The following is a 207,292-nucleotide window of genomic DNA, read 5'->3' on the forward strand; positions in this document are numbered from 1 at the left end:
TATCTGATAGAGCCAATAGTCCACACAGGCTTGGCCCTGTCGTACAGTGAGGGTGTTTGTTAGTGTGGAGCTCCCGTACTCGTCACTTCTATGTTGCTACTTTGTTAATCGTCAGGAAGCTTGTAGACTTCATGCGCGGATCCAGAAAATTTTTCCAGGGGGGGTCCGAAGGATAATTGTGTTTGCCGGGGGGGGGGGGGGGGGGTCCGAGGCATATTTTCGCGATAATTTTACTATGTAAATTTAATAAATTTTCATTTTCCAGGGGGGGTCGGGACCCCCCGACCCCCCCCCCCCCCCCCTAGATCCGCGCATGGACTTAACCGGTAGTTTGCAACGATACGATAGTTCTTCTCAATATTCATTTGTAAATGACAATAAAATTATTTTTGTAGATAACATTTTCGTAGTTGTTAGTGTTTTTGCTATTATAATATGTTTGTTTATCAGTCACATCATAGTGCATTAACATATTGTTATGTAAAGACAACATACATTGGTTGGTTCGCTGAAAGCATTACATACTATGCTCAGTTCAGATTTATTATTGGCATCGGCGGTGGATATCATACTGTCTGGGTCAATCAATGACCTCGTAGTAGACAAATTTTATCAGCGTAGTTTTTGCATCGGCTAAGTGGAATAAATGTATCATAAAGATTTTATTCTTTCCGTTGCATCTTAATTTCTTCACCGTAAGTACTGTGTAATGCATGTCGATAATTGACAAGAAACGCACTCGTGAAATGCTTTCATTCAAGTTCAACTACGGGAGTAAATACATTATATTGTCCATAGTTATGGTCTATCTTTTACTATCAGGCACACGCAACTCTAAATAACCAATAATTCACCTGTAATATATAACCATAATGAAAAAAAAATAATGAGGTTTTTTTCAGCTTGAAAAAACCCCCAAAAGTTTTAGAAGTCTTGATTATAACTCTTGTAAAGTTTAACAAATGCAGCATAGATCACCCTTTTTAAATTATTTTGCAATTTTACCAACAATAAAATGATAATGTGGTTATCCATTCAAATATTTTCTTTATTCTTGTTTTTCATTTTCCCTCTCAAAACATACTGCAGTTTAAAAGTGTATTTACATAATCTGAAGTGATTTATCTCAAATATTGATTTGATTAGAGAAAAATTAAGTTGAGATAAAGTCAATTTATGTCAAGATTTAAAAAAATTAATATAAAAATTAAGATAAAAATAAATCTTCATTTTTGACGTTATAACCTTAATAATAACGTTTTGGTTTCGGTTTTTACTTTATCAATAAAAACCTTCACCAATTTATTACAAGATTTGTCAATGCGCTAAGTACCCTACCTAAACGGACATGCATGGAAATCTTTGTCTTTAAGAATTCCGATTTAAACAAAAACTATTATGAAAAATTTTCACATGAAAAAAGAAAGTGCATTGGCATAAAAGGCGAATTATTTATTGAATTGTTCATTCAGTCGACACATTGGAAAGCTTGCTATGTTCTCTAATTGCATATTCAAAATTATGCGATTTTACCATTATTTACTGAACAACCCTTTAGCTAGATTATATCTAATAAATATCTAATAAAATTAATTCATACTCCAATATTAGCATAACTTCCATGGCCATGACAATTTTCAGGAAAAAAATCCTTCAAGTTAAATTAATATATATGGTAGCGGAATATCTCTTCCCGAATTACTTTTTTCCATATTCCAAGCATCATTGATTCATTCTTTTAGCATACATATAATCGTGTACTTTGATAGTTTCACAAGGGTCGATATTTGAATAATGATAAATCACATTTGTTTCCCGTCTACCAGCATATAGCCACTGTATTAAATAATGAATTATTTTGTATAATTCTAACACATTCACGAACATAAATACATCCATATAATCTAAAAAAAACCAGAATGGCTAAAAATCTATTTTCCTTTCCTTTTTTCAGAATATACAACTTTAAAAAAATAAAATGGAATAATTACTAACGTTGTAAGTACACGTTGGCGTGGCGTTCTGCCTGAGAACTGCATTGAAACATCGCAGCCAATGTTAAAGAGGCGGTCCCAGTATCCAGCGATTGATTATTGGGCTCTTCCTTCGCGTTCCGCCGAAGAATTATTAATACTACCGTTAATTTGTATGAATGGTGATTTCTTTTTTTTTTTTCTTTTTTTTTTTTAGAAATGACTTATTGAAAACTATGGGTCACGTGACCAAGAGATACACACCTTCGATAATTTGCTGCAACATCGTAGGTATATATTCTTATATAAATTGAAAACGATGGGAATTCGAAGCAGAGAGACACTACAGTTTGTGTCTTTAATTTATTCATTTCTCACTTTAAAAGTTCGAAAGTTCCTAAAAGGATATTTTCCGAGTACAAAATTTGGACATTATATTGCGTGGTCACGGATAAATTGACAGCAGATCGGCGTAGTTTGTGACCAGTATTACAAATTTACATCCCCGGACAACATAAATTAAGAGGAACCATGCACAATCATCATAGTGTCACTGTCCACTATCTGAAGAAGGTAAGATCCTCATTAATCTGTGTTGATAATCGTACTGATTTTTTGATTTTTATTGTATGAAAGAACTGTAAGGTTTTATTTGAGTAATTGAAAATAAATTGCGATCCTAATAATTCTTTGAATAGCTTTCACATCGTCATTCTCAAACTATTTCTAAAAAGTGGTTGAATTTTAAAAAAAAAAGGGGAAATTAAAAAATAGATTCATGAAAAATTTGTTTTTATATTCAGATAAGCTTTGTGAACGCTGCATTATATTGTTTTAAGTTTTTTAAGAGCAGAAAGAAATATCTCTAGAAATTTTTTTTGCCAGATATCATTAGAAGATATTTTTTTCGTGTGTTTTATCAATGAAATACAATGACAGCTGAATTATTCGTCTCTCTGAAGGTGTCTAGACCATTAAGGAATGCAAACAATGCATTTTAAGTGAAGGTTGGGGGGGGGGGGGGAGTTTTGCGGAAGAGTCAAGGAAAGTTCGAAAATAACGCATATCTTGCAAACTTTTTGTCCATATGATTAAATTACGAACTATCTTTGCCTGTGGGTGATATGTATTCTATTTAGAAACATTAAAAACCAATTGATTTCTCGACTGATTTCCAAGGCCAAGAATTTGAAACATTAACCTATATTTACGGGTGATTATCTTGTATAAAGCAGGTGGAACCACTAGGTCATTCCAGTAAAATATCGCAAAGAGAGAAAAAAATCTAGTGTATTTCCTAAAGTTAGTGGAGCAAATGAATTAAAATTTTTGACGCATACTTGGTTTCCATCCCGAGCCAGACGGAATATTGGCATTAGAGTTTGTAGGTTGGTAGATACGGAGGTCAGAAGCTAAAGAAGTTAGGCCACGTTTGTTTACAATGAATTACGCGTAATCTAAAACACTGCTCATCGCTCCTCAATCAACCGGTATATAGCGCAACTGACCGAATTCTGACATTTTTTTCGTATACAAACCACTGGAGAAAAGTTAACTTTGATTATAACGGTGTATCCCACAAACTATACTTACAACTATGAAAAAACCAAAGTTTTTTATTCATTGAAATTAATTCACATACCTGAAGAAAAAACCCACAATATTTGAAGACTGGAGGGAAAAAATAAATCCTGAAACTAGTTCTGTTCAGAGTCCGTGCATTCTTTTTGTTTTTAGTAGATCATAGTTTCTGCATTTATGTGACAATCAATTAAAACAGAAATAGATCAAAAGAAATCAGAACCAATTTCTTTCACTGTTTACAAACAGAATTACAGCTTTGTTCAACAAAAAATCTTTTAATTCGTATAATCCTCGCTAGAATCAGCTAAATGTTAGAGCTTATCTTGTGCTATTTTCCGTTCATTAGATTGAGACTGAGCTTAATATTTGTTCGATTCTCCTACAATCACCAAGGCCAGCGCCCCCTGTACCGCCGAGGGGGACGGCTAGCTAATACGTCACATGTACCATTCACAGCTCTGATTGATAAATGTTGACAAAGATAAATAGCACAGCTCAAATCTTCCAATAAAACTAGTTGAGATAATCTGTATCAAAGTTAGATAAACTTGGTATTTCCTTTCAAATACTAACCCCCACACATTTAATACTCGCAATGCGCATATAATTAATATTAATTGAACTTCAAGTATTTGAAACGCATCATAATTTTTCTTTTTATTTCATTTCCAGCATACTGTCGTCAACATGAAAGAATTGATTGACAGCACCGTCAAGTGGAAGTGGCTGACCTTCCTATTTTCACTTTCAACTTTCATCTTTATGTTCTTATGCGTATCAATATGGATAATCAAAGATCAAGAAATAGATACCTTTAGCGCAAATTATGGCACTTGTCCGGCAGAAGAGTTAGAAGAATCAGAGATTTGGGAGACAGTGGAAAGAGCACATGGCAGTGTTTTGGATACACTGTCAAAAGAAGAGATTAATTTGGTTGTCGACTATCTCCACGACAAAATGAACTTAAAGCACCCCAAAGAAGCACAAATCGACCAAAGTTTTATTCATGCTATTGAGGTTCATACTCCAAGAAAAAGTGAAGTAATAGACTTTTGGGATAACAATGGCCCCAAGCCAAAAAGAGAGGCTAAGGTTTTTATAATGCATGGGGATCAAAACCCACCATTTATTGGAGAATACATTGTCGGTCCCCTTCCAAATATCACATATGCAGAAATAATTAACACAACTGCACGGACGACAAAAGTTCCTTATATATATAGGCCATTCTCCAGTTTTGAGTTCATGGCGATATACAGATACGTTATAGGCCGAGTTGCCAAAGAGGCTCACCAAGTACTTGTTGAAAGTTACAACGCAACCCCGTTTAATTGTGGCAATCAGTGTTTGCGGTTTTCGATGACTCCAATATCCAGCGGCTACCTTCCCGAAGGTACGAGGAAGTCGTGGTTTTGGTTTGCTCATAACGTTGAGTTCTACACCCTGCACCCTCTAGATTTTCAGTTTTTAGTAGACATGACCTCGAGCGACCCCAAAGAGTGGAGAATTTTAGATGTATGGTATGCAAATCAGTTATTTGAATCGCTGTCTGTTTTCCTAAAAGCGTACTCTTGTCAGCAAATAAATAAAACCAGAATTCCGTTCCCTACAGGAGAAGAAAGGACATTTAGTTCACTTGAAATGAGAGAGAACCAATTCCCTAAAAACGGTAGACGGCCGCCGCGGCAATTCTACCCCGACGGCCCTCGATTTGAAGTAAATGGAAACTCAATTAAATATATGACTTGGGACTTGAAATACAAAATGTCGACTACGAATGGCCTGCAGCTTTTCGACATTAAATTTGATTCGGAGAGAATTATATACGAATTAAGCATGCAGGAAGTAACAGTCTTGTATTCAGGTTTCAGTCCGACCAACCGGATGTTGTACTACGCCGACAGCGCCGGTCTGTTCGGGACTCGTTCTCGGGGTTTAGTCCCAAGCGTTGACTGTCCCGAAAATGCCGAGTTTATCCACTCTTACCTGTACTCAGCCAACGAGAATGGTCATCGCACGTATGAAAACGCTTTTTGTGTTTTTGAGCACAATGCAAACTATCCTCTACGACGTCACCGGGCGTACGGACGCTCCGGCGCTTTTTACGGTGGAATGGTTAACTCTGTACTCGTTGTAAGAACTATTATGAGTGTCATTAACTATGACTATGTGTTTGATTACATGTTCTACCAAAACGGAATGGTTGAGATCCGGGTTCTGCTGACCGGTTATTTAGGAACCTCGTTCTACGTCCCGCAAGAAGAAAATTACGGCGCGCATGTGCGAAAAACTGTCATAGCTGGACTTCATAATCATCTTTTTAATTTCAAGGTTGATCTCGATATCAAAGGAACTAGGAATATATTTGAAACTCTCGATATCAAGATGGAGAACAAGACTGACCCTTGGTATGGTCATCACCATGTTCAGAATGCGTACGATCGAAATATTCGACGAACGGAGAAAGACGCTGCCTACAAGTATAACTTTGACACCCCCAAGTATTTGCTGATGTCCAACATAGGAAAACACACACCTCAAAATGTCAGACGGTCTTACAGAATTAAACCATCTGGAATGTCAAAACTTCTTCTTCCCGAGAATTACGGATTTAGCCGCTCCATATCGTGGGCACGCTACCAAGTGGCCATTACCAAACAGAAAGACTGGGAGGAATCCAGCAGCTCTATCTTTACTATGTGGGATGCCAAAAAGCCGGTAGTCAACTTCCAGTCATACATAGATGACGATGACGATATAGTCAATGAGGTACGCTTATTGGCTGTGATATTTATATTGAACTTAATCCAATGCAACGTTCCTTTTTAATTGATAAATATAAATTAGCATTGAAACACTTTAAATAAATTAAATGCTAATAATTTTTTTAATTTTTGCAATAGCACCTTATTGTATATTTCCTTATTTTTCAGGATTTGGTAGCCTGGGTAACACTAGGAAGTCAACACCTGCCACAAACGGAGAACCTCCCAAACACCCTGACGGCGGGGGGAGCGCTTTCTCTCTTTCTTAGCCCGTTCAATTATTTTGACGAAGACCCGTCAATGAGGTCTAAGGACTCAGTACGCATAACTCCAAAGGATCCGGAAAAACCGACAGAGGGAGCCAATGTGGAAAGACATCACAAATATACCCACCACTGCAGTCCGATTCCAAAGTACCCGGATGTTCATATGTCAAAAAATAGTACTACTGTGTTCACATAAAGAACGCGGATATTCTAGGAGAAAAGTGATATTTGAATGGCAGCATTCTACCGACTTGTTTTCAATTTCATGTTTTAAAAATATTGTTCCATGCTACGTTTTTGTTTGTTTTTATTCAAAGTTTAATTATGAATTTTTCGTTATCTTGTTATCTGAAAAATCCGAAACTTGAGCCAACACATGCTGGGAAAACCTTACTATTTATGATATGTGGGTGTCGTGTATTTATGAATTAAGGGTTGGGAATGAGAAAGAGTGTGTAAACAGTTGGTCGGTTTTTATCTCAATGTGCAAATATCAAGTGACTCAGCCCCGGAATTGTCTTTGAATTATCCAATTGGCGTAATTCATAAAGCTTAACAAACCGTCCATTCTGGTCTCGCTGAGGCACGGCGCGGATATGATTTCTTGGGTTATTGCTTTGAGCGTTAAATTGCTGCTTGATGTCAATAGCGCAAATAGAAACGTATCCCGGCCAATTTTTGAACGAATGTTAAGTATACATGATTGTAGAGATAAGGAGAAGTGTGGATTGTATGTTTTTCTTGAATTATCAAGCGATAAATTGTGAATACTTGTTAAATTATATATTTCTATTGTCTTTGTGAAAACGGGCCAATTGTGTTTTGTTTTAATTGTGGTCATGACTTGTGTATCTGTTATACATGTACGATATTTGTATACCTAAATTAATCAGAAAACTGAAGTATGACTGTTTATTCATATGTATGTTATTTTATTATAAAAAAAACCAAAATGAAATATACAAAACAAAAAACCAATAAAAATGAAAATCTCCAAACTGATTAAGTTTCATTTTTTTTCCTCGGGATTGGTTGTTGCTTGGTTTTTTGGACATTTTATGCTCTTTCTTTTGTCTATTAAATGCATTTGTCGGCAAATCGAACACTCCCAAAGAGAAAGTAACGGAAACCAGGCACTAGTCCAATCCCAGGGCATTAGTAAACCCGAGTCTGCCGAATCTATACCGCACGGTGAATGGGACAAACTCAGAAAGGGGTCACTTCTCTACAAGGCCATTTATTCTTTACTAGATTTTGCCTTGAGAAAATACTATTTATCCTTGCTGCTGCTATCTATCTTCGCCATGTTGGAAGCGCAAGATTTTTTGTAATTAAACCGATAGAGCTTAATCTCGATATAAGTGTCATTTCTACAAATGCAATTTTTTCTTTGACCGACTTTAAGCATTTTTCTTTTTACTCTATTGTATTGTGTGAAATCGGTTAATTGGGTTTAAGGCCAATCACTCGCTATCTGGGAATCAGCGTCTCCAATAATCTTGGACGTTCCCATGTCAATAATTAGAGATTAACTCGTCGTCATTGCTGGTAACGTTGATAAACAAGTAGTCGTACTGTTGTGAGAATATCTGTACTGCTAAATGTCAATGCTCATCCAACAAAATACTAAATTGATAATTTATTTATTCTCTCTCACTCTCTTTCTCTGTCCGAAAATTAAAGATACATAAAATTCATCATATCTAATCGAATATAATTTCAAGTGCAGCCACATTGAAATTTTCTATTAAATTGGCCTTGGTATACAAAAAATCCAGTTAAACATAATATTATCGTGATTGCTTCAAGACTGTCTGGGGTTCAATAAACATACAGGCTGACAGCCTGATCGGTATGTACTTCAAGTTTCGGTGTAAAGCACCTAAGCCCCAGACACAAACTTTTGACCTGGCCTGTCGGCATATAATTTTCAAAGGTCAAATGCCACAACTTACGCAAGATTGCAGTGTAGTAAAACATTGATTTGAAGTCGATTAATCCACAGGATGGACACAAAATAACAATAAATTTGTGCTGAAATTGCAATTAATCTCGCCTGAATAAATGTCATCTCTAATTGACTTTTTCCACAATTTTATTTTTTTCTTCGTTAATCAGCCTGATGTAGGTCACTATACGACAGTTGTAGTGAAAGAACTGACAGCACACGAGAAAACAGCACGAAACCCGGAGTACGCACGGTTTATTAGAATGTAGACGTCTTTTATTATGACACTGGATTCAGTGGGAGTAAGTTTGATCATTTCTCGGTGCGTAGTTTACGTGTAACTTTGGACAAGAATCTCGTTAATCAGTTCTACGTGTGAAGTAACATTTACATTGATCGACGAACACTCAACTTTTATTGGTCCATCTGAGTCGAAGACTCAGTGAGCTCTCCTAATCAAAATGTGTCCGTTGTCTGTCGTCGTAAGCTTTTCATCTTCTCCAGAACCACTGGAACCTGACATAAAGCATTATTGGGTAAAAGGGATCAAGTTTGTTCAAATGAACGCTACTTTAAAAGGGAAGATAATTAAGAAATTATTATTAATTTTTTTTTAAATCTTCTCAAAAACCATTTGGTCAGAAAAACTGTAACTTGTATGAATGCATCATCAGTTAGTTGTTCAAATCATGACCCCCGGGGTTTAGGTTGGGGCCACAATGGGGGGGGGGGGGGAATTATTTCATAGGAATAGATTGAAAAAAATCTTTGAAAATATTCCTCGCAAAAGCAATGGGATTCGAAGTCGAATTTTTTCATAGAAATATGTAGGTATAGAAAATATTTTAAAAATTTTGTTCCTAAAACCCACTGGCCCAAAAAGCTGCAACTTGTGTATAGATTCAATTTTGTGCAGATTATGATCTCCGGGGGTAGGGTCTGGCCACAATTGGGGGGATCGAAATTTTACAAGGAATCTATTGAAAAAAAATTCTAAAAATCTTGTTCTGATAAATCATTTAATCAGAAAAACTGAATCCTGTGTAAAAGCACAGGTTGCTGAGATAAAAGTTTTTACAAAATAAGAATGAAGTCACAAAAGGGGGGGGGGGTAATGGGAATAGAGATAATTTTCTCATAAATACTGAAACAACAAAAGAACCTAGTTATTTAACATAAAGACATGTCGATAAAAGTCCGAAGATTTTTTTTAACTTTTTGAGCAAGGTCCTCTGTACTTAATTGTCAAGCTATTCTAAATTTGGTACTGTAATGCTGAATTGATCAGCTAGAGTTACGGCTATTCTTGCTCAGGCGAGCGATGTGGCCCATAGGCCTCTTTTTATATTTTTTTTAAAAATCAGAAACAGTACTTTCCGGGGTTGATAAGAAAAATTGTTCCCTTTTTTGTGTTTGATCATTTGGTCAAATAAAGTACTTTAAATTCAAACTTTGACTACTAGTGGTGAGACATTATCCGTAATACTATCATGACCCATATGTAATACTTGTGTTTGTCGTACATCATTGATGCTTTAGTCTGGTGTGCCCATGATTACTTGTTGATATACATTTTACCACTATTCATATGGGCAGCTTCTTTAATTAGAAAAGCAAGAAGGACATTGTTGGTAGTTACAAGACAGTTAGCGTTGTTTCTTTATTTTCTTTGGCTATTTTTGCTCACCGCGCGCAGTGTTCTTTGCCAGAAAAAAGAGAAAATATATAGCACGCGCAGACCTCTTCTTCCCATAGGTACTGATCTAAAATATGCATTTATACTTATTATATAAATTAAGAAGTCAAATCTATGAAGTGAAGTCTATATAAAAAACAAAATCTTCCTCATCTTTTACATCCTAAACTATACTGAAAAAAAAGTAAAAATTACCCACTTATCTAAACTTTTTTATGAATAACAAAAAAAATAAATAAAATTTAAACACAGACAATTACCTTAAACTCGGGATCAACCTGGAAACAGAATAAAAACGGATATAATGGTTTTACTGAATGAACACTGTCTGGGAGGGTTTCCCGCGTCGGATTGTAAGTATGTTTATCTACCCGAGGTGAGTACGGTCTAACGCATTTCAAAGCCTAGATAGTGAAGAAACAGCGTACAGCTCCGCTATAGATTCAGAAACTAAGGATGGGAATAATCCTTTATCAGCAAGCATCGTGAATTCGGTGTAAAAATCTGATGTCAAGTCTGCAAATTTGCTTTCCCTAGTCTAAAATCTTAAGAATTTCCGTCGATAAAATTAATTTGATGCAAATTTGTGGATGCTATCTGTAATCTTTCGATGATCATCCAAAAAATTTGCTTACAATGATCTGTACATGGTGTATTTTACAAAGTGCCATTCATGTTGTGTTTTTAGGACGAAAAAAATGCTTACGAAATACTAAAAAATTGTGAATTGGGAAAAACGACAGTTAAAGTGCTAGTCTACTTGTTTGGCAACATATTTAACTGTACGTAAATTTAACAAAAAATTGATGAGTGGGAGACCTAAGCAAACCGTTATACTGTATCTCGTATCTTTCTATCAAATTGTGGTGATCGTTTTTTTTAACTTTAATATCCTTCCTTTCTATCTTTTGGCGATTATAGTTTTTTCCCCGTAAACGTTGAAACCATTGAAATTGTTCAATCCTTACAATGAATATTACCCCTTTTTGTGTTAAAATGTTCTGAATACCCACTTTCCGGATCAATTCATTATACAAATCCTTCAATTTATTTATTTTATCAATTAAACATTTTGCAATATTTGATTGAAAAATCGATCATTTAATAAAATGGTCATTTTATTGGCGGATATGTGACTGCATTAACGTCTCCCAATGTTTTTATGCTTAACGATTGTCTGCATTGTGTTGTACTATATAGTAATTTATACCCGTGTATTTTTCTTTTGTAAATATGAGTATAATTTTCGTTTGCATTGATGTATATTGTACTGTTGTATGTTGTATAGATATTTTTATTTAATCACACTCAATCGTTGGACACCAAGGTCAATCTTGCTTCTCTTGAAGCAAGACCGACCGTGGGTTTGCGACGATGATCAAATTCATGCATATAAAGATCAGTCTACCATTCGTTTTGCTTTAATAAAAGAAATGTTCATTTTAATAAATGTATATATTGTACTGATATCCTATACCTTAAGGTGTAGTACTAGTCTATGAACTCGTTGGGCATGTTGTACATATGTACAGCTGTATACAGGTGAGTTCTATTGAAATACATTGTAAACATACAGATTACTTTGTTGGTGTATGCACCATGTTGTACTACTGTCTGAATCAGATGTATACCCATCTTCTTTATACATGTACTGTCGTATAGCAAATGCGGAGTAACTTTTAGAAACCTATTATTGCTAAAAAAGGAATCAGAGTTACTTACCTTTGAGAGCGACGATTGTTTATGATCGTCTATACTTTCAGGATGTTATTAAATACATTTTTTTTAAAAAGGAGGTTGGCACCTGAATTAATAGTAATGTCAATCATCTGAAAACCACTTGGATATAAAGATGGGGACCTAAAATGTTCATTTATTTTATTTGTGACCTATGTCACATGCCATTTTTTTTTTTTTAGAAATATGGGGCCCCAAACAAAAATGATAATTTTCCTAAAATTATTGCTGAAATTTGGCACAGAAATTGATTATTTGAAGAAATCAAACAAACGTTTATAGTTGGAACTATTATTTAGTTAGATTTCAATACAGTATGAAGCTGAACTCAGGTAGTGACTATAAAAGTAATATCTAAGTCAAATTAAAAAAACCCTAGCTATACTGGTGGCTTTATGTGCCAGTACATATAGCTGCAGGACTGTAGCTCCCGGTTTGAAAAAAATTCGGATGGACGACCTGGGAGCTACAGTGCCTCCCATAGTAAAAAACTGCAATTTACGGCGCACAAAAAAATGCGCTAGGTTTTGACTGATTAATCTCATCTACGATCACATTCTGTACAAATATTTAATCCCAAAAAATTCCTCGGACATTTTACTACAGATATCGTCACTTCACTTGCCTCTGATATTCTTTTAAACACCACCCCCAGCCCTGTCAATTAAAGTGGTGCATGTTTGTTTACATTTAAAAATGGCGACTCTCGATCTCGACGTAAATTAACATACTTCATTTTCCGAGGTCGGTTATCATGTTTAAGAGAAGGTCTGAGGCAAGTAAAGTGATGATATCAGTAGTAAATTTGCTGAAGAATTTTATGGTTCTAATTATTTTTACAGAATTTGTGTGAAAATAAGGTTAATAAGTCCAAACTTAGCGCAATTTTTTGTGCGCCGTAAATTGCAGTTTTTTACTATGGGAGGCACTGTAGCTCCCAGGTCGTCCATCCGAATTTTTTCAGACCGGGAGCTACAGTCCTGCAGCTACCAGTACATAATGAACTCAACAGCAGATGTAAAGATTGTCACACAATTTTAGAGTAATCAAATTATAACGCAAATAAAAAAAATGTAATAGAAATGTCATCATTCCAAAACTTTGCATACAAATAGACATACATTCAATGTCTCATGCAAAAGTAAAAAAAAATAGGGGTCACATCTCAAAAATTTGAGATATGGCATGAAATAAGCTAATTTTAAGCAAAAACTTGAGTAAGTTTTTTCTTGACTTCTATGAAAAATAAGCTGAATATGCAAAATTTTATCAAAAGAAATATCAAAATAGTGTTCAGATATGTTTTTCGGAACATTATAATGAATATATTGTAATACACAAACTCTTTGGAAGCTTGGTCTGCTGGAAAAATGAGGAAGCTAAAGTCATGATACCCTAAAACTATTGAGTTATGAAAATTGTTCATTTCCTTCTTGAAAACCTTTCGCCACAAAATATAGTCCTTTACTAAACTCTGTAAAAATGTTGTTTTTTTTAAAGAATTTTATTCCATATGGTTTATTTGGCATTGTTAAATACATATGTAAAATAGAACAAACATATGATACAGAATTTTCAAACTAGAGGTGACCCAAAATGGCTACCCAACCCTGAGGAGCGAACCTCTTTAAGAGGGCTGAACGGTCGAGGCCATTTTTAGACAGAACTGATCTCCTCTAGAAGAAGACTTCTTAATAAAGATATCGGAAAATCCTCGAATTTAAAAATGAAATTTATTGACTTATACACTTAATTCAAATTTTGTAACTTAACAAATCATTTTTAAAACTTTAAAGTAGGTCTGACGTGTAATTTGTTGACCATCCAGCCTCCTTAATGACAGAAAATATCAATTAAAATGAAATGTCTAAAATCTTCTTGTATAATTAGGAATCATGTTCACCATACCGTTAGCACCCATTCAAAGATCACTAATGCTGAGGCCAAACCGTTGCTTAGGACTTAATGAAAATCATTTTATGTAACTCAATACAATAAACTTAATTTTGTCAATCATATTCGTAGGTAATATATGAGAATTTACAATTGAAGTATTTCGAATATCTAGCTACTAGTGAATATAAAGAATGAAATTAAATTCGCGGTAATAAAGAATCTCTCTCTCTCTCTCTCTCTCTCTCTCTCTCTCTCTCTCTCTCTCTCTCTCTCTCTCTCTCTCTCTCTCTCTCTCTCTCTCTCTCTCTCTCTCTCTGATGCTATGTTTTTGTATTTGATTTTTCAAGCTTTAAGCTCTGATCTTCCGCCCAGCAGCAAGTGATTCCGGAAACAAGTCCTTCAGTGTGTCGCTCTAATTATCCTGTCTTACACAAACACTTCTTCTTCACATACCTATCCCACTTAGTCTCCAATTAAATGAAAATAATAATGGTACATGTGCAACAGTACATGTAGCATCTGTTGGTGAGTTGTGTATATCTCACCCCTATTGGACGTTTTACGACTGTTTTAATATATTCAAATTCAGCAGATATAGACCGGTAATGTATTAAAGTTTATAATTTCATTTTATATATATATTGGATTAGTGACAATTATTGATTTTCGTGATATTTTTATCCATATGTACATAATTGTTATGATTTGGAAATAGTACGATACATGGTCAAGAACGTTTGCATGGTTCTAAATATCATTTCGAAGTAAATCAATTGAATAACTTCTTATCAACGTCTTTTTCTACTTTCTGTTTTCATTTTTTATTCATTTTTTACACAATACATGAAAGTAGACATTTCATATCATTTTTCATAGAGGGAAGATATTGGGATAATGGACTTGACACAATTTGCCATCAGCTGACTTCAAATCAGGGTGAGTACATACGATGTGTGCCAATGAACGTGGACTAATGTCACCACATATAGGATAGTTTATTGATACTCGAAATACCTACACCGAGCAAATCTACTATAGAGGTGATAGCGCCTCATTACGATACACCTAATAAATATTATCAACGGTGCGGAGTTGACCTGCATTAAACAATTTCCCCGTATCACATGATAAACGTTTATGCTGATAAGCTTACAGACACATCAACCCTCTATGAAACACAACAAAGAAGGTAAATATTTGTTTTGACAACCTTTTTAATGCTTAAACAACTTTTTTCGATTATTTTTACTTAAGAAATACTTATAAGTAATACAAAAGTATTATAAAGGATTGAGTTGATGATACATGTAACAATTTGTACTGCGAAACGAGTTTATGGCGTAATTGACGTGTTGTCATGTTTTGATTCTATTTATTTTTTTTCATCTAAAATCCAGTGTATTCTAATTGATTACAATCCGAAAGATAGAAAGACAAGAATAGAATGAATTAGATATGCATTTTCTCCGTTTTACATAATAACGTGCATGACACATTGATACAGGAAGATCCTCCACTGTATTTTCCTAATTACTAAATATAACATAATACATGCATACACAAGTATATATTCAAGTCTCTAAATGTTTACTTATTACATCTGCTGTCCATTTACCCTTTGATTTAAAAATATATTATTAAAATTACATTAATGTTTTCGTATAAGAATATAAATGAATAAACAAGCTGCATAACGTGTACGTTTTTGTACAATTTGAAAATAATGTTGATTTCATGAAACCACAAGATATAGAACCATTTTAACAAGAGCTTGGACTTTGGGAAGTTGTGTCAGACAGCAATGTGACGTAGGTCTGTATATTTCATTGTAGGCCACTTAGCCATGGTTCTTTGAAATCAACAAGATTTGTCTGGCTCTTGAGCTAAGACTATGAAATCGTTGCACATTTCACTTGAAACCGCATCATTTTTAACTTGAATAGATAGCTAAGCCCTACTGAAAGTCCAAGGTCTTGTTAAAATGGTTTTATATAAAGCGATGATATTATATTTGCTTAAAATGTGAACGACCCTTAAAAAGATTGAATAGAATAATCTTTTTAAAAAATGAAATTACAAGTACAGTAAGATATGTAACTGTACAAACATTGTGATATTATGTCGGTCAGAACGTTATCAGATTTCAATGTTTATTTAGATACTGGCCATAGATTTGAGTATTAATTGGTATATAGGTACATGCAATATGATATCAAAAGCTGCACTGCTCTCGACATGAAAACACTTGATTAAATTTCAGATGCTGCTAAGGGAGTATAAGTGGATCGTTGGAGTCTTGTAGACTGAGATCGTCCAATGACGTCCATTGTAAAGACCTGCCTCGTTCTCGTGTGTACGTACCGTCACACCCACAAAGTACTTAGTACAGATAATTAGTTTTCTGCGATGCACATACACATATATGTCTTGGTGACTTATTCAGATTAAGTTTCATGAATAATGGAAGAAGTTTATGTGAATATTAGAATCAATTTATCTTGAAAGTTTTACAAATATAATCATATGGATGAACATTTCATTCGGAACTCAATTGTATCTTCATGTGTAGAACTGATATACATGTCATCATGATTTTACATTATTGACAAATGTTAAAAACAAAATGAATTAATTCTTGAGAATAATGTGCATGCAAATTTTAAATAAAATTTAATGATTTATTGGGATTTTTATTTGATAGATTTTAGAAACCTAATAGTTTATAAAATAGATATTTACCAATTGAAAATTATAAAACTTCATGAGGATACATTTTTATTTGATATCAGGTTGTGTACTGGCTTTCAACGGATGCGTAAGTAATCCTCTGCCTGATAGGAACCAGCCTAACGCACAAGGATCAGGGGAATTGGAGCATCATCAAATACAACGCCAAGAAAACGAAGATGCCGCACCGCCTTTGAACAACAATGCCCCAAACAACACACAATACGGAGAAGGCAACACTAATGTTCAACATGGACTTGGATTGCCAAGATTTCGGAACGGAGAAATATTTTTGAATAGAAGTTCATCAATACAAGAAAGAAGTGAAGGGAATCTCCAAAGAAATAAAACAAGTGAACACAGTGAAATATCGAGTGAACAGAATCCAGACCAAGCAGCGCAGGCATCTTCTTTGGAACGTAATGTTACAGCAGATTCATCAAGAAATGATCATATCGTAGATCATCTTAACGTTATTTCAATCCATCGGAACAACAGCGAGTCGGGTTTACAAGCAGACAGGTTCAGCCATGATGGGCAAGCTAGCCATCGAGACCAATCATCCAATGTGAACTTCGGGCCCAGTGGAAACCAGGAGGAACATCTTTCCGTCGTTAAACGGACAGTTTTGCCTGCTCTTTTCCCCGAAACACAAAATGGATCGCTTCCAACTCAATCTTCTGTAAGCTCTGAAAGTGGCGAGATATCTCAGTCTGAAATCATCCACGAAAATGATACAAATCTTCAAGGAAATAGAGAACATGAGACCAGAGTAATGGAGAATGAAACGACGATAACGGTCAATACACTTACAACAACTCTAAGCCCCGAAACACTGAATTCCAACCTGTTGCTACCAGATACACATCCTGATTCTGTTAACATAATTGAGCCGGGAGCTGACACAGAAGGTAATGTTACCGAAAACAGGCAAGCCAATGAGACTTCCATTGCAAACAAACAAGATGGAACATCTTTGCCGACAGAAAGTGTACCTTTAGTTACCATTCGATTCCCATCGCCAGAAAACCAAGCAACGGAGATACCTCAACCCAACAATAGGGGAGAAGAGAATTTACACTCAATCAATTCAACAACAAGAGAGCCACTGCCCACAAAGGAAAACAAATATCGGACTAAAGATGGCATCCCAGAGATGACACTGCCGATTAAAGACCCCGATCAACCAGAAATAGCGACAGAACATAATACTTTTCCTCAGATCTCTTCTACTGAACCGGTTACATTTCTTCCGAGCTCGACCAGTGAAGGATACATTACAGAAAAATCAACGACTCGCGGTCTTCCAGAAGAAGTTGCATCAACAACCGTTTCTTCGATGAAACCAACAACACAGTTTACCCCAAGATTACCAACTGAACAAATTATTATCGAACGAACATCATTTTCAACACATCCACAGGAACAGCTTCCTACAGAGAAGATTTTTTCAGTGAATTCATTCTCAAGCAGTGGAATTCCTTACACCAGTACCACTCCATCCAACGAAGAAGCTAGAGAAACTCCAACTCAATTTCCTCCAAGCGAAAGAGTACCAGAAGTCCCTATCAGATATCCTACAGAACAAATTAATCCTGAACCAACTGAACCAATCATACTAACAAGTACACGTGCTGTTGTCGTGACAGAAGCTGGATCGGGAGACGGTCGGAGAACAACATTTCCAGATGAAAATGTTCCACATGTAACTTTACGTATTCCTACAGAACCGATGGAGATTCCTTCGACTACAGTCTTACCAGATACGACGTCAATTAACCTTAACGGCAAGAGAAGTTCTGCACCTTATGCCGAAGTGACTGAAAAAATTGCTGGCAAAACAGACAAGGGAAGTCATGTATTAGCCACAGAATCAACAACAATCGGGAGAAATTCAACGACCTTAATCCCAAGTACAGTAACTACAAAAGACAGACCTGGGCCTGTACAAATTACTACTTCCACCACCACCACTACTACCACTGCTACAACTACTTCTACTTCTACTTCTACCACTTCTGCTGAGATGGTGCAACGAAGTTCTTATTCAACAATACAAAGTACTTTTCCACAAATCGAAATACACAATACTACTGAACCAAGTATTCAGTTGACAACTAGACCACCAAAAACTAAACATCCGTTAGCTAGTAGCCGTCTTCCCTCCAACAACATGACCACAACTACGTTATCTAGGCCAGATACTCCCCCGACAAGAGCAACGGGCATCAATACAAGTTATAACCCAACCTTGACATTCAATACAACGTCACAATTGTTGACACACCCTTCGACACAACAACATCCATCAACATCAAAGCCGATCAAAAGAACGAATGTAACCTTTGAGCAAACTTATCCTGCATCGAAAGATAATAGTACAGTGACTTCAATTTCAACTACAACATCCAATTATCCAACGACTACCTTTGACACTTCTAATAAACATAATTACACAACAACACGAACTCAACAAAACACAAGCACTGCAACTTCGCGCCTCACTCCCTCTCTCGTAAGAACCACTACTTCATCGTCAATCATTCCCTCTTTGTCAGTCCACAATGCAACCTCAAGGTGGCCAAATTCAACGTCCCGATCTACAACTAAGAAACAAAGGACAAACGCACCAACGACGAAGAAACCGACAGAATTACCACACAAACCGACGGAGAAGCCCGAGGATGTCGCCACTTCCCCAGCAATAGTCCCTCCGGCGTATATCAGCATGCAGTTTCAAATGACGCTAAACGAGTACTGCTCAGGAAAATCAACATTAACAAAAGTTTTAACTGATATTGTAAAGAGAAAGACGGATAAGACCTTTAATGAGACTCAGATAAAGTTCATCAACCAGCTGTGTTACGATGAAAGAGTTTTTGATCCCAAATATATTAATGATACAAAGTCGACAATTGTGACGGTTGATATATACATGACTGATAAAAAAGGCCAGATCGACATACAACTGACGGTAGATTCCTCCCATGTCCTTAGAAGAGGCTTTTTAACTTCTCAATCACGTTATGGCCAAAAGGTGATTTCGAATTGAATACTCGTGCTTTCCTACACTTATCATGGATTAGTTTCTTACGAAGATTATCCTTAAATTTGATTTCTTTATCTTTTCGGCAGCTTGTGAATGTCCATCTCATCACTTCATATGTAAATAATAACCAGAAAGACTACCAAGAGACAGGGCTGAGCTCTGGTATGACAATAGCTGTCATCATCGTTATAATCGGAGGCGTTTGTTGTATTTGTCTGATTGTTATTCAGGTTCGTTAATGCCGCTTCCCAAGCTTCACTGGACCTAAGTTTTCACCTAAATTTAACGTTTCGCAGTTCCCCGTATATTTAAGTTTGAAACTCATTTTCAATACTAACACCAAAACATTTCTTATTTGCAGATCTTGATGCATAAGCGGCATGAGAAGGGGTCCAGAAACATTTTGCCTGGCCCCAACCGCTTTTCACTTAGAAGCTTGGATTCTATCGCTCTGAATGCTGTTCCTAAATCAAGACCACACAGCGGCTTCTGGAACCCTGGTTTGGACCGTAGTGAGGAGGTAGTTGTGATTTAAAAGCAAATATTTAGGATTCCAAGCTATTTAATTAAAGTTAGGTGGTTAACAAAAATATACTTGTATGCCTTAAAATCTTACAGATTATAATTTTTTTTTTGCCAAAAACCTTCCTTTTATTACTAAAGGAATATCGAAATAGAACCGTTTAAACAAGAGTTTGGACTTTCGGTGGGATGTTACTATCTAGTTTGCTCATCAAAACAAGCTGTCAAACATTGACCTCCTTTCTTCTAATTCGGTAAGAGAACCTCATTAATATTCATAGACTGTCAGAGCCGCTGCTCTGCTGTGTGAAACTGATGCTGTTTCAGCGAAATATAACTCCCTGGATGAAGTCGGACGAGTGTCATCAAGTTTAATGTATGCATATCTATAAGCCAATGGCTGGACAGTAAACAATGTGTAGACCCCGCCTTTATCAAAACGGAGTTTATCACGTACTGCATAAAGTCAAAGCTCTTGTTGAAACGGTTCTATTTAAACTTTGAACATCTTAATGAGATCAATATGTCATTCTAAAAATGACCATGACGACCGTCCGGCAATCTTAATCTTTGGCTTCAAGTACTAGTAGACATACAAAAATAAACTGAAATGGCATGAATTTTATAAATTCAAAGAAAGATATTGTGAGAAACAATAAGATGAATGAATACGATCTTACATGTTACAACTATCCACAGAACATATCTTCCTCTCCGACCAATCCTCTCGGATTCAACAGTCTGTCCAACATGACACGGGATATGGTTGAAATATATAAAGAATATGAGGTAAAACTGAGTAACTAATAATTATGGAGGAAATTGACTTCAATTTACATGCAATACTTCTCTCTGTTTTACTGGTTGTAATATTTTGTATATACGGGATAGATACAGTGTGGATTTGTGAGGAAAAGCTGTTGTTACTGCAGTGTATGCTTTATGCATTGTAGAACTTCATCTGATTGAAATGTATAGGGCATTTGGGGTAATTTTACCGGGGGACCAGTTAATTTGTTTGATTGTTTGTTGGGGTTTTTTTTTTGGCTTAATTAGTCAATTCTTTCATGAATCATATTCGAGTTTTGGTACGAAATTGTTCAGTTATTATGAAACTATCTTGAAACCTTTTTTGTATTCCTTGTTTTAAACTAACAAAAACGTAAAAAAAAAAAAAAGACGTAGATTTACATGTTTAAAATCATTAAAAAGTATAAAAACACCAAATAAATTCAACGCATACAACAGACATTTGTCCAGAAATCTAGAATTAAGTATTGGGCATGATATCATAATTTGGATTTTCTGGTAGACCACTGAATGTATATCAATCAATATAAATGATACTACTGTATTTTTTTCGCTCTTTAGAAACTTCCACACGAAACACCGAATCTTTCATGTGTACCCATTGGAGCAGAGGACAAAAACAGATTCGCCAACGTCATTCCAAGTAAGTGGCGGTAATCGAACCACTACTAGATTCAAACGTGGGAATCTTTGTATTGACAGCAATTTATGCCGATAAAAAATGAAAGACTTTTCACCAATTTTTTTTACGAATCAATTATTATAAGCACTCTCGTATCAGTACGTATGAGATACACCGTTCGTGGTTTTTTTTTTTGCTTACAGTATCACATTCCCGTGTCAAGCTGAAGAAACTACCTCATGAAGAACATTCCGACTACATCAATGCCAACTTTATAACGGTAAATTTAAATCCTGTGCTGTATCATGTTCAAAAAAGTAAGAAATACATTTCAAATTGCTTTTTCATTTGACATTATTTTTGTGCTTTCTGCACAAGAGGCAAGCATTGAACTGTCTGAGCTTAAATATAAGGGTTTCAAATAAAGGCTTCAACTACTGTGGTTTCATTAATATTCGTTGAAAACCAATTTTCGTGGATTTCGTTGTTAAGTTGATCCACGAAATTAAATGTTCAATGAAGTTCAATTCTAACGAACATTTTGTATTGATAGGATCATTGGCCACGAAATTACGTATCATTGAAACCGTGGTTCTCAGAAAATCCACGAAAATTGATACCCACGAAAATTAATGAAACCACAGTAATCAATTTTTTACGTACAGTATTTCAATTTGTACAAATGTCAATGACAATCATAAACTAGTATATTCAAAAAAATAATAAGAACTAGACACAATGTCGTTGCGAGCAACGAATGGGTCTTCCGTCCGATTTTGGAATAGATTAGATTAAACTTATCACTTCAAATATAAAATCGTAGATCTAAGCGAAAAAAAGTAAAAAAATAAATAAAATTGCGACAATCGTGGTTTGAACCCGGGTCACCTGGGCCATGTCCACGACTCTATCGACTGACCTACTCAGACTCTCGCTGCAGAATTTTGACGCTTAATTTCTCGAGAATGACTGAATTACCTGAAAGCACCTTGTTGCGAGCAACAAGTGGGTCTTTCGTTTGATTTTGAATTGATAGGGTTCAATTAAACTGTTGACATTTGGTACGATTTACTATCATATTAAAGGGTACCTGCAGCCCAGCCGATGTGAAACATATGTTAAAGAGTTTATTTACCAAAATTTAATGCAAAAAACCGCATCGAAATCGGTGCAAAAATAACGGAGTTACGCCTCTTCAAAGTGGCTATTTTTACCTGCTTTGGGACAAACCTCAAATGTATCATTTTTATACAATGGTAACGAAATAGAAATCGTCAAGGAATTTAAATATTTAGGAGTTATCTTTTCAAGAACAGGCTCTTTCTACAGCACTAGGAAATATGTAGTGACTAGAGCTACCAGAGCTATGTACGCAATAATTAAAAAGTCAAGAGAATTAAATCTATCGATTGATTGTCAACTTGATATGTTCGACAAAATGGTTGTTCCAATTTTACTATATGGTTCTGAATTGTGGGGTTTTGAAAATTTATGTATCATTGAAAAATTGCATCTTAAATTTTGTAAACTTATACTTAGTCTTAAGACGTCCACACCAAATTTTATGATCTACGGTGAACTTGCTAGATATCCATTGTGTGTGAAAGCAAAAATTAGAATGTTGAATTTTTGGATAAGATTGTTGAAAGGTAAAGAATCAAAATTGTCACATATATTGTATAGTTTTTTACATAGCCTAACACAAATCAACAATTATAATTTCAAATGGGTTGAATGTATACAGAATATTTTACATGAATGTGGTCTAAGCTATGTCTGGTTGACGCATAATGTAGAAAATGAAAAATGGATTTTAAATGTTGCTAAGCAAACTTTGATTGACCAATTTCAACAAAAATGGGTCTCTGATTGTAACGCATCTAGTAAAGGATTGATCTATAACTTGTTTACCAATAACACTTTTGTACCTAGAAATTACATAAACTCTGGTGCTTACATGAATAACATTACTACATTAGTTAGATTTAGAACAAGCAACCATAAACTGCCAATTGAGACAGGCAGATGGAACAATGTACCTAGAAATCAACGATTTTGTATTTTATGTAAAAATAACATTGGCGACGAATATCACTATATCATGATATGTCCAGAATTGAAAGAATATAGAAAAGCTTATTTACCATCAATGTATTTTAGACGACCAAATGCTTTCAAATTTTTTGAATTATTTTCATGTAAAAAATTAGCTGTTATTAATAACTTATGTAAATTCATCAATATCATTAATAAGAGAGTCAACTCTCCAGGTTGATGTGTACAGTATACACTCTTGCTTTTTGTTTAATATTGTATGTATTGTATATTTTCTCTATGTTGATTTATACAATATGAGAATAAATAAAATGAAAATGAATGAAATGGAAATTTAATCAAGAGAAAACAGAATTAGGCGATAACGAGGCTTCAGCGGAAGTGACGTCACGAGGTCAACGGGAGGGAAATTTCCTTACAAAGCTATACAAATTAAATTCGATTTTTCAGCCAAAATGATCGATAAAGGTCTAATGTTTTGACGTATCTTGTTATTTTAAGTATTGTAGATTTAGAAATTTGTATCAGTTATTATTTTATTAAAATCAGATTTCTTTTTAAAGGATTTTAAAATTTGTTATTCTCGTTGCATTTTTACCAATGAATACGATATCTTGAAACGCTTAAATGGGCTGATTTATGTTCATTATTCAGTTTTTGATTACATAATATCTTTCACACACGAGTGATCAGAGACAATGACACAGGTAAACAGGTAAACTAACGAAGCCACTGCTCCAGACACAGTGTATCTGTGGTATGTATACACAAGGTACACGAGTCTGGTGAACAAAGAGAGTTTCACACCTCTAGAATGGTAAATAGATTTGTGTATAATAAGCTACTCAATTGTTAAAAGATAAAACAGAAAAATAAATTAGACTGTGTAAAATCAAGCATTCGTCAGCTAAAACATGTATATAGTCCGTCAATCAGTGATTAAAGAATCATGCATGATACTATTAAATAGTAAAACTAATGTTCGAAGTAAATGCCTTTATTGTTACTTATCTAATCACTTAAATAATGACCAAAGTTACAATTCAGCAATTGAAACCTTTTCATGTGATCAAGTAATTATTTCGGAAGTAATTACGGTGGTCTTTATAATTTCTTATTTTATAAAGTGCAACTTTCTTTCGAGCGCTATGGTCAGCAATTAAACGCTTTAAATACATGTAACTCCGTATAGCTTAAATTGTAATACTGACAACGAATCATTATGAAATTATCTGAATAAACTGTAACATTTTGACAAAGGATGTAAATAAATGTAAAATTAAATTCCATTATCGTATTTTTAAAAGAATACGAGACAGACTTAATCATGCCGCAATCTTGGACTTTCGCCTTGATCCGTTAATATAATCCCGTGTATGTTTGTTAAAGAATGCATACTATTTTGATTTTTATTGGTCCGATATTTAAAATATTATTGAATAATCGGGCGACACCATTTGTAATTTTATGCCTTATACGAGGAATAGACCCCGAGTTACCTTTTACGAAATATCATTATGTAATATCAATTAATCAGTTAATAATGTCACTGAGAAATCATTCGAAAGAATGGCAATATTAACAAAATATGTTTCTTATAACAATAATGCTTTGATTAATTGTCATTTTGCTTCATATGGTGTGCATTTATATGTAAAATGTGTTACACATTTGACGAAATTCATGAAGCAAACAATTATCCGAATTCGGCATTTTTGTTCGATAAAATACAAGTTAAACTCAAACAACAGTATAATTAGTCATCCAGGGTTGATAAGGAAATAAAACAACAGAAAAAAATGTTCATATATCGATAAAACAATGCAAGAAAACGAACAGTTTTCACACGATATTCCTGTTTCTCATACAGCGGCGTTGAACCTGTGACGTCACAGTTCATCTCGCGCCAAATCGGCTTGATTCAAAACTCGTTCAGGTGTGAAATCGGGTTTTCCCCAAATATCTCGAAAACTACTTACGCGATCGCTGTAGAATTTTCAGGATGATGTTTTTACACATAGATCTCCATTATATCAAAAATTGACCGGCACTGCAGGTACCCTTTAACTTCCTTTTAAACTAATTTTTCAACCTACACTGCGAAATGCAGATTTCCGGAAAACGTCATTTTTAAACGTCAATATCTCCGCAATGCATTGTCCGATTTTAAAACGGTTTTTAGTTTTGTATTCAGTACAAAAATGTCAACAAAACGCATATGCTTTAAAATTCCAAAAATCGAAATATTAGAATCACTTCCGGTGACGACCGGAAGTGACGGACGACCTGCTCATATTAAAATTTGATAAGTTTAAAACATATTCTGATGGAAAAAAATTGTAGATTATTTGATTTAAAAAAATTTAAAACACAATTTTCCAAAAATTCTGTTTGAGCGGACCGGAAGTGACGGACGATCGTAGTTTTACCTGATCGGCCCTAGAAATTCAAAAATCTATCATTCCTGAAACTTTTAATTTTCTATCTTTGATCGTTTTTGCGAAAAAGGGAGGACAAGATCACTTTTTACAAAAAGAAAAACGACTATAACGGACGACCGGAAGTGATGTCATCAAAAAAAATGTACATGATAAAAGACCTTGATATTTTGTATTAATCGTGAAATTTTCATAAAAATCCATTGTAGCATATTTGAGATATTAGAGTTTTAAGAAAAATGTTAAGAAAAAAAAGAATAATAATAGTGAAAAATAGAGAAAAAGAAACCTAACAAAAACAATAGGGTCTTCCGTTGGAAACGGAAGACCCTAACAAGACTTATTATGAAATTTTGTACATGTATTGGACGGTCAGGTTCATGATGACATAATGGGAAACGTTAGAATGTGTTGTCATGTCTCAAACACTGGTACTCTAGACACTTATTACGGTAAAGTAAAAAAAAGTTATACTGGCAAAACATGTCCAACATGTGCAGACATTGTAGACGTTATATGGTCGGTTGTAGGGATACAACGGGGACGTCCATGCGTACATCGCCACCCAGGCCCCTCTGTCCAACACCATTGGTGACTTCTGGAGGATGGTTTGGGAACAGCAGTCACGTGTCATCATCATGCTGATGGCGGTCAATGAAGCATCTCAGGTACGACCAATCACCAGACCCAGTGTGTTAATGTTACAACGTTTGTATTGTGTAAATAAGAGAATACGCATATATTCCATAAAACATGATACAAATGTAACGCTATAATACCGTACCATCATGTTGTGTCTAGAGGACTTAATGTTATTATGCAATCAATTATTCTGTGGTTTTTCAAGTCTTCCAAATAAAAAATCAGAAAGAAAATGTTACTCAACATCCTTCTACCCATATACAGGTATAACAGTTGACGGTAAAATTAACAGTACATACATGTATGTTTATCTCTCTCCAGCCACGTGACCCGTCTTATGTCCCAGACACTGAGGGCGTCAATGGTCGAGTGCGCTATGGTGACATAGTCCTGGTTCTGAAGAAGAAAGAAGTTAGACAGGAGTACATAATGTCACTGCTGGAGGTCAAAGACATAGAAGTAAGAACTCAATATCTAGAAAATACTAGTATTTAATTTTATTAAGCCTACCTTTACTGAGACAATTCCTCTACTTAAATCGCAAGTTTTGTAAATATTCTTGCAAAATAACTTATCAATTATAGTACAAAGCAAAAATTGTGTTTTGTAGCACAACTTGGTGCGTGAGGTCCGACATTTTTGGTTCACCAGCTGGTCTGTGGATTCCATTCCGGAGCCGATATCCGTGATCAAGCTCATCCTGGACACTCGGGTCCATTATGAGGACAGTGGGGCGCCGGTTATCGTTCACTGCAGGTAGAGAACTGTGGTTTTCTGGGACTGGTAAAGTCACTAAAAACACTACTACAACTTATTCTATGGTATAAATATTGATTCTCGATATCTCATACTACCGTGTAAATTAAATTTCTTTCAATTATGATAATGATTATCAAATTGTAGGACAAAAGTACTGATTTTTTATGAGCTTAGAAGAAAAATGATGATAACATGTAATAGGAAACAGATATATAGCTGTTTCTATACTATTTACTTCAATTTCCATTTAACTCAAAGACACTAATTTTAATATCTAAATGATGAAAATCAATGATAGATAAAAAAAAAAAATACCTGTATGTTTCAGCTCGGGCACCGGTAGAACTGGTACCCTGATAGCCATTGACATCTGCATGCGGTCCTACGAGTCCAAGAGAGTGGTGGACATCTTGAGCTGTGTGAGCAGCATGCGTAAAGAGCGCGCGGGGGTGGTCCAAAACAAGGAGCAATACGCCCTCATTTATAAGGTGCTGTTTTTATTACTTTATCTGCAAACAATAGAAAATTGTTGTTTAGGAAGAAAGGCTTGATTCAGAAGTCACTGTGTTGGACTCTAGGTGGTATTTTGGATAATAACAGAACTATAAAATTATTGAGTATCAGAAATGGTTTTCTACAAATTCGAAATCGATATTATTATTATAAATGTAACAACTGTCAGCTTGTATTCCTTTATTACATATGTGTATGAGAAAAAAAAACTAATACACTAATATACAACTTCAACTCAATGAGTTACCATGGTGTAACTTAAGTTCTGTTGTTTAATTTTAAATAAAGAAGTTAAGGTACATGTATGATTAAAACAATTTTAGATTTATTTGCCTCTAAAAAGGAATTAAATGTACATTTATAATATAATGAATTCTTTTCGGGCATTACATTTTTGTCTAAATGTATCTTTCAGACATTGAATGAGTATGCGGTAATTATGGGCAGTCCAAGACTGGCACCGTCTTCCTCCTCCGCCATTCAACTGCAGCACATGTTATAAATCCGCCAAGAGAAAAGAGATCCAACACACAAAACCACTTGAACAATTTACCTTGGTCAATACTCATTCATATGTATTTTATAATAATTTCTTTATCGTTCTTCAATTTACATACTAGGTGGCATTCAGTATTACATGTATTGTCTGTAACATTGATAAAATCGTACTATAATAATTTTTCCCTAGGGAATTGAAACCCAAATTATTATATTAACTTACATACTTATTTGGTTTCCGATTTTATAGCATAAATATTTAATTTTGGTTTCCAATTTTATAGCATACATTTTTAATTGCATGCACAGATTTTAGACCAAATCAGAGCGGGTCGGGTAAAATTTGCAAAAAATGCACATTTATCATTTATGTACTAAGTCTTATTCAGCATGAAAAATATTGATATTGTTTAGTGTCAAGAACAACATATCATATCCTAAATTTGAATATGATTAATTGATTCACATTGTTATTTTCATTTACTCGTTATTTAACATTTTGAATTTTATTCTATGACTGTGGCTGTATATTTATATTGTTAACTCACTTGTAAAGGTTGTCATAATATATCTAGTTTTTTTTTACTTGTTTGAATGTGGTATCACTTTGCTGGGAATGTGCAATTTGCATAGATTTAAACCGTGTTCATCTTGTTGTTATAGATGTGAATGCTAGTCATTACTTTTTGAATATATCCATGAACCTCCCCCGTTTTATATGAGTCCATTTGTATACGTAGATTTTGATTAGCTTAATTTGAATATTGTTTTTATATTTCAATAAACACATACATGTAGTTTTTATCAAAAGTTAGCATGACAACGTCAGTTCTGTACGTTGAATGATTGCACTTTGTTGTTACATTTTTGTACCCATCTTTTCAATGTATACAGTATATAAAACAGGTATAAACAGGTGCTTGGAGATAGAATTAAACCCCAGCCCCTTTCCTATAATACAACTCCCTCACTCGTATATGCACATGCAGGTGGGGTTTTTACATAAGTCGTTTGTTTTCCGTAAATTTCCTGAAATAATAAATTTTAATAAATTAATAAATGAAACGATAATTTTGAAATAAGGTACTAGTATATTATGCACTTGCCTTAAATGGAGTTTCTGTTAAAGGGAGAGTCAGTTACCCCTGGGGTCTAAATCGGTTGAGGAGACTCCACAAGCACCTGTATATGTATTTTGAAATGGGATGTTGAAGTGCCAATAAAATGTAAATACGATAGAGTTGACTTATATTTACTAAATTTCTATTGATTTCGAAGTGTTATTGAGAGATGTTTGATACAGGTGCGTCAAAATTAGAGAGGGTATCTCTGTTGGCAAAAATGAATCAGGGGAGATTAAGTGCCATCAACACATGGTTGTCAAATGCAGGTAAACTGTTGTACATGTAATTTCCAAATGCATTAAGTCGATAGAGTTCAAAGTTAAGAAATTGACATGTCAAACAAATACTAATATATATATGCGTTATGGTGTGGTCGTAAAATGCAATTTTAAATTATAATTGCTTAATTTACTTTAAATAGTCTGCTTTGTGATAATAAATATGAAAGCACGCAAAACTGAAGAAAAAAACTTATTTCATCATAACATTACAAGGATGGCCTTGTGCAACTTCCAAGTCTTATTCTTTAACCATTGAACAATAAATTTAGCATAATATTTTACTCGTCCTTTTAGCCACAAGTCAGATTCGGCCTACTCCGTTTTCCGCAAACCTTTGGCAGAATCTCATCAGTTTAATGTACTCTCTTAATTTCGATTGCCTTTGGTTGCAAACACGCGTACATGTACATGTAGCTGCGTAGAAAAGGCTGCGTTCCCATAAACATGTAAGTTATTAAAATTAAATTTCAGATTAAAAAGTGACGTGCCGGAATTTTAAACGTCGTTCTGTTTGGTTCTAATACATTCGGAAAGAAGAACGATAACTCTTATTATACCTATAAACAATCATGTTACGTTGAAAGAACTTTTGATTTAAACGTGTTTTATTTTGAATGAATCCCATAGATTGTTGCGAGTCATGTGTCGAGTGATGTGAAGTACGTCTGACAGTGATTGCAGGTAAGTTCACGTTCATTTCACCGATAAGTGCTGGTTATTCAGAGGCCTGCATTGGTGCACCAGTGCAGGCCAACAAGCCGCTAAATGCAGGGGAATAGAGAGATATATACCCTATCTATAATATAATATATAGATAGGGTATACATCTCCTTATTCCCCTACATTTAGCGGCTTGTTATATAGATAGGGTACACATTTTTTTATCCCCCTACATTTAGCGGCTATTGATAGAAATTCAGAGGCCAGTGGTTAGTGCCAGTTGCATGCTTCAAATTTTGTAAATAAAAATTCACCGAAACCCTAGATTAATTTATCTTGTATAAGAATGATTAGATTGCATTATTTTCTGTCACGTATTTTTTCTATTTTTTTTAAATTTTCACCAGCAAGAAAAATGTCAGTAAATTATTCGGATGGATTATCTCCATATGAGCACAAAGGAAAATGTGGCCAACCAGAAAAGTTTGACCCACAAGATTTAGTGGCAGAGAAAGTAAAGAAGCTAGCTGAGTTTGTCAGGGCGAGTCGACACCTTGTGGTGCACACAGGAGCAGGCATTAGTACATCTGCGGGCATACCAGACTTTAGAGGGCCAAAAGGTATAAATGTTGTACATGTAACTACTCTTAATCTCAGCGAGATTCGTCAAGACAGAAAATTTTCTACTGACTTGAAGAGAAAATGTTATAGATTTTTAGTCACAACAAATGTCACTGAGATTAACTACTGCTTTATTTGATCCCCAAAGGAGTCTGAATTTTAAGAGAAGCTGAAAGAAATGCTTTATGATAAAAACATGATGTTACACAGTTATAATTTTATTTTGTAGTGTTTCATGCATACTTGATATGCATACCTGGGCATTGTTTTATACACACAAATTTTATTTTTAGGAGTCTGGACTCTTGAACAAAAAGGTGAAAAACCCAATGTTAGTGTAACCTTTGATAATGCACGACCAACGCTGACCCATATGGCACTGGTTGCCTTAGAGAGAGCAGGTAAATATCTAATATTTCAAAAGTGTTCATTCTTTTTAATGGATATTTCTCAATAAATTGATTGTGCTGATTTTCATTGTTGATGTTTTTTTTTTTGTTTCAGGAATTGTCAAGTATGTAATCACACAGAATGTGGATGGTCTACACATTCGATCTGGTTTCCCTAGAAACCGACTATCTGAGCTCCATGGTAACATGTTTGTTGAGGAGTGTGACAAATGTGGATCTCAGGTGAGTAATACAAGTATATAACTTATTTGGTTTGTATGTTGAACATTATTTTTTTTTTTACAGCATTTGGGACAATTAATAACAACATACAAGTTACTCCCCTTATCATATACATTATTCTTGACATGAAAGATGAAATAAGGTTTACATACATCTGTTTAATTTCTTCCATCTGAACTTGTTTGTAGTTCATAAACAGTTCTGCTCTATCCACCATGGGGCTGAAACCAACAGGAAACCCTTGCTTATTCATTAAAAGTGGAGACAGGAAATGCAGGTAAGCTTAGAAATGCAAATTGAGGTGTATAACCTATCATATTGAGGTGTATAACCTATCATATTGAGGTGTATAACCTATCATATTGAGGTGTATAGCCTATCATATTGAGGTGTATAGCCTATCATATTGAGGTGTATAACCTATCATATTGAGGTGTATAACCTATCATATTGAGGTGTATAACCTATCATATTGAGGTGTATAACCTATCATATGTCTCTAATGAAAAATATGGATGGTGTCTGATTGAATTTTATCGCATTTTATTGAACTTTTACAAATATTTGCAGAGGACGACTCAGGGACACAATACTTGATTGGGAAGATTCACTACCTGAGAGAGACCTGGAACTAGCAGACAAACATGCTAAGTACTGAACAGTGCTCATTGTGTTTTATTTGCAGATTAATTTTCATGAACTTCAAACGTATCAAATCTCTCAGAACCAAGTAAATGTAAGGTTTATAGGATTAATAAAATACGCTGAACTAAGTTTGTATTCTTTAATTTGTTTCAGAGAGGCTGACCTGAATCTTACCCTGGGAACATCTTTGCAAATAGTTCCAAGCGGAAATCTTCCACTAGCAGCTAGGAAAAAAGGGGGCAAGTTAGTCATTGTGAATCTACAGCCGACCAAGCATGACAGTAAAGCTACGCTGAAGATCCATGCATTTGTGGATGAAGTGATGTCAGCATTGTGCAGTGAACTTGGTATAGCTATCCCAGAATTCCAAAAGCCAAGTGCATTGCTGGAATCTGTGCACACTGTCAAAGAAAGGAAGTTGAATGTTTTTGTGAAAGATTTTGAACTCTCTCAGGATTCAGGGGTTAATGGTGTGAAAACTAAGCGTGAGATTAAGAAGGAAGAGGAGGAAACAAAATTAAATGATCAGAATTTATCACAAGAAAATGACAGGTGCCCTGTGAAGATCAAAAGTTTAAATGGACCCAAGGTACATTCTGAAACTTGCGGTGTTTTACAAAAAGGTGAACAAAATTCTTCAGAACATTGCAAGAATGAAGACCAGTGTGAACAAAATTTGGTTGTTAAATCTGAACAAGAGGACAATGAAAGCATCAATGAACAAATAATTGGACAATCAGAGGACCAAAATATTGATCTCAATGGAGAACCCTCACTTAAAAGAAAAATGTTACCGCATGTTTTTAATGCTGATCAAATTCTTAACAGTGTAAAAGTAGCAAAGCTGACCTGATTATTATTTTGTTCACAATTCAATTCATAGATAAAATAAATTCTTGTATGTACATTGTGTAAATATACAAGAATAGCGCAACAGTATGTACATTGTCGTTTTGTGCTCTGTAAGTAACTATACCTATAGTGGTTAAACATACATGTACATGTATCTCACTTTGCTGAGGAATAAAAAATATAATTGTTTTTGTTATCAGTTTGTTTTATATGTAACAAGTTTGTTAAAACCTGAATCTCTTTATTGTATGTTTCATTGATCTGTGAAGAATATATATATTCATGCATAGAAGATAAAAAAGAATACACCACGATATAAGTGCATATGCATTTCTTTTTTTAAATACTATTTTATTTAACCGTAATACATTGTATTATGTTTGTGTTCATACATATGTATCCTTGCGCAGAACAGCTATGTGCAGTTATCAACTTCTACCTGCATGTACTAAGTGCGTCAGGATTTCTAATAAATCAGCTTCCGTTAACAAAAAGTGAACTTGTCGGAAATGTAGCACAAACTGTAAGTCAATCTAACTTCCTTTCTTGTTCATAGATTATAATTGACTGGATATCAAAAATTAAATTTAAATTAAAAAAAAGTATTTTTTTAAGTTTCACTTTAAATTCCACGAATAAAAACTTGGCTCTGAGCCACTAAGTTTTTTTTTACCCAGTATGGACGATCATTTGACTGCCACAACAAACGTGACGTACCGATGTCTCCACGGCTGAAAATTCACAAAAATGTAAGTAACGTATTTATAGCATTTGATAAAAAAAAAAAAAAAAAAAAACAATTTTATTATCAGTCCAAATGTTCACATCAAGTACATATACCGGTATGTAGGTTTATGATCCTTTATATTTTAATTAATAAATAAGGCATTGTTCCGTGCTTCTTTTAAATTTTTACCCTTGAATAACCACTGTAATATTTCTTTAATAAACATAGATAGATATAGTATTCAAGCTATACAAATAAACGTTTGTTCAATTAACACTACTATTCCGTGTAAGAATTAGGTCGAAGCTATTTCCGTGTATTCAAAATGAAAATGAAATAAATCAATACCTCGCTTCGTTTTTTGGAATTTCAATCCTTTGTCTGCATTTTTGTATTCGGCAGGTGTGATAAACCATACGGTGTCATAATAGTGGAATTTATACCTACCTTTCTCTTTGTTTTATGAAATCGTCCACTTAAATTGGGCTGTTTTTGATACCCTCATAAAACCTTAATCTTAAACAGAAGGCCAGATAATTTCATTGTCAAGCAAGCTGAAATGTGGATCATAATTGATGATATCAAATACAACACATATATGATTTCGTAAAAATGCAATATACTAGTATATAAATTTAATAAAGTAAAAATCTTTCTGTATAATATGATGTCTGAAGCCATATGCATAATGCACATAACGTTACCCTACCTATCTTGCAGTTTGGCTTTATTATATTACAAGATTAATTATTAGAAAAAAACCCCCACAGAAACACCCACAAAAAAGCAGGAAGTCACCCTTACTGTTTTGTAATATAATACATGTATCATTTTTAGCCGGGCTCTGCTGAAAGCAGAGTCCTGGCTGTAGACAGGCAGATCGCCAATGTTACTATAAATAGCCCAACTTCAAAAGTAAACAAAAAACCAAAACAGCGTCAAAGTAAAATCTTCCGTTATAACGTATTTTATAAACAAGACTATGCATTTTGGACACATACAACGCGCATGAATTTCCATGAACTACTTTACTGCGCGTTGAAGAAATGGGGATTGTAAATATAACGCTTGTTGCAAAATTCAAGGCAGCAACTGTTGAACTTTTTTCTACCAGACAGACATATTTTTGTTTATAGCCGCTTATAAAAGTTGGTCGCTCTCAGGCGCTTTGCCGACTTTAAAAGCATGAGAGAGAGAGAGAGAGAGAGAGAGAGAGAGAGAGAGAGAGAGAGAGAGAGAGATTGAGAGAGAGAGAGAGATAGAGAGATAGATTTTCAGTCTTTACTACACAATATACATGAAGATACACCAAAAAGAGCCCGGCTTTCAGTACTTCGATCAGTACTTTGATTTATTTATCTTTTTGGAATCAATTTATATCTGTGCATTAATATACATATTTCTTAAATGCCCTTTATTAAAAACAAACCTATTACATGTACTTATGGGTGTATGATGCTTAACATTTTAACAGCTGTAGGCTTGTAGCACTTTCCTTATATGGAGGAAATCTGCCCTTCCTCATAGCTTTCGTCATTATCGGCAATAGCGATTATATATATATATATATATATATATATATATATATATATATATATATATATATATATATATATATATATATGTGTGTGTGTGTGTGTGTGTGTGTGTGTGTGTGTGTGTGTGTGTGTGTGTGTGTGATTCATTTATGATGCATAGGCGTCGGAACCGGGGGGGGGGGGGGGTCTTAGGGCTTAGCCCCCCCACTTTTTTGCAAAGTTAGACCTAACCATTAGCCACATAGCATCATAGAGGGTTCAGCCCCCCACTTTATCTCGCAGGAAAGAAAAGTGTTCCAACATTTACCTTGAGAAGACGGAAATATTGAGATGTAGAGCCATAGGTATACTAGCCCCCTCCCCCCCCCCCCCCCCCAACGGATTAGGAATTTCAAGATTTGAGGAAATTTTTTGGTAGGTAAGAATTATTTTTGGTGAGGTATTCCCCCCCCTCCTCACCCCCACGGATTAGGAATTTTAATATTTGGGAAAAAAATTTTGGTAGGTAAGAAAGTTTTTTGGTTCTATAGGTATACCTGATACTAGATTGTCGTTTAACTGTATTCCAACTGTATCTCAAGCGACTGCGTAGTGCACGGCCAGCGCGCTAGGTTCCGTTCGTCATCGAAAGCAAGATTTTTGTCTTGCCTAGATGGCCGAGTGGGTAGCGCGGTGGCCGCTTACTGCTAGGAGAATGGGTTCTACTCCAGAGGTCGTTAGTTCAAGCCTCGGTCGGGGCGGAGGTGGAGCTCCAACAAAAGTGAATTCCCTGTGCTTTATATATATATATATATATATATATATATATATATATATAATTTAACTAAAATAGGCCTCGGACCTCCCCCCCCAGCCTGGGCAAAAACAATTATCCCCGCCCTAACTGAAAAAAATATATCTGGATCCGCGCACGCAAAAACACTTTGTAAATGGTATACATAAGGTACATTTACTTATAAAATACAGCTAGAACCATTTTAACAAGAGCTTGGACTTTGGGTAATTGATATCAAACAGCAATGTGGCGTAGGTCTGTCTATTTCATTGTAAGCCACTCAGCCATGAAATAAACAAGATTGCTCTGGCTTTTGAGCTAGGACTACGCAATCGCTGTACATTTCACTCGTAACCAACGTCATTTTTAACTTGTTTTGACGCAAGAAATTGATAGCAATGTCCTACTGAAAGTCCAAGGCCTTGTTAAAATGGCTCTAATAAATAATAAAAGTCAGGGGACGGGCGTCCTTAAAGGAAAATATAATAAAGATATGTACATAAGTATGTAAATAAGTATATAACTATGCTAGTGTACAAATCTAGCATGGATTGTTTTACAAAGGAGGGTAGACTTACTCGGATAAACAAAGGAATAAACAAAGTCATACATTTTATTCTAAGTGTTTTGGCGCTACTTTTTATAACATCTGGTTTTGCGCAGTATTTACTTTGCAGATAGTTATGTATAATATTTGATAATGCGGTGTACTCAAGAAGATAATGGAGTTCATCTGCAGTTCTGAATTTGTCACAAGGTTGCATTATCTTTCAGGTTGAGGTACATTAAATCATATGTCAATACCTGTTAGGGAGCGACTACTTTGGTGCAAATTTTCTAGAAAACACTATTGGTATTTCAGGTATTATGTTCCATGATGAAGTTTTTCTTAAAATTCTATACATTGTTTTTAAACAATCGAACCCTAACAAACAACACCCTAATAAGGAAAGTTAAAGTGGATTTGCATCAGAAAATTAATTCTACAGGGTTTGAAATATACTATAGTATAGGTACATGACGATATGATACCTGGATTCTATAGTCCGTTTCCCTTAAGATTTGACGTAGCGCGCGCCCCCTGTCGTCATAACGGTACATTTCCTTATAAATCTTGAATTACAAATCACAAATGAGGGAAGCACAAGTGTCAAACTTGCATCAAACGGATTATGAAACAACAATTTACCGAAACCCGATAGGTGTAACAAATGACAACAAATGTTTCCATACGATTTTCGAAGATTCAATAGCAGATTTAACATTTAGCATTTCTGTTTTTACATTAAACAAATAACGCATTTAAAAAAGAGAAATACATAATAACATTTATAGAATATTGAACCCTTTGGCCTTCCATAATTATAAACATGCTATTTCTCACTTTATTGAATGATTTAAGAATTAAGGTCCAACGAGAGATGTAAAATAATATCAAACGATTTCTGAGGTGGTCCATGTGATTTGAAAGTACTGATCATCGTAGTAATGTTTTACTTTTACATATAACCTTGTAACGCTGATTAAAGTTTGCTTATATCGAAAAACAGTTTTGAATGTATCAAGAATTTTTCATTAAATCATTTTCTTTATTTCAATAGCACAGAAGATAAATGAAAAAATTGGTCTTATATATGCATGCACATTCTTATACAGGATATGAAGACAATAATAGTTCGTAAAATGCCAAGAAAGCCCGGGTTTACAAGATGTGAAGACTAACATTCGTGAAATACCAAAGAAACAAGCTAATTAGAAGCTGACAGGTATAGCAATATATATAGTAAACGTAATATTGTCCAATCTTTTTTAATTAACATTTATATTGCACATGCCTTAACCGATATGTACTAGTATTAGCTATGTTTTTTGATTGTACTGGTCTGAAATGATAAAGCTAGTTAGATTTGCATTTCGAAGTTGGATATTGCTTATAGGTAGGCAAGCGAAGTGGCATATGAGCTTCCAGTTTTGACAGCAACTTATTTATTATTGCTTATCTTGAATGCATGGCACAAGTTTCCGAATTAAAGTTGCAGTTCTGATTAAGTAGGCAACAAATAAGTAATTATACATTTATGCTTTGTTTTACAGCTTAAAACACTGGACTATGGAGAGGGAAGAATATAGGGTACCACCTCTTCGAACTGAAGAATTAAAACGTTTGTCAATATTTGAAGTTCGCGAGATTTTGGAATCATCGTTGTGGACAAATGAAAAAATTCGAGCCACGGTGCGGTCAACAAGCCAAAACCTAGAAGAGTTGAAGTATTTCTTTCAAATTATTATGAAAGTTCTGCAAAACAAAAGACATTCCGAAGATCCAAACGTTATTACTCTGATTCCTATTTTGGCATCTTCAAATTTTGAGAAAAATCTTCATTACTTATTGCAATGTGGAGGACGTGAAAGCGTTTTACCTTCCATTAAAAGCGTTGTATTTTTCTTGCAAGAATTATGTAAAAGGTCGCCTTCGAATGGTAACGGGTTTCTTGAACTAGCAGTAGAAACGGATAAAAAGATAACTGATATTATTGGTGATGGGGACGAGGATGTTGATGGTCTTTTAGATCTGAAGGACGACCTTGAAGAGATCAATCAGATAATTGTTTATAGACTAGCAATTTCTGAAGTTAAGATTGAAAAGCAGAAAAAAGACACAAGAAAACCCCCGAATAATTTTCGAAACATTCCCATTTTACCAACGTTAGATGATTTACAAACCAAGCCATTTTTTAGGCCGAATCTTCGCGACACACCCTTTGAAAATCTTGATGATTATCTTGATATACAGTTTCGTTTGCTTCGAGAAGATTGTATATCCCAGCTGCGAAATGGAATATTTGAATATATTCATACGAAGTATGTAGAACGAAGCGAAGCTAGAAGAATACAGGATGTGAGGTTATACAAACACGTTACAATTGAGGAAGGCAGAGAAATGACCTTAGATGGTCCAATGTATACAATAAAGTTAGATATGAATCAGGTGAAAAGAACGAGATGGGAGGGTGGCAAGAGAATGCTTTACGGTTCGTTACTCTGCCTCTTACCAGATAGTTATCGCAGGCTCTATTTTGGAATAATTGCTGAATCAGATACTGATACAATTAAGAAGGACGGTAGGTTGAAGATCATAGTCAAAAGACAGAAAGGCGACCCAGAATTGACGAAGGGCTTAAAGTTAACGTTGATAGAAAGCGTTGCTTATTTTGAAGCATATCGACATGTATTGCACTGTCTACAGAACATCAAAGAGGGAGAGTTACCTTTTGAAAGATACATTGTGTATTGCCAAAAAAATATCGAAAAACCATTGTACTTGAAACGTGAGGAGGGAGTCAAATACGATTTGCAGCCTATTGTGTCATGTTCTACAATATTTAAAGCACCAAAAAATAACAAAAGTCTAAGACATGCTGGATTTAAGATGGGACAAGTAGATCGTCAATATCAAGAAAAACGACTTGAAGTTTCCATATTAGATAGAAGATGGCCAAGACCATCTGATCTTCACCTTGACCTATCACAATATGAAGCATTCAAATCTGCCCTGACAAAAGAATTTGTGCTCATACAAGGCCCACCTGGTACGGGGAAAACACATCTTGGACTTCGAATAGCGAAGGCGTTGCTTCATAATTCAAACTATTGGAGAGGTGTGAAGATGTCTGAGGAAAATTTAAAACAAAAAAGAAAAGATCAACAGGAAGAACAGCAACTTCATCCAATGTTAATAGTTTGTTATACAAACCATGCCCTTGATCAGTTTCTAGAAGGTATGATCGACTTTATGGATCCTGCAAATTGTGCTGAATGGAAACAATCAGTCGTGCGTGTAGGTGGAAGAAGTAACAGTGAAAAAATAGAAGATTTCACGCTCAAAAAAAGAAGGAGAGAATTTAGAAAGAAGTATATTGATCATGGTCGATTTCAAAAAGAACTTGAACAAAAAGTCAAAGAAATGTGCAAACATAAGTCTTTGATTGAAAGCGCAAGAAAAAATATCATAGATGAAACCGTCCTGAAATCTTTTGTGAATGAAGTAAACATTCTTTCCCGAATAGAATTGCCTAAACCGTTTAAAATTATGGAATGGTTGAAAGTTACAGAGAAGGATTTGATTGAAGCAGCTTTTGAAAAATATGAAGAGACCGAAGAAACTGCTGATACCTCCTTTTATGAAAGTTTAACAGAAACTGAGGAACTTATTGATGTTGAAACCGAAAGCGACAACGCAAAACATGAAAGAATGATAGAGGAAGACGAGTTTGAAATGGACTTCACTTTTAATGACATTGGAGTAAGTGTTGAAACAGTATTGAATGAGGCAAAGTCTGATCCTAATTTTACTGAAGAGTTTATAAAACATCTTGACAAGGAGGGTTTAATTGTTAATGATTTTTTTCTCAAAAGTAAGCCAATGTCAAATGAGGATGTGAATAAAAGAATTAGAAACGTATGGAATTTATCAATGCCAGATAGATGGAGGATGTACAAATATTTTGAGATGAAGTTTTGTGATATCCATTCACAGAAAATTGCTGAAATTAGAGCAAAATATGATGCACAATACAAAGACTATTTGATCGAAAAAAATTACGTAGATAAAGAAATTTTGCGAAGCTCTATGGTAATAGCAATGACAACAACAGGAGCGGCCAGATATCAGATAGTTCTCAATGAAATCGGACCAAAGATCATCATTGTAGAAGAAGCTGCAGAAGTGTTGGAGGCTCACATTATATCTACTTTAAGTAATAAATGTGAACATTTGATATTGATTGGAGATCATAAACAATTGGAACCAAAGCCTTCAGTATACGAACTTGCTGAGAAATACAACTTAGCATTATCCATGTTTGAAAGAATGATTGAGAATGGACTTGAATTTAATTGTTTGATGCGCCAGCACAGAATGCGTCCAGAAATTTCAAACCTTGTGCAGGATATGTATCCTGGGCTAGAAAACAGTGATAGTGTTTTTAACCGCGAACATGTGATGGGCATAGAAAAAGATGTTTTCTTTATCTCGCATTCTCATGCAGAAGATCAAAAAGGGGAATCACAGAGCTCTTTAAACGAGTTTGAGGCAAAATATGTAATGAGACTAACACGATATTTAATACAACAGGGCTATAAACGACAAGATATCACTGTTTTAACCCCTTATGCTGGACAAATGTTTTGCATACGAGACCTGATGCCAAAATCAGAGTTTTTAGGTATAAGAATATCAATCTTAGACAACTATCAGGGGGAGGAAAATAAAATAATCATACTCTCTTTGGTAAGAAGTAATAAAGAAGGAAGACTTGGATTTTTAAAGAAGGAAAATAGAATCTGTGTCGCGTTGTCAAGAGCAAAGATCGGTTTATACGTAATAGGGAATTTTCAGATGTTCGAAAAAAACACACGCAGTTCCCACTTGCTTCGAACGGCTATCAATAAAATGAAGACTACAGATTCTCTCTGCGACGGATTACCTATTTATTGCCAAAATCATCCTTCTACTCAGAAAACATTAGCAAAATCTCCAGATGATTTTGACAAGGCACCTGAAGGAGGATGTACCTTACTTTGCAACTTTGAGTTAGAATGTGGACACACCTGTACACGTCTATGTCATCCTTATGATAAAGAACATCTAGATATACGTTGTACATTCAACTGTGAAAAAAAGTGTGAAAGAGGTCATATATGCAACAAAATCTGTCACTATCCAAAACATTGCCGGTGTAGAGTTAAGGTAAAGAAAGTGTTGGATTGCTATCATACAGCTGAAATGGCCTGTTATCAAGAGCCTTCAACATATAAATGCCTTGAGGTGGTCAGGAGGACTTTACAGTGTGGTCATGAAGCAACTATGCAATGCTGGATACCGGAGGAACAATACGAATGTCAAATTATTGTTCGTAGAAATTTGACTTGTGGACACTCCGAAGACTTGGAGTGTCATATTGATTATGAGCGATATAACTGCATGGAATTGGTGAAAAGAACTCTTTCGAAATGCAATCATGAAGTTGAAATGAAGTGCTTTGAAAATGAAAACATATTCAATTGTCCAGTTGAAGTCACTGAGAAAAGAAAAGATTGTGAACATAGCTTCACCCGTAAATGTTACATCTCAAGCATCTTATTTCAAGTACAAAATAAATGTTGTGAAATGGTCAAGAAAACTCTACCATGTAAACATTTTGTTGACGTCGAATGTAACGTATCCATAAAGGGAATCAAATGTCAACATCTTGTAACTACGAACTTTCCATGTCACCATGACAATGTTATGGTCAAATGCAGGAAAAAAGACTCAACAAAATGCTCTTCTAAATGTGGTTTGATTTGTTCTATGGGTCACGAGTGTTCAAAACCATGCCATTTCCCTGAGAAATGTCATTGTGATATCATAGTAGAGAAAACACACCCTATATGTGGGCATGTAATAAAGGTTAAATGCTCTGAAAATATTGAAAACACGAAATGCTTCAATAAAGTCATAAAGACTCTATCTTGTGGACACAAAAAGACGACTCTCTGTCATATAGACATTTCTCAGGTAAAATGTAAAGAGCTAGTGTTTAAAATGTTGACCTGTGGTCATGAAAAAGAAGTGATGTGCCACAAAGATGTAAGCGACAGTGATATTCAGTGCCAAGAAAACATTCTCAAAAGCTTAAACTGTGGTCATCGCAAAATGATGCATTGCTTTGTTGACCCGCTGAGTGTTAAATGTAATGAAATGACAGAGAAGATGTTGCCATGTTCTCATCAGCAAGAAACAGAATGTTGGAGAAAGGTTGATGAAATCAAATGCAATACTAATGTTGAAAAAAACTTACCATGTGGGCACAGTGCTTTTGCATTGTGTTTCAAGTCGCCGAAGGATATAAAATGTGAAGAAAATGTGTTAAAACAGCTACCAAACTGTTGCCACACCATGTGGATGAAATGTTATGTATCTCCAAATAAGATAAAGTGCAAACAGCAAGTTGAATTCATACAACCAACATGTAATCATATAAATCAAATTGCTTGCCATGTGAACAGATCACTTCAAGAAAATGTAAAGATGAAGCCACCACAATGTACATCAACCATTTCTCGGATTGAATTATGTGGCCACGAAGTGTTCAACCCTTGCACTAATCCCTCGAAAAACACATGCCGCAAAAAATGCACAGTTCAATTAGCATGTGGACACAGCTGTACAGGCGATTGTCAGAAATGTAAAGGCGGGTTATTTCATCAAATTTGCTCGGAAAATTGCACATTAAATTGTGTTTGTGGGCATAAATGTACTGGTAAACATTGCGGAAATTGTAAACCATGTGAAGATAAATGCATGTCCATGTGCTCTCACATTACTTGTGAAAATGTATGCAGTAGACCGTGCATTCTATGCGAAAAACCCTGTGACTGGTCTTGTCCTCATTTTTCTTGTGAACTGCCTTGCTATGAGCCTTGTAAACGACCAAGGTGCAACAAAAAATGCCCCAAAATCCTCCCATGTGGTCATAAATGTGCTGGTTTGTGTGGCGAACCTTGCTTAAAAACCTGTTTACAATGTAAAAGTGATGATGAGTCTAAACATATCATCAAGACAGGACTGGTACAACTCAGTGCATGCGAACACATATTTCCAGCATATGAATTAGACGCTGCTATTGAAGCACAGAAAATCAGTATTTTGCATGCGTTGAGGTGTCCTTCTTGTCATTCAATAATATCGTATCATCCACGATATAATGAAATTTTAAAGAAAAGAGCAAATCTTTTAAACATGATAAAAATCCAAATTCAACGACAAAACAGTCCTGTGGTCACATTTCCAATGGTCTTCGGCGATGGCAAGGAATGTCGCCGGTATCTGACTGAATTTGGAACATTTTTATCAGCAACAAAACGAAAACTGGAAAAAATGAATGAAAACGATCTTAGACGTGAACAATTTTACCTAGAAATAATTCAGAATCGGTTATCCTCTGACGAAATACAGAGCTATCAAACGGTCATCGACATATACGGTAGCATTGAAGTTTTAAGTTGGAAATGGAAAACCTTGATTTTAAAGCTGGCTAAAAATGACATTATTGAAGGTCTTACTGCAAGTGAGACCCCCAGCGAAACAAGTATTGAAGATGTACATATTTCTAAAACTGATAATATACAAACACCAGCAGACATTGAAGAGAGATTTTGTTTACTAGGACAACTTGACAACGTACCCATAGATATTTTCATTACAAAACAGTACGAAATAAAATCCTTCATATCAGAGTTCAAACCGTTGCTGTCATCACAAGTAAACACAAGAATAGAGAAGGCTGATAATTTTCCAAAACCTTCAGGATATATGGACTGCCATATTGACAGATGGTCCGTGTGTGAAAACGGTAAGACTACATGATAAGTCCTTATATAACAACTTAACATTAACTATATCCAGCTTTTTGCCTTTATTGAAAACCTACTGTATGTCCTGGTTATATCTTTTATCAAACTTGTTAAATTCAATAAGCTTTAAAGTTTAAAAATGCATGCTTTTTCATTGGTGTAAAATTCTTTTCACTGATCTATAGTACTATAGTAAGTATAGTAAGTTACGCACGTTCACTCACTTCAAGTGTTTAGATTAGTAAAAAGGTAAAATTATAAAGTATCTTTCAATTTGTTATTATGAATATATATTAGTTAATTTAATTGCAGATAACAACACGATAACACATATCATCTTTATGTTCATTTCAAAATTGATTTCGCTTTCATCAGACCATTCTGGTTAAGACTTTGCATGATGTATAACATACTGTATCTTTTCTTTTTAAGGTCACCCCTTTTATGATTATGATCAAAAGCAGGCATGTTATATTTGTCATCATGTGGAATTTAAACACCCCTTTGCCCCAAGACCAAAACCATCTCATGATACCAATCAGAAAGGTGCTCGTCCTAAGCAGTTTAAACAGGACCAGAACAAGAAAAGCGTGTCAAAAATGGATACCACTGGTTCAAGTTATTCTAAGGAAACGCGGAAAAAATCTGAGCTAGTGAGTCGCTATGAAGGATATGAATTGAACATTGCCAAAAGCGTGAGCCCTCAAGAACACTGGGAACATGAAGGATGGAGTGATATGTATCCAGAGCAAACAAGATTGCCGCCAAATCGGTCGGTCACAGACGACTTTGAATCTATGATTCGGGATATAACTAAGATTGATACACAAAAATCCCACAATACCTCAAGAGGAAGCGAACCAGGCACCAGGGGTAAAGGACGAAATAAACGATTTAATCATAAAACAAACCCATTGTCTACTACGACATTACCCCGTGAAGATTTGAGTGACTCCAACATTGAAAATAATCCGACCTCAGGGCGAGGAAGAGGTGGAAGAGGGAGGGGTAATCAGGGTAATCGGGGCAACCGAGGCAACAGGAGACGAGGCGGACAGCGAAAAAAGTAGAAACAGAAAATGTTGAAATGATTTTTTATTCAAATATTGAATTAAAACCTAAGTAAACAAAAATACGACACAAAACTCTTAAAATGACAGGGATTTGTCCATTATATAGAAGAAAAGGAACATTCTTTATTGAAAACAATTTACATGCAAAAATATACCGTTTAAATGGTCAACAAAGCACACATTTTTTTTGACACGAAAATATCAGTATAGACGTCAATATATTTTTCTTCAATCTAACGGATTTACATTTAACTTAGCGAATAGATGTCGTTGATTTTGGGCACATTGCCCGAGCAAACAAGTCTTTTGAACTTGATTGCACCATATTTAAAGAAAATTCTAAGATACTATATTTTGTATAGTTTACTTCAAAGAGCTTATTATACGGCTACTACTAGGACAGCAACACCGGTTTCTGTTGGAAATATGAAGTTTCTAATTTTAATGAAGTTACTTCTCCGTTATGCGTTGTATTACACAATTATGTTCAATGTTTCTATATATATTCTATTGAATATGCATAATTTATAGATCGTATATTCTATTGAATATATGAGCTATAAATTATGCATCAAAAGAATTCTGTAGGCTACTAATAAAACATGCACCATACTAATTGTATTTATGTATCTACTGTCATTGTCAATGAGTACCTTGATCAATATTTTCATCGTTAGGTAAATTTTCACTTTTTATGAAAATAGAATAGTTCGGCATGAAGTAGGTTCATTAAATGTTGATACGTACGTTCAGTTAAACGGATTTCAATTTTTATTTTCACTTTGTTGCCAAAACAAGAGTTTAATTTCTTTTCCATTTAAAGCTATTTATGTTGGATTAAAATATAAATAAGTATTTCTGGTGTTGTTTAGTTACCATGTTACCATATTACTTATTAGGTTAGTTACTGACTCACTACGGAAACATATTGGGTTGGTCAATCTCATAGATGGCGAGGCGAAGCCGAGCCGTCTATGAGATTTATCAACCCAATATATTTCCGTAGTGAGTCAGTAACTAACCTTATAAGTGTTTTGTTTTCCCGAGAATATCAAATATTTCAATCTCACCTTTCTAATACTCATAAAAAATATTTGCTTCACCCATGTTTACCTACAATGTTTTGTTGCTTTTCAATTTTAAATGCTTTCCCCCTTTCCTCTGCAGAGTTTTGAGCAAATTTCGACGCTGCGATTTTGTTCTGCTCCAGACAAAACAATGTGACGTCAATATTCTAAGGGCAACTACTCTGATTTTAAAGAATTTCAAAGGGCAACTACTCCAAATACTTTAAGAACTTACGGCATGCGGTTTATGTATTAAATAGTATGAAATGTCGAAATGAGTAAGCGAAGCGTCGGCCAATGACGGCCATATTGCCTAATATTATTTCTCACCGAACAAATATAGAGATATATGAGGCAATCACGTGCTATGTTTAAACCAATGAAAGGGAAAACGAACTATATTCATTTGCCCATGAAAATTTTTCAATAATATAAAATATTTTGTATGCGAGGATTTTTTTCTGTATAGCCGCAACTGCTGCAATATCTTTCAAATTGTGTTCAAAATAGCTTTAAATAGCCATTCTTCAAACTTCTGCTTCTGCTACCAAGACAACATGTCCCCATAACAACTTTTTAAAGTGGTCTTGCATCTCAGTTCATCTAAGGGTATCAAAATACAAAATAAGAAAATCGGTGACTATGCGTGGTCACCGAAATTTGATATTTACAGAGAATGGGTTTTTAAAATCATCAAGAATCACACAAAACTTAAAAAGAAAACTAATTTGAATTTATAATTAGGATTTTTTAAATTTGGTTATTAATTGTTTTTCCATACAAAAAATTGCTAGCTATTGTTACACCTTATCTGTAAGCCCATTTTAGTGGAAAAAAATCACTAAAATCTGGGGGGGGGGTCCTCTCTTGTTCAATGGTCAATATACATGTTTTCCTGTCAATTTATTATTAAATAAAAACATCCTTACGATATGTAATCAAAGTACCGAAGAACTGACGGGAGTTGATTTTATCGATGTTTTTTTTTTATTTTAAAATCAATGATATGTTATTTTGCATGACAAGTACAGGCAGTTTCTAATCTGTATTTGAATTACGCACATTTTTATCAAATGAAATTTCGGACTTTTTCGACACAAGAGTGTTGTAAAAAAAACATATGAATCATGTTAAGTAATATTTAAAGATAGAATAAATTCAATCAAACTATATATCAGTGATAGAAATATTTCTGGATAATTTATGGATCCAAGCAATATTGAACTATCATCTCGTTCAACCAAACGCTCGGCTGTCGCCGTTTATCCCGACAAGCAAGAGAGACTCTCTGTTTGTCAGAGATTTACGGAGACAGCCGAGCGTCGAGCTGAACTAGACTGTATTGAACTCTGGCGTAAGAATACATACAACTACAAAAAATATATAATTGTTCGTACCATTTAAAATCTGACTATTTTCAAGGTATTTATAAATATTGTTTCCTTGAAAAAACAATGCTTTAGCATACATTATTTCGAATTTATCAATTATTCTCAAGAACTAATTCTTGTCAGCGGCGACGATTTGTGCTTTGGTCCAAACACTGTTTCACTTCCGGTTTGTCAGAGTAACTGCATAGGAGAGTTGATTAAAATCAACTCCCAAAAATCAAATAAAAAAGAAATAGTGCTGAATTATCATTTCATTTACGTAGAGATACATAATATCCTAACATAGATGTTTGTGACACAAGTTTTCTTTTATCCTTACGATATGTAAAAATCAAATAAAAAAGAAATTGTGCTGAATTATCATTTCATTTACGTAGAGATACAAAATATCCTAACATTGATGTTTGTAAGCAGCCACACAAGTTTTTACTTTTTTCCTGTAAGTTGAACAAAAAGACTGAAAGAATAAATCTGGCTCCCTGTTTGCCAAGACTTCCACTTTCTTTCAAGCTTTTTAAAATTTTGTTGCGAAATTAATCTTCCTTGATTTCATTATAAATATTCTACTTTCTAATGTCCAAAAAGGCACTGTTCTCCCCACTGTAAATTTAGTTTCTAAGGTAAGTGCTCACCAACTTTTTGCCATTGAAACTAAGTATATACATCAGACTTTAAGGAGAGGGGGTGATATCGTAAAAAAAAAATCAGTTTTTGCGTGACTTTCCATCCATTTAGTCAAAACTTTCATTTAGCAGTCGGTGTAACAATCCAATATTTCAAATAGAAACTGTAACTTTAAAATTCATGTGTATTCAAAATATTTCTTTTAAAATATATTTTCATGTTCAGTCTGTCTTCTTTCATGATTCAGAATAGATTTACACATATTTTCACGGGTCAGTTCCAACACAATGTGTTTTTTAAATAAAAATACTAGCATAAAACCTTGTGATGTGCCTTGTGATTCGTCAACCGCGTAAAAAATTCTTCTATATTTGGTTCTTATTAGGTTTTTAAGCAAATTACATTTATTATCAATTACAATAATTTCTTGCATGTTTCGTGCACAGGGATTGTTTTAAAATTTTCTTAATTTTGGAACACTTTTCGTTGATTTTGTGGCGTGACCCATGAAATCTATATCGACTAGCAGCCGTTCAATTTTTGAATAGAAAGATCGAAAGCCGTTTTTACCGATAGCAGCCGTTTAGGTACTACACTGTGTCGAATGTCACCAAAAATTAAAGCATATGTATTGTGTATATCTTGCTAAATTGGAACTATGTGCATTCAATATTTACAAGTAGAATACAGTACAAGTTATCTTGTTGTTTATATAACACTACACTTTGACCCGTGCGTGCACGGGTTGACATTGCATATCGGACATTTACGAAATAGGTACATCGACAAACCTTATTATTGACATTTACATAACAAAGCTATAGGCCTACAATAATGCTATTAGTTTCACTACACTTTCCTTAATTTGAATAATCTAACCGTGTCTCGGGAAAGGCCCTCACCACAGCTAGTTAGATTGCATCCCTTATACCCGTAATGTAGCAGAAAATTGCAGAATCGATTTATTCTATCTTCACTCTCCTAACAAATATAATGTTACTTTTTTGCATGTAATCAACTATTTTTGTCATCACGAAGACAAAAGTAAGAACTTAGTTGATATGTATATTTGTTATTTTATACTTTCTCTCATAAGAAATCATTAAAATAAATATATATGAACAGAATATATAGCAAAAGTCCAATGAAAATTTACCCGTATCTGTATTATCATTTCTGAGTTTATTCATGCAGATGTGATATTATGGAAACAAACTACAGATCCCGTTAGCGTGAATGAATTGCGCAAGCGCAAGATTATAAAATCCAAACAATTCAGGTGATTTCCGGGATTTTTTGAGGAATTTTCGCTGATTATTAATAAGCGAAGCTTAACTGAGAAAAAATAAAAACAAATTTATAATCTTCAAGTACCAATGATGTTTAAAATATATAAAACAAAAGACAGTATTCTTCTGATTTCTCGGTATTAAAGACTAAAAATTCGAGTCTATTATTTTAATATAGTAGTATAGATTGGCAACATACTAGTGCCAGGTGCATTACATGATTATCACACATCATATAAATATAATCATAATCATGTTTATTAAAACGTAGGTGTTATATATGTATGATAATTTAAACATTGAATGCTTATTTTTGGATGTCGTCGGCCTACAAGACACCAAGCGGTGCAGTAAAATTGAAAAGTTAGCTTATATTTATATATTCACACTGGTGTCTATTTGTATGAAATACTTTTTATCGTCGTTATCATTCATTAGATATGCTCTTAGTTAGGGATATGAAACATACATGAAACAGCCATATTAACAAACTATTTAGATCACTTCTGCGACTTAAAATATAGTGCCAGAAACTTTGTCAAAAAATTATTTTTTATTGACGAATAGATATGATTAACAATTATTTTCCATTAGTACAACTCAAGTTGATTATGTAAGTTTAAAAATCATTTTTCGACGTAAGATAATGATTCCTTCAGCTGTAGAATAACTGGATTATTATAAAGAAAAAAGACTTAGGGGTAATTTTTCTTCACGTTAAAAATGAAGAAAACTGACCCCCGTAGAAAAATGACCCCCGCCATTAACATTAATAGATAATGGGTTACCCCATATATAAACAAAACTGTCAATCGAAGAATGACCTTTATTTTCGTGAAATAGAGTAAGGAGGCAGCGAGCGTAGGATTCTGAGAACTTCTTACATTTCTGGGGAAAAGTTCTCTTTAATTTTAAATTTGTTTTCTTCTACGTATTAGATATACATCATTATTCTGGACATTTGCTGTATTGTTGTATTTGCTGATCATGATTAATAATATATTTTTTCAGAGCAATTGTGAACGAAGTACCTGAATATATAGATTGATTGAATATTTAAAACATATTACACCTAAAAATGTTGATAAAGTAAAAAGAACTTTTAATCTAAAATAAAATTACAGTGCATCTGTGATCATTGTGTAGAAACAGACTGACGAATAGTGTGTTATTTAACACAGAGTTCTTAGGGAGGCTTTGTGGATAGCTAATTAAGGAAGACGTTTACTCAGAATGAAAAAATAATCCACTGATGATAATGAAAAACCATCTCTTGTGTATTATAGACCTTTGCTTGTATTGTTATTTTTCATTTTCAGAAAAGTAGGTCAATTACCTACTTTTTGAGTTAACGGCCATTGAATATTTATTAAAAAATCAAGAAAAATCCCATAAAATTTTACACTACGATTGAGATTTTCTTAATTATAAAAATATTACAAATTATTAAACACTTTAAAAAATAAGATACAGTTTATGAATGGTAGTAGCACTAAATAAGTACACAACATTAAGATTTCAGCATCAATTTCAAAAAATAATTCAATCCGAATTTCCTCTATCAGTTTTCAAATCCCTACCCATTTTTGATTCAATTTTACAAAAAATTGAATGATGATAATACAAAAACATTTATGCTATTGAACTACTTATATTGACCTCATTCTGTTGGCATAAAATTTATATGAGGTCAATGGTCAAAATTTTGAGATATGATGACTTTTATCGTTTTTAAGCATTTTTCAATATTTTTATTACTCGTGCCATAAGATTATTTTATGAATAAGTGAGGTAAAACCAACGGAAAATATGCAAAATTACATAGACTTGAATATAAAATCCTAACTTTCAATATTAGAATACTGCAAAAAAACTTTTAGCAGAAAACAAAATCTGCAAAATTTAGTCCGAATTTCCTCCGTTTGGCTAAAAGTCAATTTTTGTTTGAGCATAATTCCATAATAAAGTAAAACTATTGAATGTTTTGTCAATAATAATTTATTTCATAAATACTTTTTGTGTTTAGAACAAATTTTACTCATTACATTGAACTTTTTAACAATCGGAATTTGAGAACTCAAACCCTGAGTAAATAACACCCTTAAACATCACACTGCCTTAAACTTTTACATAAGACATTTATGTTCACACATTAACATTACTAAAAAAATAAAGAAAATTAGTTTTTAAATTGATAAGTTTCTTATATCTTTATACAAAGCTTTTCTTCAGAGGAGAAGATTTATACAGTCTAAAAATTGCTGTGACTGTCAGACCCTCTTAAAAATCTTTTTTGAAGAGTGATTTCACAAAACAGAGACCAACGTCGGTTTTGAATTATTTTATGTGAATTTTTCATGTGTTTTTAAGTAAAACAGAAAAAAGAATTTCTGACCAATATAGAGTATATTCTATCATCGCAAATTAATAGAATTCATTATTTAGAAAGACTTAGACACGATTTAACCTCAGAATTCTCAAATTTTATTTTTCTATTTTGAATGTCTAGAATGTAATATGGATATTGTTAATGCTTCCTCAAAATTTGAAAGTAAAATATCGAGTTACAAGCAAGATACTGAGTTTGAAATTCTTTGTTTTGTAAACAAGTTTGTTTTTTTATTGTTTACATATGAGTTGTATTGGAATAAGTTTCAATTAACTGGTGCTTTCTTTTGTTCATAATATTATTTATGAATACATAATATCAATCTATCTTGTTTGCCACAAGTCATTTTGTAAAAGAAATGGTACCTTCCTTACATAACATAATTTGTAAACAAATATAAGACTCGAGCTTTGTTTACATAAACAATGCGTTCTTACCTCTATATCTCGCTTGTAACTTGACTTCTAGCATTCAAATTTAAATGAATCATTCAAAATACAGAAGAAAACCATTAAATACATAAAAAGTCCCATTGAATATGCACATTCTTTCATTTTAAGTGTATCTGAATGTGAGTTATACAAAAACAAAACTAGATACGACCTCGTTACGAGTAACGAGTAGGTCTTCCGTCCGATTTTTTTTTTAGTTTAAATGATATCATGAAATATCGATACAATTTCAAAATTACCCCCCCCCCCCAAATTTGAAGATAAAGAATAAAAACCCTAATTACGCCAAACATGGGCCTGACGACGACTTTTTCAAACCGATAATGTAGAGATCAACAACTTCGATTTTATAATGCATAACAAAATATTTATCGTTTTCAAGGTATTCGTAATAGACTTTACGAGTCTTGGTCCCTAGTTAAAGGGGTCAGCCCATTTTTCTTGATTTTATTGGATAGAACATTTGATTCTCTACAACTTTTGTTCTATATGTCTTAACAAAATAAAAAGATAAAAAGATACTGATCAAAACATATGAAAATTTTGATTCGAAATTTGTACCCCATTTTCGTGCCTAAGCGAGCTCCAAGCAATAGCGCCACTGGTGCAAAACAACTTAATAGTGCACAACTTCAAACCATGCTCTACCTATCCTGAAAATTTCAAAGTCATATCTCTAATAGTTTCTGAGATCAGCTCTGCACAAAATTGGTCTTTAAAAATTACAAAATCGACCGTAAATCCGGACCGGAAGTGACGACGACAAAAAATTCAAAAACATAAAAAATTCAGATAATGTCCCATCATCTGTGAAAAAATTGTTGAGATCGGTTGAGTAGTTTTCGAGAAATCCCGTGCACAAAATTTGGAGAAAAAAAATAATAATAAACAGTACGAAAACAATAAGGTCTTCCGTTGGAAACGGAAGACCTTAAAAAGATTCTGAAAAACTCTTTAGGGGGTCATTATTTTTGCAGGGGGTACTTTTCTTCACACAGAATGAGCTCATTTTTTATCAAAATGACACTTATTCCTCAGGCAAAAGGGTCATTTTTCTAAGTAGAATAATGACCGGGGGTCAATATTTTACGGCGAAAAATCAGTCATTATTCTACGGGGGTCATTATTCTGCTTTACACCGGTCATATGACAAGCGCATTTCGGCGTGCGCCGATATGATACAAACAATGTCATTGCGGAAATGTTTCATAACTGCGTTTTATGAGTCAGTCAATGTGTTTTGAAAAAATGAGCTGGCTTAAGCAGAAAATGAAACGAAACTAGAACCACTCAAATCACAGGTTGATCCGAAATGGATTGCTATGTTACTGAATAATGGTGGACAAACCAGATTTGATTATTGCTTTTATAAGTACACCATGTAAGTAATGATGCAACCTTAGTAATATTTTGTATTATTTATCATTGATATGAGCTATATATTAATGTTTGGTAGATATCGTTATTTGGTTATCTTTAAGAGGCTGGTGTAAGAATTGTTTTTAATCTAGATATTTTGTTTAAATATCTGAAATTACTTCTTTTTCAATTATTAAAATAAAGACTTTTAGATTATAGGTTGGAAATGAGCCAACTTCACATTTCCCTCATAATGACTTTATACATTTTGTCCCTGAAAGTTTGGCTTGGTCTGTGGATTATTTCAAAGTAAAATTCTCTCTGACGTACTTGATTTATTTTGTGACTTATTCTAGCCTTCAAAGAAGGGTTTACATAAAAACTACAACATATTTTGTAAAGAGATAAAATTGTAAAATAGCTTGTATTATTTTTTTTTATATTGATGTATATAAAATTTTAATAAATTGCACACAGCCGCATCTAATTTACGAGCGAGTCATACTGCGTTCTTCAGTTTCATGCATTTTATACCAGTTTTTATTCGTTTAAGCAATTTTCCTGATGTTAAGGGGGATGTGCGGCCATCTTGTACATTGGAGAATAAGAATGTAAACGTTTCTTAAACTGGCTCGTTTCTGCCCGAAACTGACCAAAACTGTTGCCAAAAGATACAATAGCAATAAATATGAGATTCTACATGTTGTTTTGTATGCAAATTATGCATACAAGAACAGAACAATGCTTTTTAATCACTTAAAACAGCTGTTTTTTTAGAAGTGGGGTAGGGGTCCAAAAAGTGACTGTCTTAAATTAAAAAAGTATACATTATATTTCAATGAAAATATATCTTTGGGGAATTGGTAGTTTTTGAGACCCATTTTCAGAATAGGCTATGCCTACTTTAAGATAGAATTACAACTTAAATAAGCAAACTTAGACCTTTCCCTCAACAAATGGTTCTAGATAGGACAAAAATGAACCCCCTCCATATTTTTTCAGATTTTTAAATCTTCAAGATAAGTCTGTAGCTGCGCAGTTCCACAGCTGTTTAAGATATAAAAAGAGCATTGTCCTGTTCTTGTATGCATACTTTTTAACTTTAAAACTTTTAAACTTTTTCAACTTTTAAACTTCAAACAAAATGACATGTAGGATTTCATATTTATTGCGTTTGAATTTTGTGGAGACAGTTTAACCAGTTTCGGGCAGAAACTAGGCAGTTCAAGAAATGTTTACCTTCTTATCCACAAATGTACAAGATGGCCGCAAATCCCCCTTAAAGGAATGCTGCCTAGTCAAATTAAATTTGATCTCGTTAAAAAAAGGTTAGGGTTACATATCGAAATTCTGTGAGAATTAAAAGCACATTTGAAAATCCGTTAAACTCGCAGAAAGGACAGCTCTTTGTTATTGATTTCTTATATAACTATTGATGTACTTAACAAGTAAATGTTAGCACAATTCGTAGAGAAGTTCGTGGACGTTGTGGAAATCACATTACAGACTGAAACTTCTGAGTCAGGTTGTTCACAACGTCTACACATAAGTGGAATGTCAACTGTTTATCATTGAAACCTAAATCTTACATTTAAAACAAACCTCAATAGATTTTATACACTAGATTTAGTTGTCAAGTCAATCCTCTCAGATACGACTTCGAGAAAGGAAATGCATTTCGTGCTACGTCATTACAATTTCATTTATTTCATTGTTTTATTAAGATTCTTTTCATCAGATTATTTGCTGTTGCCATATCTCAGATTAACAAATCAATAAACCCATAACATTCTATATAAAAAGCTTGAACAGGTTTATCACTGTACATACGTCATCCTTTGTTTGTTTAGAACCATATAAAGATATCTTTATCGATAGACAAGAACAGTTCCTTATCTGAGATTATTAATGTGCAATCTCCTGTTACGAAGTTGAACTCAAAATTTACCGACAAGAACCATTATAACATAGAAATAGACCACTTAATGAAATTTAATTGTTGCTCTCTAATTAGGAACCAAAAAAGGATGACATTTTATTCTAAATCGGACGACAATAAGAAGTTGAAAAATTTGTAATATGTTAGTGGATTCCTCATTTTGTCATTCCAATGGAATATTTACAAAGACACTGATAAGTCATTTAACAAGTTATATATTACTAATATTTCCAACGCATAAAATATATCAAGATTTGGACAAATATCGTATTCACCTGAAAAGTACATCCACGGATCCAGAAAATTTTTGAGTAAGGGAGGAGGGGGGAGGGGTAAGAGGGTCCGACGGTTATTTAAGTTTGCCGGTTAGGGAAGGGGGTCATAGTCATATTTATATTTTGTGGTAATTTTATACATGACCCCCCTCCCCCTCTAGATCCGCGCATAGAGTACATGAATAAGGAAGACCAAATAGAAGAAACGAAGAATTAACCATCAATTCTTTGTATCACAATATCTAGTTTAACATCATTAGATACGAAACGATTTTATTAGACGTCACGTGACCCCGTCTATTAGTTTATTGTCACTCGAAGTCTCAAACCGGAAGGCACGCGTAGAGCACATGAATTGATTGTACGCGTAAGAAAATAGTACAGAAACTTTTTATGCATTTCAGTAAATATATATTATAAAAACACGCATTAAATCGTTCTCTATGTATAAACCAAATTCTATAAAGAAAATAAACAAATAGCTTTATTGATCAAAATATTCTCGCTCGGGTTCAAAAGTTGTAGTGATTTGTGGAATGAATAACGTAACTGAATGCACAACGCCGTCCACGATTCAGTTGGTGGACAAGTTCATTAATCAATAGAAGAGGTTGAATCGAAAGTAAAGTTCCCAAACACAATGTGCCAGTTTTGAAAAGTTGTGAATTTTATTTTAACAATCTATCACCTGAAAAATACCGAACTTCATGAGCGAGCCGAGGTTAAAATCTGGACGGGTTATACACAGATGTCTTGCATATTAAATACGTGTTTCATTGGCTTGCTGTCTACTTGCGGTATGACTCTTGCAGTCTACTTGCGGTATGACTGTTGTTCATCTCTAAAGGAATTTTGTATATAGGAAATAAAAACAAGTCTGAATTGGCCTTCTCGGTCATTGACTCCTTAGTTAATTAAACTGAATTTAGATTTTGAACAATGCATTGTAAGCAAAATCTATGTAGATTATACATTTGGGGTGACCAATATATCAAATAATATATACAATCTTATCCATTGAAGAACCAAGTTAAATGTTAATGTTCATGTTTTCCGGCTTAGTTGGAATATACAATCATGTAAATTTTTCTTATGTTATTAGACATAGGTTTATACTTTTTTCTATACTTTATAACGGACAAAACCAGTCATATTCATGATTTAAAAGAATTCTTCATCAATATCTTAATTTCTCTCATCAGAAAATCAGCTGATCTTTCTCCCATCGGTAAATATCTCGCACCAATATTAGACCTATGAATTCAGAGATAATGCATGGTTGTTATGTTTTAAATTTATAATTTACCGTGTGGTAGTGCATGTAAATAAATAAAACTTATCTCAATTTTAAGAAGATAAAAACTACAAGTTTTTATCGTAGTTTTAAAATCTGAATTACAAATCCCTTTTTGTAGCTCTTCGAAATAATTAAAATTCGAAACTTTCGAAATTAAGTTCATTTTTCCAAGACATGCCTGAAAATGTGCGCTTTATAGACGAGAGTGTACTGAAAGGACAAAGATCCCTGAAATGACAATGTCCAACAACATTTGTTAATTATGCTGTTAATCAAATCATTCTTAATAAATAGCTTAAATTAACAATTTACAATTATCATACAATAATTATTGCTCTATCAATTGTCAGTAAAACATATTACCGCCATGTGAATATTTTTTCCTAGACATGAAACCAACTCTCCTTCATTAGCACTAAGTAACTGATCTGGACATTTTCCTTATTTTTAGCTCACCTGAGCTGAAAGCTCAAGTGAGCTTTTCTGATCACCCGTTGTCCGTCGTCCGTCTGTCCGTCCGTCCGTCTGTCCGTCCGTCTGTAAACTTTTTACATTTTGATCTTCTTCTCTAAAACCACTTGGCCTAATTTAACCAAATTTGGCACAAATCATCCTGATAAGAAGGTGAATATAAATTGCAAAAATAAAAGGCCAGATTGTATTCTAAACGGAGAAAACTTCGAAACTGTAAAAAAGTGGGATGCATCTTAAAAAATCTTCTTCTCAAAAACTACTGAGTTAATCTTAATGTAATTTAGCATAAATCATCCTTAGGGAAAGGAAAATATAAATCGCAAAAATTATAGGAGAATTCTGTTCCAAATTTGAGATAATTGCGAAAATACTAATAAAGAATGGCTCGTTATTCCATATATTGTAGACTGGCAATTCATTGCGATAGACTGGTCTTATGACAGGCATCGCCAGTCTACCGCATCTCGAAAACGAGGTTCTTTGTTTGAAGCTGGCAGTTTGTTGTGCAACAGTTCACGTGCGAATATAATCTATGAAACATGGATATAACATTGGTGCCGATTATTGTGAAGTAAATTGAGGTTAAATATTTCAACGCGTTGTCATTTTCACTTGTGAGGGTGGTTTTAGCTTGTTTCGCTTTTTAACTTGGGAAACAATCGCCTTGTATTTGGAACATAAACTTCGGTAAATAGGCAGTTGATTGTTTACCTGCGAAAATGATAAAATCTGATGCATTAACAACGTACTAAAGTGCATTTCCCTCTGTTTTTATTGTTTATTAATTTCTAATTGTGTCAACAAGGATCAAACAAGGGAGCAACTTTGATGAAACTCGATTTTTAATCGGTATCTTCGCCGGAATTTCCTTCGAAAGAGAATTTGAAGTAGCCATGTATTCCGAGTTCATAATCGTGTAAATTAAATCCAAATACAATAAAAAGATGTTTATGAATTTGAAAAGACGTTTTCACAGCCTCAGTTAAACCCTGTTGTGATTAATCACCCGCGACTGTCTTATCTTTAGAGGTTATAAATACGGGTGATGCAAACACATATACCGTGCAATGAAAATTACAATCGATAATCATTACATTTCTTGTTGATACTACAATTAGAAGGTAACTTGTAATTATTTAATAACTCTGCCAAATTAATGCAAAACTGTTTGTTTACAGTTATCTTCAAAACTAAAAACTGTTGTAATTGGGTCATAGGGTAGGACTAATTTCTCCAAAATACACAGTGCATAAACTGATTTTGTGTCACCTTGCTAACTCAATTACAAAACATTTTATCTATATAATGTATGAATGCATTAAATAAAATGAAATTTAACAAATTGGATAAGTTTTTAAAAGTTGCTTATCATTCTCCGACTGACGCTGAAATGTTTGTTGATCATTGGAATTGTCTTGCTAAACATTATATTATACTTGTGTACAGAAAAATCAAAAGGATGATGTGCTATAACTACTTTCTGGGGTCCTTTCTCATTTGATAAATTATTTGAAATCAGCAACAATTTTGGTATTTTTCAAACGAGTAAATAAAAACTTCTTTTTAACAGTTCTGACACATTATAATTATGAGGATATCCGTGCATTATCATTATTTTAAAGAAAATATTGCAGCAGAAAATCATCTTGGTTTGTAGCCGTTTGTTGTTTTTGAGGGAATATGAAATAATTAATGGGCCTTAGTACAGAACTGATACCTGTATGCCTGACAATACATTAAATAAATAGCTTTTTAACACATCATGTGACAACATTTTCCAGTCAAATGTGTTCATCGATCAAGTGAGTAAGGATATTAAACGTCACACAAGTTTACATCAGGTAAACAATTATTTAAGGGAAGACCAATTAAGTTTTTTACTGTAGCCTTAGCAACTTTTGCCACAGAGTTCAAACACTGCGTACTGCCTTCCAGACTAGCTGGCGATTCTCTGTCCGTCAATCTTTGTTAACTTTCACATATGAGATATCAGTTGTGAAAATGAAATGTTTCTCATCTGCATGGTATATTCATAGAGCTTGGCATCTTAAATAAACACACTAAAAATATTCACTTAGATGTGGAAAATGATAATTACACTAATTTAAGATCGATTTTTTTTTTTCATAAATACCAATATACCAAACAAGAAATATTGCAGGTAAATGGTAACTATCTTTTCCAGTATTTTCATCATATAAAATAAATATGCATTGCATGGCCTCTAAGACAACATATTAATGAAATAAAATGTTGGCATCCTTTAATTGTGTAGATTCAAAATGTTCAAATTATGATTACACACAATAAGGTAGGCCCACAATGGCCCTTTATGGGTGCTGATTTTTAACTGATATACGTCTTGGGAAATGTATGATTTTTTTTATCTTAAATGAGCTAATACTGTTCACATATGTGCAAAAACTGTAGTAAATAATATACCGGTGTTATATATAATTAATATATCACAATATATTTTCACCCCTACCCCTTTATAAAATATTGAGTTTTAGGACAGAAAATTATCATAGTACTTAACTTTGCTAAATATTAAATTTTACTGTTCATAATTATTTAAGGACACACGAGACGTTCCTCAATTTTATATAATTTTTCTTGGTAAATTCAAGGTTTATTACCAGGCTATTTCTAGAGCTATTATATTTAGAATTTTCCTTAAAATAGCATGCAAAATGCATATGAATGCTTATAAATAAAGTCATAGTATATATTTTCAATTGAACACTTTATATCTAAATAAAAAAAGTATCATATAACAGGAAAATATAGTTATGGAATTACTTGATTGAAATCTTCACATTGTGGAGAAAAAATAGAAAATAATGAAAGATAGGTCGCGTCTGATTGTAAAGTGTGTTAAGTCAATGTAGTTCGCCATTGTTGCTCAGGTGAGCGATGTGGCCCATGGGCCTCTTGTTTTCTTACCAGTCATTTAACTGACTTGTCTCTGCATTTATCAGTTAATGTTTTTATTATTCTGTTGCTTTTTTTTAACGACATATATAACAGCCAATCAGGAAAGGTCTACCCAAAAATATGACGTGATGCATTCGCTTTTGTTTTCCATGATCTAGTTTTATCGATTTAAAAAGGAGTTGACTGAATTCGGAGTATGATTTTTAATAAAAGGAACTCTTGTATTGTAATTCGTGTAGATGATGAACGAGTTTACACCACAAAAGTAGTAAGTGGCGAACGAATGTATTTTTACCTATTAATTTTATAAAAATCGCTGCAAGAAAATCGTGACAGATAAGTCGGTTTTAAAAATCAAAATGGCTACAGTGGCGAACGTTTTTATTGTTTTAGTACTTGGAATAGTCTTATTGTAAAAAGAAATACTTCTAACGTCAGGTGCCTGTGTTTGTTACGGTATACAAATGGTAATTTTGTTCGGTAATTCAGCAGTTTGGGAGTTTTCGGGGTTTTCATGAACCTTGTATAACCTATACGTCCGACTTGTGCATTTTCCCTTGGATCACAAAATTAAATAAATCTAATGCTTTAAATTATCTACCTTATTATATGTGTTTTGATTTTCCCGGTTAGTTGCAGTTTTGAAAATTTTTCCTTGGGGTCTTATTTTACATAAAGTACCGTTGTGTCAATTTTCTACAATTATGAAGAACAGTCCCGGCCGGGATTTAGTAAAATTTTGAAAAGTATCAGGCAATTGCAAAAAGCCGAATTTTACATACTAGATTGAAACAATTAATTCAAACTCAAAATTTTTGGAACACATTCGAGGAAAATGTGGACAATTACAAATTTAAACTTTCAAGACCCCGTCTTTCAGTACTCTCCGTACTTTGATTTTTTAACCGGGATTGTAAATTACAATTTTTACTTCAGTTTAACAATAATTGTTTACGCCAGAGTTAATATATCTGAATTTCTATGAAATATACAGTTGGGGGACAAATGTATTGACAAAAAATGCGTCGCTCAACGGACGTAAGGAAGATGATTTGAAATAAAAAAAAAAACCGGTAGCGGCTCTAGTTGTCTTTAACTGAATAAAATACGAAAAAACTTCATTAATATTTATTCGTTAAATTTTCTTCCAAGCTAATTACTCGCAAAATTTGACAGGGAATAGACTGGTAGATATATGGTGTCTGAATAGAATAATTGAAAAATCAATTAGCGCGTTCAGAATGAGTTCTGTTGCACAACTCGCTGCCGCGCTACACAACTTTGCACAACAAGCCGTCGCGCTAAGGCAATTTCATACAACCTGCCACCTCGCTATCAAAAAACAAGTCGTCGCGCTGTCACTATTTCAACATGGTATCACATTGTTCTGTAGCTGCAGGTCTGTAGCTCTCGGGCCGGAAAACTAGGATAAACGACCTGGAAGTTGCATGTACAGTTTCATAGATGTTGAAAAGTTGCTATTTACGGTGCACAAAAAGTTGCGCTAGGTTTGGTCAGATTAACCTTATGTTATGTGGAAATTCTTATGTAAATTTCTACCGATATCGTCACTTTACTTGCCCTATATTCATACTTCTCTTAAGCACGCTTACCGACCACAGCAAACAAAGTATGTTAAATTTACGCCGAGAGCCGCTGTAACGAAAAACTTTGACCCGGGTTGAAAATTGACCCGGGGGTCATTTTTCCACGTTGAATATTGAGACCAAAAGTGTTGAATAAAGACCCTGGTCCGTTGAAAATTGACCCGCATCGTGAAATTCTGATCACGAAACCGGCTCGAAAATAAACAGCAAAGAAGCACAAATGAACGAATCAATATTTATAACTTGAGTCTATTTAATTAAAAATTATCAGTTTTTATAATTTATTCTTTAGATTTACATGTTTAAATGGTTCAGGGTGGGGGGCTGGGGGGGGGGGGGTAAATTGAAACTTTGATATTGTTCTTAATAATTTTTCTGGGTGGGTGTAAATACAAAATTTACAGTATGTCGATTTGTGATTTTTGTGTTTGCATCCCCTCAGTTTGTTAAAACAGTGATTATCTGAATTTTGTATTCACACCCATCTAGTTAATAACAGTTTACAAAATGATGATACGCTAACATGTACTCTTTCATGAACAATGCTGTTTTAACTATATATCTTGAAAGCCGATATTATTTTAGTGTTTTATTTGTGCCGTTATGATAACCTCGTATATAACTAAATATAATCCAATCGATTATTTTCTCTAGGCATTGACAGTTCACCTTCATGGAATCTGTAGCAAGTTAGAAACCCAATTTTTTGTACAGAATGACGAAAAAATAATTTTGCTTAATCGTTTCTAAATTACAAAACTTTAGCATTAAACTAACACTAATTGTTTTCGTCAATATAAATTGGTAAATTGCATTTTTTGAATAAAAATACATGTATATAGTAGAAGATCATATAACAGCGTTGGAGTAGATGGTAGACCTTCCTATCACAGAACCTACATTATTGATTAAATTTAAACGTTTTTTTTATTGAAATTAAAATGGGTTGGATAGCAACATAGCCCATGTAAACCCTTTCAAACATACAAAGCCAAGAAGTGGTGATATAAAATAACCTATGGTCATAAGTATATATTACTTGTTTACAGAATATTATTGATATTGTGTATATAAGACAAGGGATACTTGGATATTTAATAATTATCTAAACATTTACTATATATGATTGTAAGACATATTGTTGGTAGACATGTTCATTCACACCTACATTAACAAACATATCACCTTCATTTATACTTGCAGTGATACAAACATTAGAATAAGATTTTCATGATTCAGCCCAGTTGAAAAGTAAAGTAAATAAAAGGGAACTATATACACATGTAATAAGTAAATATATATGTATACTACTTAAATATGTTTAAGAAGTGTAACTTGAGAGAATTAAAAACGCTTGGGAGCTCTAATATAACTATAAGCATGGGAAACAATTTTACAATTTTATTTGTATCAAAAATGAGAATTACCAAAATGTATATAAATAATATTTAATATGCAAAAGGAACTCCTTCTGAAGTTGTTTGAAAAGCGCTTCTCTTTGTTTAGTGTATTTTGGACATAGAAAAATATTTCCTTCAGATTCAGACCTACAGTATAAACATCGAGTCCTATCAATTAACAAATCCTTTAATAAGTAAGTTTTTTTTATTTAGATTCCGTAGCTGATGTAAAATAATATTTTCTCTCCTATTGCCCCAAACTGAAGTGTTTGTAAGCTATTGGTATTTTTTGTTTTAAGTTTTGGCTTAAAGATGGATAAAGTTTATGAAATTTTCGTTTGTGCATGAAGATTATTCCATTATTTACATGTATACGGAACAAAGCTATTGTAATAAATAGTCCGATATAGTGGTAGACAGGAAAAAAGGTCATTCGACCTACATGTATTAAGATTATATGCATGTTCAGTTGGAAAATCTGATTGAATTAAATCTAACATGTATTTTGGTGCTAAACCATTTAAATCTTGTAGAATGGAATTAGTTTATGTTTATCCCTTCAGGTTTCCAAACCAAGTTACTATATAAAATGATGTTTAAGCAATTCAGAGTTTTCCATCTAGGTCTGATAAAAGCCGAGCTTTATTAAGTGTTTCTCTATCAATTGTATAATTGAGTAATCTCAATTTTTTTTAAACTTTTCATATATAACATAACGATATGTAAAGCAAAATCTCTAAGGTATATTTGGAAATCTAATTATTGTACAAGCTATGTTCGGAAGTAAGGTTAATCGATCTTAAACTATCGCATTTTTTATGCGCTGTACATTGCAAATTTTTAAAACAGAGCTACAGCTCCATTGTCGTCTATCCGAATTTTTTTAAAGACCGGGAGCTACAGACCTGCAGCTTGTTGCTCTGTAGTGTTACAACGAGATGTCGAATTGTGTGAAGTTGCGCTAGCTTGTCGGCGTGTTACATATGTATATGAAGTTGCGTTAGCGCGATGGCGTGTTGTGCAAAGTAATGTTAGCGCGAGGGGAATGTTATGTTAGTGCGACAGCGAGTTGTGTAAAGTTGCGTTATAGCAACAATAAGCCGTCGCGCTAACGCAACTTTACACAACGTTGTCACTGTATACAGGGTTATTTTTCCCCGTGTTATTTTCGGTGTACTTCGGTTGCAAATGGTTTCGCCCCGTCTTGAATTTGCCCAGACACATTTATGTTTAGAGAGATATAATTAAAAAATTGGAATCAGTCTTGGCAATATTCCAGCCTTCCTTGGTTTGAATTGTACTAATAACACGGTAAATAGATGACAGGGACTTGTTCACCTCCTGTGCTTTGTCTGCAATTCTTAATTTTTCTCTACTAGTATTTTGGTAAGGCTGCACGACAATTTGCTTTCAAAGTTATCGATAGTATCTCTCTTTTTTTCCTCCATCACTTGTTTGACAGCAAATAGTAAGCAAATTCATGAAGCAGACGAAAATGTAACGAATGAAGTCACATGACTTAGTCGGTTAAGATTTACAATAGGTCAGACGCAACAAATGTTCAACAGGCGACATCTTTTTTCAACACCTTTTCCCTTACTGTACATGCATATTTATTTGCAATTCTTCAATCTTCAAATGTCTACTTGGTTTTTCTGTTATGAAATTTCATCCTCTAATGCAGTAGTCAATTTTTCTTTTAGAAGTGTGATATGTCCTCCAACAAAGAAACTGGAAGTTACTTGATAGCAGATCTTGAACTCTTTGAAAGTCTGGATGTTCCACAAATCTTTGAAAATCCATTATGGTCAAATATTCGGTTTCGTGAGACAAGTCTTGACTTTAAGGAACCTAGGAAACCTATCATATTTTTGCGGATTTATTCAAAAATTGTAACTTACGAATATCCGCAACTTCAAATTAAAACCAACAAAGTTCTTTCCGAGGTAGCAAGCGATAAGTATTTCTCACAATTAATTGGATTACTTAATAGTACAGAGGTAGAATCAACATTAGAATTTGAAGAATCGATCGGGACTATAAACAATATACTAAAATTTCTTCACCTGTTGTGGATGAAGATTCCAACTACTGCGTTAAATTCCCTTGGTCTGTGTACCTGCTTAATTTCATTTATAGCAAGACTTATCTCGGCAAGCATCGATGAAAATATAAACGATAGTCTACTATCTATTCAAACAAACGTTACAGATCTTAAAAAAAACATCTCAGAGAAGTTGATCCGACCTGAAATTGAAAAAAGAAAAGAAAAACGGGATCAACGAAAGCCGCCCAACGATTTCCGCAAAATTCCAATTCTTCCGACAAGAGATGATATATTCCATGAACCGTTTTTGAGAAAAAATTTTAAAACGGGCACTTACGAGGATTTAAATCACTATTTGGATGTCCAGTTTCGACTATTAAGAGAGGATTGCATAGCACAACTGCGAAATGGTATATTTGAGTACATAGAAACCAAGGCTATACATGGAGCTAGAGAAGTAAGAAAATTGAAGGACGCAAAACTCTACAAAAATGTATTTGTTGTTTCAAAAGAATCATCCATAGAAGGTCCAATATATGAACTCCGACTGGATCGCGCACAGGTTGAGCGTATTAGATGGGAAAGAAGTAAAAGATTACTCTATGGTTCCCTGCTGTGTTTGTCGCCGGGCAATTTTGAAACACTCTATTTTGCTGTTATAGACAATGCAGACTACGATAAAATTAAAGAAAATTGCACTTTCAAAGTAAGTATGAGGAAAGAAACTGGTCAGTCTGAGATTCAGACAGATTTACCAATGACAATGGTTGAAAGTACGGCTTACTTTGAGTCCTACAAGCATGTCTTATGTTCTTTGCAAACAATTACGGCGGAACAGATGCCGTTTAAAAGATATATTGTAGAGGGCTGTAAAATCATTAAACCTCCAGAATACATAGCAGGGAACAAAAATATTGAATTTGATTTTCTTCCAATTATCAATCGAGAAGCAATTTTCAAAAATTATACCTACAATAGAAAAAAACTTTACAACATCTTATCAGATGACTGGCCCTCAGCAGATGAATTGCATGTCGATGAATCACAGTTAAAGGCGTTGAAATTTGCTTTAACTAACGAATTTGTAATAATACAAGGCCCTCCTGGTACAGGGAAGACGCACGTGGGATTGGAGATTGCCAAAGTTTTATTGCATAACAAACGGCATTGGATGAATGAAGCAAAAATTAATGAGCGATATCCTGCTTACAGGCGAGATTTCGAAAGAAACGATAGAGATGGCGTATCTTCCGCAATGCTGATAGTCTGCTATACAAACCACGCCTTAGATCAGTTCATGAATGGCATCTTAAATTTTTTAGATCCAAAGAATGAACGTGAATGGGGAAAAAAAATTGTTCGAGTTGGGTCAAGATGCACAGATTCCAGAATCGAAGGCTTTTCATTAAAGCAGAAGAGAAGATCTGCAAATGTTCAATGCGATCACTACAAATATCTGGACCTTCTTAAGAAGTGTCAAGAAAAAATATTACGAAGCAAATGGCGATTAACACAATCTTTTCAAAATATTTTTGATATTAGCATTTTGGCTCAGTGGGTTTACGAAGTTGACAGGTTTAAAAAAGAGAATGACTTTGGCTTTGATATTCTGAAGTGGTTGAAGGTAGATGCAGATTCATTAAGACAGTGTGCTTTTAAAGATTATGAACAGTATGAAGTTGTAAAAACGGCAGAGGAGACTGACAACGTTGTGCAAGAAGAGGTAGAAAATATCACTGTAGAAACAGAAGCAGCGCATATCAATGACGAAAGGCATGTTGAAGACGACGACTTCGAACTTGATTTGGAATTTTTAGAGATTGGATATAATATTGATTCCATTGTAGAACCCATTCTAAACGAAAAAGAACTTGACGAAACGTTTAAAAAGTTTTTGAAAGAGCACGCAAATAGAGCAAAACTTCAGCTTAAGAGTGAAGATGTAATGAAACCATACGAGTTTGACGAAGAAATTAAGAAACTTTCGAAACAGTCATTAAATCAAAGATGGCGAATGTACAGATTCTTCGTCCATTTGTTTCGGGAGAAAGAAAAACGTCTGCTTAGTAAGGAAGAAGAAAAGCTTATCGAATTGCGGAAAGAATATGTAAGAGAAAAGCAAACTGTTGATCGACACATATTGTTACATTCAGAGATAATTGCAATGACCACATCAGGGGCTGCAAGATATCAAGATATTCTAAAAGAGGTTGGGCCGAGAATTATTATTGTTGAGGAAGCTGCTGAAGTGTTGGAGGCACATATTATCGCAACGCTAAATCCAAATTGCGAGCATCTCATTTTGATTGGTGACCACAAGCAATTGGAACCGAAGCCTGCTGTGTACGAGCTTGCGGAAAAATATAATTTAGCTTTATCAATGTTCGAGAGAATGGTAAATTTAGGATTACCTTTTGTATGCTTAGAAAGACAGCATCGGATGCGTCCTGAAATATCACAACTAGTACGACCAGTTTATGAAAGACTGATTGATAACGAAAACGTTTTAAAGTATGAGCTTGTCCGAGGAATTGAAAAGAATGTTTATTTTATTTCGCATAACAAAGAGGAATCAACAAAAGAAGACTCTCAAAGCTATTGGAACAATCATGAGGCTAAGTTCATTCAGCGCCTAACACGATATCTTTTAAAGCAAGGGTACGCTGCGACGCAAATAACTATACTTACACCATATTCGGGACAAATGTTTCGTTTGCGAGATAATATGCCAAGGGAAGAGTTTGAGGGAATAAAAATTTCAATTCTCGACAACTACCAAGGGGAAGAAAATGATATAATTTTGCTGTCTCTCGTTCGAAGTAACAAAGAAGGCAAAATTGGTTTTCTGGATAGAGAAAATCGGTTGTGCGTGGCTCTATCAAGAGCAAAAATCGGACTGTATGTAATTGGGAATTTTGACAATATACGAAAGTTTTCTCGAAAATGCAAGTTATGGACAAAAGCTATTAGATCTATGAAAGCAACAGGGGCAATAGGAGAAGGGCTTCCACTTTTTTGTCCAATTCATTTTTCTCGTATTCAAGCCATGAATTACTTAGACTTTGACAAATGTCCAGAGGGAGGCTGTTCTCTTCCATGTGATATAAGAAGAAGCTGCGGACATGCCTGTCCACTTTTCTGTCATCCAAGAGATCCTAAACACAAAGTTATAAAATGCGAAAAACATTGCCTTAAACGATGCGACCTCGACCATCTGTGTGGAAAAACATGTCATTTTCCTGATGACTGTATGTGCGATATTAAAGTAGAAAAAAGTCTGCCTTGTCAGCATAAAAAAGTCCTTTTATGTTGCATTGCTCCAGAATCCATTTCTTGTGACAAAGAAGTTACCAAAGAATTGCCATGCGGTCATACAGGTAAAATGCTTTGCTGTGAGGACCCTCTTGGTTTTATCTGTAATGAACTGGTGAATAGAACTTTAGATTGTGGGCATAGCAAAGACCTTGAATGCCATATCAACGTCAATTCTTACAGATGTGTGATAATTACGAAGAAAAAACTTCCATGTGAACACGAAGCAGAAATGTACTGCTGGAAAAGTCCAACTCGCCACAAATGTGAAGAACTTGTTAATAGAATGTTACCATGTAATCACGAAAAGTTGATGGCCTGTTATTTAAATGTCGCGCTCTACAAATGCATGGAAAATGTTGTTAAAAAACTACCGTGTGGTCATGCACTTGATATGCCGTGTCACGAAGATGTAAAATCAATAAAGTGCAAAGAAAGAATTACAGATAAAAGGACAATCAATATAACCTCAAAAACGCCACTTTTATATATTAGACATTTAATTTACAGTAGCAGGCTTGTAAAGTATAATTGTGATCATTTATTTACAAGATATTGTCATGAAGATGCAACAAAATTTCAAATTAAAAATTTATGTAAAGAAAAGATTACAAATACATTGAAATGTGGGCATGAGATTGAAATAGAGTGTCATATGCGAGACGATGATATCAAATGCCAAGTGCCGATGATGACAGAATTTATATGCCTTCATGAAAATGTGTCAGTGCCTTGTCACGCAAAATCTAACAAAACGTGTCAAGCTACTTGTGGCAAACTGTGCGAAGAAAAACATGTTTGTCAGAAAATATGTCATATTCCGGATCCTTGCATTTGTCAAGTCAGGGTGAAGAAGCAAAAGGAATGTGGTCATACTTTATTTGTTGGATGTTCTGTAGATGTTTCTCAGATACTCTGTGAAGAACTAATGGAGAAGAACTTAAAATGCGGGCATGCTAAAATACTAGCTTGCCATACAGATATAAATGAAATCAATATTTTGTGTAAAAAGATAGTTAAAAAAGAATTAAATTGCAAACACTTTCTTGATCTTCCTTGCTTCCTCAATCCTGATGACTCAAGTATAAAATGTACCGAGAAAATGACGAAAACGATTCCCTCGTGTGGACACAAAATCTTCATAAGCTGTTTTAAAAATCCAGAAGAGGAAAAATGTCTTGAGAAAGTCAGCATAGTTCGACCAGATTGTGGACATGAAGCAACTATACCGTGTTACCTTAATAAACAGTTAAAACTTTGTTTAACAGAAAATGTAGATCTACCAGTATGCAAAACCCCCGTACCTGTAAAGTTAACATGTGGACATGTTTTGAATGTTGCTTGCTCAGATAAAAAAAGAAAATATCCATTATGCATGGAAAAATGTGACTCAAAACTTTTGTGTGGTCACAAATGCAGTGGTACCTGTTCGGGCTGCTATTACAATCACCACAAAGAATGTAAAAACTTGTGCAGCAAAGTTCTTTTATGTGGACATAGATGCAAAAGTAAACAATGTGGAAATTGTGGAACTTGCTCTGAATCTTGCAGTTTTGCGTGCCCTCACGGTGCTTGTAGTCACTCATGCAACAGGGAATGTGATACTTGTACCAAACAATGTGACTGGGTTTGTCAGCATTATAAATGTTTGAAACAGTGTTTTGAAATCTGTGACCGCCCCAAATGCAATAAAAGATGCACTATGAAGTTAAAATGTGGGCACCAGTGTGTTGGACTTTGTAGTGATCCATGCCCAAAGATATGTAAAAAATGTGACCCTGGCAGATTTAGGCAGATATCTAAAGTCAAATCAAGCCTTGTTGTTGAGTTGCAAGAATGTGGTCACGTTTTGGAATACCAAATTTTAGACAAACACATGGAAGGAGATGATGAAACGTTTTCTGTTAAACGCTGTCCAAAGTGCAGTACAATAATCAAATGGCATCCGCGTTATCACGTTCAACTTAAAATTCAAAGTTTAAAAATCAACAGAATCCGAAACACAGCCAACACAGTGTCTAGAATTCTGAACACGTCAGCATTTCCTTTGCTAGTAGGCAGTGGTGACAATAGTCTAGATTTTGTAACAAAATTTGGTACATTTTTGGCTGCAAATGAAAAATCTTTACAACAGGCAGATGAACTTATGTTAGCTAAACCGTTGTTAAATTTTGTGAGACGTTCACTACAAAAGGCGGATAAAGGGAATCAAAATTACCTTTGTGCATATTCAAACCTGAAACTACTAAGCATATTGTGTAAATATTTTGTTGTTATACTATACAACACAGTGCCATCTGCAAAACATAAGTCGAAGGAGCAGAAAACTGAAGAAGATGACAGTGAAAATGAGGATTTCGATGAAATGAAAGACACAGACGATTCTGGTGACTTCTTCGAAAACGAGCACGAAATCGTGCTGGAAACAGAATTCAGCAAGAATTGTCCTAAAGAACTATCGAAAAAGACATATGAAAATGATAAAAACAATCAAGAATTCAAATATCATCTGGAAAAAATAAAAAACTGGTTCCAGAAAAATAAAAATAAAGATACTGTATGGGACTCAGATATAGAAGTAATGTTGGATTATTTTCTCCCTTTTCTGACTGACATTGGAAGGGGATGGATGAACACAGCCAATGTATTTCCAAGACTGATTGCTGTGGTGGATATTCACAGTGGATCGTGGAGAACGTGTAAAATCGGTAAGACATATTAAGATAATTATTGAAATTCATATTTTACTTGGTATCTATGCAAACAAAATTTCGGTACTTTGGATTATCTTTTTGCTTAAAATCAGAGAAACAAACTTGATTTGATTAAAAGACGTAAAAATATAGTGAGTAAAAAAAACAAGCAAGAGGGTTTCAATTATTCAATTATTTCAATTATTTTGCACTAATCACGCGACAAGATGTAACGATGAACGTTTTTATCAACTTTTGATCATCACATTGTTTCTTTCTATGACGATAATTGACTGTACAGAAAATTGATAAACATCGCTGAAGAAAACATTATCTCGCTCATTCCACTTAAATATGTGTATCTTTCTTTTTTTAATTGAGCGCAATTTTTTTTACAACAAAAAATTATAAGATAGATGAAATGTTTTTGATTTTTCATTTTTTTCAACTGCATTTAAGGTCATCAATACAGTTATGTGAATGGCCAGGGCAGCTGCCTTACTTGTTATGGGCTTGATCGAATTTCACCACAAGATTTTCAAATACCGCGAAAACCTAATACCGAAAACCACAACACTAGTTATAACAGACAAGGTGCGAGACCGAAAGAGCCAAGAAATTCAAAGAAAGATGAACCATACACAAGTAATCAGAGAGGTCACCAGCAGGATCAAAGAAAGGAACAAAATAATAAATGGACGCCATTTTATGATACCAGATTCACCCACCCGAATGGGGCGACCAGTAGAACAAATCAGAACAGAATGGAAGGAAAGGGCCATTCTAAAACGATGTTTACAGGTGCTGCTTCTCCTTTTTTGCAAACATTTCAATTCCGCGATGGATTTGGCAGGGGACGCGGCATAAGAGCAGACGTTCAAAACACTAATGGTGGTCAAATGAATCACAGAGGAATGGCCCCCGCAGGACACGTGCAACAGGGTTATCACGAGAATAGACCTAATGAATCTAGGAACCGGTGGCTCGAACCCGAAAATATGAACCAGTCACGTGGAAGAGGTACGAGAGGTGGAAGAGGTACAAGAGGTGGAAGAAGTCCTCGAAGGGGTGGACGAAGAGGAAGACGATAAACATCTCGGTATGGAGTCAGTTACTTTTAATTCATATTTACATCTACCAAGTAATGTTCACTCTATTTCGTACGGAAACTTATAGTTGATTCATTGTTCTATAGAAACAGCCAGACTGAAATATACACTCCCCGTTTATCGATTGGTAGAAATCTACAGCGGCTGAAACTGACAAGAAAGTGACACGACTGAAATTGACACGCCCTCTTTATCGATTAGTCAAAACCTACAACCATCTAAGAAAAATCACGGACTGCACAAAATAATTATGATGATGCCAGACTCAAAGTCTCACAGGAGACGATTTGGCTGTTTCTTTTAGCTAACGTAAATACTGTATGTACATTAACAGTAATTTAGTCCACTTTACTTACTTTTACGCTCAATTTATTAATAATTTAAAAGAAAGATGTAAATATAAACAATAAAATGCTTTCTTTGAAGATTCATACGGGTTATGAAGGTAGCGATCATTGCAGAAAAAATTACATTACCCGCTAACGCAGGTAATGTATTTTTTTTTTTGCAATGTCGCTACCTTCATATCCCGAATGAATCACCAAAGAAAGCATTTAATTGTTTAAATGAGAACTCTAATTAATCTTTGAAGAAAAAAATTGCTATATCATTTTGAACTGACTGGAATTTACTATAGTACATGCATATTTCTGATGCATATTCTTTGTAAGAACGAATTGTATTTGAAAAGAAGTAAGTTGCACATGATTGAATAAATCTACATTTTATCCTTACTACTGAGGGAAAAAATGATGATAGTGCTAGGAAAATAAAGTCAAATTGATTTTCTTATTGATTCTCAGTACTTATTAATGTAGTATTTTTTAATTGAGAATTACTATTTTTTTAAATAAGACTTACCTGAAAAGAATTCCTCTTAACCGAGAGAAAATTCTTGTATAATACGCGAGGATTGGTTATTAGCGTATTCCGCAAAATACATTGTAATTTCAATGGTATATAAATGTATATACTATCATTATATATTCAAATGTATAACTACCTTGTATGAGATATTTTGAAACGATGTTTATACAATTACATGTGAATGTTTGTACGCGTATATTACCAGTGAGTAATTTTTAGTGAACTGGTATAACGTTTAATATTTTGTTCTGTGTTTTCTCGTATACTGTGTGCACTGACTATTCTGTCTCAGCTTGCTAGTCTCTTATTGAATCGATGATTATACTTATACAACACTGTTTTCTAAGTCATTACAAGATCTCTATCAGTTCACAAGTCTATTGACATAACTTAAACTAACTTATATTGTTTATTTCTCTTGTTTAAACATTATAAGTAAACTGCTAGTACTCGAATGATCAGCTTGGAAGGGTGGTGTTTGCTTTTTGTATTCTGATTATTTAGATACATATTGTAAGAATGTAGTCGCAATGCATTTATTATTCTTATTATTTTTTTGACAAATGAAATTTTTACATGTAATACAGTGTAACATTAGTCATTGTGATCTTAAGAAGAGAATTAGTTATTTCATTTTAATTATTTTGCTATTAACTTATGAAAATGTCGAATCTGCAAGAAATGAAAGATCTAAATGTTCTTCTACGGCCTGATAGTTAAAAATATAAAAGTATTCCTATAAATTGTATTAATTTTTGGTGCTGACTTTTCGTAGCCATATGTTTTCAGTAGTTAGATGTTTTGATTCTGAATAAATTGCTGGGTATCACATTTCATTGGTTATGATATATATTTTTACATCTAAATTATCTGCACATTATGTCCTTGTGTAAAAGTTCTTCTTCGTTATCTGTCAACAACACACGTTCAAGTTTAATTTGCTGGAATTTATTTAGACAGAGTACTTGCCACCAGGTTTTAAAATTTACAGTGATAGAACAAATATGTAACAAGACTAAATTGCGATAAATAATGTTTTATTTGAATTCATTTCAACATACTCCAGTCATGTTCTCATACAAAACCACCACAAGACAATTGAAAACACTCTACCTTGAAACACGTCACTTTATAAAAAGTATAACTAGTACTGCAGAATTAATTTGCTAATTGAAATTGTAAATACATATCATGATGCGTTAAATTAGAGATTCGTGTTTAGTGGACAGTCCTTTTCCAAAACAACTGAAATCAAAATACTTCCCAATAACCAATTCTTCTGATAATACACGTAATTATAATAATTTATATCTCCAGTGATTCCCTTGACAAAATGACTAAAAACCACAATTATAGGTACAGCTGTAATTATAAAAATGCTAAAAGGATTGTTATCGATAGTGGAATATTTGAGAGGCTGTTAAGTTTGCCTCCCGTGGGTTCTCTGCATGACTAGAACATTAAACAGTCACCTAACAAAACACTTCAAACATTAATAACATCGACAAAGAACATAGCACAGCTCTTTCAACACTCAATCAACACGTCAAATATTGGGTATAAGGAATTACAGCTACATTGTTATTCTTAGTTTACCTGTTTTGCACTTTTGATAAGTAACTGGGTAATTTCAGACTTATTGCAAAGTACTCTTATCGCTCATTTGATATGGGTTCTAAACACTGAGTTTAGACTAATCACAATTACCTTGGAATCCCATCTTTATAAATATCATCTACAAGTATAATTTTTTGATTGAAATTCGTTGTGTTCTCAATTATGACCATTCTCATAATTTAAACACTATGAAACAACACCTAGATACTGTTTACGTTCCTGACTTTGCGTTTTTATTTTGATAATTATGAAGGTATTAGCATTCATTAACAGTTTCTCTCGCATTACAAGTTCGTTTACAAGATCTTCTTTCCAGACCATTTGCCCCTAACATTTTATCTATTTGGTCTTTGATTGTTGTACAATGCTATAATATTCCAAAACACTTGATACTGAATGCTTTCCATCATGATCAATAAGCTGGCAGGAAAGATTTACAACAAACAGATAATATAATTATGATATAAAAAATAATTGATAATATGTATTACATTCAGATCCTGACAATTCACAAAATACAAGTGCAATGAAGTCTACTCTTAAAGATCAAAATCAAGCTTTGGACACGGATTCATCAATGGGCAACCGAACCCCATCCTGGTCTGCTAAAGCTTCACTGTCAATCACAGAGCCAGCGTTCTGTTGCCCATACAGAGGATTGGCAAAGGAGTGTTTAGTGTCACTTTAACCATTCTTCAATGGCTTGGAATAGTAGGCGCTGCCGTTTTTGGCGAGCTGTAGATTGACGCCAGCGCTGCCATTGGCTGCGCCTGTTGGCTGCATTGTCATGTCATACAACTGATTACTGACAGCAATGCTGCCATCAGAGTTATGTTCGATGATTTCATCATGAAAACGTCTCTTTTGTGGACTTTGCGAACTTTGAACACAAACACAAGACTATTGACTGCCAGTATCAAGAAGAAAATCTCAAAGGGCCACAGCAATGATCACACCCAGTGATGTGAAATTTTCCTGCTGCTGTTCAGGAGCCACCACTGTGGCATTTATGATCGGTTGTTCAGTGGTTGTCTTAGATGTTGTTACAGGAGAAGATGTTGTTGGTCTTTTTGTTGTTCTAGTTGTCCTAGTTGTTGGCTTGGGTGTAGTGGTTGTGGTAGTTGTAGTAGTTGTTGTCGTTGAAGTAGTTGTCCTTACTTTTGTTGTTGGTCTTAATGTCGTTGTTGTTGTTGAACTCTTTGTTGTCTTAGGAGCAGGTGTTGTTGTCGTTGTTGTTGTCATTGTGCTTGAAGATGTGGTAGATATTGTTGTTTTTTGTATGATGGGACCTAAAATTCAATTCAAATTCCAAATATAAATAAAATTATATACTGGTATGTAAATATATAAAAAAAATCATACCTAGATACGTTGTACCATTTAAACCTATGACATTTCTAATGATGGATTTTACACCTCTTACAGAGTTTTTCTATTTTAAGTACTGAAAAAAAATAATTCTTTGAAGTTGAATAAGAGCTTTAGAGATGACTAATATGCCAATGTCTACAAGTCCAACATTTTTAAATTCTATAGAGGCTTTTTTTAATTTTACAAGATGTTCACTGTTAAAGATTGGGAAGTTGATGAATAGAAAACAAACTTTTTGTATGATCATTGTGGAACAATCATTACACTTCGGACACTAACTGTCACACGATTCCGTGTAAACTACTAGATAAATTGTCTGGTGCTAGGCGAACCTCAAAACTTGTTCAAAACAGGTTAAATATGTATTAGTATATTAAACAGGAAAGTATAATGTACAATATTAAATAAATTTGTCCATTGAAACAATTGGAAACAATTTTTGTTTTTGAAATATGAATTCGTTCTATAGCCCTGCTCGATCTTCCAGTGTTGTAGAGTTTTAAATCAATATCAATACCACAACACATACAAGTACATATAAAAAAGATATTTTCCTACGGTCAACTATTCTTAATCTTACCTTTATCTACAATAGTTTTATTGCTGCACATTACAGAAGCGTACATCCCACTATCACACCTAGTCTTGTTGAAATCATAAGTACACTCCGTGAAATCCTTTTCTTTCCCACTACACTTAACATTGGTGTAGAGAACTTCTCCAGATATATTTCCGTTTGCTGATCTGTTAATGGCCCTCTCGTCGACGTAATCCATTCCGAGGCTGCGAAACACTACTGTTTTTGCAGCGTTACTGAATCCCGTATCACAGATACCATTTCCTGTGTGAAAACGGCAATACTACATGATTATTTCTTATATAACAATTTAACATTAATTGTATTCAGCATTTTACCTTCATTGAAAACCTACTTCCTGGTTATATCTTTTTCAAAGAAGCCAAAGTTTTAAAATACTTGCTCTTCCGTTAATAAGAAATCCGTCGCACTGGTATATAGTACTAGTATAGTGAGTTGCTTTACGCACGTTCACTCACTTCGAATGTTTAGAATATTAAAAAGATAGAATTATAAAGTGTCTTTTTAATTTGTTTTTATGAATATATATTGGTTAATTCAATTGCAGAAAAATACTTTATATTACGGATTTTTCTTTATTACAAGCAACAAAGAAAACATATTAAATTAAGGTTTTCCGATCCTCAGTCTAAAATTATTTTTTCACTATAAAAATGTTATATTATCCTTCAAACTTTATCAATGAAATAAAAAAAATTGATCGTATCCCTGCATTTTTCGAAGTTGTTGCAAATTTTGCTACGATGGATATAATGGAATAAGTATACAAGTTGAAATCAAATTAAAAAAAACAAACCGGTTGTACTGGTGCAGCAGTGGTTCAAACCCTTTTACCATAATGTAGTACGTCTCCGTGAAGCCACTAAGCCAAGCAGTTAGTTGAATAGCTGCGGGTAATAACTACAAGACTTACTAAATTTGTCAATATAAAAGGCAGATTTACGGTACGAATAAAAACTTTGTAGATATTTTAGAGTTATCGAACATTGCTGAGAATCTAAGATTGTTAATGTTTATTTACAAAAGATTCCAGTTCATCAAGTAAATCTGGTTTAGACTTTGCATGATATAACATACTGTATATTTTCTAAGGCCACCCCTTTTATGTATGTTATGTATACATGTATATGTACGTGTAGTTCGAAATTCTTTCGAACTAAGCATATATTTTCGTATAATTGTGCGCTGCATCTTGCTAAATTGGAATTCCATGTATTCCATGTATTATACATGAAATTTTGCCACATGAATTTAAATAGAATTTTCACTTACAATGAAAGTTATTTTGCTGTTTATGAAACATTGAAAATATACTAGTATCAGACCCATTTCGTGATTATCAAATCTCCTGTATACAGAGTTAATCATGAATTATAAAACATATCGGTTACATAATTAATTATATTTGTATCAATACGTATCTGGAAAATTAATACATGTCTATAACGTCGTGCATGAAATCGTATGTTGCTTACATTAATTTCATTAAACTGATTTATTTCATTTTCTCTGCATTGCTTCTTCATTAGCAACAATGCAATAAATTTTTTAATTTATTTTAAATTAAAAACATTTAATTTAAATGACTTCTAACATGTACCATTTGCTTTAGAAAACATGATAAGAATGTTTATAAATTCCAGCAAATATTTGCTGCGTTTAAGGAGGCTGGATGGTCAACATATTAATCATTAGATATGCATAAACAATTTTAGATATGATTTGTTTATCTATTAACTATTATTAAGTAAAGGAAAACACATATAGTTTACCTACACACCGGTAGTTTTATATAGAACTCCTCTTTTAAAGAAACTCATGCAGGCTAAAATGACCATCTAGCCATTGTATGAATATCCATGATTTCAATTATTGATAAAATATTACATTCATAACCATTAATTACTAGTACGATTCCCTATATTTCTTACGGACACTATTTATAATTCACATGTCTATAGAAACTGACAGGACTGAAATCTACACGATCCAGTTCAAACCATTTTATCGATCAGTCGAAACCTTAATTAAGCTGAGAAAAATCAAGGACTGCACAAAATGATCATGATGACGTCAGACTCTAACTCCCATTTAAGACGACTTGGCTGTTTCTTTTATCTAATGTACTGATGTAGATTAACAATAATAGAGTAACTTTTACTCATTCTTTGCTATCAATTCATTAATTTGCATTGGCGGATCCAGAGGGAGGGTTCCGGGGGTTGGAAACCCCAGTTTCTCTGGAACATATGATTTTTTTTTAAAACGTTAAATGCCTATTTAAAGGCAATTTTCCCCATTTATAATAGAAATACTGTAATTATCTCAAATAAATGCTTTTAAAATTGCTTATTTAAAGAATTTCGTACTGCGTCCCATAATTTTGTTCTTATATGAAAAAACCCTATCGATATTTGTACATTGTACTTCCCTTCAGCATCTGGTGTTTACTACACTGAGTAAACATGTGGAAAATTAAAGAAAAAATACATAAAAATAAGCAGTATCACTAAAAACACAGATTTATAATAACATCTACAATGTATTTTCTACTCTATTTCTTTTTTTTTTTTTGAATTGATTATAGTTCATACAGTTTTGAACTGACGAGACATCGAGTAAAACGACGTTCAAGTACGAGTACACGCATTCGTTTTACTTTAAAAAGCCGCTTTCAAATGTATTGTTTAGTTAATTAATTAAAGTAATTATAATATCTGAGTTTCCAAGAATCGGAAATTCTGTTACAAAAATACCGTGTAAAGGGTTTATATGTAAACCATTATGAAAATGCCCAACTTTTCAAAACTTTTCTAAATATGATCGCATCTGTACTAGTGCCGGATGATGTAACGCACCCATTACAGAGGTCACATCAAGTTCCCTCGGACGACAATTGCTTTTACCATTGTATTACACACGTACCATCTATTCAGCAGATAAATTATCCCCTTTTTTTGTTATATCCTATCATTTAGACCTTTATTTAAGAAGGCAATCGATAGAAATCAAAATCGATAAATAGTTCAAAATTTAAAAACATCAGTGACATAAAAAAAATTACCAAAATATCCATTTTTATAATAGTTTGTCGTAATTAGTCTGAGTTATTTTTTGTTTCTCAGTGTTTCTTTTCTATCAAGCATGGACGCACTTTCTCATTGCTGGAGAATTGGGTTTCTTGAGGCTAGATATTATGCCAATCTTCCTTACCTAAACCAAAACGACAAAACGCTCAATAATGCAGTGCACTCTGCTGTTGAAACAGATGTGAAATAGATAGTGATGACATAAGTGTTTATTAAATACAGTTGTATACGCACGGAAAACGTTCAAAAAGTCCTTATTTTTTGACAAATTATGACTTTTGTACATATTGGTTTTCATCAAATGGACCCCCCCCCCCCTTTTCCAAATTGCTGGATCCGCCTCTGAATTTGGGAAAAGAAAGTTGTAAATATAAAGTATGGAATGCTTTCTCTGATGATTCATGTGAGTTGTGAAGGCAGTGATCATTGCAGAAAAAAAATACAGAATCCTCGTTGGCGGGTTATATATATATTTTTTCAGCATCATCGCTACCTTCATGTCGCGGCCGCACGAATCACTACAGAAAACATTTTATTGTTTAAGTATTAAAGCCTTATTTTGTGATTCAAAGTTTATTATTTAGTATTAAGATTTGTAATATTTACACTTGCTCTTTCAGGTAGATATAATAACTATAGTCTTTAAACAAGTAAATATATTCGGGAATTTTCGATCTGATAAGATAGAAATCCCCATTCAGCAAACGTCGTCTATATTCCCTAGTCTACAGCATTAAGGAACGGTTGGCCGAGAAGTGTCGAGTTCGAACTTGTGTGCCTCTTATTATTTTTGGCTATGGATAAACTGATTAAATAAAACTTCGGAAATTTCACTGGATGAGTCTTAAAATTGGGTAAGTTTTGATAATTTTATTCCTCATAATTAATTATAGTGAAACGATATTCGTGTTGGGTTTCTTTTTAAACCTTTATGATCTTAAACAAAATTTAGAAATACTTACAAAACATTGCATTTAATTTAGTGCTAATTTTATACAGATTACTGTACAATTAACTTCGGTGTATTATTTGTATTGCGATTATTTGTACTAACTATAAGCGACCAGTAAAAAACTTTCTGCGTCTGTCTTTATGATTTAACAAATATACGATCAAATAGGCTCATTACTACCAACTATACTGTGTAATATTAACGCCAAAATGTACATTTGAGTCTACTCTTGGCTATTAGTGAACTTGAAGCCCCTGATATTACGATTCACGTAATCATTGCATGCACAACTGCGTATTATGAGTCAGGCGGTTGTTGTTTTTTTTTAAATGAGCTTGCTTAAGCAGAAAATAAAACGAAACTAGAAACACCGAAATCATGAGTTGATATGTTTGGAATTGCTAAGTTACTGGATAATGGTCAATAAACCAGGTTTGATTTCTTGCTGAAGCTATTCTGATATAAACATATACAATGTAAGTAATTATAAGTAACGTTACCTATCTTATATTATGCATAATATCAGTAAACACACTAACAGCTGTATATATTGTGTCAGCCTTATAGTGTCATTTAAAGAAAACCAAACAATTCTTCTACTATTAATATTTTGATGACAAAATTTGATATACAGATTTGAAAGGAGTTTAAATATCTCCAATTTTATCACATTGTTCTATCTTACTCAGGAAATTTGTTGGAAATGTGCCAATTCCTACATTTTCCAATTTTGGATTTTATTGATTTTATTTATTAGGGCCCCGCAAGGATTTGCGGGTGCCCTATAGTAATCACTCTGTCCGTCCGTCCTTCTGTCCGTCCGTCTGTCACTCTTCCGTCCACAAATTTCCTGTTTTTTTTCTAATAACTTTTTTTATGGTTGCCCAATCAAGTTTAAATTTGGTATGGTAGTTCAGTAGGCAGAAATACATATTTTGATGCTAAGTTTGGTTCTCTATGTCTTCTGGTTTGGAGCTGGGGTGGTGGGGTAGATTCCTAACTATGCATAAGAATGAACGGGCAAAGAGAGATAACTGCTGAGAATGTTACCATTGTATACATGGAAGGCTGTGCAATATTTGTCCTTTGGGATTAATTAACCTTCCACAGGAAGAAAATCCTAAGCTTTATCTTTATCTGTCATATTGAGATTAATTACTGCACTGCCTGTGTCTGCAAATGAACTTTATTTTGAAGTTAAGGTCAATTTTGAATGATGTGTAGTATTGTGTACATTCTTTGAAATATGGATTTAAAATATAATATTCATATTTTATTTTGGTTAAAATACTGTACACAATGATTTATAATAATTTCATTGTAGAAAATTTAGAGGCTTATCTCTATCTGTCATATCAAGATTAATGAACATCTTTGTCTGCACTGATGTTTGTTTTCAAGCAAATTAAACTCTCATTCCATGAGCTGCACCCTAATATTTTTACCCCTCAGTTTAAAGGATGGTATTTGATAAAGAATATATTTCATTCTAGTCCAAATACTTATATTCTGTAAAATAAAAAAAAATATGAATTACAATAACTTAAAAAAAAAATTATTAAATATCAGTTTTTTTTCGTTTTTAATGGATGTTTTGGTGTTGTTGTTGTTTTTGGTTGCTATGTTTATATTACAGGAAACTTAAGAATAGTACCTGAAAATGTTCCTTCTGTAAGCCCTGATTAAATTCAATGAATGGATGAGAGCAGGATAATTAATCCCCTGAGATTAATTATCTTGCCTGTTTCAGAAAATCTAAGGTCTGTCTTTATCTGTTATATGTATTACCGTACACATGTGTCTGCAACTGATGTTTGTTTGAAGTAGTATCATTGCATTGGTATCAATTCTTTGTTTTTTTTAACAAATTTTATTTCATCCCATGTTAACCCCCTTTATCCCGTGGATATGACTCATTGGATATTTTTTTGGCATCCCACAGTTGTGACTTTACAATGGGATTTGCGTAGGCATAATGAAGTAAAATAATGTGGAGTTTTCTAAACAGTGTAAACATTGATTGTGGTGTATAAAACATGGGATAAATAGAATCTCATATGATTTGTAGTATAATATGATTTTTATCCAACTTGTGTGTTTTATCCCCTCACTAAGGCTCAAGAAAAAAACACTTTAATTGTTGGATGAAAATCATATCCAACTACAAATCACGAGATCCTATATATTCCAGATCTTTACATCTTCTGCCGGGCATTTATTTTTCATCATTGTTAATATAAAGAGGATGGAATTCAAAGTTTTTTTTCACTTCTCTATATTAATTGTCACAACGGGGCCCTTCCTGACTGGTCAGTTTTCTAGTTTATTTTTGTCAACAATATTAAATGATCACTGTATTCCTGTCCATTTATATGTATTTTTTAAAGTAAGCTTTTGCGCAGAGTTGCAAAGTTTACTATTTTTGTTCATAGATAATTTCTGATAATAAAAGATTTTTTTTACAATGAAATATACGGGCTAAAAATGCTCTGTCATACATGTTTTTGTGCCCATGTTCGGTTCCATTTGTTGGCATACGTATACTTTTTTTAAAATTAACATAATTTATAAACACCGTTTTATTTAATTTTCTAAAGTAGAATTGTGTATTTTGAATATCAAGCTTCGATCTCCTTCTTTTAATGCACATTTGATCTCTTAATTAAAGATATCGATGGAAAAAGTATATACTTCACTACACGTTAAAGCAATCAATCAGAACATTTCCCTAGTGTAGCACACTGTGTTTGAGAACAAAAATAATTCACCCTGTGTTACTCACATGCCACGTTAAAAAATCATGCCGAGCAAAAACTGTTGCGTTTGCCTTTCCAAAACATCTGTAGGAAATGGTACAACTGTGGGAGAAGTACTGCAAAGTAGATAAACTCTTTTTGCAAAGAACGTGTGCATTAGTGCATTTTTAGCCAAAAATGCAGAAGGAATATTTATTGATTAGAAAAGAATTAAGGTGGATCAGTTAGATTTGTTCCGCCCCCCCCCCTTATACAAAAGACTCGGCTGTTTATACGGAAAAGATTTCAATGGAATGTACAATGAATGATGATAGTGTTCGAACGCCTCGTAAAAATCCTTCCACATCTACAAACTTCTCTCTTCCTATTATTTCTGTTGAAAAACTATGGCAATGTACATTATTTGTCAAACGGTTTGCGATCTTTGAAATCGCGAAACCAGGGCTTTCGCTCGTTGTTTTTTTAATATGTCCTTGGTTGTAAATAAACGTATATTAAGAACATGTTTCGTATTAAAGAATGTATGCTGAAAAAAAATATATATTTAAAAAGTTCATAACTTATACTGCTCGGAAAACGACTGTGAAACTATTTTTTTCAATCACTATACATTTTGAGAACTAGATCTTAAAAGATTACTCTGTATGGTCTAAAACAGGAAGTGGAACGGAAATCGATATGCTTTTTGTAAAGACAGAAATTAATACCGACCCAATAGGTCAAGTCTTCTGTTATTCACAAGTGTACCCTTAACTAATTTTGGTACAAAGCATTTTTTTATTAACGGGATTCCTAATTGTTAAAATAAAGGGAGAAAAAAATGAAACTGTGGAGATAGGCTGTGGGTCTTCAAAATTTTTCTCAAGAACAGTTACTGCAGAAATACCAAAATGTACACAAATTAAAGCTTGTATAGAAAGGTAAATCTCTAAAATCGTGACCCCCTATTTAATACTCGGGCCCAAGAGGAGTTCAAACTTAAACATAGAAATATATAAGTTAAATGTTTAAAATTCTTTTCTCAAGAACTGCAAAGCTACAATTTATGATATTTCTATGAAAGCACCTTAAATTTGTGTAGATTCTGATTTGTTAAAACTGTGACCCCCTAAACAATAATGAGGCCTCAGAAGGGGGTTCAAATCTCAACATAGAAATATATAGGAAGAATGTTTTAAAATCTTGAGATTTTAATGTTTAAAAACCTTCTTCTCAATAGCTACAGTGCTATAACTTAGATTATAGATTATTATGCAAGCATCCTCAGATCATGTTGATTCTAAATTGCCCCCCCCCCCCGAATCACTAATGGAGACCCAAATGAGCTCGAGGTTCAGAGTTTAACATAGAAATATATATGGGAAATGTTTAAAAAATTATTTTCTTCATTGGAACAATATTGGTGCCACAGGAGGGGTTCAAAGTTAGCATAATAAATGTAAGGAAAATGTTTTGAAATCATCTTCTCAAGAACAACAATGTTACAATTTGTGAAATAACTATGCAAGTATCCTCGAATTGTGTAAATTCTAGATTGTTAAAATTGTGATCCCTGTACCAATACTAGGGCTTCAGGAGAGGTTCAAAGTTTAACAACGAAACAATGTTTCAATTTATGTAATTACTATGCAATCATCCTAAGATAGTGTAGATACTAAATGTTAAATGGTGACCCTTAGGCAAATACTGGTGCCCAGGAAGGGTTCAAAATTCAAATATATTTGGATCAAATTTGTGATATTATTATGCAAGCATCTTAAAAACTGTTCTTATAGATTATGTATTGATAAAAACGTGAGCCCCAACCGGTGGTCCCCAAGATGGTTTCATAGATCAACATTGAAGAATTAAGGAAAATGTTTAAAATCTTCTTCTAAAGAAAGACACATGTAATGCTACGTTTAGTTATTTTATTATGTATTTTCATCCTTTTATCTTCATATTCTCATTTCAAGGTCACAGTGATGTTCTTTCACTTTTTATAATTACGCATAGTTCATTTTACAGTTTTGGTATCTTTAATATGTTGAGGCCTAGAATTATAACATTAGCCAGTTGATGCATCTTAGATCTTAGGATATTATGTCAAAAAAGTGGGCTCCTTTTTATGTTTTATATGATAGTTTTACAATACTTTAAGTATTATTTAGACATTTCGTAAAAGAATCATGCAAGAAATATTGTTAAGGTGAGCGTTGTGGTTCATGGGCCTCTTGTTATAAAAAGTATTCTGACAGTTACTTCACTAACCTGTCACCAAATCATGATAACTATATTTTAATTTAATATTTGAAAGCCTTTTTAGTGGCCCTACATCTATGAATTTTTATATTCGATCGTTTATTACTGCACAATACTAAAAATATATCAAGATGTTTACAAATACATTTTAGTCGTTTTTTTTACAGGATAAAAAACTTGTTTTTAATGTAACAGTTCTAAGCTTCAGTTTTAAAGATAACGTTTGAATAAGTAGTCTGTTGGTAAATCTGAATTGTCTTACAAGATACATTGATATTGCAATCCTTCTGTGCAAACAAAATCTTATTTGAAACCTTTCCACCTAAACAAATAGATTTTTAAGCATTGAATCATTATTTTTTGAAAGCTGTGGTCTCATAACAGCCACGATGTGAGCATACATATTGAATAAGGTGCGCTTGCGCATTATCAAAATTTGTTTGCAGAAATTGTTCCAGTTATAAGACCACATCTTTCAAAAAATAGATATAATGCTTATATTTACGGGGTTTTTTTAAAATCTATCCATTTCGGCAATTATGATTTATTTTTAAAAACATCTGCCTTGTTTAAGGAGGTATGCGCAATTAAAAGAAGAACTATTGGAACAGCCGAATTATGGGGACAAAAATAGTCACAGCGCTTTATATTCTAATAAAACAATGTTGTTTATTTCTTGAATAATACAATGTTGTTTTTCATTCTGCTTTTTGATGAATTAACGTTTTGTATACTTTAAAATTAAACAATTACATTCATTTAACTGTTGAAAAATATTCATATCAATGAAATATCAATCAGCGTAAGTATTATATCAGGTCGTGATCCGGTTTGAAGTCGCTAGGAGAATCAGTCATGTTCTTATAGAAATATTGAAGTAAGATTAAATGTACTCATACGCACCAGAATTGGTGATTGGGTGTTCTGTGTTATGCGTAAATATCACTCAAATCAATAAATGCAATTTAATAGGGGAAAGAAAATGTAAATATAGATCGATTAATACATTAGCAGATATAATCTCATTATTGTTCAATTTCTAAAACCTTTGCGGTTTATAATGCGTGAACTGACCAAAATTATGTTATATTCGTATTAAAAAAGGGAAAAACACAAAACACATGTAAATTGCTTCTTGATCAATATTTTCTTAAACACATAAAATTATGTAGATAACTGGTCTTAGATCGAACAGGAACAAGAACATGCAACCTGATTTGATATGTTTTGATCTATGTTGCTTAAAGACAATTTGTGATCCAAAGTTTGGGCCCATATGAAAAAATGACACTGTTAATAGTTCATCAAACAACCATTTAATATCATATTCATAATCATGTATGCATAAAAAGGATTGTATTGCTTTTACTTACTAACATACTCACTTTTTCAATGTTTTCTTTAAATTAATTTTCAATTCATGTTAACGCAATTCAATAATTGTTTAAATGAAAGATATAAATAAACTAATAAAAAAAACCAGACTGACGTAAAATTTGGGTTTTTTAGCATATTTGGGCAAAAATAAAATTTCTTATTAGTATATATTCGTTTATACTGTATTTGAATTACAATATTATACATTGTACAGAAGTGTATTTAAATAATTTAACAAATATTTTTCATTGTACTACACATTATATAGCGCGGGCAAATCCTAACTATCTACACTACTGTATATCAACGTTTTCAATGGGGTTATTTTGAGCGGTTGATAAGTAAGATGTTTATCATTAACAAAAGTCATTATTTTTTCAGAAATCTGACAGAATGTTATCAAACAAAGAAATCAAAGGGTACTCGAAAGTAGATCTAGAACACTTTGAAAATCTGGATGTTCCGCAAATCTTTGAAAGTCCATTATGGTCAAATAGCCGCTTTAGAGAAACAAGACTAGATTTTGAGGAACCTAAGAAATCTATTATATTTTTGCGAATATACTCTAAAATTGTCACCTACGACTATCCACAACTTCAGATAAAAACCAATAAAGTCCTTTCTGAAATCGCAAGCGATAATTATTTCTCAAAATTGATTGGATTTCTATATAGAATAGAAGTAGCATCAACATCGGATGTGGAGGAATGGATCGAGACTATAGAAAATATACTGAGTATTCTACATCAGCTATGGATAAAGATTCCCACTACTGCGTTGAGTTCCCTTGGTTTGTGTTCGTGCTTAATTTCTGTCCTTCCGAGACTTATTTCCGCAAGCAGCGATGAAAGATTAAACGATTGTCTGCTTTCCATTCAAACAAACGTTACAGATCTCCGAAAAAACATATCAGAGAAACTGATCAGACCTGAAATTGAAAAAAGAAAGCAAAAATCTGATAAAAGAAAACCTCCAGACGATTTCCGGAAGATTCCAATTCTTCCTACAAGGAATGATATTTTTGAAGAACCGTTTTTGAGGGAAAATTTAACAATGGGATCATACGAGAACTTAGACCACTATTTAGACGTCCAGTTTAGACTTTTGAGAGAGGATTGCATAGCACAGTTGCGAAACGGTATATTTGAGTACATTGAGACAAAAGCAATGCACGAAGACAGAGAAATACGAAAATTACAGGATGTAAAACTTTACAAAAACGTAGTTGTTGGTTCAAAAGAACCATCCATTGAAGATCCAATTTACCAGCTCCGATTAGACAGCAGACAAGTCAGTCGCATTAGATGGGAGAGAACTAAGAGATTACTCTATGGTTCGCTTTTGTGCTTGTCGCCGGATAATTTTGACACACTTTATTTCGCTGTGATAGAAAATATTGATTACGATGAAATAAAAAAAAGTTGCACCTTCAAAGTCAGCATGAGAAAAGGGAAGGGTCAGTGTGAGGTTCAGTCGGGTATACCAATGACAATGGTTGAAAGCACTGCTTATTTCGAGTCCTACAGACATGTTCTGTCTTCTTTGCAAACTATAACAGAAGAGAATCTGCCTTTTCAGAGATACATAGTGCATGGATGTAAGGATATTAATCCTCCAAAATATGTGGAAGGAAACATTCATATTGCGTTTGATTTTGGACCAATTATCAAACAGAATTCTATTTTTCAAAAATCTCAAAACCGATGTCGTAGTTATCCTTGTGAAATATTGTCTGACGACTGGCCTTCAGCAGATGAATTACATGTGGATGAATCACAGTTAAAGGCGTTGAAATTTGCTTTAACCAAAGAATTTGTTATAATTCAAGGCCCTCCTGGAACAGGAAAGACGCACATAGGCCTAGAGATTGCCAAAGTTTTGTTGCATAACCAACAGCATTGGATGAAAAAAGATAAAATTAACCAACAGTTTCGAATTAGACAGGGTTTAGGTAGAAATAGCATCCTGGCTGATACAGATAACGTTTCAATAATGTTGATAGTATGCTATACAAACCACGCTTTGGATCAGTTTATGGATGGCATTTTGAATTTTCTAGATCCAAATAATGAACATCAATGGGGACAAAAACTTGTTCGTGTTGGATCAAGATGCCAAAATCCAAAAATTGAAAAATTTTCATTGAAGCATAAAAGACAAACTTTTCGTATGCATAGCAATCACCAAATGTACCTGGAACGTCTTAAAACCTCTCACGAAAAGATATCAAAACTCAAATGGATTTTGAATCAGTCGCTTCAAAATATTCTTGACATTAATATATTGGATCAGTGGGTTCAGGAAGTAAAAACTCTGTCGACAAATAGACGCTTTGACATTCTTAAGTGGTTAAAAATTGATGGAGATTCGTTGCGACAACGTGCATTTAAAGATTATGAACAGTATGAAGTTGCAAAATCAAAAAGGGGTCATGAGAAAACTGTGCAAGAAGAGTCGGAAAAAATACGAATAGAAACAGAAGCTATGTTCATCAACAATGAAAGACATGTAGAAGACGACGACTATGAAGTTGATATGATATTTTCAGAGATTGGATACAATATTGATTCGATTGTAGAATCCATAGCTAAAGGAGTTCAACTTGACGACACGTTTGAAATGCTGTTGAAAGAGCATGCAAATAGGGCAAAAATGAAACTTCTGGATAAGGATGTTATGACACCACACGAGTTTCAAAAGGTGATTAAGAAACCATCTAAACTGCCAATAGACCAAAGATGGCGAATGTACAGATATTTTGTGCAACTGTTTCGTGAGAAAGGAAAAACTCTTCTTGATGAAGAAGAACAAAATTTTATGAAATTGCATGAATCATATTTAAGAGAAAAGCAAAAAGTTGATCGCGAAATATTGTTGCGTTCCACAATTATTGCTATGACCACATCAGGGGCAGCTAGATATCAAGATGTTTTAAAGGAAGTTGGGCCTCGAATAATCATTGTTGAGGAAGCTGCTGAAGTTTTGGAGGCACATATTATTGCTACTCTTAATCCACATTGCGACCATCTCATTTTAATTGGTGACCACAAGCAATTGGAACCAAAGCCTGCTGTATTCGAGCTGGCAGAAAAATATAACTTGGCTTTATCAATGTTTGAGAGAATGATCAATCTTGGTTTGCCATACGTATGTCTTGAAAGACAACATAGGATGCGCCCTGAAATATCTCAGTTGGTTCGTCCAGTGTATGAAAAACTTATTGATAACGAAAATGTGTTAGAATATGAGCTTGTCAAAGGAATTGAGAAAAATGTATATTTCATTACACACAAAGAAGAGGAATCGACAAAGGAAGAGACTCAAAGCTACTGGAACAATTATGAAGCCTATTATATTCAGTGCCTAACACGTTATCTTTTGAAGCAAGGGTACGCTGCAACACAAATAACTATTCTTACACCATATTCAGGGCAAATGTTTCTTTTACGAGATTTAATGCCAAGGAAAGAATTTGATAATTTAAATATTTCTATTCTTGATAATTACCAAGGAGAGGAGAATGATATAATTTTGTTGTCACTCGTCCGTAGTAACAAGGAGGGCAAAATTGGTTTCCTGAATAGAGAAAATCGAGTGTGTGTGGCATTATCAAGGGCAAAAATGGGCCTGTACGTAATTGGAAATTTCGACAATATACGAAAGTTTTCAAGAAAATGCAGATTATGGGGGAAAGCTATAAAATCTATGGATGAGATGGGGGCACTTGGAAGAGGACTTCCACTCTTTTGTGCAATTCATTTCTCTCGTATTCAAGCCGTGAGCCATTCAGACTTTAAGAAGTGTCCAGAAGGAGGGTGTTCTCTTCTTTGTGACATAAAAAAGGACTGTGGGCATGCATGTCCATTATTTTGTCACCCAAGAGATCCTAAACATAAAAACATAGAATGCGAAAGTTTTTGTTTGAAACGGTGTGAACTTAATCATTCGTGTCAAAAAAGATGTCATTTTCCTACAGACTGCATGTGCGATATCAAAGTAGAAAAATTTCTTCCTTGTCAGCATAAGAAAATCCTTTCATGTTGCACTGCTCCTGAAACAATATCCTGCAAGGAACAAGTTACCAAAGAATTACCATGTGGTCATAAAGGTGAAATGCGTTGCTGTGAGGACCCTCTTGATTTCACATGTAATGAACTGGTGAACAGAACTTTAGGTTGTGGGCATAGCAAAGACCTTCCTTGCCATGTCAACGTCAAGTCTTACAAATGTAAGGTATTAATGAAGAAAACACTTCCATGTGAACACGAAGCAGATATGTACTGCTGGAAAAGTCCAACTCGCCAGATATGTGAAACACTTGTTAACAGAATGTTAAAATGTAATCACGAAAAAATGTTGGCCTGCCATATAGATATAGCCTCCTACAAATGCATAGAAAATATTGTTAAAATATTGCGGTGTGGCCATGAACTTGATATGCCATGTCATGAAGACGTAAACTCCATTGTATGCAAAGAGAGAATCACAGAGAAACGAACAATAAGTATAACCTCAAAAACTCCTAATAGCTACATGTATTCTAGTTTTTCATTTTATGGAAAAAAGCTTACAGACTATAAGTGCGATCATTTGTACACAAGATATTGTCATGAAGATGCCAAAACATTTCAAACTAAAAATCGTTGTAAAGAAAAAATTATAAAAACATTGAAATGTGGGCATGAGATTGAAATAGAGTGTCATATGCGAGACGATGATATTAAATGCCAAGTGCCCGTATTAACAGAATTCGCATGCCATCATGACAACGTGTCGGTGCCTTGTCACGAGAAATCTACAAGAAGTTGTCGTGCTACTTGTGGTAAACAGTGCGAAGAAAAACATGTATGCCAGAAAATCTGTCATTTTCCCGATCCTTGTACTTGTAAAGTTTGGGTGAAAAAGCAAAAGGAATGTGGTCATACTTTATCTGTTGGTTGTTCTGTAGATGTTTCTAAGATAACATGCAAAGAACCTGTGGATAAGATCTTAAAATGTGGTCATACTAAAACGTTACCCTGTCATATAGATATAAATGAAACCTATACTTTGTGTGAAGAGAAAGTAAACAAAGAATTAAAATGCAAACACTTTCTTGATCTTCCTTGCTACGTCAACCCTGATGACTCAAGCATAGAATGTTTTGAGAAAATGAAGAAAACGATTCCCTGGTGTGGACACACAGTGTTCATAAGCTGTTGTAAAAATCCAGAAGAGGAAGATTGTCTTGAAAAAGTCAGTGTAGTTCGACCAGATTGTGGACATGAAGCAAATATACCGTGTTACCTTAATAAACAGTTAAAACTTGGTTTCACAAAAAAAGTAGGACTACCAGCATGCAAAACCCCCGTACCTGTAAAGTTAACATGTGGACATGTAATGAATGTTGCTTGTTCGGAAAAAGGAAACAAATTTCCAGTATGTATGGCAAAGTGTGAATCGTCACTTCTGTGTGGTCACATATGCAGTGGTACCTGTTCAGAATGCAGTTTCAATCATCATAGAGAATGTCAGAATATTTGTAGCAAAGTTCTTGTATGTGGTCATAAGGGCACAAAAAATAATTGTGGTAATTGTGGAACTTGCTCTGAATCTTGCAGTTTTGCATGTCCTCATAGTGTTTGTAATCACTCATGCAACAGGGAATGCGATACATGCAATAGGCAATGTGACTGGGTTTGCCAGCATTACAGATGTTTGAAACAGTGTTTCGAAGTATGTGACCGTCCCAAATGCAATGAAAGATGCACCATGAAGTTAAAATGTGGACACCAATGTGTTGGACTTTGTAGTGATCCATGCCCAAAGTTATGCAAAAAATGTGACCATGGTATGTTTAGGCAGATATCTAAAGCCAAATCAAGCCTTGTAGTTGAGTTGCAAGAGTGTGGTCACATTTTTGATTACCAAATTTTAGACAAACATATGGAAGAAGATAATGAAACGTTTTCTGTTAAACGCTGTCCAAAGTGCAGTACAATAATCAAATGGCATCCGCGATATCACGTTCAACTTAAGATTCAAAATCTGAAAATCAACAGAATCCGAAATACAGTCAACACAGTATCTAGAGTTCTGAACAATTCTGCATTTCCTTTGCTTGTAGGCAGTGGTAACAATAGTCTAGATTTTGTAACAAAATTTGGCACATTTTTAGCTGTAAATGAAAAATCTTTACACCAGGCAGATGAACTTATGTTAGCTAAATCAATGTTAAATTTTATGAGACGTTCACTACAAAAGGCGGATAAAGGAAATCAAAATTACTTTTGTGCATATTCAAACCTGAAACTACTGAGCATATTGTGGAAATATTTTGTTATTATACTATACAACACAGTGCAATCTGCAAAAGATAAGCCAAAGGAGCAGAAAACTGAAGAAGATGACAGTGAAAATGAGGATTTCGATGAAACGAAAGACACAGACGATTCAGATGACTTCTCCGAAAGCGAGCATGAGATCATGCTGAAAACAGAATTGAGCAAGGGATGCTCTAAAGAACGATCGAAAAAGACATCTGAAAATGATGAAAGCAATCAAGAATTTAATCAATATCTGGACAAAATAAAAAACTGGTTCGTGAAAAATAAAGATAAAGATACCGTGTGGGACCCAGATATAGAAGTCATGTTGGAAAATTTTCTCCCTTTTCTGACTGACATTGGAAGGGGATGGATGAACACAGCCAATGTATTTCCAAGACTGATTGCTGTGGTGGATATTCACAGTGGATCGTGGAGAACGTGTAAAATTGGTAAGACATATTTAGACAATTATAGAATTTCATATCTTACTTGGTATCTATGCTTATAAATTTTTGGTTCTTTAGATTACCTTTTTACTAGCAAATTAAGTAAACAAATTTGATTTGATAAAAAGACGTTAAAATAAAGCGAGTAAAAAACAAGCAAGAGGGTACTAGTATTTAACATATTTCCTTTATTTTGCACTAATCGCAAGTCAGGATGTCACGTACAATGCTCGTTTTTTTAACAACTTTTGATCATCATCTTGTTTCTTTCTATGACCATTATACTGTACGGAAAATTGATAAATATCACTGAGGAAAGCAATATCTAACTTATGCCACTAAAATGTGTAACTTTTTTTTTAATTGAGTGCAATTTTTTTCACAAAAAAAAAATTGTAAGATAGATGAAATATTTTCAATTTTTCATTATTTTTCAATTGTTTTTAAGGTCATCAATACAGTTGTGTGAATGGTCAGGGCAGCTGCCTTACTTGTTATGGGCTTGATCGGATTTCACCACAAGATTTTCAAATACCACGAAAACCTGATACCGAAAACTACAACGCTAGATATAGCGCACAAGGTGCGAGACCGAAAGACCCAAGAAATTCAAAGAAAGATGAACCTTACACCAGTAATCAGAGAGCTCACCAGCAGGATCGAAGAAAGAAACAAAATAATAAATGGACGCCATTTTATGATACCGGATTCACCCATCCGAATGGGGCGACCGGTAAAACAAATCAGAACGAAATGGAAGGAAAGGGCCATTCAAAAAGTGCTGTTTCTCCTTTGTTGCAAACATCTGGTAATATATCCCCAGACTTCCGATTCCGCAGTGGATTTGGCAGAGGGCGCGGCATAATAGCAGACGTTCAAAACACTAGTGTTGGTCAAATGAATTACAGAGGAATGGCGCCTGAAGGACACGTGCAACAGGGTTATCACGAGAATAGGCCTAATGAATCTAGGAACTGGTGGTTTGAACACGAAAATATAAACCAGTCACGTGGAAGAGCTACTAAAGGTGGAAGAGGTACAAGAGGTGGAAGAGGTCCTCGAAGGGGTGGACGAAGAGGAAGACGATAAACATCTCGATCGTTTTGGAGTCATTACTTTCATTTTATGAGAAGTGTAATTTATCTTTGAAGAAGGAAAAATGCTATATATCTTTTTAATTGATTTACCATATTACCTGTATTTGTATTATCTGATGCGTATTCGTTGTAAGAACGAATATTATTTGAAAGAAGTGATGGGCAATCTATATTTTGTCTTTACTACTGAAGGGAAAAAATAACGATATTGCTAGGAAAATAAGGTCAAATTTATTCATATTGATTTTCTGTACTTAGTAATGTAGTCTTTTTTTAATAGATTAAACTTACATGAAAAGATTTCCTCCTTACTGCGTAATAATACTTGTGTGTATATATATATATATATATATATATATATATATATATATATAAATATATATATATTTTTCAAACAAGTAATACATGAGGATCGGTTCTTAGCAGATTCCGCAAGATACATTGTAATTTCAAAGTTTTTTATATGTATATAGTTACTATCATTACATATTCAAAGGTATAACTACGATTTCTTGGATATTTTGAAACTACATTAGTGTATGTATATACAATTAAATGTGTGTGTCTGTACGCTGCATGTACGAATATTCCACCACTGAGTAATTTTCAACATTTAATTGTTTGTTCTGTTTCCATGTATACTGTATGCGCTGGTTTCAATTTTGTTAATGTTGCCTGACTATTATGTCTCAGCTTGCTAGTCTATCTTTGAATCGATGATTATATTTATACAATACAGTTTTCCAAGTCATTACAAAATCTCTATCAGTTTTCAAGTGTGTTGACATAACTTAAACTAACTTCTATTGTTTATTTCTTTTGTTTAAATATCATAAGTAAACTAATAGTACTCGAATGATCAGCTTGAAAGGGTGATGTTTGCTTTTTGTATTCTGATTATTTAGATACTTTAAGATTGTAGTCGCAATGCACTTTTTATTATCATTTTTTATGACAAATGAAATATTTACATGTAATACAGTGTAACATTAGTCATTGTGATCTTAAGACGAGAAATAGTTATTTCTTTTTAATTATTTTGCTGACAACTTATAAAAATGTCGAATCTGCAAGAAATGAAAGATCTAAATGTTCTTCTACGGCCTGGTAGTTAAAAATATAAAAGTATTCCTATACATTGTATTAATTTCTGGTGCTGACTTTTTGTAGCCACGTTTTAGTAATTAGATGTTTTGATTCTGAATAAATTGCTGGGTATCACATTTCATTTGTTATGATATATATTTTTACATCTTAATTATCTGCACATTATGTCCTTGTGTAAAAGTTCTTCGTTATCTGTTAACAACACACGTTCAAGTTTAATTTGCTGGAATTTATTTAGACAGAGTACTAACCACCATTGAGCAGTTTCTGCTGAACTTTTCCAGTAGATGTTGTAAAAAGTGGGCATTTTAATTTATAATGAATCTTTTTGAAAATGTTGCATCCGATTTTTTTTCGCCAAAAGCAAAATAAAAATTGGGAAAGCTTTCATCTCACGCAAAAAGTTTTGAAAATTCACAGTGATAGAACAAATATGTAACAAGACTAAATTACGATAAATAATGTTTTATTTAAATTCATTTCAACATACTCCAGTCATGTTCTCATACAAAACCATTACAAAACAATTGAAACATGTCACTCTATAAAAAGTATAACTAGTACTGCAGAATTAATTTGCTAATTAAAATTGTAAATACCTATCATGATGCGTTAAATTGGAGATTCGTGTTTATTGGATAGTCCCTTTCCAAAATAATTAAAATCAAAATACTTTCCAATGACCAATTCTTTTGAAAATACACGTAATTATAATGATTCATATCTCCAGTGATTCCCTTAACAAACTGACTAAAAACCACAATTATAGGTAATTATAAAAAATGCTAAAAAGGATTGTGATCGATAGTGGAATATTTGAGAGGCTGTTAAGTTTGCCTCCCGTGGGTTCTCTGCATGACTAGAACATTAAACAGTCACCTAACAAAACACTCCCAACATTAATAAAGACATGGACAAAGGATAAATAACAGTGAACATAGCACAGCTCTTTCAACATTCAATCAACACATCAAATATTGGGTACACGGAATTACAGCTACATTGATATTCTTAGTGTATCTGTTTTGCACTTTCGATAACTGGGTAATTTCAGACTTATTGCAAAGTACTCTTATCGCTCATTTGACTTGGGTTCTAAACACTGAGTTTAGACTAATCACAATTACATTGGAATCCTATCGTCATAAATATCATCCAAGTATAATTTTTTGATTGAAATTCGTTGGGTTATCAATTATAACCATTTTCATAATCTAAACACTCTGAGACACACCTAGACTGGGAGAAATTAGATACTATTTATCAAATTTTCGTTCCTGACTTTGCTTTTTATTATGATAATTAAGGTATTAGCATTCATCAACAATTTCTCTCACATAAAAATTTAAAGTTAGTTTACAGCATCTTTTTCCAGACCATATGCCCCTAACATTTTATCTACGTGGGCTTTGATTGTTGTACAATGCTATATTATTCCAAAACACTTGATATGCTTTCCATCATGATCCATAAGCTGGCAGGAAAGATTTACAAAAAACAGATAATATAAAAATAATTGATGATATGTATTACATTCAGATCCTGACAATTCACAAAATACAAGTGCAATGAAGTCTACTCTTAAAGCTCAAAATCAAGCTTTGGACACGGATTCATCGATGGGCAACCGAACCCCATCCTGGTCTGCTAAAGCTTCACTGTCAATCACAGAACCAGCGTTCTGTTGCCCATACAGAGGATTGGCAAAGGAGTTTTTAGTGTCACTTTTGCCATTCTTCAATGGCTTGGAATAGTAGGCGCTGCCATTTTTGGCAAGCTGTAGATTGTCGCCAGCGCTGCCATTGGCTGCGCCTGTTGGCTGCATTGTCATGTCATACAACTGATTACTGACAGCAATGCTGCCATCAGAGTTATGTTCGATGATTTCATCATGAAAACGTTCATGAGGAATGTTGTCTCTTTTGTGGACTTTGCGAACTTTGAACACAAACACAAGAATAATGACTGCCAGTATCAAGAAGAAAATCACAACTGGCACAGCAATGATCACACCCAGTGATGTGGAACTCTCCTGCTGCTGTTTAGGAGCCACCACTGTGGCATTTATGATCGGTTGTGCAGTTGTTGTCTTAGATGTTGTTACAGGAGCAGATGTTGTTGGTCTTTGTGTTGTTCTAGTTGTCTTAGTTGTTGGCTTGGGTGTAGTGGTTGTGGTAGTTGTAGTAGTTGTTGTCGTTGAAGTAGTTGTCCTTGCTTTTGTTGTTGGTCTTAATGTCGTTGTTGTTGTTGAACTCTTTGTTGTCATGGGAGCAGGTGTTGTTGTTGTCGTTGTTGTTGTGCTTTGAGTTGTGGTGGATGATGTTGTTGTTGGTATAATTGGACCTAAAATTCAATTCAAATTCCAAAAATAAATACATATCTAAATATAAAATTCATACCGAAATACATTGTACCATGCAAACCTATGGCATTTCTAAGGATGGATTTTAAACCTTCTACAGGGTTTTTCTATTCTAATTACTGAAAAAAATAATTCTTTAAAAGTTAAATAAGAGAAATTTTTAAGCTTTTTAGATGACTTAATATGCTAATGTCCACAAGCCAAACGTTTCTCAATTCTATAGAGGACTTTTTAAATTTTTCAAGGTGTCAAAGATTAGGAAGTTGATGAGTAAAACACAAACTTTTAGTAAAATCATTGTGAGAAAATCATTCGACAGTGGATACTCACCGTCACACTTTACACCAACATCCTCCGTATGATTACAGTTGTGAGTTCCTATGCCTCTGTTACCACACTCCCATATCTGGCTCTCGTTACCGAAACATTTCACATTATCAAACCAAATGGGGCCATTTCCTGTGCCAAAGAAAGCCTCTTTGACCGGCTTGCCTCCTGTGAGCCCTAGCTGGCGACAAACAACCCGAGCAGCGGTCTCGTCCCAGAAGTCATCACAAATTGTCCCCCACTGGTTTGGACCCTGGATGTACACCTCCAGACGACCTGTATAATTGTTTGGACCATCTACCAAACGAATCTTCTTGGGTTCTGAAGAGAATTCATATTCCTTAAAGTATTAAAATTCTCAATTTACAGTACATAATCTTGAATAATTATAAGTTTAAAATTCAAGCAAAGTATTACAGTATTTAATATCAAATCAATCAAAGCATATATAAATGAAGTATCTCCATATGTACCTATCATATCATTGTAACATGATGCATATGCCCCTGGCTCATTGTAGAGACACAGATCATCCAAGAATGTGGAGTTGAAGCCAGTGTTCAGACACGTCATCAAAGTCTTCTCTTCTCCCTGACAAAAATAGCCTGTCACCCATCGTTTGGTGGGCACCAGTTTAGTGTTGTGGTCATAACTGACTATTCCATCCACATAATTGAGTTGTCTACACAGTACTTTAGCATCAGCGGTCTTCCAGGACCAGGCACACACAGTGCCCACTACACCGTCGTAGCTCAGTTCCACTCGCCCCGTGGAGTTGTCCTTCCCCCCCACCAAGCTGTACTGAATTCCTTGAAAAGAATATTCGTTGCCATTATAACTGTCGGGTAACAGTAATTTATATGCATGTTGAATTGTTACAGGAGATAAATCTGAATTATCAAATATGAACTTATGTTTTTATGGAGGCAAGTCATCATTTTTTTACATTAATTTCAAAAACAATACAACAGTGTCATAGAAAATATTGATGAAAATATATCTTGTATTTTTCTCTAGTTTTTCCATTACGTTTATCAAAATAAAATTTCTCCCTGCATTTATAATCTGAAAGTATAATTTTCAATACAATTAAAGACAAAGATTTCAGTGAGTTTACCTTTGGACTGGTAACACAAAATTCCAGCATCATTGGAATGGAATGCACAGTTCTTAAGGTCCGGCTTCAGACTGTGAACGCAGTCTATCAAATTGTTCTCATTACCATTGCAGTGGACCTGGTTCATCATGATTGGTTTACGGTTCTTCATGATGTGTAAATAAGCCACGCCCCCTGCATAACCTAGTTTCTTACAAGTTACATTGGCGTCTCTGTCATCCCAGCTGTTCATGCAGACACGCCCCCATACACCATTAACCCTTATCTCCACGATTCCATGTAAATTACTAGATAAACTGTCTGGTGCTAGGCGAACCTCAAAACCTGTTTAAAACAGTTTTAATATTAGCATATTAAACATGAAAGTATAACGTACAATATTAAATAAATTTGTAAATAAAATATATTTAACACAATTTTTTTCTTGAAATATGAATTCACTCTATAGTCCTGCTCCATCTTCCATTGTTGTAGGGTTTTAATATCATACTGCTACACATGCGTGTACATGTATAAAATATTATACCAAATGATATTTATCTATGGTTAACTTTTTATAATCTTACCTGTATCCACAATAGTTTTATTGCTGCACATTACAGAAGCGTACATCCCACTATCACACCTAGTCTTGTTGAAATCATAAGTACACTCCGTAAAATCCTTTTCTTTCCCACTACACTTAACATTGGTGTAGAGAACTTCTCCAGATATATTTCCGTAGGCTGATCCATTAATGGCCCTTCCGTCGACGTAATCAAGACCGAGGCTGCGACACACTACAGTTGCTGCAGCGTTACTGAAGCCCGTGTCACAGATGCCGTACCATTTCCTTTGCTCTTTGTTGTAGACCTCCACCCCTCCCATTGGTGAATCATGGCCCTCGTTTAATTTAACTACCAACAGAATATGTCATCTATAAGTTGTCTGGCTTACAAACAAAACAATACAATCAAAATGGCTATGTTCTAAAAATGTAAAGTTTTGACCAATGAATTTAGAATAGTTTCAACCATGTATAAATCCATATTTATAAGAACATGAAGAAAAAGTTAAATCTAAATGATATATGTGTATGTCACAAGACTATTGTTTTTAAATAAAATCAAGAAAACTTTTAATTTGATATAAAAGAAGATTCAATCTTCATGTTTTTTTAAGCAAATATTCTTTCAGTTAATATTCCTTTTTAAATATGAGTGACACAGATGATGGCTACCATTCTTAAAACAGAACACTGAAGCATCGTCTCTGTGGGAGTCACAGATAAGGGGCAGCAGCCAGCTGGCGTCCGAGTAGCGATCCACAAACCCACGGTGAGGGCACCACCGCAGTCCAGCTTCATCCCCCACACACTGAATGTGACTCTGCCAGATAGGTCCTGTAATCATTGGAGACAGTATTGTGCCATAATATATTGAATGTGTATCAATTATAATAGGAAAGCAAGTTGTGTCAGTTTGTTATCGTCTTTTTTAATAATTATCTTTGTGTTAATCTTCGTTTCAATAAAAAATTTAAATAAACATAATCATGATGTTAATGGTACAGGAGTGTGAAAATTTCATATAGTTGGAAGTCGTTGGTTTCAAAAACTAGTCCTTTTTTCAGTGACACACAACAGTAAATGTAAGAGGACACTGAGAGCCTTCCTACCTGAGCCCTGCCCATAGGCTGCCCCAGGCACAGCCACACCCTCACTGTAACCCTTCTCTCTACACAGAACGGAGGCGTCCTTATTGTCCCAGGAGGCATCACAGATAGTCCCCCGCTGCTTCTCTATAGAAACCTCCACTCTACCATAGTGACCACCACCATTTATGTAGTATTTGATAGCTGAAAAAAATGTGCTCTTCATTAATAATATAATCAATTTGTTTATCCAGTAGTTTAGCTTAGATTCCATAATACTTAACACACTTTGTACATACGGATTATGACTGATCAAAAATCATTCGTTATAACAATATACATTTACATTCTTAGCAATACCAGTAATATAGAACCACTTAAAAAATACAGAAACATAAATATCCCAATCTACTTAAAATAAAAAAAAAAAAAAAACTCTAACCAGACTCTCCAGTGTCATTAAAGCACAAGACAGAAGCGATGTGGGAAGACGAACAGTTGCCGAGGTTTAGCCTGGTGTTGTTGGGACATTCCAGGAGAGAGGCTTCGTCTCCCGTACAGTTGAACCCACTCAGCCAGTATGGTCCACGGAGACTGCTGATGGTGGCCAGCTCGTCGTGGTAGTATGCCATCCCGTTCTGGTAGTTCATGCTCCGACACATTACGTGCGCGTCGGCGTCGTCCCAGTCGCGGCTACAGATCCGGCCCTCCACTCCATAGTGGGTCACCACTACCTGACCTTTGTTATCGTTGCCTCCAGGCTTCACTGCAAACGTGTACTCATCTGAAATGTATGGTGGTTTGTTAATTTACTTGAAGAAAACCTCTTATGTATAATTTATAAAATCATTTATCTTATCATATCATAATAAAAAGTAATTTAGTAATTTTCCACATATTTTTGAGTAAAATTTTGATGATAACCTTAGATAAAAAGAACTTTTTTCTATGTTGTAAAAGTATAGAAATGTTCCTGTTTTATAGTGGGCAAATTGTTGAAGCTGAAGCATCTAATTACATACTGTTTTAAAATAGTTCTCAACATGCTTACAATTTTTTTTTCATAATTAGAAAAATTGACAATTTTTGGAAGTTTGTTGAGCTCTATACTGTGCAACAATTTTTTATTGAATCATTAATGAAAATGAATTTGATCAATACATGTATTACAATTCAGTGCATATAGATCCACAGACACATTTAACTCAAATTAGCTTACCATCATTGATTTTATCTTCCACACCAAAGCAGACAACTGAGGCATAGCTGGCTGATTCACACCTCTCCTCACGTAAACACTCCTTCACATTCTTTTCTCTGCCGTTACACCTCAGTGTATTGTTCATCTGAATATACTTCTCGCCGACCGCTCCGTAAGCTGAGCAACATATGGCTCTGCCGTCATTGAAGCCCATCTCCCTACACACTACGCGTGCTGCCTTATCGTTGAAACCAGTGTCGCAAACCCTGAGCCATGTCTTATTCTGATAAATCATCACTGCACCACTGTGACTGTTGCGATTAAGTATTCCATTGGAGAGTTTCACTAGAAAAAATCAGCATCAAAGGATCTTAATTTTAAACAATCACAAATCAATTTAATATCAAAACAATGTGTGGTAGTTATTTCCACTTATAAATTTATTTCTATCATAATGAAATCATATATGTTGCTAGTTTACGTGTGATTATCTATGCAAATACTTTGTTTAATGTATTTAGTGTAAATAAGCCCACACCAATTTAATGTTCATCGGACATCTGATGAAAAAATAACAAGCAGGTGAGCAATGAAATAATAAAATTATTTTTGAAGGCAAAAGGCTGTATATAAATAAACTTCAGCAAACGATTATACATTTTGTACTTTTTTCTGATTTATAAGGTAAAACAACTCAACATGCGAAAAATAGAGTGAAAATAGAACAGAAAATAGACCAGAGTTTCATGGATGTCGGAAATTTAAAATAATCTTATTTGTATAGTTTTGTTTAAAAAACGAGCTTGCAGGTCAGACGAATAAGAAATTAAATTGGTGTGGCCTTACCCAAAAATGAAAATTCATACATTACAGTGGATGCATTAATACACCAATAAAATTTCTTCTTTACGATTTCTAAACAATATACAAATGGAAAATTGCCCTCGAATTCTATCATAATTCATAATACATTATTTAATGGGCATCAAATTCCTACATAGATTTTTATGCATAATCATATACTGTAGATGTATAAATATGAAGCTTCCTTCCATCACAAAGTCCCTTTATTCTAATTACCATTAGTGTAACACTGCACTCCAGCATCATCCTTGTGAGTTCTGCAGTAAATGGAGTCGGTGATTTTCCAGCCTTCGTGGGGACAGGCATTCAGGTTCTCCTCGTCCCCCTTACAGTGGAACATGGTCCCCCACACTTTGCCTGTCCCTTGGTCTTTATAAGAGTTGTAGTGGGCGTCTCCTGTACTAAAACCGAACATTCTACAGAAAACCTCTGCATCCCTCTGGTCCCAGTAGCGATCACAGATTGTGCCCCATTTGTCATGTATGTTAACCTCCACACGTCCGTATCGGAAATTGCCACCTTCCATTCTGTAGCTTATGCCTGCAAAGGATGATAATTCTTTCTTATATTCATAGATTTTTCTTACAATATTTTTTCACTTATAAAAATAATTATTCTATGTTGCTATGAATTATTATCAAGATCCATGCATTGAATACTTATGACCTGATTAACTTTTGGAGTCCTGATTGCTGTAAATTCCTTATTTTACGCGAGTACTTAAATCCCTAGTTCTGCTGTTTTGTATAAAAGAGCGAGAACATAAAATCGCGATCACCAATTTTTTTGTTATAATTTTAAAATCAGCGAGGGCTGCCTCTTGCTATTTTATGCGGAAATTAATTTCTCACGTTTCATTGGGAATCTACAGTATTTAATGAGAGATGAAACCTATGAAAAGTTACAACTACTCACCACCACTCTCCACACAGAGAACTCCAGCATAATGCTTGGATTTACACTGTGTCACATTCCCAAATCCCACATGTTGACATTTGTCTAGCCTTGTCTCGTTCCCTGTACAGTTGAACTGAGAGGACCAGTATGGGCCAGTGGAGTCTACCTCACTCTTGTAGTGGGTGTAGGCGAACCCCTTGGAGAACCCCAGCTCCCTGCAGGCCACCCCCGCCTCCACATCGGTCCACTCGTCGTTACAGATCCGACCCTCACTGCCCAGGTAGGTCAGATTTACCTGTCCTGTGTATGGAGTGTCCGAGGGCAGGGAAATGGAGTACTCTGTCCGATAGAAGTTAAAATGAGAAATACATGTACCTAACAGATTTATATATTTTACAACCAGTACAGTAAGCGTAACAAATTTGTTGTAAAGTGCCAGGAGTTAACAATTATATTTTTGGTAATTTTTCTTTTTTTTTAATTTGCAAACAGTAGAAAATGTGCTATAACAATGTATCAAATTACATGCAACCTAAACTACTGAGAAAATGAAGTCTTAGATACCCTTAGTTGTTGTGGATTCATTGTAGCAGGCCACCGAGGCATAATCCTGTGAGACACAGGTGTTGAGACCGATAGCGGGGGTGCTCTGACAGTCCGTCAGGTGTCGCTCGTCACCGTTACACTTGAAGGAGCTCATTATGGGATTTTTGAAGCTGAATCCATAAGGCGAGCAGCAGAGAGGAATGCCTCGCTGATATCCCAGAATTCTACAGGTGACATCTGAAGTATTAAACCATATGTGTGTTTTATAAGTTTGAAAGCATCAAGGTGCCAGCCATTAGGTTCAATTCCCATTAAGAGAAATTATCACTATCAAGGAGAGGTATATATGTACTGGCCTACTATGGTTGTCAAATTGTTCAATTTTTTTAGCCAGAAACTTGCTTTTCTTTCTGAATACTCAGACCTTGTGATGATTACTGAAGTGACTCTTTGACAACCCAAGCATAAACCAGATATAGTTAGTTTACGGGATATACAAACCTGCTTCTTTCTGTCCAAATCCAGAGGAGCAAATTGTTCCCCACTGTCCATTCACATACACTTCCACTATACCATTATTGCGATAATTTCCTCTCATCAATCGGACTGCAATATGTATATCATTCAATGTAAATTGTGTGTAAAAACCATACAAATTATCTTTGCTTAAATACGTGTACAAAAACACTGTTACAATTTACAACAACTCTTCCAATTTCCTCACCAGACTTGAAGCACATGATCCCAGCATCATTGTTATGGAAACACCTCCTAGTGTGCAATGGATCCCAAGAGACTTCACAATCCAGGAAGCTCTTCTCTTTACCCCTACACTCCACTCGAGACATCCAAATAGGCTGGTTTGGTTCTCCTACAACTGCAGGACTGGCTTCAAATCCCCCCACGTAGTCTGGCAGCTGTCGACAGAAGGTGCTGGCGTCCACATCCTCCCAGTAAATGTTACATATAGTACCCCACTGTCCATTCATGTACACCTCGGCCCGACCGGAGCCCTGGTAGTCATTGCCAATGCGGAATCTCACCCCCTCTGAAAAAAAAAGAAAATATAAATAAATACTTTAATCATCCTGTATTTTAACGCAAATCACCTTATAACTAGGGATACAATGCACATAACAATTGTGGCAATTTCCTGTATACAGAATGGCAGGGAAATTCTTGTTGTCAGTGGACTACCGTAATTTAATACAGGGCTAATTTAAAACAAATTTTAAACTACTAATTAGAAAGAGTATATATCATATACTGGGTCTGGGCATTTCAAGATGGGGCGAAACCATTTTCAAGTATAGAAGGCGAAAATAACCTTGTATACATTATGTAATCATAATAAATAGGACTTCAATCACTAAAAGGTTACCCTTTTTCTTGGAGCAAATGAAAGCTGCTCTTGAAGAGCTATCTCGACAGTTGTTTGTCTCATTAAATGGTTTCATTTGACATTCACTCAAGGATTTTTCATTCCCCGTACAGTTGACACCACTTGCAAGGATGGGATATCTTTTAGGCACAGTTCCACGTGTAGCATTTCCTGACACAAATCCCATTTCTCGACACACAACCTGAGCAGCGGCATCATTCCACGTGTCGTCACAAATGGATCCCTTCACATCATACAGCAAAACAGAAACTTCCCCAACAAAGCGACTTGTAGATGCCCTGTCCAATTCAACCTCTAGAACAAAAAAATAGCAAGATATGTATTTAAACATTGCTAGAGGCCTTAGTTAATGTCTCATATTTCTCAAAAACAATCTTACTGTATGTATCGATGTCTTTTTGAGTACACGCCAGGGTGACATAATGGCCTGACTGACATTTTCCATGATTCATTTGACAATATCTAAACATAGCCTCATTTCCTGTGCAGTTCACATCCGTAATTCCAATGCTAGAAGTAATTTTTGATATGAAAGTTCCCAGGGCTGACCCGGGCTGGGCGCGACCGTCCTTGTAGCCCAAGGTTTTACACGCCACCCTAGCATCCACATCATCAAAGTTAGTATCACACACGGAGTACCACCCTGAGTTGTTGTGAACCTGCAACTTTCCATAGTTATCAACATCTGCAGCTATGAGTCGAACTGAAAAATATTTTTCAATTATATTTGTTGCAATAGAATTACAAATAAGTCTGATAAAATCCGAAAATAAAAAATCTACATGCATTTTGTAGTCATTTCAGTTTTTCATAGAAATGTTACTATAACCAGATACAATGTTGGAGAGCATACCATTGGAATAGCATTTCACGACCATATCATATCTATGCTGATTACATGAGGATGCGGAATGGGGATCGGTATTGATGGAGATCTGACAGTCAAAAATATTATCCTCCTTCCCTTGACACACCATATGGTCTATCAGAACTGGGCCTGTACTTTTTGAAACATTTGTATTGCTGCTGTGTGTTCCGTACGTGTAGTTCAACTGGCGACAGATGACATCTGCTTCCTTGTTTGAGATGCTGCGCTGACAGATTGAGCCCCAAGTGCCATTGATGAAAACCTCCACTGTACCTTCATTTTTGTCCCCAACAATTCTTATCTGGGGTCCTTTTTTCTCTATAGAACATTGAATAACACTTTATACATCTGTAAGTCTAAATTCAACGTCACGAGTATTCATAAGCTTTTGAAGAAAATGTTGTTATACAAAGTATCTACATGTGTATCAATTGCCACATCAAATAATTCATTTCTTAACTTATAGATAGAAAAAAATAATCTAAATTATGTTCATTTACTTTAATTGTGAACCAGACTTTGTTTTAGATGCAATATTACATACCACTTTCTGTATAACAGAATGCTGCAGCAAAGCCATAGATGGAGCAGTTCTCAATACGTCCCCATTTTGTGCTCAAGTCGTCACATTCATCAATACGATCCTCGTTTCCTGTACAGGTCAGATTGCTCAGCCATCGGAGTTCCGTCACCTTACTGCTCCAGTAACGCTTGTACTGATTGGTGTATGCAAAACCTGGAAGAAAATCAAAAATAGAAATATCATCATTAATGAAAATAAGCAATTTGTGCTCAAACTTTACATCATCACCAAATTTTTTCTGATTCACTTGACTTTTTAACTGATAGAAATCATTCACTTAGAAAAAGACATGACCATTCATTTAGAAAAAAGTATTTACTGAAAATCAAAAATGTGATTTATGAGGGTCAGATGGCTGTGGCCATTTTATGGCTTTGTTTATCTCCTTTAGATGTAGAGCTCTGTATTGAGATATAGGAAAATGTTCAAATTTTAAAGCTAAATTTTTCGGATTTTTTCTTTATCCTAAAATATTAACTTTAAAGTATAACGCATATCTGATGGTTAATTGTTGACCAACAAGCCTCCTAATATATTTTATAAAAACAGGAAGTTGGACTTGCCTCCTAGGTATCCGATCTGTTTACAAATAACATTGGCGTCCGCTGCGTCGAATCCATCCATACAGATGTACCCCGTCTGGTTAAAGTAGGTCACTTTAACGTGACCATAGTGACCATTCTCCAACTCCAGTTTGTAACCTGGCAGAATAAAAAGAAAAGTGTTGGAGACCATGCATTCAAAATCAATAACATGTAACTGTAATGTACAGACAGATATAAATCCAAAAACTTAGACTTTTCCCAATAATGAGACAGAATAAAGAGGAGAGTTGGCCAGGACAATGATGACAGTTGCCTGAGCCTACTGTTGGTAAATCATTTAATAGCCTAGAGTGTTGTAATCTAGTGAAAGACAGGAGAAGACATGCACAGGGAGACAACTGTTGACTCTGTTATAGATACATAGAGTTACTGGTCAGACTAAGAAGGAGTTCATTTGAGCAGACAAAGGTGCATAATGTTAATGGGTTCTTTGGAACACTATATCATTCACAATATATATGTAGTAACATTTGTATAAAATCAAAATACACAACTCTTATAGAGATTAGAGGACAAACTTCAATTGAAGCAATCAATAGTTGCTCACTGTTGTCTGGGTTATTACACCCTGTATTATACACAGTGCGGTAAATATGCACCTAATGGAGTAATTATATACCATGTAGAGTAATTAGTTACCAGGTACAGTAATTACTTACCTAGTACACTAATTACATACCTAGTACACTAATTACATACATAGTACACTATATTAAGCAGCTAGTACAGTAATTACATACCTAGTGGAGGTTCTTTGTTGGAGCAGACAACAGATGCGTACTGTTGACTAAAACATCTGTTCACACCGTCCGTGGAACTACAGCTGGCGAGGTGCTGGTCTCCTGGCTGACAGTTCATATTCGTTTTCCAAATCTAAATGATTGCAAGATATTGGTATGAATCTTATGGACTACTTGAATATTCAGATGAACACGCTTTATTATAAGTTACTATATGCATTTTCACATACATAATTTTTAAAAGAGAAAAGAACCAGTTTGTTACTTTCCCCTGGACTTTGCTTTACGCAGGTTTTACTGTCGCTATCCTTGCATGTGTATAGGTTTTATGCAAAGAAAAACATGTGCATTTCTTTTATACACAATTTGAATTTCTTGAAGTATATTTCACAATTACTGACTATTTACGTTTTTATTATATAGGCTTGTTACAATCATGTAAACATCAACATAAACTCACGTTCTATATTCAATGCAGACGAGACATGCAAAATCAACAAGTAATCGTTGACAATTTTATAAAATAAAGATAATAAAATTGATAATTCAAGATATGTGGTACCTTGCCTTCCACGTCACCGAATGCTGAGCAGCAGATACTCTTTCCATAGACATAACCCATATCCATGCAGGCTGTGGTGGCCTCTACATCAGTGAAACCGTCGGCACAGACCAGACTGTATGAGCCAACGTCGTCCATCCAGACACGCAGGGCACCATAGTTCTCACCCTCCAGGGACATGCTCACTGGAAATAAACATTGTAACATCCTAAGAATATGAACTTGCACATAATGACAAGTACTTTTGTTTTTTGCCACTATATGTTTATTCTTTTAAGATACCAGTGTACCTTATGTCTTTAAAATTCATTGATTTTATCATTCACTGATTTATGTATTTTTCATCAATTCTGCACTTATAGACGGAATCTCATTTGAAATAGCTATATATTTTCAATCTCACTTGTAAGTTAAGGGTTACTGTAAAAGTATTCTATTTAGCTTATACCATATTTGTCCAAACTCCAAAATTGATCTTTCAACATGTTAACATAGACAAATCTTATTTAGTGCATTATTCATTACTCCTGACATTTGGCAATGTACGTGGTTTAACAGAAACGCTAATATATAGAGTACACAGCAAAATGCAATATATGTTTACAGTATCTCTGAATCTTTAAGATGTTTGCAAATCACTTCTATAAATATCAGAACTGATCAAGTTGTCCAAACTCACCTCTCCTATAACAGTATACACTGGCGTCGTTCTGATGGCTGTTACAGTAACTCTGCACATTGTACCAGCCCCTACTGGAGCAGTCCAACAGCCTGTCCTCCTTGCCATCACAGAAAAACCCAGACAGGACCACCGACCCCTTGCCTGCTCCATAAAAAGACCGCTTATATGGCCGTCCATCAGGGAAGTTCAGCTCCCGACACAACACCCTGGCATCATTCTTTGTCCAGTCATAGTCACAAACAGTTCCCACCTGCCCATCTTTGACTACTTCTACAGTTCCAAAGTAATCTTTTGGACCATTTAGTCTGACCTGCACTCCTAAAAAAAAAAGTTGTATAGATTTTATGTCCTGAATGACAGACATAGCAATAGATAAAATGCATTCCATAGTTTACAAAAAATCAATTTAATATCATTGTAGAATCATTAAAATATGTAGGGGCCAATTTTTTGCGGATTACAGGTTCTTAGGAACACAATGCATGCATGAATCCATTCTTTTGAGCAATCCCTTAAGAAAGCTTATTTGTGGATGACAGATAATCATGAACACTGTGAAAACTGACCCACAATCATTATCAATGATTCAACAGTGTAGATCTAAAATAAAAAAACTTAAAGTCTGAGGATAATTTCTGATATACAAGAATAAAACAAAAACCTCATCTACCTGTATTATTATAACAAAGAACTCCAGCGTCTTTGATGGACCGCACACATTGGAGGGAGACTTTGGTAGTCCTGGGACAGTCCTGTAGCTTACTCTCCTCTCCAGTGCAGTTAAACTCCGAGAACCAGACAGGTTGTCGACGTGTGAACACTTCCTGTGGACCCAGAACCACGCCTCCGCGATATCCAAACTGACGACAAGTGACATTAGCCTCTCTCTCATCCCAGCCATCCACACAAACTGTCCCATCTTGACCAAACTGATTAATCATCACAGCACCGTGGTATTTCTGAGAAAGCTTTACTGTAAATGCTTTATAAAAATCAGAAAGATTAGTAGGATTAAAGTAGTTGTTATAAGTATTTCACGTACAAGAGAAAGTGATCAAGTATAAAATTAAATCAATTCAGTAATTTATGTACATCAGAATACATTTAAAATGGATCTTACATTGATCTTTGTCGCTGTTCTTCACACATAGGACACTGGCATAGTTATAGTGTGCTATGCTGCATTTTCCCTCCAACTCTGTGGTTATCGCACAGTCTGTAATGCTGGTTTCATTTCCCTTACATTTAATGTCTGCAATGTATTTACTGACTTGACTGATCGTCAGAGAACCAAAGAAACTCGGGGCCAGCATGATGGCCCGGTCGTAGTGCACCTCACGACAGATCACATTGGCCTCCGCCTGGTTTATTCCGTCCGCACACACCGTCCGCCAGTCCTGTCCCGTCGCTTCCTGACGTACCTCCACACGACCCGTCATAAAGTATGAATTCTTAACACCGCCAACGACGCGAACTGCAACCAAATTTTGAGCGATATAAAATATTAATCTATATGCTTTATGAATATAGAAACATGAATGTGATTGGGAGCCAAGGGTACCAAGATAAACACCTGCATTGAATTTGACTTTATAATATTAACAATTTATATACAGGTAATAAATTGTAATACAAAAGTCAGAATGTAGAGAGAGTGTGGAGTACTTAAGAGATTTGAACTACCGACCGTTCTGGAAGCAGTAGACTCCGACATCGTTCTGGTGGTTGAGACAGTTGGAGCTGGTGACCCTCCCCCAGCCCAGGCTGTCACAGTCCAGTAAAGACTTCTCCAGCCCAGTACACCACACATTGGACAGCTTCACATCCCCAGTCCCTGGAGGCACACTGAAAAGACACCAGCCATCTACATAGTGACTCACCTAACAGTCAAACTTATGTGATTCTAACTAACTAAAATTTGATGTTTTTGGTCCAATTTATCTACTTGGGTAACAGATCCAAAAATTAAATTTATATAAGACTGAATCTGATTCACAAACACATACAAAATTACAGATGCAGATTTTTTTCTAGGTCACGTATATTGAACAAATTTTGATGCCATTAAAATTAAAGATCTTTAAATTGATCATATGCTAGCTGTCAAATTAAGATTAACCTGCATATAAGTTAAATTGCAAAAAAAAAGCCAAAAAAGAACATGTAGAATTCTGTATCTAAAGAGCCATGTTGACTTTCCATGAATATAATGTATTATATTTTACATAAAATTAAGTCCACAGTTCTTGTGTTAAATTTATGAAATTACATGAGACATTTTGAAAATTCAAGTCATTTTCACATAATATTTAAAAGCAAACTCATGCAAACAATGCAAAACATTAAAAGACAAGAGTAGTCTAAATTCATGTACTAAATTTCTTAGTTCAGAGAGGTATGCCTGTTATTGCATGTTGTTAATTTCCTATGATGATTAATTTAATTATTACTTGTAGCTTTCTCCGCTGACAAATCCCAGTTCCTTACAGACCACACTCGCCTCCGACTGAGACCAAGTCGTGTCACACACCGTGCTCTCTTCATTGTCAACCGATATCACAACACGACCAAAGTTCACTCCGCCATCTTGTAACTTTACTTGAGGAGCTTTAATGCAAAACAAAACAGTTATACAAACAAATCTAGGACTGAAAAAATAAAAACATCAAGCTAGGTTTGCTACATTTTCATTTTACTTTTACGCTGGTAACATTTATTTTCACCATATCAAAACCAACACAGACTACAACAATTCAATAACTGATGTGTCTGTACAAGCTTTGGATACCATATATTGTATGTCAGTGCATTCTATGTCTGTGTTTCTATTTAGCATTTTTGTTGGGATGCAGCTACGATCTGCTTAATCAAGTACATATGAATAGAAATACATAAAAATGAGCATGTGCAGTATCCGCAATGTTATTTTCTTACGAGATAAATGATAGAATAGGATTAAAGCATGATATGATAGAATTAATGCATGATAGAACAGTATACACACATGATATAATAGGATTGATACATGATAGGATAAGATAGGATTGTTAAAATTACATTGTAGGTACTGTAAAATGCTTTGCAGAAATTGATTGTTCAACAAGTATTAAAACATATATGATTTAGCTTATTTCTTAAAACATAAATGGATACTACATGAAATTCAATGTTTAGTCTGAATTTATTTTGCAAGTCAAAGTAGAGTGTACACATCATTTGCTGGAATACGACACAATAGCATAAAATGGACACACCTTGATAAAGGTAACAAACTGCTCCTGCAGCCAGAGAGGAATAACAGATAAATGGATCTCTCTCTGTGCATTGCGACAGGCTTTTCTCTGTCCCATTGCAATCAAAACTTCCTAGATAAGGAGCGGTTATTTGTTTTTTGTTGATTCGACTGTAAAATGCTGCCTTTCCACCTCCGAATCCCAGCTGGCGACAGAGAACGTCAGAGTTCTTGTCAGTCCAAAAAGAATCACAGAATTCTCCAATAATTCCATACCTTCTTAACTGTACAACACCGTATTTATTATCTCTTAAACTGAACTGATCTGCAAAAAATAAAAAGATCTCAACTTTTAACAGTCATATCACTTTCTCCCTTAAAAGTGTAACATTATTTTAATTTGTGTGTTATCAAGTTTTGATCAAGTTTCACAGGGCCATAGAACAATATCAAATACCTATAATTAATATTTATGCTTTTTTGTTTTCATATATATATACATATGACAATATAAAAGTGCTCATTGCAAAATTTTCCTTTATGAAACAGGAAACCAACTAATCATGGTATCCCCACGTCAATCAAATTCAATATTTGAAATAATACATTTCACAGTGGGAAAAATCCATTTGACAACATGTCAATCAAAAGAAAATACACCTTCAAAATCAAAGTAACTGCATTTACGAAATGTGATGAAGCCTTGATTGCTAATAAAAGTATCCTGAGTCTGTTACTCTTTAAAAAACCAGTCATAAAGGAGAGGCGAAACTTCGGCAAACTAGTACATGTATATTTATTCATTCAGTTATAAGCATACATGTTAGTGAAACTTTTGTGTAAGTACCTTCTTCTGCACTCCCATTATAACAGCTGACAGAAGCGTAGCCATAATGCTGGTTACTACAACTTTTGAGAGGATCAAAGTTACAATCCATCACCGTTGTTTCGTTCCCTTTACAGATCAGGTCTGGCATGGTGGTCTGTCCGTAGTATTTCCCAAACGCTCCGACGGGAAGCTTTGTGCCGTTGGTGAACCCCCCAATCTCCTTGCAAACCACCCTGGCATTGATGTCATTGAATCCTGCCCCACACAGTGCATACCAGGTGTTGTGAAGAAGGATTTCTACAATTCCATGGGTCCTTGTGTTTAAACTGCTGGACAATCTGACTGAAGAAAAAAGATATATTCAAAGTATTAAAAAACTTAAAAAACTTCACTGTCAAGTACAGGATCATCAAATTCTTATCCTCTGGAATATTCTAGGAAATTAATCTTTTCTTTCCTTTTTCACTGATGCTCATTTTCTAAAATTTTCTAAAATGTAGGGATTTAAAGATACAAATTGTTTTCATAAAATGCAATATTCAGTATTTGTTAAGGTGGTATAAGACGCCTGACAAATATCAAAGTGGATAACAGAATGATCAATATAATGATCAAAATTCTTTCAGCGATTTGAAATTTTCAAATTTAACAATATTTGACCATAAAATATGTCCTAAAGGTTTTGAAAATGTAAAAATTATTAACCCATTGCATAATACTGTAAGGGAACATTTTTTTTTGGGGGGGGGGGGACAATTATTAAATTATACTCATTTTTTTTTTTTGTTTATTTTGATAGGAAGTATGTATGGAGGTGCCCCATATCACCTTAAATTGTATATCAATACCTACATGTATATGAATAACTGATATGGACTCACTGTCACTCTAGTTAAGCTATTATCAACTTTATTTTAGTTAAAAGGGAAAAGGAAAGAAAATAATTTTGCTTTGAAGATGACATATCACCTGAATTACCATGTCATTTTGTAATGTAGTAAAAATAGACCGACACATTCATTTTATCTTCAATAGTTGTCATTATGTTTCCTTCTCTCTATCAATCTCACAGTTACGAGCCAATTATTGCCTCTACTCCTACTCACTGTTTTTATAACACATGACTGTAGCATGGCCCCCACAGGTCGTGGTCTCGTACACGTCCCAGCCCGAGTTGTTACACCTGAAGATGGAATTCTCTGTGCCATCACATCGCATCTTGCTCAGAAAGACTTTCCCATCTGAGGGGGAGGGGTTCAGTACCTCTCCATCCACGTAGCCCTTGGACTTGCACAGGACACGAGCATCGTACTTGGACCAGTAGGTGTTGCAGATTGAGCCTGTCTCCCCGTCATAAGTGATCTCTACACGCCCCTGACTCCCCCCTCCACTTATAGAGATAGCTGGTGCTGAAAAACACACCCACAATTGAAATGCAAGAAATCATGATGCATATACACCTATTTCTTTGGGGTTTTTTTAACTTTGAATTTCTAAAGGAAATATGTTGTAATATACTTTAAATAATCTTTCCTTGCTTTGCACTATATTTACATCAGAAATTTTACTGTGCTTTCATATACATATCAAAATTCAATTCTTTGAAAAGGGCAATTAGTCACATATAATAAGCATCTCTATTGTACCATTATTTAAAATAGAAAAGTCAAAGCTTTATAAATTAATATAACTCAACCTTTCCTTTACAAAAAATAATACCTGACTTATCATAACAGAGCACAGAGGCAGCAGTACAGCCAAAGTTGGGCTCCCACAGTTTCCTGGACCCAGTGGGGCAGTTCTCTATTCTGCTTTCTTTCCCTGTACAATTAAGACTAGAGATCCAGGCGACTTTACTGGGCGTGTTATAAGTTCCGTACGCTATGCCCCCCTTGTACTTCAGCTGTCTGCAGGCCACATCCGCCGCTTGGTCCGTCCAGGTGCGATCACAGATGTGTCCCCACACCTCTTGGTAGAGGATTTCTAACCGACCCCACTTCTTGTTGCCATTCTCTGCATTTACCATTCGTAGTTCAATCGCTGGAAAAAGCAAACTTGCATGTAAATTTTTAATACTTTTTAGCATCTTTTTAGCATCATTCTTTTTTAAGACCATCTAAATATTATGGGTATCATAATATATATATCAAACATGAAAGTCAAAAAAAAAATAGAACATTAAAATGGTTGATATATGTTGCAATAAAAATAGGTATAAAAGTTATCCTATGTTGGAGTGCCCTATTTTTTCAGATTTTAGATTCAAAGGCATGCAGGCATTCAGTTACCAGTACATAAAATTCTCCTTTCTTGAGCTACTATATCGAGGCTTGGACATGGAGAGGTTTTACTGAGTTAAAAATTGAATCGCCAATCCACATTCAACAATTTTATTCACAATGCAACCTTTGTTTTTATTTCATAATTTTATTCAGCTCTTTATACAATGTATTTTGGACTTAATGTCATTTAAAATGAATTAATTAGCACTACAAGTAGTGCAATTATTTGTGTACATCCATTTTCTACAAAATAAATGAATTCTCTACGCATTCCCTTTCTTTATGGATGTAATCTAATGGTTCTTTTGTATTTATGAATAATTCATATACTTTGAATTAATTTAAAGAAGCATTTGTTACATTTAGTTGTATGAATAAACAGGCACTTCTTAATACATGTATCATGTTCTTATGCCTAATCTTTAAGTCAAAACTATGGTCAATAATATGCAAAAGCAAAATTTAAAGTCACAATCTAATTATTCAACACTTATTCATCATAACCAAAGAATGTTTAACAACACTGGTAAAAATAGGTGAATAAACTTAGAAAAGAGAAATCAAGAGTACATCCATTAGCCCCGAGTAAGAATCCACAAATAGATAGGCCATTTCACAAATGGACAAGCCATGGATTAAGTCATCATATACGTTCATACCAGCTATAATTCTGTACATATACCAGTGCATGTACACACATTTTTAAAGCAAAATACATTTCAGTTTTAAAAGGAAAGTTGCTGCACTTATGCTATGCACAAGAAATATTCATTATTTGCATGCTTTTAATATCTGTGAAAACTAAAATGAGATAGCCAAAATGTAATATGCCAGCATTTGCAATTACTCATTTCAAGCCAAAAAGCAATGTACTCCCAACAGGTGTGATGTAAAATTTAAGCTATTTGAATGCAAAAACCAATCAATTTTCTATTATATAATAGCAAACATTATTAGTTAAACTTTGATAAAACTGTGATATTCCTGAACACATCTTCTTATTGATGACATGTACTACTTGTTGCATGTTATGAGCTATTGAAATAAATATTAAACATTTTAGACAGTACAAATTATCGTTGAGAAATCTATTCTATGTCAAGAACAACAAGTCGTACATGCAATGGTTTAATTCATAAGGTAAGGACAAGCACGCATATCATTAATGATAATATTAAGTAAATGTTTCACTTGTCCAACAATTAACCTACATTCTTCAACCCGGAATGTCAAATATCATAAACATTGCTCTGACATCTTAAAACAAGAACCCCTTACACAGTTGATTGCTTAAAGTTACTGTTCTTACATCATCATAGAATGTAATTAGCTGTACTTGAAATTTTCATGCATTACATTGCATACATTGGTAGTAGTTTATTTATTTCTGTGTACAGACAGAGTTTATGTTTTTCCCTGGGAAACTGTAAACCAATCTTATTAATCAATCATGGCAATTTTTTTTTCATGATATACACCAGTGGTAACTGGTTTGTGGTAACTAATTCAACATACCAGTACTCTTTGTAGACAAACTTACTAAACAAATATGAAATGATCACAACAAGAATTATTCACGTCTAAGGAATTCTTATGAAATTACACACAGAGGAATAAAAGATTGTAACAACATTATGGTGTCCTGTGTACACTTACTATTATTGACTTTATCCTTATGTTTTTTATGACAGACTGCAGCTGCTAGATTTCCATTTGTACAATGACCCTGCCAATGGTCCGCTTTTGTGCAGTTAGCTAGGGTGGTTTCATTTCCAGTACAATTAAATTTCCAGAAAGCATCCGTGAAGGTTGACAAATCTCCCTTAGTAATGTCAGCATTAGTGATGGCATATCCATGGACAAAGCCCAGCTCCTTACACAGGACGGTGGCATCCGTTTCATCCCAGCCTTCATCACACACCTGGGACCAGCCCTTTATACCACTGATTTCCACTGTTCCCACATTATCTTGGTCTGATGCATGATTTAATCTTGCTGGAAATACAGAAAACGTACTAGTAGAGAATTTACATAGAGATCACAGAAAAACAGTGGAAAAATTATAACTTATCTGGCTTTTGAGATGTACTCAAAAGGGCTTAATGGATTGTAGAATAACTAAAGTACTGTAAATTCCATATATATCATGCGAGTACTTAATTCCGTGATTTAACTGTTTAGCATCAAATCGCGAAAATATAAAATTGCCAACCCCAAATTTTTATCATAGTCTCATTTAGACATCTGTCTGAAAAATAAAAGCAAGATTTTAAAATATGTGAGATGTGCCTCTTGCGATTTTACGTGAATATTAATTCCTCGCATTTAATTAGAAATCTGCAGTAAGTTTTTACAGAGTTGGGACAGTTCATACTTTTTTTCGTATATTAGATTATGACACTTAACTGTGCCTTTAGGTGTTCTAGTACATATACTTATTACCCTGTAACACCCAAGTTGATAACTCAGCTTACCTATTACAAATCATTATGAAACACTTGCACTTTCCTCCAAGCTAACCTGAGACATTGTAACACCTGAGATACCTGTGACATATCAATTGAAACTTACACCTTCCTCTAAGCTTCTCCTCTAGGCTTACCTTTGATGAAATCTGATACAATTAGTCTCTTATAAGCTTTGACATAAAGATCATTAAAATTAAACTCCTTTAGATGGTTCATGTTGAAAAATAAAGATCCATGATCAACTACAATGTTATTCTCATAGTGGTTAACCTGTTACATAAGAGATCTGTCTACATCGTTGTTAAACCAAGATCATCATTACACAAACCAGTATCATCATGACAGAAAATGATGTTTGCTGTGACATTGTATCATAAGATACTTGCATGTTCTGCACTTACCTGTGATGTTGTTACACCTAGCAGTAGCTTGGTCTGTTACTAATCTGATTGTGACGCTTACACCTCCACTGAGCCTCCCTTTGACGTTATTACATGAGACACTTAGCTTATACCTGACTTAATAATTAAATAACACAGTCATGATAATTGTACTCTCTAAGCTTACCTGTTACATTATAACATGAGACACTTGCATATCCTAAAACCTTATATATACATGTACATGTAGTTATACGTGACATAATAAGTAAATAACACAGTCATGACAATTGCACCTCTATGCTTACCTGTTACATTATAACATGAGACACTTGCGTCCTCCTGGTGATTACAGTTGTGGGTCCCCCAGGTATTTGAATTACACTCTAGCAAGGACTTTTCATCGCCGTCACACACCACCTCGTCCAGATAGATGGGCTGGCCAGAGTCACCTGGTCCATAGTGGGCTAGGGAGTACCCTATCTAAAAGCATGTCAACATCTCTATCAGTATTTTTCATCAATAAATATAATGTTATACCACTAAGTTACGATATATCATAATTTTAAACATGCCAGATTCAGTGCCTATTAATTATTAATTTGCGAAACATTCTTTGTATAAATGTAAAAAAATATTCGTGAAAAAACTAACTTAAATCTGAAACCAAAATCACTTCAGAAATACACAACAATTTTGTTTTATATTTTAATTTTCATTCTATCACAGACTATTGTATGGACATCGTTTGAACCCAGAGATATTCATGAAATATAATCAGACATAAATAACATTTATTTATGTCTCCGATATAATGAATAATTTAGGAAATTTGATAAATATATATCTTGAGAAAGTACAACTAATAATCAAAAGATTGGCATATAAAACAACCCAGAAAACGTTAGTCTCTACTTTGCTTGCCATGCAGCTCATAGCAATTGTAACGTAAACAAAGTCGATCTTGATATGTGAGGTTTTTTTCTTTATCTTCAGAATCAAACATGTCAAACCAAGCTCACCAACTAAATATTGGAAATATACACAGTTTTGATATTCTGTTTGGCTGACACTTTTAAATGTAAGTTAACACTGCTCATTTTCAGGCCTATCTCCACCTCTGCTCTACTTTTCATTTTGATACTTCCCGCGAAAAGCAAATAAACTACAAAACCGACTAAACTACCTAGTTTTATCCGGATTGTTTCGTGATAATATATTTGCGACGTTTAGGTTTAGGAGTGTTAAATGAAAAGATGAACCTATAAAAATCGTTACGATCTTCTTTTTCTTTCTTAAAAATAAATGTTTAAATTAACGAATACACATATAAAATCAAAAGCCTGCTGGGTCCTGTGGCTATAAATGTTCCGTATGGTACTGTACATGTATAAAGTTTTCATAAATTGTTTGTGTACCAAAGAGGTATGTTTTTTTTTAATTTTAATATTTATTTGAGACAAACAGAGAAGATACCCCAGAGCAAAAAAAAAAAAAATAACCGAAGTTAAGTCTTCTGTAAAAGCTAGAATTTTCAGCCATATTTTGAGTGTACGTCATTTTATTCTAAAAACCCTTTAGCAAGGGTTTTCTGCGTGACAATCTATAGGAAAGAATTGAATGGGGGGGGGGGGGGTCCGAGCAAATTGGTTTGTCTAATTTGTAAGCTTGATCAATACCAGTTATGTAAATAGAAGTTTATGAAACAAACAATAGGAACTTATTTTGAATCCGAAAGCGCTCACTGCTTTTATTTTTTAAACACTTCCTTCGTCTTTTACAAGACATCTACATATCTTTTTATTCTATGGAAAATTGGATGTACATGTATCACAGAAATTATGAAAAAAAAATTCTTTTACTTTTTTAAGTTTACTATCTTTTTACCAATTAATGCACTTAACGATATACATTTAATGTTTAAAATTGTTATGAATAAAAAAAAGATTACTGTATTAAACTGTTTCAAATCATCATATGACACACATTTACGACTATATAATCATGTACATGTAAAGTGAAGGCGAGAGATGAGGTACAATTATACTTACTCCCCATCGGAACCCCATTTGTCTGCAGACGACAGTTGCTGCGTCATTGTCCCAGAAGTCGTCGCACACCGTGCCCCACGTGACATTGTCCTTTGAGATCTCTACACGTCCTTTGGATTTCGATAAGGTTTGGCCAACTTTTAATCTTATAAACAACCCTAAAATAGGATTAAAATGCATATATAGGTAAATTCATGTTGGTTTTATACAGAAAACTAAACTTCTCAAACTGTAGGTCGTACTTTGTCAAAAAAACTAATACAATTATTCATTAGTTTATACAAGTAGAATATTTCGATGTATTACACACACTGTTCGCATGTATCCAAGCTTTGGGACATTCACGTTGATGTCTGAATGATGACAATTTCTGTCACATGAACTGATACTGGAAGCTTTTTATGATAGAAACTCATGGATGATACAGTACAGTACCCGTTTATATAAGGAATAAGGAATCATTCTTTGAGTACGCCCCGACCGAAATTATCACCTCATAATATTAAAAGAAAGGCTTTTTGATAGATTTGATCACGCCCCAACCGAAATTATCACCTCATAATATTCAAGGAATGATTCCTTATTACTTATATTTTTATATAATTTTAGGCCATCGTACGATTAAATATTTAAATATAAATAAACAAACCCCGCTGGCGCCTCAATTTGGCGTCATTTGTATTATTAGTTATATAGTACAAAATAGATCCTACGTGTTATACAGGCAAAGATGCTGGAAAATGTAAATATAGTACCTTGCTAATAAAATTTACCCAAAAGTCTGAAACTATTTTAGTCTTATGTACATCGAATAAGAAGACGAATGCAATTAAAGAATCGAAACACAACGGTCTCAATGACTGGTATATTGGAGCAAAAAGACCATAATGAGTCTATGAAGGCTTGTTGTTCACGTTACCAACCTGCTTCAGTTGATACATTTTGATTTTAATAAACCTTCATTTGGAAAACCAAACGGACCAGAGTTTTTAGCTTTTAAATTCGAAAATTTAACTACTGGGTATATGTTATACAAAGGCTTTTCTCTCCAAAGGGTAAGAATATTCTTTAAATGGTCATGACATTTCAAAACTTTTTATTCTGTTGTATGTTCCAACCCTATTTTTGTACTATATAGCGTTAACTTTCCTGTGTATAGTGTTCTATAGAAGCATTGCATGGAAAAGCTTCTATAACAAAACACATGACCAATACTTGTAAAGAAATCAATCACGGCAAAGCAATCATTGCAATTAAACATCTTATATAACTTAACATTACATACAAAGATAATACAAATGATTTTACAAGTAAACTAGTATTCATATATGATTTTTGTTACACATGAATTAATTGTCAAGCTAACTAGAGGTTACATGTAAGTTTGAAAGTTTCATCTAGTAAGCTCATCGTCATGCGCAGTGATATTTTCGTTAGCAAATGTTGCCCGAAAGGTAGCATATTCGAGGACAGACGGAAAAATCTTGCAGAGTAAATAGATGTTTGCACGACCAAAGATGTGTATGAAACCTTACAGTGAAACGGCGAAATAGTCAGATTTGTGAGCAATTGTAATCCAAAGCACCTTAATACTGATGAAGTAAACATACTAAACGTTATGCAGTGAAGCCCATATTAAGGCATGAAAGAAAAGATAGCCATCAATACGCTGAAGAATAAGCGAACATATCGCTCTAGAAAGCAATGAAATATTAGATATAAGGAAATAACTCCGAATATCTTTAGACAGTCGCCCCAAAGCACGTTTAGCAACATTTTGACCACGCCAAGGCTTTGACTAATGTCAATTTACTATTAATTAACAAGACGAAATGGTTGCTGGTTCCCGCGTAACCATTTCACCGCGAAAGCAGTGCGAAGCAGAGGCAGACGACAGTTTCTTACCTACATCCTCTATACCATTGACCCCTAGACACTCGTCGTGTTCTTCAAAGTCAAGGTCGAGGCATTGTACAGACTTTTTCCAATCCAAACCAAATCTAACCATATTCTGAGCGCACCCGTGTCGGGCCATTGCGCAAAGGTACGGACATATTGGAACAGTTGCGCCATTGACACATAGGGGGTACAGAGCACCGCACAAGAAAGGCAGAAGATAGGGACTGCATCGAGTTTGAAGTAAAGGTGTAAAGGAATGAAACTGTAATCCCGCTTCCTCTTGAGTCTCAAAGTCTAATTCATCATTAGGGAATTGTGTTAAGTTAGAGGGGAAAATACCAAGACACTCGGGTTGTTTGATTTGCTCGCATTGAGAGTCATCTGAAAGAAAAAGTTCAATGTAAGGCGTAACAGCTGATGGTCAACTGTCACAGACTTCAAAATACCATGGCAAATTTATTGTATCTTTTCCCATTTGGATTAGAGGTAGAAGAATGTTACACTAAAGTTTTAACCAAGAAAATATTGATGACTTAAATCTAATTGCCCAACGTTCATTATGATCCTATCGTGACCTTTACCAACTTTAATTTGTAATGTTATAATTTTAAACTCATATTACAATTATGAAAGTTATCAAAGGACAATTTACAAACTGTATAAAAATAGACTTTGATACATGCCTATAAATGCATTTTGAGACAGGCATGTTTTTCAGATTCGTTGATTCTGGATAATTATTTCAGGAAATAAAAAAAAAATCAAAAGAATGAAACGGTTTTATGGTATTTAAACAGTAAAATGCCCTCTTTGGTGATTCATGCATGTACTTTTTATGCAACGATCGCTACCATCATAACACCCCCACCCCACCCAAATTAAACTACATGTACTTCAAATGTAATATTTCAGTTCTGGTTAACGTATGGCTAAAAGTAAAAACAAAAACACTGGCCTTTTCTAGACTTTAGCGAAAAACAAAGTGGCATCTGCTATTACAAAAGCACCCCCCCCCCCCAAAAAAAAACCCCCCTAGATTGTTTGGAAAAATGTTTTTGTTTGTGGTTTGAAATCTAAGACACAGTCTAAAAAAAATACAGTTAGTTTATTCACAAGAATGCGTAATCAAACGAATATAAATCAAACAGTGGCTATGGTTTGTTTCATAAAGCGCAAATATAAAATACGATGCCCCATGACGCACTGCATATACGGATGAAAACTACTTCGCGGTTATTCCAAAGCTTCCGTAAAGCTAAGTTTTAACACATAATCACAGTACTGAAGAACTGACGGGAGTTGATTTTGTCGATGTTTATTTATTTTAAAATCATATGTTATTTTGCATGAAGTACATATAGTTTTTAATTTGAATTACGCACATTTTTATAATATGAATTTTTGGACTTTTTCGACAAGAATGTCGAGAAACCCCCATATGAATCATGTTAAATAATATTTAAAGATAAAATTAATTCAATCAAACTATGTATCAGTAATAGATATATTTCTCGAACATTGTATGGATCCAAGCAACATTGAACTCTAGTCTCGTTCAACCAAATGCTCGGCTAACACCGTAAATCTCCGACAAGGATTTACGGAGACAGCCGAGCGTCGAGTTGAACGAGACTATGAACTTCCAAAAACGGTTCTGTTACAGAGGCTATATATTAGATCTAATCGAGATCTCTGTGAAATACATGCACTTGGTAATGGGGATATTTAACATAATATGAAATAAAATCCACATATATACTTTGAAAATTTCTCTCCCCGTTTCACACAATATTTTTTAAAACCATTTGATCTCTAACTTGCGCATATATATCATAAATGTTGTGATTTAATTTCTTTGACTTGCTTACATAGAGCAGCTACAACAGTTTCATTAACTTACGTCTAATGAAATTAAGGTACTTATAATAATACAGGGACTCAAATTTTGTGTGCCATGGATAAAGTTATCAGCTGAGAAAGCACTACGATCTTAACACGTATTGTTAGGCAAAATGGAGCTATTAAATACAATGTCGGCGATCCTGACAAATGGAATAACGTGCCTTTAGAGTTATGATTTTGTCAGAACTGTGTATTCCACCGGGCGCACCTTAAAGGGGCATGGTCACGATTTTGGTCAAATTTTATTTTTCTGTTTTAGGTCACCTGAGTCACTCAGGTGACCTATTGCAATTGGTCTTCGTCCGTCGTCGTGCGTCTGTGCGTCGTGCGTTAACAATTTTACATTTTTAACTTCTTCTTGAAAACTACCAAGCCAATCGTTACCATTTTTGGTGTGAAGCATCTCTATGGTAAGAAGAATCTAAATTGTGAAATTCATGGCTCTACCACCCCTGGGGTGCCACGGGCGGGGCCAAATATGCAAAAAAAGCCAAATTTTCAAAAATCTTCTTCTCTACTCCCACGCATGTGAGGAAAAAACTGGTTGCATGGTTATGTTGTCCATGAAGCCCTCTACCAAAATTGTGAAATTTATGGCCCCTGGGTCAGGGGTTCTGGCTCTAGGGTGGGGCCAATATGGCCATATAGTAAAAATGTATTAAACCTTAGAAAATCTTCTTCTCTACTACCATATATATTTTTAAAAAACTAAATACATGATTATGATGTCCATAAAGCCCTCTACCAAAATTGTGAAATTTATGACCCCTGAGTCAGGGGTTCAGGATCTAGGGTGGGGCCAATGTGGCCAAATAGTAAAAATGTATTAAATTTTAGAAAATCTTCTTCTCTTCTATCATATATATTTGTCGAAAACTTAAATGCATTATAATGATGTCCATGAAGCCCTCAACCTAAATTGTGAAATTCATGACCCCTTGGTCAGGGGTTCAGGCTCTAGGGTGGGGCCAATATGGCCATTTAGTACAAATGTATTAAATCTTAGAAAATCTTCTTCTCTACTCCCATATATATTTGTTAAAAACTAAATGCATGATTATGATGTCCATGAGGCCCTCTATCAAAATTGTGAAATTCATGACCCCTGGGTCAGGGGTTCAGGCTCTAGGGTGGGGCCAATATGGCCATATAGTAAAAATGTATTAAACCTTAAAAAATCTTTTCTACTCCCACACATGTGGGCAAAAAACTGAATACATGGTTATGATATCCACAATCTCCTTTACCTAAATTGTGAAATTCATGGCCCCTGGGTCAGGGGTTCAGGACATGAAGGGGGGGGGCAATATAGCAATATAGTGTTAATAATATATAATGTTTAAAAATTTTCTTCTCTATTCTCACACATCTGTATAAAAAAACTGACTAATAATTATGTTTACCAGGAAGTCCTCTACTGAAATTTTAATTTTCATGTCCCCCTCAAGGATGGGTTTTGACTCTAGGGCAGGGCCAAAATGGATGTATAGATGTTAATGCATATAATGCTAAAAAATTATTTTATTTACTCCCACACACCTGAAAGGAAAACTGAATTCATGATTTTGTAGACCAGATCTTTTAGTTTTTCACCAAAATAATAGGTTTCACAGTTCTTTTTGAAATGTGGTCGTCATTACAAATTATATTTTTTTTACTTCAGTATGAAACCTAATTAATTAGATGCATATATGAGACTCCATGACAAGTTTGTGTATGGGATATATGCTACTCAGGTGACCGTTAAGGCCAATTGGCCTCTTGTTATTATTTGCAATGCTGCAAGAATGCATTTCTAATGATAAAATAAAATTTGAGTGCCAGTCGTTGAGTTTTAAGCAAGATACAGGGCTCACAATTCTTCGTCGTGTAAACAAGGCTCGTGCCCTGTTTTTGTTTACATGTGTTCAATATACCAGTAAAAATCTTTTTAAAGCTGGTTTCTCTATCTTATTATTCATTTTAAGCATAAATAAACAGTTCCTAACGATTAACACATTTATTTTAGGTCTAAAACTGGAATATTCACTTCAACATTCGAAATGTAAACAAACGCTTTGTTTACATAGCGAAAAATTGTAAGCTCTGTAACTCGCTTATATCTCATCAAACGACACTCAAATTTTGGTTGCTTATTAAAAATGCCTTACTGAAGCATTGTAAACATTAAAATCAAAAAAATAATTTTTGACCAAAATCGTGACCATGCCCCTTTAACAGAGCTGCGCTATGTAATACTGCTTTTTGGGGTAACCATACAAAAACAAATCATACCTTTACAGGTATATATATTCATATACATGTGCATTTAATTTTTCCAACATTGTAAACTTTTTGTATGGTGCACGTGGCGACAAACCTTCAAAATTGACAACTGAATTATGAAAACTAATGTGAATGATAATATGAATACAGCATTTCACTAATTTTTCTTTTTTATTAGTTTTGTCCAGACAAAAGCAAAACACAGACGTTATCAATATAACGAAATGATACGAACAAAGGAGGAAGGAAGTTGTCACCAGAGAATGACTACATCTGTGTCTGACGTCTGTGCATCTTATAGAGGAAGTCCTGCACACTTTCAAAATGTCATTGGAATAAGTTATTATCAACTATCATACATCGATGTGTCATAAAACCTCAAATCACGTGGTATTCTAATATGGAGTTTGTACAGACCTATTACCTGTAACTCAGCTTTACAAAATGAAATAAGTTAAGAAATCTTTCAACATAGGTATAATGACTCTTCTACTGAATGATCAGGATGCAGAAAAATACCGTATTGAAAAATCACTTTTTCGCGTGACTTAAAAACACAGGGTTAGATTGACGACTTCCCAAGAGCAGAGTATCTTTCTAGACTCTCTACGGAGGGATCGAAATGACTGACCACCAACATATAACTTCAAATGCAGTGATGGATAGGTACTGTATTAAATTGATCGCCGTCCAATCGTAACTCTTCTCTGACTAACGTAACGTGATGTCCTTAAATTGCTCGTCGGTGGTCGGCCAATGGTAGATTGGGACGTATTGGGAGTTATTGAGCAATAGTTGTCCGTCACCAAAGGGCGGGGTCATTAAGTGTATTTTTTATATACAAAACCCGTCGTTCTCTATATATGTCTTTTACACTCCTTTACGTGTTCTCCACGCCAGTATGCAATCTGAGATCAACTACTTATGGTTTTGATATGAAAAGATGGTTTTTGCAACATATTCTAGACAAGTTTTTAATATGCAAAAAATAAAAAAAGGATGAAACTGTCGATTTGATGTATCTATATACTCCTGCGTATTCATGTTAAACCCATCGGAGTGGCTCATGCTTTTGGCGTGTTGTGCAATAATGACTGAAGACCTAGATTTAAAACGGTAAACCACAAACAAGAAATTAAATGACATATACATTTACAAATGTAAGAAAACAGACAGTTGTTTGAAATTTAAAAAAAGATTGATTTTTGCTTCAAAGAGTTTAATATGTTTCAACAAATAATTGGATCATTTAAAAAACAACCTAAAATGCTCGGACAGTATTCTGCTGTGGTCAATGGACAATGAAACTATTTTCGGGCTAGCAGAATAATTCCTATGGTCAAACAGTCCACGTGATGTTTAGTGCACGATGGAGCATTTCATGGATGACGTAAATGTCTATGCTTGATCACATGATGATGATGAGACATGACAAATATTAGTCTGGACGATAGTGGGCAAACGGCCCTTTGTTCCGCCTTAAACGGGGGCGTAGTTAAGAACAGCCGGTTCCAGGTATTATGCAGATCACAACCAGAGAAGAAAAATCAACACAATCGATCGATTAAGGAAAACCGTTTCTGAAAATTTATTATTCAAATTAATTATTGCGATAATTACACATTTGCATAAAAACCTCTATAACTATTTCTACAAAATCGTTTGACAAAAATACAACTTGTACAATTACCAGCTAAAACGATTTAACTCTTTATATAATGTGAATAAACAAAGTAACGGTAAACTGAATCGGAGCACACATGTGTAGGATCCCCAAGGCAGGGTAGTAGTCGTTATGTGGAACGTATACTGTTAGATTACTTCAGATCGTGCTTGAACACAATCCCCAAATATGCATTCAGTTTAAAGCTAAAATTAATGTATTTAGAATGCATATGTATTTTGCAATACTTACATTTTCAAAAGTATATTACTCTATTTTTTATTTTGTCTGTGAATTAACCAGAACATTCAACAGTTTTACACCTTGCAAATGGATTAGACAAATTAATAACAAAAAAAATGCAAACAACAACTAAAAAACCGAAACTTATCACACCCAACAGGCTGCCAAAAACCCCACTATTTTTTATTTTATCTTTTTGCATTCAAATGTATCAACTCTTGTTTTAAAACACAATCAATCTTACAATGGTACATCATTCAACTTTCCCTGATGTAAAATACGTTTAATTTATGTTCTGTCTTAATTTCATCACAACTCTACACTCGTCTGTACATATCCCTCTGACTTATTGTACACACAGGGCCAGTCGTGTTTTTCTTGGGGGTGAACATAATTATAATTCAAGCCTTTAAACACGCTTACTTTCGCCTACAGAAAACTATATGCAAATTGGCTCAAGTTTTACGGTGCATTCACGCTGACAACTCCTTTGCACCATTATTGATATCATAAGCTTGGAAGGTTTACTTAATTAAGCCGCCTGCGGTCTGGTTGATTTGGTAAAGTCTGGCGTTTATTTACCAATATACGTATTATTATAAGAAAAATTGTTTCCATTTGACATCAGTAGCCATCGTTGTCTTATAAAGGAAACATCCAAGATTAGTGTAGGTTTTGTAACAATTTCATTGGAAGTGAGTTGAGTGCAAATCGCATGTTCCGAGGTCAGGGTTACATTAAAAGGTCTATTTAAAGTCATAGGTCCAGTGAATCTGTATACTAGTATGACAGCAACATTCTATAATTTGTAATGAACCGTTCAATCGAAAACAAAACTTCACAATAAAATAGATAAATATATACACTCTATTTCTGTCCTAGCTGTGCTAAAAATCTTGGTTGATTGATTTATGACTTCAGATTGAACAAAAAAATACGTCGTACACACTAATCATATTGAATATGGCGTAAATGTTTATCACTCCACATATGCATTATGAATTTTAAAGGATTTCTGTAGAACATGTTTTGAACTTCAAAGTTCAAAAAGACTATTGTTTACCACTCTGAAAAAAGCTCTTTTGGAACATCCGACGCAATATCTCTCTAAGACAGCTTGGATAGCCAAATTATCATAAGATTAAACCATTTCCCACTGTGATAATATTTTTCTCTTAAACTCTTTTTGAAATTAGATGGGTAACATTGAAAATGAATTATATGTACAGATCTGTTATATGTTCGTCAAAGATGAAGCGTAAGTATTGTGCTATAATGAGAGAGAGACTGAGAGAGAGAGAGAGAGAGGGCGCACCATTTTTAGCTGTATGTCACAGAACGAACCCTTAACATTATGGTGGTTCACACTGTACCAATTATAACCATTTCGGGACGGGTGAGTCTAAATGCAGTATAACCTAGCAAAACTATAATGTTACACTCAATTTTGTAAATACAAGTACATTCTCTGGAAATAAATAAACATAATCCTAATCGATACGTGTCTGATTAATTACACCTGGTACGAGAGACGACACAGTGCAATGCATGTACATCGTACATATTGCGCAACACAAATCAAGATCCATTATCAAAGACCAAAAATCTCCGCTTTATCTTAATACATGCAGAGTTGTTGTTTTCGTCTGAATTCACGACTGGCTAGAAGGAATAACAGAACATCAGTACTTTGTCCCCGGGAGACAATAAAAGATATATGTGGAAGATAAGTATACAGGTGGCCCCGTGCTATCTTGTTAAACCACTCAGTTCATAATAGACAAATCGAGTCATTCGGACATTCCTCATATAAAATTTTTGTACTGTGAAATTAACATAAAACCCGCACGAAAAATGGGAGATGGCTACATTATTGCAGCTAGAACCATATATGAAACAATGAATTGAAACGCGAACAATTATTAAAAGCAAAATAGAAAGAAAAGGCATTGTACCAGAATAAAAACACACTTAATAATGTCCAACAAACAGACAACACTATAAGTACACTATTAGTCCGGATCCACATTCTTATCCTTTTATAAGATTTACTCGTTAGCCAATCATTTCAACACAAGCATTGCATAATTGTTCATCATGAAATGAGGACTTCATGAATGAATCGTATAGAACGTTTAAAGAAGTTTTTATGATGCCTTACATTTTTACAAGATTTACAATGTATCAATTCAACTTTCAGCAAGCAATGGATTCATGTTTTCTAAATGTTGTACATGCATTGATCTACACGGGGTTTTTCACTCGATCTACAAAAATCTCGTGAAAAGGTTGGCAAAAATATAAACTGTTGTTGTTCCAACAATGAAAATACACAAAAACGTGTGTACAAAAAGTCTAGAGTGTGTTTTTTTCGCGGTCTGATGTCAAGCGGATTCCTGGCTGACAAGAAAGAGGTGTGTCTAATGTCCTTAACTTTGTGTCTAAATAAAACGAATGATATTCATCATTCAAATTAAATTCCAATGTTAGGTAAAGTACACGATGTTTTATATTGAATTATAAATAAAAAGATTTTAAAAGTTTTTGTTCTATGCATACATCATTCGACTTTTACAAGTGAATAAATAAAATGCATGTATTGAAAAAAAAAGACATAAGAATGTCTTTTATGGTAAAATCGGTCGACTACCATTTGTAAAATGTTCATAGAAAGAAAATAGACCGGTTTCTTTATATATTGACAGTGAATACTACTTTCTAAATCGCTCGAAATATCTTTGATGGATAAATGATACAAACAAGTCTTAGTTATCAATCTACAAATTTAAACATATCTACTCGCACCTAACCTGCAAAAAGGCAATTGCATTGTCTAATCAAAATAATAGTCAAGTACTAATGTTTATTATAAAAAAAATTCAATGTAAAGCTTGCTATAAATTTCAATCATGTGACTTTTTGTGTCATGCATGAATGAAAAATGTATTGCAAAATGTATAGAGTATATGCCGCTTGTAAAAATACCATCGTTATCATTCACGTATCTTTGGAATCATTATAATTGTATGCAAAGATACGTTTATATATTGCGTGAAACTATAGAATCGTTTATTGGCCATCAGTGACGTTTTTCACAACAGAGGTTGCAATGTTAGATGGCTTCTTTACACATTTCATTGGCAAGCATGTGTTATATGTTATTTACATGTCATAGACTCCCAACAAGTTCACTTTCAGAGTAGATGAATGCCAACAACAAAACTAGGGATTCAAAGGCCCAAGCTTTAATTATTCTTGTATTAATTAAGAAATGTGGGATGACGTGTCATATTTTTTATTTTGTAATTCCGTACACACCTTGTACATGCTGAATATTAAGTACTCTGCTTCAAAGAGTTGATGCTTTCTAACACAGCTGCGTCAATGGTGTGACCAAAATTCAAAACCAACGAATCCAAAGAATTCGCAAGTATTTTGACAACCACGGTATTTTGAAAACCACATTAATCAGGTGAATGAAGCAATGGTTACGTGGAAATAAAACGGTCTGTCTCGGGAGAAGGATCAGAACTAGGGTTAGGTCGTTGCATTCCAAAATGTTCCTCCGGCATTGCTTTCGTTTTAATATATGTACATATCATTTATACTTGAAAAAAAAATTGTGGCGATGATTCTTCGTTTTCTTGTGGAAAGGTTTTTATGTGGTCAAGACTTTGACATGAGACGATTTACAGTGTATTTTTTGTCATGCTGTTTGATAAAGTGTGTACACAAATATGTAACAACAACATAAAAAGAGATAAATAATCTTACCATGTAGCCAGTAACTGCCAATTTTCGACGAGCTTATTGGCGTAATGAATTTTCTTGTTGTCGTAATTGTAAATAGGGAAATATTTACGGCAAAAAAAGGTAAAATGATACAATCAAATTTGTATCAAACTCGATTTCATACTCCAAACATTTACATCCAAAACGCAAATGATAGCTTAAGAATGGATCAGTAAAGTTTCACTTTTTTCATGAACTAATGAGCCCAGACGCCAAGGATTGTCGCTAGAGTAAACAGTTGACGGCGAATTCACTTCTACGAGTACAAAAAATAAACACTTTATCATCTTTAACGAAGTCAATCACACAATCACCCCCATTTCCGATTTAATGAATTAGATATATGAATCATTATTTCGTATAAGAGCCAATATCTTATGAATTCAGGCGGTAATCTTGTGGAATTATCATTTTTAACGTGATTTACGTCTTCCAAAATTTAAAAGAAACAGGCGCACTTTTTCTGGTTTTCACCAGAGAGAGAGAGAGAGAGAGAGAGAGAGAGAGAGAGAGAGAGAGAGAGAGAGAGAGAGAGAGAGAGAGACTAATTATTAACATTCTGATATTCATGTTCAATCATTTTTGTAAATTTTGGCGAGTGATATGCCTAGCACAATGTACAACACACATGTCACCGTTTCACAGAGATGACATTAAGTGGCCGATATAGATAGAGGGTCTTTCAAAGGCTAATCAGAATTTGCACTGCACATGCACGAACGATAAAATAAATGTATGTAAAACAACTTGATGTCTGCGAACAATGGTATTTATGTGCATTCATTGATATAGATCATTAGGAAGTAGATGTTCCATCATCGCTATGTACTTAGTTAATAATGACCCTGAATGTCCCTCTCCCTAAACTCCAGGCTGTGTTCATGGTTACACAAGCCTTTTATATATTAATGCAGAGCCTTACATTTCTTCGTTAGCAATGTACTAATCTTATAGTCCCCTCGATTACAAAACTGAAGAATGCGACCACAGGGTTAACGAAGCGTGACCATTGTCAGATTTATTGACCATGATAACGGAGTAATACACAGAAAACAGTATACAGTGTGGAGCTCATAATCACCCCACACTAGGGTCAGCGAACACAGAGTGACCATCGTCTGTCTACACAGGGGGAAATTTATGAAAACAACAACGGGGAAGGATAGAAAACCATCAGACAAAACAGCTCCGAAACCCTCAATGTCTTCATACCACATAATACTGATATAAATCTTTCAAATAACCGACCCCTAGTCTGTTTTCTTCTAATGAGCAATGATGGACACGAGTTTTTATGGCCACAAATAAGTTGTTTGTCCTCAAGCTGAAGCCGAACAATTGGAACAGCTGTTTTGTAAAGGTACTTGGTCTGTACACTTAATCCAAACGGGTAGCAAAAGTTGACAAAAGATAACTGAATACACTTGGATCTCGTTATGAAATGGATAAAGTGATCTACAATACTCTGCAACAGAGGTAATTTGTAGGATTTACGTACAACAAAAATTAACATCCAACAGAATTTAGATTAATTGACACACTCACACACACCATTCCTTGAAAACGTCATATGAATTATTGCTCGCATATAATGACAGAAATATTTAACTTAATTGCACAGCACAAATTAAGAAGACAGTCCATATTATTATTTCTTACCTGGTTTTAAAGTATTGCTCACTGGCTCAGATTCACAGAATACATGTGGACACAACAAGAAGAGAAGAAATATCGATAATCGTCCATAATTATCATAGGCTGGGGCCATGACAGGCGATAAGAGAAGTTGACTTTCAGACGTAAAATCCAAGAACTCTAGTCATCACTTAAGCACACGACACCCACCATAACCATTCTGTAGGTTACAAAATCAAACACGGGAATTATTGATGGCCGGTGTGTAAAGATGATCGGACAGTTATATTTCCCCGTCGAATAATGACCAGTAGTTGGCATATAGTTAGCATGCGTGTTAAGTTTTGAGTAACCAAAAGGCAAAGTCGCGTGAAATAGCGTTATATACAGAATTTACCTGGAGGCTATAGTAGTCGCTGTGTTACGCTTGGTTGCAGGTAGGTACGGCCAATACAGTTATACAGAGCTTTTCACCTGAGGATCCGCTGTTTTTCACTTTTAATCAGATGATATCATTTATATCGGATCTGACACAGGTAAAATACTATTTCGCCAAGTCACCAGGCTGCGTGTTATTCCGTCCCTTGACCAGCGTTAATGTCAATGTTAACCCGTTTAACTTGTTCGTTCAGAACTGACATCTATCACATTCTGGGTATTAGGATTACCCCTGGTCAATTACTTTGACCCATCTTTTACAGGTGTTAGAATGTATGAGAAAATGACAAATATACAATTATAGTTATGAAACACGGTTACGATTATTAATAAGTAGTAATGCAATTCTTATTTTCATGTGTAGGAAAATAGCGTAAAATGTCCAATATTTTAAAGAGACTGTAGCATATGCGCTTGTTTCTTTCATTACTGATATCATTAAATAGTAAATGTATAATGTATTGTAGCGTTCTACTTGTATATGAAACAAGCGCATATTGGCTCTATGGAAGGCAAACAGTATCAACTTATGCAAACTACCATTTTAATACATAACTATCAACTTTTCCCTGCATATTTAACTATTGACATCTTTTCTTCATAGTTAACTATTGACAACTTTCCTTCATACTTGACTACCATATTATAATCAACTACTGACAGTTTTTTCTTCACACTTATATTATTGACAGTTTTCTTCATACATAACTATTGACAGTTTTTCTTAATACTTAATGTTTGACATCTTTTCTTCAAATACTTAAGTACTGGCATTTCTTCCTTATACTAACTACATGTATTGACTATTACCATCTTTTCATTATATTTATCTATTGACATTGACATCTTTTCTTCATACTTAACTATTGACTTCATACTTAACTACTGACATCTTTTCTTCATACTAACTATTGACATTATTCTTGATGTTAACTTTTGACAACTTTTATTCAAATTTATCTATTAATATATTCTCTTCATACATAACTGTTGACATCTTTTCTCAAATTCATCATTAACTATTGACATCTTTTCTAAATACTTAACTATTGACGGTTTTTCTTTATACTTAATATTTAACATCTTTTCTTCAAATACTTAAGTACTGGCATTTCTTTCTTATACTAACTACATGTATTGACTATTGGCAACATTTCATTATATTTATCTATTGACATCTTTTCTTCATACTTAACTATTGACTTCATACTTAACTACTGACATCTTTTCTTCATACTAACTATTGACATTATTCTTGATGTTAACTTTTGACATCTTTTATTCAAATTTATTTATTAACATATTCTTTTCATACTTAACTGTTGACATCTTTTCTTAAATTCATGATTAAATATTGACATCTTTTCTAAATACTTAACTATTGACAAATTTCTTAATACTTAACTATAGACATCTTTTCTTCACTCTTAACCATTAACATATTTTCTTCACACTTAACTTTTGACATCTTTCTAAATACTTAACTATTAAGTAAACATCTTTCCTAAATACTTAACTTTTAAAATCCTTTCTTCTTACATAACCATTGACATCTTATCATCATATTTACAATAAATATTATTTCTTCATAATCTACTATTGATATCTTGTCTTCATGCTTACCTTTTGGTATTTTTTGCATTGCTTCAATTTTAAATCAAAAATGATTTCACTGGACTCCTCTTTATATGGAAATAAAACAATTTGTTGACATAATCAACCTAATTAAAGCTTTTTAATCTTTATAGTGTAATCCGATGGGAAAAAAAACAACGCATTATAACAAGAAATAATCTTTTTATTGAACCTAACCCCTTAGGGAAGTACATGGTAAAACCACTCTATTTTCTGTCACGGAAACAGACAATTTTAAAAACGTGCAAAATAATATATTTTTCTTATGCAACTATATTACGGTCTTGATATTGATATTGTCGAGAATAATAATTGACATTGTGTAATTCCATAGAACGTTTGTTCCATTTGTTCGCAACAATTATCAACATCCTAAAATCTTGTTTATTGACTTATTTGAAAACCTCGTACATTTTATCTTACTAAAAATGAAAATGAAAGCTTAGATATTTTTGACTCATAGTGTGTAATGTAACAAGGGTGTCCAAGTAGCGCTTGTGGACAATGGACTCGTATCTCACCGCTGCGACCCGAGTTCGATCATGATGATTGTTTGTACAATATAGGGTATGGCGGTCGCCCGCTTGTAGACGTAGGTTTTCTCCGGGTAGTTCCGCTTCCTCTCACTCCAATGGCCCCCTCGTGCCAACATCCGTGCCAAAAAGAGATATTAATATAAGTTGTAGAACTTGTTTATCAATTGTTTTAAACAAATAAGTTCAGTTTATACTTTATAATCAAATAATTCTCCATTTTAAGGTGGAATAACACATCTTCATAAAATGGCTAACTCTGATCGAAATTACATTTTGTTTTATTAAAAGGATTTTATCGCGACATATAACTTACCTCATGGCCGAGTGGATAAATTGTCGGGGTTATGATCCGTACATACCGAGTTCGAATCCCACAGGGGCTTTTGTTGTTACTTACTGAATTGATTTTTTTAAATATTCATTTTTTATTCCCAATTTGCAAATTTTTCACTTATTTGACTTATGTATAGTTTATTTATCATTATATCTTTCATAATCAAATAATTTACAGTTAATTTGAGTGACTTTTTCCAGGTGTGTTATTCCATCTTAAAACAGTTTCTATTTCAAATTCAGAATAAATCCAAAAGATTCTTTTATATTAATTCTATTAGCAAGTGAATATGTACATGCATGTGAGTTTGTTTATTCACGAATGAGTAAAACCATCATACACACGTGTCTCTCTCTACAATTCATAATACAAAATCACTGCACTGTGTTTTCAGGACGGTGGCGGCAGTAACATATTCATTTAGTCTATCGATGTTTATAAACATTAGTCTCATTGTTCATAACAAATTTGGAATTCCAAAACAGTCAATAAAAATTGGGAAAAACACAATGTTAATTTGTACGAACTTGACCTCAGCCGACCAGTTTTTGAGTGATTAAACTCTCAGACAATAATGCAATACCAAGAAACTAAGAAACGTATGCATGCATCATTCCTTTTTTTACTTGGCATTTTTTTTTTTACATTCAATTTTTAAAAAAATGCTTTCGGTGTTTTATGGGGACATGAAGGTACTAGTAGCTAGCATCGCAAAAAAGAAATACGTAACCCAAATCAGCAAGCTTTAATTTTTTTCCTACCCCAAGCTTTGCTACCTTGGTATCTAGTATCAAATACCAAAAAGCGTCTTACCTTTTTATATTTACAACGACCTTTAAATCTTCACTTTGATTATTCATATAACGTAAGAAAATTTGTTAATTATTGCCAATCGGCACGTTCTGTTGAAGGAATAGCTAATTCTTCCATCTCTGAACCGTGCAGCCGATGGAGTTGTTCGCAATGCATGAAGCTAAAATTGATCGATCGCAAAATAATTCACACAAAATCAACATCAAAAGTATGTTAAAAAAGACATCAATAAAAGATGTTTACAAACATTATCCATTAAAGGTAATTATATTATATGTCGATATCTATAAGATACAATTATTTAGGGCTACTATATAGTATCCAATTTATTTAAAGAAGTTTTAAAATCAAAGGTTAATAGGGTACGTTTCAGTCTTTTCAGTCTTGTCAGTTTCTTTATAATTAAACCACTGCCGTTTTTTTTAAAAGAAGCATTCTTAGAGTATTGCATTAGCAATAAATGCGTGTCCCCTACCCCCCCCCCCCCCCCCAATTTTAAAACAATTGTCGTTTAATGTGCCAAATAGGTCTGGAGAAAATTCGGTTAAAGATTGTTTAAGACGAAACCGATTGGTTAGCAAAAAAACCAAGTCGTTTAAAAATAAGTTTTTCATCATCTGTGGATCTGATACAGAACTGTAGCTCGGCGGAAAATCTGGGTTTATTTATTAAACTAATTTAGGATTATATTTTGTGAATATTTTCGTACCAAAAAATATTCTGCTTTGTTTACTTGCTTTTAAACTGTGTCCTAAACATCCTAACCGACCTCGGAAAGTGAAGTATGTTAAATTAACGTCGGGACCAAAAGTCGCCACTTTTACCTGTAAACACACCACCATAGTTCACTTTACGGACAGTCCGACTGGTAAGGGTGTTGTTAAAAAATATTCAGAGGCAAGTAATGACATCTAAAGTAAAATGTGTTCCTGACAGGAATTCTTTTGGCATTAACATTTTCACAGAATATATTCCGTATTAGGGTAAGTCCAAAACAGTGTGCAACTATTTGTGCGCAATGAATTAATAAATTTGTATGGTTGGAACTGTAGCTCCGCCGTCCATCAACCCGAATATCCAGTGGAGCTACAGTTCTGCATCTTCAATGGGCCCATTCACGTTGATTTGGATCCACTGGGTAACTTAAAACACCGGCGTAGCACTTATCCAATCATAGAAACAAGGGAGAGATTTTCAAAAAATAATTAGTTGATTTGTCAAATAAGTTCTTGGACACGTTTCTCTTAGTGAATCAAGTTTTCTTAAACGAGACGTTCGTTTATCAGCACGTTAACTTAGAAAACATCTGTAGCCCAGATACCTGCTTGCCCTACAATGAAACAATCATCATGAAGCTACACAGGAAGTTCCACAAACGAAGTCTGGAAAACGAAAGGGGACAGAGTCTAACCCCCCCCCTTCCCGGACTTCACCGGTAGGGGACTAATAAAGGAGTGAGTGAATCCATGCCTGTAATTTTAAAGTGTTACTTTTATGTTCAAACATAACTTCGTACTAAAAAAGAATTAATCTAAAGGAGCTGTTAGATGAAAACTGTGTGCATGATGGACGACAACTCTGATAGATTAAACATTCTGACTTAGCAAGCTAACAGTATATCTAGATATGGAATGATATTGGCGTAAACAGATTAGATACTTTTAACCTGCTTTACAAAGTGATATTAAAATTATGTATCGATATATTAATATTATCCAATTTCGATGATAGGGGCCAGTGGTCTAACCAAATAACTATCGGTATTTGTTCTTGAAAAGCATGAAATATTTGATTTTTATATATATATATCTATTTTCCGTGTTAACAAAGAAGTTTAACCCAACAGCAGAAAAGAAATTAAAACAGTTCAGTTTTTCCATGCTTTTAAGTTTATTTGTCAAATACAATTCCAAATTCTTTTGAATACGAACCGCCTGTAGGTAGGCCTAATGACCTACTTTTTATCCTATATTCATTTTTGCTCTGATATATACATATCTAGTTGAAATCAATTACATAAATTTAATTTAAGGGAAAAAGAAGAAGAAAAAACTGAATAAAAGTGCCTTTCATTCAAGTATTTCCAGCTCTGCGTTTTTTCATATGAACTGACGACTTACAACCAAAAGCTCATTATTTTCAAGATTCCATAGGTTTGATCGCAATACCAATAAAACACACTTTACTGGAATGTGGTAAAATATATGGGTCATTATCAAAATATGCAGACTTTTAAAATATGTAAAACATGAGAAAATTATTGGTGAAAAAATTACTTTGATTGCAAAAAACACATTTAACAAACAATGAAGTATAACATCTAAAAATTTGCAAACATTGGAATCTACCATTTGGTTGATAATTAGACTAAAATTTAATGAACTGTGAAAATTTGGTCAGTGGTGTAACAGGCATATAGTATAGGAAAAAATTCTTAAATAAAATAAAATAATTCTTTTAAATTGATGGACATAAAGTTTATATCAACAAACTTCATTTAAAGTTATTAGAATTAGATAACAGAAAATATTTGACACATTTACATAGTGACCAACATAACATTTGAGACAAAGTCTTGATGTTACTCAACAAATTTTTAATTTGAGCATTAAAAAGAACACAACTGGATTTTTCTTTTAATGGAGCATAAAAAAAACATTATTACTAAAACCGATTTGGTTTGACTTTTCCGATCGCGTCGCGTTCAACTTTTTCAGCTACGTCATACATAAACAATACCCGCACCTTAACCACAGTTTTTTTATTGGTGGATTCAGCTTACCGCTGATTGGCTGCTGGTTAACTAAGACTAAATTATGCACGGACAGAACAACAACATATCAGAGAATGAAAAACTCACATGGGTACTCGTGACTGTCGAAATTGGGCTATTTTTCGAAAGTGTACACTTGTGATAAAACAATACATACGGTACATAACATATATAGCTGTAGCTCTGTGTATAAATTTTGGGTTAGAAAATATAAAGCTACAGTGCATACAATACTTACATGTACAAAAAAAACTTTACGGCAATTTGCCGCGTATAAAAATAACACTATTTTTAAAAAATATTTACATCATACCATACCACATTTTGTGCAAATAATCCATTTAAATAATTCTTCATTTAGTTTACTACTGTTAATAATTGTAGCTTTACCCGCCCCAAACTTTCTCCTATTAAACAACCTTTAACCGTACTCGGAAAGCGGATCAAGAACTGTATTTTTTATGTATGTAAACAAACCAGTGTTCATGTATGGAGCGGGTGATCGGGGGTTCAGAGACAGGTAAAATAAAGAAATCTGCAGTAAATGGTTTGTGGATATTTTATTATATATATTTACACCGAAAGTGATAGGGCAACAGAAGAGAAACGAATCGGACACTTGCCTAATGAAGACGCACATGTACAAACCTCCTTGCACTCTCCATTTCCGTCTCGTTCTTTCACACCATCGTTCAATACTTTTATTGACTGTCGATTGCCGATCGACAGGTGTAGAAATCGAGGAATTCATACCTATCACTTTGACTGGCAAGTTAGTAGGTAATACATGTGCATTATACAGTTACGGTATTTACATGAAATGAACGCTTAGCACATGCAACTTTTAAATATTATATTTTTTATAACGCCGTACTCTGGACCGTAGCTTGAGGCTATGGTTTAACGCCCGTTTACACACAGAGAGAGAGAGAGAGAGAGAGAGAGAGAGAGAGAGAGAGAGAGAGAGTTTAGCACAGAATTTAAACAAACGGGATAGTCGCTTTTGAATGAATAATATTGGGGGGAAATAAACTGTTCTGAGAAATCCTTCAGCTCTGGCATTGCATAAGCGTATACTGATAACTCGGCCTAAAAATAGGAGTTAACCAATCATATAGTTTTCACACCGGCGGCGTGTATAATTTATGCATGACGTAGCTGACAGAAATGATCGTGACGCTATAGGAAAAGTCAAACCAAATCGGTTTTGATAATATTGTAAATGCACTGGTGTTTTCAAATATACATGAATCATTGTCAGTTAATTTTATTTGGAGAAAAATGTACACGTTACACCACTGATTATTATGTTTTACCACTGACTAAAAGTTACACCACTGACCTAGCGATAATAGATAAGAGATAAGTGTGTTAAATTTTGTAAAATAAACTAATTTCTTTTTTTGATTGCATTTAAAACATGATAAATTTGATCTTAAATAAAAGTTTTCGTGCCTCCTTCTTTCATAATCTGAAGATAGACACACTGTTACACCACTTATAATCAGTGTTACACCACTGACACAAAAATGGCATGTAGATGTTTTTTTACATGAATTCACTCATTCTTTGATGTTATATTTTTTACTATTGGCATCCACACACTTTTATCCACCTTGTACCGAGTTCGAACTTTCTTCGGCTCATCAATCTCACAAACAACATCTTAAATACTATACCAGCTCATATCAATCATACACTTTGGATAATAAAATTGAAATTTCTCCAATTTTCTCCAAAATCTATGCATACAATGCATATACACTTCCTCTTTGTCTATATATGTTTTTTGAAGCTCAGCTAGCATTTGTTACCTTTAAGTATTTGAAAGATTTTAGTATAACATAATAGGGAATGTGAAATGTCAGTGGAATAACATATATTATTGTACACTATAAGTGCATTAAAAAATTTGATTTTTTAATAAAAATATGATGTGGATAATTTCATTTCTTTATTAGAATAAATTTGTTTTTACTTTTATCTTTTAATCAAGTATTTAAATGGGTAAAACATAATTAGAGCATACAAAATGTCAATGGTGTTTCAAATAATGTCAATGGTGTAACAGGTCTCATTTTCCAGATTAAGAAAACACAATTGCAATTAAATAGTCAAGCTTTCTTTATTGTGACAGTGTCTAACTTGTAAAATTGATAAATAACAATTGTTCAAAATGCTCAAAATATAAATGAAATGGAAGAAAAAGTAAAATAATTAAATAATGTCATGTGGTGTAACAGTTTTTTCAGTGGTGTAACAACAATTTTTGGTTACACCACTGACCGTTATACCACTGATGTATCCATAGTAAATGTAGCAGTATGACCCAAGAGAACAGATACTACACGAAGCTGCATAGCCTATGTTATAATGTGATAAACATTCATCATTTATGTGAAAAACTTTTTTGTTCTTTCATAACAGAAAACCTTAAATAGCACGTTATCCCACTGACACAGTTTACATTGTATTTTTCGGAGCATACTAACATTTTCTGCCATATTTTCTATCACAATGATGTCATCACTGATACATTTATCTTTTTAGTAGCAGGGAATGATGTCACTATGATCTGGGGGATTCCAACTGTAGTACAATATTATTTACTTGATGTATTTTAAGATATTTTTATATAATTTGCCTTGTAACACCAATGACAAAAATTTTTTGTACAAGCATATATCTCATCAAATTCATTGTTTTTAAAAGAGAACTTGTTAAGGAGCATAGCAGAAATTAAAATATGAATGTTGTTTTGAAAATTAACGGCGATTTTTGGAATAAAACATCAATATTATTGAAGATATTGTAGGTTAAAGACGTTGGAAAAATTTAATGACAACATAAATTCACTGAAATCTCATAACAAATAATATTTTTTTTATACTTTAAGCAGTAAAATTGTCGATTTATTTGTTCAACAATATGGGTTTAAGTTTCTAAAATCCAATGGTACTGTATATATTCCCCAGAAAATTATTTTTCCCCCTTTAAATTGACACTGACACAAAAGGCTGCATATTTTGATAATGACCCATATACATTTTTTTTTCATAAAATTTACCCTCCGAAGATCATTACATGTGTAAAGATACAAGAATTTGTCGTTTCTTCCTAATCACAAAACGTTTTAGAAATAAAGCCATTTTGTGATATCGTTAAGCATGGAACAAAAAAAATTTTCAGACAACAATTACAGGGATTATTTTGTTTTGGTAAAATTACAATAAGATTATAATATTTGTGATTTTGCAACAGAGCAACTATTTTGAATAAAAGGACCAATGATAAGATTACATGTTATAAGTTTCTTCTTTTTAACTATAACTTTTCTAATTACCTGACTAAAGATACAACAACAGAAGAACGTGCCCTGTTATATTGAACTGCCCCCAGCTCCAGGTTGCTCGTCATGAAACAACACATCTTACACTGGACATGCAGGGGTCACAGTTAATCGTTTCCGGCAGAGATCCACCCCCTGGGGTATTGCTTTGTTTTCAGGCGGGGCTGTAAGGGACGGGATGTTAAGTATTACGAGTGTCCTGTTGATGATCGGCGTTATGCAATAGTGATTTATAAGTACTTGTAAAACAAAGAGATGGGGGGGGGGGGGTAAATAAAAAATGCTTCTTTTTACAAGCCCCTTATTCTTTTGCCGAATAAAATGGAAACGACAAAGAATTATCTTCTACAATCTATAATTATAAAAATTAATATAGATCTCTACTTTTATTTTTAATTTAAAACGAAACAACTTCATATGAAGATCACTTCTTCAAAATAAAAGAGAATTTTTTTATGTTTAACAATCCACTCCGACTAACTTGTATATATAGATAAAGGTATCGATAAATGGATTATAAAGATCAGAATACTATGCTATTGTTCCATTGATCAACAATAGCTGTTATCAATTTCCAGATTATAGCCTGGAATTAACACAGTACCGATATAAGCGTCGAAGCCATCCTTCTCAGGTTTCTCGCGATAACGGGTGTTTTAATTACCGACAGTGTTGTGCCAATTCAAGCTCTTATTATTCTTAAATTAAGGCGAATAATAAAATCACAGTAATGTAGGAAATAAGGGCCATCTTATAAGGTCACAAAGTAAAATAATTTTAATAAGAACGATAGACACTTCACAAGACCGCAATAAAAAGAATCAGACATTCATCGCATCCTTTCTTTTTCGCGCTCCTTTCTTCCTGGTCTTTGATGAAGACAACATTGCTTCTCTTCCCTTTTATTTATCAAACTCTATTAAACGCAATTAATCAATGGGGGAGGAATTTGGAGAACCAGTGCTTGTTTACTAGAATGTTTTTGAGTGTAATTGATAAACTTTTGACTAATGCTTAGGGAAACAGCTCTTGAAGCCGACATCGCCGACAGACTACTGGCAAGGAGGGATTGGTGATATTTGGCAAATAAGTAAGGGGGGCTTCCTTTTATCACGTCTAAAAGCCCCGCTGCCGATCTTAGGTAATGACCATGTTCCTCAATGGAGAAATGTAAATAGCTCGCTGTGTTTGGATTAACGCTGCTCCAACATCCGGGTCGCTTTGTTCACTCCATCACTTTGCTCCCTGTCGGTTCGGTGTGTAGGTGTTTGATTCAATCTGTTTTTGAAGTTTCTGAGATAGAGAGAAATCAGAGAGTCCTGACCATGTTTTACCCACAACAAATGCTAAGTGTTATTATTGCTGGATTCATATCTGTCAAAGGTAAGTTAAGATATATTCTTGTAAAAGTCATTTACTCCTTCGCGTATGTTTTGTACATAGTTTTAAGAGAGGATGAAGCGTGTAATTTTTCAAGTTCTTACCTTTTTACCTCGATGGTTACTGCTTTTTTTTTAAAAAATGCCTGTGTTCCGGTATTATGTTAAGTTGAATTTTTAATGTTTTTTTGTGTGTGCGTATTTTTGTTTTCGGAGTGGAGCTTTTAAAACAGGAAAAGCAATTTACAGGCGTCTAGTGTCTAAATTCAATGCAGCGGTCTTGTGTTCAATTGTGATCGTTAACCCCAGTTATCTGTAACCAAGTGGCCAATTCTACACACACATGTCTTTCAACTACCGTCGAATGATGGAAACAATCAGGTTCCTGCTAATGCAGCATTAATTCTTAATCGTTATATTGCTTCATTACGTTTATTGTGATATAACTACATTCCCCCCACACCAGAGTACCAACACGTGGTTCTTGTTACGACATTTGCACGTTCGTTACATATTTCTAGGTATCGATGGACCAAGAAATCTGGTTTTCTCATCCAAGATTCTCACAGACCCTATTGACCTCATGTTGAACGCCAAAAAAAACCCACCATAATACCGACGAAATCATCACATTCAGCTTAAAAATCGCTCTATGGGGTCTTGTTATATCGAAACTACAGAGAACTCGGGGGGTTTCTTCTCGTAAAGTGTCTAGATAGTATCAACGTTACTAAATTATTTGAATTTTTCAAATAAGTTTTAACAAAGTTATTTTTTGTATACGTACTCAAACAGATTTTTGTCTTGCTCGCCATGCCTCAGACGGATTTTATTGAAACGCATGTTTGCAATTTATGAGGATATTCAAATTCTAATAAAAGTACTCTAATCCTAAAGGTTTGTCTTATTAAGTCTAGTATGTAAAATAAGAATTGTTAAGAGACTTTTAGATTATATCTAAAAGTATATATGGAGATAAAAGCTGTATAAGCAAAAGAGCTCGCACCTAGCCTAAGCCAAATTAACAGAATTCCGAACAGATAAGACACTCAACAAAAAACAATAACTGTATACCCTTTATCTGATAAGTAAACAACAAATCTCTTTATTTTGACTTTCGCTCGTGTACCGTTTTCTAATTGGCATTTTTACATTCATGCCGACTGAATAAAAACCATCATCTGTTTCATTTATAAAACAGAAGCAAAGCCTTAAAGAGACAATTCTCTGAAGAAGCTAACAGAAAGAAATGACACCAAACTATAAAGATCAGAGGCGTTTTGTGGCCGTTTTATCAAAATACAATCCAAAGCAGCAGCTACCATTCTTAGAAGGGGCGTTTTCAAAAACGATCATCTCTTAGTCATCGCCTTATTATTCCCAGATATGTGTGTTAATAAGAGTAAAATTCTTCAGCCTTTGATATTGTGCATAATTAGCTGTTCTTCAAATGAGTCCAATGTTATGGTACTCGCCCCATTGTATTAATTGGTTTTCGGATTATTAGGGAGCTAATTGGACATGGAAAAATCAATTAGTCCTGGAACGAATCTACAGCGCGGTAATGAATACTCAATTTTATGACCGCCTATATCGAAATGAATAAAACCTCTTGTTCATTGGATGCTGGCTTTATGTCTTTACATACTGTTGCAACCAAATACATGTTTTATGTTCTTGTCGAAAACTATTTGCCTTACATCATACGCTGGCTTCTGTCAACCCAATTTCGGAATTTTATTTCGTTTTGTAATCGATGTACGGGGGAATGTCGGGATAACATCTGATCTTGACCGCATGGGTTTGGTTGCTATTATCTACATCATTTGTCCTCGTGTATTACGAAACCATGGCTATAAATGACGTTATTACTTTGATCAGTCGACGGTATGTTTCCTATAATACAAATAATTCGTCTACTGCCTTAGCTTATTGCTGTATGTGATGCCATTTGATCGACAGAGGAGTATGCCCAGGCACTTAATAACTGCACCAAATGATATTTTTTATTAAATCATTTGTGTATATAATTACCTACAGTATTCCTTAATGCCCACCAATCTAATCGATTAACTGAACGAGAGTTTGATGTACATTTTACAGAACAAAATATAAAAATATACTATAGGTACGCATGAATTGTTATGTAATTTTTCTGTAACAAGATATTTTGGCACTTATCCATTCAAGAGGTTTTTTTTTAAAACAAGGAAAACATAAAATTTTAATGCTTCATACGAAAACGCATAATAATGATTCATCTCATTTCCTTCAGTGTTCACCACACACAAAACGTTGAAGGTATCAATTTCAAATTTTAATTACATGTTTATATATTATATTGATTCCCAAATTTTTCGATTGCTGCGCGAAAGGAAATGGAAAAAAAAATCTTAAGTCGCATATTTAATGGTGGGTGTCTCGACTGTAGTTTTCTTATAAGTTCTATATAGTACGAGAATAACGTCGGAGGCTGACTCATAACTCTGTGACCAGTTTGCTATCATTTACTGTTTGAGGTTTGGGTAAAATCGGCTCTTTCAGACATAACAAAACAGGAGTGTTTTGAATTAAGATTTGAAGATTTAACCTGGCGTTATTTACTGGCGTGGCACACTTTTAGAGGCTTGCGCCCCAGACAGATGGTTTCTTGGTTTCAACCACCGTTAAAGGCCGAACATTTTACAAACGCCCCCTTTTTTACCTGTACAAACTTCAAAATGATGCCGCTTGTCAATCAAGTTTGAAACAATAGCACCCAGTTTGATTGACGTGATTGTCCGAGCGTGATCTTGCCAGGTCCGCGGTTTTCTGTTTACTAGCAATTAACAACGTGATCTTTGATATCTTCCGTCATGTATTAAAAAGGGGGGATTGAAAATTGATTTTTAAACATTACCAGTATTATGAAAAATAATTATTCAGTGATTGAAAATACGCACAATTTATGTTTGAATTATGTTGAATGTGTGTGAGCTAATAAATTCCACGAAAATGCATGGACAGCTCCAAAACATATAAAATTTTCTTTTTACAACAAACGTACAATGTGCTACTAAAGCTATATTTACTGGTAATTCACTCAGTCAGAAGTTGGTGCATGTAAACGTCTCTCCATGGAAAACGAACTCCATTAATTGTCGACGTATAATGGCTGTCTTTACATTCCACATTCTTACTGATCGTATGGTTTTCTTATACTATTATAATTGTTAAAATTAACTTTTTAAACATGCAATGTCAAGTGCTAAACACAATGTACTGAGTTATACTTTAATAGCAGAATTAATTTACTGCATTTTTTCATGTGCTTTGCACACGTGTGCTTAGAGAAAATTCGGACGACAATACCATTTCCGTATAAAATCGCTTCATATGGTCATTAGAACAATAAGATATTTAAACTAAGACCAATTCTGACTAATTCTCTATTTCCTGTGTATTAATTTGCCTCCTGTGTATAGTGATTAGCAGCGTTCATGACCGCAGGTAGACTGTGAGCCCCGGAGGCTTTCACACCTCTAATAATTAAGCCCCGCCCTCACCTGAGATTTACCACCCGGTAAAAATGTTCGGCCTTTAAGGTGTGAAGAGATATAACTGAAACGTCATCGTATGTAATACCAATTAACCTCCTCGTGTTTTCTCACCACACGCGAGATTTCAGACGAGATGGAATTCTGCTATGTAAACCTTGTCATGTTTTGTGATAATTAATTCGACAGACGATAACTGGAATGCGCATCTTCACCCAAAACCTGTTCTAAGTATTGAAAAGTATCAATTTTCTACAAGCCTAATCTTCCAAGTTTTTGAAATATTCGAGTATAGTAGGGTTTCCTGCAAATAGAGCAAAGAGGTGGTGTTTGTTGAAGGTTGATCATAACTGCACATGATATTCCGTTATATAATGTGTGTACATATCATTTCAGCTGCATGTAGTTATTTTACCCTTTATCTTGTTGCATTTAGTAAATACGACGTATTTTTGATGCGATATCGAATGTCTGATGCACATACATTTGACATTTATGGTATATGTCTTATCATTTGAGGAACAAGTGATCGAAGTTGCATTTACCAAACATATGATATACAAAGATTATACAGTATGCCAAAGACTCAATTTTTCAACCGAGTCCATGCTTTACACAAGTAATACAGTGTGTCACAGACTGACTCCATTATTCAACCAAATCTATGACGTGCTTTACTGAAGTCAACTGCTGTTTATTAATAAGCTTGTTGGCACAGAAATCTGATGATCTATTACTTGTCTAAGAAAAAAACTTTGTACATTAAATCACGATTCATGAATGATTTAAGGAACGAACTATTTTCAATGGTGATTCCTTTAAGACTAGGATGCTATAGGCTTGTTTAATAAAAGGACAAATGCCACGCTGTTAAGGAGGTTATTTATATACATGTACAATGTATATATATATATATATATATATATATATATATATATATATATATATATATATATATATATATAAACGAATAAGTCCTTGGTATAGGTAACGATATAGAAAAATGTTTTCAGTAGACGATAACACAATAATCCATTTCTTTCAAATTAAATCCAGAGCGCTTTCGCCTGATCGGCTCTTCAGTGGATTTCAAATTATAACAGAAATAACAAACGTTGACGTCGTTATTATGACGTCATAAAGTAGACAACGTCACGAACAGTGTAAACAATGGGTGCTTTCCATTTAACCGGCATCGCCGGATTTGCCGGTGTTGCCTTCGTCGCCGATTGCTGGAACGCGCGTCGCCGGCGAGCGATTGTGGCAACGCAATATACCGTTGCTGATTAGGAAACAATATGGCGTCGATGTTATCATATTCTACAAAACTAGTATTTCTAAAACTACAATTTGTCGTACTACATTGAAATACATTAAAACTGCAAATAGCCAACATTTTTGGATCAAATTTTAAGATAGGTATCAGTTTTAAGCTGCAATCGTCATCGTTGGATCATTGTGACGTTGCCAACCGTTCCATTAACGTCGCCGTTTCACGATAACGTCGCCGGCGAGGCAACGTAAATGGAAAGCGCCCTTTATTTGGAGATGGCGGCAAATATTTTTTACAAACACATGTAAACGTAATAAAATATGTACAAATGATATTGTTTTAAAATAAGAGGTTATTGAAATGAAAGCTAAATAAAGTCAATGCAGAATAAATAATGCAATTATCGATTAAGTTTAGGTTTAAATTTTTTTATGAAATATTGTTCTTTTGCAAGTCGCAGCTGATCACTTTCCTCGCGGACTTTGTAAAATGGAAAAATTTCAAACCGGCCTCTCCCGCACATATCAAAATGTTCACTACACGGAGTGTTACGAACAGAAGGATCCCTTATCTGCTGCTTATGTACCCTCACACGGTAGGCTAGTTTGGTCCCTGTTTGGCCAATGTAATTTTCTCCGCATCCATTACAGGTCATGCAATAAATGATGTTTTTAGATTTGCAGTTCATATTAGAGTTGACTTTGAAAACTGTACCGTTTTTAAATGAAATTGTTTGTCCTGTCTGAATATAGGCGCAAGTCCCACATCGAGAATCCTCGCATTTTGAAACCCGAAAAATTTCTTTAGTCGAAGTAAATTTGGCTCTTGTAAGAAGTTTTTTAAGGTTAGGGGGTTGTCGTCTGCTGTAGATAAGATTTTTTTCCTTTATAATATCCTTTAGAATTTTTGACTGATGTAAAATCGGTAAACAATGCCTCGTGGTATCGAAAATATTATGATTTCTAGGATTGTAGGTTACGACAAACAGGATCTCTGTGGAACTGTTTCCGGGTGTTTTCTCCCTGTTGAATTTTCGTAGTTCAGAAATAGGTACTTGTTTTGCATTTCGTATGGCTTCAGCCACAAGACCGTCGGGGTATTTTTGTCTACAAAGAAATGTTTTGAGTTCCTCCAATCTTTTGTTTCTTCTTTCTTCATTTGAAACTATTGTGCATATCCTTCTGGCCATATTAAATGGAATGTTGCGTTTCGTATGAGCAGGATGACATGAATTAAAAAGAAGGTACTGGTGACTGTCTGTTTTCTTGTAAAATAAATCGGTAGAAATATTGGTATTTTCCTTAATTATTAATACGTCCAAGAAGGGGAGCTCTTTCTCATTGGTTTCGATCGTGAATTGAATGTTTTCATGCAGATCATTGAGTAACTTGTGAAAATTTAATAAATCGTCGCGTGATCTGTTCCAAAAAATAAAACAGTCGTCCAGGTAACGCTTCCATTGATTTTTTATGTAATTTGCAAAATCATCTCCAAATATTTCATGGGTTTCAGCATACATTTTTTCCTCAAGAAAGCCTAATACCAAGGTTGCATATGTTGGTGCAACTTTAGTGCCCATTGCCGTTCCTTTGATTTGTAAATAGTATTTATCGTCAAAAAAGAAATGATTGTTTTCAAGAATGAGTTGTAATCCTTCCAATATAAACTCTTTTGGAAATCTTTGGTCAATTTGGTGACCTTGCTTGTCCATCCAGAAAGAAATTGCTTCTAGCCCTAAGTTGTGCGGAATGTTCGTATAGAGACTAGTGACATCAAAGCTTACTAAAGTGGTGTTGTTTTCCACGGTTTTTGGTAAATGATTTAGAAAGTCCATATCGTCGCGGATAAAACTGGGTATTGTATTACATAGTGGTTTTAGAATGATATCAATCAGGTTACTTAGTCTTTGTGTAGGGCAAGAGGGACCGGCAACTATTGGTCTGAGTTTTAAGTCTCCAGGTTGTGGTAATTTGATATAACTCGAATTTATTTTTTCCATCCCGTCTTTTAGTTCCTTTGATTTGTGAATTTTAGGAAGTCCATAAAAATTACTATTCTTTGTTTCAAAGTTGACCAGATAATCCATTTCTTTTTCAGTCAAGTGATTTTCAAATTTTTTAGTGAATCGTTTAATTTTGTTCATGGTTTTACTGACTTCACACTCCTCAATTTCTCTATAGAAATGACCATCGTTGAGTTGTTCGAGGATTAATTTGTTGTAGTGTTCTTTATCCAGTATCACAATGGTTCCTCCTTTATCCGCTTGTTTAATTATAATGGAATCGTCTTCTATAAGACTTTGAATTGCATTACGTACTTGACTGCAAATATTGTTTTTTACTGGAACGTTGCTTTCATTAGTATGCGCTGCACTTTTAAGACAATGTATATATTCCTCTAAGTGTTTATCCCTATTTGGATTAGGCTTAAACTTACTTCTGTTTTTCACTAGAGATACATCCGTGCTATCAGAGTCCTGAAAAAATTCCATCAGTCTTAGTTTACGGCAGAATTCTTCAGTGTCTTTGATAAGATCTGTGGTATTTCTTTGCGGCGTTGGCGTAAACTTAAGTCCCTTTTCTAGAAGTTTAATTTCAATTTCAGTAAGATCCCTTGATGAAATATTGATGATGTGGGGATCTATGTCCGTGTCTTCTCTTTGACTTAATGCCACCTGAGATTGTGTGTTTTGTGACGACCTTTGTGATACGGTCCTTTCTACAAAAAATGATTGGGGTTGGTATTTTGTTGATGGTTTTGATAGCTATCTGAATTTGATCGTTCACTGCGAGATCTATCCTCATTTTGTTGACGTTCATTAGTATGTGAATGACGTGTTGGACCATGGGCTGGGCTTTGAGATTTCCTTGTCTGGGGGCTGGTGTGCCGTGTATTGTTACTCGAGTGACCTCTGTTCAATCTTCGTGTATCATTTTTTTGATGGCCCGTTGTTCCAACTACATCAGCGTACGTTCTTCCGGTCAATTGCTTCTCCTGTTGTTTTGCAGTTTGTTCCTGCTTGCTGCTGTTTTGTTTTCTTTCCTGTTTTGGTTTATGTTTAGATTTCACTGTCTCACTTCCATACGTTTTTTCATATTCTTCCAACCACTTACGTTTCTTATCCAAAATCTGTTCCGACTTAGCAGCTTCACGGGAGATCTCTTTTTGCCATAGATCTTTGAGTTGGTCTTTTATCTCGCCGTCTATTCTTTGCTCTATAATATTCTGAATGTCTTTGTCACATTTGTCGTATTTTGTTTTGTATTTAGGGATCCGAATGCGGAGCAGGGTGATTTCTGCTTCCATTTTCTGCAGAGCTAGATTAACTTTAATCTTTGTTTCTTCTTCCGGTTCATTTCTTACACTTTTAACCCTATATTTCATAGGAAGGATGATATTCTCTCCCTGTTTCCATTGTTTGTATGTGTTCGCTAAATGTTCACTCCGGATTGCATTCCAGTATGCTTGTTTTCTTTGATTCAGAAGATTGTTCCATTCAGAAATTAGTTCCTTCTTCTTTTTAAAAACTTCACTTTGTGAATCAAATATATTGCGATTTTCTAGCAAAATGTCGACATTTGTTCTTGGTAGGTTGTCATCGTTCAAACATGATTGAAAAACTCCCTTTTCAAATCCAAAGTTATACTGACTTATAATTGTGTCGAGTTTTCCGTCACAAGAATTAAGTTTGTCCTCTAACTTTACACATAACTCGGAAAGAATTCCTACCTTCGTATCCAAATTAGCAATTTTGCTTGTAATTTCCTCTAAGACGTTGTCGTGATTGTTTGTAGATTTCGATCTTGTTTGTGTCATCCTCTTCATATACCAGATATTAAATATAAAAACGAATAAGTCCTTGGTATAGGTAACGATATAGAAAAATGTTTTCAGTAGACGATAACACAATAATCCATTTCTTTCAAATTTAATCCAGAGCGCTTTCACCTGATCGGCTCTTCAGTGGATTTCAAATTATAACAGAAATAACAAACGTTGACGTCGTTATTATGACGTCATAAAGTAGACAACGTCACGAACAGTGTAAACAATATTTGGAGATGGCGGCAAATATTTTTTACAAACACATGTAAACGTAATAAAATATGTACAAATGATATTGTTTTAAAATAAGAGGTTATTGAAATGAAAGCTAAATAAAGTCAATGCAGAATAAATAATGCAATTATCGATTAAGTTTAGGTTTAAATTTTTTTTATGAAATATTGTTCTTTTGCAAGTCGCAGCTGATCACTTTCCTCGCGGACTTTGTAAAATGGAAAAATTTCAAACCGGCCTCTCCCGCACATATCAAAATGTTCACTTCACGGAGTGTTACGAACAGAAGGATCCCTTATCTGCTGCTTATGTACCCTCACACGGTCGGCTAGTTTGGTCCCTGTTTGGCCAATGTAATTTTCTCCGCATCCATTACAGGTCATGCAATAAATGATGTTTTTAGATTTGCAGTTCATATTAGAGTTGACTTTGAAAACTGTACCGTTTTTAAATGAAATTGTTTGTCCTGTCTGAATATAGGCGCAAGTCCCACATCGAGAATCCTCGCATTTTGAAACCCGAAAAATTTCTTTAGTCGAAGTAAATTTGGCTCTTGTAAGAAGTTTTTTAAGGTTAGGGGGTTGTCGTCTGCTGTAGATAAGATTTTTTTCCTTTATAATATCCTTTAGAATTTTTGACTGATGTAAAATCGGTAAACAATGCCTCGTGGTATCGAAAATATTATGATTTCTAGGATTGTAGGTTACGACAAACGGGATCTCTGTGGAACTGTTTCCGGGTGTTTTCTCCCTGTTGAATTTTCGTAGTTCAGAAATAGGTACTTGTTTTGCATTTCGTATGGCTTCAGCCACAAGACCGTCGGGGTATTTTTGTCTACAAAGAAATGTTTTGAGTTCCTCCAATCTTTTGTTTCTTCTTTCTTCATTTGAAACTATTGTGCATATCCTTCTGGCCATATTAAATGGAATGTTGCGTTTCGTATGAGCAGGATGACATGAATTAAAAAGAAGGTACTGGTGACTGTCTGTTTTCTTGTAAAATAAATCGGTAGAAATATTGGTATTTTCCTTAATTATTAATACGTCCAAGAAGGGGAGCTCTTTCTCATTGGTTTCGATCGTGAATTGAATGTTTTCATGCAGATCATTGAGTAACTTGTGAAAATTTAATAAATCGTCGTGTGATCTGTTCCAAAAAATAAAACAGTCGTCCAGGTAACGCTTCCATTGATTTTTTATGTAATTTGCAAAATCATCTCCAAATATTTCATGGGTTTCAGCATACATTTTTTCCTCAAGAAAGCCTAATACCAAGGTTGCATATGTTGGTGCAACTTTAGTGCCCAATGCCGTTCCTTTGATTTGTATTTATCGTCAAAAAAGAAATGATTGTTTTCAAGAATGAGTTGTAATCCTTCCAATATAAACTCTTTTCGAAATCTTTGGTCAATTTGGTGACCTTGCTTGTCCATCCAGAAGACGATTCCATTATAATTAAACAAGCGGATAAAGGAGGAACCATTGTGATACTGGATAAAGAACACTACAAAAAATTAATCCTCGAACAACTCAACGATGGTCATTTCTATAGAGAAATTGAGGAGTGTGAAGTCAGTAAAACCATGAACAAAATTAAACGATTCACTTAAAAATTTGAAAATCACTTGACTGAAAAAGAAATGGATTATCTGGTCAACTTTGAAACAAAGAATAGTAATTTTTATGGACTTCCTAAAATTCACAAATCAAAGGAACTAAAAGACGGGATGGAAAAAATAAATTCGAGTTATATCAAATTACCACAACCTGGAGACTTAAAACTCAGACCAATAGTTGCCGGTCCCTCTTGCCCTACACAAAGACTAAGTAACCTGATTGATATCATTCTAAAACCACTATGTAATACAATACCCAGTTTTATCCGTGACGAAATGGACTTTCTAAATCATTTACCAAAAACCGTGGAAAACAACACCACTTTAGTAAGCTTTGATGTCACTAGTCTCTATAAGAACATTCCGCACAACTTAGGGCTAGAAGCAATTTCTTTCTGGATGGACAAGCAAGGTCACCAAATTGACCAAAGATTTCCAAAAGAGTTTATATTGGAAGGATTACAACTCATTCTTGAAAACAATCATTTCTTTTTTGACGATAAATACTATTTACAAATCAAAGGAACGGCAATGGGCACTAAAGTTGCACCAACATATGCAACCTTGGTATTAGGCTTTCTTGAGGAAAAAATGTATGCTGAAACCCATGAAATATTTGGAGATGATTTTGCAAATTACATAAAAAATCAATGGAAGCGTTACCTGGACGACTGTTTTATTTTTTGGAACAGATCACACGACGATTTATTAAATTTTCACAAGTTACTCAATGATCTGCATGAAAACATTCAATTCACGATCGAAACCAATGAGAAAGAGCTCCCCTTCTTGGACGTATTAATAATTAAGGAAAATACCAATATTTCTACCGATTTATTTTACAAGAAAACAGACAGTCACCAGTACCTTCTTTTTAATTCATGTCATCCTGCTCATACGAAACGCAACATTCCATTTAATATGGCCAGAAGGATATGCACAATAGTTTCAAATGAAGAAAGAAGAAACAAAAGATTGGAGGAACTCAAAACATTTCTTTGTAGACAAAAATACCCCGACGGTCTTGTGGCTGAAGCCATACGAAATGCAAAACAAGTACCTATTTCTGAACTACGAAAATTCAACAGGGAGAAAACACCCGGAAACAGTTCCACAGAGATCCCGTTTGTCGTAACCTACAATCCTAGAAATCATAATATTTTCGATACCACGAGGCATTGTTTACCGATTTTACATCAGTCAAAAATTCTAAAGGATATTATAAAGGAAAAAAATCTTATCTACAGCAGACGACAACCCCCTAACCTTAAAAAACTACTTACAAGAGCCAAATTTACTTCGACTAAAGAAATTTTTCGGGTTTCAAAATGCGAGGATTCTCGATGTGGGACTTGCGCCTATATTCAGACAGGACAAACAATTTCATTTAAAAACGGTACAGTTTTCAAAGTCAACTCTAATATGAACTGCAAATCTAAAAACATCATTTATTGCATGACCTGTAATGGATGCGGAGAAAATTACATTGGCCAAACAGGGACCAAACTAGCCGACCGTGTGAGGGTACATAAGCAGCAGATAAGGGATCCTTCTGTTCGTAACACTCCGTGTAGTGAACATTTTGATATGTGCGGGAGAGGCCGGTTTGAAATTTTTCCATTTTACAAAGTCCGCGAGGAAAGTGATCAGCTGCGACTTGCAAAAGAACAATATTTCATAAAAAAATTTAAACCTAAACTTAATCGATAATTGCATTATTTATTCTGCATTGACTTTATTTAGCTTTCATTTCAATAACCTCTTATTTTAAAACAATATCATTTGTACATATTTTATTACGTTTACATGTGTTTGTAAAAAATATTTGCCGCCATCTCCAAATATTGTTTACACTGTTCGTGACGTTGTCTACTTTATGACGTCATAATAACGACGTCAACGTTTGTTATTTCTGTTATAATTTGAAATCCACTGAAGAGCCGATCAGGCGAAAGCGCTCTGGATTAAATTTGAAAGAAATGGATTATTGTGTTATCGTCTACTGAAAACATTTATATATATATATATATATATATATATATATATATATATATATATATATATATATATATATATATATATATATATATATATATATATATATATTCTTATGAACTAGCTGCAGGACTGTAGCTCCCGGTCTGAAAAAATTCGGATGGACGACCTGGGAGCTACAGTGCCTCCCATAGTAAAAAACTGCAATTTACGGCGCACAAAAAAATGCGCTAGGTTTTGACTGATTAATCTCATCTACGATCACATTCTGTACAAATATTTAATCCCAAAAAATTCCTCGGACATTTTACTACATATATTGTCACTTCACTTGCCTCTGATATTCTTTTAAACACCATCCCCCGCCTTGTCAATTAAAAGTGGTGCATGTTTGTTTACATTTAAAAATGGCGACTCTCGATCTCGACGTAAATTAACATACTTCATTTTCCGAGGTCGGTTATCATGTTTAAGAGAAGGTCTGAGGCAATTAAAGTGATGATATCAGTAGTAAATTTGCTGAAGAATTTTATGGTTCTAATTATTTTTACAGAATTTGTGTGAAAATAAGGTCAATAAGTCCAAACTTAGCGCAATTTTTTGTGCGCCGTAAATTGCAGTTTTTTACTATGGGAGGCACTGTAGCTCCCAGGTCGTCCATCCGATTTTTTTCAGACCGGGAGCTACAGTCCTGCAGCTACTTATGAACCAGCAAAGATTACTTTTTAAGCACTTAATCTTTTTATTCGATAGAAAGAATACCAATTCCCCCACGTCTAGACGTTTTGATAGAGAACTAGGATCTAATAATTGTGATTTTATTGAAGAATTCGTGGATTTCGTGCATGCAGAGGACCTTCAATGCAAAAAAACAAAGCACAAAAAGCCTCAATACACAAAACGATAACGGTGGTTTTGGAGTACGTAAATCTTTGCATTAATACGACCTTTTTCTTGTATTTTTGGAAGGTGAAAGGGTTCATAAAATCAATCTACTTCAGTATCTTTCATCTAAGCTGAGAATTTTCACCAAAAAGAAAGGGCACCAAGCAGGTGCGATATGTGCGAACGTTCCGGAGATAACAACGTTCCTTCCAGAAATCTCTACTATATTTCCAAAGTGATGACATCAAAATGCATGCTCGTCATCATGTTCGCATATAGGGATGGAAAACAAATAAACAAAGTTTTCTATTTTTGAGAAAAAAAAAAATTAATGCAATGATACTACATTCATGTAATCTCCAACGAATGTCGGCTAGACAAATCTTGTTTAGATGCCAACCCCATTTGCAGATGTAAAAAGCACACAGCAAATAGAAGCTCAATTCTCGAAAAAATGGACATTTAATGTTCTATTCCGACTGGTTTGTCCTGTAATCAACTCAAGGCAGTGGTAGGGGGTGCACGAGTGAAGTTACGCTATAATCTCTCTTCAAGACACCAAGAAAGTACGAATCGTGCATGGAATATTTTCTTACCATAACGAAAACCGGTGTAAATTATTCGAGAACAGTTATATATCCAAAGATTAAGCACAACACAGCGCGTTAAGAATTCACGGTATTCTTTCAATTTTTGATCTATATTATTTACCAGCTCTGGGGTTAGACGTTTTTTCTTTATCTCTAGATCCATCTCCAGACATAAGACGTGATCAGGATACAGGCTCTATATAAACTCAAATCTCTCAATTTACTCAGTTGATGTTGGTTTTTTGAAATAGTTGATTTCAAATATATTTTTGTTAGGTTGTTACTTTAAAGTGACAGAAAATATAAAAAACAAACAAATTATACATCCCCGCGAATAGAAATATTTACAAAATTACTTGTATTAAGAAGCCAATCTCTCTCTCTCTCTCTCTCTCTCTCTCTCTCTCTCTCTCTCTCTTTATAAATCTCTCTATATCGATCTTTTCAGCACAAGTCATCCAGCCCATCAACGTAACGGGAGCCGCCGGGACTCAGGTTACCCTGCCATGTCAAGTCAGAAATGTCGGCCTATATGATAGTGTAAGTATTGATCATCGTTGTATGTTATCAACAACTTGTACGTGTAATGAACTAGTATTACATGTAATAAACGAGTGTTACACGTAATAAACTAGTATTACAAATTACAAACGAGTCTTACCTGTGGGGACATATTACAATCCAGTTTGACTTCTTGCAATAGCTGCTATACAATTAAACTCATCATAAAAGAATAATAAATACATGTGTTAGTATTTGATTTTCAAACTAGTCTTGGCGATTTTAAATGTGTATGGCATATTATATACGAAATGAATATTACCACATCACACATGCAATTTATAAATTGTATTGAGTTCTTACATGTAAGAAGCAAATATAATGCATGACAAATCAAAGCTGTTATCAAAAGTCAAATTACAGTTTACCATTGTAAAATATATAATTATAAACTGATACAATGTATTTTCAAGGTTGTGTGGCAAGGGTCCTATCAAGAGCCAATATCGGTCAACGACAGAATAGTAGCCATGGAATCCATGAAATACGAAATCAAACAAAAGCACAGTGGTGACTGGAGTCTGACCATATCCAATCTAAAGTCCTCAGACCAAGCAAGATACACGTGCATGAAGGGTGCAACAGAGGTCCAGGTTGTGGACCTTTGGATCAAAGGTATCAAACTTATTTATAGACGATACTTATGTCTATATTATAAATAATGTATTGTTTGTCAATAATTTCAAATACACTAATTTCGAGACACCGAGACAGTGGAAAATAGACATCTATTTTATTTGAAGTTAAACTTTGCAAGTATGGATGGTACTTGCAAAACGTTAGTTTACATACTGCATTGCTAGGCAAATGCCATGGAAACGTCCAATGTTAACTTTGAACATATAGAAATTGTTAATTTGATAACCAACAATATCTTTCAAAATGTTATTGATAGACCTCTTATATAAAGAGAATGTACAAACTCAGAATAAAATCGTTGTGAGTCTTGGTTTTATAACTGTCTGTGTTTTAGCACCGCCACGCATACTGGACCAGAACAAGACAATCGATTCGTTTGTGGGGGAGACCGTCATGCTTCGTTGTCAGGTCACGGGGATCCCCCCACCCACGGTCAAGTGGTACAAGGAAATTATGGACAGCGGAGAAACAATTCGTGAAGGTAGACATGCTATCATTTATCATTATTACTGTAAATACTAACTGAAATATAATGTCACAACAACAGCTTACTTATAATAGAAATGTTTCAAACTGCCAGTTCAACAGAGGACATAAATAAATCATTTAGTATGAAATAGATAAGAACTAGAAGCAATCTTGAAACAAGTATTTATTGTTGTGATTATTCATTGATGTTATTATTAAAACACGAGGAATCGGTCAAACACAATATAGATATTGAAAGTGCAGTACAATACAGCGTACATGACAAAATATAGATAGGTAGAAAAATTTACAAAAGATGAACTTCAATAAATAAAGATAAATTAATCACAGTGAAATATACAATATGTAAATTGTACATGTTATGCGACGACTACGTGTTCTTTTAAATAACACAAATATTAAAAGTACTAAAATATCTTTACATTTTGTTTTGTAGACCTCGGAATAACAGGCGCCTATTTCTCTTTGACACTGTCTGAGGACTCTGGAGGAATTTACATCTGTCAGGCAGATAATGGAATTCAACCCAAGGCAGACAGACACTTCCGCATCAGTGTTGAATGTAAGGTTTATGTTCTTTAGATAAAGGTCCCGGAACAGCAGTGTTTGATGTGTAAAATAATAAGACAGATCTTTACTGTAAATACATCACTCTTGCAATGGTGTCCTTGCATGCTGTATGTTATAACAAAGTAAATTTATGGAATCTATTGATACACAGCAACTGCTAGATAAACTGCAGTGTATATTACTGTTGTGCAACTCAAAACGTCAAAAAGAATTTGGTTAAATACACCGTTCAGTTATTTTCACTACCATCAAAAAACAGTTTTCTTTTTAGTAGTAGGGTAAAAGCCCAATACAGTCTTTGTTGAACTGAATGAAATTTATATTTTATTTAATTTTGTCATTGACAGTAATGCCAATCATAACAGTGTCCATGAAACAAATAAAACAAGAGCAAGGGAAACCTACCAGGCTACAATGTATGGTAGAAGGACATTCTCTGGGTAAAGTAAAGTGGTTTTACAAGGGGAGGCGAATTGTAAGAGACGACCGAATCACCTTCTCCGCCCACAACACCTCATCCAATGTCGTCACCTACTTCATGGCCATCCAATCTCTGGAGTCTGGGGACTTCGGTATTTACACCTGTAAGGTGTCCAACAACGCTGGAAGTGCGGAGGCCCAGGTTGAACTCGTTGAAATACTTCCGGGTAAGAGTCTGGAAGACAATGCTATTAAAGGCATACTGATATCCTATAGTAGTTTTGCCCCCCCCCCCCCCCCCAATACTTTTATCTAATCAAAATGAATATCAAAATATAAATTATTGATTGAATGTTTCAAAAATAAATCCAAAGTATCCTAAAGAACGTGGCTGCTGTGTTTTTAGTTCAATAACTTTAAGAAATTTCAACTTTGTTTGGTTAACAGAGATAAAAGCAACAAGATGTGAGAAACTGAACAATGAACACTGTGTTGGCATTCTACAGTCCAATTTCACATTGTTTCCGAACAGTCGAGGGGACAAAACTCTAGAAGAAGCTTCAGTAATGTTTGAACAATCTTTCGTCGTAGTCAAAAGTACGTGTAGTAAATACTTGCTGCCGTTTCTCTGTGGGACCTACTTCCCGCCCTGTGTTAATGACAGCATTATTCCACTGTGTCCCTACCTCTGTGACCACAGCCAAGCCGGCTGTATGGAATCATTTAAGAAATACGGAACCACGTGGTCATATAACTGTATAGACTCTTACCATCAGCTTAACAAAAGCAAAGAATGTTTAGGAATCAGTGGGGTCGAAAAAATAGGTAAGACAATAGGTGCCATATACTGTAGATAATCCTATTCTTTAACTTGTAATTTGAAGTTCATGTATTTTTAGAATATAAACTGTTTAACACTTCTCTAAACATGTTTGATTAATTAAGGAACGTGTTTAAGGATGAAACATGTGAAATGTTTTAGAGCTAAACATATTTTTACACTTTACTGAATGTTTTAATCATGTTTTATGAAAAGTCAAAAATACGACTTTTTTTTGTCATGATATCAATCTAACCTCTTTTGCATATTTATTTTCCTGAAGTATTGGTAGATTGATGAAAATATTTGAATTTCTTTTTCAGCTCCATATATCAAAGTAACTGATGTGTCTGACGACCAAGTTCTACAAAAAGGAGACAAACTAAATTTACACTGCAACTTCATATCTAATACTGACTATACCATTAAATGGTACAAGATCAGCAAGAATTCGTACATCTCTCGACCGGAGAAAAACGAAGGTAACCAATTTGACAACGTTTCTTCCATGAAGCATAACCTTCAGATGATGCAATTTTAAATTCCATTCTAGCATTTTTGCCAAAGATAAAATTACTCATGATCAGATACGTATCTGTCTGTGATGAAGATTCTTCTCTATACAAACAAATACAACGAAAAACTATATGATACGGTCGCACAGATAAAATGTAGAATCAACATTTCTTATCAATTTTTAGTTGGAAGCGAGGAAAATTATGCAATAGGAAGCGTAAAGGACGCTGATGCTGGAGTGTATGTTTGTGAAGCTTCGAACACCGCGGGAGTGACAGATTCAAGAAATATAACGGTGGACGTAGAATGTGAGTATTATCTGTAAACTCAAGCATTCCATGCGCATAAAAACAACCCGCAGAGGTACATGTCATACGCAAAACAAACGACTGTGCTCTGAAAGAGCGGCATTCCCTAAAAAATAATACATTATATGTTAAAAGATGAAGATTTCACCGCTGTGAAATGATAACCAAATTAGTTGATTCATTGTGGGCAATTTTTTTATTCTTCTGGTATTTCCCTTGTTTCTTGTGTGACATGCAATGAATGGAATGCTATTAAATTAAGTAGGATTTTTTTTTTTGATTTAAAACAATCGTATTTAGCTAAGAAATGTGTCGCAGGATAAACAAACATAGTACACCTGCTATTTTTTTTTTCTTTTAGTCGCTCCTAAAGTGACCATTCAGCCAGAGGTGGCTCTAATGACCGGACTGGACATGATCCTTAAATGTGACGTTCAAGGAAATCCCCCGCCAATCGTCACATGGAGCAAAGGGACCAGAAAGTTGTCCACGGGGCGACAGATGCACACTAAATACTCTTTTACTTATACATTGAAACTAGCAGACATGAATGTAGCCCATTTAGGAAAATATAACTGTTCTGCTACAAATATTCTAGGAAGTGACTTTGGAATAACATCAGTAAAAGGTAGATATATGAATTTTTCATGAAAACTAAATAAATATTTTTAAAGAGCAATAAGAGAACGGAATGAATGCAGTATTTTATACCATATTATACATTGTATTTCACTATCTCGCAAAAAATAAAAGTGGTCCATTATAGTTTGAAATAATTTGCTCTCACGTTAATTTAGGCATTTGGAATATTCCACCTTGGTTATATAGTTAACACTTGTATTGTCTCGTGATTTTTATTAGATTATGGCAAACCAATGAAAGAATCAAAGCCAGAATTCGAAGTTATTTCATCAAATTCAACAACTAAAACAACACCACAAGACACTCAGCCAGAAACTCAGCCAAATAGGGAGAGCAGCACGGCGCAAATAGCTGGGGGTGAGTGGAGGACATACAGCGTATTGTTGTTTTGAAATGTTTAGAGCTACGTTTTACGAGTATTTTATTTATCTAAAGAACTGTGGCTCTACGGGAATTCCGGGTTGATGGACCTAGTGTGGGTTTTTTTTTAACTGTGCATCCCTTGCTAAAAATTTGAAGGGATGTAAATATCCACTTGAGATTCGATACTTAGGTGGCCGATGTGTTACGTTGGCCTTTTTTGTACGCCAAGTTATTACTAATTTTTTGTTTAGGGTAAAAAATGATTGCTAGGCAATAATTATTATATTATGATTATTCTAATCATGGATTAAGAATAATGGAAGGACAGTATTGACCATTTGTTTTTCATGGATTTGCGAGAAAGTTTTAAAAATCTTCTTCTACGATGTATTTTCTTATAATCTAATGAAAATTTATTTTGAAAAAAAAAATGTGTCTAGGGCATTTATACGTTTGGTTGAAACAAAGAACATGCAAATGCAAAAACCAGGCGCCATGGCTTATTTCTTTATTCGATTTTTGTTTGCATGCCATAAAAGATAGGATATTATGCAATACGTAAATGTGCAATTGCTTTGACCATTAACATATTTTTATTTGTATTTTGCAGAAAAATCGAGAGAGAGCCAGGCTGTTACGAATCAATGTCAGACTTCATATTTGTTCTTCTCTTTATTACTAACTATATTTACAATGAAAGTATTACATCACTAACAATCTATACATGAAATTATTCCACAAGTGCCATATATTACACAAATATCACGTCCTTCGTGCGTTGTACAAATTTTTATCTAATTTAATCATTACGATTTTTGCATAGTTAATGCATTGCATAAAAATATATGAAGTATTAGATATGGTCGTTCATACATGTACTTGTACAATCATTCTGTCATGTTGTAAATTTTGGATTTACCGAGTGTACGTAAATACAAAATGTACAAGTTAGTTGTCATGTTGTAAATTTTGTATTTACTGCCACCAGGTAAATTCAAAATTTACAACATGACAGTTCATTAAGTATAAGCTACATTGCATTGTATACATTGCTTAATCAGAACGAAATACTCATCTGTAAATATTACATTAGAAAAATATTATTTTGTCATGTTCCTTTTCATTCATGAAATGTTTTTCAGTTTAAACCAAGGTCCAAGTTGTGCCTACATTGTCCATTTGACTGTTCATTATACTGTTTACTATCTACATGTATACAAACCAAAACAATAGCCATATGCATGTATTCCTTTTTCACCATCTGCCATATTTATACGACTGTGATGCTATTCAGTTTATAAAATGATTTTATTTTTGTCCTTTAACTTGTATCATTTTGTATATATACCATGAATTGTTTTACATTTGTATATCCTAAAGGGTATTATTCGTCAACGTATTGATGAAATGTTTAGAAGCAATTTAGTTTAAGTCAGTACTCACTTAATGTCATTCATGCATGTATGTAAAGAAAACAAATTTGGAATGTCAGATTCATTAAGCATTTCTTGTGGAGTTACAAAATTCTTAATATTAAATCTTTTAAAAAGTCTTCCATTATGAGTTTGTATTTTCTCATTATATATCACAAGAGTTTATCAAATCCCAAATATTGCGTCATTGAAAATTATATATAAAGCATATCCACCTTCCGAATCGCTCATATTTTGAAAATAGTACATGAATATGTCGAATTCTCATGTTAGGATTTGTTACAGGCCCGTAGTGCAAAAACTACACTAATATGAAACGAAATATAAATTCGATTTTTATTTTAATTCATGCAAACAGTTCTTCGAATTAATTCGATTTTTTTTCCTTTCCTAATTGTAAAGAAAAAAGAAATGAATGAATACCGGTAATCACTTTCTTATTATAAATGTAGATTACGTACATAAACTACTATCCAGTTCTCATTATCTACTTTCTTCGGAAAAAAATACCAACGGTGATGTTGATTGTTTCGGAACACCCGACCCCCTTCATAAAATAAGCAAATGAATATTATCCTCGGTCTCCATTCTACTTTCTACATTAGTTTTGATTTCAAATTTTTTAAATATATTTATAACTATCTGTTTAGACGCTAGCAATAGGTTCGTTAAAAAAAAAACCCACGTAAATATAAATTAGAATTAAAGACATGTCATAATTTGGAATGCTAATACTAGTACATAATGAATAAACTAAGATTTTATAACGAGAAGATATACACGTATTGCTTTGCAACTGCGTAAATACATTGAAGTGTAGGTACTTGTGTGAAAATCCTTGAGTGACGTATGTCACTGGTTACAAGCATAGTATATGTTACATACATTATAGTACAACAGTGCAGTTTTCCGGGACTAGTCGTATTTTCATGATATAGCTTACATTAGGATTTTCACCTTGAACTAGGCGGTGATAAGGGGCGTTTTATCAAACAACTAAAAACAAATGTCAGCCCATTATCGCCAAATGCAGGTTTAGTGGACATTAAGAGGAGCGAATTAACTTTGAAAGCTGCATCGACAGTTTGAAAAATGTCTGGCACACGAGTTCTTGTAGCCATGGATGGCAGTGAAAATTCCGCTATGGCGTTGAAATGTGAGTATAAACCTTGTCTTCTCGTATTTTATTGTGAGACATGTTAAACTGTATGCTAATACGTGCATACATGATGTATGCAAAACATTTTTATATAAAGGACAAAAATCTATGGCAGGTGCTCGTTCTAATTCTAATTGCCATCAAACAAGGCATCGCAAATTAGGACAAATCGTGATTAGATTTAGATATGAAGATTGACATTTGAAAAAGTTTTTAACTTATATATTGTAAAAACTCTCTGAAAACATGATTCATGTGGAGTAATAATTTCAAACGGCCTTTGTTCGTGTTATCTTATCCTTGGTCAAGATTGTTTATGAATGAACATTTTTAAATAAGAAATAGAAAATACAAAACACACCATGGGGGGAAAGCCGGTATAAATAGTATCTTTATCTGACTTACTCGGCACTTGTATACGATAAATGATCCTACAGTCACGTTCAATTACCTCTGCGAATCATCAACTACTCCAACGAACAGAAACATGCGGTTTTTATTCTCATCCGCTGAGTATATTATGTGTAAAACCCTGTTTTCCAAAAATTAAAATAAGTTAAATTCATTTTTCTCACGCCCTAAAGTATAGCTAACTTTACACATGATTTTTCTTTTTTTTAAAGAATTTTCAATGGTGTACTATTTCTATGTTCATATAAATATTTATCTCCTGAATCTGTTAGAGTCATTACACGGCATATATTGTGCATATTTTGACTTCGAAATGATTGACAACTGTCTGGTGTTTTCAGATTACGTGGAGAGTATTCACAAGCCAGGGAACTATGTGATACTGGCTCACTGTGCAGAGTACCTGAACCTTAACTATGGAAGTATGTACACATATAATATACACCATAAATACCACAGGACTAAACGCCTTATCAATCTGTCATTTACTTGCAAATCATTCCAATCATGATTGGAGCATGTTGTTTCCAGTTCTTTGATGGTCGTCTAATTTGTGTTAGTGAAAAATATTTCCCATGTAGCAAACAGTTACTTGACCAAATTAGCGGAAGGCGGATGTAATGTAATGATATCCCGTACATACTCTTTTTCTGAGTGCCATCCTGTTATATGGTTACAAAGATACACTGCGATTGACGTGCACTGATTTTGGTTTGCAGTGGTTTCGTTGTCCCAGGCAGACCCTTCCGTAGTGGAGAGAACAATAAACGAGGAGGAAAAACGAATCCACACCCTCATCGAGCATTTGAACAATATTCTAAAAACTCACAATGTAAGTCACCCCCTTTTTCAACTTCACATGATTTTCAAAAATATTTTTTTATGATCTAGTTACATGTACCTATTCACTAGTATTTAGATAATGGTACATGTAACCGTCAGTCTTTTCTTCATAGAATTTTAGCCAAAGACATTATTTTACATATATTAGAAGGAAAAAGGGAAGTTAAGGTGGTTAATGATACCATGTATATCAAATGTTCCTAAATTATCATTAAGAAAGAGACAACCTACGTTTCAGATGACGGGAGAAGTAGTCCGGATACAGGGAGGTGATCCGGGTCACCAGATTGTGGAAAAAACCAAAGAGATGAACGTGGATTTCCTAGTAACCGGGTCACGTGGTCTGGGGAAGCTCCGGCGGACGTTGATGGGGAGTGTCAGTGATTACCTGGTTCATCACGCCCACATCCCTGTCATGGTGTACAAACATACGGACAAGGTGCACGACAAACACCAGTGAACAAACCGTGGGTGTGTCTGTGTATGTGCGAGTGTGTCTGCGTATGTGTGAATCAGTGTGTAATAAGTGTGTATAAAGTACTGTGTAAAGTGCGTAGTATTTGACTGCTGTCTTCCAGATTTCCAAGTGGTTGTGATGTTAAATTATCCAAAATTGAAAACACATGCTTATATCATTGTTAGATGCAAGATAAGCCAATAAAAAATGATAAAAGACTTCATGATTGCACTCATGTAGTACGAGGTGCCATACATGTTTATACAAGGAATAAGTAATCATTCTTTGAGTATTATGAGGTGATCAAATACGCCGGGAGAGATCAAATCCAATAACGCCCGAAGGGTGTTGTGATAGATTTTAAAATATTTGATCACCACATAATGTCCAAAGATTCAAAGAATAATTCCTTGTAACTTATATTTAAATTATTTTCAGTAACTGTACGACTAAATATTTATAGTCATTCATGAACTGTATTGGAATATACATTACAAAATCGATTTGTACTGCTATCTAAGACAAAGACACTGGAAAATGTAAGGATGTATTTTTACGACAAACGTATAATAATATTTTCCTAAATTATGTGTTTGATTGGAGACTTTATTCAACGTTTTTGCAGAATTATAAAAAATGAGGGTGTGAGGGTCTCTGTGACGTCTGTATGCCTGTCCATGCCACATTTCTAAACACTCTATATCTCTCATTCCTGTAATGTGATATATCAAACGACATTAACAAATAATATTTTGTTCTGCTCTTTAAAAAACCACTTAACTATATATCCTTGTTTACACACCGAATAATTTTTAGCCGGGCTCTCCTGGCTATAGGCAGGCAAATCGCCAATGATACTATAAATACCACAAATAAACAAAAAACCAAACAGCGTCAAGGTAAAGCTTCCGCTATACCAAATAGATACACAAAGAACCACGTTTTGTCAAAAGTGTTGGCATTTTGTTTCTTTACTATGCATTTTGGACACATACAATGCGCATGAATTTCCATGAACTACTTTGCTGCGCGATGAAGAAACGGGGATTGAATATATAATGCTTGTTGCAAAATTCAAGGCAGCAACTGTTGAACTTTTTAACTTCTACTAGACAGACATATTTTTTGTTTATAGCCGCTTACAAAATTTGGTCGCTCTCTGATGCTTTGCCGACATTAAAAGCATGAGAGAGAGAGAGAGAGAGAGAGAGAGAGATATTTTCAGTCTTTACTACACAATATGCATAAAGACACACCAAAAGAGCCCGGCTTTCAGTACTTCAGTACTTTGATTATTGCTAGCGCTCTCGAGCGCTAGCAACCACGCTAGTCTTTTTCACTGGAATACGCATGCTCGACTCCATAGTAGGGGATTCTGGGAATATCGTACTTCTACAGACAAACTGTACCATTTGAATTTCGTTTTATCATCTTCATATTAAGTTTTGTGTTTGATTGTAAATGTCAAAAAGTAACAGTAGCTTAGGTCTTATAATGCAAGGTTATTTTAAATATTATAATAAAAATAAATGTCTTATCTTAAATTCCTTCAAGCTCGAAAAGCAACCTCGGATCTGTTTTCCGAGCTTGCCGGAAAGGCCCGAGAATATACGATTGCTACAAAACAGTACCAATGGTTCTTGAAAATGTTCACCTCGAAATTGAAATTATAGTAGATATATAATAATTAAGGCACAGTCAATAAGTTATGCCATTGCCGATGTGAAGCTCACTCTAAAATCACAATTCTAAATCTAAATCGATTCAGTTTAAATCAATGTTTTCGAAATCTGCTTCTGTGTTTTATGATGGCTACAGCGCTAGCTCACCAATCTTTTTAAAAGATAAGCTTGTAGAGAAATTACCGTATTCAAAGTCAAATACTAATATTAACATTTTTGTGAATTGTTCCACAAATATTAAAACTATATGTTAAACTTAGCAACCTGTTAAACTTATCCAACTAAATCTTACACCGTAAAATATGATGCTGCAAATAACATCGTTGGATTCAAAAGGGATCTATACACGATATCAGCTCACACTGGCGTCGGAAGCAAATTGAAAGTGGGGGGGCTAAACTAATCCTCAGAAATATTGAGAAAAAAGTAATTCCCAAAATCATGGAAATCCTAATCCGTGGGGGGGGGGGGGGGGGGGTTGAGGGGAGTATACCTATACTTCCAAAAAAAAAAAATACTTACCCAAATTTTTTTCCGCAAAATCATGAAATTCCTAATCCGGGGGGGGGGGGGGGGGGGGGGGCGCTAGTATGCTTCTGAATCCAACTTCTCAATCTTTCAAGGTACATTTTGGAACAATAATCTTTCCTGCGAGGAAAAAGTGGGGGGCTGAACCCTCTATCCTGCTATGTTTCTAATGGTTAGGTATAACTTTGCAAAAAAAGTGGGGGGGCTAAGCCCCCCCTAGCCCCCCCGGTTCCGACGCCTATGGCTCAACATTTCAAATTTTATTTTTCCGTTTTTAATGTTAAGAGTGGTTAGTATGGGTGCTTTTAAATTTTTAAATTCAATTTGAAAGTCATATATTGAGTAAAAGCAAAATAAAGAGTTCGAAACTATTTGTTCCGTAAACAAAACTTGACTTTTGTTATAATGCATAGGTGTTGTATTGGTATAACTTTAATCAAATGTTGCTATCTTCTGTTGATAATATTATTTTGTCAAAGAAATAGTAATTTCTTTACTTTACATTATTTGTAAACAAATAAAAGACTCGAGTTTTCTTTACATAACAATTAATTCTTACCTTTGTGTCTCTCTCTCGTATCTTCTAACAGTCAAATTTTTGTCAATCATTCAAAATGCAGAAGTAAACCATTTTATGCATAAAAAATAAATTTTTGATTGTTTCTAGGTTTCTTTATTATCTATATTAAATAAATGTAGGAAAAATATCACTGCACATAGCATGTGAATGTATCAGTGAAATATATGCTGTACTAGTATAGCATTTAAAAAACAAGAGGCCCAGGGGCCCCGTCATTCACCTGAGTAACATTACCCTATTCAAATGGATTGCTCCATACATTTTAAAAGGGCTTTGACGATTGAACTGCAAAAAATAATATTTGCCATAGCTTAGTAATAATGAATTTTCAAAGAATAATATCTCTTTAATTCTTTATCGAGGAGACATGAACCATTGACCTCTGACCTTAACGATTATTTCAAGGTCACCTTGAATCGCAGTTTCTCCTTTACCGAGGTTTGCCGATGTTGATATTATAGAGGCAATTAGAAAGAATTGATTTCTTCTGGCTACTAAAATAGACACAAGACTTTGATATGTATTTTTACAGCCATGTGCAACATCGTTCTAGATATCACATCCTACATGAGTTTTAAGGTTTCAAAGTTTTGATTACCGTAAATCAAACCTCAAACCCATTTTTTCATGGGCTCAATTGTTAATGTAAATTTGAACAGTAGACCGTTCTTGTTCTTTTTTTCCTTTGCCCATATTTGACACCGAAGAAGAAAACAATCAAGAAAAAAATCGAAGAATTTGTCTCTTTCTCCTTAATGCTAGTAATTGAAAATGGTTATGATAATTTAATTAATACATGTTCCATGATTAAAAAAAAAACTCAATTTTTTCATGAACAATCAGTCTGTAATGTATATTTTTTCTTTTTAGAATGAGTATACCACGATACAATTTCAATACTTATAAACTGTTTCTCCACTCAACTTTTAATATATGACACGTGCTCCCAGACTTCAGAGAGATAGATTTTAATGTAGACATCAACGAATGGCACATCTGGTCAGAAAGCGCAGGGGTCCAGGCCCCGGGGCCATAAAAGTTAGATGAGCTCACTTTTGATCTCAGTCTCACTTTTACAAAAGGAATATATGGTGAAAAAGACTGAGATCAAAAGTGAGCTCGTCTAAGTTTTATGGCCCCTGGGCCAGAAATTCCACAACAAAGACCTATCTAAAAAGAACGAAATGTTTAATGTTCGTTTCGGTAAACAGAATAATGTCGTAATTTACCTTCCTCTGACATGAAGGGGTAGTATTCAACAAGGCACGTTTAAATACCAAACTGAAGTAAAAAATGCATAATGGTTGTCCACTAAAGAAAATATTATAAAAAGTGTCAATCTGATTTTGACAAACTTTTCAAGGTCTATACACCCCTCCCGTTTCCTCTACCATAGTGACCCGGATATGTTTGTTACAGACGTTCAAATTACAGACTTTCAAATCGAGCGGATATTTACTGATTTATGGCAAACGATGTCGTTAGATAACAGATAACATTGTTTATCATTTCAATAATTGTCGGGGTTGTAGGAAGGATACAACAATGAGGACAATTCTTATTGCGATGGATAGCAGCGAAAATTCTTTATACGCCTTTAAACGTGAGTTGTGGTGAAAGTTTTAATTCAATATTTAGTCCTCAATGGGTTGTTCATCTTCTCATCTTTCATTTAAGATAAAACTTCGTACTTATTAAGTTATAGATAAGATAGGTACACTTTAAGAAATCGATAGTTATCTTGAAAATACAAAACTTACTTATTTATGCTATTTTAAACATTACAATTTTATGTTCTGCCTCTCGAGCTGCACATTGCCTTTACCACTCCATCTACGCTAGCTAGCCAAGTTTCTGATTCATTTTTCTCATCTCCCATCTTCATTTCCCTTCATTTCTCATCAAGATGAGAAAAACGAATCGGACACTTGGCTACTGAAGATGCCCCCCCCCCCCAATGAAAGAATATGAATATACAGTAGGATGACTTATTTGTGTACACACAACAAGGAAGTATGCACACAATCATTTCTTTTATTCAAATGCAGTATGAAATTTTATGCTAAATCTGAACAAAATACTTGGTTTTTTTTATCGATATACACGTAGCTTAGGGTTTCAAATTAAGTAAAAAGAAATAAAAGTTATTTTATCACCTTTGACGCCCAAGATTTTAAACCTGGTGTATGTTATACTCTTATAACAATATCACACAAAAATCACAAGATATTCTCTGCTTTACACTACTGATATTGCTGTGTATTTGAGTGAAGATCAAGAAGAATAGAAAATTGAACATTTTTTAACTTGCAAATTGTTATCATCTGAGGGGGGAATATCATTAAGAGCAATGACCCTAATTTGCCGGATTTTAAACAAACTTATCTTTATCCGAGATAGGGATTGTAAAGGGATAAATGATATGCTGTTTTGATATCGCGTTTTTAACTTTTTTTAAAATTTCATTTATGAATGAAGAGTATGCAGAGAAGTTTCATCAAGATGACAATTACGTCATAGCAGCGCACTGCGTCCATTACACCATCACTAATCCGGAAGGTAAGCGTTTTTAGAGTCACGTACAATAGAGTTACGTGCAATATATTAAATATATAGTGTATGAATGCAAACTGAAAAAAAATCGCCTATTCAAATGTGTCACTAATTCGAATACGCAGTATCAAGTTTTTTATATTTAATATGTAATATTACGTATTTGGATATGTGATACTAGATATGTGATACTATAGTATCACCAATTCGATTAGGTGATATTCCTAAATCACAATAATACTTAAAGGGCGCCTCATACACTATTCTACAAAAAAGGGAGACTAAGATCAAAAGTTAACTCATAAAAGTTTTATAGCTCCTATTATTACGATTTGACACACTACGCAGACCACTTTTAAAATCTTTTCTTTCGACTTGATAGCTAACTTCGTTACTTGTCCCGAGATTTATAGACAGACAAACTGTTGGTGTACGAGGTATTGGGTGAGGATTGTTACGTAATAACAGTGTACTGCTTTTCGTAGATTATTGGTAAAAACTATGCCCAAAAAAGTGACCTAAACTAAGCAGTCTGTTGTTGACTCAAAGAATAAATATATTTGTACACGTATGATGCTGCAAATAACACCAGTGGATGTGAAATATCTCTTTCTTATGACAATGAAATGTATACTGTATTGTTATACGCCATGTAAAACATTACTATAAAACTCTATACGAAAAAAAGTCCAGCATTTTGACTGTTTGACTGGAACTGTTAGATTGGAACTGTTAAAATCGACTGTTAAAAAAGACTGTTGATCGGTGACGTCACATTCCGCGAAAACGTGTTATTGATTAGAAGGGGTATAACAAAACAGTTGTTGACTGTGTCTCGGGCAACAGTTGATCTGTCGGACCGGCTCGCAATCTGTTGCCCGCGGCCTTCGGCCTTGGGCAACAGTTTGCGAGCCGGTCCGACAGATCAACTGTTGCCCTCGACCCCAGTCAACAACTGTATACTATAGTATCGGGAAAATATAGCAGTTATACCATTTGAACAAGGATGCATTTTATCATCCAGATTTGCAGGCTGTCATTCTTTTCCTATATTTAAGACATACCATATACAACTTTTTTGTATTGTTTAGAAAACTAATACAGTTATATAGTTATTCTATCTTTAAAGTCTGTCATTGTTGTGCTTAGAATTGATAACCAGTACAAAGGACGAAGAGAAGATAAGAAAAGTATTTGAAGAAGATGAGAAAAGAATATTATCTGTGTTGAATGATATGGAGGCTCTTCTTGCAGAAAACAAGGTATTTTCCATGATTCATTGGTTTCACTATGTTTGAAAGAATTTACATTATAGATATCGTTTGAACAAGAACAAAACCCCATAAAGCTGACATTATTTCATAAAACCTACACGCTTATAACTCAATATTTTTCATGGTATTCTCCACTACAGATATCCGGTGAAGTTGTCAGACTGGAGGGACAGCCCGAGACGTCCATTCTAGCAAAAGCAGAGGAGGTCCAGGCAGCCATGATTGTGATGGGGTCACGTGGTCTTGGAACAATTAGACGGACTATTCTAGGAAGCGTCAGTGAATATGTCCTTCATCATTCGCACGTACCAGTCATGATTTGTAAAATAAAATCTTAAAAATCTAGCTAGAAAGCTTATTGTGTGTTTAATTATTCATTTATTTATTCATTCACTATAGTTTTTGGCTTATGGCATTTCTTCTTCATGGACTTTTTGCCAAAGACCTTGTTTTACATATCTTAACAGTTAAGATGTTTGATACCTTGATTGTGGTAGGTCGTGAGTTCTACCTCACTCAATGAATCAGCAGTGATTGTATTGGTGTCAAGGGCAATATTGTCCTTTTATATGCATTTCCCTTAATTTACTTCTTTGATATAATTACAAAAATATATTCGATATATAAAAGTTCTGAGGGTTTTTTTGTGTGTGCGTAAGGGTTATATGTAGTATTGTTGTTTTGTGGTATTTTTATTGTAAAAATTGCGATCATTAAGGATTTATTCTGCTCTTATCCTACCATCAACTTTAAATACTTCTAACTAGCGATTACGATAGGAAAAAAGCTTACAAGACTCTTAAAACAAGTCTTAAAATAGAATATACATATTGACTTAATAATAATTTAAAAAATATTTTCTTGGCCATCACAAATTTCTTGCCCATTTTTTCCTCCATTTTTTCTACAGAAAATTATCATACATTTTTAACCAATAGTGCAAGTAACAAATGATGACACGTCTTTAGGTACATACTCCTATAACGAAATTATGTGTGGGTTGATTCTAGGCCAGTTTTGCAAAATGAAGAGTCCTTCATAAATTCAGTTTAAAATTAACTTATAAGATCCTTGAAATCGGATGAACTTCTATTCAAAATATGCAAAAGTATGATAGCACGTTCTGTAACAGCATTGTGATCCAACAGCAATAATTTACTTTCTGCTGATTTTATGAGTATTCTGGGCCGAATGAAGTTGGTCTTCAAATGCAAATTATTGTTTGCACCACTCATCATAATTTTGAACCATTGTGTTTTGAGCAATTTTATTATGTAATTTCAGACTTTATAGAATTGCTTCACATAATTATGGTAAAGTTAGAATTACAAATGTAATATAAGACAAGAGGTGATTAAATAACTGTTCTTTTGACAAGTGGTTTAATATTTCTTTGTTCCCAATAAATAATTTCCTTTTGTACATAATTAATTTTAAAACGTTTAAATGCTATCAAGACTGGCATTATATATAGGTTATGCCAAACAGCGAATATTTGACCCAATCCAGATGGTTTAGACTTTGAAAAAAAAATAGCTACTATTGTATACGTCTGAATGTTTGCAACATCTAATGCATTCTATGAACACATGGATTAAAAATGTATGGTGAGACAGGATCTCCTTGGCTTCATCCTCTATTGACTTAAAAGTAAAATATCGGGGGCGGGGGGGGGGGATCAGTTCTTACTGAATTATTGGTTGGATGGTTGGAAACAGCTGAGTTTTATGCAATGGTACACTGTATTATGGGCATCATCACGGCTGAGGGCAATGTCTTCTCTCTTTTTTTAGATTGAGCTAAAGTACACCGATGAGTTAAAGATAAAACAGATAGTAGTTATCAGTGATGTCAATTAAATTGTGTTACACATAAATAGATAACACGTGAAATAATGCACCGCCATCAAAATGAAATTTAAAGACGCAGATTCCAGGTAAAACTTAAAAATAAGCCCGATGAAGAACGTGTTAATAGCAATGGACGGTAGCAAGCAGTCTGTGTTTGCGTTTAACCGTAAATATATGTTTTTTTTATTGATTTATAACCACTGTTGAGACTGTAAATCTTATGTACAACTATTATGTGAAAAAAGGGTGGATTAAACGGACAATATACCGGATGGTTTGATTGTTAAAATAACAGCAAGAACATTCATGATAGCAGACGATAAAGTAAATTTTGTACTACACTCAAGAAAAAGATCAATAAAAGATACGAGGAAATCTCCCAAAATAGCAATAGTCAATCAAAATTCAATTCATTTTCCAAACGCTAACCCACACAATTTTCAACTGTTTGGTGGGATATTTAATGTGCCATAAAAATCAAAACTTTAATATAGAGCTGATGTGCTTAAAATGATAATATTTTGAATATATCAGTCTTTATGAAAATGTTCCAAGAACATTCTACAGTGCTTCAAAATTTAAACTCAATATTTAAAAAAAATTCTTGAATATATTAGGGAATAAAACATCCCGTTTCGTTTGTTCGTTGCAGAATACGTGAAGACGTTGCACCAGGCGGACAAATATGTGATAGCGGCTCTGTGTGCCGAATACACGGGGGTGGATTCTGGAGGCGAGTCCGCTGGCGGTAGAGGGGATAGGGCATTATCATAAAAACAAATTATCTAGGTGGAATGGGACACCCTCATTTTGTGAAAATTAACTTCTATTTTGTATTTTTTTTCCCACACGCTTGTTTGTCTAACAAGCGCAATTGGTAAAAGTTAAATATAGATCTAAAAGTCACGTGTTCAAAACTGATTAGGATTTTTACAATTTTACCTTTGTAAATAAGAACTTTCAAAATGCATATTTTGTTCAGAAATTGCATTATTTGTAGATTTGAAACATTATTTATTTTGAACTGAATTGAAACTTAAAAGTGCCCCATACCACCTTTAAAAGATTAAAATTATGCTGTATAATTGGTATTCAATCAAAATTGAATTTATGATTTAGATTGTGTAACCTTTTTGCACTATTTTACATTTACAGTTCTGTCGATTACCCAGGTGGGGTTTGACGTCATTGAGGGTTTGTTACAAGAAGATGAAAAACGGATACTGTCAACTCTGAATGATATAGAGTCCCTCCTGATAGAGAATCAGGTTAGAGTATAGTAGAAAAGAGAGAGTCACTCTTAGCTATTCCTATTTATACTGACTGTTATTGAACGCCCTGTCGAGGTTATTCGACGCTCCCTGTAACGGTGAAAAACTTCGGACTTTTTACGAATCTAAGCACAAAGCATTGACCTTTTCCTACAGTTACTTAAACATGAATTTTTAAGCTCCCCCCCCCCCCCTTAATTTAGGCACTGAAAGTCTCGCAAACGTATTCCTTATTCCTTAATCTATTTCGTTGCCCGTGAAGATCATAAGGGTGGGTAGATCGGCTTACTCCAACGCCCGATTTTAAGAAAGCCATAACGAGCCTTGAAGGAATCAATACATTATATTAATATACATTCGCATTTCTTTATATTTCCTTGGTGGCGCTGAATGGCTAGTACTACACAGATGCTTCACACTTACGTAGTCATGTTGTAAAGTTAGAATTTAAAGGGGCATGGTCACGAATTTTGTCAAATTCTATTTTTCTGTTTTTATTATTTATAATGCTTTACGAATGCATCTCTAATGACCAAATAAAATTTGCGTGTCAGTCGTAGAGTTATAAGCAATACACAGGACTCACAATTCTTTGTCATATAAACAAGGCTCGTGCCCTGTTTTTGTTTACATAGGTTAAATATACCAGTAAAAAATCTTTTTCAAGCTGATTTGTCTATCTTCTTAATCATTTTAAGCATAAATATACAGTTTCTAACATTTAACACATTCATTTTGGGTCTAAAACTGGATATTTCCTGCAACATTGAAAACGTAAACAAAAGCAATACGTGTATTGAAAGGTTATTTTGAAAAAGAAATACTAGTATTTATTGGTTTTAAAAGGTGGAAAGGAGATTTATATTACTTTGTTTTTTATTATTTTTGGTTTTTTTCCTTCTCAAACTCTGCAATTTTTCAGTTAGAAGGTGAAGTTATCCGACTAGAGGGCATCCCAGGGGTCGCCATAATATCAAAAGCCAGAGAAGTAAACGCGTCCATGATCGTTATTGGATCACGTGGTTTCGGGAGGATAAGGCGGACATTGATGGGGAGTGTCAGTAACTTTGTAGTCCATCACTCCCCCGTACCAGTAGCACTGTGTAAATACGAAAAAAGGGCGACAGAAGTTCCGTGAATGTGTCTCGATCATTTAATTTTCTTGTGTTAACAAATACTGAATTTATTTATTGATTGAATAAATATGATCTGTGTGTTCACGTCTTTGATTTATCCCGATTTAAAAATTTTTGCAATAATGAATTTGATGCTTTCTTCATTTACAATTTTCCATTTTTACATGTTTTTAAAGGTCACTTTTAAAAAGATAACTATAGTCTTTAACAAATGATGTTTAAATAAAGACATCAATGAAAACTGTTTTATTACAAAATTTAATATGAGAAGTAATAAAATAACAATCACTGTTTACTGTAAAAAATATAAGGAATTTAACTTTTCGACGTAATTCAAAAACATACTCTGTTGACAATATGTTTGAGTGATATTATGCATGGTTTTATTCCAGATCCATCGTTAAGCAAGATGATAGTAAACAGTTACACGTAGTGTTATAAAAATAATAGTTATCATAGTTAAACAAAAATGCTAAGCTTCTGCACAAGTTCAAGTGTCTTAATACCATTAGTCTTAATTCAAAAGTAAAACTGTGTGCCACAGATTAATGCACAGTAAAAAAATCTCTCTCCTGTCATCTCTCTCTCTCTTTCTCTCCCTCTCTTTCATGTAAATAACCCTCATATCAACATCAAATTATTCCTGTTATTGAAACAGTTTAACAACAACATCTGAAGTGCTACTGGAATGAAATGATGAGTTTTCATACAAACATCTCTCCTTTATATCTTGTGTTTAATGTTTATATCATTCAAACATCTTACTGGGCACCTTTCATTCCAAGCTTGAGTATATGAAACACAAACATCTCAAAGGAGACATTCTGCTATATACTGTCATAGGCGGAGGACTCTTGTCTGCAGCAGCTGAAGGTGAAGATCATTCCATCCTGCAAAAGTTCAAAGAGTCAATTTAACATGACATTCTGTAATATTCATCAATCAGTTTTAGTTGAATGAAGAAAAAGAGAGTTCAACATTTCAGCATTACTACAGACAACTCACGGCTATAAGCACGGGAAGGTCTATCCAGAACGCAGAGTGGGGTATCAGATCCTGTCCTTTGTGTCCCCTCGTGAAGTTACAGGCACACCCAAAGATACAGTAGATGCTGATGCTCACAAAAAATCTGAGGAGAATTGGCTTTTTTATAACCAAAGGTTTATCAACTCTCAGAGAGAGAGAGAGAGAGAGAGAGAGAGAGAGAGAGAGAGAGAGAGAGAGAGAGAGAGAAAGTGAGACAGAGAGATAGAGAGAGCGAAAATGAGAGAGAGAGATAAGACATGGGAAGACAATTGAATAGATCTAGCAGGAGTCTGTATACTCACATAATTATAAGGACAGTCCCTGCACTGAGGCTGGTATCAAAAGTCGCGGGAGGGACCAGATTTATGCATGCCCCATCATACTCTGCCGATATCTTGTACTGTTATGACAAATTTAAATTTACCAGGTATTAGCATTGTCGAGTTATACACTGAGGCAGCTTTTATAGTGTACATAATGTTTTACTTTGAAACCAATTAATACATAAAATAATTGCATACCATTATCTTCAACGGTAACTACCAAGTTAGATAATCCAAATTTTATTAAGTAACGGTATTTTACAAAATGTAATTTTAATTAGTTTATTGGTTTGCTGACCTGGCATTTAAGGGTAGTGTTCGAGCAAGAAAGATTAGACATTAGATTGGCTATCTTCGGAATGGTTGCTCCTGCAGCATTAGGCTTCCACACAGCTTGTAGATTACATGTCAACTCCACAACAGTTGTCAAATTATATGTGATGTTGCTGGTAGTATATGAAACCGAGTCCAACGTTGCAATGATTTTGTCACCTAAAAACAAATTTTACAATTTGGAAACAAATTTTCATTCTAAATACCAAGAAATTATTGAATTATACCATCAATTGTTTCCCCATAGAACTAGTTATTATAGTTTGCCATAAATCATTTATTTCAGGACTATAAAATACTAGCAAAATATTTATTAAATGCAGTATTAAGTAGATTAATTACTCCATGAACATGGGGAAACAAAATACAGAACAAAATGGAAGTAGATGGACTATCCAATGATCAATTTTTTTTTTGGGTTGAGATTTTTAGATACCTTTTGCAGCATGGGAGAATGGGTCCTGTGTGTAATTGCCAATTGAGAATACCGCGGTGTCGTTTTTTCCTGTAAAATTGGATGCCTGCACACAAGCACTTGACGATCCACTGCATATTGTAGGTATCTTATTGCAAAACGACAACGTAATTTTACAGGTAACATTGATGTTCGGTCCAGCAAGACAGCTCTGGTTCACTCCTGCATAGGTCCATGTCCTATAAAAAATATATATGATATGTATGTTGAAAGCGGAGTAACTCGTATAACTTTACGCGACTTTACGTCGCACCCACACAGTATCACGTGATTTACCATACAACAACAACATTCATGGAGGACATTCGACAAGAGCTTACTGTTCTATAAATAGAGATGTGAACGGACTTACTGAGAGGTAATTACACTTCCAATTACAGAGCTCATAAATGATATTAAAAAATATTGCATGTAAATTGCTGAAAGAGCCATTTTCAACCGATATGGACCCATGTACACCCCGAATAGGCCTATAGCCTGGTATAAAATTAAAATCCTATGATCACGTTTTGACTGTATATTTCTTGTGTTTCATGGATATAATTATTCAAAATTCGCTATTTCGTCTTAAAACATAGCTGAGGTAGGGGTTTTAAAAGAGAGAAGACGATTAGGGCCTACCATAAACATTTTCCGGGGTTGTTATTTTTTCTTTACCATGTTTACCATACCGTACCCTGTAGATAGAGGTGTAACATTATATCCTAGAGGTCCGCTGCATGTCAGGTCTGCTCCGATTGCTGCACTTAAATTAACGAGGAAACAATAAAGAAAAGTCCAGTGTGTATATTTGCTGATAAAACCAAGAGATTTCATATTGAACCTTGGCATGTGACAAATCCCGTGACTCGCTTCAAATGAAAAATGGAGTCATAATATGGCGGGAAATTTCAAATGTGTTCTTTTAAAAAGAATATGCTTTAGACTTAAGGTATGGTTCATTTAATCAAATATCTCTCTGTTACCTGTGGCAGCCAGAACACATAATGTACCGTTAAAGCTGAATTTTCAAGAATCATCTGGTATTAAGGTATACGTTTACTCAGAATGAAAATAAATTCCACTGATGATAATGAAAAACCATATATTGTGTGTTAAGATTGGCTGTTCGTTCGCTCTAAAACGCGTTTGCCCTTGACGCCGTTCGCTCTAGTTTTCGTTCACCCTAGGTCCGTTCGCTCTTGACGCCATTCGCACTGTGTCCGTTCGCCTTAATTTTATATAGGATTAATTAATTTATATATTTTTGTGTATGCTGGTCAATTTAAACATTTTGAAAGATACATATATAATTAATAAAAACAATACCGCCCTTTCTACTTCTACATAATAATCACCATGGTTGACAGTAGTTTAATACAGTTACATGTTCCATTTCCGTATATATCTCATTTAGAGATCAAAGGATTGTGTTATGTAAATTCTTTAAAGATAGAATAGGTGATAATCATCTGCTAAGCTTCTGAATGAGCCAATAAAAGTCTCAAATTCTTTAATTGTTTAAAAACACCAAGCGAATCATTATAAAGACAAGGAGACGGTTATCGACAATGTACGGCAATAAAATCTTGCAATTAACGTATACCAATTACGTCGTTTTTTATGAAAGAAAAACATATTATATATGAATAATTAATAAAAGTTAACAAGTTTTAAGTTAAAAGTAAATGAAATAATTTATAATATTGTTTATTCATAAATAAGGAGCGAACGAGGTTTAATGCAAACAATTATTTGGGCGAACGGTAATTAGAGCGAAGTAGAGCGAACAGACTAAGGCGATCATGTGGATAGGGCGAACGCATCCGATACTGTGTGTTAAAGACCTATCATGGTAGTGCTATTTTTCACTTTCAAAAAAATAGGTCAATGACCTACTTTTTGAGATAATGACCATTGAATATTTTTTGAAAATTTAAGAAATGTCCCTAAAAATTTTACACTAGGATTGAAATTTTCTTAATTGTTAAAATAATACAAATTGATAAATTCTTTTAAAAATGAAGTACAGTTTATGAAGTGCAGTGACACTAAACAGACACAAAACAGAAAGTTTCATTCACAATTTTTATGAATATTCCAGTCCGAATTTCCTCTATCAGTTTTCAATTTCCTTCCCTTTTTTGATTCAATTTCCTCTGTCAGTTTTCAAATTCCTTACCTTTTTTGATTCAATTTTACAAAAAACTGAATGATGATGATACCAAAACATTTATAGCTTTAAACTAGGTATATTGACCTTACTCTACGGGCATAAAAGTTATATAAGGTCAATGATCAAAATTTTGAGATATAGTGTCTTTTATCATTTTAAAGCATTTTTCAATATTTTTGTAGTGTGTGCCATTCAAATATCTAAACGAAAAAGTGCGATAAAACCAACAGAAAATATGCAAAATTATGTTGATTAACATAAAATCTTAACTTTGAATATTACAGTACTACCAAAAAAATTTCAGTGAAAACAAAATCTGAAAATTTTATTCCGAATTTCCTGTTTTGCTTAAAGTCCAACTTTGTTTGAGCCTAATTCCATAATATAGTAAAAATATCAAATGGTTTGTCAATAATAATTCATTTCATAAACACTTTTAGTGTTTAGAACAAATTTTACTCATGACATTTAACTTTATAACAATCCGAATTTGAGAACTCAAACCCTGAGTAAACAACGTCCTTAAACTTGTTTTTATTGAACGCACAATTTTTTATGAAAACTGGGATTGGATATTAAATAGTCATATAAATAGGCAACTTCCTGTCACATTGGTCAATGATTAAATTGTCACCATCAATTACTATTATGAATTCCAACAGAGGGGATGTATTTTCAGACTAGATGAGAGGGGATCGCAAACCATGTCAGTACATGTGAAAAGAAAAATGAGTTTTGATAGTGTCCTATCAATGAATGTGTGTACCCTACACGTTTTAGTAAATGAGTACCCATTGGTTTGCTAATTGCTACCAGTTATTCTCTCTGTTGGTCTTGGTTTGCGTATTTTTGCAAGTTAAGTGTTTCCTAAACAATATCGTACTATAGTCTTCCCCAAGTTATTGCTTCCATCACTTTTTGATGATTTTTAATAAAAATACACATACCTGTGAAAGAAATGCTGTTGAAATCGATAAAAGGGAAAATATCCAAGATATCTTCATTGACAAATTATATTTTTCACCCATAAAAATTCACAGGGACGAAAACAAAATTCTTACGGAGATTTATAATGGAAATATTTACATCTTTTCTCCATTTGGAAGTACGTCTCGGGACACCTCGCACAATTTTTCAACGTTATCATCCGGGCTTATTAATGGCTGATGCAATTCAGAATCCCCGTAGACTTTCTATTTTGGGATGTGTATTAAAACCTGAAGTGGTAGAGGGGGCGTTTTCAAAACAGATAATCTGGACATTTTTCATATTAGTGGATTAACGTAGTTTGAATTCAAAGGTATTTATGATTATCGAAATATCAAGCGAAAATTGGTGGAAGCAAAAACTCGGGACAGAGTATAGTGAAAATGTTGTTTGCAATGATAGATATATATTGTCGGAATAATATTTACGTGTACCTTTTAAATGAAATAAATATCATAAATATATACATGGCATGATTGGGACATCCTGTATCTTTTATAATAATACATCAATCTCTATGAATTTTAAAGAAAAATGTAACAGTCCCTCTTGTCTCACAAAATCTGTTGAAGCACACATGGTTTGATGTATATAGTCATATGACATGATATGAGGATATAGATAAAGAATTGATTTTCAATGTACATTATGTAGCTGGTTGATTATCTTTAGAATTATTCATAACCACATGTAAGTCAACAGAGCTTTGATAATTTAAAAAACCATACAATTACAGTTTGGACTTTGTACACATACACTTCATGTACTTGAAAAATACTTGAAAAGTACTCGACAGTATTTGAACTTTGGTCCAATGAACTACAGATATTGCATCACATTCATTCAACATCATTCATTGTTTGTGCAATTATTTTGCTTGATTTATTTATAGATCTGTTTATTCAAAGGAGAAAGACCCTATAAATCCACCATATTCTTATTATACATGTATAACAAACAGTGCAGGGTGATTTAATACATACAGAATTCTGATTAGCTTGAGGAAATCGATTTACATAGGTCTTCAAGTGAGTATATGTAAATGTACATACATGTATATCTATTGAAATCTACAATTATATATTTCTTTTCAGTATTTGTAACGATGATAACTGTTAAAATTCATGTGATTATAAATACATATGATAGTACATTACTAGACTTGTGATAGAGGAAGTTGTGTTAATGAACAGGACAGACACCATCATGCATTGACATGCAATATGCCTGGAAGATATGCGTCTTTTTAAAAAAAAGGAAAACATTCATTCTGTAGACTGTATGTCAAAACTGTATAGGTTGGGCTGGTAAGTGCATAATCTTGTACAGGAGAGAAGCAGTATTATCCAGACTTTTATAAACTGAATTTGTGAGATTATCATAAACTGAGTTAGTTTACTATAGGTAGTATTTGTTTACATGTAAATGTACCGTTGTTAACTGCTCATTGGAGCACGACATTGGCCTGGTAAGATATACCGGTATGTCTTGTACTAGTTTATAAATGTTTTTAAGGTAGACGTATTGTGCCTGCATTTCTTTGATGTGTGGACAAACAGGAATTTACAGTAGCTTAACTTCAGAATCAATATTTGATCAATGTATAAAAGGATAAAAAATGTAATCTAATGTTTAGATTGTTATTTATAAACTAGTACATGTACTTCTAAGAGAATCTGTTGGTTTCAGGAGAGTGTCTGCATATTATGGAGGAATAATCCATGTAGATTTAATGAAATATATTATTTTTAATATTAAAGATATTTACAGTAGAATAATATTTTTGATATTAAAGATATTTACAGTAGAATAAGATGCATAAAATGTTATAACTTAGATATTAAAATATTGAAATATATCATGATTGGTAGATAGATATATATATATATATATATATATAATATAGCAAATAACAAAAATTGTCTATGTCCTGAATGATTTCCTTGTGTATGTCTTTATGTTGTTTTGAAAATGATGTAAATACTTGCCTCAAAAGCGATAAACCATAAATAAAATAATATTAAAGTAGGATTGGTCAGACACTTGTTCTGTCATTTAATGATTTAGGTCATTGGGATAGAGAACATTTAAATTTGACTGCATATTGTCTCTGTAACGTTGTTCCTGTCAAAACAAACATGTCAGACCGAGACGGTGACCCAAATTTTGTGTTTAATTTCCATGTTCAGTGACTTCTGAATAATATTTGATTTAAAAGGACTTGGCTAATTTGTTTTTCATAACATTGTTTATTTGTATTACATAGTACAGGTATGTATAGATTCATCATACATGTTACTGATAGGATGAATTATGATATGCCTAATGTCAGATGTAAATACATGGTACATGGTATATGAACAGATAAGGTTAAAATGGTTAGATACTGCTGTTCACATTATATGGTTGTTCCAAGTATGTTTCAGTAGTACATGTATAGGTGTCTCTTTGTAATAACACATTGTGGTATTCATCATCATAAGTAGATATTCTTCTGACTAGTCAAATTTTTTACAACAGTTATAAAAAAAATTAATGTATGCTTCCATTTTGACATTTACAGAGCGTTAGATTCAGCAGTAATATTTGTAGATAAAGAAAAATACACTGACATAGCATCCTTGTAAAAATTATGTAATCTATTCCAGTAATATAGAAAATTATTCAGTCTTATTTGGAAAGTATAACCTTGGCCATTCGTATGTTTCAGAGTTTGAGACAGGGACACCAGCATGTTTAAAGTTGCGGCCAAGTTTGTCCATGTGACCAATGATGGGGTGAGGGTGGCCCGGCGAGCGGTGGGGACCTACACGCGGTACGCCTACTTCTCCCTCACCGACAGGAAGGGGAGACAACATGGAGAGGGCTCGCTGAAGAACATCAGGCCCTACGAACCCAAGTATGACTTGGAGTATGACTCTCCGGAGGACTACCTCCTCTCACAGGTTAGAGAAATCAGTGTATTTAAGCTGTTCTGCTGTTTAATTCTATTAGCAATATTCAAGGTATCTTAGAAAACTTTGTTTAATATGTACTGGTAATTAATATCTTTTTTTTTTTTTTTTTAGAGTTTCTTGTAATTATGAATCATTTTGCAATATGATCTTCAACCTATGTGAAAAATAATGGATTTTTTTTTTAATGCTTGACCAAAAGCACTATATATTAAGATGATTAAATTTCAATGTCAGACTACCAATTTTTGCATTAGAATTGAAAATAAATTGTAACTATGAACTTGTAAAGCTGTGATAAAACATTCTTGCTTAAACCAATGTTGCATTTAAAATACATCAATTTACAGTAAAAGCCACAAAAAATGTTTCATTTCTCAGGCCCTGCTGCATCAGGTTAAATTATTTGCCTCTGATTATTTTTTTTTTGGCCATATTGTATATTAAATATCTCAATTTTAAGTTGAAATAAGATATTAAACTAGTCCTTATTGTAAACCTTGCAATAAAAATAAAATACACGGCAGCTGTATAAAATTTTTAAATTTCTGGTTGAGATTCAAAAGATTAATTTTTTTTAGCTTGAAAAACAAGTACATGTATTCACCAGCTGACATTTTTTTTTTCATCAGTGGAGCACCAACCCCTGGCCCTACTTATACTACCGGGTACTGATGGCGTGTTATTTTGTCTTCATGGTATTCTACACAGCCATCGTAGGGACACTGAAAGCCAAAATGCTGATCATGCTTACTTACTGGTCATTCTACATCCTGACCGCTTGCCAGATTCTCAGGGCCGTCAACGTATGGCACTTCATCCAACTCAAGAACCGCAATCATGGTCAGTTGTCATTTATGTGGGCAAGATAATCATCAAAGTGCAATAAGTTGTTAAATCCTTATTTGGTTTGGTATTTAAACATTAATGTTGCAATGTTATGTGATGAAAAATTGAAAGAATACCAATGTATAATTTTAAAGAAGTACATGTACTACGTAATTCATTAATGAAAAAAAGAGAGAATAGCATCTTATAAGGAATTTACATTACAAATTCTGATTTACAGATATTCAGGAAAAGTTGAAAGGAAGTCGTAGAATCAAATGTCAGTGGCTGTTGTATAACCTAAGTGCAGGGTCTGCTCCTATAGTAACCTTCTTGTTCTGGACTATCGCTTATGATGGTGGGTAGATTTGAATGCAGTCTTAACTGATGAATACTTTGATTAATTTTTATGCTAATGATAATTTTTATTCATTAATTTTTATGCTAATGATAATTTTAATTCATAACAAACATTTCATTCGTAACACAGTAAGTTTGATGTATTTACAATACATACGATTGATTACGACATGCATATGTTTCATCAAATAAAACATCCAATTGCTTAATGCAAGGTTAGATCTGATATCCTCTCTATTGATGATATCTTGAAAAATAGGTCTTTATGACGTCCCATGTATCAAGAATTTTTTAATTTATTTTTTCTTATTTATATCGCAAAAAAATAAGAACACACAGTTGAATTTCAGCATATGTAGTACTGTTCATAACTGGTTCAGTATTTTAAAAAAACTGTAAAATTGAAAAAAAGACCAAATAACAATTAAAACATATTAACTGTACTTAATTGTTGCTAAATTTGCAACACAAAACCCCCTCCCCCTCCACACACACAATAAACAGTATACAACTCTCTGTTGATGTTGCAGGTTCTGGGGTGACCTTTATCAATTGCTCAACACATGGTGCTAATGCTGCAGCTGTCTTCCTGGATCTGTGGATCACTCGGATGCCGATGCGGATGTTGCACATGGTCCATGGTGTGGCGTTTGGATTGGTTTATAGTGCCTTCTCCGTCTGCTACTGGTACCTCGGAGGGACCAATCAATATGGAGAACCATTTATATACAAAGTGCTCAACTATGGAGAATCCCCACTTAAAGCAGTCTATTACATCGTAGCTATTAGTTTTATAGTAGCCCCAGTTATACACAGCATGTTCTTCTTGCTATATAGGTTAAGGGTATTTTTGCATCGATTTCTGAAAGTGATGGATAAACGACATAAATGTGATGCAGATATTAAGGAGAATTAGATGTAGTTTGTATTTCTTTCTGGTCAATTTATGCGTACTGATTTGCCAGTCAATACTTTTTTGTTTAAGTTTGATGTTTGTATTTATATATATATTAGTAATTGAACATGGAATGTTGTATACAGTAAGAATTTTTTTTCCTGTGGCAGGTTAGTCTACATTCGCTAAATCAATATTGTTATGATTATTCAGGGTAAAGAGTTTGAGGCTTTACATTGTCTTTACAGAAATTGGTGCCATATTGTAAATTTAATTGAGATTATTAGAATTGTGATCTTTAACAGAAAATGTATGAAAATGAATGAGTTTAGAAAAAAATTAATGCCATGTAGTTAAATTTGATTTTAAAAATTAAAGGACCAAATACTCCACTTCCATATGATCCAAAACTCTCAACAAATGTTGAGAATGACTAGTTTTATTTTACATAATTCACATTCCAATTGATATTTCAATCTTACAGTGTAGTAAAGCAGGATCAGCAATTGACATTTTCTTTGGTATTTATAGCACAGTATCACAACTTCCAACATTCTGCAGATTTTTTGTGAAATCACGTTTGCATGGTGATTGGGTAAAACATGTACATGCATTTAACAAAAGCCTGCTCATAATTTGAATTCCTTGTTTTACTATTTCTAAATTCATATAGCATGTGTCTGATATTTTGATGTTTGATTTATTTGTTATATTTTTTTTGTAAGGAACAGATGTGGTGATAATATTATGTAGGCCTACAGTAATTTTGTGATTTTGAAATGATTTACAAAAAATGCTTTATATTTAAGATCATTATTTTCCAAATTATTCAGGTTTATGACGTTTTATTTAATATTGTGTCATACTAATTATATATAGAAAGAATCTTAATTACACAATGTGTTAAAATTTTTGTGAGGAAAGATAATCTCTGTCATTTTGTTTCTTTTGATATTTGCATGATTGGTTTGGATAGTAAAGATTAAACCAGTGTAACTTTAAGATACATGTACACTGATATTTTAATAGTCATATTTTTTTTCATGTTGTTATTTTCTGATGTAAACCTATAGGGCATTGTGTTACAGCATTTGTTAGTTATTTGAGTTACTCCTGGTAACTATGGTAATACATGTAGTTTTTAATTACTGGGGGTAATCTCATTGTGCATCTTGTAATTCATTTAACATTGACATATTTAAGTAGTTTTCCCTTTGCTATATATACTGAAATGATAACTCAGAGAAGTCAGAAGAATTTATTACAGAACAAACAGATTTTTTTCAGAGGGAATTCAATTTATATGAATTCAGTACATGCTTGAAAGTCAATTGCTTTATTGATTAACGGTACATAACATGTATATTGATTAGTCCTGGAATATTTTACAGGACATTCAGCTTTTCTTGCATTGATTATGACATTAATTATTACATGTCTAATGGTTAAAGACTAGAGTTTACTTTTAATGTTATGCTTTTTGGTAACATAATGTGTACATGTTTTCGAAGTCACTTAACAATGACAGGATTTTTTGTTTTCTTGTGTAAATTGATTATTAGGTAATGAATTTCAATTCATGGATTTACAGTTTTGAATTGATTTCAAATTCACTTCAATAAAAAAAAATGCAGTCTATTTGTTTATTTATTTTTATTTGTGAATGTTGAATATATCACTAAAGAAACACTGTGAAAAGATTTCAATAAGATCATCTTATAAAGCAAAAGATATTTTTTTGGGAAAAAAATTAAAAAGGTGGATTCTTTTAAGATTAAGAAGTTACACCACGTTGTCTGAAAAGTAAATCGATCCACCACGTCTTCGACAAATCATACAGAGTTATCTACCCATTTGTTTATGCGGACAACAAGTTAACGGTGTAAAGTTGAATTTCATTGGCTGTTGGATTTGTGTTCCTTGTTCTGATTGGTTCATCATTGTGTGATGGCGGACGTGTTCATTCTGGAATAGTACAGTTGTTGTCATACAAAAAAAGAAGTGTAAAAACTAAGATAAGATGCCGTTAGCTGTCAGAGATTACACATGGGAAGAAACGGAGAAAATGCTGTTTCTCACTGTCCCTTTGAAAGGAGTTAAGGCAAACAAAGTGGATATTTTGTCATCAGAGGATTACATCAAGGTACACATGCGGATGTTCAACATCATAATGATTATGATATTCTTTGGACCATGTGTTATATTTGGGGATTAAGTTGATCCCAACTATCATCAAAATAGATGTGTTCTCGTCAATATCATAATGATACGCAGATCCAGAGAAATCTTCCCGTGGATGGTGGTGGGGGGGGGGGGGGGGGTGTTTTACAGGGAAGGGGTTTCGGTAATGTGAATTCAGGGACATGTATTTTAGTATATACACCCATAGTAAATATGATATATTTGAATATATTTTTAATATATTTAAATTTTCTGGTGGGGGGGGGGGGGGGTTGGGGTTGGGTTAAGTCCGGACTCCCCATATTCCCCCTTGATATGCGCATTTAATGTGTACCGGCATTTTTTTTTTCTTTTTAGGTAAGCTATCCACCCTATTTCTTTGAATGCTTTTTACATGAAAGCGTTGATGACATCTCAAGCACAGCCCAAATTGGAAATGGGGCAGTTGTGTTTAAACTTCTCAAAAAGGAAACCCAGCTTTGGAACGAGTTACACCATGATAGATCAGGTAGGAATCATTTATTATTTGAATTTTAATGTATATGATTTTGTTTAAATGTATTGTTAATGCTCCATAATCTTTCACAACAATAAACCTACAAAACTACGTAATTAATCTCTGTGAAGAGTTCTTGGTTCTTTGTTTGTGCTTCTTAACATTAATAATGACTGTACTCATTTTTGTGTATTATTACCTGTATGTTTGATACTGATGCACAGTGTTATGAAGGAGTGTTTCAAGATTCTGTGAAGGCTGAAGGAAGTACCCTGTGAAATCCAAATATCCTAGAAAAGCTCAATGTTGTTAAGAGAATAGAGGCTCATTATGTACAGAATCTTCTTTATGAGAGAGATTCTTTCTTACAAACTACAAAATTTGAACTTTTTAACACAATCTTCATAAGAAAATAGTTCAACCTAATTTGATGTGATATAAATAATGTTTATAGCTGCAGTTTTTATCCAAATAGTCTTGAATTTTAAATGTGATATTTTTTAGATGATAAGGAATTTACAAAACAAAAGAGAGATGAAGCGATCACAAGAAACCAGGAGAGAGCTGAACTGTCTGCCAAAGAGAAGGCTGAGAAAAAGCAAGAGCGAGAAAAATATGCCATGAATGAAATGATGCGGGTAAGGAATTTAATTATAAAAATAATGCATATTAATATTAGGAGTGTTTTCAACCTTAATTATAGGGAGGGTGCAAGATATTTTATTTTATTCAAACTTCACAAGACGTACAGCCCCTTTTGAAATACTTAAATCCACTAAAAATGTAAATTAACTAACTGTCCCTAGCTTGTGCATATTTAAAAGATACAATACATCAAGAAAATTTTTACTATTGAACGTCCAATTGATAAATATGAAAATTGTTGATAAAAATGAAATGATAGATGGTAAACTTCTGTAGTTTGGTCACAGATTCAAAGACACATCAATTGTGTAAGATATTTAACTTGATTTCAGTCACTTTTACACCCAGATGTAATTATTTTGGGTAATTTTTCTAAAACCAGCTAGAACAAGAGGAGAGAGACAGAATTGCAAATATAAAAGAATCAGAAAAGAGGAAAGCAATGGAAGAACTAGAAATATGGAAAGAGCAGCAGAGAGAAGCCGCTGAACTGGTGAAAGTTTTGTACATATTTACTTAAAGAGGTTGGCACCTGAAATAATAGTAATGTCAATCATCCGAAAACCACTTATAATAATATAAAGATGAGGACCTAAAATGTTCAATTATTTTATTTGTGACCCATGTCACATGCCATTTTTTTTTAAATATAGGGCCCCAAACAGAAATGATAATTTTCATGAAATTTTTGTTAAAATTTGACATAGAAATTGATAATTTGAAGAAATCAAACAAATATTTATAGTTTGAACTCTTATTTAGTTATGATTTTAATACAGTATGAAGTTGAACACATGTAGTGACTATAAAAGTAAAATATAAGTAAAAGTTTATAAAAATTCTTGCTTTACTGGTGGCCTCAAAGGACAGTACATAATGAACACAACAACAGATGTTAGAAAATTTTGGAGTAATCAAATTATATTGAAAACCTTCCGTCACAAAATATATTCTCTTACTAAACTCTGTAAAAATTTAATTTAAAAAAAAAACAATTTTATTCAATATAGTTTATTTGGCATTGTAAAATATAAATATACTACTAGAATTAATATGTGATGCAGAATTTTCAGACTAGAGGTGACCCAAAATGGCAACCCAAAACCTAAGGAGCGAACCTCTTTAAGTTTGAGTCCAAAGTTAATCAATTAAGATTAATACATTTATACACATAAGTACCTCCATATTGCATATGAGATGAATGTTTTTATAAAACCCAAATATTTTATCAAATACATATATTGATAGGAGAAAAACAGGATTTTGGAGGAGGAACGAGCAAAAGAAGCTGCTCTTAAGGAGGAGATGAGGAAAGAAAAGAAACGGAGAGGTATGTTGTTTCTTGTAAAAAGATGCTGTAACAGTTTCTAGCTTATTAGTTATGGAAAATTGTTTATTTCCTATTAGTAAAAGTTATTTTACTATGACCCAAAGACTTAAGTACCAAGTTATGCCTACTATCCCTCCAGGGAGGTAAGCAGATAACAAGATTTGTACAGGTATTGCAATGAGATTAAACCATCGTTATTCTTGCACAGTCATCGTGTGTAAGGTAAGGAGAAAAGGTGAGTAGTTAGACTGTAGGTCTTGTTATCCTGTCCCTACAGGTCAGCCCAGGGCTCTTTGTGTCATTTCTCAGGTCTCTACTCTAGATCTTCTTTTTTGTGATTTCAGGTAAAAACATATTTGAAGAAGCCAGCAATGGAATACCCACACGAGATGTAGGTAGAATTGAAATAAAATTCACACCACGAGTGTTCCCCACACCTGTTCGAGAGTCACAAACACACCTTGAAGAAGAGGTAAATTAAATATTGTTTATAAATGAAAACTTTTGTTAAAAAAATGTACATGTCCAACAACAGTGATGAATTTGTACTGAGCTTGAAAAATTCAATTTTTTCCAACTAACTAGATATATAAATGTCAAGTTTTTAGAAAAATTTCTCTGTAATAAGTGTATTTATAAATATTCCATTAAACATTAATTATTAGAATGGTCTATGCTGATTTCTTTTGTATAGTGGTTGAAAAAGCAAGCAGAGGCTAGAAGAATTACAGAAATTGAAGACAAAGACTTAACAGAGGAGGAGAAAGATCCCATTTATCTCAGAGACAAAGGAGTGTATGTTTTGTTATATGCAGGTCATTAACATGGCAACTCTGAATAGTTACATGTATCAAGACATCAGTACACAAAGTTTTTTCTTTGAAAGTAATTTTAAAATTATAAAATTAAACCAGGCAAAGAGAGAATTGTTATCCCATTGCAAGTTTTTTTTCCCAATGAGTATAGTTGTCATGATTGTTTACTCACATGCCTCCTTTATGTATTTCAGTTCCTTTTTCAAGTCCGGAAACTACCCAGCAGCAGTGAATGCCTTTACAACCGCTCTTCGTTTTAATCCAAAGATGCCATCGTATCCTTTTGTAAACTGTCATTTATTTGGGTGCAAAAATACATTTGTACCATTGCTCTTATAAATATAGAATATACAGGTTCCAAAAATTTATTCTTTAAACACTGATAAACAAAACTTTTGTTGAACAATTAAGTTTGCTTAACCTTTGATAGATTATATTCAAACAGAGCTGCCTGCCATTTAAAAACTAGGAATTTCTTCAAATGCATTGAAGACTGCTCCAAAGTAAGTGCATGTACATGTATCCAATCACATTTACTGGGTAAACATTTATTTTATTACAAATTTGAATGAAGTGTTTCTATTTCATTTTTTCATTTAAAAAAGACCAGCTTCACCATAAAACTGATTTTGATGGAATTGTAACAAAGATTACATTTACATATTTGATACACTCCTATTTCTCCATCAATCTTTTTTTATCAGGCCATGGACCTATTAAGTCCCCCAGTTCCCCAAAATGCAGACAGCAGGTGTAAGGCACTTATTCGTCGAGGCACTGCTTTCTGTGAGCTGGAGATGTATGTAGAAGGTCAGTATAACATTGTTCACTTTGATGGTCAAAGCTACAGATATCTGTAAGAGTTTATCAATTCTTAAATTTCTCTGACAGGAATGTTATTTTTTGTCCATCCGTATTGTTTCCTCAATGATTTATGCAACCTAATATTAGACTAATTAAGATTGAATACAGTATTTGAATACATATTTTAAAAAATTAGCCCCGTTTCATTTTACCCATTTGAGCATGTCGATGACATATTTAAAATAAGGCAGGACCAAAAAATACATTTTCATAATTTTGATGAAACTATTGTTTTTTGGACATGTATTCAAATAACTTTCAGATTGTTTTTTTTGAGGTTGATGTGAAAATAAAATAAATAATTACTTGTTGAGTGTTGAGTATTATGAACTGCATCACTTAAATTTGAACATAGTTCAAAAAAAAAGTTATGCTTTATAGCGTATTTGAACCAAAAACCTATTTGCATTTTACAGGATTGCAGGATTACGAGGCAGCTTTAAAAATTGATCCAAACAACAAACAAGTTCGAGAAGATGCTGAAAAAATGAGAAAAATAATTCAGTCAAGTTCAGAAAGCTGATGATATGAAAACGTTTCTTGCTCACTCTAACTGAAACAGCTGGCAGCCATCTTGATGCTTAGAAATCCAGTGATTGTGACTGTACCATACAGTCTATTTTGACATTAAACAGGGGGAAATGATTTCTCTCCAAGTTGTGATAGCAATCTGAATCATGCTGATGATGTGAAAATGTAATTGTTGCAACTTTAAAAAGTTACTATTTATTACTTGTGTTTTATTTCCGTATGAAAAGAACTGCAATGCAAAACATTTGTTTCAAATTTTATTTATTACATACATAATAAATGTAAAATAAATGAGTAATATAGTTTTAATTGTTTATTTTGTTAGCACATTTTCAAAAAAATAAGCCAAAAATATCACAAAATTGATACCTCATTACATTTTCAAGGCATTACTCCAACAGGAAAGTACCGCCATATATGTGGCAGGTTTGAACTATTTATTTTGATATACTGATAAACTGCAATGGGTAAAACTAAATAAGATTGAATTTGGCCGAGCATGGCGTCCTTGACTGAACTTCCACGGCTATCATGTGAAGTTCCGTGTCTCCAAATACGTACTGCACTGCAACATGGTGGTCGTCTGCTGAGGGTGCTGGCACTTTCACATCGAGTACACCCAGCTTTTGGCAGCCCTCGTCAGTAACATACATGGGTGACTCGTCTTCTGTGTAGTAAATGATGACGGGCATGGAGTCCTGGAACGGTCGCGTGGTGGTGTAGGCTTCCACCACTTTGTGGTTTACGGGAACCTCTGATCCAGCTTTTAAAAAGGGAGAAAAGACGTCTGCACAATGGGGCTTTCCTTTGATCATAATTTTTTTGTCTTTTTTGTGGATGGATTCGTCAAAATCTGGCGTGATTCGCACTCCGTAGGAAAATCTCATAATTCTGGAAGATATGGAGTCCGGTTGGTGTCCAAATATGACGGCTCCCTTCAGCACTGCTAGACCAGCCTCCTCTGGAATGATCACTCGCTTGTCGGGGAAAGCTTTCTTGACCGCTTCTTGTATGAGACTGCATTCTGAAAACCCCCCGACTAATAAAAGTTTGGACACATCTTTTGCTTCTGGTTTTTCCAAGATGTTTTTAATGTGTTGTACGATGTCTTCGATAGTATTTCCAAACAAACTTTTGAAGTAGGAAGCTTTAATACGCAGTTTATCACTCACACTTGTAATGTCATCCCCCAATGTCGATTCTTGTAATACATCTTTCAACTCCTGATCATGAATCTCTTTACAAAGTTCGTTCAATACTACATATGGGATTGTAATGGTGACCTTAGAATCAGTCCCAGCATCTGGTTTAACAACTCTCTTGGATGTTTCAAACTCTCTCATCAAGTCCATATACGCATACGTTTTCTCTTTTTGAAGTTCTCTTAACATAGGCCCGCCGAATATTCTGGTCAGAGTGGCATAGAATTTAGAGTCGACGGATGTGCCCCCACACGCGCCACCGCTTGCCTTGAAAAGCTCCTTTAATTTGTTACCTTTAAGTTTTTCGTGCACAGTTATATCTGCTGTTCCACCTAAACAAAATAGAAACAATATCATGCATAAAGAGAAATGTCGATGTCGCAACATTTTGAGATTTTGTGTATATAACTTGATGTATTTACCTCCCAAATCTATCACCATGTATTTAGTGCCGGGTTTAGAGACATCGAATCCCTTTGAGGCCCCCACAAGTTTCTCCAGAGGCAGATGTTGGCAGAACAGGGAGGCGGCTTCCGGTTCCAAAGCGATCCGCAACATCTTGTCTGGCAGTCCAGCCTTAAAAAGAAGAACTCTTTTTTTTAAGATTAAAAAAAAATCATGCTTACTTATCAAATTACATTCATTTTCTATATAATTTCCGTTAACAATGGGACGCACATAGACGATTTCATAAATACATTCTATTTTTATCTGTAGCAGTGTCAATGACGGTTAACTCCTCACCGCTATCGCTGCTTCCCTCATAAACTGTTTTGCTGAATCTGACCATATAGCAGGGACCGTAAGGACCCATTTTATTTCATCAGACTTCACATCTATGCCTTGTTTCTGCAAAGTTGTCTCTAAATGGTCTTTGAGCGCTTTTATTGACAGTGAAAAAACTTGAAATGCCGAGAATTTTTTCTTTAAAATATCTTCAATCACCATGTTTTTATTGAGTTCCTAAAAGAGACATTAAATGATAACTCGTAGGATATCATAATTCTAAGAAAAGCAGTTTTCTTAAAAACAAATCTCAAAAATCTCAATCTTCTTTGATATTTTTGCAACCAAATTCAAATATAAAGATGAATTGAAACTAATCTTCTAACGCTTGAACTGAACCTCAAATCAGAATTATTGAATTTCTCTCCCGAAGTTCATGTTTTATTTATCGAAAATAAACTTTCGTTGCACAAAGATGAATGATTAAAATACAAATTAATTTCATTAATCACCTTATATCATAAATAAGTATCACGTAAAATCAGGCATCAAAATTTTAAATAGAATTTATTTTTCATAAGTCGTGACCATGCGACTTGCTTATAGATTTCTTATGAATACATGCATGTCTCTCAAACATATCAAATGATCTTACCTCATTGTTGTATAGACTCATTTTAAATCTCTCAAAATAAAGGAAGTCTTTCTGGGTTTCGTCAAGGGCAATGTTGTTATACCTAAGTTCAGCATCATAACCAAATGCTATGAATTTCCCCGCCTTATCCAGTAGGAGAGTGGATGGCGTCTTCAGTGACAGGTGGTATTTGTGCCCTGCCACCCAGGCTTGATTGGCTTTGATTTTTAATGGATCTTTATCAAAGTCTGAACGCAATGAGAAAGCGTACCCTGAGTAAGTTGTTCCAAAGTCAATGGCAACAACCATTACGTGTTTACCCGCCATCTACAATTGACACATACAGAAAAGGTTAATGAGCTCTGGAATTGTACACAAAAAGGGAAGACATTACAATTAATGATGTGGCCAGTAAAGTTTTCGAATATTATTTAGCCGGATCGTCTAGCTACACATGTATGCGTTGGTTTTGGCAGGGAACGATACATACGGCATGTTATAAGTAGGTATCGTGCATATCATTAGTCCAAACACTCGCGACCTTTCAAGGTGATTTATGATACACTTGAATTCCAAATTTTCTTGTCTATTTCAGATATATCAATATATTTTAAATAAATCTGTATAAATGACTAGTATTTTGATAATATCGCATTGAATGTCGACAACCCGAAATTTCATTCAACGAAAAGGACAAGCAACTACGGTATGTACATGTACCTGTATGCTACATTTGTAACAGGTATATATGTAATATATTCCCGGTATACATTATGGTCGAAATTAATGAAACAAGAAACTTGCATAATGTAGCATTTGAAAATATTTAAAATCATGTTGAAAACGTTCTAGAAAATGTACTTAAACAGTATTATGTCAAAAACAAAACCAACAAAAAAGCAAAACAAAACAAAACGAAAGTAGCTCGAACAAGGAAAAATCAAATAAAAATGGAGTAAATAGTAAACTTGTAAAGTTTGAAAAGGAATCCTATTTGTCGGACGAGATATAAATATAATTTATATACCTTGACCCCCTTTCACAGGTAACCCAGGAAAAAAAGCAGTCATCAAATAGGAAGGTTGGTCTGTATGTTCCCGGTCATGTTCCGAGAATAGTACGCTAGAGCGGGTCGATAGTTATGGTTTTAAAGTCTACACTGCTTATCTTGCATACCGTATAAAACCCCCACCGAATCCATATACAGGTTATTTAAATCAATGTTCTAATCAGAAACTACACTGCAGGTATGGTTTGATGTTTGGAACAAGACATAATAAATGCATTGTGGGACACCAAGGGCAATTTTTTGCTTTGTACCTAATATCACTAAAAAATTAAGTTACTTTAATTAACTTTTACAGACTTGAAGAATTGTAGATATCAAAACTTCGTCTTTTGTACAAGACGAATTTTCGGATGCCAAGACACCGTATCCCAAAATTTTACCAAAATCAAAAGCATCAAAACTTACAATTTTCTAGACTTTATAGCGAGCAAAAAAGAAAGAAAATTCAAAAAACACCCCCCCCCCCCAAAACCCCCACCCCCCCAAAAAAAACCCGAAAAAACAAACAAATACAAACACAAAAAGGCATTATATTTATATTATATTTCGGTCATACTTATTAATATAATAAATACTAGTAATTAATAGTTAAAACAACTGACTAAATTTTGAATGATAAATGTTTTTCTAATAATCTTTCGATATCAAAGTGTGACGCTTTTTATTCGGAAATAATATCTGTATAGACTTTGTATACTTGAATGATAAACATCTATTGTCGCTTCTTAAGCCATACATCCTATACTGGCTATAGAAACAAGAACACTTTATTCATCATATACAGATGTTACGTCAAACTGTTGCACACTGATATTCCATGTTGATGGTAACTGGCTGACTTTACACTTCGTCTGCTGTTTTCACAGAATCTAGGTTTTCTCGTAGGAAAAACCAAGATACAACTACGAACTAGCCTAAGGGTGCTCCCGATTCCCGCCCCCCCCCCACTCCCCCCCAAAAAAACAACAACAAAAAACACACAAAGCGATGAGTAAAAATACATAATTGTATATGAAGCAATGAAGATGTTTTGACGAATAACTAGGTGTATGGCAATATTAATGTTTATTTAAATGACACAGACATGGAAGAAAAAAAAATGGGTACAAACTGTCCGAAGAATATGTCTACTATATTTTCGCAACCCAATATCACAACAAAACGAAGAGATGCAGACTCAATAGTAAAAAAAAATACTCTTATAGTATTTAATTTATACAATAGTACAAATACGCCAAGTGTCACCAAACTGTGTCGCCTCCAGAATGAATTGTTTTGATAGTCTTTAGGTAAACACATTCATGAAAGTGGCATCACACACAAGTACTTGAAAAAAACAGAGAGGTAAATGACACACAAAAGGTCCCAAAAATTTGTGTTAAACGTTGGATGAACCATGCTAGAATGATTAAAAAAAAACATTTACATGCATTAAAAAATCTACAAAGTTCTGTTCATACGGATATGAAGCAGTTCAAGATTTTTTGGCTGACAAAAAACATTAGGAAAGTGGAATAACATAGTTGTAAAAATAAAACTGTGGTTGAACGTATCTCGTATCTAAAAATTGGCAAAAGGGCACAAATGATTTGATGTCCATCCCCATGGATCTTTTGGATTTCTATGGAAATATTGCAGAATCCAGACGAATTAAAAATAGAAGCAAATCAAGCTGGGGATTTGTAGGAGATGACATTGTGATCTCGACAATTCACAAGGTGAGAATGAGAACGATTCCAAGATCATTAGTCCATCCAACAACCATTCATATGTCAAGGAACGGACAGTTTTATTTTAATAGGATGCCTATAAACTTTTTTTTGCAAACATTAATGCTTATTCAATTCTTTATTTATTGATAATTGATAAAGAAGGAACAAGTGGTGCGCGAAGATTCTCCTTAATATTTGAAGTATGTAGTCAAGACAAACGTTCTTAGATTACCATGGTAACGGTCGACTTAGCCAGTCTTATATTATTGTCAACCAAATAAAGGCAGATTGCACTGAATAAAGAAAGGTATGTTGAACGAGTAGTTAGGAAAAATTAAAGAGAATCTAAGCTATTAAATATAAAAACTTGAGCAAATTTAGACGTTTAATGTAAGAAATATAAATTTACATATCATTATTGTTTTCAGTGTAATTGAATTATAAACAGTAAAACCCCGTCTTAATTTTATCATATCAGTATATTGAAATATTGAAAAAAGTTGTACACTTAGCTACATGGTATTTGGTGAAACTGTATATAACTATTTTTACTAGAATGATTTCATTCTGGGCCAACATTATCAATAGCAGTGAAAACAAGTTATGCAAAATTACATTTATGTTTATTATTATACAATTATTTAATGCTTGAGCAGTCAATAGACCAGAATATTTTTCCCGAGGTGCAGGGTACAGCTCAGTATGATCTACTGGCCGAGGGCAATAGATCATACTGAGCTGTTCCCTGCACCAAGGGAAAAAATTCTGGTCTTTTGACTGTTCAAGCATCAAATAATTGTTTTATTACTTAATTCCTTTTTTAGTTTTCTGGGTTTACAATTTGCATATTGCAGATGGTTTTCGTGCCATTATGGAATATACTAAGATTTTTTTATCATCTTTTACATGCACCAAACTTGTTGCATGCATTACAACATCTCAGTTTAATATTACACAAAGAAGGAGGAGTCTTCAACCCACTAGATTTTAAATAGTCTTTTACCTTATATGAGGCTTTAAAACTGTTGATTATTTGATACTCCATTTTGAAAACATTGAATTTGGTACTAAAAACAGCGTCTATGTAAAGGAATATACATTCCCTGAGAAAGGATGTAACATTATATAAATAGTGCCTGTTTGGGAGGGTAACAGTTGAAATTGACACCCCGAGGAAACCATTGTCAACCGACGCGAAGCGTTATATACAGTTACATTGAATTTGGTTTCACCAAGTACTAAAAACAGCGTCTATGTAAAGGAATATACATGTACATTCCATGAGAACTATCGAAAGGAAGTTACATTAACATACCCGCGTTCTGAAATACGTTGCCGGTCCAATAGATCGCACTCTATTGGCTGGCGGTCCAATAGATCGAAGTCTATTGACCGGCGGTCTAATAGATCACAGTCTATTGACCGGCAGTTCAAAATAGACGCAAATATTTAATATGTAATAAAACAACAAAATCCCTTTGATTAGGTAATAATCCGTTCTATTACCCTCAGCGTAAGCAACATTCTTGGCAAAGGGTAACACTATATAAATAGTGGCTGTTTGGGACGGTAACAGTTGAAATTGACACCCCGAGAAAACCATTGTCAACCGACGCGAACAGTTGAAATTGACACCCCGAGAAAACCATTGTCAACCGACGCGAAGCGGAGGTTGACAATGGTTTTCGAGGGGTGTCAATTTCAACTGTTATCCTCCCAAACAGGCACTATTTATTTTGTTATACTGAATGTCTTAACGTAATGTTACCCGTGGCTAAGTGCGTTGCTAACGCTGAGGGTAATAGAACAGATAATGAACTGCGTCTAAACCAATCGGATTTCAGTATTTTACATAAAAGTACAACAAAACGAATTGTTACATGCACGTAAATTATGCGCGTACGGTTCGCCGTAGAATTCACTTCATTTCTTTATAAAAGCAGTAAAATTTTCTCTAAAACTAAGACGTTCAGTATAATAAAATAAATGGTGCCTGTTTGGGAGGGTAACTGTTGAAAATGACACCCTTCGAAAACCATTGTCAACCTCCGCTTTGCGTCGGTTGACATTGGTTTTCTCGGGGTGTCAATTTCAACAGTTACCCTCCCAAACAGGCACTATTTATATAATGTGCGTATACATTTTGATAAGGGACAAATATTAAATCCGTGGCTATGTTCTTAAAAAAATGTTTTAGATTAGTGCCGACTTTCAAATGTATGGTGTGATCATGAATCATACAATGATAACTTCAGCTGGATTAAGACAACTATTAACCAAAGGTTAAGAGATCAATTTTTACAAAAAAAGGCATAATGACTAAGGGTGTTATATATAGAATTTTTAAAACAAATTTCGAATGTGAACGCTACTTACTCTTGTTTCCCAGTAAATCAAGAAATATATTAGTGAAGTTTGAAACTACAAATCATCATCTTTCTGTCGAAATAGGTAGGAGGGGTACTGTTGAAAGAAGTAAACGTGATTGTAATTTGTGTAATTGTAACAACATTGGTGATGAATTTCATGTTATATCAGAATGCAAGGCATTAAATAAATTACGAATTCATTTTTTAGAAACATATAACTGTTCTTCTCCTAACACTAAAAAGTTCTATGAAATCATGTCTTCAGTTTATTATATTACATTAAGAAAATTGTGCTTCTTTATTTAAAAAATTAATCATACTGTTCG

General features: G+C 34.1%; 14 protein-coding genes, 2 long non-coding RNA genes and 1 other non-coding gene across 27 annotated transcripts; 12 read left to right on the forward strand and 5 right to left on the reverse strand.

The window, feature by feature from the left end:
* Positions 1–2,291: 2,291 nt before the first annotated feature.
* Positions 2,292–7,575, forward strand: LOC105340107 (putative amine oxidase [copper-containing]). The gene is made up of 3 exons (XM_011445964.4): positions 2,292–2,546; positions 4,230–6,326; positions 6,491–7,575. Exons 1-3 carry the CDS (start codon positions 2,505–2,507, stop codon positions 6,782–6,784), a joined length of 2,433 nt encoding a protein of 810 aa, XP_011444266.3. The 5' UTR covers positions 2,292–2,504; the 3' UTR covers positions 6,785–7,575.
* A 6,755-nt stretch (positions 7,576–14,330) lies between these two features.
* On the forward strand, positions 14,331–29,738 carry LOC105340105 (uncharacterized). Of its 2 annotated transcripts, XM_011445960.4 has the most exons (14): positions 14,331–14,467; positions 14,742–14,801; positions 16,126–16,218; positions 16,655–19,629; positions 19,728–19,871; positions 20,003–20,161; positions 20,863–20,952; positions 21,535–21,616; positions 21,799–21,875; positions 26,619–26,756; positions 27,052–27,189; positions 27,341–27,486; positions 27,818–27,977; positions 28,418–29,738. In XM_011445960.4, the coding sequence occupies exons 3-14, from the start codon at positions 16,182–16,184 to the stop codon at positions 28,502–28,504; spliced, it is 4,233 nt and encodes a 1,410-aa protein (XP_011444262.3). In that variant the 5' UTR covers positions 14,331–14,467; positions 14,742–14,801; positions 16,126–16,181; the 3' UTR covers positions 28,505–29,738. The 2 variants fall into 2 exon arrangements, with proteins under 2 accessions (XP_011444262.3, XP_011444263.3); XM_011445961.4 differs by lacking the exons at positions 14,331–14,467; positions 14,742–14,801 and adding an exon at positions 14,914–15,054.
* LOC117689468 (uncharacterized) lies at positions 27,387–32,067 on the reverse strand. 2 transcript variants are annotated; one of them, XR_004601759.2, is made up of 3 exons: positions 31,971–32,067; positions 27,805–27,998; positions 27,387–27,522 (listed from the first exon to the last, which is right to left on the reverse strand). It is a non-coding gene; the product is annotated as an uncharacterized lncRNA (long non-coding RNA). The 2 variants fall into 2 exon arrangements; XR_004601760.2 differs by having other exon boundaries at positions 27,393–27,531.
* LOC105340106 (NAD-dependent protein deacylase sirtuin-6) lies at positions 30,431–33,504 on the forward strand. The gene is made up of 7 exons (XM_011445963.4): positions 30,431–30,586; positions 30,973–31,185; positions 31,480–31,587; positions 31,691–31,818; positions 32,007–32,095; positions 32,389–32,469; positions 32,617–33,504. The coding sequence occupies exons 2-7, from the start codon at positions 30,981–30,983 to the stop codon at positions 33,314–33,316; spliced, it is 1,311 nt and encodes a 436-aa protein (XP_011444265.3). The 5' UTR covers positions 30,431–30,586; positions 30,973–30,980; the 3' UTR covers positions 33,317–33,504.
* Positions 33,505–33,925: 421 nt separating this feature from the next.
* LOC105340104 (NFX1-type zinc finger-containing protein 1) lies at positions 33,926–46,680 on the forward strand. The gene is made up of 4 exons (XM_011445959.4): positions 33,926–34,064; positions 38,012–38,121; positions 38,450–44,751; positions 45,185–46,680. Exons 3-4 carry the CDS (start codon positions 38,466–38,468, stop codon positions 45,820–45,822), a joined length of 6,924 nt encoding a protein of 2,307 aa, XP_011444261.3. The 5' UTR covers positions 33,926–34,064; positions 38,012–38,121; positions 38,450–38,465; the 3' UTR covers positions 45,823–46,680.
* Positions 46,681–54,213: 7,533 nt separating this feature from the next.
* LOC105323194 (NFX1-type zinc finger-containing protein 1) lies at positions 54,214–98,212 on the forward strand. 4 transcript variants are annotated; one of them, XM_034470795.2, is made up of 4 exons: positions 54,214–54,418; positions 66,029–72,392; positions 72,837–73,476; positions 73,573–74,072. In XM_034470795.2, the coding sequence occupies exons 2-3, from the start codon at positions 66,038–66,040 to the stop codon at positions 73,466–73,468; spliced, it is 6,987 nt and encodes a 2,328-aa protein (XP_034326686.2). In that variant the 5' UTR covers positions 54,214–54,418; positions 66,029–66,037; the 3' UTR covers positions 73,469–73,476; positions 73,573–74,072. The 4 variants fall into 4 exon arrangements, with proteins under 4 accessions (XP_034326686.2, XP_065943933.1, XP_034326691.2 ...); XM_066087861.1 differs by lacking the exons at positions 72,837–73,476; positions 73,573–74,072 and adding an exon at positions 95,557–98,212 and having other exon boundaries at positions 54,226–54,418; XM_034470800.2 differs by lacking the exons at positions 54,214–54,418; positions 66,029–72,392; positions 72,837–73,476; positions 73,573–74,072 and adding exons at positions 81,742–81,882; positions 88,736–95,111; positions 95,557–98,212.
* LOC105323204 (uncharacterized) lies at positions 74,888–78,161 on the reverse strand. Its single transcript, XR_010714754.1, has 2 exons — positions 77,922–78,161; positions 74,888–77,259 (listed from the first exon to the last, which is right to left on the reverse strand). It is a non-coding gene; the product is annotated as an uncharacterized protein (transcript).
* A 612-nt stretch (positions 98,213–98,824) lies between the features above and the next one.
* LOC105323205 (uncharacterized) lies at positions 98,825–136,724 on the reverse strand. The gene is made up of 35 exons (XM_066087862.1): positions 136,366–136,724; positions 124,848–125,222; positions 122,943–123,100; positions 121,200–121,374; positions 119,700–120,038; positions 117,481–117,801; positions 116,868–117,170; positions 115,780–116,103; positions 114,955–115,257; positions 114,151–114,307; positions 113,388–113,545; positions 112,821–113,174; positions 112,371–112,682; positions 111,698–112,018; positions 111,019–111,203; positions 110,457–110,589; positions 109,675–109,812; positions 109,073–109,264; positions 108,514–108,846; positions 108,040–108,363; positions 107,640–107,954; positions 106,983–107,306; positions 106,760–106,864; positions 106,277–106,495; positions 105,731–106,051; positions 105,032–105,355; positions 103,970–104,296; positions 103,193–103,534; positions 102,775–102,954; positions 102,338–102,499; positions 101,685–102,014; positions 101,119–101,442; positions 100,475–100,810; positions 100,005–100,322; positions 98,825–99,655 (listed from the first exon to the last, which is right to left on the reverse strand). Exons 1-35 carry the CDS (start codon positions 136,472–136,474, stop codon positions 98,907–98,909), a joined length of 9,690 nt encoding a protein of 3,229 aa, XP_065943934.1. The 5' UTR covers positions 136,475–136,724; the 3' UTR covers positions 98,825–98,906.
* On the forward strand, positions 100,705–102,567 carry LOC136276283 (uncharacterized). The gene is made up of 2 exons (XR_010714755.1): positions 100,705–100,846; positions 102,319–102,567. It is a non-coding gene; the product is annotated as an uncharacterized lncRNA (long non-coding RNA).
* A 10,613-nt stretch (positions 136,725–147,337) lies between the features above and the next one.
* On the forward strand, positions 147,338–167,740 carry LOC105323195 (cell adhesion molecule DSCAML1). Its single transcript, XM_011422192.4, has 12 exons — positions 147,338–147,602; positions 162,000–162,091; positions 162,526–162,727; positions 163,086–163,232; positions 163,677–163,802; positions 164,158–164,457; positions 164,678–165,055; positions 165,374–165,532; positions 165,752–165,874; positions 166,236–166,502; positions 166,736–166,873; positions 167,490–167,740. The coding sequence occupies exons 1-12, from the start codon at positions 147,545–147,547 to the stop codon at positions 167,591–167,593; spliced, it is 2,094 nt and encodes a 697-aa protein (XP_011420494.3). The 5' UTR covers positions 147,338–147,544; the 3' UTR covers positions 167,594–167,740.
* Positions 167,741–169,202: 1,462 nt separating this feature from the next.
* LOC105323196 (stress response protein NhaX) lies at positions 169,203–171,401 on the forward strand. The gene is made up of 4 exons (XM_011422194.4): positions 169,203–169,468; positions 170,224–170,304; positions 170,602–170,714; positions 170,964–171,401. Exons 1-4 carry the CDS (start codon positions 169,405–169,407, stop codon positions 171,183–171,185), a joined length of 480 nt encoding a protein of 159 aa, XP_011420496.3. The 5' UTR covers positions 169,203–169,404; the 3' UTR covers positions 171,186–171,401.
* Positions 171,402–175,342: 3,941 nt separating this feature from the next.
* LOC105323197 (stress response protein NhaX) lies at positions 175,343–178,152 on the forward strand. Its single transcript, XM_011422195.4, has 4 exons — positions 175,343–175,575; positions 176,451–176,531; positions 177,675–177,787; positions 177,940–178,152. Exons 1-4 carry the CDS (start codon positions 175,518–175,520, stop codon positions 178,135–178,137), a joined length of 450 nt encoding a protein of 149 aa, XP_011420497.3. The 5' UTR covers positions 175,343–175,517; the 3' UTR covers positions 178,138–178,152.
* A 1,312-nt stretch (positions 178,153–179,464) lies between these two features.
* On the forward strand, positions 179,465–182,134 carry LOC105323198 (universal stress protein YxiE). 4 transcript variants are annotated; one of them, XM_066088687.1, is made up of 4 exons: positions 179,465–179,815; positions 180,302–180,382; positions 180,805–180,917; positions 181,847–182,134. In XM_066088687.1, exons 1-4 carry the CDS (start codon positions 179,758–179,760, stop codon positions 181,865–181,867), a joined length of 273 nt encoding a protein of 90 aa, XP_065944759.1. In that variant the 5' UTR covers positions 179,465–179,757; the 3' UTR covers positions 181,868–182,134. The 4 variants fall into 4 exon arrangements, with proteins under 4 accessions (XP_065944759.1, XP_011420500.2, XP_011420499.3 ...); XM_011422198.4 differs by having other exon boundaries at positions 179,481–179,815; positions 180,302–180,397; XM_011422197.4 differs by having other exon boundaries at positions 179,488–179,815; positions 181,843–182,134.
* A 152-nt stretch (positions 182,135–182,286) lies between these two features.
* LOC105323200 (uncharacterized) lies at positions 182,287–185,077 on the reverse strand. The gene is made up of 6 exons (XM_011422202.4): positions 184,890–185,077; positions 184,175–184,392; positions 183,704–183,897; positions 183,385–183,482; positions 183,062–183,185; positions 182,287–182,946 (listed from the first exon to the last, which is right to left on the reverse strand). Exons 1-6 carry the CDS (start codon positions 185,042–185,044, stop codon positions 182,884–182,886), a joined length of 852 nt encoding a protein of 283 aa, XP_011420504.2. The 5' UTR covers positions 185,045–185,077; the 3' UTR covers positions 182,287–182,883.
* LOC105323199 (protein rolling stone) lies at positions 184,454–192,929 on the forward strand. 3 transcript variants are annotated; one of them, XM_011422199.4, is made up of 5 exons: positions 184,454–184,571; positions 190,066–190,300; positions 190,942–191,152; positions 191,379–191,495; positions 192,028–192,929. In XM_011422199.4, exons 2-5 carry the CDS (start codon positions 190,088–190,090, stop codon positions 192,411–192,413), a joined length of 927 nt encoding a protein of 308 aa, XP_011420501.3. In that variant the 5' UTR covers positions 184,454–184,571; positions 190,066–190,087; the 3' UTR covers positions 192,414–192,929. The 3 variants fall into 3 exon arrangements, with proteins under 3 accessions (XP_011420501.3, XP_011420503.3, XP_065942517.1); XM_011422201.4 differs by lacking the exon at positions 184,454–184,571 and adding an exon at positions 188,244–188,383; XM_066086445.1 differs by lacking the exon at positions 184,454–184,571 and adding an exon at positions 188,536–188,662.
* Positions 192,930–194,316: 1,387 nt separating this feature from the next.
* On the forward strand, positions 194,317–199,559 carry LOC105323203 (dynein axonemal assembly factor 4). Its single transcript, XM_011422205.4, has 11 exons — positions 194,317–194,535; positions 194,931–195,081; positions 195,574–195,707; positions 196,097–196,207; positions 196,963–197,044; positions 197,389–197,516; positions 197,739–197,839; positions 198,054–198,134; positions 198,290–198,362; positions 198,564–198,669; positions 199,140–199,559. The coding sequence occupies exons 1-11, from the start codon at positions 194,413–194,415 to the stop codon at positions 199,244–199,246; spliced, it is 1,197 nt and encodes a 398-aa protein (XP_011420507.3). The 5' UTR covers positions 194,317–194,412; the 3' UTR covers positions 199,247–199,559.
* Positions 199,496–202,986, reverse strand: LOC105323202 (heat shock 70 kDa protein 12A). Its single transcript, XM_011422203.4, has 5 exons — positions 202,844–202,986; positions 201,838–202,143; positions 201,201–201,419; positions 200,879–201,032; positions 199,496–200,788 (listed from the first exon to the last, which is right to left on the reverse strand). Exons 2-5 carry the CDS (start codon positions 202,141–202,143, stop codon positions 199,728–199,730), a joined length of 1,740 nt encoding a protein of 579 aa, XP_011420505.3. The 5' UTR covers positions 202,844–202,986; the 3' UTR covers positions 199,496–199,727.
* Between the last annotated feature and the right edge of the window lie 4,306 nt (positions 202,987–207,292).

Source organism: Magallana gigas, chromosome 6 (assembly GCF_963853765.1).
Source record: "Magallana gigas chromosome 6, xbMagGiga1.1, whole genome shotgun sequence".
In the NCBI taxonomy this organism is placed as follows: Eukaryota; Metazoa; Mollusca; class Bivalvia; order Ostreida; family Ostreidae; genus Magallana; species Magallana gigas.

Coding starts and splice junctions, on each gene's coding strand:
- LOC105323203 (XM_011422205.4), top strand. CDS start 194,413: ATGCCGTTAGCTGTCAGAGATTACACATGGGAAGAAACGGAGAAAATG. Junction 194,536..194,930: donor CATCAGAGGATTACATCAAG/GTACACATGCGG, acceptor TTTTCTTTTTAG/GTAAGCTATCCACCCTATTT. Junction 197,840..198,053: donor TATCTCAGAGACAAAGGAGT/GTATGTTTTGTT, acceptor TATGTATTTCAG/TTCCTTTTTCAAGTCCGGAA.
- LOC105340107 (XM_011445964.4), top strand. CDS start 2,505: ATGCACAATCATCATAGTGTCACTGTCCACTATCTGAAGAAG. Junction 2,547..4,229: donor CTGTCCACTATCTGAAGAAG/GTAAGATCCTCA, acceptor TTTCATTTCCAG/CATACTGTCGTCAACATGAA. Junction 6,327..6,490: donor ATGACGATATAGTCAATGAG/GTACGCTTATTG, acceptor CTTATTTTTCAG/GATTTGGTAGCCTGGGTAAC.
- LOC105323205 (XM_066087862.1), bottom strand. CDS start 136,474: ATGGCCCCAGCCTATGATAATTATGGACGATTATCGATATTTCTTCTC. Junction 108,847..109,072: donor ATTCTGTTATACAGAAAGTG/GTATGTAATATT, acceptor AATGTTCTATAG/AGAAAAAAGGACCCCAGATA. Junction 100,323..100,474: donor ATGTTACAATGATATGATAG/GTACATATGGAG, acceptor AATTCTCTTCAG/AACCCAAGAAGATTCGTTTG.
- LOC105340106 (XM_011445963.4), top strand. CDS start 30,981: ATGTCAGTAAATTATTCGGATGGATTATCTCCATATGAGCACAAAGGA. Junction 31,819..32,006: donor GTGACAAATGTGGATCTCAG/GTGAGTAATACA, acceptor ACTTGTTTGTAG/TTCATAAACAGTTCTGCTCT. Junction 32,096..32,388: donor AGTGGAGACAGGAAATGCAG/GTAAGCTTAGAA, acceptor AAATATTTGCAG/AGGACGACTCAGGGACACAA.
- LOC105323194 (XM_034470800.2), top strand. CDS start 88,748: ATGTTATCAAACAAAGAAATCAAAGGGTACTCGAAAGTAGATCTAGAA. Junction 95,112..95,556: donor GTGGAGAACGTGTAAAATTG/GTAAGACATATT, acceptor ATTGTTTTTAAG/GTCATCAATACAGTTGTGTG.
- LOC105340105 (XM_011445960.4), top strand. CDS start 16,182: ATGACGTCCATTGTAAAGACCTGCCTCGTTCTCGTGT. Junction 21,876..26,618: donor TCAATGCCAACTTTATAACG/GTAAATTTAAAT, acceptor GGTCGGTTGTAG/GGATACAACGGGGACGTCCA. Junction 27,190..27,340: donor TGGAGGTCAAAGACATAGAA/GTAAGAACTCAA, acceptor TGTGTTTTGTAG/CACAACTTGGTGCGTGAGGT.
- LOC105340104 (XM_011445959.4), top strand. CDS start 38,466: ATGGAGAGGGAAGAATATAGGGTACCACCTCTTCGAACTGAAGAATTA. Junction 44,752..45,184: donor ATGGTCCGTGTGTGAAAACG/GTAAGACTACAT, acceptor TTTCTTTTTAAG/GTCACCCCTTTTATGATTAT.
- LOC105323202 (XM_011422203.4), bottom strand. CDS start 202,143: ATGGCGGGTAAACACGTAATGGTTGTTGCCATTGACTTTGGAACAACT. Junction 201,420..201,837: donor TGAGTCTATACAACAATGAG/GTAAGATCATTT, acceptor TGTCTCTTTTAG/GAACTCAATAAAAACATGGT. Junction 200,789..200,878: donor CATGGTGATAGATTTGGGAG/GTAAATACATCA, acceptor TATTTTGTTTAG/GTGGAACAGCAGATATAACT.
- LOC105323198 (XM_011422196.4), top strand. CDS start 179,758: ATGAAGAACGTGTTAATAGCAATGGACGGTAGCAAGCAGTCTGTGTTT. Junction 179,816..180,301: donor GTCTGTGTTTGCGTTTAACC/GTAAATATATGT, acceptor TGTTCGTTGCAG/AATACGTGAAGACGTTGCAC. Junction 180,918..181,842: donor CCCTCCTGATAGAGAATCAG/GTTAGAGTATAG, acceptor GCAATTTTTCAG/TTAGAAGGTGAAGTTATCCG.
- LOC105323196 (XM_011422194.4), top strand. CDS start 169,405: ATGTCTGGCACACGAGTTCTTGTAGCCATGGATGGCAGTGAAAATTCC. Junction 169,469..170,223: donor TTCCGCTATGGCGTTGAAAT/GTGAGTATAAAC, acceptor TGGTGTTTTCAG/ATTACGTGGAGAGTATTCAC. Junction 170,715..170,963: donor ATATTCTAAAAACTCACAAT/GTAAGTCACCCC, acceptor CCTACGTTTCAG/ATGACGGGAGAAGTAGTCCG.
- LOC105323197 (XM_011422195.4), top strand. CDS start 175,518: ATGAGGACAATTCTTATTGCGATGGATAGCAGCGAAAATTCTTTATAC. Junction 175,576..176,450: donor TTCTTTATACGCCTTTAAAC/GTGAGTTGTGGT, acceptor TTATGAATGAAG/AGTATGCAGAGAAGTTTCAT. Junction 176,532..177,674: donor CACCATCACTAATCCGGAAG/GTAAGCGTTTTT, acceptor TGTTGTGCTTAG/AATTGATAACCAGTACAAAG.
- LOC105323199 (XM_011422199.4), top strand. CDS start 190,088: ATGTTTAAAGTTGCGGCCAAGTTTGTCCATGTGACCAATGATGGGGTG. Junction 190,301..190,941: donor AGGACTACCTCCTCTCACAG/GTTAGAGAAATC, acceptor TTTTTTCATCAG/TGGAGCACCAACCCCTGGCC. Junction 191,496..192,027: donor CTGGACTATCGCTTATGATG/GTGGGTAGATTT, acceptor TTGATGTTGCAG/GTTCTGGGGTGACCTTTATC.
- LOC105323195 (XM_011422192.4), top strand. CDS start 147,545: ATGTTTTACCCACAACAAATGCTAAGTGTTATTATTGCTGGATTCATA. Junction 162,092..162,525: donor ATGTCGGCCTATATGATAGT/GTAAGTATTGAT, acceptor TGTATTTTCAAG/GTTGTGTGGCAAGGGTCCTA. Junction 166,503..166,735: donor TGGAATAACATCAGTAAAAG/GTAGATATATGA, acceptor GATTTTTATTAG/ATTATGGCAAACCAATGAAA.
- LOC105323200 (XM_011422202.4), bottom strand. CDS start 185,044: ATGCCAAGGTTCAATATGAAATCTCTTGGTTTTATCAGCAAATATACA. Junction 183,186..183,384: donor GGGACTGTCCTTATAATTAT/GTGAGTATACAG, acceptor AATTCTCCTCAG/ATTTTTTGTGAGCATCAGCA. Junction 182,947..183,061: donor ACCTTCCCGTGCTTATAGCC/GTGAGTTGTCTG, acceptor GAACTTTTGCAG/GATGGAATGATCTTCACCTT.